This window comes from Homarus americanus, unplaced genomic scaffold (genome assembly GCF_018991925.1).
Source record: "Homarus americanus isolate GMGI-L3 unplaced genomic scaffold, GMGI_Hamer_2.0 scaffold16712, whole genome shotgun sequence".
Taxonomy (NCBI): domain Eukaryota; kingdom Metazoa; phylum Arthropoda; class Malacostraca; order Decapoda; family Nephropidae; genus Homarus; species Homarus americanus.
In genome coordinates this window covers 1565830-1854187 of record NW_024757794.1, presented here as the reverse complement: position 1 = coordinate 1854187, position 288358 = coordinate 1565830, and the positions used below count along the sequence as shown (strand labels likewise).

Below are 288358 nucleotides of genomic sequence, written 5' to 3'. Positions count from 1 at the left end.
GGGTCAACTAGTCAACACTCACGACTGAAACAGGTAGGCCTATAAATGTCACCGTCTTGTTTACATACCTTGTTGATAGTAAACATATGCACATTCGTCTCATTCAGCCTATGTAGAACCAGTAGATAACAGAACACTAATATTACTTAGGAAATTAGCCAACAATACCTCCAGATAGATGCACTGAATGTTTACAACCCTGACAGATTCTTATGTACATACGTCAAGAATTTTTGCGGGTCAACCAATTGCACTACATACATAAGTCGAGCAGTCATACAGGTTCTTTATAATGCTGTTCTCCTTGATACAGATACAAGGTTGACTTCAGTGGCAGCTAAAGACGATCAGAAAATTGCTACAAAATTAGTAGTGTGGACGACTAAGTGATGGAGAGAGAGAGAGAGAGAGAGAGAGAGAGAGAGAGAGAGAGAGAGAGAGACAGGAGTCATTCTTGGTCATAAGAAGGCGAGGGAAGTTTTTAAATTACACCAACTGACAACAAGTCCAAAATTGATGCTTTGTTCTGACCTCATGTGACCTAGTAAACTCAGGAGGCGAGGGTATACACTGACCATCATCCCGAGTCATAAAAATCCATTCCTAAGCTGTTTAATCCACTTATAAGCAGTGTAATCCATCTCCAAGCAATCATAACCTATTTCCAAGCTTTGTAATACATTTCCATGCAGTTTAATCCATTTTAAGCAGTTTAATCCATTTCCAAGCAGTTTAATCCACTTCTTAGCAGTTTAATCCAGTTATAATCCATTTCTAAGCTTTGTAATCCATTTCCAAGCGGTTATAATCCATCTTCTAAAGTCATCACTCATTATTTGTTTTCAGGCGCAACGTAAAGTACGTGACCCGCGGATAGGGGTTCCGAAAGAGGGTCGGTTACTCAGAAGCTGGACCAACTTCTGAGTAACCGACCCCCTTTGTTTGTAATCTTGCTTGTCCGGGCGATATTTCAGGCATCTTTTGAGCTAAGTTGGTGAAATTTAGATACAATTTTGACTACTGTAGATGGCTTGATTTTTTTCTTTTTGTTTATTGTAGTATTGGCGATGATGGTGTTGCTGTTGTTGTTGTTTTTGTTGTTATTTTATTAACATATTTTATTCATGTTTGTTTTCTTTACAATTATCCTCTACGTCTTTTAAAAATTTTCTCTAACATTTTCCAAAACAATAATCATCTAATTTCTAAACAATTATTATTCACTTGCTAATAAACACCGACAGGCAGAGTTTGCTCATCTTGTGTGTGTGTGTGTGTGTGTGTATGTGTGTGTGTGTGTGTAAATGTGTGTGTGTGTAAATGTGTGTGTGTGAAGATAATATGGCATCTGCGTGTATGTATGTCTGCCTTCTTTTCTATCACTCTGTCTGTCAATCTCTGAATATCTGCCTGTCTACTGGTTTATCTGTCCTGTGTCAACCCGTCAATTTGTGTGTGTGCCTGTCCGGTCCGCCAGTCTCTGTTCTCGCGCCTTTCATCTGCTAGTGGCTCGGCCTTGACTTTTCCTATCGGGATCACAAAGCAGCATCGACCTACGCTACCGCTGACATTTTCTGGTTCACTGTGTCCTCGCCTCGGGCTTCGTTAAGTTTCCAAATTGACCGGATAAGGCAGATTCCAACCTCTGCTCTTGTTAACATTTAATAACAGGTTGAATGTGGGTTAGCTCGGTAGATAATGATAGGCAGGAGGGCGGATGGGTGGAGGAGGTGGGTTACAAATCCGGGTAGTGTCAAGAGCGTTTTTGAAATGCAAGTTTAGGCGTATATTCTGGATTTTATTATTATTGTTGTTGTTATTAGTGACATGAATCTATTTTAGGTAACTTTTAAACAGTGTCACAAAGGTGGTGGTGGTGGTATGGGCGTCAAACCACAGGTCACAGCCTCAAATTGAAAAAGTCACACGTACAGAGCAAACTCATTTAGAGTGAAAGTTGTGAACTCTTGGAATAACCCGCCAGAGAGTTTTGTGACGGCAACATGTGAGAGCTCATGTAAGACCAGTCTAGACCAACAGCGGCGCAGGTACATCAGGAGCCAGTACATACCCAGTACTACTACTTATCTTTCTCCTATTCCTTCTTGTTATCCTTTTCCTCCTACTCCATCATCTTATCTTTCTCCTCCTTTATAATCTTCTCCCCCTCTATCATCTTATCCTCCTCCTCCTCTATTATCATATCTTTCTCTTTCTTTTCCTCCTCTATCATCTTATCCTCTTATCCCCTCCTCCTTTATCATGTCTCATCCACCTCTCACATCCTCTTCCTTCCCCTCCTCCTCCACCATCTTATTCTCTTCCCACTGTTCTTCCTCTTTCTTCTCCTTTTAATAATAGCCTCAAAACAGCTTTAAGTTAACTGTAAACATTAATTAACCCGGAAAGTCATGCTTCAGAAGTCGTCTCCGGGATCTCTTGTGGGTGGAAGGTGGCTGGCTGCTTGTACACACTCTGCTGTCACCACGCACTCTTAACCTTGGTTTATATTAGTCATGACATATATGACTCATCAGACAAACGCCTTCTCCTTATCTTCATTTTTTTGCTTCTTCATTTTCTTTCTTTTTCATTTTCTTTCTTCTTCGTTCTTCTTATCTTTTTCTTCCCCCTTGTTCCTCTTAGCTTCACCCTCCTCATCCTTCTTATCTTCCTCCTTCTCTTTCTTCTTTTTTCGTCTTCTTCTGTCTCCTCCTTTTTCTTATTCTCTTCTTTCAATCCCCTTCCTCCTATTCCTCCTCCTCCACCACCACCTCTTACCCCACCAGAAGCACCTCCTCCTCCTCCTCCTCCTCTTTCGCCATTCGCCTTCTTCCTGGTTGTGTCATCATGACCTGGGAGGGATACTACCGCTTGGGCTTGTGGGAATGAGGCCAGGTCCAGCTAACAACACCTGGACCTGTGGTAATGAAGCCAGGTCCAGCTAACAACACCTGGACCTGTGGTAATGAGGCCAGGTCCAGCTAACAACACCTGGAGCTGTGGTAATGAAGCCAGGTCCAGCTAACAACACCTGGACCTGTGGTAATGAGGCCAGGTCCAGCTAACAACACCTGGACCTGTGGTAATGAAGCCAGGTCCAGCTAACAACACCTGGACCTGTGGTAATGAGGCCAGGTCCAGCTAACAACACCTGGAGCTGTGGTAATGAAGCCAGGTCCAGCTAACAACACCTGGAGCTGTGGTAATGAAGCCAGGTCCAGCTAACAACACCTGGACCTGTGGTAATGAAGCCAGGTCCAGCTAACAACACCTGGAGCTGTGGTAATGAAGCCAGGTCCAGCTAACAACACCTGGACCTGTGGTAATGAGGCCAGGTCCAGCTAACAACACCTGGACCTGTGGTAATGAGGCCAGGTCCAGCTAACAACACCTGGACCTGTGGTCATGAAGCCAGGTCCAGCTAACAACACCTGGACCTGTGGTAATGAGGCCAGGTCCAGCTAACAACACCTGGACCTGTGGTAATGAAGCCAGGTCCAGCTAACAACACCTGGACCTGTGGTAATGAGGCCAGGTCCAGCTAACAACACCTGGACCTGTGGTAATGAAGCCAGGTTCATCTATCAACACCTGGACCAGGTAAACCCAGCCAATACACCATATACACCTGTGGTTGGGTGTTGCACAAGGTTGAGTCACCCACACCTTGTTGACTGCGTTCATATAATGGAGCCTTGAAGTGTGTGTGTGTGTGTGTGTGTGTGTGTGTGTGTGTGTGTGTGTGTGTGTGGTGGAATCTTTGTTGTCTTTTGTGGCCTAGAATTGCAGTTATAAATAATTCCCACGCAAGAAGCCGCACTTTCCTGTCCACTTACAAAATTTCATCATCTAATCTTTATTCTTTGTTGTCATAGAAAGTTGTTGTTAGAGTGTATGTCAGTTAATTATTCTGAGTACTTTCACATTGGTTAGGTTAGGTTAGGTTAGGTTAGGTTAGCGTGTCCTGGAGGCAATAACGTTAAACGCGGCATAGTATATTGAAGCTGAGGCATACAGGATGGGTGTAAATAATAGACTAACGCTTCCAATCACACCCCCAACACACACACACACACACACACACACACACACACACACACACACACACACACACACACACACGCATTACACATATCAAAACACACACACACACATACACTATAACACGCTACACACACACACTACACACCAACCAGGACCAAATAAAGCACTGTCAAACCACACAAACCACCACACCACACCATACACTATCAATCACCACCACCACTATACACTATCAACCACACCACCACACCACCATACACTATCAACCACCACACCATACACTATCAATCACCACCACCACTATACACTTCTATCAACCACACACCACCACACCACCATACACTATTACACTATCCACACCATACACTATCAATCACCACCACCACTATACACTATCAACCACACCACCACACCACCATACACTATTAACCACCACACCATACACTATCAATCACCACTACCACTATGCACTATCAACCACCACCACCACACCACCATCAACCACACCACCATATACTATCAACAACCACCACCACCACCACCACACCACCATCAACCACACCACCATACTATTAACCACCACACACTATCAATCACCACCACCACCATACACTATCAATCACCACCACCACTATACACTATCAACCACCACCACACCACCATCAACCACACCACCATATACTATCAATACCACCACACCATCAACCCACCACCATACACTATTAACCACCACACCATACACTACCAATCACCACCACCACCATACACTATCAATCACCACCACCACTATACTATCAGCCACACCACCACACCACCATCAACCACACCACCACCACACATCAACCACCACCACCACCACACCACCATCAACCACACCACCATACACTATCAACAACCATCACCTCACCACCACACCACCATCAACCACACCACCATATACTATCAACAACCACCACCTCACCACCATATACTATCAACCACCACATCACCATACACTATCAACCACAACTACCACCACACCAACCGGCTCTTCCTCACCTACCACGCTTTCCTCTTACTTTCTGCTCTGCCTATTGATGTTTCTTATTTATATTCAGTGCCACGATCCTTCCCGTGTGTGTGTGTGTAATAATAATAATAATAATAATAATTAACGGTTTATTGAAAGAGCTTGGCAGCCAGAAGGCTGAAAATATACAGTTACATATTTGGGGAATGGGTTTCGAATTACAAATAATATACAAGTAACATAAGTGACACAAATAAGACATATAATAACTAGATGGGGAAAAGCTCAAACTACAGTGTGTGTGTGTGTGTGTGTGTGTGTGTGTGTGTGTGTGTGTGTGACCTCTCTTTCCTGGTAACTATGCAGGCGTGGACTAGAGAGAAGGCAGGTATGTAGGTGTGGCTTACAGGTATGGGGTACAAATGTGGATTGCAGGTGTGAGTTGAGATATTGGAATATAAAACGAGAGAGAGACCAAAACTAACTTATCTCTTAACAAACGAACTAAAACTACAACGAAATCAAACCAATCCTTTACCTAACCTAACCAAACCTAGTCTAACCTAACCCACTTGATTCATTCTTAATCTATCAAAACGTAACAATAATTCTACGTCATAAGAAGCGTCACAAGGGTCATCTACCTTCCAGTGCCTGATGACACTGTAAACATTGCGTAAGGTCCAATTACAGTAGAAGAGCCACAAAGATGGTCGTTGTGTGTGTGTGTGTGTGTGTGTGTGTGTGAGACAAACACAGCTCTTTTTCCCAGGTAATCATTTCTTTAATTTGTGTGTGCTCATATGTTTACTTGCGACTGTGTGTGTGTGTGTATGTATGTGTACATACATTTGTCTGCCTGTTTGTTTATACGCCCTTTTAAAGTTGAGTGTGTACGTCTTTTTACGATTTTGTGTGTGTATGTCTGTTTATGATTGTGTGTATGTACAGTACGTCTATTTGTATCTGTATGAATGTTTGTCTAAGTGTATGTTTGAATGAATGTGTGTACGTTTGTCTGCATTTGTTTATCGTCTGTGTGTGTCTTTTTAAGGATTATAATTATCTGCATTTGTTTATCTGTTTTAGGCTCGTGGGCAGGTGGTGAGTGTTGCCGTCTAGTGTGCCCCGTAACTTTGATGGCATGTAATGTATTTTGTATTATGTCAGCATGGGGGCGTCGCTTCACTTTCTCTAGGCTCTCCTCTTTTTTGCATCCCTCTCTCTCTTTCTTGATGTCTCACTTTCTCTCTGTTACACTGTCTCTTTCTCTTGTTCTCTCTCTCTCACTAATTATCACCTACAGACGATAGTAAACACGTCATCAACAAACCACAAAAGGTGCGCTCGGGTGCTGGTGGTAGAGTGGTATCGCTCTTGCCTTCGCAAGCGAGATGTCACGGGTTCGATTCCCGGGTCGGTGGAAGTTGTTTGGACATACTTCCTAGCCCCCATTAGTCCCTGTTCACCTAGCAGTAAAGTAGGTACCTGGTGTAAATCGAAAGTTGCGAATTCGTATTCAAGGAAAGTTGTTGGAGCTTCCAATAACTTGATGACATAAACCATTGACTCTTCAGGCTTCTATGCCCTTAACTCATGAGACATAAAGGCAAGCATGAACTTAGCATGCTTCCCTGTTGGGCACTGTAAACGCTTCTGCGCTTCACCTTACACAAGGATGTAGGGGAGTGCCCAATAAAATAATAAAAAAAAAGAAAAGGCGCGCTCAAAACTTACACATACAGTATACGCGGCCCGAGTGAAATGACTGAACGGCCTTCCTAAACTCCTTATCGTTGAGACTCTCTCTCTCTCTCACACACACACACACGCCTTTCACAAGAGGGCGGGGGAGAAGGTGAGGGTGTGGCTCTAGTGACGGAACAGAGGGGGGAGGGGGAACAGATGACCCCTAGATGGTCAAAAGGGCAACACCACTGATACGTGTAACACCCCTCCCCACCCTCTCCAACCCCTTCTCTCTTTTTGTCGTCACTTGGAGTCGAATAAGATGATCATGCAGCGATGATAAGAGTGTGTGAATTTTTTTATGTGTCATATTGTTTGGTGAGCTCTAAACTGGCTCGAGGTGCCATTGTGATATCAGCAGGAGGGTCGGCCGTACAGGTTTGTTTCTCCATGGGGTGTAGTTGATCACCCTCGAAATTTTTTACACTCTCTCGTGCAGTACTTCCCCAAGCGTCACTGTCCCGGGTGTTGGTGTCAATTTGTCACTTTTTATGTTAGTCTTGAGTGTGTCTTTGTATATTTTCAGTGGCCCTCCAGCACTATATTCGCTATTCATATGGTTAAAGAGTAGCTACTTCGGTAGTCCACTGTCATCAATACGTGTAATGTGGTCGGTCCAACATAATTGTGTATGTATAATGTCGGCCAGCGAGGACACTAACACTGGCGGGTCGGAGACTACGCTTGAGGTGACCCATGCAGTAGGGGGGGCGGGCAGCACGACTGATCCTAAGCTGGATCTTCTGCTTGATGTTCACGATACTGTAAATAATTAGTGATGGTGAGGATGGTCCCTCTAATGTGGATGGACGGTGGGGATGTGACTCAAGCAGGGGCGGACTAAAACAAAATCTGTGTTATGAGTTACGATTTGCTCGAGACAGAAGTGTTCATATCCGTCTGTGCAGGTGTTGTGTGTGATAAACGGGGGTCACGTCGTCTGCATACCGAGTTTCGGTGATTGAAGCAACCACCACTTTTTCCTTGCTTAAGTCGTCTCATGTAAAAAAATATTTCACCTGGCACTTGATGTTCACTCTACCGGCTAGATTGGCGCTGGCACGGGTAAAGAAGGTCGTCTGGATGGGGAAGAACTCTGGCTGAGAGCTATTATAAAGGGCGCTGATGCTCAAGCCATCATGGAGTTGCTTAACAATGGCGATTGATTTTGATGAGGAACCAAAATGACTGAGGATCCGCCAAAGGGCTTCCACGTTAAGAGTAAACATCCTTAGTAAGGCCGGTGAAGACCATGTACAGGTCACTGCACTGTTCTGTACACCTCTCCTATATCTGGCAACCAGCAAAGATCGTGTCAATGTTGCCTGAGTAGTCCTAAGCCCCGTTGAGACTCTGGAAGAAGTTTGTTATGGGCGAGCACGCTTTATCTACCTCAGTTGAAATTCCATAACACACACACACACACACACACACACACACACACACACACACACACACACACACCAATAAAGAATTTGTTTAATAATAATAGACGATAATAAAACACTGGTTTCTAATATAAATAAGGAAAAATATACCAAAAACACAATAATAAAGTCCTGAATATCACCACAGTGTGTCAAGACAGCCATCAGTCAGCGAGACACCGGCCTCAGGTGGTAAATACCTTCACCCTTCGACGCCTCTTGGGTTCACTGCTGGTCATTGTCCTATTACTGACTGTCACTACACCCACCACTGAGCTACACTGTCACTACACCCACCACTGAGCTACACTGTCACTACACCCACCACTGAGCTACACTGTCACTACACCCACCACTGAGCTACACTGTCACTACACCCACCACTGAGAGTTACACTGTCACTACACCCACCACTGAGCTACACTGTCACCACACCCACCACTGAGCACACTACACCCACCACTACACTGTCACCACACCCACCACTGAGCCACACTGTCACACCCACCACTGCTACACTGTCACTACACCCACCACTGAGCCACACTGTCACTACACCCACCACTGAGCTACACTGTCACTACACCCACCACTGAGCCACACTGTCACTACACCCACCACTGAGCCACACTGTCACTACACCCACCACTGAGCTACACTGTCACCACACCCACCACTGAGCTACACTGTCACTACACCCACCACTGAGCTACACTGTCACTACACCCACCACTGAGCTACACTGTCACTACACCACCACTGACACTGTCACTGAGCACTGTCACCACACCCACCACTGAGCCACACTGTCCACCCACCACACACTGTCACTACACCCACCACTGAGCTACACTGTCACTACACCCCACCACTGAGCCACACTGTCACCACACCCACCACTGAGCTACACTGTCACTACACCCACCACTGACACTGTCACTACACCCACCACTGAGCCACACTGTCACTACACCCACCACTGAGCTACACTGTCACTACACCCACCACTGAGCTACACTGTCACTACACCCACCACTGACTGTCACACTGTCACTACACCCACCACTGAGCCACACTGCTACACTGTCACTACACCCACCACTGAGCTACACTGTCACTACACCCACCACTGAGCTACACTGTCACTACACCCACCACTGAGCTACACTGTCACTACACCCACCACTGAGCCACACTGTCACTACACCCACCACTGAGCTACACTGTCACTACACCCACCACTGAGCTACACTGTCACTACACCCACCACTGAGCTACACTGTCACTACACCCACCAGAGCTACACTGTCACTACACCCACCACTAAGTTACACTGTCACTACACCCACCACTGAGTTGCACTGTCACTACACCCACCACTGAGTTACACTGTCATTAAGATTCGACCTTAAATTCATATCTAAATAAGTTCTATCTTTTATAATTCTTAACTGTTGATGATTAGTGTAATTACCACAATAGCTGCGCCCCTAAAGATCTTAGTTGTTGAAGCGCAGTAATAACATTATAAAAATCAACACTGTATCTGATTGTTTTTTGTTGTTTTTTTAGCTTATGACGCAAAACGCTTCGTGACTGCTTTATCTGTGCCTTCGTGTCAGGCCTCAGACCCGGCTATAAAAATAATTATGATCCTTTGTTCCATGTACTGTACCTCTGTTTATTCATACATCTATTGTTATTATTATTATTATTATTATTATTATTATTATTATTGTTGTTGTTACTATTAGTGTTATTATTAATCACCCGACACCACCATCACGTCTGGGGTAGAAAAATTAATAGGCTGAATTTGGTGAAAAATACAATGTAAATACCGACTGCTTGCGGGAGAGAGAGAGAGAGAGAGAAAGTGAGGGAATATTTAATGTAATGAAGATCATATAACAGATCACAAATCAGTGTGTTTGTACATCCTAGAAAATGAAACGAGAGAGACTGGAATCGTTCGCCTGGGGGTATACTGTCACCTGTTCCATAGACACGAACACTTACCTTTCTCTCCCTGCCCCCTCCCTCCCTTCACCCCTTCCATTCTCTTCCGTTCACAGTTCAAGGTCGTAACCAGTGGTGGTGTGATGGGGGTGTAAGCGGTTTCGTATCAAGAAAACCCCTTCAAAAAGTGTAGGGAGTGAAACTAAACTTCAATATTAATTACCTAACAAATTGAAGGACCTTGCCAGACGTAAAATGTGATTCATGGACCTAATTTACCTAATGGCCACCGTAACTAGAGGTTGTCATGCCGAGGGTAGGAGGAGGTAGCGGCCAACAGTATGTAGAATACCTCCATTGTTGTTGATAATCTCAGGGCTATTTTGAAGCCTCGTACTGTTCTCGCTTCATGATTGAGAATGTCTTAGGTCAACAGTTTAATCAATTCTGTCTTGTAATATTTTGTGAATTATAATCATGAGTTACCTTTGGTGCAATAATGATATTTTTACTAAAGCAGCTTAACAGTAGGATACCTTGTGCTGGTGAGCTCTGGCGACGCACTATATACCAAGGATACGCTCTTGAATACCTTAGTTGTTGAAATGCAGTTATATTACCGTCCACATAAACGCGTGTGAAACCTCCAAGTTATGGTGGTTTTCATTTCTGTCTGTAGTGAGCTGTTTGTACCCAAGTGTCTACAGAGTTGTTATGCCGAGACATAATTTAGTGTTATAATTTTTGTGAGCTAGATGTTCTGATTATTTAATATTTCAAGCAGTAGTTATTTTGGCAAGTTTTGAGAGATTTTCTTGTATATGTTGATGTATTACCTATGTAAGAATTTCCTAGAAAATATTGCAATTTTTTTTTGTGATTTACGTACGTATTGTAAGCCTAGATCATTCTAGAACTTTCCAGGCGTGTCTCGTTCCGACCTGCAACGCCTGGATGGTGCGATGGTGCTAGCCTAGCACTGCTAAGAAGCTCAGGCACCTGAGCAGAATTATATAAACACCAGCGAGCTGCACCTCCGCGAGGCAAGATCTTCTCTGCTCCCGAGGTACTACGTGAACCTGACGATGAGGCTGACCTGTGACCAGGCGAAGATCGTAAGACTGTATCCAGTCACATGCCCTTCGCCCAAGCAACTAAACCTCCTTGTCCTAAGGAAGTTTTTTGACTCCTTAGGAATCAGGGTGAAGACAAGGGTCGTCCGCAGACCAGTGAGTGGTGACCTGGTCACCTTCTCGGAATGGGGACAGGCCCAGCAAATAGCCAAAATAACAGAAATTAACGGGATCATGATAGAAGTGGAAGCTCACACAGAGGATAACTTGGTGTTGAGAGTCATCTCCCACACCGATATAGAACATCTTGAAAAAGAAGAGCTGACCAGCGTAACTGCACTGGTTGGTTACCCAAAGAAGCTACCAAGCACCGTATTGCTGGGATGGGAGAACATCCCAATAAGACCGCATGAAAGAAGACCTACAAGGTGCTACAAATGCCAGAGGTATGGCCATCTGGCAGGGAAGTGTCGAGCTCGGGAGGTCTGTTGCAGTTGAGGGACACCCGGGCACCAGCACACCAACTGCTCGGCGGCCGCCAAGAAATGCGCAGCTTGTGGTGACCCTCACACCTCCTCCGACCGGGAGTATCCCAAGTGGAGGGAGGGAGGAGTGTAGCATGGCTAAGCAGCGAAGCAAGAAAAAACTGAGCTACAAGGAAGCTCGCCTTGTAGTGAAGACCGAGGAAAAAAAGAATCAAATCCCCAACAAGACCACAGAAAAGAAGAATCAAGACCCCCCAACAAGACCACAGAAAAAAAGCCAGAATTAAACAAGACCGAAGAAAAGACAAACAACCCAAAAAAGCCAGAATTTGTGACATTAAAATTATCAGAGTTTTAGACTGTTACGAGTATATCCCAGAACAAGACCAAGAAGAAGAATGGAAATTGAAAAGCAAAAAGTACAAAAGGAAGAGCTCCAAAGAAAACGACTCTGAAAAAAAACCCAGCTTCGGCCGAAATAGACGAAAGGCGAAGTGGCCAGTAATCTCCAAACAAGCCAAGCCAAGCCTAAGGAAGAAGTCGACAGTTCTGTTCAGTGGGAAGTACAAGCCAAGTGACAGCTAAAGATAATTGGTGTTCAAGTATTGTAGAATTGCTGTGAGCGATATAAAGTGAGAAGACTAAGGAATTGTACACTGGTAGTGTGCTGACTATATATTCGAAGTGAAAAGCCCAGTTGTGAAGGCATACCCTGTAAACAGTTTTGTGAAGATCTATTAACATAAGAACATAAGAATGGAGGAAACTGCAGCGGGCCTATTGGCCCATACTGGGCAATCCCATTTACACCCAACCCCAATTGCTCATATAAGCATCCAACCTATGTTTGAAGCTATCCAGCGTATTCGAGTTAATGATGATATTTGGTAACTTGTTCCACTCATCCACTACTCTGTTTCCAAACCAGTGTTTACCTATTTCTCATCTAAATCTAAGTTTGTCTAATTTAAAACCATTAAGACTACAGTTCACAAGTGTGTTTCTGTGACCTAGTGGAAATCTACCTTCCTGTTGTTTGTCTGTACACTGATACTGATCATTGAGAAAATTACTGGAGACTGGCGGGACAGCCAGTAGTAATTCGACGGCACTTGTAATATATCTACTGCTTCTGTATACACGACCTGACCGTTGGTAACCAGCGGTGGACGCTGGAGGTACTACCGCCTGGGAAGATATTGAAAGCATAATGTGTTGTCTCATGGTAGACCCTGCTGCCATATGGCATCACGAAAATTGTGACCAAGTCCCAGGTTGCTGATCTGACTTTCTGCTTCATTTCCACACAATTGCTTGGTCTCAATTGTTTCTCTTACTATTGACAACACAACATACATATAATGTTTCTCACTTTTTATTGTTTTCATTTTTGTATCTGTTTATGGTTCTTTGTTATTATTAGTTTTATTATAATTTTTATTTTGTTTTATTTTCAATTTTGCATTTTATATTATAATTTTATTTACTATGAATTATTATTATTATTATTATTATTATTATTATTATTAGTATTATTATTATTATTATTATAATTATTATTATTATTATTATTATTATTATTATTATTATTATTATTATTATTATTATTACATTTTCGCCCCCCAGGCCCCGATGTGGGTCAGTGACCTGTGCCCGGGTGGGCTAATCCCCGTAAAAAAAAAAAAGCTGCGAAAGGGGTTCGTAACAGTGTCTGTACTGAGCTTTCTATAGTGAGCTACTTGGGGGAGCAAATGATGAGAATGTGAGACTGAGGACGAGGCTGGGGGAGTCTAGTAAAAAAAAAACACCCTCATGAATTCACAGTGGAAAGTGATCATGAGTGAGTGGAGTAACAGGTCGAGCGGTAAAGAACACAGAACCAGTACAACCTACCAACACCGAGGGAAGAATGTTTTTCTTTTTACAAGCGAAAATTGCTATCTGGACAATGTGAGGCTGGTGTGAGTGTGTAGGCCAGGGCGTGAGGCTGGTATAAGATGTGATGCTGGTGTGAGTGTGTAGGCCAGGGCGTGAGGCTGGTATAAAGATGTGATGCTGGTGTGAGTGTGTCAGGCGTGAGGCTGGTGTGACGGTCTATGCCTGTCAGGGTGCGTGAGAAATAAAAAGACGTATTTTATTCATATAAATCCCTCAACTCTAAATCTAAATAAGCCAGAGACAAGAGATTGTTTAGGCAACCTCAGACAACCTGTGCTCTGGGGGTGGCACTACTGTACAGTATATTAAGACCGGCCCGAAAATATTCTTTGTCCCCGGCTATGACAAGGCTTAATCCAGCCCTGTTCAGATCGTTATACAAAATGTCGATATGATCACAATCAGAGAACGCGACTTTTATACAGGATCCCGACAAGATTAACGACACTCAATTCAAAATGTTCTCGGACGGGAAATGAAACTGGTACCCAAGCAGAAAAATTTATGTTGACTATCTGAGAATGTTAGTGATTCCATCAAGAGTGGAAGGTAGAATGATCAAGATGATGCAAAGAACGTGACTGTGAATGAGGCCACATAACGGCAATAATAGAGGTCACACTTTTAAGGCTGTTCAACACACGTCCAAGAACTAAAACGAGACAAAAACAAGTTCTCCTCGTATACTGTGGACGTCTGGAACATCTTTCAACTGTGAAGATTGTCGCGTCTCCGGGCGTGTTTGGCCTCACGAAACTGGACAAATACTGGCAGATCAAGATGGCGGGTGAGATTACACCGGTCTGAATGTACTGTGTTGTAAAGTCACTCACCCACCAGCTTTAGTGCCGTTTAGTGTCATCATACAATCAGGTACCACAGCAAAGAGGCAAAATAGAACCACAGAAAACGGAGAAACTGTCCCCAAACACGACGAAATATGAATGCTTTTGTTGTGATTTTATTTTTTTTTAATTCCACTTTCAGCCTGTTTAGGTCATTATTATCGAAGCTCAGGAATTCTCAAAAGCTCCTACGTTAAATTTACCCCGTAACTGAAGAAGCAAGAACGAGTTTAACTGACTCACTGAAGCAAACACTGTATGAATAAGACAAATTACTGTAAATTTCCACAATTTGGTGCGTTTTTCTCTTCTCCTTTCTCTTGAGAATTCGGTTCATTGGTGCAGTGACCATCTACGGTGATTGGATACGTTCTCATATCCGTAATTTCTCGTAAGAACTGTCACGTAAACATTTACGGGGCTCTGAGAATGTGGCATCACGGTTTACTTGCGCCTCGAAATAAAACAAATACTTTATAAAAGACGAGAACCTAACCTAACCTTACGTAGGTAGTAGGCAGCTATCAAATAGGGAGGTACTACCACCTGGGAAGATATTGTAAGCATAATGTGTTGTCTAATAGTAGACCCTGCTGCCATATGGCATTACAAAAATTTTGAAAAAGTCTCAGGTTGCTGATCCAACTTTCTGCCTCATTTACACACAATTGCAGGGTCTCAATTGTTTCGCTTACTTTGACAACACAACATACATACAGTATATATCGTTTCTCACTCTCGATTTTTATTATTATAATTTAATTTTTATTTTTTATTTTTTTTTATAAAATTTATTATGATTTATTATTATTATTATTATTATTATTATTATTATTATTATTATTATTATTATTATTATTATATTTTCGGCCCCCAGGCCCCGATGTGGGTCAGTGACCTATGCCTGGGTGGGCTAACCCCTGTAAAAAATAAATAAATAAATAAATAAATAAATAAATAAAAAATACCCAACCTAACCAAACCTACCTACCTTAACCTAACCAAATGTAACCTAATATAACCAAACCTAATCTAACTAAACCTAACCTATCCAAATCAAAGCTAACTTAAGCTACTTTTCTGACTGTTGCTTGCTAAACTGCCTTGACCTGACTCAAAAGAATTCGTTCAGTCAAAGTGTATCCCCACGATAAAGAAGGTGAACTAGTTTACCTGTGTGGAAATTGCCAAGCAGACTCTCTCTCTCTCTCTCTCTAGCTTCCTAAATTAAATACCATGATACAAGCATAAGATGGCATCAAAATTGCACTATGACTACTCTGCTGTCAAAAACATATTACAGCACCAAAAATAAATGCAAATCATGATTACTATGAACGTGGGAACTTTTTTTTTTTACAATTTTATCGTTAAAATTAAAAAATCTAATACTCTGCCATTTTATTGCTTACTCATTCCATAATCTTATAATTTCAACCTCTATATGTTGAAGATAATTGCAATTCACTATTTTTTCGTGAAATAAAAGTTTTGGAAAATGTAGCGTCTTGCAACACCAGCTGAATGAACACACATCTGTTAGGTCAGAGATTACAGGTACAAAGCTAAAGGAGAATTATTTTTTAAATTAATTATACTCACACGGTAATATATTATTTACTTTCCATGTTGATGTATTTCTTATTAACTTTACGCACATATTTGTTTACCTTGAATTTATTTTATTTTGTACAATATGAAGAAGGTGGCAGCAGGCACTTACGACGTCATCTAACTTATTTTCCCTTTTTTTTAATTCTTTGACAGGTTCTTAGCAGAAACTGAGCTGTTTTTCTTTCTTTTTTAAGTACCAACTATAAAATAAATTATAGGACTAGTTCATGGACTAGTATAATTAATCACTATTCTTGTCATAGGTAGTAGGTAGTAGGCAGCTACCAAACAGGGAGGTACTGCCGCCTGGGAAGATATTGGAAGCATAATGTGTTGTACAGACAGATTGCCCCGGAGGGGGCTAGTTTATTGGGCACCCCCTTACATCCTGTGCAAGGTGAAGCGCAGAAGCGTTTACAGTGCCCAACTGGGAAGCATGCGGAGTTCATGCTTGCCTTTATGACTCATGCATTAAGGGCGTGGAAGCCTGAAGGGTCATGGGTTTTGTCAGACATATGTGTTGTCTAATGGTAGACCCTGCTGCCATATTGCATCACGAAAATTGTGACTAAGTGCCAGGTTGCTGATCTTACTTTCTGCTTCATTTACACACAATTGCAGGGTCTCAATTGTTTCTCTAACTATTGACAACACAACATACATATATTGTTTCTCACTTCTGATCTTTTTTTTCACTTCTGTATTTCTTTATAATTTTTTATTTTTATTACAGTGTTATTATTATTATCATTATTCATTTATTATTTTATTTTCAATTTTGTATTTTGTATTATAAAATTTATTTACTACGAGTTATTATTATTATTATTACATTTTCCCCCAGGCCCCGATGTGGGTCAGTGACCTGTGCTCGGGTGGGCTAATCCCATAAAAAAATACGCGTTTAAAAACCATAGTTATTGAAGCGTAGTAATAACATTATAACGTGACGGTAACATTTTACTCTCTATATAAGTTTACTGTGATAAAGATACCCTGGGTTACACTACATGCTTTACATTCACATTCCCTCGCTCTAGTTCCTACAAGGTTCTCACGTCAGACATCTCGTGTCCTTACCAGCGGGGCAAGGAACCAAATGAACAAACACTAAGAGAGCACCCGCCTTGCTTCTGACCTCCACCTTGTTGACACTGTCCGCCCACCGGCACTGAGCCACTGACGCTCAAGAAATTTATACGCTTGTTTTTCCCTAACTGGATGAAGCAGAATACATTTAGAAACCAATGCAGTATAATTTTTTAAAGTAATTACCACCACAGTATAAAATAAGTAGCACAACCATTAAGATCGACGTGCCTGCATTATCTTAAAAGGGGGAAAATTTTGATCAGACAAAAAGCTGAGGTTCCCGGAACAGCCCATGACGTGTGCTTGCTGCCGTTCTGTTGATTTGATTCTAAATTATCATTATTACAAAAAAAAATAATTCCTACTGTCGTTTTGACTCAATTATTACTGTACGTTCATTTTCTTCATAAAAGTAACTGGCTGAAATAATCAAAAGTATCGTCGGAACGATTTTATTTGTTTTAATATCTAAAAACACATCGGGAAATAATTCAAACTACGACACAAATAATTAAGTTTGACGAGAAAGAAATTTGGAAAGATACGTATCTCCAAGGATTTAAAGCTCTTAAATCACAGAAACTATACCACAAAAAAACACATAATAAAAGCTCTTACATCATAAATCCACCACAGAAAACGTTTCCCACTGCCCAAAGCCTCGTAACAAATCCCAAATATAAAAAAAAGCAAACAATACTGGGCTATAAAACAACCAACCCGATGCGGTCAAATTTACGGTGTACCAGATCTTTGATGTACGGGAGTGGTGAATGGCCAACATTACTTATCTACTTGTCCTTGTCCACCTTGAAGCTTTCACTGGATCCTCTCACCCCAGAGTTTCAAGCGTTAGTGCAATATAGATTTCCTCTTGAAACTGAGGATGTGGGAATTATTTGCTTACTAGGCTCTTAATGCAAGACGAAACAAAGATGTATTTTAAAAGATAAACTAATGTTTTTCTTCTCTAATTAATATGTGAACGAATAGATAGCTAGATAGATAGATGGATAGATATTTAAATTAATGAAATCGAAATACAAGTTCCTATTGATTCAGGTATACAAATGATGTATACCACTCGTTCCAAAAAAGTATCTTCGCGATTTTGTGTGAGACAATATGGCACAACGTATACTTTTTCGGAGCGAGTGTACACAATGCAGGTATAAATATGCTTATTTCCAGTAGACTTCAGTGGAATCTAACTCCTTTGTTAGAGACGAAAATATCATCACAACTGCCCAAGACCAATTACAAGAATATCTATCGCAAGACATGAAAAAAAATTACCCAAGTTCAACTCATTGTATTTCTTCCTCACAGTCGACATAACCAATTAACCCAAATATTACAGCATACACATTAACTCTTATTAAAGTGTAAAACAACAAATATCAATAGAACGTGATCAAACCTCACTGTTAACTTCCCTAATTAGCAATATACTGTACGTACTTTCAGGAATATACGACACTACATTTTCTCACGATACAGTGCATACTTATCTAAATATAACCATAAGCCAGTGTATGTAAGTTAAATGGAACAGTTTAACTATTAGACTTCACAACGTTTGCATCCTGTCACCACAAACTGTGATATCCAGCGGCCTCTATCACGCTGACCATTTCACCTTTCGCCCGCCAGTCCGCTTCATCTTAATGCCCACAACTCCTTTCAAAATTCACTAAAAAAAATAGATGTTTACCTTTAGAGAACATGTTCTTTCGACGGTAAAACGAAGAAAACAGAAGCATAAACTGGTTCAGCAGTCTAAGATCTGGGGCACTGAGAGAGGAAGATCAGCTGGTCATAAGTTCTCTTAAAGTTGGGGAATGTGGGAATTGTTTGGCTTTTTTATGGATATCTCTAAATGATATTATGCAAGTGATGTTTTCATGTGGTTTATGGTCTCGTTATGAAACAGTTTCAGAAAGGTGACAAATAATCAGACTAATCATCAGAAAACAAATGCTAGTATTGGTCTGTGGATTATAATGTTGTTCTGGCGGGCCAGGCTGGGTGGGACTGGAGTGAGAGGTGTAAGAATAAATTACTGGGCTATACTCAGCGAGTAACCATCGACCGCACCAGAGGACTTAGCTGCTAAGTTCTTTATCATTGCGTCTTAAGTATTGTTTACTATGACTCTTATACAATCTATTAAATATGAATTATCTTAGTATGGAACCGAAATGTGTTATAGAGCGGGTCTGATGTTCTCCCTGGCGGATTATGGCGACTTGTGGTCCTGGAAGTCTCAAGGTCGGCCCAGCCCACCAGCTCCCTCACCGACACACACACACACCTCATTTATCTCTTCCATTATCTCGTCAGTACTTAAAAGTCATGGCTAATCTATTGATAAAGGGATAAGTGATGGAATACGCGGCGGCGACGTAGCGTTCACTAGTGATCAATAGTAGCACAAAATGTCAAGAGTTTAATGACAGAAGGTGAAGGTGAAGTACAATGATGTAGTCTCCCCCATGATCCTCTCTTATTACTGGTCACAGCTGGTGAACCTCTTCATCTGTCTTACGTATTGTGCCCACTACTATACAATACTCAGTACAGTACTTATGGCAGTGAAACATAGGCAGTTGAAGAGGATGACATATAGTAGTCTCGAGCCAGCTAAAAGGAGAATGGTGAGGTGGATGTGTAATGTGACACTGAGAGATTGGAAACCCTGTTCAGAGCTAAGAGGGCATCATGTCAAAAGATGGCGTACTAACTCTACTGTATTCATTGTAAGAGTGAAATTGCTTGTTTTACAGACGGTTGTGCTGTATGTACTACCTGATAGCAAATTTCTGTAATGTGAATCTTAAGAGGTCCTACCCTTCAACATCATCACGTATGAAGTGTCTGTTCCACAATTACAAAACATATCATTTAAAGAACGTCAAACTCAAACGAATGTACTTGTTTCACCCTTTCCCGTCCACCCAAACTTGGCGAACGACCCGAGAAATTAAGAGCACAAAGAGAAAGGGAAGAACACTATTAGAGCATTGACTACACAGCAAATTGTTCGTGATGTCTCGCTCTGCCAACACGAAAGGTCACAATTTGAAGCCCGGCAAGGTTATCATGCAGGACGAATATGGGGATATATTTCTTCATACAGTGGGTGGTAGACCTATGTAACAGTCTACCAGCTTGAAACGTTCTGTAGGGAAAGTCAAGCAAACTCAGTTCGAGCGCGAGGTTTACAAAATGGTGCCTATTGTAACAATAGCCTGAGAAAAACGTAGAAAATAATTCGCCCTTACTTGAGTATGACGTCAACTGTTGCGTGGCGGCGATAGGCTAACACTAGGAGAACTTGAGCAAGCACTATCAGCACCTTTAATACGCATGACGATTCGCAGCGTGAGGTATACAAAAGATCGGTGCCAGAGTACAAAGCTGGCGTAACTCTTCCTGTAGAAGATAACTGACTCTGGTAAAAGATCATCCCAGCATCTACTGTCATTTGTGGTGAAGCATGAAAAATAATTGTTGGATTGTGTTTTTTGTTTTATATGGATGAGGAAGGACGCCACTCAGAAGCCTCATGAGTCAACTGACCGCAACCGAGGTCTTGATGCTGAAAGATTCGTACGCTGAAAATTATATAATTATTTATCTATTGCTGTATCTGTGGAATAAAGAACAGGCCCATTAAACTAAATATGGCGTAAAATCAGTAGACAAAATGGATCTAAGGTTCTGTTTGACTCTAAGGAAACTACATGTATTCTCTTCATAAATTAAAGGGGAAAATATCGCCAGAAGTTTTGATTATACGCTGGGCACAGACGTCATCCAAACAACATTATCTTATTGACAAGTGTGAACCACAAGCACGAACTTAGGTACGTTGGTCGCTTACACAACAAATAGACCTAGACCACTTTCTCCCTGAGTTCACGCTGAGCCACGCAAGGTCCCCAGAATATACACACACACACACACACACATGCGCCTCCTCATTGAGTTTCAACATTCAAGAGTCCAAATGGTGAAGAGGATATAAGTAAAAAAGTAAAAGTATTAACCTAACCTAAGTTACCTCTTTTCCAACTTAACAATGACCTACCCTAACGTTGGCCTAACCAACCCTAACAAAACGCTGGTTCACCTCACAGGGCGCCACAGAAGAGAACAAGGATACGCTGGTGTCGACCAATGTTTGAAGGAAGTCGATATATTTGAGCAAGTCTCTCGGGGAAGGGTCGAGACTTGCTCTCCCTTCGGTTTTTTTCTCATGTGTAAACGACCTTAGCCTAATTCTCGAGGCAAAACTCTCATATGTAAACGTACCATTATGGATCTCCCCGGAAAAATCCTGTGGACGCCCTTGGAGGTTTGCTATATATGCAGAGCAATATTAAGAATTAGGAATTAAACAGACACCGAAAAACATTTACTGCATCTAAATAGTAAATTATATATCTCCAACGACTCCACGATAGCAACATTTCGTCATGTGCAAAACTATTAGAATTAGCACTCACTTCCGTACGCCGAGCCATATTGGAATATTAGCACGAACAGAGGCGCTAAACCATCTATTTTTCAGACGTCAAGACCCAACCAGAGCTACAGTATCTTAAGTTAACCTAATATATCAACCCTATAGTAATTTTCGGTAAGGTTAAGTTTAATTGTTTCATATCAACATACAAACCTTAAAAAATAATTCATCGGTAATAGATGAATATAATTGCACATTGTATGCAATTACGTGTATTAGAATTGTGAGCCTAACACAGGTGTCAGCGGGTAAGTTATGACTCTAGGACATAATACTAAGTTAAGAAGATCATTAGAGCTAACTCCTTAAGATAATGAATTTTCCCCTTACCCTTTAATCCGACTCACACAAAAGAGGAAGAGGAGCAGAGGCGTAAAATGAACTGTTGGAATTCAATATACGTAGTGTTCACTTAACTTTACTACAGCGGTGGAGTTTCCTGCAGTGGGAATAGTGTCTGGTGGGATTTTCTCAGGTAGGATTTTACTCGTGAACTTAAAAAAAATTATTAATTGCATTTCACATACTCCCACTGAAACACTTGATGGTCCTGAATGAAAGGTGAGAAGGTCGACAGTGCCCCCTGTGACCCGCGTACGGTTGCGTCAGCCTGGTTCAGCGCGTCACATCAACAAAATATATAACCTTCTCTGTTGATTTACATTTTTCTTATGAACTAACTACGTTGCAGAATATTTCAGACGCTTAAATATACAGTTGCAAATGAGAAAGAAGCTAGGATATGCGTGTACATGTCGCGTTAGAGAGAAAACTGTGGTGTCATTCAGTAGGTCGCCCCTCCCCCTCCAGGTTCCAGACCCCGCCTCGTCTACACGCCCCTTCACCAGCTATATAAAGGCCGGGTGAGGTCGAACGAGTACAGTTCTCGAGTTAACATCACCTTAGGTACGATACACATCATTCTCTCACGATGAAGGTATGTTGTGACAGCAGCTTTCTCAGTGGATATTGTTAATTTTTTCCAAGTGATTATTTTAGCGTATGATAAATGATATTAGAATCACTCTTAGGTAATAATATACGTTCATAGATATTTGAGGTTAATTATTCAGAATATTAAGTTTGTAGATTAGGTTCACGGAATAATTTTCTATAAGTGTCATTAAGAACTTGGCCTCAAGAACATCGCCAAGATTATGTTTTTTTTTTTTTTATGGTATTAAGAACTACCGTAGCTTTAGAAAATATTCTTACGAACAATGTTAACAGTTAAGCACCTAGACATCGCTCAAGATATAAGAATTCAGAATATCAAGGGATGCCATTTCAAAATAGCTTGGGCAAATAATCCAAGAAATGTAATTATAATAGACTTGAGGATAACCACAATTGGCCTAAAAAGATACATTATCAAGATCGGGGTCAATGACTAAAGATGGAAATTACTTTAAAAATACATTCATATATAATAGTTCACTAACTTAAAACATATTAATTCTTCTATAAACAAAATATAAATAGTTTGAATACACAATTGACAAACATATATAATTAGACCGAACATTACACCCTTTCTGTGTTTACCGTATGCCGAGTTTCGTCGACTTCAGGTGGTCGTCTTTGGACCTTACCACAGTAAACTCCTTTCGAAACGCTCGACTACATATAAACAAAGACTAAAATTTTAGACCTCTTTAATATTAACCAGTCTGTATTTTGGGTTCCTGGCATATATTATAAAGCAATCATTATTTTCTTAGGTCACTTGAGTCTTAACCCTTTATGGTAAAATAGTTACCTATATTTTGGGCCCAAGTACAAACAATGACCTGTGTTTTTTGGTCTCAAAGAAAACGACTACTAAGTAAATTATGTTGACAAACACCCTGAAATGATGGTGTGTACATCGTGTTACTTGTGGCAGAAGTGGTCAATTGTACGTTACAACAAAATGAATGAATGTACAAACTGCGTATGAATCATGTGAATAAGAATTTAAAGACACTTGATTGCTGTTTTTTAGGTTAAGCAGTGAATAGTGTAAAAAAAATTATATATATATATATATATATATATATATATATATATAATATATATATATATATAATATATATATATATAATATATATATATATATATATATATATATATATATATATATATATATATATATATAATATATATATATATATATATATATATATATATATTTATTTATTGGTAAGAATATGACGATGATGCACAAAAGTGAATGTTAACGTTTATAAGTTTGATAAGGCGCGCGAGAAGTAATGTGTATGGTAAGTTTTCTAAGTTAGGATGTAACTACAAATTGATTTCACGTTGGGTAATATTCCACCATGTTAATAATAAAGTGAACTCGGTAAGGTCAACAATTATAATGTTAATCGGATTTTTCTTTGGGGGGTTTTCTGTCCGGGTTGTCCTCCGGGAATCATTTCATCCACCCGGCGGCATGTTAACACACACACACCGGCCAGACGGCATACAAACAGGTTTCTGAACCGCGAGTCATCGCCGTCTTGTCTGAGAGTGCAGCTATTTTTCTTTGTTTATTTTCTCTTTTTGTGTGTGCTCTTATCGGCTCGGTTAGGTCGACATCATTTTCCTTTTTTATCCAGAAGTTATGTGGTTGATGTGTTTGTCTGAGGCAGCACCATCTTCCACCTTCACTTGATCAGGTTTACTTTCACTTGGTGTAAATATGTAAGAGTGCCGCGCAGAAAAACGTATGCCCTGTAATAGGAACTAAGAATTATTGTCTGCATCGCCTTACTTTCACCAACTTAACTTCCTGCCTTTAAACTGGTTATGGTTGAACCTGTTTACTGGGATAATGGAGTGCAATGAAGAGACGAAATCGTCCGTCGAGACTTAGGTACCGTACACACGTCATCCTTGTGCATCCAGATTCACTTCATAGTTCACTGCTAGGATGACAGCTCAGAAAGTTCTGTCACCTTTTCATATCAACCAGCTTTCAATAAAACTTTCCCTTCCCCAATGTAGCTCAGTAGAATTCGCATGACGAGGCATTTCTGCTGCTGGGTTCGTGCGGGTTACTCTCCTGTGTGAAAATTTGATCGTAACTGATGGTCGCTATACACTATACGACAAAAGATAACCCAATTAATCTAGTTCGTTCTGCCTTCCTATAACATCAACATGAACTATCCTCAAGTCTTGTTTCTCTGGGTTGATCATTTTTTTTAGATAATGACTTCGGTTGTTGGTTACTTCTTTGATACTGTATATCCTTTAGAAACTACATTCCTAGTGAAATGTTTAAGACAGGTTTACGTTTCTGCCCTCATTTCGTCCATTGTCAACACCGCTCTAGTCACGTACACCAATCACTTCAACGTATCTCATTATTGTACATACTAACTGTGCTAATTCTGCTTTTCTTCTTTTTATGTATTATCATAATGGTTTTCTACCTGTCTTTCCAATCATCTTTGTCTACACCTTGATTTCGTTCCCCATTCTTCACGTGGTTGCTTCACTTTCACTTTCTAGAACATCTCCACCCCTCCCCCCCCCACCCTCTTCCCTTCATAGTCATTTCACTATCAGAGAGCGTGGTCAGAATAGTGTATAATATCCCTTCTCTCGGGAATTAATTCGTCAATCGTAAGAGGAAAAGTCGTGGTACTCAGGTTCACAGTAAAGGGCACATGAGCCTAAGGAGGGTTCACGCACATTTTTAGCGGCGTTTTGTGTATGGGTGTGGCACAGGGTCGCCCTTCACTACTGTGTTTGTTTCTTCCTCACATTTAAAAGTGTCTGGTGACCGCTGTATTACTGTGTACTAACTGTTGAAAGTTTTGCACCCTTGCCACAATGTTTATTGTGCACACACACACACACACATATATATATATATATATATATATATATATATATATATATATATATATATATATATATATATATATTATTTATTCATTGGTTTCATAATAAATACTACCCGATTAGTGAATTCTCTTGGTTTTAAGAATCCAACAATACCCTTTATTCTAAAATCCACAAAGGATTAGATAATTTATATGGGGGTTCGAGGGTGGTTCCCACTCAGAGGGCATTGCCCCTGGCCTCAGGCGTGACCTGAAACTGTCTACAGCCAATTACTATTCGTCGGTGAAGGTGTTTCGAGAGTGAAAGTGTTCAGAGCCTTGGGTGAGGGTAAGTGAGGCGCCGACCAGCGTGCTGATGCACTGCGGTGTTAGTCATCTGTCATCCTCACACTTCCGTCCGACTCCATTTTACCTCAAACCTTTCTTTTGTTCAATTTTCGTATTATGATTTTGAAAATCGTAAATTTTACTTAAATATAAACTCAAAAGAGTGATTTAACACTATTGAAAGGAGATTTTAATTTTGAAATGTGTTACCGTTTAAAAGGATATCAGCATCAGGCAGGTATGAGTTATGTCTCCCATTTCTCACTGTTATTTTCTTTCATCAATATAGTTATTAATCTAACACACGCACACCGTGGAGTACCGTAGTTGTGACGTCAGATACAGCGGGACTAGACTTTGTTGCAGATGAAAGTAAACAACCAGTAAACGTTGCGACACTAACCAAGCGTAAGTTTGCATAACAGAATGGAGAGGGGGGAAATTTGATTAAATCCATTATATAGACGAGGTCATCGTACCCTTATGTGGTAGTAATTATTAAGCAACGCCATAAGGAAAAGAGGGAGTGTATGTCGTAACTGACGCTTGCCAGAGGGGGTTCAAAAGAGATAACCGGTTATAAGCTGAACTGTAACATCAGTAGAGTATAACATTTTGTTGCTACATTCATTGAATTATTTGTTTACGTCATTTGCCTCAGCTTAACCAAGGTCTATAGACCATGGGTCTACCCAGCAGTAATTAGGAACTTTGAAGTTGAATATCAATTGATTTGCGAATCATGTTCCGGGGGTAATAGTTAGCAACTTAGCCAGGCAGTTGCCAGCAAGGACTAAAAACTAGTATCCTTGGTTGTCCGGTCTTCCTGGATTATTCATGGACATTGTATCACACAGTTCATTAACTTAGGGTGTGGTTGTTGTATTGGCCCTGGGGCCTTAAACACAAGGAGAAACCAATATACTGTATACTAAAACAAGGCAAATAACACGCATCAATAAATGTTAAGCTGGATAACACTATTCTACACCATCATGACCACCACCCTTGTTCCACATTCAGCTTTTGAAAAGTTACAACTACAGACTACTGTGTGTTTTAGGATTATTTTTCACTTTCCCTTGGCTCTTGAATAATTAGAATCAAAAGTAATGTCTGAGAACAGCACTAAAGTACCATCAGAAGTTGTTAGATTTCATTAATTTTTCCACATGTTCTATCATTATAGTATCTTATAAAAGGCGACATTTGCTAGAATCTGACCTAACTAGCCAAAGAAACTTACCTAACCTTACCTAAAGCCATATTAAACAGTACTTATTTTGATATCTGGTACCATGAAAGCAACTTTGTTGAAGAGTACACACAGACCGAGCGAGTCGGTTGTAAACAGACGACACACGGTGACTCAGTAGAATCTTCAGAGAAGTATTTACGGTAAATAATTAAATAATTTCTTTGCATACAAAGATCGTAGACATCATTTTAAGGTGTTTGAGATGCACGGTATAGCTAACATGTTAGCTATTCTGTCTGCGCAGACGCTGCTGCTGACTTCTGCACATGACACTTTCAAAAGGAAAAGCAAATGCCTCGATCAAGCGTTAGCGTTTGCAGCGGGCAGAGGCGCCCGAATAGCTAACAACCAATCAGCGAGTTTCTCCCACTGAAACACTGTGTAAATACACGGATCATGGCTTCTTATGGAGAATATTTTGATTAATATTGAAGAGTTGGGTGCATGTAAGGCAATAAAAAAAAATTACTTTAAATAAAAATAATTCTATATACGGTAGTACTGTATTGGATAGGTCGATAGGACCTCAAACAAAGCGCATGGCGTGAAAAATTTGAATAGGATTGAGTCTAGTTGAAACCTGTTTTGGCTCTGCCCTCTTTTTAGTGGGCGTTGTCCAATTTCATTAGTCGCTTGTGAATTTTGTGTAAAATATTGCTAATTACTCAAATATGATTAGAACTTTAATATCATTACTCATAAGATACTTTAAATAAGGGTGAATAAGTTGATTACAGTTATGTAAATGCAGAAATTCGTTGTATTTCGTGTTTATATGTGTGAACACCTGTAAACAACACAATGTAGCCAGGAGACGAGAGAGCATACGTAGTGGAGGCCATGGCGCACCTTTCCTGTAGAAAAAATGGATCAAGCCATGTAAGTAATGTAGGAAAGATATTACTGTATACCAATACCTCACAAATCCTTGATTCTTACAGTATAATCTGCTACTGAAGTATAAAGCTATCACGGTGTCCTTTACAAACAGTTCTCCTAATACTTTTACTTTTATCCTCTTCGCCACTGATCGGCTTGTTAGCCGCTTGGGCGATCGGTCACGTCTCTTCATTTATATTCTTACCAAAAGATCGGCTCGCTAGCCGCCCGGGCGATCGGTCACGTCTCTGTCACGCACTGTTGGCAAATACTGGGCATGCACCGGCTCCTGAATGTACCTGAACCCGCTCCAGTGTTGGTCAAGTCTTCTCTTGAAAGAGCTCACACTCGGTGCCGTCACAACACTCTCTGGTAGATTGTTCCAAGAGTTTACAACCCTCTGAAGACTGTGTTGTCCAACAGTTATTCCCAAGACAATGTACAGTAGTATTTTTTATTGAAGGTCCGGGAAAGCTAACGCTTTAGCTATTCCGTGCATCTTAAAACGCCTTTAGTGTCATATGATCATTTTCCCACTGTGTTTTACCCAGCAATTTCCCTTACCCTTCATGCCCTGTACTGCAGGTGTTATATGATCGCAAGAGAAAAACAAAATACTTATACGCAATTAAAATAAAAAAAATTTGTCCCTTTTAAAATACTTACTATAACAATAAGAACGATTGCGGAGAAAATTAACGAAATCGAACTCCTGGTGGGAATACAGGTACTATTCTCAGAAATTACCAAATCACTCATTGTTCCTCACACTGATACAGTATATGTGATACAGTATTTACGCATCATCTCTTCGGGTGAATCCCTGTCAAGTTCTTATTTCGATTCTCGAATTTATCACCATTATCAGTATAGGTTAATTATCACTAAAACATCCTGGCGTATCCAATAATCCTGCAATCGTTTTATAGTAATCTTGTAATAGTGATATATTTAGGTCTTATTTTTTTTAACGACTAACATAAACAGTAACCTAGAATATGCACTTAAAAGATCTTATACTGTAGTTGAAGTCCAGTACAATATTGTATTTATAACATCAAAAACAAGGCCTTAGTTGTTGAAATGCAGTAATACATGTACAGTAATATTAACAAGTAAGGCACAGTCCGATGTGGTAGATGTATGTACAATATTATACACATTAACTGAACACAGCCTCATCTAGGATCTAGACTCTTTTATTAGACTTGGGTTCCATCCATCTGTTTGTTCGTTCGTCAGCAGTTGTCCTGCAGTTTGATTCAAAATGTCACACATGCCTAGGTATTCTTTAGGTAGCACACACTCCAAAAATTATTTTTACAATTTTGTGTTAGACAATACAGGTTGACAACCCTTTATCCGAAATTCCGAAAACCGAAAGGTTTTTTTGTGGAGCAATTTTTTTTTTTTTTTTTTTTCAGGGATTAGCCCACCCAGGCATAAACCACTGACCCACATCGGGGCCTGGGGGGCGAAAATGTAATAGTAATACTAATTATAATAATAATTATAATAATAATTATTCATAGTAAATAAAAAATTTAGTTAAAAAATACACCAAAATAAAATAATAATGATAACAATAATAGTAAAATATAATAATAAAATTTATAATAATAATAATAATAATAATAATAATACTATATTAATAAAATAATAATAATAATAATAAAGAAATACAAGAATGAAAAAAGATAAAAAAAGTGAGAAACACAACCTAGACCTATGAATTATTATTATTATTATAGTTATAATTGTTATTATATTTTCGCCCCTCAGGCCCCAATGTGGGTCAGTGACTTGTGCCCAGGTGGGCTAATACACAAAAAAAAAAAAAAAAAAAAAAACCCTAACCATTCTAAAAACCGAAAAATAACGAAATCCGAAATGCCTCTGGCTCCAAGGATTTCGGATAAGGGATTGTCAACCTGTATGACACAACGGACGAAGGATTTTTTACTCCTACTGAGACAACAGGAATCACAGTGTTTAGAAATTCATCGACCCCTCCATAAAGACACTTTTTGTTGTGTGTACCTCTACAAGTTTTGGGTTCTTATCGATGTAACTTTAATTGTATTTAATTGGCTTGTAATATCAAAAGTAAAAATGTCTGGATTTTCATTGTACTGTACAAGGTATTTGATATATATATTTTTTTTTTTTTACAGGTTGTCATCTTAATTGGGTTGGTGTCCATAGCAGTGGCCGCTAAGCTAGGCCTCAACTTGGAGGAAGAAACTACTACAACTTATGAGGTGAAATTTTATATATACAGTACATAGACACAGCCTACATACAGATGCAAACATACTTGGACCACATACATGCAAACTTACTTAGCCCACATACATGCAAATATTACTGAGCCTACAAACAGGAAAACATGCTTACTCTACATACATGCAAATATACATAGCCTACACACATCCAAACATACTTAGCCTACAGCCTACATACTGTATATATATTGCATACTGTACAATACTGTACTTCCATAAATGTATAGTCCTATTGTCTGTAGTCTGGTATTAATCACAGGTTAGATCACATTTTATAAATCAAACTTAATTTTGCAGTGTCCTCCCCTCTTCCTGCCTCCTAAAATTCCTAATCAAGCCAGTACTGTACAGATGATCACTTAAGCATTATGTGTGCCTTAGTGCAGTTCATTATTTATAAAAATATTACCTTGATAGGAAAAAATAGAAATACCTGTACAGATGTTCCTTTTAAAACACTACATCACCACCATACAAACATCATGATTGGATTTTCCAACAAGAGCTCTCGCTGATTCCAGTTTTCTTGTCCATAATTTCATGTTATAAAGTTGTCTAATTTTAAAGTGACTCATCCTCGTCACAGATAGAATGACACTAACATTCACCGCCGTCTTTCCACAGCTACCCAAGCCCTACAACTTCGGCTTCGAGGTTCGCGATGACAACACGACTAACTACCAAAACCGAGCCGAAGTGTCAGACAGCGAGGGCCGCGTTAAGGGCTCTTACAGCTATGTCCTCCCCGATGGCTTCGTCTACACTGTCACCTATGAGGACAAGAGGGACGGAGAGGGCCTCAAGGTTGGTGCTCCCATTACTGTGTATCTCAGACCAGACCTAAGAATTCTTATTGTTACATGTAAAATTACAAGAATTCACCGAATTTAAACAGTCACAGCATTCAGTGTATACTCAAGATCTGCATTACCAATGAACCTAAATTCATAATAATGACAAGTTAGCTCACACAATGTAAAGATGTTATTATACCTTAAACATTGTATTGCTACTCATCCCTATACTGTACTGTACATCCTTGAGAAGATAAATTTGCTTTGATATACAGTATATTGCACTTACAAATCATGTTATCGGTATTTAATATTATACTTTTACACCATAATACACAGATACGGAAGGTATATAAGCATGAGTTAGTACAGTTTAGTAAAGTAATCATTTAAATTTTTTTCCTCTCATCCCCAGGCCATTGTCCGCAAGGAGCCCTCAGGCATCAAAGTCATCATTCCCGAACAAAAGAAGAAACCCAAGGCCAAGCCCGTCAACCTTCAACATGGTTCACTATTTTAAATAAAAGAACATCATGCAATTTTTATCCTAATGTACAAGCCCTCACTTGAGAGTTCTTTAGATTAAGGACCGATTCATCTTAGTGTTTCATCCCTAGAGGTTTTCATCTTTGATTTCTTTTGGCTGGACCTTCCCTCTTCAACCTGCTATACACCATTTAAGATCTCTTGACAGCTTTTGCAGCACAGTAGCAGTTCAGAATTCTTTATGTAGGCATATTGTTATTCCAATCCTTGATTTAGAAATTACACTGCAAAAACTGTGTCTTTCATTGTTTATCTTATTGTTTCCACTCCAAGCCTTCCCCCAGGGATATTTTCTAATGCCATGATTCTTCAGTTTCTAAGTTTGGACATTCTTAGTATACAGTACTGTACTGTATATCTAACTACAGCACATAATGTACATCATGAAACACTCTAGATGCATAAAATCCAAACTCTTTTGGTTGGGACCTATAACCTCACACGATAACATCCATGTAATATCTTCCGAATGGATCTGTATTGTACTTCAAAATTATCACAGGTTTACTATTGATTACTAACTTGAACACCTTCTACCTTAATGAAGACATATTTGTTGGTCATCTTTCACTAATACTTCTTTAAAAATTTATCTCGACAATCTTTGGAATGAACATCTTCAACCTCTCTCCCCTAGTTTTGGAAAAAACATCAAATCTGTCTGGATCTTATCTACTTTAATCACCTAAACATATTCCTTGTAGCATCGTGTATGTCTTCTGACCAACTGCTAGTTAAATAATTAACTGCTTCATTGACGTCCTCAAGATCAAACACATATTACAGTTTTTAGAGTTTTTCCAAAAATCATACAGAAACACAAATGCATTTTTAAATATACAGTACTGCACTATTTCTGTGTTTGTAATGCTTCTTAAATATTCACTGAGCTTATAATTCTCGAGTCCCTTTCATTAATCTCTCTCTCTTAGCAATCTACAGTACTACCAGTATGTCACTTAATTTCACTTTTACTGCCTCTATTTTTTGGGGAGGGGGGTCCAGCTGAACAGTAATTAATTTTGTCATGAATCACACAAGGCTTTCTCTGGTTATACAGTTCCATCTAACTTAGATATACTGTATTCATTGTATTATTACTATACAGAGAACAGTCTCACTCCCTCATGCTCTGTGTATCATTCTTATTGTTGGAAATAATGTTATGTTTTATACCTCCATAAAGTGGCATATTTTCTCAGGTGGTCTTACTTTCCTACAAGATACAATTTGTAATTTATTATTATTATTGTTGGTGTTGATTTTTCTTATTATTACAGTATTATTAACATACAATATTAGAAAATATCGTAATTCTGAAGTTAAAGCGTAGTGTGTGAAAAATGTTTGTATAAAAGAATGACAAAAAATTTTAACAACAGAGAAATACAGTAATCCCGTGTTTTTCGCAGGAATTACGTTCCTGAAACCCCCACGAAAAGCCAAAACTCTTAGGAATCACTGTACCTGTGGCCACCAAACAGCTCAGGTAGGTCATGCACTTAACCACGCCATGCTCTCCACTCACGGCTCAGTGGTCACACTGATCACTGATGCACTGTACCGGCATTTACTAACAGCAATATTTGAAACTAATCATATTGTAGTACCGTATAATAATGGAAAAATGTAAACACAGTCATATACAAAAAAAATTATTTACAAGTACAGTAAATAAATTTTTTTTTATTTCGCTGAGGTTGGCAACACCCGCATTACCAGCCTCTCTCTGCTGTCCCGGCGTCTGTCCGCCCTCACACAGTCACGCCAGCCAGCCAGCCAGTTCTCTTCCACCCACATTCCTCCACTTGAAGACTTGCAATTCTGACAAAAGACACATAGCTCATACCACCTCTGAGCTTGTCCAATAAAACTGTTTTTTCCGTTAAGGTCAACACTATTCTTGATCTCTTGGTCACTTTAGAGTCTTTGCTAGTAATATTTGCCTTTGATGAGGCTGGCTTAAGTCTCGGAGCCATATGGAATGCACGTGGGAGGACAAACAGAAGAGGTAATCACAGTAGCGTTCACAGTACGGTAGGCACGTGTGGACTGAGGCTTCTCGGAGCAGTGGGTGTCGTCTGTTTGTCGCACCTCACAGGAATATCGAAAATGGCGCAAAATTATATACTGTATATAAATATATATATATATATATAATTTTTTAATTGAAAAAAACCGCGAATTGTCAAAACTGCGATAAAAAAAAACGCAAAAAACACGGGATTACTGTATGGCAATACTTTTTACTTACTAGTGACTTGTAGCGCTGAGTCCAGGTTTGTTTGTCGTCCGTGCTTAAAATTGTTCAGTCAATTGCTCTACTTGTGCCAATAATCAAACCTAAATGAAAAAAATGACAAATTTCAGAATTTTGGACATACTGTAGTAATGAATTGCATTACTTGTACTAAGATGTCAGAAACCATAAATATAACATCTAAACCTACATTTAAAAATTGAGGGTTACAACTTACAATATACTGTATAAACCCTTGATAGAAATACACAAGAGGAAAGCGTGTGTGCTATTTGAAATGACTTAGCCTATATAATCTAATATCAGTCTTACTCACGGATCATTTTTGGAAGACTTATGGCTGGAAATATTATTCCCCAAAACTAAATCAATCCTGTAACTACTGGTGGCATCTTTTACTGCTCACCCTATGATAGTACAGTAATTGTTTAGTATAGGTTGTGTTAGGACAGGAATGCTTAGCGACAGAATTTCCATCGAAAGCCCACAAGAGGGTTAAAGGGCATAAGGATAAAAAACAAGGGGGGGGGGGGAACGGGAAGATAATCACAAAAGACCTCTTACTGTAGGCAATAAAGTACAGAAATATAAATTTAACACAAGAAGAATATTTAGGGTATATAGTCTACTATCCACTTGTGTACTGGGTCCCCTATGCTGAAAAAAATAGTTTGGTATTGGCTAAATAAAATATTAAAATTAGCATCACCGTAGTGAAGGGGTTAAGCAGTAAGACTAAGGAATATTAATAACTGTACTGTATTCTGTAATGCAAAAATCTCTGGTGCATTAAAAGTCTATGGACATCTACAAACCAAAATATAATTCTAAAATAGTGCCATTAATTGATAATGAACTATGCCATGCTTCATCTACATTATATAGTTAACTACTGCATACTACTGTACTATGGTATCGCTATCCTGCACTACAGGTGCCTCATCATTGGTCAAAAAAATAAAGCTGCCTAAAACAACAACAGTAGAGTTAAATCTGAAATTAATATAAATCCTGTTATGGAAATGGAGGCATCACCCAAACAGTCTTGTACCTTCCAATACATCAAAGGTTTCAGTACTAAACAAAATACAATACCATAAACAAATTAAATCCTACAATAGCAGAGATGTCAATAATATCGCAGCCAGAGTGGAATACAGGTTGACAACCCTTTATCCGAAATTCCGAAAAGCTCTGAAAACCTTAAGTTTTTTGTGGAGCAATTTTTTTATTTTATTTTTTTAACAGGGATTAGCTCACCCATGCATAGATCACAGACCCACATCGGGACCAGGGGGGCGAAAATGTAATAGTAATAGTAATACTAATTATAATAATTATTATTATTCATAGTAAATAAAAATTTTAATAAAAAATACACCAAAATAAAATAATAATAATAACAATAACAATAATAAGAAAATATAATAATAAAATTGATATTAATAATAATAACAATAATACTGTATTAATAAAATAATAATAATAATAATAATAATAAAGAAATACAAGAATGAAAAAAGATAAAAAGTGAGAAACACAACCTAGACCTATGAATTATTATTATTATATTTTCGCCTCCCAGTCCCCAATGTGGGTCAGTGACTTGTGCCTGGGTGGGCTAATACAAAAAAAAAAAGTACAAAAAAATAATTAAAAAATAAAAAAAAAAAAACATTCTGAAAACCGAAAATTTCCGAAATGCCTCTGGCCCCAAGGATTTCGGATAAGGGATTGTCAACCTGTATTACAATAAAAGTGAAGTACCGTAGATACAACTGTTCCTGGTTAATATAAGGAAGAGAATATGGTGAGGACATCCCAAACATGAATCAATAGCCCTTCTGTTTTTAATGACTGGCTATTTCCTGGAGAACCCTCTTAAGAGCTCTGGGTTATATCTGGAAGACAGTGATTTATAGCAACTAGCCACTTTTTCAAGGTGTGTGGGTTATGAACACCCATAAACCAAGACTGGTCTCATAACCGAGTCACCCGGAAAAGTCGAAGTCATAAAATACATTTCTTTGACGAATGTTCTTCCAGATCCTCAAGAGTTCAATAACTGTCACTGCCATTTACCCTTAAGTTTGAACTTTTCAAGTAAGGACAATAAAACAATTTAAATTAGTTACCAAATTGTTTTCAGAAACTCCTTTACATTGCAATGCAGCCACACTTTCAAACATAAGGAATTAAGCACACATACCCCAACTGAATACAACCCTACTCAGTATACTGTATATGAGTGATATAAAAATCAATTAATACAGGAACTGCAAGCAGAACTTTGAACTTGAATAGCACTAAGAACTATTCATCAGGTACTTAAGGTCTCCTCAACTTATCTAATAATACTTTGGCAAAACAACTAGTACCAGATTTGGGTAAATATCATTGATAATCACATGAAACAATGCTTTATTTACACATGCAAACCTCTTTAGACACACACATACTGTATTATAATAAAATAGTATTCTCATATAAAATTCTTTAGTACAACAATAATATCATGAATATTCAAAAGAAAATACAAAGCATTCATGAATATTATTACTGTACAAGAATAACACAGATTCACGATGAAACACGGCTCATGTACAATATTAATTTAACAAAGCACTGGATAGTGTTTTCCAGAAATGGAAAAAAATTAAATACACTTTACACATACAGAGCTTCACCTCAAACCCCATTTCATAATGCAAGACCAAAACAAATAACCAAACGAATAGATCAAACACATCTACTGAAAAACAATATGCGTATTTCTTAAAATCAATATTACTTAGATCAATGTGTTTCTCTACAATTTTATCTGTGCAAAATATAAATTGATTAATATTATGCTTACCGGCGACTCACAGCGATAATACTCATTAGAACACTAGTATCACGATAAAGCTACTTAATCATAATTGTGTCATGAAGCTACAAATACTGTAACTGCAATATAAAATGAAAATTAAATCTTCATTCTTTTTATATTCTTTTCAGCAAGGTAATTTTATCAGTATTAAATGAGTATCCTACATTTATAGCAACCCAATAATATTTCAAATAGCTGATGTTTTGAAAATTAAAATTTACATACAAAATGATGAATAAAATTAGTGCAGTCAGTACTGTACCATCCTTGTTAATTCTGCTTACCAGACATTTGTACATTTATCAGTGATAACAATGAGAAATGCCAAAATCATCCAGCCAGAAAAACAAAGACATTCTTGACTCCACTGGTTTAACTTTCATGTGTAAATCCAATAAGCTGTCTGAAGGCTGGTATACAGTACATTTTGTACATGTAGTACATATTTTTTCTCAAACACAAATGTGTTAATTGTGCCTAAAAAGTAAATCTTTTTATCTACCTATAATAAAAATTCAATTCAACACAATGGACTTAGTAACTTTTGGGCAAAGGAATGATTCGTGGATTAAATTCGTAATGGCGACTTTTGTCTCGTCTCGCCTCTCCTCATGCCAAGCCAACTATTAAAAAAAGAAAACGATCAATACATTCACACGTATCCTCAGTTTATGTTCGGTGGACTGTCCAAGACAAGTAACCTACGTTCCATAATAAACTCTGACATCAGTTCCATCCATTCCTTTAGCTTAACAGACTTGGAAGGGTTCCCAGTTTTCTAGCAATTTGAAACTGTTTTAAGAACTTTAATAGTATCAGGTGAGAAATAAGATAATTATTATAAAAGACAGAGAAAGAGAGAGAATGTGTTACACAGTTAATATAAATAAGACTGGCCTATAACAGCAATAAATACAAAAAGGATACATCACATCACATAGTAATTATTATCACATGACAAGCAAATAATAAATATTCAGTATAGTTAGAAGTGTTTTATCCTCATATGATGAGTCAGTGAAAATATCAATCTTCAAGATTAATTTTCTATAACAACTTTTACTTGCCTTTCCACTAAACCCTCAGGTAATGAAAACTAATGACAACATTCACTTACATTAACCAATATACAGGTATACAGAAATTAAATGCTTTACTTGCAAAACTAGAGTGCAACTCTGAGACCTTTTCAATATTAATTACTGTATTACTAAATGTTTAACATTCAACCCAAACACCAACACTCACTTTTATAAGGCAAATCCAATCAAGATACACTGTACTTTAAAAATTTAAGCATTGGATAATTAGAAAACAAAAATAAGGAAACAATTTTAACAAATACAAATTAAGGGATATGGAAGTACAGTATATAAATACTGTATATACAGTACAGTATTGAGCACTCCCCCAGGTTACGGAAGGGATGTGTCCTTGAAAAATTGACAGCAACGTGAAAATCAGTTACGAGAACCCCATTTTCCCATTGACTTCCATTATATAATTGGAGATGCATTCCTAAAGAAACTTTATCAGCAAAAAGAACTATTTAGAACTATTTGAGTATCTCACTTCCTGCCATGAGTCATTGCTATCCACACACCCCAACACTGAGATCCTCTACCAAGGGGATTTCCATGTACATCACAAAGAGTGGCTTGGCTCTGCAAGGGATGACCCAGGTGGAGCTGAGGCACTCTTTTTCCTAACTGAATGATCTGGAACAAATAATTAAACACCCTACACGCGTTCCTGATCGACACGATCAACTTGCTAACATTCTTGATCTTTGTTTTACCTCGAACCCCTCACACTATTCATACTCAATATCTGCCCCCTCAATGTCTTCTGATCACAATCTTATTTCTATTAAATCAAACTGGGCACGACCACCTCCCCCACCCCCTCTAAACATCAACTAGGGCACTATCGGAGGGCAAACTGGCAATCTTTGTAAGAATTCTTCACCGACTTTTCTTGGGTTGAATGTTGCTTTTCCACTGGGGATGCCTCGGCATGTGCTGACAGCATTGCTGGGGTTATACAGGGTGGTATGAGTGAATTTATCCCATCTTCTACCAAAACTTTCACTTCACAATCATGGTTTGATCGCTCCTCCTCTCTTGCATGTAGGGAGAGAGATAGGGCATATCGAGCTATGAAACTATCTCCTTCTCCTATTACCCACTCTTTCATTACTCTAGGAATTGTTGTAAGGCTACGGTATTCTTCTTAGGGCCAAGTGGAATTATATAAAAAGAAAGACCGCTGACCTGACTAATTCCTCAACTAGTAAATCCTTCTGATCCTTAACCAAAAACATCTGTAATAACTTCTGTACTCCCTCTTTTCCTCCTCTCTTCCGACCTGATAACTCTATAGCCATCTCTCACCCTGATAAAGCCAATCTCTTTGGCACCCATTTCTTCTCTAACTCCACCTTAGATGATTCCAACTCTATTCCTCCTACTGAACTTATGCACTTTCTTGTAATCTCCACTCGCAAGGTTGCTGGTGTGTTATCCAGGTTGGATGTGAGTAAGGCGCATGGACCGGACGGAATACCCCCTCGTGTTCTGAAGTTCTGACCCCTGTACTTGCTCGCCTCTTTTGCCTTTGTCTCAAAACCCAAACTTTTCCTTCTTCTTGGAAGCATGCCCTGGTTAAGCCCAGCCCGAAGAAGGGTGACCATTCTAATCCCTCTAACTATCGCTCCATTGCCCTAACTTCAATCTTCTCTAAGATTTTCGAAACAATCTTGAACTCTCATTTTCTCCGTCACCTTGAATGCCACTCTCTTTTGTCGGATCACCAGTATGGCTTTTGCCAGGCGAGATCTACTGCTGATCTGCTCTCCTAGTGCACCCATCTTTGGTCATCCTCTCTTAGGGATTATGGGGAAATTTTCGTTGTGGCCCTCGACATCTCCAAACCATTTGACAGGGTATGGCACAAGTCTTTGCTTTCTAAACTTGCCTCTTATGGTTTCTCTCCTCCACTTTGTTCTCTAATTTCTAGCTTCCTTGAGAACCGAGCCATGACAGTTGTTGTCGAGGGATCGAACTCTCGCTCTTTCTCTACCAATAGTGGTGTCCCACAGGTTTCTGTTCTTTCACCTACTCTCTTCCTTCTTTTTATCAATGATTTACTTAACACTACAACTAATTCTATTCATTCTTACACTGATGATTCTACTCTTCACTCTTCTTCATATTTTCCCTCCCCCCTAACTCTCAAACTAGATCTGTTTCTAGAGCTGAAATCATTACATTTATCAATGCAGATCTGTGCAGCATCTCCAAATGGGGAGGTAGAAACTTGGTTAAATTCAATAGTAATAAAACTCAGTATTTACCAATTACACTTTCCAAATTAGATGATCTCCCACCAATCACATTTCAGGATGCTATCATTCTGCCATATTCTAAAATAGATATGCTAAGCCTCACCATTTCCTCTAATATGTCATGAAGCCACACATCCACAACATTGCTAAAGCTGCCTCCCGAAAGCTGGGAATGCTGTACAGATGCCGTAGCAATTTCACTCCTAAGCAGTTGCTTCAAGTATACTGTATAAGGGATTCATTCGTCCTAACTTGGAGGACTGCTTTCATATCTGGGGTGGCTCTTCTTCTGTCCAACTGTTAGATAGGGTGGAATCAAAGGTATTTCGTCTAATTAACCACCTCCTTTAGTTGATAATCTTTCTTCCCTTTCTTTTCGCTGCAATGTTGCTTCACTCTCTCTCTTTTACAGGTACTTTAACGGGCAATGTTCGGTGGATTTGGCATCCTGTGTACCGTTGGCAAGGCCGTGGGCTCGTAACACACGTCTTGCCCTCAGTGCCCACCGTTTCTCTGTGGATGTCGGTCACACTAGAATAACCCGTTATCGTGTATCCTTCTTTCCTCACACAGCCAAACTGGGGAATGCTCTGCCTTCTTCTATGTTTTCACACTCATACAATGTTTCACTTTAAAAAGCTGGTTTTCCGGCATCTTCGTGGTGTAGATTAACATACCCTTTTTCTTTTTTCTTTTTAATTTCTTTTTGCTCTTATTTTTTCGCCCCCTAGGCCCTGTTGTGGGTCGATGACCTGTGCCCGGGTGGGTTATTCCCCGTAAAAAAAAATATAATAATAATACAAGCACTCTTATGAATGAAAATAAACATTTTTAAACACATACATTGATTAATCTATGATAAATGCAATGATAATACATACAGGACACAAAACACTTGAATTCAACTCACCACAAATGATGTTGAGTGCTGCGTGAGGTGAGGTGGTGCAATGGGAGTTATTGGGAGACAGAGCAAGCCCCAATGTTTTTGGAATCTGGCTAAGTTTTTCTCCTGCATCAAATTCCATAAAACATAAAATATTATATCCAACATAATTCCTTTATGAGCACTTTTAGCACCGCTGTTTTCACTTACACTTCATGGTCTCTTTCCACTCATCTTGAATAAGGGTAATAAACTGCACAGTTTTGAATAAGATACATATACAAGTGTTAAATCCAAGAGCTAGGGTCGAGAGATCATCGTACATGTTGGGAGGTATAAACAAACCGAGTCCAGTGGCATGGTTGTGCTGCACACCCAAGCTTGGTGGTAGCAAACATCAAAAAAGCGACACCAAATATATTAAAATGTCTGTGAATGTTTTTTGTTCTATATAACGATTTTTGTGTTGAAATTTTTTTAAATACCCCATTTCCGTAAGGTCAAATGTATGACCTGTATCCCGAATTTAGTGGTCATAATCTACAAATTCTGTATGGGCAAATTTCCGCAATCTGTACTATATATATAAAATACAGTCCGAATAAAATTGATTGAATATATCTATCAAAATAATTTTCAAAAGAACATCCAATTTCTTTTGAATTCAGAAAGAAAAACATGTAAATTACAAGTCTTCCTAACTACTGTACTTTCTTCAAGGTGTACCTTCAAGCCTGCACAGACAATATATCTAGACTAATACAAATGAAGCTTTCTTTTCCAATATTTCCCATTGAGTTTTAGGGAAGTAACTCCTGGTAAGATGATACATCTTAAGTCTGGAGCCTTGAAATAACAGAGTGAGCATTCCTCATATAGCTACCATGTGACTGAACACAAGGGATGGGAATTCAGAGCACTTTACAGACATTGTACCTAAATTTACAATCACAAAATACCAATTAAGACAAAAAATATTCAAATTATATCATCGGACCAACCGTGCTAAATTAACAGCTTATGATGTCAAAGATATTCTACTGTTTATATAATTTGCATCTAATGCAATTATCAAAAATATGCTGAAGACCTTCAAAGGTGAAAATATAAAGTTCTCTTTATGTAGCAACTGTTGTACAATACAGTACTAATATAACAGAGTAAATACTATCTTTGTATGCCTTTTAAAGAGGCTTAGTAACAGTACTGAATACAGGACTGTCTTCAGTATTATTTATATAAGGGTTGTAATGCTTCAGTATAGATAGCAGTATTATCTATACATATTACCTCAGGATAATATGTATTAGCTTAAAATCTGCATGTGGTAATTTCTTGGGTTAACAGTGTCACAATTCCCTGCCACTGAAGTTACCTTTCTAGGAAAGGAATTCACGACTGCAGTAAGACCAACAGCTGTCTGCCTCTGTCCTTCAGTAAGGTGCAAACAGGAGTGTACTGTGAGAGCAAATGGAGAGTCATGACTCACTGAGATGAATAATGCAATAAAAAATATATCTGTGAGAGGGAAAGGAGGCTACACTACTGACAACAGAAGTACATTCAATACAACCAAAATTCTCTCACTCAATACTGAACAGACAGAATATCAACTGCCTCGCATGTTTCTGATATAACTCTAAATACTGCTGTCATCTATCAAATACTGTGTGACATCACAAGCAATGAAGTAACCTTAGGTAACAATATAAAGCCTGCTGAATTACACTACCACTGTTCACAGCAATAATTAAAGGTTCATGTTTTGTTAACAGTAATCTGCACCAGGCCCACACCTACACTGTCTTGCTACAGGCCATACAATATACTGAGGTACTAATCAAAGGCACAAACAAACCCAATGTCCAATTTGAGACTATCAGTAACAGTCAGCCGAGCGCCACGGCAGCCAAAAAACGTTTTATTATAGCAATTTATTCCCCAAGCCTCTATTTCATGGAGAGCATCTCGGGGTCTAGGAGTGCAAACGGCAATAAGGTCGAAAATCATATTCTTTGGAAGGGTACGTCAGAGTTCAAAGTCGACGGAGAGAATAATCTTCAGTTTCAGTAACACACCCAGCTATGTCTCACATGTGGAGCAGGCCAATGACGCTCTATGCTCCATACTGCATGGCCGCTTGGTGCACCACACATTCTATCAGCGCCTGGCACGCTTAGTACCTTGTAAACACGTCTCTGCCGGCACCCCCCCCCCCCCAAAAAAAAATTCGTTTTATGCTGCTGATCCGTCGCAACATGAAAGTACAATTATAACTACCTGCACACAAAAAATCATTGCAATATCTTTAATGGTGGGAAAGTTATATCACTCGTTTTAAGGTTATGTAGTGTGTTTTGGTTTATATAAGTGGAGAAAAATGCAGTTATATTTTTTTTCTTAAAAAATGCCATTGATTTTTGTTCCTGAAACTATCATAGCATGAAAGATGATGCTTTAAGCTACACAACAACAAAAATACTAAAATATCTTGAATGGTTCAAAAGATGTGGCATTTTGAAAGTTTAAAAACTATAACTGCATTTTTGTTTTCTTTTTATTTTGGCGCTCGGCTGACTATGTTACTGATGGCCTCATTTATAGCTGAAATATTTGTTCTCATTCCCTGCAATATATTTGTGAATGTTTTTGTGTACATGTGTAAAAGAATATGCATGTATGGTATTTTTGTATATTCATTTTAATTTTAATATTTGTGTGTGTGTTTGTATCCCTGTGTTTACTCCTATATGTGTCAGTGCATGGACATATGTTCATACAGCTACATCGTATAAGGTAATAATTCTCATCCGCTTCTTTAATTAAATAATGTATTGAAATCAGTTGCATAACCATGTAGATGTCATGACAACCTTCCTCTATATCAGTAATTCTATAATACATAATATACAGCAACTGTGCATAGTCCCTAACACCACACTAGGACTCTATCTACAGAGTTTGAAGGCACCTGTGAACTTCAACAGTGATCACATACTTAACTACAACCACTCACTCCAGAGTACATCACTTCAGTCTATAGTACAATTAATTACTCCATAGTGGTCACTTACTCTACAGAACAATCAATTATTCCAGAGTACAATCACTTACTCCTGAGTAAATCACCCATTCTATATTACAATCACTTACGTACTATGAGCATAATGTACAATCACTCACTTCACAGTATTAGTGATAAAAACACTTTCCAGCTTGCTTGGTCTTGTACATTACTCACTACATTATTCACTATTATCCAAATTTACTATATTTCTCAGTCAGACATTCATATCACTTGATTATACCCATTAAAAAAAAAAAACTTTTGCTACAGTTATCAATCATTCCACAGCTACAATTAACTTAAATCTACTAATATAGTAGACTATAAATGATGCAAACAGTTTAAAATCCTTTGCTGACTTACACTTTTATGACAGCCGTGGCATTCTTTGTCCCCACCCCCCAGCCATGATGCCCTCACATAAACACCCTTTTCATGGCCACTTTGCCCTTTGCATGAACTTCCAGGCTTGTTTTCATCACGTGTTTCCTGTTTTGATTCACATCAAGGTCTTACCAGTATCTCTTATGCTGAGCCTGTTTTGTTTTCATTCTTATTCAAAAGATACATTTAGCTTCAAATTGCACATGTCAGTTGTCATAAAAGCTGGCAATGAGTTGTCTGGTAAATGCATGTCAGTTTTTTGTCCCCCTTTCATTAGTTTTTTCTCTTCAACTTGTAACTTCACCATCATTGGTTTGTATACTCTGGAAGGAATGAAAACATTAACCAGCGATCACATATGAAAAATTTGAGCCAATGAATTTGTAGGTCTTTGTTGCTGCTATTAATACAAAGATTTCTATTTTTTTAATTTCCAACAATCTAAAAATTATCCCTGCCACTACTACCTTAATGTGCATAATCTAAGGACCAATGATCTTCAGTCTTGAAAATTCATCAAGTTTTGAGAGATGACTCCTCACTCCTACTGCTACTTATTGCTACTGTACTGGGAAAACTGATCCCCTTTTACTCCCTGAAGACTCTGTCTCAAAGTACTGTACCTACTAAGAAAGTGTAAAGATCGTAACCCCAGGAACCTTAGCTAGTGATAGCGATGTAAAAACTGAATAAAGTTATTAGTTAGATAATCCTTGACCTTCATACCAGCATCACAGAAGACATCCTCTTAGCAATAAGTGTGGCCACAAATACCCATGTACTGTAAGTGTGTATCACACAAAGAGAACAGTTATCTATAAACAAGGTTGGAGCAGGAATCTAAGATGGGTTGATAAGGTTTGAGCACTCTGTAACTGATGTCAATGAATAAACATACTAAAACATCTCATATTTTGCTCACAGCAAAACTCTCAAGCCACCTCTCTTGTTCAGGTACCTTCTTACCCAGTGGATATTCTCCTGGACCCTGGTTCAAAGGTGATCAATAATCTGATGATAAATCCATCACTAATTGAGGCCCTAGGGTTACAACCTCTAGACTGGCTGATTAAAGAGGTGCAAGATCCTAACATACAATATTTCCTGGCCCATAAGATTCAATTTTTTCCTTAAAAATGTGTTTCATATTACCCTGCATCTTATCAACTGAAGGTCATATTTAAGGTAGGAAGTTCCATTCCAAACACATGTAATGAAACTATAAAAATTATGGAAAAATCATTACAATACTCTAATGTGGCTTAGAAATAAAACTATAAAATAATAAAATGAAGAGCACGTGTATGTGCGTGTGTGAAATGAACATTTTTGTGGAGGCAATGGGCTGTAACTGCGTCGCGAGCCCAGTTGTGCTCCCTAATTCCATCCCCTAACATGACATAATGGCATATACGTACACAGCACAGTGCAGCAGCAGCCACACTTCTCTGAGTCAGCTGGGCAACTGCCTGGCTGACCTGTGTCACGTCACCCAGAGGATGTGTGAGTGTGAAAGGAGATATTTTTTGAACATAAAATATGTACTACAGTGACCCCTCGGTTAACGAAATCAATCCGTTCCAGAAGGTCGTTCGTTAACCGAAAAGTTCGTTAACCGAAACCATTGTTTCAATGGGTTTTTGGGTAATTGGTTCCAGCTCACCGAAAATTGCCTAAATTCAACAAAAATGGTAGAAAAGTTCACTTACTTTGAGATGTGTATGTAGCAGGCTCCTGGATGATGATGATGATGATGGGATTTAGAATGGGGGTGGAGGAGAAGGAAGAAGAGAAGGCATTGGGGTGGAAGAGAAGTCACCCCATGGCGCCATTTCACCCATAAAATTTTAGTTCTCTTGGTGTATTTCAAGATTATTTTCTTTAAATCAACACTGCACTGCATTATATATTGTCAATATGTAAAATATATTTCAAAATGACCAATAATTTGCTTGGAAACACAGAAAAAAAGTGTTTAGTTGAAGAGAGTCTCAAGCAAGATGTTACCTCCAGTGAAAACAGAGAGAGACTAACGCCTGTTTGCTGTGTTAAGAGGCTGGATGCCGTGCATTAAACTAGTCACTTTACCTTCAATTATGTTCAATAATTGTTAAAATGACTAAAAAATTGAATATTAAACTTTTAAAATTATTGAATAGTATAAACTTCTTGATATTTACCAAAATAGTAAGGAATTTAAGCCCTAGAACCGATTAATGTATTGGCAGACTGAAACTAAAGCTGGATGCCCGGTCAGTGCAAGCGAAAACATGTTGAGGTCGGTTCGTAAGAAATTCGTTAACCGAATTTTTGTTCGTTAACCGAATTGAAGATCCTTATGGAAGGCAGTTCGTTAACCGAAATTTCGTTAACCGAGGCGTTCGTTAAACGAGGGGTCACTGTATTGTATTTTTTTCCAAAATAACCTTAGTTATATTAGGGTGCGTATTAACAGCCAAAACAACTCATGGGCCCTGAAATACGGTAGATTATAAATGGATGTACAATATACATGCATTAAACTAAAGGAGTTAATCACATAAAGATACCTACAGTTAGATAAAATCTAGATGAAACTGATTACTGTAGTTTAGGTTGTTCTTAGATACTTTCCTCTTCATATCTAGGTTAAGGCACAACTTTATAGGAATTGCTGTACTTGTACTATTCAGTAAATCTAAATCTGTTATTGTAGTTACAATTATAAAACTAATTTCTAAATATGAAGCAGACGAATTGAACATCAAGTATGAATGGAAGACTGCAATCTTACCTCCGGCATTCAGATTCTTTGAGGGATCGACAGCTTCACTGACGACTCCATCCGTAGATATCACACCTTCCATATCTCCATCTATAACCATCTGTACTTGCTGGCAGAAAATAATTCTGTGAGTATGACTAAGAAAATATAAACTTTTGAAAAATTTTCCATATACAGTATACTGTAATACCAAAGGAGACAAACAGACATCATTTCTGGCCTTGTTCTCATAAACCTGGGTGAAAGTCTTTGCAACTAGCAATTAGCCTTCACAATTAGAGAATAAACTGCTTTCTTGTTACAATTGGGGGTTTCTATCATAGTCAGAAAGTACTGATCAGCAAACAATTACCGTAAAGGTAGAACAGAAAGTCATGTAAATCAACAGAGCTACGACTAATGGTATATGGTGTATAGCCACTAGTCCACTTGCTTTAAATTAATTAGTGTTATGGAAATAAACATCATTAAGAATATGGGTAAATGCTTGGTCTTGGTCACACCTCATGTTAGTTGGCAGACAATATATCAGGGACACCTATAAATGCCAATACTGTAATCTCAGGAGATTCTTTGATAATCTAGGATAAACAGAAGGAGGAAAAGAAGTAGGATGAATGAAGTTAGAAGAGGAGGAGGAGAAAGAGAAGGGCAGATGGTGAAAGAGGAAGAAGAAAAACCTGAAAAAAAAGAGAGAGAGAGAGAGAGAGAGAGAGAGAGAGAGAGAGAGAGAGGAGAGAGAGAGAGAGAGAGAGAGAGAGAGAGAGAGAGAGAGAGAGAGAGAGAGAGAGAGAGAGAGAGAGAGAGAGAGAGAGAGGGAGAGAGAGAGAGAGAGAGAGAGAGAGAGAGAGAGAGAGAGAGAGAGAGAGAGAGAGAGAGAGAGAGAGAGAGAGAGAGAGAGAGAGAGAGAGAGAGAGAGAGAGAGAGAGAGAGAGAGAGAGAGAGAGAGAGAGAGAGAGAGAGAGAGAGAGAGAGAGAGAGAGAGAGAGAGAGAGAGAGAGAGAGAGAGAGAGAGAGAGAGAGAGAGAGAGAGAGAGAGAGAGAGAGAGAGAGAGAGAGAGAGAGAGAGAGAGAGAGAGAGAGAGAGAGAGAGAGAGAGAGAGAGAGAGAGAGAGAGAGAGAGAGAGAGAGAGAGAGAGAGAGAGAGAGAGAGGGAGAGAGAGAGAGAGGAGAGAGAGAGAGAGAGAGAGAGAGAGAGAGAGAGAGAGAGAGAGAGAGAGAGAGAGAGAGAGAGAGAGAGAGAGAGAGAGAGAGAGAGAGAGAGAGAGAGAGAGAGAGAGAGAGAGAGAGAGAGAGAGAGAGAGAGAGAGAGAGAGAGAGAGAGAGAGAGAGAGAGAGAGAGAGAGAGAGAGAGAGAGAGAGAGAGAGAGAGAGAGAGAGAGAGAGAGAGAGAGAGAGAGAGAGAGAGAGAGAGAGAGAGAGAGAGAGAGAGAGAGAGAGAGAGAGAGAGAGAGAGAGAGAGAGAGAGAGAGAGAGAGAGAGAGAGAGAGAGAGAGAGAGAGAGAGAGAGAGAGAGAGAGAGAGAGAGAGAGAGAGAGAGAGAGAGAGAGAGAGAGAGAGAGAGAGAGAGAGAGAGAGAGAGAGAGAGAGAGAGAGAGAGAGAGAGAGAGAGAGAGAGAGAGAGAGAGAGAGAGAGAGAGAGAGAGAGAGAGAGAGAGAGAGAGAGAGAGAGAGAGAGAGAGGAGAGACAGAGAGAGAGAGACAGAGAGAGGAGAGAGAGACAGAGAGAGAGAGAGAGACAGAGAGAGAGAGAGACAGAGAGAGAGAGAGACAGAGAGAGAGAGAGGAGAGAGAGAGAGAGACAGAGAGAGAGAGAGAGAGAGAGAGAGAGAGAGAGAGAGAGAGAGAGAGAGAGAGAGAGAGAGAGAGACAGACAGAGACAGAGAGAGAGAGGAGAGAGAGAGAGAGAGAGAGTAATAGTTAAAGAATAAGAAAACTGAAGTAGAAGAGGATGAGGATTAATGACTATTAATTTCAGTCAACTCACCTGCTGGTCCACCACCATGGCATTACCATCAGCATTTATAATGATTTGTTGATTGCCAGTGCCCAGGTGGTACCCAGCACTCTGCAAGGCATCCATCAGGGCTGAGATATTGGCTTGTTCCATGGTTACTGTACTGTTCTCATCCACCATCTGGGGGGTAATATAATGTAAAATCATCATCATTGTATTCTGCTGGTGTTGAATTAAATGTATTTGTATCAAAGTCATGCATTTTTTAAACCTCCAAGACTTTGCCTATGGACCAGTGTGACCAGAGTAAAGAGTAACAGAAACTTTCTCACAATTGCTTTCATTCACACTCCAAATATCACCACAGAAACACACACCAGTAATGCCTTAAATTCCCCAAACCAATTCCAAGCTTTGCTCTACAATCCTGCTAATCATAAACAAAATATGTCAGTGTCTATGTTATAAATGTAATAGTATGCTTCCATCACAAATACAACATGTTTGTTTTTGTGAGATATAATAAAATCAGTAGCTTGTTCTTAGAAACTATGACAAGTATAACTAATAGCATGATTTTGTAATATTAAAATAATTTAATGAATTGTAATTAACAAATATTTGACTTAAAACAGCAAATAAAATAATTAACAAGAATGGATAAGCAGATATCAGTTCTCCTTAGAAGGCAACTGTTTGAGGGTTAGCTGTTCTTAGGAGGAAGTTGTCTGAATGGCTGGATGTCCCTGTAAGATTGCTGTTTAAGGGCAACTATTCAAAAGCAAGGTCTTCTAGAACCTTGAAAAAGTACATCCAACTAGATATGAGAAAAATATCGGCAGTACAATAGATATGGACATAAGAGACTGCATTAAAAGAATTTGTTCAAAGAATTAAGCCACATTTCTAATTGATACTCTAAGCACTGACTGTACCTTAATTTGCTCAATATGACCATGCTGGTTCATGATGTGGGTTGCCTGGGCATGGTCTGGGGGAACAACCTCATATTCCCCTAGATTCATTTGTCGCAGATACTGAATGCCCTCCATGCCAGCCATCCCATCTAAGAAAACAAGATTGTCAAAATTAGGAACAAATTAAATGTGAAGCATAAGTCTCATTTTAGGAAGAAAAAAAATAATAATATTTATACCAATGAAACAATTACAAATTAATGAACAAATAAATATTTAATCTTCTCTTTTCATTTTGATTGCTTTTATCTTTACCAGATTTGGGGAGTAGAGACCAAGGAAGATTTATCGGCTGTAATTAAGAACATTAAAACACACATACTGTATATAAGCCTATCACCAAATCACAACATAAATTTGAACAATTGAAATATTCTTCATTTTTCAGTAGTAAACTGTACCTTTTGACATCTGAGCCTGAGACACAAGGTTGACAGCAGTAGCCAGGAGATCAACAGAATTAATTCCTTCATTCCCCTCAGTGGCTCCTGCTGATATGGCAGCATCTTGGTCAATGGCATAACTCATGGTTTCACCTGCACCCATGGTACCAATGATTATACCTTCATCTGTGTGAGGCATTGACGAATCTAAGGAATGTTCATCTTCTTCCTCACCTTCCATGACTGGCTCAGTCATTGATCTGAAAAGTGATAAACAGTGATATACACAATTAAGTCCTGTGGACAGTCAGCCAGGTATACTGTTAAATTGTGAGGCATAACTTTACAATTGTATGCATCATCACTCACAAAATTAACCTTGGTTAGCTTCATAGTAAGTTATATTCACACAAAATTCAAAATACTGTATAATGACAAAGAAATGTGGAGTCCAATAATGTCCTTATAAAAATTAAACCATGTTCTTCCCAAATATGTAAATATAACTTCATTTACCAAGGTATTCTCAAGTTTATACAAACATACCTAACAATTTCAGCACTGAAGCAAACCATTTGAAATCCCCCAACATACTCTCCTTTAACTACACAGAAGTAATTACAATACTCTTAAAACGGATTTGATACACCCACAACCTAGTCATCATTAGTGTCTCAGAGTTTATTGAAGTTCATATCTATACCTAAACTAAAATTTTCCTTCAGTATATTTTGAAAAATACATAACTAGTACACAGTACAAAATCAAACACAAAAAAAAAAATCAATATATATCTGTGTGCTGGACTTACGGCCTCACAACAGCAGGACTGATGACCAGTGGCTGGTTAACCCGTACATCATTATCAGCAGAAGTGATGGCAGAGGTGCCTGGCTCTGAAGCAGGCTTAGCATCAGATTCCTGGTGGGTAAATAGTTTCTCATTACTTTAAACATGAACAAGAACTTTAAAAATTGTACAGTACAGTACCTGTATAAGTCTCACTATAAAATAATTTTTCAAGTCACATCATGAAAAGAAAATTATAACTACACATTTTCCTTCAAGTAAACACAACCACATCAACAATACTGCATATATCATTACCTCAAGTTTAGTCAGAGTGTTTTCATCGTTGATTCCCACAATTTCATCTTCATCCTCAGCAGTTGCTTCAATATCCATGTGAACTTGTCCATCACTGTCTATACGCTGGATCACAGTGGCAACTACAGGAACCTGCAAGAAACAATGGCTTTTCAAAAGAAATTTCAAAGGATCATGAGATAATAAAACCATCAAACACTAGATAATTGCTACCTTCTTATTATACCTCTCCCAAAGGATGGAGAGGCATAAGTCTCTATTTATTTCCCTTTTTATTTTCTTTTTACAAATAATCAACAAGTAATCATCACAAATTCAATTCTAGGTCAATTATTTTTAAACTTGCCATGTTTGTACCTTGGTGCAATTGATACAAATCATCCACTGAGTTAGATGTGTGGGCATCAAAGCCTCAGGCAATATGAGAATATAAAACATATCTCAAAAACAGTAAGTCCAATACACCCAAATACCCTTTGGGGGTCTTTCTCAAGATTTTCAAGGGTCAAAAGTTAAAAACGTAAAAATATATACCCTACTGTACTGTATTTTGATGTGCAAGTTGCATCAGCTTGTAAATTCTCTTGTTATCAATTAATGATATTGTGTTATGTCAGTGTTTTAGACATACGATTCCTTAAACAAATTACCAATTACAAGAAAAAATTTAAAGGGGAGGGCAACCTTGTGTCTCCAACAGCCACTCTTTACTATCCAGCACGGATGAACCAGGCAGATTTCTTCATGCATATTTATAGTTTCCTAACTGCATACATTTGTGAAGGAAAGAAGGGGAAGAAATGAACCATAGCCACAACCCTACAATTAAACATTATAAGTCAATCCATAATAACAGCAATGTGGGTCTGGTACCATGTAACAATGAAACAGGACACATAAGTCTCCTGACATTTGTGAACCAAAGATGATTTTATTGAAAGCTGGTGGGGATATGGTCAGATTTATGGTTAAATTTTCACATATATAAAATGTACTGAACTCCTCCTCAGTAGAGATTCAAACCCAATGGCCTATCAGCCTTGTATGATAACCACCACCATACCCACTCAGAAACCAATGCAGGAGATGGGAAGGAATCAGCAACTACAGATAACAGAAATATATAAAAATCCTTCATACCTTGATCTGTACAGCCTTTGTTCCTCTTTGGTGACAAGACACTTTGTACTTAACTGCACTTTTAAGCTCATTGGCACTAGCTGGGACAAGCATCTGTAAGAAAAATAACATTCTAAACCAACATAAAATTATTTTCATTCTTAACTATTTACCTTAATCCTTATCAGAAAGATATCCATATCAATAAACATCTGGTAAGGCACTTTGAGCAAATGACAATGACTGAAAGGATAGTTGTGTTGCACTAAATTCTGGTTGCCGTGTCTCAGCGGGAAAGGGCTTGCATGAGTAAGGAGTTGGGTGGTCCAAAAAACATGTGAAATTGCAAGGTAAAAAATCATAGAGCCATGATAAGCAGTTTTCTTCAACTACAAGTAAGAACTGCTCACACCAAATCCTCAACAAATACATTTCTCTGTCAAAGGGGTCTTCAAACAGGGTCACAAAGCCATCCACGGGAAACCCATAATGCAATGAAACTTGCAGATACGGTACTTTAATTTTAACCTTTAATATGCAACTATGGGAAAACCTGTACCGTTGTATGCATGAAAATGCATAGAAAAAGCTCACAAAACATAACTTCTTACAAAGTTAAAGATATGCTTGCAAAAGTATGAAAAATTAATAATAATCATCATTTATCTGCCTTTGTTGTTTCATGGTGGAGTGTGGAAGTAAGTGTCTGGAGGCTAAGTAACTCAAGCACATAGTGAGGGCACAGAAACAAGAAGGTGACAAGCGGATTGCCACTAGTTGCACAACATGGCTCAGGATCATCTATATCTTTACTTATACCTAGAATTTTTTTTCAAGCTTACACTTCACTAACACTGTTTTTTTTACACTACACTTCCCTCAAGCATTCCCTACCTCACAGGAAGTAGATAGTATTGGGTCCCTGTGGGAGACGGTGATGAACATGAGTCTATCATGCAGACTGTGATACTACTGAGAGTCTGGTGATGCATGGGTGGTATGAGGAGGTCTAGTGGGACACATGTAGAGCTTTAAGAATGCTACTCTTTGTGTGCAATTTTAAATTAGTGGTACAGTTTCAAGCAAGAGTGTTGATACACTTATGTTTGTGAGTGTTGATACACTTATGTTTGTGAGTGTTGATACACTTATGTTTGTGGCAGCACATAATAATATCATTAATAGAAACTATGAAATGGATGTATTCAAGTTTAATATCTGGCAAATGTCTAAACAATGATTTTTCATTTTCTTTTTTAGTATAGTAACTTACATGTTTACTTCCTAAGGCAGATTGAACTTTGACCACAACAGGAACTCCTTTACTGGGCTTGAGAAGAGCAAAAGGCGTTCTTCCATCTGCTAAAGCCCGATGCATTGCCTTTGTGTCTATTGGTTCAATCAAAATACCACTCTTCACCTGAAAAGAAATATATTTAGTAGCAAATACACAAGAAGAAAAAGAAATAATGGAGGATATAATTTTGGGGGGGGCTGAGAAATAAATTCTTCCTTCTGCAATAACCTTTGCACATTCTACAATATATGAGTGCACTATCAGTTAAGGTTGCTGCTGGTGGAACAACCTCTTAGTGGACTAACATCCCGCCAAGAAGTAGAATAACTTATTGTCTGCAAATACTTGCACATGCTAACAGTCTGGACATTAGAATCTATCCAGCTACCTTGCACCATAATAGGAAGAGGTTTGAATGAATAAGCTTTTCACTGCACAAAACTATGTAAGTTAAATAATATCCATATAATTATGTCAAATCTTCAAGTGAAATGTTATCTAGTCGAGGGACTCTGGTCAACAAAATCCAAACCCATATAAACCACAGAAAAAATTACTGGAAACTTGGGAAATCGTCCACAGGGAAAAGTTATATTATGTCTATTCTAAAGTGCATTTTACTTCCCAAATTGACAATAACATTAATGTCAATCATACAATGTACAATGGAAAGTTCTTAAAGGTCAAGAGTAACGATTCCATAGGCACCATCGATATAATTATCATAGCATTGTATCATACATACCTTTAACTTTTATGAATAACCAATGTTATCTTGAAACCTGCACATGTAGTACAGATATGCTGAAAATGAATTATTTCTTAATGCAGGGAATATTTCAAATAACAACTAAATTTCTTTACCCTTTACTTATAGTGAAGAAGCATCGGGACTTACGTCTGACTTAGGCTTCATCTTCCGCTGCCTTGCAAAGCCCTCATTTGCACCTATCTGGTGATGGTGAGAGGTCATTAAGTCAAGGCAACATACATAAATCATAAAAATATGTTGTGAGATACTTCATGGCATGTTTCTTAAATATCAATATACTACATTTTCAATATTATGATGTAAGATATGCATAACATTAAAAATGGTGGTTAAATATGAATTTGTGAAATTATTCCTTTTAATATGCATCCAGTGTTTATGATATAATGTTGGCTACTAACCTCCTGGAAAGTTCTATCTCCATTTGGCAATTGAATGATGCGGACATTTCCAATCTTTCTCTTCCGAAGGAGTGAATTATTATTAGTCACCATCCTGGATCCCGAACCTGACAACATCCGTGAACCGTGTACCTGAACTCCATGTTTATATTCTTCATGCTGCCTTAACTGAGCTCTTTCGCAAATGCATGGTCACAATTGTTACACTTGTATTTATCAGGTACATACTGGTAGTTGAGCGTCCCATCTGCATGTGACTGAGAAAGAAATAACTGAATAAATAACCAAAGTTCAGAGTACAAACACAGCCCAACAAACACTGTAAAGGTGGCTATACTAAAATCCAATTGTGATGGTAAATGATATAAGGCACCCCACAGTAACTGCATATGACATTTATGTTAATTACCTTGGATTATTATCAGTGTGGCATCCTCCTATCTAAAGTTAAACAACAGCTAAGGCCACATTCATATCTCTTCGCTTCTGTATTTCTCATTCTGTGCAATCTATGTACAGTTGACTTATATTGTAAGAATATCTAATGAAATGATCATGTGATCCCATGAAATAAACTTTTTGTCCAAGATTGTCACATTAACAACCAGAGAAAAAAGGCCAAAAATGTTGAACAAAATGGGTGGTGTAGAAAAAAGGGCTTGCCCTGTGAGTTACTACAGTAAAACAATAAGAATTCATGGCCAGGCAAATTAAATGAAAAAACTTCCAAAACCCATAACTTTGAAAGATTCACGTGAGCATCTCAACAATATAGGTAGCACCACAGCCCATTAATAGCTATGATCCATGAGACTGCACTATTAATTTATCAATAAATCAATTTTTTTTTTACATGAAAATTACATCTGAAGATGATAATAGTCAAAACACGGAAGCACTAAGGTGAATTATAAAAAAATTAAAATTGTACTTCACATAATCACTCATTTAACTTACCTTTGCCTTGTGACACTGAAGATTAGAAGATTGATTGAAGCCTCTCCCACAAATGTCACATTTGTATGGCCGTTCATTTGTGTGAGTAAAAAGATGATTCTTTAAATTACCTGCAAAGTATGGAAATAACTGTCAGATAAATGAAAAACTCTGGGACAATATGAACACCACAGACTGACATAAGACATGGATGCCAAAAATCCAAAAATAAGTCCCAAGTAATAAATCGAGCCAAAATTACCTAAACTATATACTGTATATATATACAAATGAGTAGTAAAGCAATTTTATACAGATATATGAGTACAGTAATTGATTACATAAAGTGTCGGCACAAAGGTCTGCATGCATATTTAAGCACTGCATGCTGTCTACTAGGGTCACACCATAACTGAACACATCTATGGAGACAGTTAAAACAAATGATGGTACAGGTATAGTGAATGAGGAATATGTGGTGCTCTTAGTTGCATTACAGTAAAGCAGTTAATGAGTTGCAGGAATGGGGAAAATTATACTTATCCCAATCTTCAAAGACAATAATTACTCATGAACACACTTACCCTTTTGGTGGAAAGCTTTGCCACATACATGACATCGATGTTGCTTCTCCTCAGTGTGGGTCTTCTTGTGGGATATTAAGGTAGATACTCTACTGAAGGTTTTCTGGCATATATCACAGACATACGGTCGTGACTGAGGAGATGGAAAAATGTTTTTTTCACTATTTACATCTATTTTCCATGTCTGTGTTAGTTAGCTTTGATTCAGCCAATTGTATGCTCAACAGCAGCCTTGTGACCACTCAGCTGGGAAACTGCCTCTTGAAGAACATAAGCAATGACAAAGCAAGGGGTCAAGGAGTGTCTTGTTTGAGTGGTTATGGTTCTGTATGAGGGCTTGTGAACCTGAGAGTGAATGGTGAGGAAAGAGGGGTCCATCAAGGGCCTGTCTTGAGCTCCCTATTGTTTATCATGGTGATAGAGGCACTATAACAAGATTTTAGGACAAGTCTGCCCTGGGAGTTGTTGTAGGTTGATGACTTAATTGTACATAGCAGATAGTATTAAAGAGGGAGTGGAGAAATTTAAGAAATGGAAAGATGGAATAGATACACATTGAAGGAGTAATTCAGTAGTCAAAATTTTTTGGCAAAGCTGAAGAAGTTAAACTTCCTGTTGAACCATTATGTAAAAACTATAGGACACATGCCTATACAGTTACTTACTCTTATGTACAGTCTCTGTACTGTAAAGGTAAATGTGTTTAATGTGATAATACAGATATACTGTACATTCATAATTAAGGATTAATTATGCTTATTTTTAAATTCTATTCATAAATTCAAATTTGAAGACTAATTATTTGCTAGAACAAGTACTAATGACAACAACGATAAGTGATGATTATTTCCATTATTTTTGTTTTTGTGAATGCTTTGGAGATGAAAAAACTGTGTTTTACTAAGACAAAGATTAATTAACTTATTGGACAGCTAAGCAATAGTAGCCTGGGTTATAGATGACACTGTAGGAGTGAAACCACAAAATGACACAGTAAAGAGCATGAGGAAGGGGATCACTAAGGTACCTTAACAGTAAGTTATCTTAATGTAGATTGAATACAAGTACTGTACTGTATATACAGAAATAGGGACAACACAGTAGTAAAATTAATATAAATTACCATCTTCATTGCTAGGACAAAACTATGCTGTGTGGCAAGTTGCCAAGTTTGATCAGGGCTTATGAGGGTAAATTATCTCTCTCACCAGGTAAACCTAAGCTGAGAACCTCTTACAGAAAGGATGAGAACCTGTTACAGGAAGGCTGAGAACCCATTACAGAAAGGCTAAGAACCTGATTATTACCTCTGAATGAGTGGCTTTGTGTTGTGAGAGCGTGGACATCTGTCTAAAGCTTTACATTGATTACATCTAAAATTACGCTCATCTGTGTGAGTAGGTAAATGCCTCATCAAGGTGTATTGATGCATGAACTCCTTCCCACCTGGAAAAAAAATAATAATAATAAATTAATTAATAAAAAATAGTAAACTACATTAAAATATGTTGCACAGTACAGTATATCTTTTCTATTACTGTAGTGTACACAGGGTTTGCAGTTTTGTAAAGTCAATATTCAAGGTCATTCCCATTGTAGTGGTAGTCACGGGATTAGGTCATCATACTCAAGGGATTAAGTCATTGCACTCAGAGGTTAAGTCATTGTACTTAAGGGATTAATCATCGTAGTCAAGGGGTTAACACTGATTCCCAACCACAAAAAAAATAAAGGGCAATTTAATAACAAATAACAAGCACACTAAAGCCATACTCACATATACCACATTCCCAGAGTTTTATATAGTCTTCCCCTCTCTCGCTTCATATACTTGACGAAATGTAATCTGCTTCTTGGGTCGTCTCTGTGCACTCTGGTGTACTTGGTGGAGCGATCAGCCATCATTAGGTCTGTCATGGTTTTAGAAGGATCATCCCCCTAAATAAAACAATATGGATAAGAATACTGTATGATGTATATAAAATTCACGCTTCTTACATTTTACCTATATTGTACAGTCCCCATTCAAAAATATATGCAACATATCCCTCATTTTTCCCTTTAATTATAGTCATCCCAATAGTAAGTCACCAAGAGCTACACAAATTCTCCCATCATTTAATATCATTCATTCTATCTAACTGTCTGAGAGAAGATATTCTTGTACAGTATTCTCGATACTATAAAGATGTGACATGTACTGTTCTTTCCTACTACACTGAACCCTTGCATTACAGAATGGATGTGTTGTTGAAAAAGTGGCCATATCACAAAATATTTTTCCCATATACTCCCATGTTCAAGGTGAAGATGCAATCACACGGAAATTTGTTGGTCAACACAAGTAATAAAAACACTATAAATGGAGATAGAGTACAGCTCCTCCCCGACTTACGACCTACTCGACTTACGACTTACCGCACTTACGACTACTTTGCCTCAGTCGTACTACAATTTTGTCAAATTACGTATTTTAGAGTCCCAACGTCAGTACACAGACAAAATTTTTGTTTGTAATTCACTTTAAAATGGCTGGGAAGCTTAAACGTGAGAGTTTTGTGGTGCTGAGAAGAAAAAGAGACACCCATTTTAGATTTTCTATGTATTATTTAAGCATTTTCGACTTACGACCATTTCGACTCACGACCTGGATTTGGGTCCCTAACCCCGTCGTAAGTCGGGGAGGAGCTGTATACATTTTCTAGCACATACTGTATTAATTTAGTTTAGTCATCTTATAATTTCACTAACCACAAATAATAGCAAATACATAAAAATACATAAGTTTGAGGAGTGGAGCTAAGTTTTTCTCCAGGATCACACCTCTGTAAAACATTGAGTGTTACATCCATTGTAATTCCTTAATGTTTTTGTATAGTTGTAGTACAGTTGGTCCTCATATTACGCGGTCCCGCATTCCGCGTTTCACCGTTAACGCGTGCCTTGCCAGAACCTATCATTTTCACATTCCGCGGTCATGAACCCCATTACACGGAGAGCGGCTGGCAAGCCGCGCCATTTTTGGATCCAAACTCCGCCATCCGCCATGTTGTGTAAGAGGTGCGAAAATGAAGCACTAAGGTCGCCCAGTCATCAAAACATGACCAGTTCTTCACCGCCACCCACTACAGCCGCCCAAGTCAGTGATAGTGATAATTATAGTGAGGATGGACTTATATGAACTTTGGGGTTTGACAAAGAGGCCCTGCGCCTCTGTGGTGGATAGTGATACAATTGATACAAGTGATACAGGTGAGGGCCAATAATCTGCCCTCTGCCTCGGAACCAACCGCCCATCCCGGTGCCCAGCCATCTTTTCTACTAATGTAAGTAAAAAACCTAATATTATTGATATTTCTCTTAATTATTAATTGTGTGTGCATGCCATCATAAAGTTAAGATAATATTTTTACTACAACATAGTTGTGTGTCGTCAAAAAGTGGAGTTTGGGAATTGGCCCGGACTCCATTTCAATTAATCCCATATGTTATGTTATTCACTTTACGCGTTTCTCACTTTCCGCGGTACCCTCCGGGTTACATTAACCGCGTAATATGAGGACCAACTGTACTTGCAATTGAACATGGTGGCCTTTTTGCTGACATCTTGAGGGGAAATACAGTTCAGAGTGTGTAAAATCTTGAAAGAACTACAGCTAGATGCAGAAGCAAACCATAACTGATGCACTCCCAGAGTCAAAACAAAGCCTGCCACCAACGTCATTGACGCCAGACAAATGCAATTTGAATTTATTTAAATAAATATAAAATTTGGGTCAATTTTCTTTCTCTCTTGCATTAGTGATTAAATTTTTTTAATATTGTTTTTAAATTTCACAAGGGCGAATTTACATTCCGTTTCCTGATTTTAGTGGCGGTGATTTATAATGTTCGTAAGGGCAAATTTCCATAACCAGAAATTACACAATGCAGGAGTCCAGTGTAACAAGTAGGTGAAAATCACTAAGAGTCTTCACTCTATATCTCATTACAGTAACTGCAAGCCTATGAATATAATAATTTCAAAAATTAAGAAAAACATTATTTTCCAACAAACTCGGAGGAAATACATCAACTGACCTCATCTGGCAATTGTGGAACTTCCTTTTTCCGAGGAGAAGTAGCATTAACACGAATCTGGATGGTTGCTGATTCCCCATCCTCTCCTGGTTCTTTCTTAATTCGTCGAAGTAGAGGATCACGGACTTCTGATTCCTCACCCTCAGGAGTATCTTCAATTACCTGTGGGTTAGATATATAACTGCAATTGCCATATGATTAAGAAATATAACTTCAATGCAGGTTTTGAATTGTATACAGTTTACAATACTACAGTATGTGTAGACAGAACTGTATATATGTTCAATAGACAACAAAACTTCATGTTTGGATAATCATTAACATACAGAACATTTACTTAAGTTCAGTTTAATGAAAAACACAATTAAGAAACACTTACTTCTGTAACATGTTCCTGAAGCCGCTGGGCACCTTCAAGAAGGCTGCTATCTACTGCTATTACTTCCCCATCAGCAGACAAAATATGTGCCTTGCCATTTTCAGTGATCATTTGACCTCCTGTATGTAAAATACTTCCATTGCTATCTGTTGCTATGCTTCCATCATGATTCATAATTATGTGACTTGACTCAGCAGTCATAATTTCTCCACCATCACCAAAAATGTGGTGGTCATGAGTCATTAACTGCCCAGTATCAGCAGCTATGATGTGGCCAGGTTCACCTGTGAAGATTTGTGAATCACCATTGCTAGTAATGAGGCGTGTTCCCTCAGAAGTGGCAATGATCTGTACCATGTCATCAGTAACTATTTGGTCTGCTGATTCATCAGTTTTAACTGAGGCAAGGACCTGCATTGGATTCCCATTGGCCTGGCCTGTTTTACTGTTTCTGATGTCAGTTTCCACATTCGTAATCATAGTAACGCTGTCTGAAGATGTTATAATGTGGTTTGATGTGTCTGTTACATGGTTTGCTGTGGAGGTTATCAACTGGCCTGTGTCCTCTGGCTCCTCTGTTATCATAGGCATACTGTCCACCACAGAGAAACTTTCCACAACACTTTCCATTTTTCAGTATCTGCAAAATAAACAATGCAATATAGTATATGAATTATAAAATTAATGTATAACAAGAAAAAACTATTTCCAAATAATATCTATATACAGGGGGTATTTTTATTTTTCTGTTGGCCATTACTGGATGAATATAAGGGTGGACCAGTTTGTGTTGACTACAGTTGTAGTATCAAGCAGTGACAAACCCAATATGACTAAACATTTTTCCCAAAACACAATCCAACCAATTCACATCCAGGTTTTGCAATCAAAGTTGTGCATGCAAGAGCAAATCATGAAAAGCAACTTCTCACCTGTAAGGTGTGCCACTACATCACTGTTTTAATTTAGTCTACAGCATGTCACAACTGCCTTCTCAAAATAATATATATGCTCTTCTCAACACCAGTCTATGTACACCTCTTTATATTATCCCTGACACAATACAGTACACACATTGTTACGCTCTCCTTCCACGTTACACTCAGTCATTATATAGTACAGTACCTATCCTAATCAAATTAACATTTAGAACTGACTATAGCCATCATGTGATATAACAATAGTTTCCATATAATACAATAAAATATAAAATAACTTTCTACAATATTTAGCATGTGTATGTAGCCTAGGATCACAAAGTGTGTAAACCTGACCATTGAGCAGCCTCTGACTAATAATGGGATGTACCCAGTACTGTTTTTACATTTCTCCTTTCACTTTTGCAGTACAGTAGTGCACAAATACATAACATAAGAACATAAGAACATAAGAAAGTGGGATACTGCAGGAGGCCGACTGGCCCATACAGGGCAGATCCCTTTCACACCCATCCCAGCACTTCCATGTGCCTATCCAACTTCGTCTTGAAGCTCCCTAGCGTCCCCGATCCTACTATAGCACTCGGTAGCCTATTCCACATATCCACAACTCTATTACCAAACCAGTGCTTGCCTATATCCTTTCTGAATCGGAATTTATCTAATTTAAAGCCATTTGTTCTAGTTATTTCGTTATTACTGAGCTTCAGAACACAGGTCCGCACTGGCTGAGGGTCAGAGGGTCACATGCCACCTATTCCAAGTTGACACTGCTGGCAGAAGGCCATATGTGGCTACCTCAAAAAGTGGCTCATATGCGGGGATTGGAAAATATCTTCTGCCACTTTTTGTGACCCCTACATGCAGCACTAGGGTGTTTAATCATCAGGTTAAATTTGTTGGCACTAATCAATTCAAGGCCTTTTACTGTATGATATTGCTACCTAAATTAGGTTAAGTAAGATTACTGTACTTTGGTTATTGTGATGTTATTCATTTATAGTTTTTATAGTATTATGTTTATCTGCATGAAGTCTCTATATACTGACTACAATACGGTAGTTTGAATTAAAAAAAAATTAATCCTGGAGCAGATGGTTAAAACCCAGAAAGCAGTGTTTGATTTCGTTCATTTTTTACACAGATGTTCTTTCGATGATACGTAGTAATAAAAATGATGACAATATACACAGAACCAAATAGAACCTGGTCTAACCAACAAAAGAAATATACCTAACCTTACCTAACTTCCTTTCTGAGAGGCTCCGATCTCCAGATCCCCCACCATATTAAACAGAAAGTTCTTATTTTGGTATCTGGTACCAATGAAACCAACTTTATTGAAGTGTCATGGTGTAATTTCACGTTTTTTTATCCAGTACCTAGCATCATTATTTGGGAATCTTCCCTATTTAGTGTAAAATACATATGGTGGTACTTGTACAGTATCCATGGTTCAAACTACAGCCCAGGTCAAATGTAAGAAGGTTATCCAGTGTTACCCTAACAAACATCATAGGTTTCCTCCGTGACTAAGATTATACAATGGTCATAATAAAGAAAGAAGACTGTCCACCAACATGGCTCGTACACTGATGTGGTAGAAATTATAAATATATAAATGTTTTTTCTTCCTCTTGACTTAAGCTGTACAGCTAAGCACTTAAGAACATAAGAACATAAGAAAATAAGGAGTCTGCAAAGGGCCGGTTGGCCTGTGCATGGCAGCTCCTGTCGAGAGTTACTACCACTCTCTATCATCCATGAATCTATCTAGCCTCCTTTTGAAACTTTCCAGAGTTCCCGCACTTACTACAAAGTTGCTAAGCTTGTTCCACTCGTCCACCACCCTATTTGTGAACCAGTTTCTTCCTATCTCCTCCTAAACCTAAACTTATCCAACTTGAACCGTTGTTCAGTCCTATCCTGCTCGGATATTATAAGAACTTTATCTATATCCCCTTTATTGATTCCTTTCACCCACTTAAATACTTCTATCATATCTCCCAGACTCTTCGTCTTTCTAGGGAATGCAAGTTAAGTTTCTTTAACCTATCCTGATATGGTAGGTTTCTAAGTCCCGAATCATTTTCATTTTTCGCTGCACCGACTCTAGTGAATTTATATCCATTCTATAATAGGGGCACCAGAACTGAACCAGATAATCGAGGTGCGTCAACTAGCGCAAGATATAGTTGCAATAAGACCTCTGCACTCTTGTTACTTACACTTCTAGATATAAACCCAATACTCTGTTTGCCTTATTTCGAACATTAACGCACTGTTTTAGGCCTTAGGTCCGGCTTACAAGTACCCCTAGGTCTCTTTCACAAGTCGACTTCTAGGTTGATGTTGTTAAGGCTGTATACATTATAAGTATTTGTTCTTCCAATTTTAAGTATGCTGCACTTGCTGGTGTTGAATTTCTTGCCATTTTTCAGACCACCCCTGCAGTTTATTTAGATCCTCCTGTAATGCATTTGCATCCTGCCCTGAATTAATTTGTCGCCTCTATTTTGGTGTCATCCGCAAACTTGCTTATGTCACTGCTGATCCCAGTATCTAGATCGTTTATGTAGATTATGAACAAGAGGCCTAGTACTGACCCCTGGGAACCCCACTGGTTAGCACGCCCCACTCAGATTTAACACCATCTACGCTGACCCTCTGCGCTCTCTATCGTGAGCCATGATTTTATCCAATTTAAAACTTTCCCCTCGATACCATGAGCCTTAATTTTTCTCAGAAGCCTCTGATGCAGTACTCTGTCAAATGCTTTGCTAAAGTCTAAGTAAATAACATCGTATTTTCGTCATTATCTACTACCAAGACTTTCCTAAAAAATGTTAGCAGATTTGTTAGACAAGATTTTCCTTTGTAAACCCATGTTGAGAGTCGTAGATTAATTTGCTTTTCTAGATGCCATCGGATGCTATCTGCTATAATTGATTCAAGAAATTTCCCACTGACGCCAAACTGATCGGCCGGGTAATTTGACGCTGATGCTCTGTCTCCTTTTTGAATATGGGTACTACATTTGCCTGTTTCCACAAGTCTGGCACAACTCCAGTGTCTAATGATTTTGTAAATAAGTTTACGAGGGTCCGCTAATCTGTCCCTACACTCTTTCAAGACTCAAGGAAAATTTCATCCGCCCTGGGATTTTGTTTTCTTTAGTCTATTTATCTTTCTTTAGAACATCCTCTTTTCTGATAGTGATATTCTTAATTTCTCTTCTTCCTTTTCCTTAAATATCAGTTCCACCTCTGGAATTTCATGGCAAATTTCTTCTGTGAAACTGATAAGAAGTAGCTGTTCAATGCTTTCCTTATTTCTTCACTACCATTTATCAATTCTCCCCTCCCTGACTTTAAAGGCCCAACTTTGTCCTTGACCTTTGGCCTATATACCTGGAAAAATCCCTTGGGATTTGCCTTGGATTCTCTTGCTATTTTTATTTCATAGTCTCTCTTTGCTTTCCTTACATTTTTCTTAACATTCCTAGATAGTTCATTATACCTATTTCTGTGCTGCTCCTCCCCTCCCTTTAATTTCTTATATATTCCTTTCTTTATTCCTATGTCATGTTTAAGTTTCTGGTCATCCACCTTGGCTCATTCTTATTTGACCTCATTTTGAAAACGTTTTTAATGATATACTGTATACATCAGCACCCCAATTCTTAATATCTTTTCATGTTGAATTAAGAATGAAATGCAAAATTTACCTCATCAAAGACTCTTCCAAAGTTATTGCTATTGGGCTAAATCTCATGGCATCTGGGTTTAAGAGTTGTTGGTGTCCATGAAGCAATGCCTTTCTCTTTTAAAGGGATAGAAAGTTACACTAGCCATGGGGTATAAACTCCCAGACAAGACTTGCATGTACTGTACTGTATGACAGCCTTCAATTGTGACTGCTGGCCAAGAAGTAAAACAATTCCTTTCCTATTCATTAGTGTTTACCCAATATACAGTATACACGTCGGAGCTCAATTTATCACCAGTTTACCAAGTTGGGAATACAATAAAAAATAAAACTACCTTTTAAACTTCTAGGTAAAATTACTTTTACTCATCAGACGAACCCAATAAAACACCCAGGCGACATAACAAATAGACCAGTTATTAAGGTTAGTAAGGCAAAATAACACATATGATAGAGCACTGTATTCCAAGCTGCCAGACCACCAGGAATGATAGTAATAGACAGTTCAGGTGGTGGTAATAATCTCTTGCATTATGGGGGGGATCCATGTGTTTACCTCCGCCATTTTTGTTGGTTACTGCGCCGTTCACCTTAATAACAGCCTCTAGTGGTTGGCACCCATCCCCAAATGCCATCATTATTGAGGATTGAGAAAAGCACAATCGGTCAGCTGAGAATGAAAACAAAACTACAGAGATAATAAAAGAGAATCGATTATTTGACCTTCATTTGTTCACCGCTGACGAAACACAAGACTAACGGCGACTGTATAACTAAAAGCCAAATTTGCCTCTCACTGGGCCTTTATTTCGAATATGTCTTATTGTATCCTATGTATTACATGTCTACGAAGGAATATAAGATACGAGGGTAACCAGGTAAATGGTCTACAGCGTAAAATAACTCACAAGAGAGGAAGATATGGCCGACGCACAGAGTAGTCACGAAGGTGGAAACGAAGAATCGCGCATGACGTCACCATAGTCAGCCATGGCGGGAAATGTAAATTTAAATCACGCCTTATTGACAGTAAAAAAAAATCAGAGCCAAGCTGATTAAACCCTATTTAAAGGTTTGTTAAAACAGAGGAACACTTAAATAATATTTACGAAGAATAATACTTACAAAGCCTGCATAATCAAGAGATGGTTGCAGAGGACAAATCATTATTCATTAACCAACACTGGGAAAATTGAGCTAGTTAGAAAAAGAGCTGTTAACCTACAGTACATATATATCTGAACACAACAACCAATTCCAAAAAAATAATAATTATGAACCTTATTCTTATAAATAAGCTTCTTTGCATCCCATAGAATTACAATTTACACTAGCTCCAGTAATAAGAATTCAAAGGAAATTCTATCTTTCTCACCGTTGATAAAGTTAGTTACAGTATATGACTCACAATCGAACTCAAACTACAATACCCAATTTAGACCAATAAGAGAAGATACCGGTCCGGCTAAAGCAGCAGAATAATGTAAAATAACAGACGAGGGATTCAGCAAAAAAATACGAGGACTAAATTTTTTCTAGGTGGTAGTTTCAGTGCAATGATAATTGATATTTTATCAATTGAACCAAGGACAGCTGACAAGGCCATGGGATGTTTATTTCCAGTAAAGTCACCTATTCAACTCCAAGTACTAACCACACCCAACGGTGCTAACTTTGTTGAGCGGGCAAGAATCGGTGTTTCCACCCACGATCACTGTAATTTGCACTCCCAAATTTTAAAATATAAATAAACTAATTAAAAAGAAGAACATCTTAAAGTTCGGCTGTTCATGTATCGAGTCTATGAAGATATGAAAAAAAATATGATAAAAAACATTTGATACTAAATATGTATGTTTATTTACTTGAATTTCAATGTATAGAGATATGCCATACATTATGAGAACAAGATAAGCGTTCAGTGATCACAGCCAAAGAAAACATTCAGTGATCACGGCCAAAGAAAACAGTCAGTGATCACGGCCAAAAAAAACATTCAGTGATCACGGACAAAGAAAACATTCAGTGATCACGGCCAAAGAAAACATTCAGTGATCACGGACAAAGAAAGCATTCAGTGATCACGGACAAAGAAAACAGTCAGTGATCACGGCCAAAAAAAACATTCAGTGATCACGGACAAAGAAAACATTCAGTGATCACGGACAAACAAAACAGTCAGTGATCACGGCCAAACAAAACATTCACGCAATTCAAATTTTCCCCAAAACTAGATACGTTAAAGTGCATTGAACTGTTTCTCTTAATTAATAAGGCACCAAGTTAGCAGTTTAATTATATGCGCTAATAGCTATGCATTCTATTATCTCCACCTGAGTGGAAAAGGCTAACGAATGAATTTGTTATCAGCTTTACCCTTTTACACACACATACACACATACACACACACACACACACACATTTGATGCACAAAGTGAAAGTGGGTCTCATAGGTCTGACGACCCGGAATAGTACTACACCGAGTTTTCAGCACACAACGGGGCAGAGTTTCCGGTATCAACAGCCTTCACTTCCCCAACCGTAAAGTTTGGTACCTGTTTTCAGCTGGGTGATTTGGGTGCCATGGAATCGAACCAGTAACCTTTGAGACAAGAGGAAGCGCTCTATCCACTGAACTGCTGCACTTTTTTTAATACATTTATTTCCTGCTAAAAACATTTATTGTTTCATATTCACTATATATTTCATTAATATTTATATTTACGTATTTTCACCTCGATCTACCGCTCATAAAACCGTATTTTTTGTCAATGACCATGTGGCTTTATCTGACTCAGGAAACGATCCCTAATTACGGACCTCCTAATCTTGTTTTTTGTTTTTATCCTCTTCACCACTGATCGGCTCGTTAGCCGCTTGGGTGATCGGTCACGTCTCTGTTACGCACTGTTGGCAAGTACTGGGCATGCACTGGCTCCTGAATGTACCTGAACCCGCTCCAGTGTTGGTCAAGAAGCAGGTGAGAATCAGAAATTCATAATTGCTTTGTTTTTTCCTATTTTCCCTTTTGAATAATGCTGTTATATATGCTGTGTTCAACTATTCTGGTAATTTGCCTACTCGGGGCGAAACGTTGAAGGTCATCACTAACTGTTTACGCAACACTATCGAGCATATCTTTTAATAATAACAGATGTAGAGAATAATTATCTGACCCGATGTGAATCAAACTTGATCATCATGATCATCATCTGTAGTGGTGCCACCGTCCAATGATTCCTCGGGGCTACTTAAGGAAGTGCTAGTTCAGTACTTGTGGCTGTAACTCTACTAAGGGTACAATAGAGACGAACTGTCACAAGACATTAAACATTTACTTTATGATTATTGTATATTAGGTATTCTTAACTGCCGAGGTTCATTTAAATCTGTTGTTGTTTTAGGTGCTTCGACTAACAAGGTGAATAAGCACAGCCCATCATTGTCAACATAGTTTCTCAAACTCAGTCACAACTGAAAGCTTACCTAATCTAGCCCAACTTAGTGCTGACCTAACCTAATTGGACTAAACCTAAGGCTAACCTAACCTAAGTACACATAATCCCCAGGAATTAGGCGTTAGTATAGGTAATCTCAGATGATATAGGCTGGGGTGTCTAATTTTCAGGTGATCCGATTTTGTTTTTTAAACAATCTTTATCTGCCCTCACTGTACATAAACTCACATTATCAGGCCAGAGCGGAAATGATAATGTTTCCTTCTGGTGACTTCTCTGTCAGCACCCACTATATTACACCGGTATAGCATCTCTTTATAATAGTTTAAAAAATTCTCTAGTTTGAGAATGTTATTACCATTTATGAATTTATATTTCACTTAGGTGTGTGTGTGTGTGTGTGTATGTGCGTGTATTACCATTTATGAATTTATATTTTCATTTAGGAGTGTGTGTAATATTAATAATAATTATATATATATATATATATATATATATATATATATATATATATATATATATATATATATATATGTGTGTGTGTGTGTGTGTGTGTGTGTGTGTATCTTTTAGCTACATGACGTTATTTGCCGAATTATTCATCCACATGGACTACCTTCTCCTTGACATACGGGCCTACATCACTGAAATAAACAAATTCGGGATCTCATGTGTTAAAAGTCGCCGTGAATGATATCATAACTCTCCCTCTAACGCCTTATCTTGTATTTCAAAGATAGTATTACATCACGGTATAACGTTGTCGCAGACTGGCACAACTATTTTCTCAACATGGACCTCGTCAACTCTTCTGTTGCCAGGACTATAAATTTAAAAAAGTTTATCTCTTTTTTTTTTTTAGCCAAGGAGGTTCTGTGTATGTCTGTGTCTGGATGCGTGTAAATCTGTATGTATGTGTGTGTGTGTGTGTGTGTGTGTGTGTGTGTGTGTGTGTGTGTGTGTACTGTAAGCTTAACTGAACGTGTAATGATGCTGATAGGTCAGATCGGAATTATGACTTGACAATACATGTGTTGAGTTTCTACAAACTGGGAGTTAAATATCGATTTTTCGTGACTTCTTTACGAAAGATAAATAGGTAACAGACTGATGGAAAAAAATGAACTTTTTGTGGGCTGTGTTAATATTAAAGTATTATAGTATAAACACTTTTTAACTTTTATCCTCTTTACCACAAAAGAGGGCGATCGGTCACGTCTCTGTTACGCACTGTTGGCAAGTACTGGGCATGCACTGGCTCCTGGATGTATCGGAACCTGCTCCAATGCTTGTCAAGTCTGGTTTTGAAAGAGCTCACACTCGGTGCCGTCACAACACTCTCTGGTAGATTGTTCCAAGAGTTCACAACTCCCAATCCGAAAAAGTTACCCCACAGTTTTCTGGACTTGCGGCTTCTTCAACCTTGAGCTGTGATCCCTTGTGGGGCGAGCGTCTGCCAGCTCCAGGTAAGGGCACTCGACTGAGTAGTGCCCTTTGAGATGCTGAAACATCTCAACTAGGTCTGCCCTTGCCTGTTTGTAGCATAAGCTGGGCAATTTGAGGCGCTCTAATCTCTCAGGGTAGCTGGGGTACCGTAGTGCAGGTGTCATGCGACAAATCTTCCGGTGTGATAAACCTTCCGAGCTCAGCAATTACTGATGTTCATTATCGACATCTAAGATGTATGATTGATTTGTGGTTGGTTTGTGAGAGCAGAAAATATTAATAAATACGGTAACGGAAGGTTTTGAATGAATTTCCCATTATATTGTAGTGGATTCCTCCCCTACAAGCACCGAACCTTCTCGAATTCCCCAGCCTACGCCTCCAGCGCCGCCCACGGAGCGGGGGTCAACTATCTACCCACGCCTTATAAGACCTGACACCGCTGTGACCACCCTCTTTTCTACCCAGTGCCACCTTCAAGCAACACCATCTCCTCCGCGCCAGCCTGGCGGCTGCCGCTCCCGCCAGCAACCTTGGCGTCCCTCGAGCCGTGTGTCCCTCCTCTGGGCACCCTCACCACCCAGCTCTCTCTACTCAACGCTTATTACTATGCTACCTACCCAGCAACAAGCTGCATTGTACATCCGATACAATATGTATACAGTGAGCACATTGTGAGTTTCCTTTCTCCAACCCATCCTGAGTGTGAACCAATATCTCATACCTCCACAAATGGTGACCCCCGGAGGTTTGCACTCACACAGGATGGTGGAGAAACTGATCACTCTCCCAGTCTTCAAGCAACATGGAAGTCTTGCTTATCCACACAGGGGCAGCTCTCATCGGCTCTACAACTACTCTCTCTACACCGCAGGTTAGACACCCTAGAGCAGCTCTGCTACTCTTAGCAGACAGCCGCTCCTCTTCCTGGCCAAGCACGTCCTACCGACCCCAACACACCCGTCCTGCCTCAGACGCCGCCCCCGGCCCAGCAGTACCCCCTGCTCCTGACGCGGACCCACACACCCCTCTTTTCTCCCCCAGGTACCCACTGCTGCTGTCCTGCACCCTGCTGCTGTCGTGGACCCTGCTGCTGTCATGCACCCTGCTGCTGTCATGGACACTCTTCCTAACGTAGCCCCATGCTCCTGACCCAGGCCCACACACCCCAGCAGGCGCATCTGAGGACTCTATACCTGTCGCGAGTGAAGCACAACATTCATCACCCCCACAACCCTCCTTCTCCATCTTTTCTCCCACAGATCTCATGTAGCTAGACAGAGTTGCCCCCCTAGCGGCCGGCTCATCCACGCCCTCGCTGTTATGTCCCACATGTGGCATGCACCGCCCGTTCTGCCTCACATGTTGCACGCAGCTCTGCCAACCTCCAGCCGCACCCGGAGGGGAAGGGGAGTATTGTAGTGGATTCCTCCCCTACAAGCACCGAACCTTCTCGAATTCCCCAGCCTACGCCTCCAGCGCCGCCCACGGAGCGGGGGTCAACTATCTACCCACGCCTACCCCCGCCTTATAAGACCTGACACCGCTGTGACCACCCTCTTTTCTACCCAGTGCCACCTTCAAGCAACACCATCTCCTCCGCGCCAGCAACCTTGGCGTCCCTCAAGCCGTGTGTCCCTCCTCTGGGCACCCTCACCACCCAGCTCTCTCTACTCAACGCTTATTACCATGCTACCTACCCAGCAACAAGCTGCATTGTACATCCGATACAATATGTATACAGTGAGCACATTGTGAGTTTCCTTTCTCCATCCCATCCTGAGTGTGAACTAATATCTCATACCTCCACAATATCTTGGGCAAACTGACTACAGTATAAGGATGATATGAAACATATTACCAAAGACAATGAAAGCACAAAGTGGGCAGTGTTTTGAAGTCGATGGAAATTGTGGGGTAAGAACACAAAAAATGAACCAATCAAACCCAAGGACTCCTGACCTAATCTGCCCTAACCTAACATTACAAAATCTTACCCTACTTAACCGATGGTGGAGGCTGCTCATGTGTGCACCGCGTGAAGAAGTAAACAATAAACACTTAAGCGAACTGGAGAACCGCCAAAGTCGTATGAATTTTACTAACTTTATAATTAAATTTAATACCCAAAACTAAGCATTTACCCAGGAATGCTTGTCGCACGACACAGGCACCAGTCTGGTGGCCCTCATTTGGACATTTTCCGATCAACTGACAGTCCCTAGCATATCTCGGGGACCAGACGGGGTGACAGTACTCCAGACGGGGAAGCACTTTACTCTTGAAGATCATTACGAGAGACGAATTTAATGCGAACTACATGAATTTTGGGTTTCACGGATGCAGTCCGACAGCTCATCTAAATTTTTATCTCCATCGACCATTTTAATACAAGCATACTATGTCTACTGTATGTGTAATTTCATAATTAAATTTCTATTATTAAGCTTTTCCCGAAGTTGATGACCTATGGAATAATGTCCAATTTTCACCGTAATAAAAGTAAAGGAATATCAATATGCTGGTAAGAAAATATACTGACATAATGGAAATAAAGCAGACAAAACCCTTAACATTAGATGTTAATTGCCACGCTCCCTACAGTGTTGTATCTCCTGATCTTTTTGTGGTAGCAAGAGAACTATGTTTTGGTTAGGAAGTGTTCGAATAACTTTGTGGAAATTGACATTAATTTAATGACAGTATATATATTATGTTCTTTTCAGTTAAAGAATGACTGCCTGAAGGACATATGAATACATTAATTTAGCAGTAAATGGGATTTTTATACGGAAATCGTCCAGTATTTTGCTTTTAGATAAGGATTTCAGTGTAATATGGGAGTTGGGTGCAGGGGTTGGGAGGCGCGTGACGTGGTGTTGTGGCCTGCAGGAAGAAGCATCACAAACATCGAGCTACTGAGTGGCGTTTCCAGAAGTTATTAGTGGCCGTAGGAGGCAACCATGGCCAATTTTAACGAAGATGGGCTGAAAAAGAAACTGGACGACTTGAACATGTCGCAACAGTCTATCCAGACGGTGTCACTATGGCTAATTCATCACAAGAAGCATGCCCACACCGTTGTTAATGTGTGGTATCGTGAACTCATTACTGGTAAGCAACACAATACCTTCAGCCTGTGTGTTGTCAGGTAGCTGATGGAGTACCGTGTGTTGGTTGATACAATGCTGTAGGAGCTAGAAAGGTAAGGTTCCTTGAGTGACATCCTCCTTGACACTGAAGTATGTATCTTGTGGGTTATGTGTGCCGTTGGAAGTGGGTTTGGTAATATTTGACGAAAGTGTTTCAGTCTTAGTTACCTGACGAAATTTTTCTGTAGAAGACTAAAGCTTTCTTATCGAAAAAATTACAACAGTTGCAGGTGGAATGCATTTGGTTAAGATTGTGTTTTGTGAGATATCAGTTATGACATGTGAAATGGGCGGAGGAAGATGGCCAAACAGTGCCATGTTTAGACCATGGGAATGGTTCTATTCACAGAAAGGAATCCTGTTCTACTTTAGAAGAGTAGAATAGGAAATAACTAATATTTTGGTAAAGGTATTTAGGTTCTTGTACATCTAAACTACCTATTTTGACTTATATGGGGTAATACGTCAGATCTCTTGTGCATTTGTAACTCCTATTTTAGTTGTCGCCTTCGTTGGTGAGCTCTAAGGTGACTCGAGAGGTCAATACAAGACCGGCAGGGCCGTCCACAGAAGTTGCACGTGTGGAGGGCTACATCTAGTGTGGAACGGGCGACGCAGCGCCTTTCTGGCATTGGCGCTTGTCTGCCTCAATATGCAGTCAGGCTAACTCGAAGGTATTGACACCGTGTGTGGTGCTCCTCCAAGCATTACGGTGTGGAGTAATCGTCTCCCAGGTGAGGAGGTCGATTTGGCACTTTTCAGGTTTGTGTTAAGACTGTCCTTATACCTTTACAGTTGCCTGCCAGCATTATGTTTACCATAAGGTAGGTGACTGTAAATTAGGTGTATTGGCAGTCTACTGTCATCCATGTGGGTAACATGGCCAGTCCAGTGTAGTTATTCATGGGCAATGGTAACCTCAATGCTTCTATGGTTGGTGCCAATGAGAATACTGGCATTTTTTCTTGTTTTCTCAGCAAACATGGTGGATGAAATGTAGACTACGTTGGTGAAAGTTTTCAAGTGCCTTGAGGTGCCTCCTGTATGTGGCCCATGTCTCGCTGCCATATAGCAGGGTAGGGAGGACCACTGCTCGATATATGTGCAACTTTGTAGATATTTTCAGCTCCCTACAGCTGAAGACATGGGTGGGAGCCAAGGTACTGAAAGTGGGTAACAATAGAAAGGGTAGTATTGTTAATCTGGATGGATGGTGGAGGTGTGGCTGAACCAGGGGTAGGCTGAAAGTCTTAACGTACATTCACCTCAAGGCTGAAGTGTGGATGCACATCTGCAAAGGTGTTCAGGATCTCCTGTAGGTCACATTCAGTGTGAGCAACGAGGGTGAGGTTGTCTGCATACTGAAGTTCAATGATGGAAGTGGCCGACACCTTTGTTCCTGCTGGGAGTTGGCTTATGTTGAACATTCCCTTTATCCAGTACTGGATATCCACCCCACCGTCTAAATTGGCACTTGCATGAGTAAGGAAGGCAGCCAAAAATAGGGAAAAGAGAGTTGGTGCCAGTACACATCCTTGTTTTACCCACCCACATTTGGAGAGGGAAGAACTCAGACTGGGTGCCATTGTGCAAGACACTGCCTTTCATGATTTTGTAGAGTTGCCTCACAATGGTGATAAATTTTGGTGGGCAACCAAGTGCCTGAGAGTCTGTGAGAGGGTTTCCCTGTTGACAGAGTCGAAGGCCATGGTTAGGTCGATGAAAGCCATGTACAAGTCACAATGCTGTTCTCTGCACTTTTCCTGTATCTGGCAGGCAGCAAAGATCATGTCAGTGGTGCCATGTGAAGGTCTAAAGCCACATTGAGATTCTGGGAGGAAGTTTTCTGCCCCAGGAAGAAGTCTGTTTAGGAGGACTTAAACAATAATTTTGCCGGCTACGGACAGCAGCGAGATCTCGCGGTAATTCCCATAGTCGGACCGGTCTCCCTTGTTCTTATAAATATTGAAGATGGAGGCGTCTTTAAGATCCTGGGGGGATTTCCTCCTGTTCCCATCTATCCTCCAGGATAGAGTGAAGACAGCTGGTAAGCAGAGGTCCTCCTGCTTTATACATCAGGCCCTGTGGCTTTGTTATTTTTCATCTGCTTGATGGCAGTAGGGACCTCATCATGGGATGGAGGATAGCCGAGTTGGGTGAGCTCTGGGTGCTGAGGGACCTTTTGGGTAGTCAGGACATCTACATCAGTGTTTTGGTTGAGCAGGGAATGGTAGTGCTCTTTCCGGCGCTGAGGGTGCTTTCCTTGTCTTTAATTAGGGAATTACCGTCAGATGAGCGGAGGGGGGCCACACCATGAGTTGTGGGGTCATAAATTACTTTAGTGGAATTGAAAATTTTGCACATCTTGTGTTGATCTGCAAATTTTTGCATTTCACATGCTTTATTTTTCCACAATTCGTCCTTTTGATAGCGAAGGTTGCTCTGGGCCATCGCTTTCTTTTGGCAGAAGTTATCAGCCTTGGTATGAGATGAAGGTTGTATTTTGGTAATACTAACCATGACTGACACACCAAAACTGATAATTTTGCAGCCTCTCCATGCAAGTACTTCAGCGACTGCTACATTTTATCATTACACTGAGATAATATCAATCAACCTGACCTACCTACCTAAGCCTAACAATGATGTAAATCTTTTATATAGATTGGATTGGTAGGTTAGGTCAGGTAAGTGTAGACTTATGATATAGTGTTGCAGTTGTTGTGTGTGTTTTGTTGCTGTTAAGTGTTTGTATATTAACAACAGTGGTGGTTGGTGGATGACATATACATGTCTATTATTCAAAAGAAAACCCACGGAAAAAAAATATAATTACATTCTTTTTTTTATTTGTAATTTTCTTGGGGAAATAAAAAAGTTTTCTTCTATATAGAACTAATCTAAAGTAGTTGGTTAGGTGCACAAGAGATCTGAAGTACAGGCAGTCCCCAAATTATGAATGGGTTACATTCCTAGACCCTGTTCGTAAGTCAGAACAGTGTTATTTCCATAGGTTAGGTTAAATTAAAATACAACCCTGCCCATATATAACAAATAATATATATATATATATATAATATATATATATATATATATATATATATATATATATATATATATATATATATATATATATATATATATATATATATATATATATATATATATATATATATATATACAGTTGTACCCCACTTAACGCTGTCAATTGAACCCAGAGGGTCCTGCGTTAAGTGAAATCCGCGTTAAGTGAACAACAGAACATATGGGATTAATTCCAATAGAAACCAGCCCGACCCCCAAACTCCACTTTTTGACGACACATAACTATGTTGTAGTAAAAATTCTATCTTAACTTTATGATGGTATGAAAAAACAAGTAATATAGAAGAGGTTAGGTTAGGAAAGATAAAGGTTAACATAGGAAAAATGAAGGTTACCTTAGAGAAACTAAAAGTTAGGTGGAACACTTACGGTAGTAGAAGAGATGGGTCGGCATACGGGGATGGAGGCTGGTTCCGAGGCAGAGGGCAGATTACTGGCCCTCAGGTGAATCAACATTACTAGGTGAATCAACATCACTGTCACTTACAGTTGTCAGGGCTTCCCTGACAAATCCCTCAAAGTCAACTTCACTTTCACTATCACTGGCTTGGGCTGGCTGTGGTGGGTTCCGGGCGAAGAACTCGGTTATGCTTTGCTGACGGCTGGCTTTGATGTTGTCATGATACACCGTGATGTACGGCTCCATAGCCTGCACCAGTCGGGTATGGAAGACTTCATAGCGTTCATCGTCATTGTCGCGGGAAAGGACGGACTTAATTTTTTCTGCAAACTCTATGGCACACTTAATATCACTATGACTTAAACTAGGTTCTTCGGAGAATGACGCACCTTCTTCCTCCTCTTCACTGGCGTGTTCTTCTTCCAACATCTCGTCGGCAGTCACTTCAGGATCTCTGATCACCTCCAGGATGTCTTCGTTGGTGGTCTCGGAGAAGCCTTCAGCTGTAATATTGAGCGCAGCTTCTCTGGCAAGGTCCACTGCTACTGCAACAGTCTGAACCTCACCAGTCACAGGTTCACTCCTCCTCTCACCTGGTATGCTATGCAACACATGTCTCCATGCGTGACGAATCGTAGCAATAGTCAGCAGATCCCATGCCTCCACCAAGAAGTCTACAGCTTGTTTAACGTTAAACTTCTTCCAAAATTGTTTGACGAGAAGTTCTTGAGTCACCGCCTCTTGTTCCTTGTCCTCGTCGCTTTTGCTCTCGCTGTCGGTGTCACCCAGCTTACGCAACTCATCCTTGGTGTTGGTAGAGTCGTTCAGGAGCTTGAACTTCTTTGCAGAGTACGCAGCTTTCACATTGCAGATCAACTCCTGGTCCATGGGCTGGATTAATGACGGAGTGTTGGGAGGAAGGAAGACCACTTTTACGTTGGGGTGACGATCCATAAGTAGGGGCGAGTGTCCAGGTGCGTTGTCAAGGAGCAACAAAATATTGAATGGAACATTCTGTTGCTTGCATAATTTCTTCACGTCGGGAACAAAACAGTTGTCAAACCAGAAGAGGGACAGAGAAGAGGACATCCACGCCTTACGTGCGGTTAGCCAGTGGACATTAAGCTTGTTCATGTCCATATTCTTGTAGGCGTGCGGCTTGCGGGCTGTGTGAATCACCGATAACTTTGGTTTACAGGTACCGGAGGCATTGGTGGTAAACAGGACGGTGATGCGTTCCTTCTGCAACTTCCGACCCCTTACCTTGCTGGCAGACTGGACAACGAAGGTCTTGGAAGGTAACTTTTTCCAGAAAAGACCAGATTCGTCCATGTTAAACACCTGGTCGTCACTGTACTGTCCTTCCTCCATAATCTCACGTAAAAACGGAGGAAAATCTTTAGCCGCCACACGGTCAGCACTCGCTTCCTCACCACCAATGTTGATGTTGGTGATCTTGTTCCTCTTCTTAAACCTATGCAGCCAACCAGAGGAAGCATTGAAGGGTTTGGGCTCTGCAATTCCCAGTTTACGTGTCACTGCTGCGTATAGCTCACGTGCGTACTCCTGCACTGAGCGCGTGTCCACCGCCATGTTGCGTCGCGCCTGACGCACCAAATAACTCACCAGCAAATTTTCCACTTTTGCCAGCACCCTGTTCTAGCAATACCTGATAGATGAAGCACCTGCAGACTTTGTGATTTTCATGTGCTCTTTGATCTTGGCTGCATCCTTCTTGATCGTACGAATCGTAGATTCGTTGACGCCATGCTGGCGCGCGAGATCAACTTGCCGTCTTCCTTTCTCCAAATCTTGAACAATTTGGTACTTCACCTCGTAGCTTAATGAACGTCGTGTCTTCTTTGGCTTAGTGCCGCTGGGTCGAGGTAAGGAAAGGTCTCTCTCTGGGGGCGATGGTGGTCCGGCGGAAGCCATTTTACGGAACAATGGATGCGCGTTAACACGGTGTGGCCTTGAGGGATCAAACTGCCGCAGCTAGGTCAAGCATCGTCTCTCCTCCCTCCCTCCCTCCCCGGGGTGGTCACGTCATAATACTTTAAGCCAATTACAGCTAGCAGCAGAGGGGGGTAGGAATGCATGGCCAATCACAGTCCGATACGTCATATGACGTCAGTGATAACGCAACAAAGACACACTGCGCAACCTGACCGCGCGGCTTGCCCAAGCGGAGGGAGGAGGAGGGAGAGGCGAGGAGCACAGGCAGGCAGGCGGGCGGGTGGCGCGTGGGCAAAATCTAAAAATAGCATCTCGAGCCGGACACTCACCGCGTATATGTGGAAAATATCCGTGTTAAGTGAAAGTTCAGCTCTGGCAAGGCACCGCGTATATGCGAAAACGCACTAAGTGAAACCGCGTTAGGCGGGGTAATACTGTATATATATATATATATATATATAAGTGACTCGTTAATGAACTCAATCCTCCAGAAGGTCGTTTCATAACCTAAACCATTGTTTCAATGGGTAATTGGTTCCAGCTCACCGAAAATTGCCTAAATTCAACAAAAATGGTAGAAAAGTTCACTTACTTTGAGGTGTGTATGTAGAAGGCTCCTGGATGATGATGATGATGATGGGAATTAGAATGGGGGTGGAGGAGAAGGAAGAAGAGAAGTCACCCCATGGCACCATTTCACCCATAAAATTTTAGTTCTCTTGGTGTATTTCAAGATTATTTTCTTTAATCAACACTGCACTGCATTATATATTGTCAATATGTAAAATATATTTCAAAATGACCAATAATTTGCTTGGAAACACAGAAAAAAGCATTTAGTTGAAGTGAGTCTCAAGCAAGATGTTACCTCCAGTGAAAACAGAGAGACTAACGCCTGTTTGCTGTGTTAAGAGGCTGGATGCCGCGCATTAAACTAGTCACTTTACCTTCAATTATGTTCAATAATTGTTAAAATGACTAAAAAATTGAATATTAAACTTTTAAAATTATTGAATAGTATAAACTTCTTGATATTTACTAAAATAATAAGGAATTTAAGCCCTAGAACCGATTAATGTATTGGCGGACTGATACTAAAGCTGGTTGCCCGGTCAGTGCAAGCGAAAACATGTTGAGGTCGGTTCGTAAGAAATTCGTTAACCGAATTTTTGTTCGTTAACCGAATTGAAGATCCATATGGAAGGCAGTTCGTTAACCGAAATTTCGTTAATCGAGGCGCGTTATATATATATATATATATATATATATATATATATATATATATATATATATATATATATATATATATATATATAATATATATATATATATATATATATATATATATATATATATATATATATATATATATATATATATATATATATATATATATATATATATATATATATATATATATATATATATATTAAAAATAAAGTGATGTTAAACAATATAAAGTATACTACGGTATATACTGTAATATAAAAAATACAATTTCAATTACTATACAGTAGGGTCGGGATATATCGCTACTTTATATAATGATTTTTTTTATATCGCGGCTACCAAAATTATCGACATTTTCCTATATACTGTATAGCGATAATTTTTTTATTTCGCGAGGGAAATCGGACAGGAAATATTTCAAATTTACCGCCATGGCAAATAAGTGCGTTATTTGCTCGCCAGAGGCACCACCATGGCTGCTCCCTCACTCATTCATGCTCGGCCGCTCAGTCTTTCTGAGAGTGACGAGAAAGCACCCGAATCTGTTGCAGATTACGATTTCTAAGGTGAGTGTAAATGGGTTGCTAGTGACGTGAAAAGTGAAGTGAAGTTAATGGAAAGCTTAATGGAAAAGATTTAATTCTGTAACTAATATTTTTGGTTTGTTCGTTTATGATTGTTAGTGAGGGTGGCAGTGTGTCGTCTGTTGTTATCAGGATGGCGCGTCAGCTGCCGAGTCTGGTGCAGATTCCATTTTCTAAAGCGAGTGTAAATGGGTTGCAAGTGACGTGAAAAGTGAAGTGAAGAAAATGGAAAAGATTTAAAACTGTAACTAATATTTTTGTTGTTCGTTTATGTAGGTGTGGGATTGTCAAGTGAGGGTGGCAGTGTGGCGTCTACTGCCAGGTCTGGTGTTCCCAGAATGGTGTGTCAGTAGCCGAGTCTGATGTTCCTTGATACTGTATTGAAATAGCCTGTTGTTCTGAGTCTAGTGTTCATTGGTGCTTTAGTTAGTCAGAAAATGAACTCATTATGTCAAGTTTAGTAATTTTTTTTGGCCTGCAGAACCTTACCCTCTTTTCACCATTGATTACTTATAATTATATATCGCGATTTAGTATATAGCGAACATCTTTGGACCCTGTCTCGCGATATATTCTGACCCTACTGTACATTACTAATTTTTTTGAAGAATATATTGGAATCCCATTCATAAGTACATGGAAGTTCGTAAATTGGGTGTTGGTAACTCAGGGACTGCCTGTATTAAATAATACTTGTATTGTCCAAGTCCTCCTCCTCAAACCTCATTAAGTCAGTGAGCTTATTTTCATCAATTATATTATAAGCTTTATAGCATTCCACTATCTTGGCAATAGACAGCCACACCCATAGCGGTCCAGGTGCAGCCTGAGCCAAAGTGTTCATACCTTTACAGCATTGAGAAAATATATTCTAAATACATTACTACTACTGTAATATAAAAATGCATTTATTTTTACCAAATTGATGGAAAGTAAATCATCTAGATGGTGTTATACATTTCTTTGTAAAGTGCATATTTATATTAAATAGTATAATAATATACAGTATTCTATGTTTTGAAGATTTTAAATTTTTCTGTGTCCAATGTAGAGGAACCTGTATAAGTAAGTACTGTAATAAAATAGAATAAAACTGAAAATAAAGAAGAGAAATAAACACAAAGGCACATGCTACAGTACATCCATGAGGGCCTGTGTTTAGGATAACTGAGAAGTGCAGCTGCCAGACGTATGATGTGGACACATACCTCCTCTAATAGGCCCAGCTCTTACGTGTACGGTATGTTTTATGCCCTTACGCAAATGACCTCGTATCACGAAACAAAATTTTTTGGAAATGTATTGTTCATACATATTTGCATATTAAAATCTTATAAAGTATGAAAGTTACATACTGTACTGTACAGTATACACTTTGTGTTGCTAGGAACTGTAGCACTAGTAAGGAGTACATGAAGGGCAAGTGGGCAGCATCGTGAGGGGACTGCTCCATTACACAGTTTTTAATATCCGCACAGTGCATTGTATAATAATTTTCTTTTTAAGTATAGCATACACTGTACAGTACAGGTTATTTGATTTTAACCTTGAGCTGTACTGTACATTATATGTCTAGGTACTGTATGTCTCTCAGGGGTCACTTCCCTATTAGACCCAGCTCTTGCCAACCACGGGAGAATTCTAGAATGTAACCCCTGCAATTAGAGAAGGATTATTGTAAATTAGTACGTAGTAGAATTCCTGTTGGGAAAAATTTACATCCTCTACAGTGAATAACCATTTTATATACTGTACTGTACAGTAGTACTATATATATTTTTTCCTCTAATCAGAACTGATTTAGGTCTTGAGCTTTTTTCTCCTTTACTTTCAGCTACAGATTCTCGTAAACTCACTTTCATGTACCTGGCAAATGATGTGATTCAAAATAGCAAGAAAAAAGGGCCAGAGTACAACAAGGAGTTTGGCAGCAAATTAGGCAAAGTGTTTGAACATCTGGGAGCTCTGCGCTTGGATGAGAAATCTTTAAGAGGACTCAACAGATTACTCAATGTGTGGGAGGATAGGAGCGTATTTGATGCTGACCACATCAAGTTATTCAAAAAGAATCTAAGTAAGTCCACATTTTTTGCTTGTTACAAATGAATCAGGGTTTATATTCATCTCCTCCCTCATCTTACCAGAGATGATGATTTTGAATTTATTTACCAAAGTATTTTGACTATATTGAAGGCCCAATTATGGTTAATAAAACATTATTGTTAAAATAACTTAATTACAGGGGTGTATATTCTTCCAGATTCCCCTATATTGTTTGGGGAAGAGATAGCACCCAGAGACGTGATAAAGGAAAAGAAAGAAAAGAGGGGAAGAAAGGAAAGGGAAGGAAAGAAGAAAGAGAAGAAGAGAAGAGGAAGGGACAAGGGTAGGTTGAAAGGCAGAAAATTTGTAGAAAATGTAGAAGGAATGATAAGGTAACATACCTTGTACTTCCTCTTTCTCAGGGAAGGAATGAAAGTATAGTAGTATGGAGGGGAAGGGATGAGAATGAGAGAAAGATTTAAAAAAATTTAAAACACAGGTAACTCCCTCTCTTATCTCCTGTCTTCCCTTACCCTGCCACAAGTAAGGGTAGGGAGAAGTGGAAGGTAAGGATCAGGCAAACTGAGAAAGGAGAGGGAATCCTTTTATGGTGTTTGCATTTCCTTGGGGAAGGGATGAGAAAGGAAAGAGGAGACAAAAAATTTGTTGCTCTTCTTCCCCTTTTATATATTTATTTTTTTCTTTCTATTTAATGAATAGATTCTAAGGGGAAGTAAATGAGTTGGGTAGAGTAAATATAGTGGCACTTCATTTTTGTATATCTTCCCTTCCTCACCTAGAGAAAGGCATTAACATGGTCAGGATTTTAATTCAGAAGGGAGACAAACAAGACATTAATTTAGAGGGAATAAAGGGGAAGTTCAGAATTTGTTTATTTTTATTTGGGGGACTTGACTAATAATAATAATTTCCAGTGATGATGCATATTACAGATGGAATCTTGGGGAATGAGGAATGTGATTATGATGACGAGTTTGCTGATTCAACATTTCATTGCCAAATTTTCCATTTTGTAATTGTGAGATTGACTAGGTTATGCTGTTGTGAGTTTAAAATGTGATACTATACTATAACCTAATAACTGTTGGAGAAATTTTCCCCTGAAACAGACAGCTTAATTAGTGTGTTAGCCTTACCTAGTCTAGAAAATGCAGTGTTAAAGTTCCAAACTAGTGTCGGTTCATAAGCACCAGCAAATGGCCATAAGTTGAAGCCGATTTTTTTTATAAATACAGTTGTACCCCACTTAACGCGGTCAATTGAACCCAGAGGGTCCCGCGTTAAGTGAAATCCGCGCTAAGTGAACAACAGAACATATGGGATTAATTCCAATAGAAACCGGCCCGACCCCCAAACTCCACTTTTTGAAGGCACATACCTATGTTGTAGTAAAAATAACATCTTAATTTTATGATGGTACATGCACACAATTAATACTTAAGAGAAATAGAGAAATACAGTCGCCAAGTTAATGTCCATTCAAATAATGGACTCAACTCCCTCCCCCTCTCACACTACACTGCCGGCTCTTCCCTCTCAGAGAAATTTTTGGGGGAAAACCACTAAATTTTAATAAATAATACCTCAAACTAAAGTTAGGATAATACAATTGACATTGCTGGATTCCTTGTAAGACCAGGAATATTTTGAATATAAATGTCATATGTTTTGCACAAAAGATAACATAGTTACCTAGAGAAAAATTTTTTATCTAAAATTTGTATGTTTAATGCAAAATATATGATGTTTATATTCAAAATGATCACCAAATTATAAGAATTCCAGCAATGTAAATTATATTCTGACCGGGTAATTTGTATGAATTTTATGAGCTAAAACAAATATCTTCAGTTAATAAAAAAAAAATAATCTTCACGACACTATCTGTCAATCAAAGTACCCCACCTTGCCTCCCCCCCTCTTCCAACCGCGCGGTCAGTCCCAACCCTCCCCCCCACCCCCCACCAATCCTCCCTTCCAGGGTTTTTAACATTTAGTATTAAATAATACCTCAGATTAAAGTTAGGATAATATAATTGACATTGCTGGATTCCTTGTAAGACCAGGAATATTTTGAATATAAATGTCATATATTTTGCACAAAAGATAACATAGTTAATTTGAGAAAAATTTTTATCTAAAATTTGTATGTCTAATGCAAAATATATGATGTTTATATTCAAAATGATCATCAAATTATAAGAATTCCAGCAATGTAAATTATATTCAGACCGGGTAATTTGTATGAATTTTATGAGCTAAAACAAATATCTTCAGTTAATAAAAAAAAATAATAATTCTTCACGGGGTAACAGATGGTCGGTCGGTCCCTCCCTCCCCCCCACCCCCCACCAACCGTCCCAAGGAGATGTGTGGGATAACCACTAAATTTTAATAAATAATACCTCAAACTAAAGTTAGGATAATATAATTGACATTGCTGGATTCCTTGTAAGACCAGGAATATTTTGAATATAAATGTCATATATTTTGCACAAAAGATAACATAGTTACTCTGAGAAAATTTTTTATCTAAAATTTGTATGTCTAATGCAAAATATATGATGTTTATATTCAAAATGATCACCAAATTATAAGAATTCCAGCAATGTAAATTATATTCTGGCCGGGTAATTTGTATGAATTTTATGAGCTAAAACAGGCAGTCAGGCAGGGTGGGGCAAATCTAAAAATAGCGTCTCGAGCCGGACACTCACCGCGTATATGTGGAAAAAATCCGTGTTAAGTGAAAGTTCAGCTCTGGCGAGGCACCGCGTATATGATAAAACGCGTTAAGTGAAACCGCGTTAGGCGGGGTAATACTGTATATGGAATTTCATTTCTAAGTCGGGGACCCCCTGTGTAAGATAATTTTCGCATCTCGAACGTTCATGTATCGAGGGATACCTGTACATATCGTGTAATTTCCATAAAAAGAGATGAAAGCACAATTCAAATTTTACAAAAAGACACCCATGACGGTTACATCAGCACGGTGCTGCCAGACGAAGCAAAATTTCAGTTACAAAATTAACTCTTGACATTCTATACTTTACACAGAAAAAGATTTATTTCTCTGTAAGCCTCCAGTATTTCACTAAACATGAAATAATTGATAATGTATAAGGAAAATTAAACTAAAATTAATTACAGTTGGGTCTTCATTTACGCGGTCAATTGAACCCGCGGAGTACCACGTAAAACGCGTAAATGAAATAACAGAACATATGGGATTAATTGAAATAGAGACTGGGCCGACCCCCAAACTCCACTTTTTCCGACACAATACATACCTTGTAGTCAAAATAACATCTTAATTTTATGATGGTATGCACACACAATTAATAATTAAGAGAAATATCAATAATATTAGGTTTTTAACACTTACATTAGTAGAAAAGATGGCTGGGCACACGGGGATGGGGGGTTGGTTCCGAGGCAGAGGGCAGATTATTGGCCCTCACCTGCATCACTTGTATCAATTGTATCACTATCCACCACAGAGGCTTGCAGGGCGTCTTTGTCAAACCCCTCAAAGTCCATATAAGTCCATATCCTCACTGTCACTGACTTGGGCCGGCTGTGGTGGGTGGCGGGTGAAGAACTCGGTAATGTTTTGATGACTGGGCGACCTTGTGCGCACCCTGCCCGTGCCGCTTCCCACGTAAATGACCAAATTTGCCGCGTAAATCAAGCATTTCAATTCTGGCATGGCACCGCGTAAATGACAAAACGCGTAAACCAAAACCACGTAAATCCAGACTCAACTGTACTGTAAGTGAAAAATAACTATTGCAAGTGTTATACAGGACTGTACAGTTATATTGGCTCACTACACTGATACAGGGGTCAAATAACCAGAAGGCAACCCAGGAATCTTGGCTGTGGTAGGAACGGTGTTCACATTCTCCCGTAATGTTAGCTGTTGTCGGAGGAGAAAATATGCTAAATAAATATTAGTGTACAATATAAAATGTTAGATGAATTTGTGTACTGTAACATTCAATATTCAGCTAAACCCGAACCCAGAAATCATATCCAGTAGTTTTACTGGATATAATTACTGGGTGTGTATCATAATGTATGTACAGGTGGGGACAAAAGTTCACTCCCTGTGGTGAAACTGAGTCACGGGAGTGAGTCTCCGAACTTACTTACCCTGACGTCATGTCATCTGGTGCGGGTGTGCTGTTTTATCTCATTTGGGGTTGATGCTGCTTCATTTTAGGGGGGAGCAAACTTTTGATTCTAACTGTACAGTAAGGGAACATTAGCTGGTGCTTCACTACTGGAATGAAAAAAAAAAGTGGTTAAGAGAGACTGGTTCCATGGTGTAGTCTCTCAGTAACTGCACTGCTATTATGTAACATTTACTTTACTTACTCTGCAAACATACCAAGATAATTTTTAGGTTAAACCTCATATTTTTGGAAGCATTCTTTTTAATTTTCTAATGAACCATTGTGCTTATACTGTACTGTAGCATTATTGATTTATAATATAAATCTAGTTTCCCATTATAAGTGTACTGTACTTAAAAAAAGTCTAAATGTTGTTATAAGTAAATTTTGTCAGATTTTTTTTCTTATGAATATACGGTACTGTATCTCCATTTATACAGAACAGTATAATGGAAGTCAGTGGGAAAATCGCATTCAATTCATGAAATACCAATTTATGAGTGGTTTCTCAGGAATGGAACCATTTTATAAATTGGAGGATGCCTCTGATTAAGGAATTTAATGAAAAAGTTTTAGGTAAATAGCTTAGTTGTTAGAAACAGAAATTATCAAATTATTTAGAGATGGCAGGAATGGAGTTAAGGAACCAGATGAAATTAGGAAGAGTTGCAGGTACCATCCGAGGAATGTTCTGGGACGTATCTCAATTTATAACACAAGTGTCTGCGGGAATTAATGTCTAGTTATCGTACTGGTCTTCAGGGATGCATCATGTATGCAAAGGGGATGCTGACTGTATCATGTTTCATGTGCCTGTACACAAAGTGATTTTACATTATATATGAAATAAAATACAGTATATTGTACAATTATTGTACTGGTACCTGTAGTGGGATAAAAAGCTTGCATCAAGTAACCTGAAAACAAAAACTGAGACAGGACACCAAGGACCAGGTTTTTACCTACATTGCAAAGACTTTATTAAGAAAATAGACAGAATGTAGTAGAATTTATAATGTAGGTTGGGAAGATGTAAATTATCAAAGATAACCTTTTTCTGGTAAAACTAACAATTGAAGACCCTTATACTTTTTACAGTGAAGTATGTAGGGATGGGTTGTACATAAAATAGTTTTCTTTACTTTGGGGAAAAGATAGAATTTTGTAGGAGAATATACACCCCTGCTGTTTTCTTTGTTTAAATATTATAAACTTGCAATGATTGTGTCACTGAATCTGTACTGTAGGTTACAAACCCAGAATTCTCAGTACCCAAACATGCGACTGGAACTAATCCCCAAAATTACATGTCATATCTGGGAATCTTGAGGAGAAACCTGGTAGATAAGGTAATAGAAGTTATCACTAAAAGCTAAAAGCATGAGTCTGTCAGTCACTAGCACTTATATGCTCTGCAACTCTCTCTGCTCAGATGCATCATCTCATTACCACGTTAAACACTTTAGTTTCAATCACTTGAGCGAACTGGATGGACGTTTCTTGGCTCGCTCTGGTCTGTGTACACCTTCCTCACAATACTGTATTTTATATTGTTACAAGGGTGATTATTGTTGGTGAAACTTGACATTGTGAAGTGGCATGAAACTCCCCAGAGACTGTGGGAGTCAGAGTGACGTCTCCACTCCACCTTCGAGAGTCCCCTTAGCCTCGAAGGGGACATGTAATGATGACTAGACTTGTTCTTAATGATGTAATGAGTGTAGTTTAATTGTGTTCGTGTAGGAATTTTATTTTCAGTGATACATGTGGGTGGGTGTCTGACTGGCTGGGAATGTATCCCATTGAACCCCTTGTTATAATGATCCCAATTTATGATATTTCGACCAGCGATGGGTATTTCAGGAACCTAACCCCATCATAAATAGAGGGATACCTGTATACAGGACTGACACCACCTGGTGCTGTGCTTGTAGGTCACAGTTCAGCAGCTCATTTTTGTTTGTTTTTGTTGGCAACAAAGTCTGATCTACAGTTTAAGAGGATATTCCATTTTAGTCTGGATTAGAATTCAGGGAAGTTCCAATTTGGAAGTTGGATTGAAGGCACTCTTGTTATTTTGCCATAAAGAGGACAAATTAACACTTGAATTCTTTTCTGAGAGATTGTTATGTGTTCTTTGATGTTTGATTTTTGGACACATTGAAATAACTTAGAGGCTTTGATAGTCAATTGATGGTTTAGTTATTCATTAGGGAGCAATTTGGTGATTCACCCAATTTTCACTGAAATCTGAGTCGCCCTCTTCTAATTATGCCTACTGTATACCCACCCAGCTTATAGTGCACCAGTGCTAGTATAATAATAAGAGTCATTGTTTCCTGCCTTTAGTAGTAACTGCACTTCTGTATCCTTCAGGGTAAATGTATAGTAGCTTGATATGGTGGGAAAGAGTTGAATAATTTTTGGATTAGTTCCAGTTGTATGTCTGGGTCCTTAGAACCCTGGGTTTAAAAAAAAAAAAAAATATATATATATATATATATATATATATATATATATATATATATATATATATATATACATATATATATATATAATCATGACCTCACCAGCAAGAATGAGACACCCGATTCCTTGCTGGTAATTAATTAATTATGTTCAAAGTCGCGTATATGGATTTAAAATAAATATATATATATATATATATATATATATATATATATATATATACACACACACACACACACACCTGTATATACAAAAAAACTACGTATTGACTAGATTGTTGTTTTAGGGTCTTAATGAGAAAATGGCTGTCAGGATTTAGAAGTAGAAACTAAAACATTCAACTTTCACTTGTCCATAACATGCTGAGTGATGTATTAATACCTTGAATTCTTTTCTTTCTTTCCTAGATAAAGGACATGGGAAGTCGAAGGAAAACAATAGCAGAAAACGAGAGCTTGGTGGTAAGCCCTGTTTACTCTTGTTTCTCCTCTTGTATGGACTCAACTGATCATACTCCAGATGAACTGTGCTTCTAGGACGCCTATTTACAGTACGCCCGGATAATTCGCGGATTTTTATTTCGCCGTCCTCTATTATTTGCGAATGACACCCTGGATGTCTGCGGGTAGTTTTAAAGTTGCCGTCATTTTCGTGGCAAGTACAGGGAGCCATTTATTCTAGAGACAGTAATTTCCTTTACCTGTATTGTATATATGTGTGCGTATGTAGACACACACACAAACACACTACATACAGATAAATAATACAAATGAAAAAATCTTCTCACAAATAATAAAGTCTACTCCATGCTTTATTAATAACAAAGCATGGAGTAGACTTGAGGGTAGACTCAAATTTTTTATACTACCTTTGTTTCTGATTATTTTTGAGAAGATTTTCCCATTATTATTTATCTGTATGTGTTTTGTGTGTAAAGGAAATAATTGAATAATTGTCCTAAGAGCAAACTCATAAAGGGAATATGTATACATTTCTACCCCCCCCCCCTCCCCCCGCCAGCAAATGTTATTTGGTGATTCACGGCCATTTTGAGAACCTGACCCCCGTGAATTTCAAGGGCCTACTGTACCTCTATATGGCAGCCACGGTCAATGAAGTTAGCTGTAGGGACGGCGGCCACCACCCGTGGATTGACTTTACACTTGTGGATATGCTGTATTGTGAGGGAAGTGTTATTAAATTAATTCCTACATTACAACAATAAGTTGGGATTGTAAGATCTTTTTGAAATGAGGATTATGTCCACACCTTTTCACTCTTGGCATAGAAAAATTTTAAGTACTTTTAATATTCTTGAAGACTTTCCAGTAACTTTTATGTTACAAGCTTTCAGTCTTTAGCCTCTCAATATAGAAACTGAAAATTACACGAGCTTGTCTCCATTAACATAAGCACAGTACCTGTACAACAATTTCCATTAGACTTCCTATATTCTTTTGTTTTGTTTACATTACTGCACTTTGTTTGTGCCACTTGAATTAATTTTTTTATAGATTTTCTTTTGGATCCACCATACAGGAAAACACGATAATCCACAAAGCAAAAAGCGGAGGGATAGTGCAAGCGACGCCATTCAGCCATCGACGCCTGAATCCCGGCTGCGTAGAGATAGCGAGGGTGACTTGACCCAGTTTGCTGTCTCACCCCAGTCATCTACACCACCCAGTGATCCTCCTGAGCCAGAGCAGCTGATTGAAGCTATTCAGGTAACTCCTCATTGATGCTGGTCAAATTTGCTCCAGTTCTAATTGGCCATCTTCTACAGTAACTTAACCAGCTGCAGTGATATCCCCGTTAGCCGGAACAATTGGTGCAGAGCACTTCCGGGAATGAGAGATTTCCGGGTAATGAGACGACTCTCTCAAAGCCGGAAAAAAATATCTCATCCTCGGAATTTTTCTGATAACAGAAAAATGTTCTCGTAAGTTCCAGAAATTGCCCATTACATCATCTCTCATACCCGGAAAAATATCCCTCATCCCTGGAATTTTCCAGGCAATGGAAAAATTTTCTCGGAATTTCCAGAAAATGCGCCCGATTTTCATCTCTCAAACCCAGAAAAAACTCCTCCATCCCCAGAATTTTCCGGAATCTTCCTGGTATCGGGAAAATTTTCTTGGAATTTTCCAGAAAATGTGCCCCTCGGAAAATCGTTCCCAAAGCTGGAATTTTACAGAAATTTCTGGCTTTGGGAACTATTTTCCGAGAAAATTTCAATTCCGGCTATCGGAGAGTACAGGTTTGAGGGATTCCGGCTAAGGGAGATATTACTGTTTATTCCTCTATTTGTGAGAGGGATGAATTCCAGACAATGAAATTTCATGAATTGGGAAAGCTTTTCCCATTAATTTAAAAGGAAAACTTAAACACTTCATCAAACCAAAAAACACTTAAAAATCCATCCTTAGAAAAAATAATAACAATTATAGAGGAAAATATATAAAGTACACATACTGTATAATGAAATAATGAAGCAATAGAGTACCTTGGCTCAAAGGAATATAATTAACCCTTTCAGGGTGCTCACTGAAATTAAAAATAGAGAGTGCGAGGGGGTAAATATTAGTGTTTGTACCGTTCATCATCTTTAGTGTGACTGTACACTACAAGTCTAAGATAGACTTCTAATCATCATCTTCTGAGGGTAATGGTTCTGACAAGGAGGGATGGATGATCAAAATATCAGTCACCAGCTACCACTGGGGTGAAGTATACCCCACATAAGGCCAGCACAATGATGTAATACACGTGTCTACATCTCAGCTAGAAAATGGGATCTCAACTTTGGAGCCATTGTAATACAGTACAGTACATGCACAACTAATATACAGAGGGGCTACCACAGAGCAGAACTTATAACCTGGAGCATGAAGCACGGCAACACAGTCTAAACATATTGTATAACTAGATTATACTGTACAGTGAATAATGATGTCCCTGCAGCCTGCCTCGTGTGTGTCTCTAAAAGGGCCAGGTGAGGTGCACCCAGACTTACATGATGCCACATTTGAATGGGTGGAGAAATGCATTTGGATGTGAAATATAATTTAACTGTGATTGTGAACTTGTGACATTTCATATAGGAATAGAAACCTGTAACAGAATTATATTTTAATCTATCTTCCTCTTCCACTGTGTGGGATGGATCATGGAAGTAAGGGAGAGTGGTGCAAGATGGTGTATCAGTTCATTGATTTAATTATTTGAAACTACTGTACTATTACAGGTATGTTGTATTTGCTTGATAATTCCTTTTCACTGGTCTTACGTATAAAAATTTTACATTTACTATGCATTACTATACTAACCTGATTTTAGAAACTAAATCTTGAATTATTATTACAGTAGTTAACTAACCAGCCATATTATACATGTTGAATATTTATCCAGTATGAAATCTAATTTGGATTTTTAAATTTTCAGTTGTCTTTATCATTCTTAATTTGATTTTTCTTCCTTCCTCAGGAATTGGAAAATGCAGCCACATCTGATGCTCTTGTTCGTGAAAAGATTGCCAATCTTCCTGATGAAGTATCTGATGTAAATCTTCTGAATAAACTACAAGGTACTGAGTTTGTAGTGTTTGTTCTTGAAAATTCCATAATTGAAGTTACTTCAGATCTAGAGTGAAACTCGGTTAGAAAGTTCCTCATTAAACCCAGAAATTGATTATTTGTTCTTTTAATCAGATAGGCCTGATGAGACTCTGCTCTTGTGCCAACAGTGCACTCTCCCACATCCACTGAGTGTTTCCTGATATGTGGTGACAAGCAGGGAGATTAAAAATACATATTCAGTGAAATTTATAACTTGATTCTTGTGGAATGATGCATTTCATGTAAGAAAAGACCCAAGTGGTAGAGTATTGCTTTATGCAATTTTCATAAAACGTTGTCACTAGTGTTATGACAATTAGATTTTGCAACTGTGCTTATACAGTGCATAATATTTACCTGTAGTAACTGCCAATTTGTGTTGATATTAACCATATTAGGAGCACCTCATTTGGAATAACTTACAAGGGATGGTATTTGTTAAAAATTAGCCACAAGTCTTTCCACTTTTATGTGGAAGTATGGCCTTGCTCATAAATGACTACTGTTTGGTGAGTTGCCAGCCACCTCTAATTTTTGCTTGAACTTTTATGTTTTCAGGCTCAGGTAGGAAGTAAAAACTTAGAGCTAAATGTACTTTTTGTTTGGTAGATCTAGCTGCTGGACGAGCTCTATGTGATCAGGTGGAAGAAGCACTATCCATGCTTGAAGCATATAACAAACGCCTGGCAGAGGAGATGGAGGCAAGAAAAGCTGTGGCTCGCATGCTTCATGACTACATAGCTTTCCAAAAAGATTTACTTGCTCAAGCAGAAGAGACACTGGAGGTGAGGACACTTTTCATTTGTTTATACAGCATGCCCTTCAAATTTGCAGATTTTTAATTCGTGTCCCTCAATTATTTGCGGATGACACCCCGGATGTCCCCAAGAATGTCTAAGAGTAGCAAAATAGCCCCTCCTTCCCCCCCCCCCCTTTTTTTTTCTCAAACTGGTCTGTATTTAGGAATGATCATGTAAATACTCATCATACAAACTGTAAATTCATAGCATTATTACTGACCTACTTAAGCGAACATAACTTATTTAATATTTAATTATTGTAGAAGTCTAAATTATCTTTTAGGTTAATTTTTTAATGTTAGGTTTGCTAAATAAAGATGTTTTATTGAAATTTGAGTTTCTTTTTAGTAAAAAAACATCCCATTATGACTATTTTAACCTCCATGGAAACTTGTAAGGAGATAAGTACTACACAGTGTTATGAGTTATGCACGAGAAACAAAACTCAGATGAATGTATAGACCTGCGGTTACCAAACATGGGGTCACAAGATACATCATAAAGGGTCGCATGGAGCTCATAGAGTGGCTGGGCTCCCATACAGCTCATGGGGTCGCTGGAATCACCTGGGTCTTTTTGCAGTAATTTATTTATTTTTATTATTTAATAATTATTATTTTTTTTTTTTATCCAGGCATCAAGGCCTGAAGGACATGGCCGACAGGCGCTGTCTCGTTTAGCTGGAAACATTTATTATGGTTAAGGATTAACGTAGTTACTCTCCTTGTGGTCCAGTCAGGTCAGGTTTGCCCTGATGACACATTTCACAACAGAAGTTCCACAATCCTACCTCTCAACTGTTCTCAGCTCTGTACAGTACTCTATCTACTTCCCACAGATGCAGACAAAATATGGCAGAAAATTTCAATAATAGATTCCATGAGTTACTTTCTCAGTCTTTTAATTTTGTTCAGTTCCATTCAAGACAGATGTAAAAAATGAGGCTCTTTTGAGCTCAAAATGGCAGAATTACAGGATGACAACAAGGCAAGGCTGAGTTTTGACATTGATGATGACATAGCAAAGTTTTGGAGTACTTTATCAGAGAGACATTCAGTGGTTATAAATGGAGCTATTAAGGTTCTGATATAATTTGGAGCCACATATGCCTGTGAGGCATCTTTCTTGTTAATGGTATTTATAAAAAATTATTACCGTAACCATATTTCAAACTTTAGCTTAGAAAATTACATGCTATGATGCCTAGCTTTGTATACCCCCAGGTATAGAAAATTAATCAAACGATGACATACACATGTCAGATGTTAAATATAACACAGTTATAGCATATGAACTATGAGGCCTCGCGGGTAGGAAGGGCAAACTCCCCACCTTGTCAATTTTCTTTTTTTCTCCCCTCGCAGCCTGAAACCTGTAGAATGAGGTGGTGGGATGAGCCATGACAAAAGCAACCTTCATCCCTGGTAGTATAAGGAATAAAATGATGCACAATTCCGAAGCGTGGTGTAATGTCAGTTTTGGATTATTGAGTAGGAAGAGCGAAAGCTACAGCCAATCACCTCCCAGCTACCATCGCCCGCCGCCTTCAGCCAATGAGTGTCATGCTAGCACGTGCAATCTAGCGCTTCACCCATGTGTTGTTGACACACTGGTTTCCACTCCATTATTTCTCCCATTTTCTTTGGTTTATACAGTATACAGGTAAACCAACTTTTCAGTCAATGGTGGCAATAGCTTTATGCATACTTATATGTGAACTAACCGTGGTACCATTTTCATTAGCTTATTCCGTGTATAAACTAATGGTAATTAGAGGGGTAATTATAATTAATTGTAAAAAAATCAGTACATTGTGTCATATTTCTATGGTTTGCTGAACTTGGAACGCATTTTACTCAAAACGTAATTTTGACGTTTTCCCCCTTCATTCTTGTCATGAATTATAACTTAGAATATTGTATGCTATGTTGTTTAATCACATAATTATATGCCCAGTTAATAGAAAATTTATTAAATGATAATACACACATCACATATAAATTATGATTGATGTAACTTGTATTGAAAATTAATTAAACGATGATTTATGCATGTTACATATGAAATAAGATTGTTGTAACTAAGAAAATTGTATATTATGTTGCTTAACCACATAATTATACCTCCAGGTATGGAATATTAAATGCTGATATAAACATGTCCTATAATAAACATGGCAGAATAGTAACCTGTTTTTCCCAGTGTCTACTTTTAGACTCCTCAACTACAGTATTGTTTCTCTTACTTTGACAACACAACATACATATATCATTTCTCACTCTTGATATATTATTTTTGTGGCTCTTTATTATTATTACTCTTATTATTAGTATTACCGTATGTTATATATTTCCGCCCCCAGGCCTTGATTGGGGGGGGGATGCCTGGGGGAAAACAAAACAATATTATATATACAGTTAACCCTCACTTTACGCGGTTAATGTAACCCGGAGGGTCCCGCGTAAAGTGAGAAACGCGTAAAGTGAATAACATAACATATGGGATTAATTGAAATGGAGTCTGGGCCGATCCCCAAACTCCACTTTTTGACGACACACAACTATGTTGTAGTAAAAATATTATCTTAACTTTATGATGGTATGCACACACAATTAATAATTAAGAGAAATATCAATAATATTAGGTTTTTAACACTTACATTAGTAGAAAAAATGGCTGGGCACACGGGGATGGGCGGTTGGTTCCGAGGCAGAGGGCAGATTATTGGCCCTCACCTGTGTCACTTGTATCAATTGTATCACTATCCACCACAGAGGCTTGCAGGGCCTCTTTGTCAAACTCCCCAAAGTCCATATAAGTCCATATCCTCACCATAATTATCACTATCACTGACTTGGGCCGGCTGTGGTGGGTGGCGGGTGAAGAACTGGTAATGTTTTGATGACTGGGCGACCTTGTGCGCACCATTTCGCGCAGCTTACACAACATGGCGGATGGCGGGAGGTTTGGATCCAAAAATGGCGCGGCTCGCCAGCCGCTCTCCGCGTAAAGGGTACACGCACCGCAGAATGTGAGCATCCTGGGTTCCGGCAGGGCAGAACGCGAGGAAGTGAGGGTTAACTGTGTATATATATATATATATATATATATATATATATATATATATATATATATATATATATATATATATATATATATATATATATATATATATATATATATATATATATACCCTGTATATATATAATCTCCTTCATAAACAAATTAGTACTGTATATGACTAATTACAATAATTTTATTTGTATATATTTTATACTTACAAATTATAAAAAATAACTGTACACTATACAGTCAGCTGACCTCCAGCCACTATCTCTGGACATTTTAACTTGTAACCCACAAACTAGTACTATGTTCACACTTATCACTGCTAAGTTTTTAGCTACAGTATTAAACACAGTACCTTTAATTTAAAGGGTGCCAAATTCAGATTTTAATGGCTGGTCACTTTCATCCCATAAAACTAGGATTTTCAATTAAACATTACTAGATGTAAATTCAAGATCTTACTATAGTTGTATGACTAATTTAATCTAATTTTTACAGGAACATCGTCAGAAACAGGGTAAAGTAAAAAAGGTGAGAGAGGAACTGAAGGCTCATCTTCAAAACCTGCCAGATATATCCAAGTTACCCAGTATCAGAATGGGTGGGCTAGCTCCTCTCCCATCAGCAGGAGACCTGTTCACGTGATCCCCCACACACTTGGTATATTGGATTGTGTACCATTGTGAATATTGTGATATCTGATGCCAAGAATGATTGGAAAGCTGAGCCTGTTTCCTAGCACTCTGCATCTAAAACTTAGTACTGTACCGGCGCTGCAGAGTCCATATTGGAATGCAAAATGTAAATTCTTTGAAAGTAAGGACAATGTTGATATTTGTCAGAGAAGAAAAGTGTACTATGTAAATATAAGTGAACTTGTCTGTATATTTCTTTTAATATTATTTCATAGAAATTTTCCTATTTGCTATATTAGGGATTTATGCAATACAGTAGTACATTGCTTTGCTGGAAATTTGGGTTTCGCAAATTAATTGACACCACAGTACTTTCTCCTCACCACTCTCAGTACAGTACAATATAACCTCATATACACAAACTACCTTATTTCAAATTATATATTTGTTCAATAAAATTGTTCCTAAATTTAATATGACAGTGGTCTTACATTTTCATAAACAGTTAATGTTAATACATGAATTGTACACTTAGGCATTTGGCAGTGAAACCAGTGGATCATATACTGTATTTTAATATGTCAAAATGTATGCAGTACCCTACTGTACCTTACTTCCCACAAAAAACAACCTGTTTCATCCTGATATAAGATCGCTTTTCATGGGAGTCCTCTTTAAGTCAGGGGCCTCATTATCTTAAAGTTTTCAACATTCTTCACCACAATGAAGGAATAATCAAGGTGAAAAAGTATCTACCTATCTCTTACTGGTAATTTTTTTATTTGAAATTCTCAGAGTATTTCAAATAAATTGTTAATTTTCATTTGCATTTATAAATGAAATACTGTATCCGAAATTCAAGATGTCTTTTTGATACTGAACATTTACTCATCAGGTCTTCTCATTTTAAAATACTTACAAAGGTACTGTATGTTATTTATGAAATACTGTATTGCACAATTATGCCAACCTCCATAAGTTACGGAGATAATTTGTTTGTAACTTATGTTATATTTGTGTATTGTGGACAAAATCATCACGCCTGCATATCCAGGTCTACATCCACCTACTGGACAGTAATTAGGGCTTTGTAATTATACCCATTCTAATCTGCACACGTTTGTGCAAATCAACTTGTCACACATGGAAACGTGATTATCTGTTTACAATTTTAAGTACCTCACGTGATATGAAAGTTTTCACTCGTTTTTATTAAGTACAGCACATAAAACTCAAGATATGTGATAATTACTGAGCATTAACTCATCAAATTTTCATGATGTAAGTTATTTTCAAAGGTACTGTATATATATACTGTACAGTACTATTTATGTTATAAAATAGTGTGCCAGCCTCAGTCGGTCTGCCATTCCATGTTGGACATAAGCAGGAAATCAGATGAAATGTTTAAATTTGTTTATTATTGAATAAATAATAAAAGGACCAACTTAGTTAAAGGAACAACCAATTATGCACACTGAGAAGTTGACCACCTGTTGAGACAGACTACTAACTTTCACATTTACAGTGCATGTATGGTTTCCTCTCTGAGCTAAATAAAATTGCCTGGCATTAGTCAACTAAAATACCAAAAGTCACATCCCCATAGTGAAAGGATTAACACATGGTCCACCTGGTCTGTTCGGTATTGCATAAATATTACTTACTGAACATGCATATGTAGGCAATTCATGGTAGCTAATTGGGATGAGGGCTACTCCTGCTGTTCCACAAATTTACTCCATCACTGTTGGTTTCTTTCCAAACTTTGCAAAATTTTGAGACTACAATAGACCCTCGCCAATCACGGATTTCCCATCTGCAAATTCCGGTATCCATAGTTTTTATTACACCATTTCGCCAACCACATCACTGATTTTCGAGTATCCATGGAGTAGTGTGGCATCTTTATACCTCCGCGGTTTAATGAATTTCTCCGTAATGTGAGGAATGATTAAAAATAATACTAATAAACAAAAGAAAAGAAACACTGCATTGCCATTTGGCAATTACTGTACAGTATTTCACTAAGGACACTGGAGACAGAAGCGCGCTCTCCCCCTCCCACAATCAAAGGCTAACTCCAGTGGATGTAAGAAATGTTTTTCTCTCTGTTTTTGGCATTATGATAAACATTTCTTTTATTTTGGGGGGGACACTCTCTGTATGAGCAATTGTGTATGCATGTAACAGTAAAAAATATATAAATAAAATTATGTATATCTACCCGAAACTACGAGTTGGGGAAAACAAAATACAAAAAACAACGCAGCTCACAGCTTGGCCTGGTAGGGAGAAGCTGAAATACCTGACACCAAACCCTCCTCCTTTCCCCTTCCATGATCTGACACTAACTCCCATGAACATAAGAAATGCTTATTCTCATTTCTTTTATTTTTTAACATTGTGTAAGAACGATTGTGTTTGCATATAGTAACAGTAAAAAACCAATGAATAAAATTACTTACTGTATATTTACCTGAAAATATGAGTTGAAAAATAACAATAGAACAGCTTGGTCTGGTACGGGGAGAGCTAGGGAGATGTAGCTGCAAGGATAGTCAAACTTGGGGACCTGTCAAGTCCACAAGTTCACTTCACACTCACCCATGCTCTTCATTTTTCTTATTTTATAGCAACACGCCATCTTCACGGGATGTACTGTAAAATTTATGTTACTATTAATTTATATTAAACTATATTATGTGTATTTGACTCAAATTTAATTAAATGTACAATACAGTTTTTGTTTAGTGAAGGGACAGGTAACTTAGTTAGGCTATAACGAGTGTTATCTGTGACCATGGAACCTAACCCCTTATTTCCCATTAGCTTTTAGTTTTGCCAACCACAGGGTTTTTCAGGATCCCAACCCCTGCAGTTGGCAAGGGACTACTGTACAGTACTTGATTAATCATAAAATAATAATGAGACTCCCAAGTCAAACCTCATGCTGTTCTGAACATGCAACTGTTCAGTGATTCAACTTACTATTATACAGGTATGGGAGTATTTATTCAGCAAGCTTGGGACCCGGGGGTTGCCAGATAGGTATTTTCTGGAATTTGGAGCGCCAGGCCTAAAATGTACAGTAAACCCTCTAACTGGCTGTTAAGCCTCTGTTCAGATCAATAGAGTCACCCCTAAAAGTAGCTTTAATTATACACTGTAACATTAAAACTTAAAATTGTAGGCATTTAACCGTTACGCCCCAGGTGACATACCAGAACGCCTGACCGGTGCACCTTGGGTGACGTTCCAGAACACGTGCCTTTTCCCGCCACTGTTTAAATCCCCAGCATGGATTATCAGGTTCCAGTGTGACTATTTGCCTGCCACACCACATGCTCAGCCACAGGGAAGCTTCCTGAACATAATTACCTACTTTTGTTTGTTTCATATCCATTGTTTGTCCATTTTATCATGTATCAAAATAATATTGTGAAAAGTAGTGTAGTATTACTGGAAAATAATGCTATGATTATGTTATAAATGTATTTATTTGTGGAATTATTAATATTTTATGCATTACTTGCTCTATAAAACACAAAGACAGCCTGGCGACTGACTGCGTGTGTGTTGACAAGCACTTTTTATGAAAAGTAATGCAAATAAAGTATTCTAAATAAATTATTTATAGCAAATAAGTATTATGATCAGTAAATATATGCATTACTGGCCATCCCGGACACAAAGGCAAGCAGAAAATGGCTGCTAAGTACGTAGTGACCACGAGCCTCAGCTGTCAAAACAACACTGTCCCTTATCTCCCTCGCCACGCTGCTACAGGGAGGTTTCTAGAGGGTCAATATATAGTTTTCTTACTTCTTTTATTGTTTTATCATTAAAAAGGGTTAAAATTACTCTTGGAAAAGTTTTGATTATTCTCGATTTAGCCCCGCGTGGGGGAACACGGCCAGCGGCACCCTAGCCCAGGCCTAGGGTATTAAACATCAATAACAAAAGCATATAAATAGCATTAATGAAACCATAAAAAAGAGCAAAAATTATGCAGGTTATTTTACAAAATGTGTTACAGTCACCCTTGATACTCATCTTAGCAATGCAGGAGCAACCATAGCAATGGTGCTCCACCACGGACCCTCTTACTGTACTTCTCCATACACTTGCCATACAACCTGTAGACACTTAAAACTTATATGTTTTGATAATTATTTCCTTTAATTATTTTTGCATTTTCTGTATATAGGATTGTGTGTGCATGTAACTGAATAAAAAAAATATAATACATACAGCTACATCTACCCAAAATTATGAGTTCAATAATTCAGTATACAGTACTGTACTTTATACCTTATTATAGTCACAGATACAGTACAGGGTATTACTTTTTTTTTTTTTTTTTTGGACACTTTCTGTAAGTAAGATTGAGTGCGTATGTAACATAAGTAAACAAAATTAAGAAAATTACATACAGAATATTTACCCAAAATTATGAATTAAAAATAACCATAATATAAAATACAGCTCACAAGTTGGGTATAGTTGGAAATTTCCTGCTTGGCTTGGAAATTACTTAGCGTTGATTTTAAATTATTCGTTCCAGAACATAGCCAGTTTTTTTAGCATTTCGGATACCGGGACGCTAGATAAACAGTCCCATATTTGTACAGGTAGTCACTTGAGGGTTTTTTCTGTATGTAACATTGAGTACGGAAATACAAGTGTAGTCAGAAGAAGCAAAAGTTTACTTGTTATCTGGATATAAAACTCATCCTGGTCACACCAACAATAAACAGCACCATGTTTATGTCAAACAATTTGTGTGTGAGCTAAAAATGCAAAGGGGTTTTCACACAAAATTGTACAAATTGTACAATAAATTCTTCTCCTTTCTTTCAAATATTATTCAAAAGTCCATGTCATGTAAGTGCAATCTCAGTAATAAATTAAAGATGAAAACTTTGAAAGTTTACAGAAGTCTAGTTATTCTTTCCAAAAAGGATTAAATTTCAAATGTTGTGATAAGGTTTATTTGACTGTCTTCTGTTCTACTTGGCATGTACAGAAACAGTAAAGATAAATCAATATTTTTCCAATGCCCTCCCTAACCTTTAGAAGTTTGAGTAATGTTAACAATTATTTCCACAATAAAATTTTATTAATATTTAGAAAGAAATATGATGATGAATTTGCCTGTGTGGATGTGTTGAGTAGATATAATTTCATCTTTACTTTTACTTTTATCTTCTTCACCACTGATCGGCTCGTTAACCACTTGGGCGAGCTGATGTTGTCATAAAATTTCACAAAAATAGTGTAAGATGCGATCAATCAGAATTAAATGGATAATGGTGTCACAATGAGCAACTGGTACAAAATAATCAGTGATAAAAAAAAAGTACCATGAAACCAATTATTTTTCAGATGACACTAGCCAACTAAATCTAACCTGACCAAAACTACCTTAAGATTGTTGGCTTATGTTCTTATCTTGTATTTTAGAAATGCTTCACTGGTCATGATCATGGTATTTCTTTTAACATGGCCACCATGTCACCTGGTCCAGTGGAGGTTTAGGTGGCAAGATGTATGATTAATTGTGAACACAGTAGAGCTTTGGTTTTCCACCACTAGATTGTTAAATGCCAGAGTATTTCCCAGGAATGTATACACTGAAAATTATGAAGTTTAGACAAATTATAATGTGTCAATTTCTTTTGTGTGTTGTGTTTTGGATATTTATGACCATAAGTTTTTAAAGTAATGAATGGGTTAGTGGTGTTACGAAAAGTAGTTATATTGAGGTTTACAGTCATACTGTAGTTTCTTTTGAAAAATTATCCTTCCAGTAGATTACTGAAGCATGAAATTACTTCCTTAGCCTAGCTAATGGTGTTTGATATACAGTACAGTACATATAATAAAGCTTTATGCATTCTCTTGTGGCTCAGTAATAAATATTTTTGTTTAAAGGTTATAGATTATTGCAGCTGCTGTATGTGATTACAGCATTTTTTACCGGTGCCTATGTTTGTCCCAAATACTGTACTATTTCAGACATTGAAAGTCTGACGTTAATTACTATAAAGTTTTTGTTGATTTGGACCTGTATTACGTGTAAACATGGAGTTCAGACATGATTTATTCAAATGTACATACAGATACCTCTCATTTATTGATAGGGTTGTGTTCCTGAAAAACTTAACGTTAAAGGAAATCATCGCTAAACAAGGGATAACAAGAAAGCACAGAGGGCGAACAACATGTTCTAACGGCAGGATGGTAAACACTTGAGTACAGTACCGAACGCCCTAGTAATAATAATAGTAATAGAGTTTGTTATAAACAGTTTTGAAGTTAAACGATTGATTTATTAACACCAAACTTCTATATACAGGAGGTCCTCATTATATGAGTATTCACTGTCCGCAGTTCCACAGTTAAGTGGTCAACTTTTTGTTTCCATCCACGTAAAAAGTCCCCTCATTTAAGTGGATTCCACTCAAAAACTCTGAAAACTCCTGATAAAATCTATGGATTTTTAGCCAAAGTGTTTGAAATTTCATCTTCTTCCTGGCATCATGTATGCACATAAGTCCCCGAGCCAGTCTCCCGCTTTGTTTCGTCCAGACCAGTGCTGTGTTGTGTTTACTCCTGCCTTTGTTGTGTCTTTTCGTGCATGTTGTGGTGAATTATTTTATAATTTTTGTAGCCATGAGTTCCCAACTCAAGCAGGGTGGTGCAGCGCTCAAAAGGAAGAACACTAGCTATATTATATATGTAAAATTAGAAGTGATTAGGTGAAAGACGAGTGGGAGTGGACAATCCACCTAGTCCTGTTTCTTTTTCATCGTTCGATTAATCCTCCATCCACCAACACCCACCTCAATCAAGCCAAACATCTCTACCTTTGAAGCTAAGTTAATAAAAATATTTTATTATGTTAAAATATTTTTTAAACATTATAATCAGTATTTTGTCTCGGTGAACCACTGGAGTGAGTGTGTACCAGCAACAGTTGATGTGGACCACCGGGTCGCTGGCACAGCCCATGTTGCCTCAACACACCAACCCCAATGAACTTTAAGGATGTTAGATAACTTATAAAGTTAAATAATTTCTTATAATAATGTGTTATCAAATGTTTAACAAACGTTTTGAAGGTAAATAATTGTTAAAAGATATATAACTCCTTTCACACTCAAACCATCCACTCGGCGAAACGACACATTTCAGTCAGGCAGACTCCCAGATAACTTGAGAGACTGCTTGTATGCCAATTCGTGAAATTGGAGGAGGGAGTCAGAGCACGGTTTGGCTCATTCTGCAGTAACAGTCCGCTGCCTCCTCATTATTATGTTAAAATATATTTAAAACATTATAATCAGCATTTTGTCTCGGTGAACCACTGGAGTGAGTGTGTACCAGCAACTGTTGCTGAGACGTGACTGATCGCCCAAGCAGCTAATGAGCCGATCAGTGGTGAAGAGGATAAAAGTAAATACCTGTACATTCATTTTGCACCCATACTCTTCATTTTTTTTTCTAAGCCACATTAGGGTATTCTAATGATTTTTCCACAACTGTTATAGTTTTATTAAATGTAACAATGGCAGCATGCCATCTCACAGGCCACCTCATCCCTAGTTTTTCCCCCTCACAGTGTGACAAGATATTGCTGATCTGAATTTTGACTTCACGTTAAGTGAGAAAGAGTATAAAAAAAATTTTATTGCTAAACAGAATTAATGCTAAATGTGAGATAACTGTACATATATGAAAAGATTTTAAAAATGCATAAACGGTGTACTACTGTACTGTATTCATGAAAAGCTGTGAATATGGAGGGAATTGTTGGTGGATCAGGCAGTCACTTTATTACTCTTTACAGCATGACACAAAATCTGATTTTGACTGTCATGCAAAATAAGGAGTGGCTTGTCAGGATCTTAGGAAGCTTCTGATCTTTACACCCAGAAAATTTCTGAACATGTTTTGCTTGGAAATTGTACACACACTATTGTAGCTCAATTACAGTACACACCTATAATGTACAGTCGTTACAACATTCACAGTACAATAGTCTGAGCACATAACAGCATAGCCACTATGTAGCCACTTCAGAGTAGTATATTATACTGTAGTTAAAATTTATGTATTATTTAATTACAGTTCACCATGGAAAGTTACAATTGTATAACAATATTTGTATGTGCCTAATACTATTTTAGTATTAAGAAGATTTTATGATCTTCAGCACACTATCACAAGAACTAAGTGTTTGTTGTTTTGATGTAAGCTGTGAGACATTAACAGTACAGTAATGTGGGTAGGTGACAAGTGCAACATTTTGGAGAGATCACAGGTTCGAAAGGTTTAACTGTACTTATACTGTGTGTGATCTTTAGTTTCCAGATGAGTTCTTTAAAAAGGATGGCTTTCCTTGGGATCTAAATTTTTCATACCCAATGAATTCTATTTTTTCTTGAAGTACGTACATGATTTACTGTACATTGTACATTTATTTAACATGAAAAGGCAAGGCTGCTAATGAATGTATTGTCCAAGTGAGTTACATTTTGAGCTTATTAAGAGATATCTGACAAGTCATGTTTTAATGACTTCCCAATGTAGCAGATACTTGTAGTTATTGTTGTAAGCTTTCCCATTTCATTGGTCATACTTGTAAGTACATGGCAATCATATAATAGTCCGTACTGTATGTGTACCAACCAAGTGCAGTTCATAAATGGTTCTAATGTGTTACAAACTTATGCATCTTTATTCAGGTATTTTTAGTGTTTGATTTATTTTTGTCTGATTTATACCTTCATTGTTCTCAGAGTAAAGGGGCATTAGTTAGAACCTGTTCATGATCATGGCTTTCAGTTTATAAAAATAATTATTGTATCTTCTCTAATAGTCGCAAGCTAAGGCAACTTTTCCTGGAATTGAAGACTACTGTAAACACCCGCACATGTCTGCTAATTCAGTATTTTATATCCTGTATTACTGTGGTCAGTGTAGCTACTCAAATTAATGAAAGTGAGTTCCATTATATATCACAAAAAAGGATGAAAAAGAGCTCACAGTTCCAGAAAAGACAAGTGTGATTGTAACTAGAACTTAATCAATATGCCATGGATGGTAATAGACATAGTGCACTAAATAATTTAAAGTTACCTTTCACAAGGTAATATGATTTGTTTTTCATTAAAAATACAGTGTGTTTTGATAAAGGATTATTTGAATAACATTACTGTACCAGAAGATTGTTCTGTAGTACATGATAATATGAGAGATAAGAGTCATGTTATTCAGGTAAATTATATGTACTATTAAGAAATGGCTTCGTGTGTTCATTGTAGTTGTGAATCATATTTTCCACATTCTCATGTATAATACTGTATATGTATGGAATTTTGATTGCTCTACTTTCTTCAGTTTATGATTGAAAATAACAACTAAAAATTTTAATTACTATATCTATTTCAGCAGTTTTGTTAGTGAACTAACTTGTACTGTATATAGATTTGAGATCCTTATTTATTATTAAAGAGTTTATAAGTAATATTTGGGTTTCTTTATCATGTACTGTACTACTGAACATAAAAATCCCAACAATGATAGATCTACATGCATAGATTATACAGTACGTACTTTGATGGTTTGATTATAAGGGTCTCATTTACTATGACTGAAATATTTGGGTAGTATTCTCAGAAACATTTTAACCTAAACACTGTACTGTATATACATCCAAACCTCCTAATAGAGAGAAGCAGTGAGAAATTTATGTGATAAATCAGATTGACAGTGACATCGATCAAGACAAATATATGTGTGATTATAGGATGACTAAAATGCTTTGTGTTACTAAAATGCACAACACTTCATATACAGACAGGAACACCTCAGTTTATGAACATTCAAGTTACTACACTTGGTGGTTACAAACAAGCCTTCCAGAATCTAACAAATGGGATACAAATGCAACCTTAAGTTTACAAACAATAATTACGTACAGTGATCTCTCGGTTATCGAGCGCCTCGGTTAACGAGATTTCGGTTAACGATTTACCTTCCATAAGATTCTTAACTTCGGTTAACGAGCAATCCCTCGATTAACGAGTTTTTTACGAGCCGACTTCAACATGTTTTCGCTTGCATTTGGCGGTCCACCAGCTGTAGTATTAGTCCGCCAATACAGTAATTGGTTTTAGGGCTTAAATTCCTTACTATTTTAGTAAATATCAAGAAGTTTATACTATTCAATAATTTTAAAAGTTTAATATTAACTTTTTAAGTCATTTTAACAATTATTGAACATAATTGAAGGTAAAAAAACTAGTTTCTGGTGAGACTCTCTTCAACTAAACACTTTTTTTCTGTGTTTCCAAGCAAATTATTGGTCATTTTGAAATTTATTTTACATATTGACAATATATAATGCAGTGCAGTGTTGATTTAAAGAAAATAATCTTGAATTACACCAAGAGAACTAAAATTTTCTGGGTGAAATGGTGCCATGGGGTGACTTCTCTTCCACCCCAATGCCTTCTCTTCTCCCTTCTCCTCCACCTCCATTCTAATTCCCATCATCATCATCATCATCATCCAGGAGCCTTCTACATACACACCTCAAAGTAAGTGTACTTTTCTACCTTTTTTGTTGAATTTAGGTAATTTTCGGTGAGCTGGAACCAATTACCCAAAAACCCATTGAAACAATGGTTTCGGTTAACGAGCAGCCTGCTGGAACGGATTGTGCTCGTTAACCGAAGGACCACTGTACTTTAATTATAAAGAAACAAACATCAATGAAGCAGAAAAAAAATTACTGTTGTGAATACTGTACTAGTAAAGGGTAATTATCAGTAAATATTCACACTCAGTAATACAGTACTGTACTCTGTATAAAACAAAACGTCAATGTTCCCTATCTGGGTGCTTAGAGGACTAGCCAGTGAGCAGCAGAGTGGCTAACAATTCCGAGATGATTGTAATTATGGTACTTGGTGAGGTTTTAGAGCAGGATTATTAAATAAATTTGACCTAACTACAGTACCCGTAAACAGCTATAGTATTTTCATTACATTATTTTAGGTGATATCTTAACAAAATTAGGGAATTAACTTTTGAGTTCTGAGCAACTGCCTGTATAGACACACCTTACAGCACTTTAGATGCATTCATGGAGAATTGAACACTATAAGAAACAGCTCTATAAGAAGTCAGTAAAACATGGCTTCATTGGAGGTACAGTCCCCTTCACTAGTAGTTTACAGAGGCTTGTTAGGTTTTGTGATGTGTGGCAGCCCTGTGTTTGTTTATATTCAACAAAAGGAAACTCGCAATAGTAAGCAAACTATGGAATCAAAGTAAAACATTATTAAAACAAATATCTCAATGTAATGATTTGTGGAATGTTTATATGACGAGCCCCTGTAAATGCACTAATGTAGGGGACTGTACATTCGTAGCAGCACTATTTCCTATCCATGTGATAGGTAAGGGCTTGATTGAATTTTGGTAATAGCACTTGTACAAATCTCCCTCCTTAAATACAGTAATCTGGCAGTATGGTAGATGTACTGACTTCCTCTATCATGGCTCCAATTCTTGCTTACAAGTTACAACTACTAAACTAACTGTTGTTGGCAACCAGGTCTGAGGAAAGATAGGGTCCAGGCCCAAGTTCCTCTTTATTTTTTAAACCCTACTTGATCCTATTCTTGACAGTCACATTGAAGGTAACAGGGGCAGTCAAATGAAGAACCATCAAGAAATAAAGGTTGTGTCCTACCAGTCAGAATGGTTGTGATACAGTCAAGGTCAGGTCCTGTTATGCCATTATGTTTGAGTTTAATTGTATCTTAAGATTAAGTGTCTTTTAGTCTCCTATAATCTTCAAAGTTTATGACTTGGCCATACTGTACTGCCATGATGTTATGGGCTGTGGTACCCCTCTATTGACTTAGTGTTGTATTCCTGAATTTGCTCACTATCTATAGTTCTTAGTAAAAGTAGTAGTAGTAGTGGTAGTAGTAGTGGTAGTGGTGGTAGTAGTGGCTGGGAAATGTGTTTGTCAGTGCTCATGCCGGAATCAGAAATGCACAACTTGAATTTGTGTGAGAAGTAACACACGATGTGTGGGTTGTAGGAAAGGGACCAGCTGTCAAAATCCATACGGCAGAGATCCATCACCTGATGGCGACATGTCAGACGATATTAGTGAACCCACTCAGTCGGAAAATGCTGTTCATGAGGTGAATGACATACAGTCAACAAATTAGAAAGGCATATCGGGGGACGATGCGGAGAAGTGGGTCAAAGAAGCCTTCTCAGAAGTGGTCAAGTGGTCGCCAGCTAACCTCTTTGAACCACCCAAGTGTGCAGACACCTCCCTGGCCTTATTAGCTCTTCAAATACTGGCCATAATACCCCATCTATTCTGTCAGAGGACACACGCAAGGTCTAAGTGCAAAGAGATTGTGGTAGCAATGAATAGAAGACTGACAATGTGGCAGAAAGGGGCCCTTGATGATCTCCTACGTGAGGCAAGAACACTGCAGGAGAGTCTAAAATTCATAGGAGATGGAAAGTAAAACATTGAGGATGTTGCCAGAAAGTTTGGCAACAAGATACGTTTGGGAAAAGAGTCCTTGGCGGTAAGATATCTCACAGAGGAATCTTCCGGCGATGTTTTGCCAATAAACAGAGAGACATTACAACAACTGAAGGAAAAACATCCCCCTGCAAGTGCAGAGGAAGGGATCAGGTTCCAGGGTGCCTGTATCCCTCCAAATGCTGCCATGTTCGAGAAAATGACAGGAAGGATGGTGTGGAAAAAAGCAATGAAAACAAAGGGAGGGGCAGGCCTGGATGCAGACGGTTGGAGAGTCATCCTCAGCACTAACAAGTTTGGCGCTGCAGCAAGTGATCTCTGCAATGCCACCGCCGCCCTTGCAAGAAAACTAGCAACCTCCTGCTGCCATCACCTTCATGCTCTGACGGCCTGCTGCCTCATTCCCTGGATAAAGATCCAGGATGTAGGCCAATAGGAGTGGGGGAAGTGCTGAGAAGGATCATTGGAAAATGCATAATGGAGGTGGTAAATGATGATGTCAGGAACCTGGAAGTATGTGCTGGCCACCAGGCTGGAGAGGGGGGGGGGGGCAGCTGCCATTCACGCCATGAGAAAGATGTTTGAGCAGCGTGATTGTGAGGCAGTACTCCTGGTTGATGCTTCCAATGCATTCAACATAATCAACCTCAAGGCTACACTGCACAACATTAAGATCAAGTGTCCAAGCTTTGCAATGAATGTTGAAAACACCTAGAGGAACCCATCAGACCTCTACAGAAGAAGCCTCAAGGCCCTAAGAGGAGATACCACCATACAATCAACCGAGGGAACAACGCAGGGGGACCCTGTCGCCATGACAATGTACGCACTAAGCCTTTCCGTGCTCCAACATACAATAAAATATGAAAAAAACCGAGGTCAAGCAAGTGGCTTATGCTAAAGACCTAACAGGAGCAGGAAAAGTGGAGGACATCAAAAAGTGGTGGGACCTGGTAACATCACGAGGTCCACAAATATGGTACCACCCAAATGCCAGCGAGTCCTTCCTCATTGTGAAGCCAAAACACTAAGAACAGGCAATGGAGGTGTTCGGTGGAAGTGAGGTAAAAATAACAAAGGATGGCCAAAGGCATCTAGGTGCGGCAATTGGCACGAATGACTTAAGACCGAGTACGTAACGGGAAAGGTAAATGAGTGGGTGAAGGAAATCCAAGTTCTGTCTGATATTGCTAGAACAGAGCCACATGCGGCTTTTGCGGCATTCACCCATGGAGTTAAGCATCGTTGGAATTACCTGATGCGCATTATCCCCGATATCGGACCCCTCCTCCACCCTCTGGAAGAAGCCATCAAGGTCGCTTTTATCCCAACACTAGTGAAAAACCCTTATTTAACCCCAGCAGAAAAGTCACTCCTTGCACCACCACCGAGACTGGGAGGAATGTGATTGACTAATCCAGTGGAGCTTGCCGTCACAGAACATCAGAACTCTTTCAAGCTCACGGCAGCCCTCACTGAGCACATAATAGCTCAGAATGCAGAATGTCAGGTGGATACCAACACATTAAACAAGATTCGATGGTCCATTACAACAGAATGGCAGCACACTCAAAGTGATAAACTGCAACAACTGTTGCAGCAATTGCCAGAGAAATTGAAAAAAAAGTAGCTACAACACAGGAGGTGGGCGCCTCGAACTGGCTAACAACGTTGCCAATAAGGACAAATGGTTTCATACTTAATAAACAAGAATTCACAGACGCCATTGCTCTAAGGTACGGTCGGCCAGTAGGCGGTTTGCCCTCCCAATGCGTGTGTGGCTCATCTTAGGACATTGACCACGCCATGGTGTGTAAGAAAGAGGGTTTCGTATGTATGAGGCATGACGAAGTAAGGGATCTCACAGCAAATTTACTGAAGGAATTTGCCAGTACGTCATGGTGGAACCGCCCCTCCTTACAGTGGACGGTGAGAACCTCCGTCACAGGACTTCAAACACATCCAACGAAGCTGGACGTCAGTGTTCGAGGATTCTGGACGCGGGGACAGCGAGCCTTCTTTGACATAAGGATTTTCTATCCCATGGCCGCATGTCACCGTAACGTAGCTCTCAATGCTGTACACAGGAGGAACGAGAATGACAAGATCAGGGCATATGGGGAGAGAATTCTGAATGTTGATCAGGGCAGCTTCACTCCTCTGATGTTCACAACTTCTGGTGGGATGGGACCAAGTGCAAGATGTTTCTATGCCAGACTCGTGGAGGTGTTATCTGAACGGAAGCAGCAGCCCAGAAGTTACGTTACAGCCTGACTGAGATGTCGACTGTCCTCTGCTTAGGTCCGCATTGCTCTGCCACAGGGGAACGAGATCATAGGCCCCAAAGCCGACAACGATCACAGATATTGACTATGAGGCGACAGTTGGCAGCTACGGTAGCTACCTTTGTATTAGGATATTTAATTTTAAGGTAATAAAATGGCGGCGAAGGTGTGGCTATTGGAGGAGGCTCGAGGCTACGTTTTGAAAAAATGTAGTAGTAGTAGTAGTAGTAGGCTAGTAGTAGTAGTAGTTGTTGTTGTTGTTGTTGTTGTTGTTGTTGTTGTTGTTGTTGTTGTTGTTGTTGTTGTTGTTGTTGTTAGTAGTAGTAGTAATAGTGGCGAAGGTGTGGCTATTGGGGGAGGCTGGAGGCCACGTAAAAAATAATAGTAGTAGTAGTAGTAGTAGTTGAGATTTAGAGTTTGTGATTTTTATTGAGGAAGGGAAGAAGAAAAAAACATGGAGAGAGAGAGTTATCGCGCGAGCACACACACACCATCTATTGTTAAAATAATAAACAGCTCCTGATTTATGTACTGTACAGCCCTGTAAATGTATTGAATGTATATTATGATGTCTAAATCACATGTAAGTGTGTATATTTTCAGCCACCGGCTGCAACTCTTAATAAACCGTTTATTATTATTATTATTATTATTATTATTATTATTATTATTATTATTATTATTATTATTATTATTATTACACACACACACACACACACACTTGGGGTTTTCTATATTTACAAATGTTGCCAGTAAGCACCACCTCGTGTGAACAGTTAATCAGTTGTGCATTGACACATTTTTTATCTCCAAACTGTGAAGGTGAAAGTAGATAACATGAGTCAGTGTGGACACGGCAGATATAAGCGCCTTAGGGGATATTACTGTTTTCAGTTGAGAGTTCACATCTATGATATCTGGAGCGAGCGGATGCCCTCCCCACTAAGTTCACAGCCTCAGGTTAGCGAAGTCATAAGTCAGAAAGAATTTTTTTTTTTAATAAGAGTTGTAAACTCTTGGAACAGACTGCCAGTGTGTTGTGACGGCACCAATTGTAAGCTCATTTACGACCAGACTTGTTCAAGACTGGCGCAGTTTCTGATACTGAACATTCTGGAGCCAGTGCATGCCCTGTACTAGCCAACAGTGCGTAAAAGACATTTTTCAGTACCCAAAGAGGCAGTACAGCTGACTTCACTTTTCCTAGCTGTGTGTTGGACAGCCATTCATAGGTGGGTAAACTAAGGTTTTCTCCTGGTAAAGTACTTCGGTTTCCTCCTTGTGCTAACACTGGACGATGAGGGTCATAACAAAGTAACAAAGAAAAGACCAACTGCCCGAACGGTGAGTGAGGTGATATGGGGTGAGATGTTATAGTAGACAGATGAAATGTTGGATTCTATCATCCATAATAATAATAAAATAGACACTTTGTTCCTTTGTTTATTTCTAACATTCCGTGAGCTAATAGAGATTATATGAAAGTTGATTAAAATGCTTAAATTTACATCCTCTTATTGTCTTTAAGCGCGTAACAAGGTTAGCAATTACACTTGTCCAACAACAATTAAAAATTATGAGAGATAGAACTCTACTTCCCCTTTGCCGGTGCCCGGTCATTATCGATTGTGAAGGCCATTGACTTATAGGTCCTTCTTATTATCTGTTGGTAGCCGCTTCTGTCCCTACAGGCTTCGGTGCCGACTATTAGCTGGCGGTAAGAAACTGTCTGGTGTCATTTTATTTGATGGGAACTGTCTGGTTAGGACGCGGGCTCATAATGTTTCCATAACGCTTTAGACTTAACGGGGACCGGACGGAAGACTGACAGGAGTATCGCAGAGGACCACAGATTCCACAATACAGTATGTCACAAGTGCTCTTCGGTGTAGGTGGTGTATAGTTAAGACTTAAGAGCCACAAAAGCACAGTCCATCATCAATTTTCCCAACAGGTAAGTACGAGAATGTATACAATAACGTCTGTCAGTAAATGAAAATATAATTAAGAGCCACAAAAGCACAGTCCATCATCAATTTTCCCAACAGGTAAGTACGAGAATGTATACAATAACGTCTGTCAGTAAATGAAAATATAATAATAACTAACGCGACTGAGGCAAGTGCAACAAAGGGGAACACGAGCAATGCGCACATGGAAAAAGTGGATCAACACCACAACCTCCCACCCAGGTGGAGACGGATAATGTGTAAATATACCAACAACTAGCATATCCCTAACTACTAATGTGGATAGGATAAATAAGTTAAGTGATACAATAGGCTCAGGTTCGTTAAAAAGTTCAGATCCACATACTAAATCTGGTTATATGTACAGTCACCTAAAAAAGTCCTGTCGCGAACCATGAACCCCGAGATTCAGACTCTTGAATCCGAAGCATTTATGGACGGAATAATGTATCAGTGTCTACTGCTTCGGGTTCATGAGTCTGAATCTCGGGGTTCGTGGTTCGCGACAGGACTTTTTTGGGTGACTGTACATAAACACCGACACATTCCTCGAATAGAGAGCGGAGATAAAAACCCATAGATGCACCTCCCTGATATAGTAGGTATTATGGAGATGCTGTCTGAAGATAGGAGGATTAAACCTCATGAATGTGAATCTAACATCGACATGTGATTCACTTATGAACCCGTCCGAGGCAATATGGAAGTGCTGGGGCGTCGTCACCTGTTCGAGATAAAGGTACAGGGGGGAGATATTTTTCAAGAGATGAATTGGTCTAATATTAAACTGTTGGTAAGAGACACACTCATTGGTGGTTGTGTTTACAGATTATCGAATTATAATGAATTGAACCATGTTAATATGAAAGCCTTAATAAACAAGAACGACATTAAGCTCCTGCCACCTGCTGGTAATGGTTGATTTTAATTATGTTAACACTGACTTGAGGAATTAAAAACATTCACCAGTTTACCTTATTTAATCTACAACTATGTCGATAGAAACATTGAAAGACAGTTTTCGATTCCAACATATTAGAAACCCAACCCAATATAGAAGGAAATTGAATTAAACAATATAAACCACGGCCAAGAAGCGAGCGTTGTATCTACTCGCTCACTCCAAATTAGGAATACATTTTTGTTATTGTCTTTATTACGCAATGGAAAATAGTGGAATAAAGGTGATTTTTATTTAACACGTTTATTACTGCCTGAGTATTACCACCGGAAGCTGGCTTAGTTAGACACCGGAGAGATAGAGATAGTATTTAATTAGAATTTAGATATTTAAATAATTGGTTGCCACAGTATACGATTTAATTAAAACTCTTAACAAAATCAGAAATACATTCCACTTATCACCACGTTACAAGTATCCCTCAAACCCACCACACACACACACACACACACATACACACACACACACACACACACACACACACACACACACACACACATACACAGTAATTCCACCCTGTGTCAAATATGTAAATTAATAAATGTGGCTACACCTTGCTCACATGTGACAATGTTACTGCATAAACAAAGCAGTGGTAAGGACAGAGACCGGTGGCATCTATTATTACACATATCGCTGGGAAAAGTCCTGATCTTTACCACGAAACCCTGCAGCTGGAGCATCCGGCGTTGTCAGAATTTGTCTGTGAGAGCACCTCAGAGCCTGTGTCTTTGACCACACTACATCCACTACACTATCATCTACACTACATCCACTACACTATCATCTACACCACAAACACTACAATATCGTTAACACAAACACTACAAAATCGTCACCACTAACACTTGCACTATCGCCTTCACTATCTTTAGCCAAAAAATGAAATAAAATAAAATAATAACAATAAATTTTAGCTCTATTAAAATCTGTGGTCATACATGGGTGGGAGGGGGGGAGCTGACTCTACCCACTCCCCCAATTTAGACGTGGGACTGGGGGACCGACTACTGAGCCCCCCCCCCCTCCCGCCCCCCAATAAAAAATTCCACCTTCGGGACATTCTGGGGGTGTGTGCAAAATCTTAGTGTCGAAATAGTTATACACGTTTCAGGTTGACATCGAGTTCAAGAGAGAAGTTAACAAAACCAGTGAGGTGAGGTGGTGCTGCGAGGTGGTGCTGCGAGGTGGTGTCACGAGGCAGTGAAATGTTTGACCAAATTAGATGTTTTCTTCACAACCGAAGGAGGTAATAATGCATTGCGTATCACACACACACACACACACTGTATAGCGGACATTATCATCCTCCCAATCTTGCCAGGGCCGAGGGAGGGAACAACTTGGAGAATTTTGCCCATACTCTGATTCTCATCTCCTCTCGCCCCAACTTCTTTCCCTTCCTCTGTGTTTTCCTTCTCTCTTTTCTCCCCTCTTCCCACTCTCCTTTTCTTCCTTCCTTTCAATTCCTGCTTCTTTTCATTTTCCCTCTTTGTGTTTTTCCTTCCATCTTCCCCTTCTTCTCACATCCCTTCACTCCCCCAGAAAATATCCCCGTGGTAGATGTAGGGGCTGGGGTTAGAGGTTGGGGCATTACTGGGTGATTCAATCCAGGGTCTCCGCCTCAGTCACTTGCATAGTTTCATCTGTATTTACGGCCAACAGGAGACGAGGACCACCAAGGGATTGTGTTGAGAACATGGGTTTTGACGAGGAGCTGGGAGAGCCGAGGGATGGACGTGAGCCGGACGCAGACCATTCTCATGCTGAAGACATTGAACCTCTCCATCCACTGTTCTCGGTAAGCCCCGGGAATTATGTGCCCAAGGCGGCGATACTTGGGAGTGAGCAGCCAGTCACATTCAAGAACAAGGTATACGTAAATCTTCATTATTCATGGGCTACATTTCTAAGATGCATGTAAATATTTTCAATATTTGCGAGCGAGCTTTATAGAGGAGCGACACCCGGTGACAAGTAACCAATCACAACCAAGGTTTCTAAACTGTATATCTGTTCATCAGTCATGGGCCAGTTGTAAGGGAGAAACCTGGTAATGAGTGGTTGTTCATATGGCCTCACCCTGGGGTCACACATAGCCTCACCCTAGGGTTACACATAGCCTCACCCTGGGGTCACATATAGCTTCACCCTGGGGTCAAACAGAGCCTCTGTCGCGAAAGAAACATCCATTAAGGACGCCTCTTTACCCTTTAGTATTAAGTATAAACAGAGAATCTTGAAATTTGGTTTTAAGGTTTATTTGCTTAACATGTATTTCCTTTGTTGCTGCTACTCCCATGTTTCTCAGTGGTGGGTGTTGGTCATTCTTCAGGTGATCAAGGGTGGTAACGTGGAGGAGTTACGACAGCTGCTGACTGAGGCACCGGAGGCCTCGGTGTATGGCAGCCTTGAGCCCCTCCTCCTCCTCGCCGCCGAGCTCCACAACCTAGACATCATTAACCTGCTGCTCGACCACGGCGCCCAAGTATGTGGCTCAGTTACTCATCGAGTGCTTGGCTCAAATTTTGATAAACTCCAACAAAATTTTTCCTCCAATCTAGAAATGAAGATTCTCATCCAGTTAGTAACTGTTACGATAGTCTAACTTAGTGCAGTTCTGATCGCTCTTTGTATCATAGCATAAGAATAGTCGGGTTACACCCGGAAAAATTCCTTGGTAGTTATAGGTCACTAGATGAAGGGTGTGGTCGTCTAACCTTGAAGCTTTTTGAAAATCCAAGATGGTCGCTAATTATATATACAACAGATATAACGGAATTCAATTATAGACATAACTCCCATTTTTGTGGCTAGAAAGACATTAAACCAGCAAAATGTATGTTTTTGAGGATGTTGATCGCATTTTTAGCACAATTAATTACAAAAACACCATTTTAAATACTCCAAAATATTAGGTTGGTGAGGATCACCAATAAACCCCCAGAATGTTCGTTTTAAGTATAACTTTTATTTGTACAAACAATATATGTTACTTAATTGCCTAATAGCAAATAACTTCTATGTATTTCTTTATTTTATAAACTTCTGACTGGTCGTAAATAATAATAATAATAATAATAATTATAATTATAAATTAATTACACTCAGTTCATATTATTTAAGCTGACTATTATCCGCAGGTGAAGGCGGTGGACGAGAAGGGCAACAATGTGTTACATAAGGCGACGGCCAATCCTTGTGACTTCGACACTCAAGAGAGGCTCCAGGAAATACTTCAGAAGTTCCTCGATGCTGATGTAGAAGTTAATTCGAAAAATGAACAAGATGAGTCACCACTCTTCTTGGTTGCCAGTTTTCAGCCTCCAAATATTGTGGAGTTTTTGTTATCCAAAAGAGTACGAGCAGATCCTACGGTAGTGACAAAGAAAGGTGAGACTGTGCTCCACGGGGCCTCAATAAAGGGCTGTGCTTCCAGCCTCACGCACCTTCTCAAAACTGGCCGCATCAGTCATCTCATCACTAAGCTGGACCAAGATGGTAAAGCACCCTTCTACTATGCTGTTGGCAGTAACTCTTTTGAATGTTGTGAAGTTTTGTTGAACCATGGAGACCACTTGACCACGATGCTCTTGGATGATGACTCCCGCTGTTCATATCTGCTTAAGAACCTGCCGTCTGCTACAGAACTCCTCGAACGACAATTTAATGCACGCATCGCAGTAACCAGGAATCATGAAGACTGCAGCATCAGCTTTGACTATACTGGGATACTGCCACCGGAGGAGGGCGAGAACCTATCAAATAATAGAAAGATACAGAGTTCTCTTATAGATGACCTAAACAACACAGGCTCGGAAAATCTTCTTAAACATCCGCTTATAGAGACTTTTCTCGGCCTAAAGTGGAACAAAATAAGGTTTTTATTTTACACCAAACTTTCATTATTCCTTATTTTCTTGTTAATTCACACAATCTACGTCGTCAGAGTATATACGAAGGGGTCGAAGATAAAGGAAGATTTTTTTAGTTACCTGATGTTTAGTTCTTCTCATATGTTTATGTACCTACTCATTGTGTTTTTAGAAGTAATTATTACTCTTGGTAACCTAAAAATGTATCTTAAGCATATGGAGACACTCACAAAAGCCATAGCACTGATCTCGTCTGCATACGTTGTGTTCAGCAATGCCTCTTATGTGAAGATCAAGTCAAATGTCATTGCCAATTTAACATCAGAATATACAAAAGAAAATGAAACACGCGAGTCATTGTCAATGGACAGACAGATAGCTGCAGTGTCAGTGTTCTTTGGTTGGACTGAGTTGATGATGATGTTTGGACGACTTCCTAGTCTTGGCTCCAATATTCTCATGTTTGCACACATAGCTAAATCAACCATTAAATTCATAGTAACATTTGCTGCCTTGTTAATTGGGTTTTCGACTAGCTTTATGGTTTTATTCTACAACAATGAACTTTTTAAAAAATTTTGGAAGAGCTTGATGAAGACATTGACGATGACGATAGGGGAGGTGGACTACAATGACTTGGTGGACACACACACGGACTACATCAGCTACATAATGTTGGTAGCATTTATTTTTCTCGTTTGCATTTTGATGGCCAATTTTCTTGTTGGTTTGGCTGTTGATAACTTATCTAAGTTAGAGCAACTCGGTAAAATTGAGAGACTATCCAAACAAGCATCTTACATAGTCGCGTTTGAGAAACTGACATTCTATGCTCAAAGGTGTCACGTGTTTCCACGCCGAATGACAACAACTTTGACTAAAAGCCTCAAAGTGGATAATAACAAAAACTTTCATGAGACTTCAACTAAAAAGTTTCTCTGTCATGAATATTACATCACCAAAAACGTGGCTCGAGAGGCCTGTGATATTGCAAGTGCCAACAAGACCACGGACGCCGGAGTCAATGTGAACAGTGAAGAACTAACAAGAGCATCACTAAAAACATCAAAAGAGATAAGGAAGATGAAGCAACTACTTCAAGAACTTTCCAATGTGTTGCAATCCCGGAGCTCAAATTAGGGAAGATGATGTGATACTTTGCTAATGTTGATCATAGGCTGTGTGTATATTGTGGTGGATACTCTCCCCTACAACTGTCGCTGACCAGCCGATCCCACGGCAAGTTTCTCAACCAAACCAAGTTGTCTGACTGCACGGGGGGATCGACCAGCAGCGACGTTCACTTCCGGCGGACTCGTGTATGTAAGCCCCCAGCCTCGCCGTGAAGCCCATTCTACTCAACGCTCTCAAACCAGACAAGACCTCCTCTCAACAAGCTCCTCACCACACAGCAACTCCCTAGCACTGCATTGTATATAATATATATGTATAGAAAACGCCATAGATGAGTTTCCCTTCTCACCTCCACCCTAGTGCAATCCCACATCACGTGAACCCTACAATATTTCCGTGACCAGTCTGCACACACCCTCTTGTAATATTCTCATCTTTTACTTTACTTTTACTTTTATCCTCTTCACCACTGATTGGCTCGTTAGCCGCTTGGGCGATCGGTCACGTCTCTGTCACGCACTGTTGGCAAGTAATGGGCACGCACCGGCTCCTGAATGTATTTGAACCTGCTCCAGTGTTGGTCAAGTCTTGTCTTGAAAGAGCTCACAATCGGTGCCGTCACAACACTTTTTGGTAGATTGCTCCAAGAGTTCACAACTCTCACTCCGAAAAAGTTTGCCCTCACAGTTTTCTGGACTTGCGGCTTCTTCAATCTCGAGCTGTGACCCCTTGTGGGGCGAGCGTCCGCCAGCTCCAAGTAAGGACACTCGACCGAGTAGTGCCCCCTGAGATGCTTATACACCTCAATTAAGTTACCCCTTGCCCGTCTGTAGTGTAAGCTAGGCAAGTTCAGGCGCTCCAATCTCTCAGGGTAGCTGAGATGCCGAAGTGCAGGCACCAGTCTGGTGGCCCTCCTTTGAACATTTTCAACCAACTGACAGTCCCTAGCATATCTCGGGGACCAGACGGGGTGACAGTACTCCAGATGGGGAAGCACGTCACTCCTTAAAATCGTTACGAGGGACGGACCGTCTAGATATCTGAACGACCTTCTTATGAGACCCAATAATTTATTTGCCTGATTTACCTTCTTCTCACAATGGCCTGAGAACTTCAGCTCATTGTCAACATACACACTAGGTCCTTCTCACATTCATTCTCAAATAGTGCAGTTTCTTCATCCCGTTCGGACATATGATACGCCTCTTTACCATTGGTACGCCCCAGGTGCATCCTCTTACACTTCGTGACATTGAATCTCAGCAGCCATTTTTTCGACCATTCTTGGAGCCCATAGAGGTCCTTCTGCAGCTCTTCACAGTCCGCTTGGTTCTTGATTTCCCGAAATAACTTGGCGTCATCGGCAAACATTTGTATGGAGGAGTGTACAACGTCAGGCATGTCATTTATGAAACAAACAAACAACAGCGGACCCAATACACTGCTCTGTGGTACCCCGCTTGTGACAGGTACGGATGATGATTTCGTGCCATTAATCACCACACTCTGCTTGTGGTCATGTAGAAAGTCTTCTATCCACGCTAGGACATTTCCCCGAATTCCGTACCCCTTTTGTGGGGTACACTGTCGAAAGCCTTGGCAAAATCTAGGTAAATATTGTCGATATTACCACCCCGTTCCAGAATATGGGTCCAAATATCCAATACCTTGAGCACACAAAAAAAAATAAAAAAAATACAAGATTTCAAGAGTATGTATAATTGTATTATCTTTTGGACGTCCAGCTTATTTGCCCAAAGCATTAATAGGTTTGCTGCACAAAAATACAACAGCAAAACTTATGACAAACTGTTTCTGTAGTGGCCAAATCAAAACATTCCTGTGATCACACTTACATTTATTTTTTTTAACAGGCATTAGCCTACCCGAGCACAGGTCACTAATCCACATCGGGATCTGAGGGGGGGTGAAAATGTCATATAATAATAATAATAATAATAATAATAATAATAATAATAATAATAATAATAATAATAATAATAAAAATAATAATAATAATAATAATAATAATAATAATTCATAGTATGCCTACACGTGCTGTCTAGGTAATGGGCATTATAAACCTACAGTCTATTTACATGTTGAATCAATGTAAAACAAAATGCAGGATGATTTTGCTGAAAAAAAAAAAAAAAAAAAAAAAATATATATATATATATATATATATATATATATATATATATATATATATATATATATATATATATATATACCTCAACCATGATTCGAACCCACGGCCCACGAGCCCATGACTGTGACCGGGGAACGCTACCTCTGGACCACCAGGATATTAAAGTAGTCCTAGACTCGGTTATATTTCACACAAAGCCCTTTTCAACGAGCTTATGGCGCCGTGAACCTCTAATGGGGACTACCCATATCACGTAGGTGGTCAGAGTAACGTTTTACCAAATCCGGCTTCGAAACACGAGGATCCAAAAGCTCGTTGAACAGGCTTTGTGTGAAATATAACCGAGTCTTGGACTGCTTTCAGTATCTTGGCAGGCTGAGGTGTTGATTGTATGTAGAAGTCCGTGTGCTTTATTGGGCTAATGAAATATATACATATATATATATATATATATATATATATATATATATATATATATATATATATATATATATATATATATATATATGCAAGTAAATCACTGTAGGTGCGCGTGATCTAGGTATATGCTGATGACCACAAGGAAACAAGAAAACACAAAGTTCCCAAACGCTTTCGTGTAATTCACATCTTCAAGGGTGAGTACAGACTAAGGAGAAATACATAACAAGGCATATATATGTGGACTTGATCTCGCCCTCCTCTACTGTATATATATGCCTTGTTATGTATTTCTCCTTAGTCTGTACTCACCCCTGAAGATGTGAATTACACGAAAGCGTTTGGGAACTTTGTGTTTTCTTGTTTCCTTGTGGTCATCAGCATATATATATATATATATATATATATATATATATATATATATATATATATATATATATATATATATATATATATATATATCCATATATATATATATATATATATATATATATATATATATATATATATATATATATATATATATATATATATATATATATATATATATATATATATATATATATATATATATATATATATATATATATATTATATATATATATATATATATATATATATATATATAATATATATATATATATCCTGTAGATCCACAATGAAAACGTGGATAAGATAGCATCCGATCGCATTTAGATAAAAGCAAATTAAACTACGACTCTCAACATGGGTTTACAAAGGGAAAATCTTGTCTAACAAATCTGCTGACGTTTTTTAGGAAAGTCTTCGAGGTAGTAGATAATGACGAAAATTACGATGTTATTTACTTAGACTTTAGCAAAGCATTTGACAGAGTACCGCATTAGAGGCTTCTGAGAAAAGTTAAGGCTCATGGTATCGAGGGGAAAGTTTTAAATTGGATAAAATCATGGCTCACCGATAGAAAGCAGAGGGTCAGAGTAGATGGTGTTAAATCTGAGTGGGGCTGTGTAACCAGTGGGGTTCCCCAGGGGTCAATACTAGGCCCACTCTTGTTCATAATCTACATAAACGATCTAGATACTGGGATCAGCAGTGACATAAGCAAGTTTGCGGATGACACCAAAATAGGGCGGCAGATTAATTCAGGGCAGGATGCAAATGCACTACAGGAGGATTTAAATAAACTGCAGGAGTGGTCAGAAAAATGGCAAATGAAATTCAACACCAGCAAGTGCAGCGTACTTAATATTGGAAGAACAAATACTGTCAATGTATACAGCCTTAACAACATCAACCTAGAGAAGTCGACTTGTGAAAGAGACTTACGGGAACTTGTAAGCCCGGACCTACGGCCTAGAAAACAGTGCGTTAATATTCGAAATAAGGCAAACAGAGTATTAGGTTTTATATCTAGAAGTGTAAGTAATAAGAGTGCAGAGGTCTTATTGCAGCTATATCTTGCGCTAGTCAGGCCGCACCTCGATTATGCGGTTCAGATCTGGTGCCCTTATTATAGAATGGATATCAATTCACTGGAGTCGGTGCAGCGAAGAATGACGAAAATGATTCCGGGACTTAGAAACCTACCATATCAAGATAGGTTAAAGAAACTAAACTTGCATTCCCTAGAAAGACGAAGAGTGCGGGGAGATATGACAGAAGTATTTAAGTGGGTGAAAGGAATCAATAAAGGGGATATAGATAAAGTTCTTATAATATCCGAGCAGGATAGGACTCGGAGCAACGGATTCAAGTTGGATAAGTTTAGGTTTAGGAGGGAGATAGGAAGGAACTGGTTCACAAAAAGGGTGGTGGACGAGTGGAACAAGCTTAGCAGCTTTGTAGTAAGTGCTGGAACGCTGGAAAGTTTTAAAAGGAGGCTAGATAGATTCATGGATGATAGAGAGTGGTAGTAACTCTCGACAGGAGCTGCCATGCACATTGCACAGGCCAACCGGCCTATTGCAGACTCCTTATTCTTATGTTAAGAGATATGTCCCTCACTGTTGTCAGTGTTTATAACACTTGACAACATTAAGGACCGACCACACTTTGCTATAAACTGACGAACCTGTACAGGGAATCCTCTATATTTCACTTATTCCTCCTTCACTATATGTAACCTGCCAAGATAACCAGTGGCCCCTTAGGCACTCATACCCTCTTATTTTCTAAGTCCAAGATGTCAGACATTAACACCAAAACTTCCTTGTTGGACCCTGTAATTCTTTGGCATGTCGTCCAATAAACTAGCCCCGCGCCTGTGTTCGGTATATCTGCTATATTATCTGAGGACTTTCGTCCCACTGTATCTTACCCTTAGGTTTTTTGTCTTTCAGCAGATTTAAGTTTACCAATGGTGCCAGTTATGCCAATTCTCTAGCACCACAGAGCCAGAACGAGAGAAGGATGGCCAAGGTTACGTTCCAAGTAAATACATAATTTATAATTTTAGTGTTTTCCTGGTCAGTGCACAGTTCCACAACATAACAATGCCTCCAGTGTCGCGTGACACAAAGTGCCTCGACCAAATATCAAGAACCAGTTCTGTCTTGGACCTCTTCATTTGTTACATTCCTGACGTTTCCTGCCTTCTTTATTGTTTATAGACAGGTAGGACACGGTCTGCCTCTTATCCCGACCCTCTCTAGTGCCCACGTTGACGTTTATATCATTTCCTAAACGAACCCAATGACCTATCCATCTTCATGCATCTGTTATTAATGATTCGTCTATGGAAGGTCCTTATCCAGTCTTGTCATTTATAGGACATGACTATGTAAATATTGTATATACATAAGTGAACCCTAATGAATAAGTCAAGTTGGATTAGTTTAAGGGGGGACAAGTTAGGTTGAATTAGTTTAAGCGAGATTAAGTTAGGTTGAATTAGATTAACTAAGGTAAGTTGGGTTGAATTACATTAAGTGGAGAGGTTACATACGACTGGGTTTTATTGAAGGAAACTGGTAAATTCCTGTGACGTAGACACAGGAAACCGGAGTGTATATTGTAGGTAAACCCAGACCTTAAATCGTGTCAATATGTCATATTCATTATAATTATTCACTCCCAACTACTGTGTGTGTGTGTGTGTGTGTGTGTGTGTGTGGCGGTAGCAACAGTGGCGACGGCGGTGGTGGTGGTGGTGGTGGCGGAGGTAGTGGTGGTGGTAGTAGCGGTGGTGGTGGTGTGGTGGTGGCGATGGTGGTAGTGGTGGTGGTGGTGGTGGTAGTGGCGGTGGTAGTGTCGGTGGTGGTGGTGGTGGTGGTGGTAGGGTGAAGTCATATATAGCAAGACGGGCAAATCGTACCAATGTCAGTCGAGTACAGGCCATCACTAGGATCAGACCCAAATACTCACCAGGTAAGTCTGACTATAACACATACACGTTTCCTTTGCAGTAACTAATGAAAAATTGCTTTATCTAATTTCACAGAATCGTAAAAAAAAAAGTTGTCCCTCTATTCTTCATTATGCTTCCCGTAGTGACCTCCTTAGTACGACAACCACTCATGATGACAGTCAGGTGAACTTGTAAAGTAGGTGAAGAAGGTAAGCCTCGGGACGGGTTCCACTACACAAAGCTTTCAAGGAATGGTTAGCGCATGTGTATGTTGCAGGGTGGTCAGTCAGTTGTCATTCGAACCAATTATTAATAACTTTCGGAGTAGTTATATCGTTCAGATTTTTTATGAACACCCTGTACTTCGGAAGTCGGTCCTTTAAAGTATATAAACTGTATCAACAGGAACACTATAGCAGGTGTCTATATTATTGACTTACTAATGTCTACTAATGGTCCCCATCTACAGCATGTGGACAGGGATAGTGGTGAGGGTGGTAATGGTGGCGCTCGTGACTGTGGAGGTTAAAGCCGCCACCAAGACTAGACCACTGGAGGCCACTGTGAGGGTACAACTCACACAGGGGGTCATCACTGGGTCCAGGGAGGAGGCCACGGAGGGAAGGTACTTCTACAACTTCAAGGGCATCCCATACGCCCAGCCACCCGTCGGCAGCCTCAGGTTCAAGGTGAATAATGGCTACATGTTTAACCTGCACTAATATCGCTCATGTACTCTTACCTAATCCCCAATATTACTATGTACGTATTTAATGAACCATGACACCACCAACACCAGGACCCGGTTGCTGCTGGCGGATGGTCGCAGCCCAGGGACGGCTCCATCTCCCCTCCCTTCTGCCCCCAGCCGTCCTTCGCGGCCTCTGTGCAGGGCAAGAAGCAGGTATTGGGGAGTGAAGACTGCCTCTACCTCAACGTGTATACACCCACGGAAAGTATATCATTACAAAGCTGCCTAATGTGACGTTTATTCATGGGTCAAGTAAGCGTTGGCTGCTCAAGCCGCTGAGGGATATATAGTTCATGTCAGCTGATGTTAAACCATCGAGTTACGGCACACAAGCAACCACGTACAGAACCTTAATGTGAGTGTGGCTGCAGCTCCCCTGTCACCTCACATGTTACAATCACATCACCACACACTTGTAAAACACAAAATGGTTCAATATAATGCAGACAATAAAGGGAAGATACACCTGCCACATGCCTGCCTGACTGTCATACATGAAGTCGGGCAGATTAGCTTGGCAGTTATCCATATCTTTAACTGTTGCTCGCCTACAGCCTCGTGCCTCTGGCCTCCCTGTGATGGTTTGGTTTCACGGTGGAGCATTTACATCAGGCGGGAGTGGCTATTACCCATCCCTGCCTCTGCTGACGAAGGATATTATTCTCGTCGTTGTCCAGTACCGTCTAGGAGTCCTTGGTGAGTACTGTCTCATATCTGTCATATATGGCCACGTTGCCCAGGACGATAGTTACTATACAGGTGACCTTTACATATCACAATATTTTTCTAATCTTAATTGCATTGTCTTTAAAAGCTTAGGTCACGTTATATTAAATATCAAAGCCACTGTCAAAATTTGAACCCCAGACATTTTAAATTTGATACTTGTCAGTAAATAAAGCCGCGTGTTATCATTGTCCTATTTTCATCAGGTTTCCTGTCGACGGAGGATTTGGTACTGCCGGGTAACCTGGGGCTGAAGGACCAGTTGCTGGCCCTCCGCTGGGTGCAGGACAACATCGGTAAACTCGGAGGTGACTCAAACAAGGTCACCATATTCGGAGAGAGCGCTGGAGCGGCTTCTGCCCACATGCATGTGTTGTCTCCAAAGGCTAAAGGTAATGATTGACCCATCACCAAGTCTATGAGGTGGTTATTGTATATATTCCCGTAAATATGGTTGTATCTCACTGTGAAGTTCTTGCAGTACACGCCACCACCCAATTCATTGTCCCTCACTCTCCCTGTCATCAGGGTTGTTCAACCGAGCCATCCTACAGTCAGGGTCGTCCTTGAGTCCCTGGGCCTTAATGGATAACCATAAACAAGTGGCCGCCAAATTAGGTGACTTGTTAGGCTGCTCAGCCGCTGACTCGCTGCCTTCTGCCATCGATAGCTACCAGCTGCTGTCCTGCCTCCAACAGCTTCCCGTCGACAAACTAATCTTCCCACCCATACCTGACCCAGTCGTTAGTATCCATCACAACCTTAAGCTAATAACTAATTTAACAATTATTATTAGTGTTTATTCATCCTTTGGCACTGAAGCCTTATTAATTTAACATGCTAACAGATTTGGATGATTGATATTTTTCCCCAGGGAATAAGAGGCAGGATGTACAGTAGGTATAGTTAAGAAACATTTAATCACTGTTATGTCTGAATCACTCTTGTGTCATTCGACAAGAGCTGAAGATATCAAGAGTAGGTTTCAAGTAGAGTTTGTCCTTATGTGTCGTTTACCAACTGTGGAGGTGTATGTGTGATAGATGACCCAGTCTGTACTTGTTAGGTTAAACCAGTGTTTCTGTTTATTGCATGGCAGTGAGCTGACCACAGTACTGTATTTACATCTTAGAGGAATAACTGTAAACTTATTGATAAAATTAGATAAAACAAAACTGCTGTTCCACGAGGCTTTTTTAAATATATTCGAAAATAAATAAAAACAGTACTGGAATATGGTTAGGTATTCGTGAAACTTGAAAGAAGAAAAAAGACAACAGGTTCTTACGTCACAGGGGTGGAATGGTTGGCAGACAGTGTTTTTGCCACGAGTAGACGGTGACATCCTGCCTGACCACCCTGCCAACCTGCTGAGGTCTGGCAGATACAATAAGGTGGATCTTATCTCCGGCATCACCCAACACGAGGGATCATTTTATAGTTCAAGTACGTTACGTTTGCTCTTCAATTTTTCTGTTATTTACGTTTTTATGAGGTTTTCTGTTATATTTTTTCTCTTTACTAAAAAACTGCATCGGTGTAGCAGAAAAGTGCCAAGTTGAAACATTTAAATACGATTATATCATCACAGGTGTAGTGTTTGATAAAGAAAAAATCGACGAGATAGAACACAACTTCACTACAGCTGGACCAGTATCCATGTACTTCCGGGAATGGGAGGACGACCCAGAGTACATGGCTAGTCGCGCTTATTATCACTACCTGGGAGAGGAAAAGATCACTGAGGAAAAGGCTGAAGAATTTACAGAGGTAAGGCGTTCTGTCTCAGCTATACATTGTTTACTCGACCATAGCATCAAAATATAATAAGTGAAAGAATTGTTTGTCATAGTTATTACATACCCAAGTTATTATACACAACATAAAGACGAATCTACCAAGTTATCTTATACAGTCTAGTTAAGATAATCTTACATGGCTATATCCTGGTTATCATAGTACAGTATGTAAACAAAATAGACTACCTGCCTACCTAGCTTTAGCTGAGAAACAGACGTACTGTAGGTGAGGATGTCTGCTTCAATATTGAAGTTTTAAACGAATTTTATTGTCTTTGTCTTAGTCCCGTAGTAGTACAGTTAGCTTCACTAAGCTGTAAATTACGTTCTGTATAATATACTTGAGCTAAGGGTGATTATAGACATCAAGGTCTGTCGGTAGTGTCACAAGTCTGAAATGTTTGGTTAACAGAAACATCAACAAGGTGGTATTAATTCGATATTTAACTCTTGCAGTTATTAAGTGACAACTACTTTAGAGCGGTCCATGAGGAAACTGCACAGTTCCACACTGTATGGGAGGCGACTACCTGTCATACAGTATACAAGTATGTACTGCAGCACCGCGGCCAACACAGCTTCACGGATTTAAGAACAAGTTATCAGAACACAACTATACACGAGAACTGTGAGTTTATCTTTCTTCCGTGTTTCACTGAACAAAAATAACAAACTATGAAGATAAGTATGGGAAGGAGACACTAGCATGTTCTATTTAGTAATTTTACAAAGTAAACATAACTCAGTAGGGAAAATTGGAGGCAGGTTGTAAATAAGTATTAATATAGGTGACCAGACTATCACGGTCTCCATCTTTCGTAATCATAATAAATGACATTTTAAACAAGCCTGGTGATGATGTGTTGAGATGGTCGTGTTTGTTACAGGTGTGGGACACGCTGACGACCTCCAGTACTTGTTCAATGTGTTGCCCAACATATATCCGCCCCTGGAGCGTCCGGCAGACCTCTTCATGCGACAGATTATGGTCACGCTATGGACCAACTTTGCCGCCACCGGGTAAGACCAGCCCAGATGGACGCATGTTTAATCCTTCGTAAAATTTACCGGAAAATCATAAGTTCCGTTGGTTACATGTAAGAGGAGTTGGGGACAGGAGTTGTTTGGAGTTAACATGCTCTTCACCCTCTAGGAACCCGACACCTGACGGCTCGCTAGGCTTCAGATGGTGGCCGACGACCCAGTCACGTCAGTGGTACTTGGCCCTCACCACCTCCCCCACCATGACGGACGACCTGCCCGATAAGGTGAGTCACTACCATGATAGACACTGCCATTGTTAAGGCGAGTCACTACCATGATGGACGACCTGCTCGATAAGGTGAGTCACTACCATGATAGACACTGCCATTGTTAAGGCGAGTCACTACCATGATGGACGACCTGCTCGATAAGGTGAGTCACTATACAACGGTGCGCTCTTCATGTTGCTTCACACGTCTTCTCTCTGGTATCTCATACAGCCAACACAGCGTAAAGTACAAGAATTGTGTTGGTTTAATAAGCCGAGGTGACACACCGTAAGTTGTACTTTATATTTATGTTCATTCAGTAATTCTTACAGAAAATTCTCCTACTGTATGTAAAGCGTTAATGAACAGCAAAGAATATTATTTTCTAACAGAATTTTCAACACTTATTACCAACTGTGTGAATTAAACAGGATAGAAACTGTTCCATCATAGACCGATAACTCTGAAAGTTTGCCACGTGTTATATTACAGTTTGTATCATTATTATTATGTTATATGTAGTGGTCTCATGACCTTACCTGTTGATACTGTTTTAGGATTTGGAGTTCTGGAACAACATGCCGACCAAGAAGAACAAGCTGCTGTATCCTGAACGTTTCCTGACGAACCAAACGTGCCTCGTATCGCCCGGGTGGTGAAGGTACCCCCACCCACCCGCGGCTGCACCACCCACAACAGCGTCGGGATGTTCTTCTTTATTTACCGGCAATAGCTTCATGAAGGAGAAAAAATTATAACTGAATAAAAGTGAAGAATTGTTTTGTCTTTATTAGTTAAGTCATTAGAAGACCTAATTACTACACTCGACTTACTGCCAATTAAACCAGGATTTTAAATCACAGCGTTTAAAAGTACCTTGGCTCTGTTTATGGGATCAGTTACGTAACCTACTCTAACCAACAAGAAAAATTAACGGCTCATGCGATCAGTAACCTAACCTAATCTCATCAAATTTGTACAATACACAAGTACTTTTAATGACTTGGTTGTTGGACTCAATTCCTCTAATCAACAGTACCGCTGGTAACACCAACTTTCATGGGTTCAATACCTAACCTGGGATAACTATATTTCTGCTAGTTAATCCCCAATCATAGATACCAATACCGCTCAATACATATAGCCAAGATCAATGGAACGGACAAGACTGAGTCCATTAGTGGCAGTTGTTGACTGCACACGGCCGAGCTCGCTCGCAAGGAGAGCATGGCGTTCCCTGGGTAATCTTGTCCTCGGATTCTTATCTCGCCATATTAAAGACATCCTTCAAGAACCATCTTGCCCATAGGCGGCTACCGAACCTCAGTAGTGGTGCCAACACAGACAGTGCCTGGAGATGCGTTGAGAAAGTCACGAAAATGTAAATGTCTAACTTCAACAATACAAAACATACGTCTGGCAACGATACACACGACACTGTGGGGTTTTGGATGTTTGGTTCACTCAGGATGGGGTGGAGAAAGGAAACTCACAATGTGCTCTCTACTGTATATACATGTTGTATTGGATGTACAATGCAGCTTGGTGCTGGGAAGTGGCAGCGTGGTTACAAGCGTGATGTAGAGAGAGCTGGTTGGTGAGGATGCTCAGAGAAGGACAGCTTGTGGGTCGCCATGCTCGCCGGCGGGAGAGAGGACCGCCAGGCGGGCGGAGGAGGATGAGGAGGTGTTGCTAGCTGGTTGGTGTAGGTAGAAAGAGACAGGTCACCACGAGGTCAGGTCTTAAATAGCGGGGGGTAGGCGTGGCTTAGTAGTTGACCCCCGCTGCGTGATGTATGGCGGCGCTGGTTGACCTAGACCACGAGGCATACACTGGGGAATTGGTGGGGTCGGCTACTCAGCGACAAACAGCGTTTGTAGGGGAGAAATCCACTACAACACTTTACTCGAATTATTTGGCACATGATTATTTCTCTGTTAAAACATGAACACTGATATTCACAAAATCGACTAAGATAAACTGACTTAACATGGCGGCGGGAAACAATCGTTCACATATCTGGAGATGCGTTGAGGAAGAGTCACGAAAGTGTGATTTTTCCTTGTGCATCCGTATATACGTGAGCCTGGGGCAGTTCCGACCCACTCATACATAACCAGAAAGGCTAATCTCACCAACAACAGAAATTCTATGCACCTCGGTCGCTGTACACTCACTCAACTATGAACGTCAGTGTCACCGGGTCAGGCTAATTTTCCACGTCTATCCCTATAATCTAATCAGAGATTGAGTCTGTCAGGAAAAAGTGAAATGGACGTTAAACACGCACTAACAACTCTACTTACAGGAAACCACAAACTGCAGCCAAGGAATTCTTCCTGAGAAGAGCCGTTAGGTCTTGGAGATTTTGAGTTTGACAGAATCTTTTCAAGAGATTAATGACTTTCTAAAATAGACAACTGACACTAACTAAACTACGAACATCCGATTCTCTGATGTTTGGGCATCAAAATAATCTAACTTCAGTAGCACTTGGAACTCATGGCTCTCCCCAGGGGCGAGATAAGGATATGCCACTCATACTGACAGACTTGACACTCACTTACTTCACAAGTTTTACCAACAATAAGGACAGTTGAAGCTTTCAACATCACTCACAATGGATCTTGAATGTTCCAACTGTAATCAAACATATCTCAGTTGCCTCAACAATTGCAACCACAGTTGCAATTTCAAATTCTGTGTCATTACTAAGGAATAACGAAGTCTCGGGTGCACCCTAAGATTGAGAGAAAACGGAGGACTCGGGCGTCCTGAAGTGATGAGAAAACGGACTCCTCAGACGGGGGAACTCAAATAAAGAAAGCATAGCTATATGTTTTGTGGGACTTTTGTGCATAATATGAATCGTCTGATTTTACGTTAACTGACGTGTACGACCGTGGTCATTACATCCTGCTCTCACGTTATTTTCAGAGGCAATGTTTTAAGGTATCTACCTGCAGAACAGGTATACGTTTTCTTCACTATCGTCATGAAAACACCCTAAGCAAATTACAACACAAGGTTTCACTAAAAATAGGGGGTTGACTGCACAACTTTGTCTAACAATGTAGTATCGTTCAAGATTCTTCGAACACTGCTGGAGACAGCTGGCAATTCAAGGCCGTTTGTTTACTATAGTACGTAGTAAAAATTCTGAATAAATGTAAAAGTGATTGGTGATTGGTTACTTAGTTGCCTGTTGCTTAATTTAAAGGTTGGACTTTGTTGTTTCGTATTATATTATGTAGTGGATATTTCCCTACAACTACAACTGCCGTTTGTCGCTGACTAGCCGATGCCTTTTCGGGTTCCCCAGCCAATGCCTCGTGCTCTAAGGTCGGCTACTAGCGACGCCTAACAAAGCGAGGTCAGCTATCAAGCCACGCTTAAGTCCGCTATATAAGCCCTCACCTCGCCGTGAACTTCCTTCTTCTACCTACAGCCATGCAGCATGCTACACCTCCTCTGAGCAAGCTCCTCACCAACCAGCTCTCTCTACTCCACGCTTCTAACCACGCAGCAGCTTCCCAGCACCAAGCTGTACTGTGCATCCAATCCAATACAATACACACATATATATATATATATATATATATATATATATATATATATATATATATATATATATAATCAACGACCTCACCAGCCAGGACCCGAACCCTTGACCTAATGCATGGAACCAGGGAACGCTACCGACCATACCACAAGAGCACTCTTGTGGTATGGTCGGTAGCGTTCCCTGGTCCCATGCATTAGGTCAAGGGTTCGGGTCCTGGCTGGTGAGGTCGTTGCTTATATGTTCAAAGTCCGCGTGTTATATGGACTAAAAATGAAATATATATATAATATATATATATATATATATATATATATATATATATATATATATATATACACACACACACAAAGAGAGCGCATTGTGAGTTTCTTTTCCCCAACCCATCCTGAGTGTGAGACCACAGTTTTCAGTTGGTAAAATAAGACCCCCTATGATGAGTGGATGGGTATTTCAAAGCCAATGTTAGGTGCTGGGGTGTCTGATGCATTACGGACACTTATGGGGGTTAAAATGAAGGATAAGTTCAATGATAAATCAGCGTTTAGAGGCTATTATAAGGATGTAGAGTTATGGCATAAGATGAGACAAGAAGCTGCGGGGATGGATACGTACAAACCAATATTCGAAGAGCTGCTTTTGTCAAATTATCTTTTATAAGTTTTATTTTCTGTCTTATTCAATTCCGGTGACTTGTACAGACCTGCACTACTTACTTTTTACATTCAAAAGGAATTTCGGAAGCTTCTAAACAGATTTATAGGAATTTTCCCGTACAAATAAAAAATAAATCAGGAGCCGAGTTACATGGAGTCATACTGTGGGGTACGTTATGTTTGGTTCACACTCAGGATGGGATGGAGAAAGGAAACTCACAATGTGCTCTCTTTATACATATTGTATTGGATGTACAATGCAGCTTGGTGCTGGGAAGTGGCAGCGTGGTTACAAGCGTGATGTTGAGAGCTGGTTGGTGAGGGTGCTCAGAGGAGGACAAGCTTGTGGGTCGCCATGCTCGCCGGCGGGAGCGAGGGCCGCCAGGCAGCGGCGGAGGTGGTGTTGCTTGCTGCGGCTGTAGCTAGAAGAAGAGAGTGGTCACCACGAGGTCAGGTCTTAAATAGCGGAGGTAGACGTGGCTTAGTAGTTGACCTCCGTCATGTAAGGCGGCGCTGGTTGACCTAGACCACGAGGCATACACCGGGGAATTCGAGGGGTCGGCTACCCAGCGACAAACAGCGTTTGTAGGGGAGGGATCCACTACAATACTACGGTGGCAGATATTTACTAGCCAGAATTACAAAGCCACCAGATTGTTCTAAAATGTCGTAAGTTTTTTAAAAAGTGTTCATCACATAATTTAAAATGCACACCAGGTTGTAGTTTACTATGTTTATCAGGGCAGTCAATAAAAAGCCGCAGGTACTAATGGCAGAGAGATTTGCGGGGTATTAAGAAAGATAATAAACTGAAACTGATTACATTGTAGAATGGCAAGAGTTTAGCCTGTAGGTAAAAAGAGAACTTGGAGCAATTCTGTATTTCTGCTGTTCATCATGCTAGGTGTTGGACGCCACTAACTGGATATAAAAAGATGAATAAACATGACTTAGACATAAACAAAGATGACGGAAAGTTAAATTAAATCATGTCTTGTTTTACTTCGGTGAGCGTAATTTGTGGAACTCCATACATACGTCTTGAACTCTTTGCGATCGATAACGTACTCGAAAAGGTGGAATAATGAGGTGTAGACGAGTGGAGAGTGTCTGCGAGGAGTACAGGTAATGGCGGAGAGCCGGCGCAGGGACCACTGCTGGTGTAAAGGTTTACATTGTGAAAATTATTTACGCTAGAACTCACGCTTGCCTAAATGACATTACAATGACATTACCTACTCGCAGGTTAATCGGCGCCAAGATGCCCTCCAGACGGATCCTTGACGTTGCAACAAGAATTGTTATTGAAATTCTCAAAAGACAACAGCAAAGGAAAATTAATGTGTATTTGTGCCAAAGTGATCTGCAAGGAAAGCAGAGTTGGGTACTTTAAAGGCTCTTCTCGGTGAATTTCTTGATAATGACATTTTTTTTTATTAAGATTAACGTTGAGACAAAGTTCTCCTATATTTCAAAAAGAAAATTTCGTGACTTCTTCCCAATTTTTCCAGACTAATTTCTAATTTTGTATAGTCTTTAAGACATATTCATGCTTACTATATGAAACCCCAGCTATCCTTTTGATGCCATTGTAAATAAAAAAAATCTGCTTGCTCACTGATAATCTTTCATAAACAAACCATATTTGTTCATCAAAGTACAACTTGACAATATTAAACTAATACTTGATGGTTGGGCGCCTAAACCACCAACTTGAGGCCACATCTCAATACAATATAAATGATTTCTTACCTCATTAAGAGAACGATAAGTGGACGAGGAATACGTTTTGCGTAATGAAAATTTTAAGATTTTTCTCCTCTTGAATCTAAGAACGCGACGCCGATGACCGTCCGCCATGATCGTTTGCTGGTGACTGGTGCATTCATTGTGTTATTATAAATGGTTCCTTTCATAGAAAGGATACTTTTAAAATATCAAAATAGAATTAACTGTAGTATTTGAGGTTAGGTAAGGACAGTTAGTTCATATTATGAACGATAAATTATAGCAGCCTACAAAATGTTGGCCATTGTCAAGCGTTTCTGATAGAATCTACAGGTATTAATTACCAAAGACTATAATAGCAAAGAGTATGAGCTATTACCATGTTCCAGGAATTTTCGTTAATAATGTGAATGATAAAAGTTGAACTTTTACGTTTTGTGATATTTATTTGTACTGCCGTATTTCTTTTTATTCTCAAGTCTTTTGTAGTGTTTTAAGCGCGAGTGGATTTTTTAGAACTGGTGCTTTTGAAAAACAAAAGACCAGCAATTATTATTAGTGTTTGTCCATTTGGCGTCTTCCCGCCGAAAACGTTGTTATATAATATTAAAGATAAAAAGCTTGTTTCTCAGTGTCAATTGAAACTTTCACTGAATGATGCCGAACTTTCGTGTGGATTTTAAGTCAATGCACTTCGAGTTAGACTAACATCTTAATTATTCAAGAACAAGGTCTTCCACCCGTACACTGAGGACCATATTTTTCGCGTACGTAACTACCCCTAAGTTGAAATATATACGTACTCATTCTGAAATTCGTACCACCAACACATTTCAATAAAATGTCCTTAATATATGAACACAGAACCGCCATAGGAAATCCATAAACCTAATAATTTTCTTGGCAACTTTGAGTAACAGCTAATCTATGATTTCCAACACCACGTAATATACTTCAGGAAACACCTGTTATTAGAAATCACACTTTTAAGTCACAATCACTCAGGTTAATAAGAGATAAAAGACCTTCAGATGATAGATTAATAGGATCTTTAAAAGCGGCATTAAAAAAGGTAAATACAAGGAACTAGGATGAAAATAATATTAGGACGAGGAGAGAAATCTGGGTTATGGCCGCCATCATCTCCCACATTCTTGTAAACACCTAAATGTGAACTTCCACAAGCAGGATTTCCCGCCCCATCTTCTGGGACTTCAAAATTTACTAAAGCGATATGGGATTTACTCTAAAAAATATTGACGGTATTTTGGATATATATATATATATATATATATATATATATATATATATATATATATATATATATATATATATATATATATATATATGTATATATATATATATATATATATATATATATATATATATATATATATGTATATATATATATATATATATATATATATATATATATATATATATATATATATATATTATATATATATATATTATATATATATTATATATATTATATATATATATATATATATATATATATATATATATTCAACACCTCAACCTGCCAGGATTCAAACTCACGGCCCACGAGCCTATGACTGTGACCGGGGAACGCTAACTGCTGGACCACCAGGATACTAAAAGCAGTCCTAGACTTTGTTATATTTCACACAAAGCCTGTTCAATGAGCTTATGGCGCCGTGAACTTCTAATGGGGACTACCCGTATCACGTAGGTGGCTAAAAGCAGGACAGAGGACAGGGGCAGACCCAGAGGAGGTGTTTGCTAACAAATACCCATCAAAGCCCTGGTATTTTCTTCATATTGATGGATGGGGTTCTCAATTAAGGTATCTGGTGGTTGTTGCACAGCATCAGGGTAAGATGGTCCTTGGATGCCTTTAAATATGTCGTCTTTTCCTTTGAAATAAACATTCCATTGGGCATCCTCTCCCAGAAGAGGCCTACCTCGTAACACCTGCTCTCGCAAGTAACCTTCCACCTTGATAACTTTAGCAAACTTTCAAACCAATGATGGCTGGCTTAATATCGCTTCCGAGTTGATGATCCCTCTATCCATAGGTGGACGAGTTGTTGCAGTGCCTCCTGAATAATAGCCATGCTGGTGGGGATCTCCTCTGATTATGGTCCTCACTTCAACAGTGAACATACTGTACCTTCCACCTTTTACATTACAGATCTCTATTAAAAGCAGTCTTCTTTGTACTTAAATTCTTGTTATTGTAGCTGCAACAGAATTTCTTATTTTGTCATCTTACCTCTTAATAGTGCTACCCATTGATTCATAACTTCATAATTTGCAGGCTGTCAACAATTTATTTGCCACTTTGAAGCTTCTCTAACATGACATCACTTGAAATCAAGCTTCTAATTTCTTTGCATGTGCATGACAAAGTACTAACACTTCAATTGTTACTAGAGTCCAGCACAACAGTTAAATCTGAAAAACAAAAACAATGCTCAGACTGTAGATGGACATATATAAACAAAATACAAGACGGAGGTAAAAACAGGTAGTACAGGTTGAACCTCGATTTAACGATATCGCCAGAACGGACTGTGCCGTTAAATAGAAGTACAGTGGTCCCTCGGTTAACGAGCGGTTTGATTAACGAATTAGCTCCCATAAGGATTTTCAGTTCGATTAACGTACAAAACTTTGATTAACGAAATCCTTACGACAAACACGTTTTGTTGTGTGCATCAGCTGATCGGCTAGTCTGCCAATACAATAATTGGTTCTATGTTAATATTAGTTTCCAGTGAAGTAAATATCAAGAAAGCTGGTCTCTTGAATATTTCTGCATTTTTTATATTAAAATTATTGGTCATTCTGAAATTTAGTTAACATATTGATAATATATGCAGTACAGGGAACTAGTTTTTTGTGCACCCATCAGCCGCTTGACTCAGCCACCAGGCGTCAGTTTGGCTTTGTTGACAGTGGAGTGAACATCGATTTTGTTGGTCTCTTGAATATTTTTGCATTTTTACATTAAAATTATTGGTCATTCTGAAATTTAGTTAACATATTAATAATATACAGTGCAGAAATTATTATGAAACATGAAGAAGGCATTAGAACCAATGCACTCTTGTAAAGAATATAGCAAGTCATCATCGACCTCGACAATCAGCTGTTTGATATGTAAACAAAGCTGCCGGTAATACAACATACCGTACACAGTAAGTTGAAATACAGTATTCTATAGTTTTTTATTTATTATTGTACAGTATACTGTACTGTACAGTACTGTATTTAGTTTACATTTAATGTTTTGTTAATTCTATTACTGGTAAACAGTACAGTACTTTGTATGTACTTTTTCTGTGAGTTGGAACCAATTACCCAATATCCCACTGAAACAAAAGATTCGGACGAACGACTCTGTGGAATGAATTGTGTTCGTTAACCGAGGGACCACTGTATTGAGGGGAGGTTGTTGACAAAACCATTGCATCAAGCTACCAAGATTATCATAGTTCTCATAATATTTTAGGTTAAAAATGATAAATGTTTCAGAGATGGTGTTGATATTTATATAGAGCAAGTTTTTTGTAATAAAAACTAATAAGTTTTACCAAAAGCATGTATGTACCGTCACATTCTAAGTTGGGATCATATACATATAATTTTCTCTTTTTACAGACAAAAACCTGACAAGATTGGGAAGGTATACCAAAAGACTTTTATCTAATGTTTATTGACTAATCATCTGTTGCACAATAAACCCTAGTATAGGTACAATATTTTGATAAGTTAATGTATTTAACTAAAACTGAGTATTTACAAGAGGTGCTTAGTGAAATAAGTTCTTTTTTTAAACAAAAATATAAAACTACAAATGAAAGAGCTTCCTCAAGGGTAAACATACACAGTGGGTGAGATAAAAATTAATCATGTCCCATGAGAGAAAGAAAGAAATAATTGTAATTACAGGTTATGAAGAGGATGTTAGGCTAAAGGCTTGTTCAGGAAAATCTGAACATGATGAAATCTGCAAAAATGCAGCTACATGAACAATAATCTTAAGAACTCATGCTGTATTTTCTGAAGTTCCTTTCCCGGTATAACACAAGTAAATGTGCATTTTGGAATGATGTGTAAAGTTTCTTACATAATGTTTGTTAAAATAATGCACAAATGAACCAAGGCAAACTAATTATAACACCTTATAAACACCAGATGGAGGAACCTAAAATAGCATTATTATAGTAGTCCAGAAATAAAAAACCATTCTGACTCAATTTTATGAGCTCACAGATCTTCTAAAGTTGTTGGGAACTGTGAATATCAAGACATTGTAGATATATACGTATATTTATATAAATGGAAGAATTCTGACTTGATACACCACTTACACATGCTCACTAGTGGTAATCCATTCATAAATAAAAAGGAAAAAAATCTAGTTATACAGAGGCTGTGCAGATATCTGTGAATGAGACATGAATTATATGGAAGATATTATAATTGATACAAGTTTTTATGAGTCTATAAGTAAGGGGACAGCAGTACATATGGCAGTTCCCAGGTCTTTAATAACTAAAGCAGCCATCGGTATACATACATACAGAGATTTATCTGGGATCAGTGTTTATGGGATGTTATTAGCATACACTGTGGCACTTTCATTACTAACTTACCAAAGGTTGAAAACCACACCTTCATTCCATTCTTATTTACCTTCAACGTCTTTATCCAGAAAGTTAAGACATTTGTCGTGTAGGTATACTACAAATTTTGATAAAACTGGTTGTGCTACAGATGGAATGAGAGTAAGCAGCCTTGACGATTGTCTTCAATTTTTGGTGAAACATCAATATCTGAAGACCGTCTAAGTAGTACACAATGGAAATACTGAAAGTTGAAGTTTGAGGCACATTTCAAGGTCCACCATCTGACCACTACAAACCACATCACATTATCACCCGGGAAAAAAGTACAACTACTATAAAACATAAATTTACACCAATAAGTAATCACCACAGTATTAATATCAATTACTTCATTTGTCAATGCTTAATTTGTTACTCAAAAGACTTTCCCTCAAATAAAATCAACATGTGTGCTTTGTGTGGAGAAAAAAATAAAAAATACAAATACAAATAAAATAACTCTCACTGATCATGAGACCCATAGCGATCCATAGTTTGTTCTACATTGTATTCAGATGGCAAGCCCTTGATATATTCTGAGATATCCCCTTTAGCTTCCTTTTCAGTACTGCAAATGTCTTTCACTGCAGTATCAATGTATGTATTGTCAAATCCAGCACGGGCCGCAATGGACTTGAACTGATCAACGAGGTCGTTCATGTTGAAGTTGGTGGTGTCTGGAACTTGGATGGAAGCCAAAGGTCCTGCGGAGACAATATTCAGTTACCATTATTTGTAATATTGTAAAGCATTTTGAAAAAGGGTAACAAAATGTGACCATCACAAGGGCTAGGCTCAATGTTTAACCCAATTTCTGGTGTCTTCATACCTTTTATTCAATATTTTTTAATAATAATAATAATAATCTGAGAAAGAGAGGCCCTCGATAAAGTGACTTATAAAATAATTCTAGTTATACTGTTCATTGGTCACTTTTAAGAATTCAGTTTCTTCATTTTTAAATATCTTAAAGAACAAATGAAAGTCTCCTGTACAGTATTTGAAACTACGACTAACATACCCGAGTTTGACCCACTTTCTGAAGCAGGATTTGAAGTCATTTTTACTTCTGCCTGTCGTTCCATTTCAACTCTTTTTAATCCTCTCTCAATGTAGTTCTGGAAGAATTGTGATGACTTTCTCAAGAAAGGCTCTATGTCTGCTTCTGGATGTTTCTGCTTGAACTCATACAGTTGGATCAGGCCCTGAAAATAAACAAGATAAATACATGTCAATTTTCAACACTTGTACAATGAAAGACAAAAATCGTGTCGTGAAATTTGGTGAAAACATATGCTGAAGAGCTCAAACTTTTGGTGCGCTCTGCCTTGAGGTAGGGGGCTCTCATAATGTTTCACGAGTTATATTTAATCTTTGGTCAAAACCGCGACACGACTTTTGTCTTTGATTGTACATATCATTTGAACTAAACTTTCTTTCCAACTAATATAATATTGAAGCAACAATCACTTTTATAACCTTTTCATTTATTTATACAACTGGCATGAATAATAGTGATGAGGTTAAAGGTGATGAAGAAAAACAAAATGAACACAATACAATTCCTTTGGTTAACAAATACATCTTCATCAGCATTTTATGGGGGTTTAGCCCATCCACATATATAGGTGCGTGTGTGTGTGTGTGTGTGTGCGCGCGCAAAAACTTAATGGGTCATTAAACTTATTTTAAAGATTTCATAAGCATATCCAAGATTAATTATCAATTAAATGCTGCTTACCAAATAATATAGGTAATATCTGAAATACATCCTATTAAAATTATTTAAGTGATATTTAATAACACAAAAACTTGAAAGTATAGGAGCAAAATTTAAAAATGAATACAGTAAAAAGGGTGTACACTTACTTCTTTAGTATTTTCCTTGGAGCCAATCTTACGGAAGATTTCAGATAACGTGTTGTGAGCCGTTTTGCTTAGTCTCTTAGGGGATTTGCCACTCTCTGCAGAATCATTTGAAACTTGTGCAGCAGCTAATCTGTTACTGTCTCCGATACCACCATCATCTTCAGTCTTGGGTTTCTGAGGGCAAGGAACACTCTGAAGTTCACTATTCTACCCACAGTTCTGATACAGAAATTTTAAGAGCCTCCTGTAAGAACAACCCATAGTTGTATGCTTTCATGGAAAGTTCTTCTGATCTCACACTGACAGGGTAATTCTAGAAAGATCATTGTTTGTGACAATACACTAACAATGATCTATGGTTACATACATAAACTAACTGACCCGTCTGATTTAACATACAGTATCATGAAAATTCCAGATATATTAGTTTATTATATTGTGTAGTAGAATGAGAGATTTTCACATAACAAGTAAGAACTAACAACTTTACAATTTTCCAATATAAAAAAAGGTATTTATGGTCACAATTTGTTAGCCATTTTAACAATGCCCTGTTTGGTAAAAAATAAATAAATAAATAAATAATAAAAAATAGTAGTAGAGATAGGCAGTGTTGAATGTATCCATATCTTCCAATCAATTACACCCACCATGGTAGTAAAAATACAATAACGTTTGTTTATATGTTATATTCACAACTAAACACTTGACAGTAAATCCTGTAATTTATTTATTTTTTCTTTTCAAAGAAAACTTGTGAATTTACCAAGTAATGACCTTCATCTTGAGAAGTGATAAAAAATATGTATTATAAATCTGACCATGTACAGCAAGTGATCGTTTTATGTCAGTTCTTCATATGCCATCTCCTTAAAACATCGCTGACAAATTTAATACCCTAAAATCCTTCATCACAAATGCTGAAAGTTTTTTTTACTTAAATTAGGTTAGTGAGGGAGAAATTACCACAACCAATACTAGTCCTATAAGTGTGACAAGAGGTCTGATTAGAGTATTATCAGACAATCATATACTGTACTGTAATTTGAAGTACAGTACAGTATATGGAGAGTCCTATAAGCATTGTGAAAGGCTAATGACAGGAGCATGGAATGTGCAAAAAGATTAATAGACGAGGTGACATTCTGATTGTAACAAAAAGGTTCAGTGATGGCAAGGGTGAGCAAAATTATTCAGGCAGAAAATGGGAGAATTTGCAACATCAGGGAGAAATTTTGGGATGAGTTTGTACAATATATCAAGCACAAGCTAAACAAAAGTGTGTGTTTGATATAACAACTGACAAGGGCAGTTGTAGATAAACTTGAAGCATGTCAAACACTGAGAGAGATGAAGAGAAAGGTACATTCAATGGTATAAAAAAGCTGAAGAGTTGTAATTGTAAAATGAAACAAAACAGCTTTTATAACTTGTGACAAAAGATCAATGAATTTAATACAAATAAATGGATGCCATGGAAAAGATGTTGGAATAAGAAAAGGGGGTAAGCTATGAAAGGCTGGAGTTCTCTCTAAACAGAGCAGCAGTTAATCACAAGAAAAGTAGTGTTATTAATATCTTTTGTGACACAGATGCCAAGATATAAAATGAATATTTACTTTTTTTTTTACGAGTGGAAGCTAAATTGGATCATCATCAAAATAATGTTACATTTCTACAAGAAATTAAAGTATTCAGGCCTGAACCACCTGGAGTAAGGCTTTATCTCAGTTTCCCAACACTTACAAAATGCTACTACCCACCAGTACCAATTGTTAGTACTGTACAGTACTCACGCACAAATTAATGTAAAAAAATTCTTCAGTGTTTTATTAAAATTAATACATGAAATACTGTATGAGGGCCACAAGCCTGCAGGTTCATGAACATAAACACAAACTGTGAGTTGTTTCATCAACGTCTCTGCAATTTGAATAATTTTGTGCTGAAAAGCAAGCTACACATCACACTAATAAAATTAGGTGATTGATTTCATAACTTCTTTTCTCATTAAAATTCCTTTAAATTTTTTTTAATGACTGCACTTAAAAATATATTAAAAATATGTGATGAAAATGTGAATTTTTATTTATTACTTGCAAGAAGTAAAATTATTTTAACTTGATGGAAATACAGAAACTTAGGTGAGTTAGGGGGTACACTAAGAGGTCTCACCAGTTAGTATGCAATACAGGTATCCCTCAAGATGCAAACATTTGAGATACTAATTTCCTAAACAGACACTACTTTTTCATCTTACGAAAGCTTTCCTCACATATACGAATTTGGGTCCCACCAAAAATTCAAATAGTGCACAACTGGGATACCCACACCCCCCTAACAGGCTAAGGTAGAGTTATGTTATGGTTATTTTTCAACTCATAATTTTAGGTAGCTATATAAATATAACTTTTATCATATATATTTTTTTTCATTCAGTTACATGCACACACAATCCTATATACAGAATGTAATAAATAAATAAATAATAATTACAGGTACTCTGTATATAGTAAAAAAAAAACAAAGGGAATAAATATTTCTTTATGTACCAGCGAGTTAGCAAGAGGGTCTGGGGAGAGTTATTATAATATTTTTCAACTTGTAGTTTCAGAAAAACTTAACTTTCTTCACATTTTTTACTCAGTTACATGCACACACAATTCTACATGCGTACATCTGTCCATGAACATAAATTCTCCAGTCCTTAGCCGCTTTTCCTAACTTTCTTCTCAAGACTAATAAGAAAGAACCCTGTAATACATCATTTGCACCTTAAACAATTGGGTAAGAGTAACAATGCGGGACCCCGTGTCACACCAGGCCAAACGTAGGTATTATTACAGGTTTGTGTGATATAATAAAAAGCATGCACAACTTTTCTGGTGAATGTATTCAAGTGTTACTACTGGGTACCTGGAAATTAATGGCAAAGATGTACTGTACTTACAGTGATTAACATATGCAGGATTCTACATTCCCTTAACATATGCAGGATTCTACATTCCCTAACTGGATATGCATGATCATTATAGATTTACAGATGAAAAAACCACTAAAAGTACCGTATAGATAGGTTGAAGAAGATAATTACTTTGGGTACTAAAATTACTGCAGAGCAGACTTAACAAGAAAAGATGGATTGAAGTTTATCATTTATTTTTCCATACCATAAGGGAGTCAGTCCTATCTTGACATATGCCTTGTGCCCTCACAATGAATCTTTACTGGACAAGCTATACCTCCAGGTTGTAAAGCTTAAATTATCACCAATTAAAAGCTTATTAGCTTAGGTAATCACTGACTATGAGGTTTTCCTCTTGCTACAAAGACTTGTGATTTTAAACATTACCAAGGTGTGGATAAGGAGGAAATGGGAAGAATAAATTCTGTGCCACTGTCAATACTAATCAAAGGCATTTTAGTGAAAATAAGACCTATGGATATTTTGGAAAAAAAAGAGAGAGAGAGTGAACGAGTTCAGTTACATTCATGGTCCACTCACTTATTTAATAATATTTTACACATATACAGTACCATGTAATATACAAAGTATAATTAAAGCCTGAACACTTTTCTCATAATTAATATTAAAATATGCCCTTAAAAAATACCCTTTTCTACATTACAAAGTTACAGTATATGGTTTTTTAAGTATCTCATACCGTGGAAGGCATAGGGATTTGCAGAGAATATGCAAATGATGTACCAAAATCCAATGGGTCACAGATTAGGTGAGATTTACTGAATTAACAACTTGCACAATGAAACAGCATTAATAACAAGGTAACTGACTGCGTGGAAGATTTCTCACTGGGAAATATCAAAAAGCAGGACAATGTTGGTGGCTAACCAACTAGACTGTGTTAGTGATATTGTAGCTAATCACCATCCTCATTATTTGCCTGAAAACACCAACAGCACTGAAGAGTTGTGGGTGAGAACCTACATGAATGGTTGGAGTTAGAGTTCCAGTAATTATTCAGTTTTTCTTGTGTTAATATCTTTGCGAGCTTAATAGGCACGGTAACCACCATATTTTTGGACACACTCGCAAAGTTTGAGAACAAGGCATTAGTCAGGACTACCACCAGAAATTAGATAAAAAATATATTGCTACACTGAGAGACGAAGGGGAGGAGGTATGGAGAGAAATCAAAATGTTTGAATATTCTACTTACGTCTTCCTATATAAGGGAACAGCATGCAATGTGGTTATGAAAGAAAAAATTTAATTCATCAATCATGTCATAAACTATCACTAGTAGTCTAATATACCTTCCAGCTTACAGAGGGTGGCAAGCATTAAATAATATCCACCTCACTAGATTAATCCAAACAGCTGCACCTTCTCCCAGTATCAAACTACATTCAACATATTCCCTTAATTTATTCCTCCCATTATAAAAACCTTGTCACCCTATAAAACTAGGGTGATGCAAGAAAAAAAATCCCTGGCCAATCCATACCTAGCACAAAACTGTGACTGACTTGAATATACAATTGCATTGATTAAAACTTATAAAGGAATTCCAATATTTAGATTAACATAAATAACTGCAAGCAAATTTCACAAGTTATTTTATCATACACATAACTACATAAAGCAGACAGATACTTTCTGAACCATAGACAATTAAATGATGTCAAAGTAACTTGAAAAATGCCACTCTCACCAGGTTAGATTAGGTTTAATAAGTGATATTATACACCAGTGCCGTATACAGTATATACATGTGGAACCTCGCTACATCAGCCTAATCAGAGAAGGCCAGTCCCATAACCAATTTTCCGATAAACCTGATACTGGACCTTCTACAGGACATATAGGACACACCCCAAAATATCAGATTATAGCCCATAGCCAACCAATGGTGGACCTTCACTGGATATATATGCTGACCCAAGCTACCTTTAATTTTGGCTACTGTTACCACACTAATGTAGTAAAAAATACAGTACATTAAACTTTATACTGTACTGTATACAGGAAGCTACGGAATTAAAAACACCTTGGGACAGCAACTTCTCATCCTGGTAATACATATCACTACAAATAAGTTTAATAATTAAGATTCGTGACCCTGGCAACAACCACAAAGTAGTCCCTAACTTATCAGCTGCCACCACTCTCCTTTTATCTCTCTTTTGAAAGGCACTGCAGTATTATAACTCCATTATTTTGGGGAAACACTTTTATGTAATTAAGCTGAAAACTTTTGAGCAAACAAAATGGACTGGACTTGTTCACATCCAGCTGATCACTTCCACTCGTGGGGACGGGTATGAGTTGAAGTGCTGTCATTGTTCAAATTTAATACACAGGCTTTCTTGTCTTCCATTATTGGTTGGTAAAGACTTTTTGAGGCAAATATAATATGATTTAGGATAATTGTAATTAGGATAACAAAGAGCTTGAAACTAGCACCAAGCAATACTGCCTGACAAAAACTGTTGAACCCCCAAATTAAAGTGCTTGAAATACAAATCCAGCAGTAGAATCTCATTACATTATAGTGAATTAAATTTTATCTTTTGACGGTAAGTCACTCGGGTATCTGTTGGCCATTATGATATTGTTGCAACAGCAAACTACACAAAGTCACAATATGAATCATGATAATATAAACAACAGTGTAGTGTGGGTCACGTGGGTCCAGTTAGATATAGAGTTCATGCCTAATCAGCAACAACCCATCAGAGGATCGCACGGTACAGCACAGTGGTGAAAAGGTACAGTTTTCTCACAATTTTCAGTACAGTATACCGTGTCACAGTCCAGTGGGTGATCGACGTCTCATAAAGCAGATTTCTGATATATTGAGTGTCCAATATAGTGAGGTTCTACTGGTATATATACAGTATATATACATCCATACATACATACAAACTATTTTTCAGACTGCACTGTGATATATCCAAAGAATGATCATGATTAGTGTTTTGAAGGGTGAATGTGCTCTCTTGACTAAGCAAAACCATTTTATATGGTTGTTTGCTCCAAGAGTGAATGAGGCAAAACAATCTGCTAATCCTAGCATGCAAATAAGAAAAATTTAGGTGCTATAACTATACCTAATGAAAATAAGAGAGAAAAGCTCCTTTAGAAAGACAGCATGGATAAACGTGGCAAGATACAGTTTGCAGTTACATACTGGTGTGTGTGTGTAGAGAAAATCTCACTGATGCATCCTACTGTATGTGAGGAAAATGCTTACTAGACATAGGCATCACTTACGAAGAGTGAAGGAGGAATGTTATTTGTTTTTCCATTACAACTCTTACTTATGCAAACTCACTCATGGTATTATGAGCCTGCTTCCTCATGGAAATCACCGTACCTGTTCTGTTCCTTCTGAATAACATATGATTTGAATTTGAATCAATACTTCAGCTGGAATTTGTTCTTTTGGGGTGATTTTTATCATATATTTACATCACAAATAATGTTCTTTTAGAATAATTATAAATATTTTGGCTATGTCAGTGATAACCTTTTTGAGACGATAAAAATCACATTTGACAGAAAATATTACAACTATCACCCTTTGTCTTGCTTTATAATAATAATCTTGGGACTTACCTTGAGTGCTTTAGTAAGGTACTTGTGAAGTTCAGAACCATGAGCATTATCAATTTTGGAGAAGTGACTGAGGATGGTTGTGCCATATACTTTACAGAGGGTGTGGATGACTGTTTTAATTGTGCGCAGTGGTGTGTCTGATGGCCGCTCAGACCACGTGTTGACTGGGTAAGCCTGAAAACATCATATACATATGAAATGGTGTATATAGATGAAGCTTACAGCTCAATAAAAAAAAAATTCTACACTGAAACTAATGGTTCTGTGAGGCCATTTACAGAGATTCTTCTAACATGTGATTATTTTGAAAACCACGAAATTCTGAATTTAATTTAGTAAGTACCTTTTGAGCTTTAATTATATAGAGCAATCAAACTACCAAAGTAGAATTAGCCATAAGTAAACTATCTTTAACATTAAATTACTCAAAAATGGATCAAAGATTTGTCTTCCTTACCACTAGGAAGTTGTGAACATCAAAGAGTATCTGGTCTAAGTCAAGGTCATTGGTGCGTGAGGGAAGAATGCGAATCACCTTCCAGTTGCACTTCATCACCAACTCTGTGAACTTGCACCCACCTCCGCTACTAACACTCTCATGGAGCAACTTCAAAAGGGCGCTAAGAAATAAGGAGGATATTCAAGTAATAAATACACATAATAATGTTAGGATACACTCGTCAATATCATCGACTAATCCCTATTTTATTGATAAAACCACTGCAAAATCTGTTGATTAAATTATTCTTTCATGTTATGCATACAGAAAATGGCTTGAAGCAAAATGTTTGACTACCAACTCACCTAAAAACATGAGTGAACTGTGCCTTCTCAACAATACGAACAACAAGTACATTAATGGCACGGATGATCTGTGGTCCGTCCTCCAGCTGGGTGAGGCGAGGGTCCAACAGAATGTGAATGAGAACGTGTACGACATCTCGGAGAACGTCTCTAGTTGCTTTTGTTCCAAGCTGTTTGTTATTGAAGATCTGTGAAAAACGATACAATCTGTTAACTTATCAGAGTTACTGTACTGTATGTGATTTTCCCACTGTGTGCCCCATGAAATTTGCCCAATATCTAATAAAACTATTATATTATCAAAAACTTTGGGTACAATATTATGTGATGAAAATAGCAAGAAACACAGGAGGATTACATGTTAAGTAATGAGATTGTTGGAAGAGTGCAAAAGAATGTCAAATGTAAGATGGAAGGAATTGATCTCAGTGTCTCAAAGAAATCAGGAAGCTGTGTAATAGGGAATTAAACAATGAAAGAATACCAAAAGAACAAACAAAAATGGCATTACATAATACATTCTCCCCATAAAAAAATTTATTAGTCACCACAGGAAAAGATATTAAAGGTACTGTATGTATATGAATGATATGGGCTTCCCTTGTACCCCAGAAAATAATCATCATTCTGAGTTGTTCTTCCATGATGACACTACTTACCATCATTAAACAGTTGGTGAGTGATCGGTAGATCTTAATGCACTCTTCTTTATTAACATTAGGGTTGGCCATTTTTGTATTAAGGACTAGACGATACTGTAGTGTAGCCACAATCAGCAGCTGGTCTATGTGGGGCGCTAACTCATAACACCGCTCCTCTGACTGCAATACCTCATCCAGTTGCGACAAGGCTGTTATAACTGTATTGGCATCTGGAGTGCCTACCTGTTGAAATAAACAAAAATATAAATACAAATTACAATACAAAGCCCAACAAACTCCCTACAATTCTCTCATACTATTTGATATCACAACCCTTTCTAATGAAAATTCAGGACATCATAGGTTAACAAGGAAACTGATAATGTACTGGACTGTATTCCATTTGTAATGCAGGTATAGCAAATGTAGTACTGTAGTTAAATATTAACCCACATCCTTGAAATATAAATTTCGATTATCAAACAAGCTTACCTATTAACAAGCAACTGAGTACTGACCTGAGATATGACCATGTTGATAGCATGAGCTGCACCCTCAGACTCTATGGGTGAGGCCGAGGATAAAGGTCGAGGAACTGAGCTGAACCCGGGCCTGGTAAGTCTAAATGAAGGAGGAGGCTGTCAATTGTATGCAAAGGTTAAAGAACTACAAAACTCATCTTTTACACTGAATATCATGTTATATTTATTGCTAGTTTGAGCTACCCTTACATTCAGGAGAGCATGTAAAGAAGAAATTGCTTGTTTCACACTTACTTAGAGGCAGGAGTGGGACATACAGGCTTGTAGTTGAGTATGGAAGCCATGTCTGGAATTTCTTCGATGTTGTACTGTGGTCTATCTGTGTTATCGTTCTCCAGGAGTTTTTCAATAAGTCCATAATCAATCTTGAATGGAGTGGCAGGATTAGTAGACTGGTGTTGATTTCGCAACCTGGAGAGAATAAACTTATGATTTTGACTATCGTGGGGACAGATTTGAATTCATGGTAGAGATTAATAATTGTTTACCTTGGGTATGAGAGACAAATACACTAATAATAATAATAATAATAATAATAATAGTCAGTTAGATTTCATAAAGTAAAACTCAGAACTCATCATCGAATCTGAAATCAATGTTGATACCGTATACTTCAACAGCTTACAACATACAAAGAAATTATCATTTCTGGATACTCAACCCTCCAGCTATGAAAATGCTATGTAGCACATCACATATTCTCACTTAGACTGGGCCAAATATGGGAATTTGATGATACCGTAAATGTGAGCTACCTACCACATCTTTGTTAACACTGGAAATCAATCTAAATCCCTAATCCAATACCTGTATGATAAACCACTCCTTTCAATGAAAATGTTTTCTACTGCCAAACTGTCTTTTGGCTACAACAAAAGATGAAATTATTCTGACATCCTGAAGGGGTTGAGGGAGCTCTCACCCACCATACAGACAAAAGGAAATAAATGTAACTTGCCAAATTTACAAAGCATTAATGTAAGTTTGTTAGAAAATTCATAAATATTATCATCATTCCAGACAAACTCATCACACAGATGCTGCAAACTGTTAAAATGGCACAAGTACTGCTGAGTAAACTGACCAATAATTTTCAGGACCAGAATTGGGATGAGAAGTGATTTAACTCATTATAAGGAGCTACAAAAGTACTAAAAGTTGGTGTGGGTAGTCACTTAAACCTGCTCCAAAAATTGTATCTAGTCCATCATTTACAGATCTTCATTATTACTCATTTACAGTATATCCCCATTTACCAAACTAGTTCCCCTCTCAGTAATCATTCCTTCACCTCCCTCACTACACCATCCACAAAAATTTTGTACAACCATGGCAACATTACACATCTTTAACATAGACCTACTTTTATTAGGAAACAGTTTTCCTCTTCCTGATACACTTCAAGACATACAGTACAGTACAGTACTTCACTCACTATAAAGTTTTTAATAAAATTCAATAATTTGTTATTTTTACCATTCATCTAATACATTTTCAAAACCTGTCATATTAGCTTTTATGAATTCTTTTCAGATTTTTTTTTAAGATACAGAAATGTCAAACAATATCTTCCCTTTTTCAAAGTTTCATTCTTGTTCCTTAATGGAAATGATTGGTCCACACTTTTTTTCTTCCTAACAGTGAAGAACATTCACCAGCCAGAGAAACTAATGAACTGCATTTGAAACAAAAAGGGAAGAGATTTTGGGACATGCCAACAACCAGGTACAGTACAATAGTTAAAATATAATGAGTAATCTACTTTTCACACGAAAAGAACACCTCACATAAATATGACAAAACAATTAAAGACAAAAGATTAGTTGATTAGCATCACAAAGCAAGGGCTTGAAGTCCACACCAAGAATCAAATAATCTGCTTGCCCAGGGAACTGAGGCGAAGTGACGGTCCTTGTGAGAAGAGGAGGCATGTGAGGAGAGAGAGGAGGCAGTGTATGACAAGGCCCATTATGAGGTGAAGGAGGCTCTTCAGCCAGAGGTTCCAAGTCTGGCTCTCCCAAGAGAAAAGAAAGAGAGCGGGATATGCGACGCGCTTGTTCTAAAGTGGCTGAAGTGTGAGGCCTCCTATGTAAAGGAGGTAAAGGCCAATCTCCCTTTAGCTGTCCTCTGTTTGAGCTTGTATTGTCAAAACTGTTTAAGCTTCCCAGACTACTAATATTGCTCATGCTACTCAGGCTGCTAATGCTACTAGAGACAGCAGCTGTGGAATTATGCTGTGGAGGTCTGCGCCACACAGGAGGGGACAACCTCAAATCTTCTTGGCTCTTGTCCATAGATTCAGAGCTCCAACTGGGGTTTCTATGCATTCTTCTTTAAGTGTCATCATTTCATGGGTAACAAGTAAATAAGAGAAAAATCTGTGTCAACAAAATTCAGAAATATAAATACTACTTGAGAATATGATTCACATGTCTTTGCCTTACTAAATATCAATAATTAACTGAAAAATGCCACTACAGTAACTGGAAAATAAAAAATAAAACACATAAGAAATAAAAGAGGAAAGGTAAAGAGAAATGACATAACCAATCAACACTGTACAGTAAATGGAATCAGTACTGGACATCAACAATCATGCAATACCTTGAAACATAACTGTCCAGTATTTCAAAACACATGTATAGATGATTCAAATTATACACAGAATCAAGTTTTCTACTACCGAGCACAACTATGCAACTGGCCAACATAATTTCAAACCTGAAGAGTGGCAGCACTTAGAAATAATCTTGTACAATGATTTTAATATTAATGATTAACCACATCAACAACAACTAATTTCTTCACCTCAGTAGTATAGTACTACAGTACTACAATGACAAAGAAGACAAGAACCGATTCCTAGTTGCTTCAATGGCCTATCTGTACAGCAAGTGAACAAGGTTGTATGAGTATTGACAAGAAAGCTACTCAGTGCATTTGGCATATGTATTAAATATTGCAATTAATTAAATAACATCTGATTCATGCATGAATAGTTGACTACCGGTACCAAAAGTGAGTCATTTCAGCACTAGCATATATTTGCTGCCCCCTTTGTCTCCAGCTACCATCTAGTACAAAAACTTATAAGGTCAAGATTAAAAAGCCTACCTCTTGATAAGGCTACTTTGGTCCCCACCAGCACTACTCTCTCTGTCTCGAACAATAGCTGGTGCTGGCTGTGCAGGTGTTGGTATGACCCGGTTCAGTCGTCCACTGGCTGCACCACCCCCTCGCACAGTTGGCACTTCAGGTTCCACTGGTGGCTTCTTTATGACAGGTCGATTCTTTGCTGCTCTCTTGATGCGTTCTTCCAGTAGGCTCATATCTTTGTCTGATAACTGAAAATAAGGAAAAAAATAATAAGAAAATAAGTAAAAAGTCATTACAACTCATCCTTAACATTTTACAGCTCTTTTCCATGCTTGTATGGATTAGCCATGATTACGGTACCCAATGGCAGCTCTCCAAGCTGCAAGATCTCTTGCAACCTCTCTAGTCAGGTGCTTATACCCAAGATATTTCTCACAACCTCTCCCCATGTCATTCTTAGCCAACCTCCTTTCTCTCTACTCCCATCCACATTCAAAACCAATCATTTCTTAACCATACATAATTAAAATACCTTTTCTTAAAGTACAAAATAAGCAAACTCATAAAATAAGTGAATCTTACATTTCCGACGAGTTTGAAGACCTTCTCTCCCTCTCGGAAATACACTTGGACTAGGCCATTGAGTGCAGCATTTCTGACTGAGTTGTCTCGATCAGCAATCTGTTTTGCGATTTCCTTGAGCGCTACACCTGGAGATGGCTGACACACAGGCATCCCATACACCTCTATCAAGTTACCTATTGCTTCCAAGCATTCTGGAAACAAAGAAGTGATAATTTAATTTGGATAATTAATGTTTGGTTCTATGTTTACTTTGAAGTGTAATAATAGCAAAAAGATGTTGTTAAGATACCAAGTCACATTCAATAGCTTTGTATAGATATAAAACCTACCGGGTATGTGAAAGAGAAAGTGGGTCCCATAGGGTTGCTGGCCTGTTGGGGCAGTGAGGGTACAGCACATTGTATACTAAGCCTTTGCAACACAAAGAGGCAGCATGGTCACCACTAATGCTTTCCCTCACCTCATTTAACTGCTTTAGAATACAATTTTCTGTTACCACTAAATCAACTTTCTTCCTCATGTTTATGGATGCACCATACCCTTGTTATATCTCTACTGCCACATGCAATTCCCACTCTACCTTCATCATCATTTTCATTTAGGTTCACCTTATTCTCATTTTCAGTTGTGCCAACACCAGGTGGTGGTCTGAGCCTGTCATCATTCCACTTATCTCTCTTAAATCCTTCACATACTGTACTTTCTAATTCTCTTTATCTACATTTAAATAATCAATTAAACAAATCTTGCTCAATCTCTTCTTAAGTACAGTATAGTTATATAAATATTTAGGTTAAAAATTCTTTTCCACACTCACATCATTTAAATACAAACAATTCATTCATAATAGGAAACTATTGTAAACATAAGAGATCTCATGTTCTTACTGATCATACCTGCTCTTTGTCTGGCATTTTTAGCTTTAAGTCCTTCCAACATGTATGGTGACACCTTGCTTGCTGGATAGATGTTACAAATTAACTTTGCAATATTTCTGGCTGGCCCTCTGATGGAATCCTTAGGATCACCAAACTGAATAGGATAAAAATATAAATTAATGGCCACTGATGTAAATAAGAACAGCTTTAACATCAGAAATACTGAGGAGAGCTGAGACAGTCAAAGGTGCATGTGAAAAATACCAGTAAAAGCAATAATTTTTTAGTACTACATCTATATAGCACAGTTAGTCATTCGTTGATGTTACTAAAAATAGAATCGAGACTGTGTGGCAGCAACGCGGCAACATTGGAACAGAGATCAAGCACCTCACTATAAATATGTAGTTCATATGCTGACACCTATTATATTTTAGTGTATTTTCTTCTACGACTTTTAACGAGAAAGATAATAATTGTAGCAGTGGTTACTTGAATTTATTATCGAGGGTAATAGGTAAACAGAACCTTGTTTGTCCTCTACACCACATGGTTGCTGAAAAGCCCCGCCCAAAGGTGTGTGATGTCAATCCCAAATTGTGCTATAGAATAAATGCAATAAATGGCTCTCTTTTATGCTAACTTTTGGGGAACACAATCTCCACATAAATGAAGGGTCACCTTGTCTTGTCTATACAGTACATACTGTCTTAAATGCCTGATGAGTTTTCTCTTACCTTTGTGACTAGGAATGGAAGGAAACCGTTGGCTTCAGTGTCTAACAAATGATATTCATCTTCTGACACTAACTGAAAAACTTGCTGCAAATAGTCCATGGCTTTTATGATTACTGATGGATTAGTGTCGAAGAACCGGATCGTCAACCATTTCAAAATCAAGTCCAGATTGGCGATGCAAGCTGGCAAGTTTGAAGTGAGATCCTGGGAGAATAAAATAACCCAATCAGTGATATATTTTTCTTTCATATAGCATTTTTTTCTAGCTTCTATTTCTCTCTTATTACTGTTGAAGTGTAAAGATTTAAGAGTTTTCCCAATAACATTAATAGAAAATGACCATATTTTTTCAGCATCTCTATCCATTATTTTCCTCGTGCCTTGTAAACGCTGTTACTGCATAAAGAATTCACCTCATTTAAAGCATCAATAGCTTTGATGTGAAACTTGAAATCCTGATGAAACATGTTTGAGACCAACTGCCGGTTCATCCCCGCAGTGGTCATCTGGTCTTTCAACTGTGTTATGAACTCTGCCCGAGGGGTTGAAAAGTCCCAACGTAAAACACGGAGGCGCTGCTCGTCTGATGCTCGCTGCTGTTTGAGATTGTTAACTTGAAGGAGCGGGGAGGTGTCCACATCCTCTGAATCCTTACGTCCAGCAGCAGAGCCCTGAAAGCAAGGAAACCTTTAGAAGAAAAGTCCATAATGGCAGAGTATTTTTCCTCAATTTTGCCACATCAATAAGTTCCTAAAATGGGAATATATTTAAAACATTCAATTTTCTATTTCCACATCTGATTATATTAAAAGTTTTCAGATTTTACAATAACTCTTGCAGCCTAAATTAGTAAATTTACAACAACTAGACTAGCAGAAATACAGATAATCATATTACCATTCTTGTGGCTGAGGGTGCCCTAAGGGTCTTCTTGCCAGTTGGAGTACCTTTTCCTCCACTACAAGCTCCCCCTCCACCCTGTGCTCCTCCACGCGTGGGAGGACCACCTCCACTTGTGCTGACCTTTTGCTTAGGCTGAGGCTTTGCTGGTAGATTGGGCTTAGCCTTTTCCAAAGCTTGCATCACTGTGTTCTTTGAAGAGGGCTGAAAATAAAATAAATAGAAGAATGTACACTGAACTAATATTTCAAGTGATGATAAAATTTAATTATATTTCACTGAAGCAATTCTTCTAGGAAATACAAACTGTTTTGAATCTAAAGGGGTAAATAAATGGGAGTGGAAATTCTTGGTTAACAAATAAAAAGCTACATTTCCTAAAGCAGAGTTTATACTGCACTCACAAGTGATTAGGCACTACTCATTTCCAAAGAGAAATGGGAACTAAAATTCTCAATTGGTCTTCACATGTTCTTTAGAATAATTTATAATTAGAATCTGGGGAGAATTAAGAGCATACCTTTACTCTGCTGGTGTGTTTGAGCATGCCTTCATAACCCAGGTGGATCATGAATGGCATAACAGCTTCATTGGCTCCTTTTCTTACATCAGCATTACGATCTTCCAATGCCATGAACAAATATTGGGTACAGGCATGTAATTCCTCTTTGTTTATACCTTTCGTTGGAGCTGAAATAAAAAATACAAATACATTACAATTCACAAGACACGTGCCATTGTTAAATTATGTTTATTGGGAACTCCACTGCATTACAGTTTATCATTTTTAGGGAGGAATGCTTAGCTAACCGTGATCCGCAATTAAAACTGAAGTACTGGTATCATTCTTTTTTTTTACATCGTAATTTTAAACAATTCAATATTACTCTGTATCCAAGGAACTCTTAACCCCATCAGTCAATGGTGTCAATGATTATAATACAGTAACAAAAAAATTCATACTTTCTGTTACAGAGCACAGTTCATTCAAAGAATTTCTATCAAAATTCATATCTTTACAAAGTACATAACTGCAGTAAAACTGAATAGACAAAGTACTATAAACCAAACTGAGAAGTAACACTCTTTTATGTTTAACTCTTATAAACCACTAACCTACTACAGTACTAGATGCCCTGAATCAAAAGCAATACAGACTCCCTATCATGCTGCCATTCATTCTGGCAACTGCTTTAACAGACAATGATAAAGATTATCTTCTTTCTTTCCAGTCACTTGCAAATATGGATATTTACCATCTTTAAGTTTCTCCGCCATCCAGAGGAACAGTTCAGCTTTCAAGAAAGGTGAACCAGACTTTAAAGCATCAGCAAACACTTCCCCATCAATGGTTTCCTTTACTCCTGCCTGTTCAACCCAAGAGTTGAGAGTGCTCATGGCTTGTTGCCGAATATTTTGCTGTGAACATGAAAAAAGAAATATAAATATAAGAATATCAATTAATTTTATACACAACATTATTAATAAAACTGTATACGTATTATTATTACAACTCTAAACACACACAGAGTGTACCAGCAGCAATGACAAAACAAGAATACATACCTTACTATCTCCTAGGGCAGCCAGCATTCCGGGAACAATATTTCTTGTGTGAGGTTTACAGTGAGGGCCCAGAGCAACAGCAAGAGATGCTGTTATCCGCAGAGCCTCCAGGGCTAAGTTCTTGTTCATGTCATTCATACGAGCAGCGAGGACAGTAGGTAGTTCACTAATATCCCCCTTGATAAACTTGGCCTCTGATATAATATTGGACACTTTTACCAGGGCCTCATTTCTTACCTGTAATTCACACAGAAAGTGGATAAATATTTTCATATACTAAAGGACACATAAATACTGGATATGAAATTGACAGATATTCCTACATATGAATAGAAAATTAAACAGAACTAAACAAACACCTCAATCTTATTTACTGCTCTCTTTTTTGGGGGTCTGTAAAGTAAATACAGGAAAGTGGTGTTGACAAACCAAAGCTCACTGTCTCTATTAAATAAGAGTGAAAGTGAGCCCAATAGGTCTAACAGGCCAGTGTGGATACAGAACATTAAGTACTAGCCCTGTGGTACACAAGAAGATACTGTAACCAGCGCTGCACCCAACCACCTTCACATCTTTTACTGCAAATTTGGTACCCATCCACAACAAGGTAAACTTGGGGTGACCCGAGTACAAACCAGCAAGTCTTAAGAACAAGTGGGAAGCACCACATCCACTCCACTCACCCATCACATTCCTTCTTAAAAGAGTGGTGTAATAAATTCCTACCTTCCAGTTCTTATCAGCCAAGTCACTGAAAAGAGTGGAGGTGAGTTGTTCACTGACGTTAGTTCGTGGCACTAAGTCTTGAACATTGATGACTGCTTGTCCTGAGTCGACGTCATCATCTTCTCCATCGTTGTCAGTACTGCCATCTCGGTTAATACCTCGGGTAGCAGCAGGGGGACTCGTGCCATTTAGCTAACGAAGAAAAGAAATAATAAATAAACATATACGCTGCACACAGTATACAAATATATTCCATAATTAACAAACAGGTCAAGCATGTTTTAGGAATCATAACCAACCCTTTCAAATTCTGTATCAATCTGCTGAAGGAGAGCAGCTTTTTCATCTTCAAAGAAGACTCGGAGAGTGGCACCCATGTACAGGTAGATTGTGCCACAAAGACTGACACCAGCCGTCCGTACACCTGGGTTAGTATGTCCTAGAGCCTTTTTAATGTCACTGATGAGAGCCTTTGGCTGTAAACTGAGGATAAATAAGTTTTATTTTAGTATGTCTAAATGAAAAAATTATGATAGGCATATACATAAGAAGTTAAATGTAGCTTTATTAAATAAACAAACATAGTACTGCACTTTAGAATCCTTAGTACTGTAGTGAGCTGAACTTGTTTGAATCATCCTGTGTATGTCCTCACAGTTGATTCAAACTGACCCAATAACTAGATGCTTTGAACAATTTAAATATATCAAATAACTAACTAGAAACTCAGACTTAAGTTCAGGAGCCTAATGGAAGGTGGGAGGCAGTTTGTATAGTTTTAGATAGTTAGAAGTAGTCTGTCAACTTATGCTTCTAGTTGAGTGTTGCGGAAAGTACAACACACATTCTAATAATGTCAGCATGTAAACAATGTACAGTCTAAGAAAACAAATAACAGTATCTTCCGACACATGCATCTGTGTGACCCGTAAACAGCTGGCACAGCCTGTGGAACCTTGGAAAGGGGTAGCCAATTACACCACTGATTTACATACTGTACTTACTTTCTATGATCATTCATTATTGGGTACACTATATGTGTCTGTATTCCACAACTATTCCACTTTTTTGAACCATCAATTGTTGAACAACTCAAAGCATGTGGCTAGTCAGGCATACCAACTGACCAAGATGTAGTCACGGTTATGCTTTCAGTATAATCTGCCAGGTTTCGATATTCATCAGCCAAAGCTGGAAAGACTTCTCTCTTACGCGGTACATGAGGAGTGAACGAGTGCATGTGTATATATATATATATGGGTCCCTCGGTTAACGAACGGTTCGATTGACGAATTAGCTCCCATAATGATCTTCAATTCGGTGAACGAACAAAACTTCGAATAACGAAATCCTTACAAAAACACGTTTTGTTGTGAACATCAGCTGATCAGCTGATGGGCGTGTCTGCCAATTCAGTAATCTGTTCTAAGTATGTTTACATTAGTTTCCAGCGGAGTAAATATCAAGAAAGTTGTGCTCTTTAATATTTTTGCATTTTTATATTAAAATTATTAAGTAATTTTAAAATTTTGTTTACATATTGATAATATATGCAGTACAGGGAACTAGTTTTTTTTGCACCCATCAGCCGCTTGACTCAGCCACCAGGCGTCAGTTTGGCTTTGTTGACAGTGGAGTGAACATCGATTTTGTTGGTCTCTTGAATATTTTTTCATTTTTACATTAAAATTATTGGTCATTCTGAAATTTAGTTAACATATTGATAATATAGAGCAGTGCAGTGTTGATTTATACCTAGTGAAATTTTATTGGTGAAATTACTGCATCAAGCATGGGTCCCCTGAAAGGTGATTTCTCCTCCATCCCCACTTCTAATTCCCATCATCATCATCAACCAGAAACCTTCTACCTACACACCTCAAAGTAAGTGTACTTTACTACATTATTTTTTTTACTTTGTATGTACTTTTCTGTGAGCTGGAACCAGTTACCCAATATCCCATTGAAACAATGGATTCGGTTGACGAATGACTCTGTGGAACGAATTGTGTTCGTTAATGGAGGGACCAATGTGTGTGTGTGTGTGTGTGTGTGTGTGTATATATATATATATATATATATATATATATATATATATATATATATATATATATATATATATATATATATATATATATATACACACACACACACATATATATATATATATATATATATATATATATATATATATATATATATATATATATATATATATATATATATATATATATATATATATATATATATATATATATATATATAAAACAAAAGAATAAAAGAATAAATAAGATGTACAATCTCTCAGTATTTGCTCCCTTATCTTGAGCCAAATGTTGCTATGTATTGATTCACTGTATGGGATCTTCAAATGCGTAAATATATCAAAATCTTATTACAGCTGTATTATTTTGTTTCTAATTATTCATAAGATTTAAGACTAGGAGAGAAATACAGTACATATTTATCTAAATCCATGTACTGTAACAGTTTTATTTTTTAATGAACTTGAAATGGGTTAATAGCCCTGTACATATAAATTATTTAAATTTCAAACAAATCTAATGAGAGAGAGAGAGAGGGGGGGGGGGTATACAGCAACAGTAAATATGGTCAAGAGAAATAGCTGGTTCTATACTGTAAAAAAAAAAATATAATAAAATAAAATTAAATATAACTTACACAAAACCAAACTCTGTGATAGCATCTGAAAGCCACTTGAGTGCAACTTCTTGAACTTTGGGACTCTTTTGTTCAAATGCTCGGGTCATGACTTCTGGGCCGACCCACTGTAGCTTGGCCGCCTCAGCCATGGCAAGAAGGACCTCTCCACATAATGGTCCATTCTTGGGATCTCCCAGCTTTTCTACAAGATCTTGTATGCATACTTCTCCTGACCGTCTGTACAAACCAAAATAAAAACGAATTATTAAAATCATGAAACGCATACAAATGTCAAATACATCTTCGCAAAGTTTTTGGCCAACCCAACAAACAGGCATGACTTTTTATGAATTCATATCCTCATCCATATTCCTTACCAGAAAGCTCAGTTACTTCTCATCATTGAAGCCATCTGATACACTCTTTGAATTGCTTTCATATATTTTATTTCATTCCACACATGCGCCAAACCATTCACTTCTTTCCTGTCTATTGCAAAATTTTCTTAATCCCTTATCAGCACCCTCCAAATTCATATATCGTCCAAACTCCATACAAACGAACTTTTTATAAACCCAGTTGTGTAGTCCATAAATTCCTGCAACTTTCACCACTGTGTAGTCAAAAACTTCTCAAAATACTGTATATATTGCACTAGAGCAATGAAAAATAGTTCTCTAATATCTTCATGTACTTTCCACTTTTGTGTACAGATGATCAAAGAAAGGAGACAGATAATTGGGTAGAGTGGTAGAGGACAACAACAGCCAGTAACATTACAGTACCTCGTAAAATCAGAATTTTCAGCAAGATGTTTGAGTGCCTCAAGCCTTAGTTTGAGGACTTGGAAATTGTTGTCTTTAAAACCTGGCTTCTGAGCAAGGACTCTCACTAATGCCTGGGTGGGAATTTCACTGCAATCCATCATCCTTACTGTCTGCAACAGTGAATAGAAAACAAAATTATTTAAATACTAAAATAACTACTTGTTAGTGCAAAAGTTCAAACTTTAATCACTGCTGAAACTTTCTAACAAATACAAAAAAAATTTTGCAAGTGAAGGTGTAGTAAGCTGGGGACTATCATCATGTGATCCTTAATATATTAAATAAACTACCCATTACTGTGCTGTACTGTACATCCAAAATAACTATGTCATGCTTTATTTCTCTAAATTGACAATTCTTTATATTGTAAGTGTTAAGCATGAAGAAATGTTCAAGGTTCAACAAGGCCGGACGGATCACTGTCACTACCATATATAAGCCTATAATTAGTTGTGGTAAAAGACCAACAAAACATTTTGACTCACCAAACTTAATAACTTTGACCCTTAAACTGGTACATGCCTCATATGAATCCACTTCAACAACTGTGACATATTGCACCACATATGAGAAGTTAATTTTCTTTATATTGTGCGCCAATTTTAGCATTCATAAAGAGCATCACTTGTACCAGTAGACTTCCTGAAGCTACCCACACCTCAGTAAGGCTCTCAGTTATGTTTATCATCATGATACACACACATTTGTCACTGTCTGTGGCATACTGGCCTCCAGCCACCCTCTCTCCCTCTGCTCACTCAGGACCCACATGCTCAATGAAACGCTCCACCACAGCTAAACAAATTTAAGTACTGTATGACATTTTTTCTTCATTTTTACTCTTCTGTATGCATATCTTTAATTTTATAATAATATATTTTTGTTTTTAAAATTTGTTCATATAGAGCACTAAGCAATTTTGCCAATAGCTCAGTCTAGGGGTTAAAAATCCTCATTTTAAATTCAAGTCGACTTCTAAAAAAAGGAAAGAATAAAGAGCTAACCTCAGTGAAGGATTCCACAGCAGTTAACCGAGCCTTCCAGTTAGAATCTGTGAGTCCATTTACAACATCTTCAGGTAAGACTTCTGTAGCTTTCTCTAAGGCTTCTTCTATTGAGATTTCTGCTTCTTTACACTCTTCTACAGGAGGGCCTCTACCTCCTCCACCACCCCCTCCCCCACCTTTACTACCTCTTCCTGCTGTAGCTGTGAAAGAAGTAGTTCAGTTACTTCCAATTCAAGAGAGAGCTGGTAAAAAATACTGTATTATTGGTAATGTGAAGAATTTGTAAATTACATTATTGTATGTTGTGGTCATCATGAACTGTGGCCAATTATAATTTTTTCTCAATTAGAGTTTTAGCCATTTTAACTTCCCCAGAAAACCATCTTTATTGTGGCACTATTCTTGGTGCAAGCACAACACCTCACAACATCATAGATTCTATGCTGGCTCACACTAGTATTTTTGCAAATATCAGTAAATACGCACAATATTTCCACATGAAAATTTTTTTCTCTACATCAAAATTTCCATCTCACAAAAACACCTGTTAGCATGGAGTAGCACAGGGAATTCAAGTAGGAGGCACCAATTACAAGGCTTCCTTCCTACATGGATGGTTGCTCAGTCCCATGTTCAGATGGGTGCTAGATGCATGACATTGAATTTTGTTAGTAGAAAAGATCTCTCAGATAAAGATTTTATCTACGATGGCTCCCATTTGTAGACAGCAGATTTCCAGACACAAATCAGACTAACTGACAACAGTCCTGTACACTACTTACAAGATCTGCTATTAAGAGGATTTACTAAATTTTCACTCTTGTTAACCACATTTGCTACAACACATAATAGCAGCAATCAAGAGCAAAATTCTCCAAATTCTCTAATAGTTCTCTCTAACTGTATTACCAGATGTGATCTGCAGTGGTGCTCCACTTCTACACGGCTCCCAAGAAAACCATAAAACACACACACTGTACACCCAATGCAAATATCCTGTCAACCATACAAGACTACTGTACAGTAATCCAGTGTTTTTCGTGTTTTTTTTCATCACAATTTTGACCATTCGCATTTTTTTACACACACAAAAAAATATATATATATATATACAGTGAACCCTCACTTTACGCAGTTAATTCAACCCACGGCGGCCCGCGTAAAGTGAGAAACGCGTAAAGTGAACAACATAACATATGGGATTAATTGAAATAGAGACCGGGCCGACACCCAAACTCCACTTTTTCAGACACAATACCTACGTTGTAGTAAAAATAACTTCTTAATTTTATGATGGTATGCACACACAATTAATAATTAAGAGAAATATCAATAATATTAGGTTTTTTAACACTTACATTAGTAGAAAAGATGGCTGGGCACACGGGGATGGGGGGTTGGTTCCGAGGCAGAGGGCAGATTATTGGCCCTCACCTGTATCAATTGTACCACTATCCACCACAGAGGCTTGCAGGGCCTCTTTGTCAAACCCCTCAAAGTCCATATAAGTCCACATCCTCACTATCATTATCACTGACTTGGGCCGGCTGTGGTGGGTGGCGGGTGAAGAACTCGGTAATGATTTGATGACTGGGCGACCTTGTGCACACCCTGCTCGCGCTGCTCTCCGCGTAAAAGGGTACACACACCGCGGAAAGTGAGCATTCCGGTTTCGGCAGGGTACCGCGTAAACGTGGAAACGCGTAAAGTGAAGACTAAAAATTCATTTGTGTCTTTTGTCGGAATACACGTCTTCAAGTGATTCCCAAAAGAGTATTCGCGGTTTTGGCTTTTCGCGGGGGTTTCAGGAACGTAATTCCCGCGAAAAACACGGGATCACTGTACAGTACTGTATATTAATACGGAAAATGTTTAAATTATTTCTTACCTTTCTTTCCTTTAGCAGACTCGGATGATGGTGCCCGCCGACCTCCTCCCCTGACTACCTTCCGTGGGCCAGAAGCTGCAGCCTCTGCAACATGTGCTTCCCTCTTGCTAGGAGCTGCCTTTTTGGCTTTGGGGGCTGAAATCTTTACCTTTATCTCTGCCTTTTCTGACGCTTCTCGGATCTGTGAATAAGAAAGTATTCATCTATTACATCTTAATATACTGTATGTGAAACAATGTGTGTGGATGAATAAGATGCAGAGAATATAAAATCCAGAAATGAGATGTGTATGTCAAAGAAGTGTTGTATAGAAAGTGGACCAAAGTTTGCTCTGGTGCTAAGGACATAATAAGAGAATGGTAAGTAAAATATTGGTAAAAAGGATGTATAATTCAGAGGTGCATGACAAAAGGGAGGGAAAGACCAAGGATATAGAGCTGGGGTGCATCATGCACTTGATGCGAGAGGTCAGCCAGGAAGCAGCAATGTACAGTACTGTACATGAATAACTGGAAAGCAGTGTTGACATATATTTGGGAATGGACATCCTGCTGATAGGTGATATTAAGTGACAGGAAAACCAGGTGGAAGCTTGGGGCATCATTGTGTTAAAGAAATACAGTGATATCTTCGTTAGCCGGAACAGTTGGTGCAAAACACTTCCGGGATTGAGAAATTTCCGGGTAACGAGAAGACTCTCACAGCCAGGAAAATAAAACCAACATCCCCGAAATTTTCTGAGTACCGGTAAATGTTCCTTGGAATTTCTGGAAAATGCGCCTGATTTTCATCTCTTAAGCCCGGAAAAAAAAACTCCTCCATTCACGGATTTTCTTGGAATTTTCCAGGTACTGAGAAAATCTTCTTGGAATTTTCCAGGGAAATGTGTCCATCAGAATATCATTTCCAAAGCCAGAATTTTCTGGAAAATTCCAACTTTGGGAACGATTTTCCGAGAAAATTTCAATTCCAGCTATCAGAGAGTTCCGGGTTTGAGGGATTCTGACTAACGGAGATATTACCGTTACCACAGCATGATATCCGTTACAACAGTTTGACTGTACGAGTGAATTATTGACAATGGATGAAGAAACAGTCTAGCTTTACTTGAATCCAGCCAGCATGCATTATAGCAGGAAATGACTTGAAAGAGTAAATGAAAAGACAAATTTCAGTTTTGCAATATACAGTAATTTGGTCCGGGGATTTGGCTAGTAGAATAGGTTCCTCGTGCATGGATGGATAAGTGACAGTAGAGGAGTGACTGGCAGGCTTAGAATCCTTAAAGATATTAAGAATAAATCAGATATAGTACATGAATTGTATGCATCAAAGACTCTTTTTGTGTTAAACACATACTTCAACACAAAAATATATTGTACTGTACATAAAATATCTGTACTATGAATACAAACAAAAGGAACTCTGAGTGGAGAGAAGTGTAATAGATATACTGTATATGTAGTGAGAGGAACACAGTTTGCAGAGTATATTGCAAGATTAATGAAAGCCTTTGGTGGAGGTCTGTCTGGTCTAATACGGATGCTGTGAAAAAGACTAAAAAATAGCAGGAGTTATATAACTGTATTAGCAAGGTCAAGACATAGCCCAGCTGTATACCTTAGACGTGGCCTTTCCAGATATATATATATTTTTTTTTACAATAAACACCACTACAATATATAAAAAAATTACTTTCAAATGTCTTTTTCCAACCAATATCTATATATACAAATATGAAAATTTTTACCTTTTGCATTTTTAAGTTGTCCACATCAGCAATGGATACCATCATCTGTTTCTCCCCCACCACTCTCAAAGCCACACCCAGAGCTTCACAAGAATTATCACGTACAGTGGGATCTGAAAATATTAATAATAATAATAATAATAATAATAATAACAATATATTAATAAATAAATATAAATTCAAAGTACTGTACCTGTAAGTAAATATAAAATAAGTTTATATTAATTACAGTACAGTACATCCAGATAATTTGCGGATGACACCCTGGATGTACCAAAGAATGTCTAGGGTAGTTTTAAAGTTGCTGGCATTTTTGCGGCCGGGACAGGAGCCATTCATTCTAGAGACGGTAATTTCCTTTACCTGCATTGTATATACAGTAGGTGTACTGTATGTGTATAGACACACACATACACACACAAAACACATACAAATAACTAATAATGGGAAATCCTCTCACAAATAATCGGAACTTTTTTTTTAAATGTTGAGTCTACCCTCAAGTCCACTCGGTACTTTATTAATAACAAAGCACAGAGTGGACTTGAGGGTAGACTCAACATTTTTAATATTTTTTTTCTGATTATTTGTGAGAGGATTTTCACATTATTATTAATTTATATATATATATATATATATATATATATATATATATATATATATATATATATATATATATATATATATATATATAAAATAAGTAAAAAATACAATAAAAACAAGAGGATTGGGTCATCTCCATCCCAGCTATGGAAACAATGTCTCTCAAGCCAACCCTCAGATGATACTTTCCATGTGTGGTATGAAATTACAATTAAGATTAAAAGTTGTAAACTAATTCTGAGTTATGCTTCGGAAACAAAACACATGACAGATGGAACCCATTTCTTGATCTACCGGCATTAACAGGCGGAGAAAAAATACACCTAAACTGTACACCCAACTTTTACTAAGATGATGTAGATGACTAAAAATGAGACAAGATGCTGCAGAATAATATATCACTATGAGGAAGACATCATGAGAGAATAAGAAGAGTTCTTACTTTCCTGAAAAAAATGGGTAAAATGCACACAAAAGGTTAAACTGAACCCATTAAAACATTTTAATCCACACTAAATGCCAATGATTAACCTGAAAAATGAAAACTATTGCTGGTGCACTTCTTGAGATCATTCCATAATACACAATGAGAAATGTGCCAAGAATCTAAAAATGAGTCGTGCCACTAACCCCTTCAAATATCTGCTTCAGGAACCAAGTCTTCATCTCTGATAATTGTAAATAAATCAAATAACCAATTTTCAAGTATTGTACAGTAATACCTGGCCAACTGCAGGGGCTATGTTCTAGAATATTCCCAGTCAGCAAGAGTTAGTCAAATAGAAAATCAGGTGTACAAACTATAAAATGCAGATACTGTATTCAAAAGGGTTAACATACAGTTCTTCACTCCTAATTTTACTACAAAACATAATCCCAATGGTTACCTCAAGACTATGCCTCCCTAAGTATATCCAAATTGCACTCTTACAATACATCTTGTTTTTATCATTACAGTACTGAACAATCTTCCTGACCTGATTCATTCAGCCCTCGTAATAAGTCTGCAGTGATGACTTTAAGCATCTTTTTGTTGAGTATAGCTGGGGTACAGTAGCACAAGGATCTGGCCAAGAAAGCAGTGGTCTCAGCCTTCACTTGGGGGTTTTTGTTGGTCAGCGCTGTACTCACTATCTCCTGAATGGCTTCTAAGGTTGTCTGCAAAGAATTATAAAATTTATGTTATTAAAAGGCAGCCAAAAAAAAATCTGAAACAAAAAAATCCATATACACGTTGGGTTCTAATGTACGGGTGCTATAACAGATGACACAACCCGGTACATCGCCGAGTTTGGCAATGATGGAAATAATAAAGCATTATTACCGTTTGGTACACAGCATCGATGGCTTCACGCATGGCACTGACCACGTTGACCTTCTTCTCCTTAAACTTCTCCAGGATTGTCTCGGTGAATAATTGCGCAAAGGGAGAGAATTTCTTTTTTAATCCTCTTGCAAGACCAGCAACACAATGGCCTGCCTGGGCTACTATCATCACATTTGTGTCCTTGGCAATCATCTGACAAAAGGTGTAAAATAACTGTTAAGTGAGAACCCACACATACCATGTGCTATGTAAAAAAAAAAAAAATAAATAAAATATAACTAAATCTATAAGGAAAATCTCCCCTTACTATGATGTTAAAAATCTTATTTAATTATTTTTTTATTGTTCTTTATAAAAAAAATTATATACATATTCCACCTACCAAAAATGACCATTCCTTTACTCTTTATTTATCTTATCACAAACATTCATTCACTTCACCCTTAAATTACCATCTACATTGTCATTAAAAATTTTAACAAATTATGTTCTATCCATGACAGCATTTTATTAATTTTTATCAAATATATCTTAATTTGTCAATACAAATATTACATTCAAGCACAATTTCTCTTTTTTTTTTCATTCAACTAAATACTTATTAAAAACATAGCTAGTCTATATATCTTTACCACCCTTTCAAGCCTTTTCTCATTATAATCTAAGATAGCATGCATACACACAGACAATCCTCAAACAGCCATTCATTCTTCTTCGTGCTATAGAAGTTCTGTTATAGAACTCCATCCACCAAAAAGGCTCCCATAAACGAACTGGATTTATCCCTAATGATTCCCACAAACAACCATTAGCAGCACCTCTTCTCACAAATCACTAGCTTTTCACTCATTCAAACTCTTTGTGGTTTCCAGGATGTCATCTCCCTCATTTCCAGTACATCTTTAAATTACGTTTTTGGTATTTCCCTCTCCCTCCTACAACCCACTTCTGAATCAAACAACCTTTCCACAATTTTTCACTTCCAAATCATTTATCATGTCTAAATCACCCTTGTTGAGTTCTCTGTCTAACAGTTCTTTCACACCTTATTTCTATATTTCTTGTTCACTATATCCTCTCCACAATCCAGTACATATAATTTTATAGCTCCTAATTTGCTTCTTCCTATTGCATCCTGAGTCCATACTTCACAGCCTTATAGTAATGTTTGTCTGATTTAATCTAACCTAAGGGAAAGAGTAATTAATGAACACTCAAACATTCATTAGATGACAACATTTGCTTTTAAAGGAATTGGTTCAGTAAAAATGCCACACAACCTACCTTTTTCAAGACCTTCATAAGGTCATGGTAATCACCCGCCTCCAGTTTTATGTTTTGTGTTAGTGGATGTAGTAACTCTACAGCCTCTTTGCGTTCTTGCCACTTTTTTGCTTCAACCTAGATCAAAAACAAACAACTGTAAAAGTAAACTATCATTCATCAACATATTCATATACAATACCAATTTATGTATACAATTAATCTCCTGGTTTTGATTTAAATGTGTATAATCAATAGCTTCAAGATGTTACACAAGCTATCAACAACTAGCCTTTTCATAGAAGTCTTTTGGGAGTTTGGAAAGAATGTCGACTGGATCCATTAAGTCAAATGGATCTATCTGTGGTGTTTCTTCCTCCTCTTCCTCATCTGGAAAATCAATGTTAAATATAAATTAATATAAATCTCTATTGTGATTTTCAACAATGATGTCTACAGCAGCAAAACCTTAACTAACTATGGGAACACCTCAAAACATTTCAGCCACACCTTTTATACATATTCCAGTTTTAAAGACTTTGCATCAACACCTTCCTCAAAGCCTCTTACTCACTATACTACACTTATTCTTATGTTTAAATAATATTTAGTCGGCTAATACCTTCATCATCATCTCCATCTGCTTGAGCCTCAATCTTCGCTTTGAGTTCTTGTTGAGATCGTAGGAAGCGAGTCTGAACCACTTTTTCACCCCCAAGCTTTTCAAACTCTGCCTCCAGTTCTTGAACCTGTTGATAAATATAAAGTAGATGATAGTGAGTACAAAAGTGTAAAAAGAACACGAATTGCTTAGAATCAATCATCATTTTACCTCTGAGGTAATTGAAGCTGACTCCAACCTTCAATTTCTTCATTCTATCACTTCAGCTCCAAGTTAATTAACATATAATACAATATATGAATTAAGAATAAAAAGATAGAATTGTTTTATTTTTAGTAAGCACACTACTGTACATGGTTTGAAGTTCCTTTGAGTTAATCTGACTGAGCCTATAATTAAAACAATATCACTGTAAAAATAAACATCACATTTATATCTTCACATATGCTGTATAAAAATCAGTAAGACATTGATGTTAACTTTTTTGAAGAGAAATGTGATTACTGATTCATATACAATACCTGTAACAACTACAGTACATACTTTTAAGGGAAGATATAGAGTGCAGTTTGAGAGAGAAGGGGAAGTAGTACCGAGATGCAAAACATTAAGGAGACAGGACACGGTAATTACGTTAGTGTTCTAACCACAAGGAAATGATGTTTGGGACTCCTAAGACATTGTGAGAGCTAAAATATGGACAATGCTTACATGTGCCTGGCTTATCTGTTTAGACTACGAACAGTAGAAGAAATATTGAACAAAATAATAAATGATAGGCACGACAGTTTTGATAGGCGCAATTTTTTTTAAGGGATATCATGAAAGCATCAAAACACACACTAGAAATTAAAATGCCAAGAAGCATAAAGTTCAAACTCTTTCAACTTACCTGAACTGGCTTAAGAGAAGACATTTGAGGTTTTAATGCCTGTCGGATCCACCTGTACATTTCTATAACCAATTTTTTCCCCTCTTCTCTCACATTTTTGTCTCTGTCTTCTAGTAATGTATGCACCTGTTTCATTAATGGTTTTGGACTGATCACTTTTGGTCCGAATTCCCTGAAGAAAGAAAGGTCTATTAGCAGACAAAATATACTGTATCTACCTCATTGGGGTAAACATCATAAGGTGAGTTTACAAAATACAGACATATGCCCGGAGACACTTGAAACTGCTGCCATTGACTTCTCTAGTCTCTCATGACGATTCTGGGACAATGAAATATAATCTTGATTGTGTTACTCTGCAGTTGTTATACAGATAAAACATTCTCTGAAAAGCTAACTTCAATGGACAAAATACCAACTTCAGATATTTCACACAAATGTCACTTAATGGGGGTTTATCATACATATGTATTCTAACCTTATTTTACATATACAGTGAGTTCTGCTATAACGCGTGTTTTGATAACGCGAATTTGCTCTAACGCGATTTATGAATTAGGAACGATATTTGTATAACGCGAACGCTTGTTTGCTATAACGCGATTTTTGCTTACTATTTCTCCAATTTTGTGGTACAGTGGGGTATGCTATAACGAATCTAATTGGTTCTAGAACCTTGTTTGTTATAGCATTCGTTCGTTATAGGATTAATCCGTTCCAGGCCCCCAAATACAACCACTTAACACTGAAAAATATAATATAAAATTGTAAAAATTGTAAAAAAGTGCATAAATATGCATCTAAACCCCTGAAATAAAGAATATCATTAATATTTGTAATAAAAAAACAATAAATTAGAAAAAAACAAAAAAAAAATTAAATAATGTTCGTTGTAGGAGTTTCGTTCGTTATAGCATACCCCACTGTATTAACTGTGAATATAGTAAAGAATATCAACGAGAAGCGTTCTGGTGATAGAATTCCCGGTGATGATCGTAAAAGAAAGGATATAACACTTGAAGAGAAGCTCGATTTTATCAACCTCAAAATCACCCTTCTCCCCCATCAACTAAAGTGTTACATTTACTGTATGATTTCATTATTAGATATGAATGTAACATTTATTTAGACTGTGCTATCCTTTGTATTAGGCTAACTACTAAATTTTTTCGATTTCGAGTAATCTGCACCTAACCCTATTTTCTCCATAAGCCCTGTTATTTCTATTACGCGATTTTCTATAACACGATATTTTACATGAACACAATTATCGCGTTATAGGAGAACTACCTGTATTCAAATACTGCTGCAGTCATGACCAGTGGTGGGCACGGTTCCGTTAACCGCTAATTAGCGAAGCTAACTTTCTCGTTAGCGGATTAGCGTTTTGGCTAACTTTGGAAACCATTAGTGGACCAATTAGCTTCCGCTAAATTTAGTTCCGCTAACTTTAAGCCCGCTAACAAAATTTATACATGTTTGTTCCTGTCTGTTGTAAGCATGTGACGCCGCAACGCTTGTCTCCAACAGCCAGTCAGGCACGCTTGGCTGACTGCGTGTTAGTACGTGCAAAGATATCTTGAGGTCTTGAGGGCCAAGAGAGCCACCCTGTCAGATGGCAACCTTGAGAGGATGATGTTTATGAAGGGCAACCAGCGTCACGTCTAGGCGATGGAGAAGGCCCAGCCACTGCAGCCGGAGTGAACGGATTTTTTCGATTATTAAAGTTTAATACTTTTTTTACAGTAAATAAAGACTGTCAGTGTATGTTGAAAGAATCATAGAATGTAATTGTAAACTAATGTATAATTTCATTTCTCATTTATTTGTTAATTTAATTAGGATATTTTTGTGTCAATATTTTTGGTTATGCAAAGTACTGCATAAGTTCATAACCAGGATGTCATCCAAGGTGTGTGCCAAACAAAATTTTCTAAAAACTTACTTTTCATTAAAGTTTAGAGTTTTCTGTTTATTTACATGACAAAGACCAACAAAAAGCTATATAAAAATGCACTGGTATAATGACTAAGATCAACAATAAGCTATATAAAAATGCACTGGTATAATGCGATGTGGTTGGTATTGCATATTTACATGAATAATGAATAAGGTCGATAGGTTGTATGAGAATGCAAATTAATTATTTGTGAAATTGTGTACAGTGTACACCTTGATAAGCTGATCATCATCTGAACTTGGCATGATGCTATTTGCTACCTATGCTATACAGTACTATAGTTTTTGGATTCGTTTAATACTTTCTGCCTTTTCGTACAGTAAATAAAGATTATAAAGTGTATGTTGAAACTTGAAAGTAAAGTAATGTTTAATTTCATTTGTTCATTTAATTATTTGTGTACACCCTGATCATCATCTGATCTTGGCATGCTATACCATTCTGGAAAGCTCTATGTCTAAGCTACAAGACAACATATGAAAATTTCAGCTCTCTAGGTCTATTTTTAAGGGTTTTAGAGCTTCCCCCCCCAAAAAAATGAAGCTAAATTCATATAATAAAAGTTAGCGGTTAGCTTCCGCTAATTTTTTTTCTGTTTAGCGGTTTAGCGTAAGCGAAGTTAATTTTTTAGTTAGCGGATTAGCAGTTAGCGAAGCTAACTTTTCGTTTAGCTGTGTTCACCACTGGTCATGACCAATTTGGACAAAAAAGGCCATACAGTACAGTACTATGTGCTCAACAGATTTATTCTTCTATAGTTTTTAAACCTTATTCTTTCCATTGATGCAGGGAAACTGAAAAGGCTCTAAATTGTTCCAATGGTACCCTGCCCGGCCATATACAGCCACAACACTGACCATTAATTAAATCAATAATCCACCTACCATCCTAACAGTGACCACATCTACTTCTTGTGTCTTAACATTCTTGAAATTACTGCCAGTCTTACAGGTACCTCCTCCTCCATTATTACTTCCTCATTTTCTTTGATATGATTTAATCCACCAAATTCTAAACAGGATTAGTATTCTGCCTCTCTTGTCTGTTACATTTAGAAATTGTTCAATGTTCACTTCATATCCCTTTAACTTCATCACTTAGTGTGCAATGTATGTTTTCCTAAGAACTTTCAGTTTTCAAGATAATTGCTCTTTTGATGCAAGACAAACTTATCTCAAGTCACAGCTGAGGGGTTAACCATCCATTAACTGGTAATCTCCTTCCTCTTATATAACGGTCAGACATGTCACCCCTCATACCACATTCACTACCATCATCAACTTACACATACTCTCAAGATCCTCTCTCCTCTCCATTATCCTGCTGCTATGTTACTTAACTTCTTTTTTCTTTAACCATATAGTCAACCATCTCTCAACATTTACTATTTCACTCTTTTCATTTCCACTCACTTCTGGCACTTTATATACCCATTATCTCCCTATCACCAGCTCTTGCATATAAATCCCCCATTACTCTTTTACAGTAAAACTTCCAATATACAAAAGTTGCTCAGGTTTTCATAAACTTTCTTATTCTTCCACACTCTTTTAACTCCTGGTGAATATGTACTAACTTTAACCCACTGTTCTCTCCCTTCCTCAATTATGATTCACTTATGACTAGATGCAGCCCCATATATTCCATCATAATACTCCATATTTCATCCCTTAACACCTTTACACTCTATCTTATTTTTCTCCTACACCCTCAGACACTCCTGACTTTACTAACATCTCCTATCCTCATTTGCTCACCCTTAAATGTCATCTCCCTCATCTTTGTCCCACACAAAACAAGGACATCCAGGTTCCTTTCACTCCTAATTCAATCCCCGATAATGTAGACTGATCTGCCAACCACACTTTATTGAACTATCTAGATCTTAGTTATGATTAAAATCTAATGTAATCAGCACATGCTCGTACCTTAAAGCTGTAGTTAATGCTCGTACACATCCTGCAACAACTTTTGGATTCTTTTGAGAGAAACCTTTCATGAGTTCTTCTTGAACTATTTCATACTTCTCAATTTCACAATACATTAGAATGATTTCCAATGCCTTTTCCTGTGTCCCTCGCTTAGGAGCAGCCAAACACTTTTGGACAACACCAGATGTGCAGTCACCTGCTGTTCTGTTGAGAGAACAAAGCAAATTAAAATCAGGGAATTGATAATTTCCTTTACTTAACAAAAGAATCAACCTTTGTCTACCACATAAGAAGCATATACACTGTATACGGTAAGTTTTAATGTTTAGTGAATATAACAAACATGTAAGAAAACCGAACATTTAATTTACTCAAAACTGTTTTCAATTTTTTAAGTCTTTTCCCCACTAATGCACACAACAGTATCTCAAATTTATCAACAACATAAACTGTGCTGTAAAACAATGCATACATCTGATCTCATGAATAAAACTCCAAAGTTCCCTTTCAAAATTAATTATGAATTCAGCTTATGAATCCTAATGCCCTAAGGTACAATAAAATAATAATAATAATACTGTTTTACACATATACAGTTAACACAAAATCAAAATCCTCAATGAAAGCAACTTGATGAGTAGGGAATGACTTAGGATGGACACACACCATCACTAAATGAGTGTAGTCTTCCACAGCATGTACAGTATACCATATCATGTGCAATTCTGTTTTTACCAATCAATTCCCCTCCTTTACTATTCATAATAAAACCTTATTAGTGACTAAAATATGTACATTAAAGAGAAAATATACTGTAGTGCTTAATATTTCAAAACAATATTCAGGCATTTACCTCCCAACACACCCATCCACAAACACAAAGAAAACAACTAAGCAAACTCCCTCACAGATAAGACATCAAACCAACAGTAGACTTAGCACACTGCCACAAGATATATGTACTGTACCTATGAAACTCACTCTCCTCAGAGACATCAAGAGTACATCTCACCAGACTACACTGTGGTTACCATCCTTCCCTAAGCCAATATCACCACACTAACTCACCCACAAGAGTGTCCAAATTGTAACACTGCCCCAGTTACCAAAATTCACCAGTTCATTACATACACAAATTTCGCCTGATACAATCAATCTTTCAAACAGCAATTGATGCTCAACACCTGAGGCTCATCAGCTTTGCACCCATGTGAAGGAGGGGCAACAATAACAATCAGGAATTTCATAAATAGCCAGAGGGTGGCAGAATCCTGGGATCATCATCGTCACTTTACAGCCATCTTTCATGCTTGTGTGGGTTTCCCTGGGATGATGATGACCAGTACATGTTTTAGCTTTGATGTAGATATTTTGCAATTGTCACTTAGCTGTAAGCAGAGAAACATTATAGTACAGTTTTACACATACCTGCTAGCCACATGGGCATTCTCCACAAATGCCAAGACTGCATCCAAGGCTTTTTCTTGAGCAACAGCATTACTATCTGTAACAAATTTTTTCATAAGAGGAGCGAATTTATTGAACTCTGGAGATCGCTCATCTGTAATCTTTGGGAAATACTTTGTGCATTCTTCATAACCATTGAGACGGGCCTTCCATAACTGTCAAAGGAAGAAAAAAAGCTATTAGCAACATGATTTAGAAAAGGGTATGAATTGGCAAAACTGCAAGTTATTGTACATCAGATATAACATGAATAACATATTAATCAATACTGTATAGAGTATATACAGTAATAAAAAGCATTTAACCAAGAGATTGAAGAGAAGGTCTACCAGGATCAACAACAGTGAAGACAGTTTACAAGGGGAAGCACACGGCAGGTGCCTTTCACATTAAGAAAAAGTAGCTAATGGATGGAAGTACAGTAGAATGCTTGAAAAAATTTTTGCTGAACACAATATTCCAGAATATCAGGCATACTACAGCAGAGAACACTCCTCATCAACACAATGAACAGTGTTCATTCAGCATGAATACAGTATTTGCAATCACCCAAAACCTACAATACAGGCCATCAAAATTCCTTGGGATTGGGAATTTGATTAAGAGCAACATGAAATATGCGTCTTACCTTGTGTACACAGCGGTCTTCCAGAGGCAACTTGAGGTATTCTGTATCTTCCTCCATTGTGGCTGATTAAGTCTGAAAAACAAGAATAAGAATATTAATCCAGTACTGTAAAGTATATAGCTGCTGTACATATTACCATAACTGTAGGTGTAAACGTTGTACAGTATGTGATAAATGAAGTGGGGTCGATTTCAACTTTTCATTACAGGCATAGTTATCTACCCCCAACCATAATCTATCTTTCCTACATTCCATTTGCAATTACCCCTCTACTTGGTAAGGTAGCTACTGCTCGATCTGCATACAGTACAGTCCAAACTAAGGACTAGAACCACCTACAGTTACTTTAAGCACAAGAGCTAAAACCAATTTTGCTCCTATTTACTCTGCAATATATTCAGCACCCCACAGAAAATAGGAGTCCTATTATCAAGATCAAAGGAACCATCAACTTGTGGTCCTTGTTAGAATTATCTCTCTATTATAAGTTTGGCTGAAGAAAACAAAACAAAACAAAAATTTAAAGAAGAGATTCCTAAACAAAGGAAGGAAAATCTCTTAACCCTAACACCAATTCCCTAACATGGGAAAACCTACACAATCTCCTTTCACATGTACAAACACAACGATCTCTCAATCCCAGACAACTCTGGTACCAAGAAACCCTCTAATCCAATCCTGATTTAGAAATACATTGTACAGTATTGTACTCTATCAAAGGAGTACTGGTGCCATAAACAACTATATTCTACTGCATGGCTGTAGAACAGTACAAAAACACTAATTTGGACAAAACTAGGACCATCTGAGGCAAAGTATTCCATACAGTAACTGAAGGTCATGAATAAGGTACATCTGCACTAAATAAAGGGGTATAAAGTATCCTGTACTGTAGTCATAATTACCAATTTTCAATCTCCAACTGCAAGTCAAAGTACAGTTAACAATTTATTATGTGAGAGTAAGAGCAACACCAATAAAGGAAAAGCCTTGGTTATCCATTATGTGCCTTCCTGGGAATAGTCTAGGAGCTGTTCCTACATAGAGGATCCCTACTGAATGAATGCATCTGATGATCTGGTAAGTTTACTGTAGACTTGGGGAAAAGAGAAATTATGAAGTGCCTCATTTGTTCTCACTGCCCAAAACCGAACCAAAGGTAGCCACGTGTTTCACAAACTATTTGATTTTTTTTCCAATACAACAACTAATTTAACATCTGCTCTAAACCATATAGTGCTGTATGTTTACATTAGAATGCTTGTCCATAACTTTCCAGGTGAGTATGCAATATTATTTTATCTTATTGTCTTAATTGTAATATGAAGCTGTTTGTAACTACAGTAAGTCCTCGCTTAACATCAAGTTGCCCCAGATAACGTTGTTTCGTTATAACGTCGCTATTCTTTAGATACCCATGATTCGGATAACGTCCCACCGATTCAGTATAACGTCGTCACAGACTACTTTGTACAGTGCCTGTCATCATGACGCTCTACGCTCTCACCCGCGGAGCGTCACGGTGTCCCCAGTCTTTGCCAGGCTACCACAGCGTTCGTGCATTTTTGCTCTTAAAACTGTACTCTAACCATTCGAAATGGCTTCCAAGTGCCCATTAAGTACTACTGATGCTAGTGTTGTGAAGAAGCAACATGAGACCATTAGCCTTGCTACGAAAATGAAGCAAACAGAAGCGGAGGAACCCCAGTCAGAGCGGGAGGAGGAGCCACCCGCCGGGTCTCAGTGACTCACCTCCCTCCTCCTCTACCCACCAAACACCTCCGTCCATCAGTGAGTACAATACAAAATGATTTAGTTTACTTACATAAATGTTGCCTTTGTTAGACACCTCTTGTTTACATCCAACCCTTATCATTTAAATAAGGTATCTGCCCAACCTATACGTATTTAAAATTTCCAGTTAGTTCAAGTTGATGGTGATGGTAACTTGTTTCAATTATCCACAATTTCATCTAATTCAAACCATTGTTATTTGTTTGCTCCTGGACTGATAGTTTAAGTGCCTTAGTTATATCACCTTTATTTAACCCCATCTTTCATTTATACATGTTTATCATATTATCCCTCACTTCATCTCTCAAGAGAATGCAAATTCAGTTTTCTTGATCTGTCTGTACTCAGGGTACCTATTGCCCAAGACTCAGTTTCAGAGTATTGTACTGGATACACCCCATTTCGTTACCAATATCAAATCCGTTTCGTCACCACTAATGGTCGCTGGTATTAGTGACAAATTGTAAGTTATTATTTTACACGAATAGAAATTATTATACATGAATATTAATTTCTTAATAAAGAAAATTATTAAAACATTTGTAAATTAACAAAATACAGAACAATTGAAGATTTATTGTGTTTTTACTATACATGAATATTAATTGTTTAATAAAAAAACGATTCAACATTGGTAAACAAAATACAGAACAAATGAAGGTGATTTGGCACCAGTGCATAAATCACCGAGCAGTGAGATGATTGCAAGCGTATTAACAATTTTTTTTTTTCATATTTAATAAATTGCCTTAGTGTTTTTTATTATTTTCCATCACAAGCAATATTTATTTTCGTGAATATATTACTTTTATCCTCTTCACCATTGATAGGCTCGTTAGCCGCTTGGGCAATCGGTTACGTCTCACGCACTGATGGCAAGTACTGGGCATGCACCGGCTCCTGAATGTATCTGAACCTGCTCCAGTGCTTAGTAACCAGTCTGAGCACAGGCTAAAATTGTGTACAAGAAAAGCAAATCATGACAAACAAGTCCATCTCTGGATGCTGTGGGATGAATACGAAGAAAAAATATCACCACTTTTAATTTCCCCCCAAAAAATTTTCAATGTCTTCTGCCAAGCTTGCAAGAGTAAATTTTAGTATTTCACATATTGTTTAAGTTAGATGGTTGCAGGTGTATAAAAAAAAAATAATGTGTGTGTTTGTCTTTAATAAATTGTTTAAGTGAGATGATTGCATGAGTAATAATTTTTTTTTATTTTCGTCTTTAATAAATTGTCTTAGTGAGATGCTTGCATGATCCAATGTATTGTTATGCCAAGGCATAATTTTGTAATACATTTTTGTAAACTAGGTGTTTTGATTGAACATTGGTAAATATTTTCATAAACCACCGAGCAGTGAGATGATTGCAGGCGTATTAACAATTTTTTTTTTCATCTTTAATAAATTGTCTTAAGTGTTTTTTATTATCTTCTATCCCAAGTGACAATCATTTTTGTGTACATATTGATGGGAATGAACGCTGTGATGAAAACGTTTGGTGACGATATGGGCAGACCCCATTGTACTATATTACCACTTCTTTATCATCTGTGAGTAATGTACCTGTAGTTCCTCCTAAAATCAAACATAGTTCAGTGATGATTTTTGTCATTTTACCAAGGGTGTAGAGGCCACTGCCTATGGTACTTGCTGCAGCTTAAGTAAGATCAGTTATTTCTCCTTACCCCCCAACTGCAGTCATAGGCCGAGATCATTCAAACTTTTCCGTAGCACATTTCACTTCCTCAAAGGATTTAAAACCATCGCTAAGTGTCTAAGTCTGCATCTACAGCCGTCATTTTTGCAAGTGATTGAATTTAGTTATCTAGGATGTGTAATGACATCATGAACCTCAACCAATCAGAATGAATGCCGGACATATAACAATAGTAAGTAGAAGTCTGTGACCAGACAAATAATGTAACGGATATTTTGTCATAACTGGCCAAGTTCCTATTAATGCTATTTTACCATGAATGCACTCTGATTGGCTAAGTACTTTCTGTTTAATATGACGGGAGTCTGCCCCCCAGCTAGGTTAGGTAGCTTCCTTTGGTTGGTTTCAAGTTCTATTAGGTTCTAGTAAATGTTGCCTCTTTTATAATGATAAGTTTCCATGCACAACAGAAATATGGTTAAGTATGTTTACAGCTACACAACGATTGACTCACGGTGAAATAAATACCAAATGCCACCAGTCACAATCAAATATAATTCTCGTGTTGTTCGGCGGTAATGGACGATTAGCCAGAGTGCACTCACGATAAAAAAGTGTTAGTAGAAACTTATCGGTCACGGCAAAATATCCACTGCCGACAAATAAACACTTCGTAAATAATACCAGGCAGATTGCATACATGTCACTTACAAAAATAAGTTAACTATTGCTTTTTTCTTGCTCCACCACTGGATTTGTTTACTAAGAATTAAAGCAAACATTTTAATGAAAACCAGAAATGAAGCAAATTATGCAGCCAAACCTAAAAGGCACTTTTATGGATACAAGTACATGTATAAACACTGTCAACAGCTGAGCCTTCATGTGTTAAATTCGACTCTGAAATGTCAAGTTATATGTGAAATTGCACCCACTTCATTATATTTATCACATCAGATCATAGACAACATTGGTCGTTTATCATTATGTTAATTATTCAATATAAACTTCCGAGCACTAGACCAGTTCTCAGAAAATACATGAGGCAAGTTGGCCATGTTTCATCACACACTCTTTATGCAGGCAAGTTTTACATCACTTAAAACGAAATTATTATGGTAATGATTCTGTGGTAGCTACTGAAGGTTAAGGATAAGTGTCCATCATCACATTATGGAAGATTTTTGGTGGTTTTGGCGTGAGTAGAAGCCGAGGTTCCTGACTCATCATACAAGACTGTCAACCCGCGCACCACCACAAAAAACCCTCACCTCCAACTCTCTCCCTCACTACATCTCCAACAATACCTCTACCTCCTCTACACCAACCCACACCATCAACACACGGTAGCCAATGTTAGGTGAAGGAGTAGATGGTATTACTTCACATCAACAAGAGTGTTTCTGATCAATGTTGTAGATTTGTGAGGCGGCCGACACCAGGCACCTGAGTAACAAAACACTCCACATACACATTATCGATCTCTTTTACCTATAGCACTTTCATCTACGAGTGCCACCTTTATTAACACTACCCATCAGGTTATAACTACCATCTCCTGATACTCCAATACCTTAAAAAAATCACAAAATAACAGAGAGTCTTCCTCCACTCCCTCACCACTGACCCGAAAATACTGACTGTTCAAACCCTAAGCGTTCAGTAAGCAGGACGCTGATTGGTCCGAAGGCTGAGGGTCTGGGGAGAGTCGGTCAATCAGAAGGCACGGAACATTTTAGCTAGAGGCGTAGAATTTAAACGTTACAAATAAAGGAACACGACAACATCTCCCCCCATTACTCACCCATCTACACTACACAACACACCTTATGACTCCACACCAGACCATACTTCACCTTACCACAACACCAGTACACAACATACCACAACAACACGCCACAACGCAACACAACACACCTCATTACAACAATATGCCACAACAAACCTCACCACAATCAACAAACATTACAACACAATATGCCACAACAAACCTCACCACAATCAACAAACATTACAACATAACATACTACAAAACACCTCACCACAACACAACATAACATACTACAACACACCTCACCACAACACAACATACTCTACTCTATATACGACATACACTTGTTACGTAAGCAGTGTAGTTTGACAATAACGCACAACACCCGGGAAACCATGGTGAAAACACACCTTACCCAGACCTGAAAACTACGTGTGTTGGTAGGCGTGGTTATGGGCAGCTGAGTGAGGTGGTTGGGTGATTACTTGGACGCTAAAGAACAGAACGACCTTAAATGTTCATCGATGCGTGTCTTTAGGTGTTTTATTAACCTACAGCTCTCTCTCTCCCTCAACCAAGCCAGCCTAACCTAACCTAACCTATCATGGAATTGGGATTTAGAGACAATAATGGGGTTTAATTTACCTATTTTTTGCAATGGGATTTTTAAGTTTATGCACACTCACCTCCTTCCCCTCACGCTTACCTCTTCCTCCCCTTCCCTACACTCCCCAACCCTCCCCTTCCCTACACTCCCCAACCCTCCCCTTATCTACACTCCCCAACCCTCCCCTTCCCTACACTCCCCAACCCTCCTCTTATCTACATTCCCCAACCCTCCCCTTACCTACACTCCCCAACCCTCCCCTTACCTACACTCCCCAACCCTCCCCTTACCTACACTCCCCAACCCTCTCCTCCCCTACACTCCCCAACTCTCTCCTCCCCTACACCACACACCCCTCTTCACCACCTCCAGACGCCCTCCATCACACACCACACAATCATCGTTAAACACCACAAACACCATAGTCACCACTCCTTGCATTGCTATAGTGTAACAGTGGATTTTAGATTGCACCCGATGGGAGCTAGTTTATTGGGCACCCCCTTACATCCTGTGCAAGGTGAAGCGCAGAAACGTTTGCAGCGCCCATCTGGGAAGCATGTGGAGTTACCTTTATGACTCATGCATTAAGGGTGTAAAAGCCTGAAGGGTCATGGGTTTTGTCAGCAAGTTACATAAAGTGACAGAATGATGAGTGTATGGGGGGCAAATCCCGGTACAATTTATCTGTTAATGGCAAAGTGTGGCAGGTCCCTAATAATGTCAATGCCAGGCCTGTCTCTAGGAGGAGGGATATCTGGTCAGGGAGGGAAGAGGTGTTGGTAACGGCTGGGGACCTGTAGGAGGTCATAGAGCAAGTGAGGATGTAGTGAGAGAGGGTGTGAGAGTCGGGGTGACCACAAAGTTTACAAACAGTGCGGCCAGGCTCAGGGTTGCCAATGTACTAGGCGTGGCGAAGTACAGTGGGGGTGGAGGTGATATGGTGTGGTGGGGCAGGTGCAGTAGGGGTGGAGGGAGGCACATAGGCATTGACAATATTGAGGGACACACCTTTTAGTGTGATTGTGATGGCGTGTACATCGACATGCCGGTGGGTACGGGTAGCCGGGAATAGTGTCCTCAGGTCCAGGTAGCCCTGGTGGAGACAGCACAGACACAGTAGGGGGCGCGGCTTGCGGTGGGTGGACAGGTTGAGGCACCACGTGTCGTGAGGATGAGGCAGGACTTCGCTCGGGGGCAGCAGGACACACCAGGGCAGGCCCGGGAGGCACTACACCAGTAGTGAAGGCCGCCGGCGGTGGAGTAGGCAGTGAGCAGGGGGGGCTCACAGGGGGACTAGCAGCGTGTGTCACACCAGAAGAGAGGAGTGACTGGGTGGCAACAGAGGGCAAGAGTAGGTCGGAGATGGTGGTACAGAGTGTAGCGAAGAGTTTTTCAATACGGTTGGTAAATTCTTGGAAGAGGGATATGATCTGTGTCATGTCACTAGAGGGGGGTTGTGAGGGGGGTGGCACCGGTGGGAGCACAAGGCTTGACAGCGTCGGAGTAGAGACGGGGAGGAGGCCCAGTAGTAGTTTAGTTAGGAGACGGCCAGGACTACTGTGTTGCAGCCAGGTGAGGCCAGGCAGGGGCAGGTGATGTTGAAGAAGGAGGCGTTGCTGGACCTGTTTAAGACGTGTTTTATGGTCCCCAAGATCAGAGTTGATGACCCAGGTGACAAACATTTCCCCCTCCCCCACAGCCTCCCCGTGTGTGTGTGTGAGATGGGTGAGTTGAGAACAGAGAAACTCACCGTTTGAGATCTGTTTATAAGAGCATCTCTCACTCTCTCTCTCTCTCTCTCTCTCTCTCTCTCTCCATAACTAAGTACTGAGCAATATCAAAAGTCATAGGAAAAATAAGGCTATGAAGTGTTTGAAGAATATACAAAAGGTTGATATAAATAAGAATACAATTTGTAGTAAAAAATATTACAAAAAAAGACAATACAATTTTAATTTACAATTTTTACTTACAAATATAGAGAAATAACATAAGACATTCATTACACTAAACTAAACTTATTTAGGAGACAAAAACAAAACAAAAAATACGACCACGAACAAATACATTACTGCTATTGTCTTTGTATCATATAATATAAAAGAATATACCTTGGTTAGAGGAAGGTGGCCACTGTGTTATGCCTTTGTTTAATTTAGGCGTTTTAAATAGTTCACTGTGTTTATTTTTATACATGGTAAATACTCTACAGTCTTCGGGAGAATTATTATTATTATTATTATTATTATTATTATTATTATTATTATTATTATAATTATTATTATTATTATTTATTATTTGTATTACCATTATTATTATTATAGATCCTGTCGTATCTTTACAAAACACGGAAAATAAAGATCAAATGAAACCTCTTAACCTAACATACAGTATACCCTAACCTAACCTAATTCCCACGGGCAGCGTTAAGATGGATAATAAGGTATAATTAAATGTAATTAATATCTTTTGTAGATAATCATACTCCAAATCACCTCAGCTAAGCAAGATTTACTTCAACTTATCAAAATCTCTTTAACTTTAGGTATAACATAACGAGTGTTTCATCTCGGCTAAGACAACTAACAACTCCACACCTCAACTAAGACGTGGAAATTTCACCGGATAAATGAGAGAGAGAGAGAGAGAGAGAGAGAGAGAGAGAGAGAGAGAGAGAGAGCAATCAATAAGACACCCACACACACACATAACCTCAGTGCTGCATTGCATTCTTCTTTGCTGGCCAACTACGTGCTCCAACCCAATGCAGAAGCAGCAGCAGTAACAGTAGTAGTAGTAGCAGCATTACCAACGCAAGTACAGACACAAATACAGGTACAATTAAAAGTACAGTTAGATACAAGTACATTTACAGAAAAAAGTACTAGTGCAAAAATAATTAGACTCATGTACAGATATAAATACAATTTATAAGTGTACAGGTGTAAGTCCAGTTAAAGATACAAGCACAGGTACAGGTACAAGTACAGGTATAAATATAGGTACACAGTATAAATATAGGTACACAGGTATATGAACAGGTGCATAAAAGAATACGGGTACGACTGCAGGTAAGTGTGGCGTTTATTTTATTTATTTATTTATTTTATTTATTTATTTTTTTTACGGGGATAAGCCCACCCGGGCACAGGTCACTAACCCACAACAGGGCCTGGGGGGAAAATATAATACAGTAGTAATAATAATAATAATAATAATAATAATAATAATAATAATAATAATAATAATAATAACTATTATTATTATTATAATAATTCATAAAAATTAATAAAAAATAAAAATAATTATAACCATAAATACAAAAACGAAAAAATAAATCAAGAGTGATAAACGATATACATTATGTATGTTGTGTTGTCAATGGTAAGAGAAACAATTGAGACCCTGCGATTGTGTGTAAATGAGGCAGAAAGTCAGATCAGCAACCTGGGACTTGGTCACAATTTTCGTGATGCCATATGGCAGCAGGGTCTACCATGAGACAACACATTATGCGTCCAATATCTTCCCAGGCGGTAGTACCTCCCTTATCAGGGATTTTGTGAGGGAGGGAGGGAGGAAGAAAGAAGGAAGGAAGGAAGGAAGGAAGGAAGGAGTTAGATGGAGGATAGAAGTGAGGGTGAGGGAAAGAAGGAAAGGAGAGGTGAGAGGAAGGTAGAAAGGGGAAATTACTACCTAAGATCACCTTCCTCCTCTATACCCTTCTCTCCACAGTCCTGCTCCCTCTTCTCCCCCTACCCCTTATTTCCTCTCCTTCCTATTCTCTTCTCTCTTCTCCTCTCCTACCTTCTCTCTTCCCCTACCCTCCCTCCTCCTCTTCCTCCACTAGTATACCTGACAAGGTTAATCAATCACCAGAGAGGATGACGTCCACCCTCCACTCCTCTACCTCACTGTAACTCCTGTACGTAACTGTAACTCCACCAGGCGATCACTGTAACTCCTCCGCCTTCCTGTAACTCCACCGGGCGATCACTGTAACTCCTCCGCCTTCCTGTAACTCCGCCAGGCGATCACTGTAAGTCCTCCGCCTTCCTGTAACTCGGCCAGGCGCTCACTGTATATCCACTGTATCGTTGTAAAAACACACCTATATCTGCATCACTGTATCTCGCTATCAATCTATTTTAGTACAAAAAATATCACTGAATCATGATACTTTCACCTCTGGTAGTGTCTGTAACAATACTGTATTTTTAGTATCAAATGTTAGAATAATTGATTTTATCTCAGGTAAACACGACCGTTAGAATAATTGATTTTATCTCAGGTAAACACGACCGTACACACACACACACTCTCTCTCTCTCTCTCTCTCTCTCTCTCTCTCTCTCTATGGTGTGTGTTAAGCTCAAACCAGTGGTGATCGCCTCCGTCCTTCTATAAGTCCTTTCCTTCGTCCACACGACTGTCCCCCTCATTCCCTCCCTACGACCCTCATTCCCTCCCTACGACCCTCTGTTCCTCCCTACGTCCTTCTCTCCCTCCCTATGACCCCCTCTCCCTCCACACGTCCCTCTCTCCTCCCCTCTCACCGTCAGACAGGGAGAATGACCACTCAGGGAAGCAGGGCTAATTCACTAGCGTGCTTGTCACGTTAACGCGGCACCCAATTAATTATTGCTGCCCCCTAACACTGAGAGTGAGGCTAAACTATGTGTTGGGAGGTACAGTGTAGCCTCTGTCAGTCTAGGCTCACACATTAACCCACTTACCGACTTACTTATAAAACACCTACAAATTACTTCACAAGTATATAAATAAAACGCAGTTGTGAGTAAGAGCCTTGGGAACATAGTCCACCATTGTCTAATTAACCTATTGAAGTACATACGTGGATAAGTCTTAATTCAGATTCTCGTCAATGCTGCCTGACTCACTCACACACACACACACACACACACACACACACACACACACACACACGAACTAACCTTGGCACAGACCAATCACAACTTGTCAACATGGTGGTGGTGACGTTTCGTGTGGTCACCCTGGGAGTGTGATGTATACTAGGTGTCCAAGGTAAACACAACTACACCACACACATAAAATAGCATAAAGATAATCAGTAAGGCACATAAGGTACATAATAAAGCAAATAAAGAACAAGGATACACAGAAAGAACATAAGATAGAACAAGATAGAGAACAGTCCCTGGAGGTCCCTGAGAACAGTCCCTGGAGGTCCCTGAGAGAACAGTCCCTGGAGGTCCCTGAGAAAAGTCCCTGGAGGTCCCTGAGACACTCCCAGGTCTTCCTCGTGCTCGGTGACGGAGGTTGTCCCTTTAAAAGCGAAATTCATCTCAATAAAGAAGCCACTAGCGAATTTAGTCGTGTGTGTGTGTGTGTGTGTGTGTGTGTGTGTGTGTGTGTGTGTGTGTGTGTGTGTGTGTGTGTGTGTGTGTGTGTGTGTGTGTGTGTGTGTGTTCAGTTGCATATCCAGAGTAGAAGTCAAATATCGGTACACACTAACCATTATTTTGCAATATGAATACATGCGAGCCGAACCCAGACGTATGTATATATATAATTATCTCTCTCTCTACACCTGTTGCCTGGGCAGAAACGAGATCAACTGGTACCAGAATGGCTTATGAGTCACCACTGGCTCCGGATGATGAGGTGTTGACCAGCCCTCCCTCCCTCCAACCCCCCACCCTCCACCCCTTTCCTGCTCCCTATACACATATAGTAGCATTCCGACACGTGCTGTTACCCGCATGTCAACCTCCTCTTCCCTCCATGGTCTTCTTCCTCCTCCTTCACCCCCAGTATTAGACCCCACCATCTGGTCGACTCTCTCTTCACTTATATTTCTTCATCTCTCTTTCTCCTTTTTTTTTCTACTTTCCCGTCCTTCTGTTCGACTCTCTCACCTCTCACCTACTTCTCATTTTTTCCTCTTTTTTGTTCATTTTTTCTTCTTTCTCTTTTCTCTCCCATTCGTCTTATTTTCCCCTTCCACCTCTATTTAATGTTATATAGAAAGATATTACCATAACACAACATTAAAACAGTTCAAGATCAAAGTTCACCACCAAGGTCACTTCACAGGGTAAAATATCATGCCATAAAAGCAAGCATGAACTACGCATGCTTCCCAGATGGGCGCTGTAAACGCTTTTGCGCTTCACCTAGCACAGGATGTGAGGGGGTGCCCAATAAACTAGCCCCCTCTGGAAAAAATACAACATAAATAAAAAAAACTAAGATGGTTCGCCGACGACACTACTCCTCAGGAAAGGAGAGACTTGAGGTGTTCTTGGCCCAGCATGTTCTGTTCACTCGGCGGGACATAGACGTAGTGTGGCGAGTGATGGTGTCGAGAACAGGAGAGCCCGAGGTCTAGTGGCAGCATCAGTGGTGAGCATTGGCCGCCATCTCTCCCAGCTGGGCGTGAGGGCGTCGGTGGGGGGGTTTGGGGCAGCAAGGGCGTCGGCTGGATGTACTGTACGGCTACCCAGGGGCCCAGGGGTCGTCCTCACCTCCTTAAGCTACAGCCACAACACACACACTTCGACCAGGACCCCGTCGGCATCTCCTCCACCACCTTCACCCCCTACCGCACCAGGCCCCGGAGTGACTCAGTATTTGAACCTTTTGGCTGAGGGGGGTGGGGGTGGTCCTTCTGAGCGGGGCGGTGGGGTATTTAATGTCTTTTTTTGATAGTTTAGATAAAATATATCTTTATATTCACAATGAGATACAAACTAGAGAGAGAGAGAGAGAGAGAGAGAGAGAGAGAGAGAGAGAGAGAGAGAGAGAGAGAGAGAGAGAGAGAGAGAGAGAGAGAGAGAGAGAGAGAGAGAGAGAGAGAGAGAGAGAGAGAGAGAGAGAGAACTATCATACTCAAGGGGTTAAAGTTTTTATTGTCGTGTCATAAATCATAGCAAGTAATTCACCACCTTTCAATAAAGTAAAAGAGTTGCAAAAATTAGGTATCTGGCAACACTTAGGTGAGTAAGATCACCATATAAAGGTGAGCACAGCTGTAGGGGGGTGGGGGGTAGTGTGGACCCTCACCTGGCAGGAGGAAGCGTTGGTTGGTTATCTCATAAGACTAAATAAATAAACAGAGGAACCACGAGCTTATCGATCATCACAGGTGCATCTATGTGGTTTATTCGACATTATTTTAAGCTATTTTTCATACTGTAATATATTAAAGCTTCATAAAATATTCCAGGAATAAAACCGATGAAACAATTTTTTAAACTAGTTATATTGAAGCAACTTTACCTGTGTTGTTAATTACTACTGACTCTCGTGTGGTGTGTGTGTGTGTGTGTGTGTGTGTGTGTGTGTGTGTGTGTGTGTGTGTGTGTGTGTGTGTGTGTGTGTGTGTGTGTGTGTGTGTTTCTTATTCATATGAAAAAATGCTAAATAAGGTCGAGGGTATTTTATGCTTGTTTTTTTAACATTTTGACCAGTTTAGGGGGTTAATGCCCCTCCACCCCCCCCACACACGGCTCACGGTCATTCCCTGCCCCTTCCTACCCACGCCCAAACCTTCCCCTCGCCTAAGCCCGCATCCCACCACGCCCTCAAATGCTCTCCCACTCACACGCCCACGTGACCCTCACTTACGACACGTGTCAGGCCCGCATCACCCAGCCTCACCCCCCCTATGGGTGCGTGTCCTGGCTGGTATAGTTCTCTGTAACCTAAACTCATCTATCCTAATTTAATCCATGTTAATGTAATGTAACCTAACCTAATCCACCCTAAACCTAACCTAATCCATCCTAAACCTAACCTAATCCATCCTAAATCTAACCGAACCTGAAGTAATGTGACCCAACCTAAACTAAACCTAACCTAATCTACCCTAAAATAAACCTAACCTAACCTAACCTAACCTAGCTTAAACCAGACTTAACTAAAATCTAATTTAACCTAACCTAGCCTACCCCCCCCCCCCCCAGGTAGCGTTAAGGTGCTTAATCATCAGGTAATATAAGCTGGGTGGGGAGGGAGGAAGGGGGTTCTAATCTTCATGTCATCTCCATAATTGGTTGACCTTAGCTGCAACATTAATAAAACATCCAAAAGGTTACATTATACACTGAGACTTTACCTTAACTATTCAACGTATTTTTATTTTTTGTTTTTGTTTTGTGTAAAGAAGTAATTCCACGATGTTCCTTGTTTCTTTTTTTTTTGCTAATGTTCTGTTGTTGTTTTTATGTTTCTGTACTTGTTCTTGTACCTCCTCCTCCAGTTCCTAATCCTCTTAATCCTTCTAATCCTCTTCCCCCTCTTTCTCTTCCTCCTCACCTCGCTCCAACCTCTTCTTCCCCTTCCTTCACCTCCTCTCTTCCTCCCTCCTACCTCTCTTCCTTCAACTTCTCCCTTCCTCCTTCTCCCCTACCCTATCTCCCTCCCACCTCTCACCCTTCCTTTACTTCGTCCCCTCCTCTTCCTCCTGTCCTTTTCCCCCACCCTACCTTTACCGCTTCCCTTCTTCTCCCCCCTCCCTCCCTTCGTCAGGTAATACTCTCCTGACAGTGAATAATACCGCGGCAGATGACAAGCCAAGACACTTATCTACTGATGCCCGTGTCTTAAGTGCGTCCGTGTCTGCTTAATCCTTGACACCTTGAAAGGGCAGGCAGGAGGGGAAGGGGGAAGAGGAAAGGAGCTAAGGAAGAGGATTAAGGTCAGAAGGGTGGACAGGGAGAAGGAGGAGAAGGGGAAAGAGGAGAAGGAGGAGGAGGGGATGGAAGAGGAAAGGGGGAGTAGGGGAAGGGGAGAAGGGAAAGGGGAGAGGAGGGGAGGAAGGGGAGGAGGAGGGGAGCGGGAAGGGGGAGGTAGAGGGGAGCAGGAGGAGGAAGGGAAAAGAGGAGAACAGAGGGAAGGGGAGGGGAGGGGAAGGGAGGGGGGAGAGGTAATGCCTGTCAGGATAACAGATTAATACGGAGGTTATTTATTCGGCCATCACCTCCACACGACCCTGAAATCAGGGTTTAAGTAGGAGGGGGGAGGAGAGGAGAGGGGATGGGGGAGGAAAGGGGGAGCAAGGGGAAGGAGAGGAAGGAAAAAATGAGGGAAAAGAGGTATGAACAGAGGAGGACAACCTAACCTAACCTACTCTAACCTAACTTGACCTACTCCAACCTAACCTAACCAAACACCCTAGGCATCGTTAAGGTGTTGACATCATTAGGTGAAATAAGCTGGGGAAAGGGACGCAACGAATCCCCAGGTAATCTCATTAACCTTGTATAGTAGCTGTGTATACCTGCGCCCCCTTCCTATACTTTTTTCAATATACAGATAATTTTCTTCAGTCTTTTTTTATGGGGATATTTTAAAGCTGTCAAAATAGGTTAGGTTAGATTAGGTTAGGTTAGGTTATGTTAGTGAGTAGTGTGTGTAGTAGTTGTGTAATGCAACAAATCCTCTCTCTCTCTCTCTCTCCCGTCTCCAACAACCTTCAAACCTCCCTCCCCGCCTCCCTCGCCAACACTCTCCTCCCCCCCTCTCCAACACTCTCCCTCCCTCTCCCATTATAGACACTCGACACTCGCCTAAAGTAACGTCTTTTATCTTTAATTAATTTCATTTTTCCCTTTGTTCAGGGTGTGTGTGTGTGTGTGTGTGTGTGTGTGTGTGTGTGTGTGTGTGTGTGTTTTGTCTACGTCTATGTATAAGTGTGTGTAATGTCATACGTGCATATGTAAATAATAATAATAATAATAATAATAATAATAATAATAATAATAATAATAATAATTTTCTAAACATCTCATAACATCAGAATATTTGAACCTCAAGTCAACTCCTGGTCTACACGAGTCCTTTACCTTCATTAACATCACAGGAAAAGACAAGTAAACCTTCAACAATTACTGGAATAAATTATCAAATGTATTCCGGCTACAGTATATTCGTCCCATTTGAGGAAAACACCAGACTTTTACGGTAAACTTTTCCCTGAACACAGCCACCAGCGCCTGTGTTTACCAATGACGTCACGAGGCGGATCAGGTATCCATGAACGCTCGCCCCATCCATCGAGCTATGAGGATTAATGAGTGGCGAACGGTGGAGGAAAGATATAGTTATGATGAATGAGAGGACATGGGGGAGAACCGAGAAGAAAAGAAAGGTGAAGTCTAGCGTTGGTGATGTGTGTAGCTGACCTGAGAGAGAGAGAGAGAGAGAGAGAGAGAGAGGACACACACACACACACTACCTTCCCTTCACTACACAATTTTCAATACCGATCCAGGCTCCATTGTCTTGCCTCCCCCCTCCACCTACTTCTCCCTCTCCTTCCTCACCCCTCCCCTCCACCTTCCTCACCCCTCCCCTCCACCTTCTACTTACCCTCTCTTATACCCCCCTCCCCTTCCTCCTTCTTATCCCTTCCTATCCTTCCCTTCTACCTCCTGTGCATCCTTTCCTTCTCCTCGTTTCTCCTCTTCCTTCCTCTGATCCTTTCCTAAGTATCTCCATTATCTCTACTTGTCTCCCATCCCTTCTCTCTTCCTCCTCCTCCTTTCTCCTTCCTCCTCCTTCTACTATCTATTTCCTCCTATCCTATTCAGACAGACAGACAGACAGACACATAGCAGCTGCAGCTCACCTTGGAAGACACAGACAGACAGACAGACAGACATAAACACACTGGACCAGCTAGAAACCACCTGGGAGACATACAGACACACACACATAAATAAACTAACAGACAAGACAGTTACAGGCAGACAGACATTTGGACAGACAGAGAGAGACAGCAGCTGGAGAGGGTAAACCTTACCAGCTGGCGCCCACCTCAGTGCCGACTCTCTCTCTCTCTCTCTCTCTCTCTCTCTCTCTCTCTCTCTCTCTCTCTCTCTCTCTCACATTTCCCTCTCACTCCCTACTTCACCTCTCGTTCTTTACCCTTGCTGTCATTGACACTCCCCTCTCACCCCCACGTCTTCTCTTTATTCCCTCTCTTTTGCTCCTCCTCTTCTTCCCACATCTACAATTTCCACTTTCGCCCATTCTTTGTCTATCTACCACTATACTTCTAATTCAAACTATCTATCTATCTACATCTATCTATCTATCTATCTATCTACCTAACCTCCCTTTCTCTCTACTTCAATTTGTCTCAATTATTGGCTCCTTTTCTCTTCCCTTTTATCAGCCATCTCGCGTCCCCTCACCTCCCTCCTTTTATCATATCACCCCATTTTTCCCTCTCTTCCCCTTTTCCTCACCCCTCCCCCATGTAGCGTGGCCTCACCCCCTCCCTCTCCTCCTCATGTAGCGTGGCCTCACCCCCCCATGTAGCGTGGCCCTCACCCTCCCTCCTCATGTAGCGTGGCCCTCACCCCCTCCCCCTCATGTAGCGTGGCCCTAACCCCCATGTAGCGTGGCCCTCACCCCTCCCTCCCTCATGGCGTAGCCTCACCCCCACATGTGGCTCACCCTCCCTCCCATGTGGCCCCCAGCCTCACCCCTCCCTCCCCATAGCCCTCACCCCCTCCCCCCCACAGCGCGTGGCCTCACCCCCTCCCTCCCCTCATGTAGCGTGGCCCCCACCCCTCATGTAGCGTGGCCCTCACCCCTCCCCTCCCCATGTGTGGCCCCCACCCTCCCCCCATGTATGTGGCCTCACCCTCCTCCCTCATGTAGCCTCCCCCATGGTGGCCCTCACCCCCCTCTCCCAGAGTGGCCTCACCCCCTCCCCCATGTAGTCCCTCACCCCTCCCTCCCTCATGTAGAGTGGCCCTCACCCCCCCCCCATGTAGCGTGGCCCTCACCCCCTCCTCCCCTCATGCAGAGTGGCCCTCACCCCCTCCCCCCATGTAGCGTCCCTCACCCCTCCCCTCCCCTTTCAAAGTGGCCCCACCCCTCCCCCCATGTAGCGTGGCCCCCACCTCCCTCCCTCATGTAGAGTGGCCCTCACCCCCCTCCCCCCCATGTAGCGTGAACATAGTAATAATAAATGTGTCAGCCGTTCCCTGTAGACCACATGCGGGTGTTGCTGAGTTCCGCGCCACACACACACACAAAATGGCTATGAAAATAAATAGAAATTGCACTATTTTTACCGCAGTTGGATACATTTACTTCACTTTATTTAAAATATAAGAGAAACTAAAAGAACGAACATAATACATAAAAAGAAAGTTGTAACTAAAATAAATATACAAATAGACAGACCTTCCACAGTACAGACACTTTGCTCTTGTTCAAACTCACAGCGTAAAATTTATTCCGTCACGTTTGTCCAAAATTACCTTTTTTTTTTTTTTATTACATGAACGCAACAACCATTTGAATTTCCTATAATTACCACAATGCACTAAAGCAACAGTTGCACTCCCGGTAATTGCCAACGATACAAAACAAAGTCAAAATATCTCTGTGGGAGGTTATAGGATGAGAACTAAAAATAAATATACCTTGGCTGCGCTGTACGGTGCTTAAAACACACACTTTTAAGGAAATACACTTACTTAAGAATAACACTCCTATGTTTTTTCACCCAAACTACACAAACAGACAGACACACACACACAGAGACACACACACACACACACACACAGACACACACACACACACTTACATAAATAGAACAGAGAGAGAGAGAGAGAGAGAGAGCAGCCCCGTAAAGCCAAAAGTGGTAACACACGTACAGCAATAAGTCCCACCCTCGTAAAATATTAAAAACAGAATTACCATGAGTCGACTTTTAAGCCACTCGCACAGATGAGATTCAGTAAACATTTAAACTCCACGATACCAAAAAATACACCCAAAATATTTTCATTATACTCTCAAATATTCGTTAAGTAATTTTATTAAGTGGTTACAGATCCAGATATTTTGATTTTGCTGTGCAGAGAATGTCGTAGCCTGTGTACAAAATAAACGACCATCGCACCGACAAGCACAAGGCCAATTTGATCAACGTGTGACACAGAATACAAATCTAGTGGGGGAATAAGGAAAAAACAACTATGAATTCATGAAAATCACGTTTTACTCGGCCATAAGAGGGGGAGGGAGGGAGGGTGGTGGTCCCGTTAGCAACACTAGTGATGGAAGTTATGATGCTGGATCAGTTATATGACCAACCAAACCTAACTTAGCCAAATCAAACCAAAAATCGTTCAGTTTGGTTTGGTAAGTAAATATAAGTGTGGTTCTTGTCTTCTGCTATTACGGTTTAGTCTCGTAGCCATAGTCTGCGTCTCTAGCCATAGCCTGAACGTATTTACTATTTAGTTAACAAGAGTCTCAGTGTAACTTGACTTCACTTCGTTAGTCCATTAGATGCCACAGCATATACCTCTTGTGGGGATAATATTAACGTAAGAAACTGTGAGAAACTGGCTCAAAGTTCACTAGAAAAATGTAGTCGAAACAGAGAAGGTAGATGCTGTACTAGGAAGTAATTCTAACACGTGTACCTACTACCTGGGGAAAGCCTCAGTAAAGAAGAACCTAATACGTTAATTCTCCTCTCCTGGGAGTCTTGGCGTGGACGACCGACATACAGTATAGTACAAATCTCTTTTTATCCGCGTCGCTTCCCTTTTATGTTCACTGAGATATGGATCTTAGGAAAAACACCGACACCGTGAAAGGTACACCCTCTTCAAAGTAATTATTATGTTTATTTTTATTCTGGGTCCTATTACCAACGCCTGATTCTACCTACTTTATGTTCTCTCTACTGAGTTACTGAAAGCGACGACCAAAGGCTGCAAGACACATCCCCACCAAAAAGAAACAAACTACCCTTACCTGACGTTATCACAACTGAAAACGCTAAACCCAAACTAAAAGGTGTGGGATTTTGTCCAGTGTTTCAATTTAGTAATGTAACTTTATCTCGTGGTGGGATTTTCTTGCGTGATATTTTGTACAGCAGCAGTAGTACATAAACAGAGCCAGACAGGCGTGTTCGCTACAAGCCTTTGTTGATGGTGAAGTTTGGCTGCCAGTCCGCCCTAATTCCCCCTTCCTTCTTTTTCTTATTTGTTTTTCTACTGCTTCTCCCTACTTTAGCTCACTCCCTCCCTCCCATACTAACCCCAGCGTCCCTCCTCCTTGCCCCCTGACTCCTCCTCCCTCCCCGTGACCCCTCCTCCCTCCCCCACCACACCCAGAAGCAACAAGAGATAAAACATAGAGAGAGTACGTGTCTAAACTTTTCATCCTCCGAGTAATTTTACGGAGTGCCTCTATGACTATGCAAATTAACTTGGAGAAACGATAGAGGGAGACCGGGACCGAGTGCTAGATGAACCTCAACTTATATACCGTATTTATATTATATTAATTTACACAGAAAGAAGAGTAACAGGTTTAAGATGAGTAGCAGGAAGTGACTCAATATTTAGTGCCTTAACACACCAAGTTGAAATACAAATCCATTCATATTTATTCAACATATTAATCTCCCCTTACACAATATTGAAAATTATTGGGTATATTGGTTATCATACTAAGGCGTTATACTCTGCATTAAGATGAGGAAAGGTCCACAGTTAGTCAGTAAGGGTTGGACAAGACGGCTTCGTTCTATTAAGTGATAAGTTTGGCTGTGTTAACTGATCATCTGGAGCGTATGTGACGTCATCAGAGTGTTAAGGTGATGGGATCTACTTTGAGGGATTTTTAATGATGTTTAAAAGTATAAATTATTCCACACTTAGAAATTTAAAACACACTGAATCACCTTATTTATGTTTAGGTTATGAGTTTGTTCTTGCTTACTGGATTAATGATGGATTTCCAAAGATTTACAAAGATAATTAAAAGAAAGCAAAAAAATATATAAAAAATCACACTAAAAAGAAATAAACAAAAGGCAGTGTTCAAACTATAAACACACACACACAACGGGAGCTTCACTCGATAAACACAAGGAGTACTGGAAGAAAACACCACCATTTACCTTGACGCCCCCCACAAGGTAAAAGATCCTGCATTTACCTTGACGCCCTCCACAAGGTAAAAGATCCTGCATTTACCTTGACGCCCCCCACAAGGTAAAAGATCCTGCATTTACCTTGACGTCCCCACAAGGTAAAAGATCCTGCATTTACCTTGACGTCCCCACAAGGTAAAAGATCCTGCATTTACCTTGACGTCCCTACAAGGTAAAAGATCCTGCATTTACCTTGACGCCCTCCACAAGGTAAAAGATCCTGCATTTACCTTGACGCCCCCCACAAGGTAAAAGATCCTGCATTTACCTTGACGCCCTCCACAAGGTAAAAGATCCCGCCCCATAAAAGAGCCCAGCACCGTAACTCTGTCTGGAGGTAATGGCGATCGTAAAGGGGAAGAAAAAATTCCCCACGAGTTATTTTGAGCGACACTTTGCTATTGTGGGGAGTGTTGGTGTGGTCTGCCTGCCCCCTCCTCCTCCACGTTTGTTTACCTGTGAGGATAACAACAAGGCTCGCTGCGGTCATACGGAAGCATTGTGTCTCCATGTTCCTTGTGTATAAATTGTACTTTTTTTCCTCACATAAACATCTGTGGATTCTTCTTAAGCAGATTTACAGTACATCAAGAGTTAGGTGTTGTTGACTGGATAGCACAGGTACCTTTTATGTGCGTTTCCCTACCTATTTTCAGGTACCCGACGGTGTGGCTATGTGGATATACTGTAATAACTGATACATGAGGCGGATATAAAAGCTTATCCACTTTATCTATAAGGTATACTTGATGATATAACTATATTTAATTAGGTATTATTATCGTTTCGGTCATCCAGCGAATTTTAGGTTGGGTTGGGTTTAGGTTAGATTAGGTTAGATTACGTTAGGTTAGGTTAGGTTGAATTTGTTTTTCCAATGATTTTTTGATGCGTTTTGAACGATTTTGACCTAAACTAACCTAACCTAAACTTTAGATAACGTAAGATCTAAGACACCACACGAGACGTACTACACACACACACACACACACACACACACACACACACACACACACACACACACACACACACACACACACACACACACACACACACACACACACACACACACACACACACATACATACATACATACATACGTACATACACACCGGCGTCTATTTCCCTCATCGACCCTTCGTGAGCCGAGGAGAGAAGGCGTCGAGGTAAGTCTGGCACCGGAACTAAAGGTATGGTTAAGGAATGATGTCGGTCCTCTTACCCAGGTGAGGGGGTGAGAGTGAGGAGGGTGAGAGGGCAGGAGGTGAGGGAGGAGGTGAGGAGGGTGAGGAGGAGGGGTGAGGAGAGGTGAGGGAGGGTGAGAGTGGGAGGGTGAGGAGGGTGAGGGGGAGGGGTGAGGAGGGTGAGGAGGGTGAGGGGATGAGATGAGGAGGGTGAGGGGGAAGAAAAGGTAGTTAGTTTAGTTTAACAAATTTGCCTATTCCGAGTAATTCAGTCAGGTCTTGGCACTTCTCACTGCCACACAAAGGTAGGAGAGAGAGAGAGAGAGAGAGAGGAAAAGAAAAGAGAGGGTAGAGAGACAGGAGTGAGAGTGGTGTTGCAAGAATATAGAGAATGCGATCCATCAATCCACCTATCAATTCACCCATCCAGCCATCCACCCACCCACACATCCCTCCATCCATCCACTTTTCCACCTATCCAGCTGTCCATCCACCCAATCAATCATCCATCCACCCAGTCAGCCACCCAACCATCCAGTCACAAACACCTTGAACCAGGACAAGGCCAACCTAATCGATATTTCGCTTACGGCTTGACCCACACTAAGACGTGCTGAGGAATACTGAGAGATACTGAAGGAATACTGAGGGATACTGAGAGATACTGAGGGATACTGAGAGATACTGAGAGATACTGAGGGATACTGAGAGATACTGAGGGATACTGAGGGATACTGAGAGATACTGAGGGATACTGAGAGATACTGATACTGAGGATACTGAGGAGATACTGAATACTGAGAGACTGAGGAATACTGAGAGATACTGAGGGATACTGAGAGATACTGAGGATACTGAGGAATACTGAGGAATACTGAGGATACTGAGGGAATACTGATACTGAGGATATATACTGAGGAATACTGAGAGATACTGAGGATACTGAGGAATACTGAAGGAATACTGAGATAAAGAGAGATACTGAGATACTGAGGAATACTGAAGGAATACTGAGGGATACTGAGGGATACTGAGAGATACTGAAGGATACTGAGGAATACTGAAGGAATACTGAGAGATACTGAGGGATACTGAGGGATACTGAGGAATACTGAGAGATACTGAGGGATACTGAGGAATACTGAAGGAATACTGAGAGATACTGAGAGATACTGAGGGATACTGAGGAATACTGAAGGAATACTGAGAGATACTGAGGGATACTGAGGGATACTGAAGGATACTGAGGGATACTGAGAGATACTGAAGGAATACTGAGAGATACTGAGAGATACTGAGAGATACTGAGGGATACTGAAGGAATACTGAGAGATACTGAGAGATACTGAGGGATACTGAGGAATACTGAAGGAATACTGAGAGATACTGAGGGATACTGAGAGATACTGAAGGAATACTGAGATATACTGAGAAATTGAGAGATACTGAGGGATATTGAGGAATTAGATCTATTTATCTATCTATATATCTATCACCCAGCAGGAACACTGTAAGGGTGGGTGTGCCTCTGATCTATCTATCTATCTATCTATCTATCAGCCGCTGGTGTTCGGTGTGTAATTTGAATAGTGCCGGTCAGCGTGGCCCTGGGTGCCTCCCCAAGGTCTACTCTGGCACCATCTTCCAACGCCTACAACCTCCCGTGTCTAGGTGGGTGGGTGGGCTTGGTTAGTGGGTTGGTGAGTGGGTTGGTGGTGGGTAGGGAGGGAGAGGAAAGGATAGATAGATAGATATAGACAAAAGAGTGTAGGTATATGAACATGGTAACTATACAGGCACCAGAAGCTTATTAGATACCAATAGTGTTCAATCTCTCGCGTCTATAAACCATCTCAAGGAAGCCAGTGTATCCCTGAGGCCACATTAAATCATCTCTTAAACAATATCTAATGTCCAGATGTTAATATTTTCCTAACTCTTACTTTTTATACTTTTATATTGTCATGTTGATAGAATTTACCATTGTAATAATTATATATTTTTTCGTCAAGATATGATCCTGACTGTGTGTGTGTGTGTGTGTGTGTAATAATAATAATAATAATTAACGGTTTATTGAAAGAGCTTGGCAGCCAGAAGGCTGAAAATATACAGTTACATATTTGGGGAATGGGTTACGAGTTACAAATAATATACAAGTGACATAAGTGACATAAATAAGACATATAATAACTTAGATGGGGATCAGCTCAAACTACAGTTCATTTCAACATAGTGACAGTGTAGGGAGCAGTGTTTACTGGGAGTGAATACACTGATTTATTACATGTTATTGATAATTTTTACAATGGTTGGGACTGGGCTGTTCTTATAGCGATCAGTTCGTGCACGTATGGGCTGGATGCGGTTGTGGTGTCGAACAGCAATTCTCGGACAGGGGATCTCAGGTGGTAGTAGGGGCCGGTGTCGGGGATGGTGTAGAAGCTTCTTACCAAATTTGCAGATGAGGCCGTGGTGATGGTCAGTGAGAGTCGAAAGGGTCAGTGTGTTGAGCGCTTCTTGATATGTGGAGTAGGAAGGGGAGAGAATAATCTTGCATGCCCTCTTTTGCACTTTTTCTAGGTGTTTACGTTGTGTGGCATTTAGGGAGGAAGACCAGGTGGGGGAGGCATAGGTGAGCTTGGGAAGTATGAATGTTGTGTATACACTGAGGAGCTCGTGTGCGGGAACTCCGAGGGACTTGAGTCGGCGGAGGAGGTGGAGACGGAAACTGGAGGATTTGACAACTTCACTGACGTGTGGTTTCCAATTTAGTTTGTTGTCTATGGTGACGCCGAGGAGCTTCGTGGAATCTACAACCTGGAGTGTGTTCGGACCTAGGGTAATGGAAGGAGGTGGGACAATGTCGGAGGAGAGGTTGATGTGCATAACCATGGTCTTGGTATGGTTGATGGTGACATGGTTGTTGGTGGCCCAGTTTTGGAGACTGATCAATAAATCCTGAAGGGCGGTATAGTTGGGAGCAGAATTGTTGACGCTGATCCCAATGGTGGAGTCGTCGACATATTTCCAGCGAGCAGGGGTGCGTGTGTGTGTGTGTGTGTGCGTGTGTGTGTGTGTGTGTGCGTGTGTGTGTGTGTGTGTGTGTGTGCGTGTGTGTGTGTGTGTGTGTGTGTGTGTGTGTGTGTGTGTGTGTGTGTGTGCGTGTGTGTGTGTGTGTGTGCGTGTCTGTTTGTGTGTGTGTGTGTGTGTGTGTTTCACCCCATCATCGCTTCCACCCACTTATCAGATTACTGTATATCAACTATATTATAAAAATGTGTACAATATATACTTACAATATAAATGTTAAAAAAAAGTAAAATAAATATATATTTAACTTATAATCGTGGCAACATTCTCGCCCTCTGCCACCCTCTACCCGCCTCTGCTTACCCACTACCCCGCCCTCTGCCCACCACTACCCCACCCATTATCCCGCCCTCTGCCCCACCCTCTACCCGCCCTCTGCCCCACCCACTACTTGCCCTCTGCCCCCACCCTACCCCGCCCTCTGCCCCCACCACTACCCTTTTTCCTCAGTCACGCCTCTTTCTCCCTCTTCTACACCTAACGAGGCCTTCTGATCATTAACACCCTCCTTCTTCTCCTTCTCCTCTCCTTCTCCTCCTCCTTCTCCTCCTCCTTCTCCTTCTCCTCTCCTCCTCTCCTTCTCCTCTAACCCAACATAATCTAATTCAACGTACCACAGCTTCCACCCCTTCGTCCATTATCTGAGAGGTTGGTTCCTATACTGTAGATGACCAGTCAGCCTAACCAACACGGACACATTCACGGACTAACCAACACGGACACATTCACGGACTAACCAACACGGACACATTCACGGACTAACCAACACGGACACATTCACGGACTAACCAACACGGACACATTCACGGACTAACCAACACGGACACATTCACGGACTAACCAACACGGACACATTCACGGACTAACCAACACGGACACATTCACGGACTAACCAACACGGACACATTCACGGACTAACCAACACGGACACATTCACGGACTAACCAACACGGACACATTCACGGACTAACCAACACGGACACATTCTGAAACATCCACCTCCGTCTCCTCTCCTGCGCACGAGCCCCCCCCCTCCCCATGTGCCTTAATCAACTACAGTGAAACCTCCATATACCGGATTTCTTTCTTTATATAATCCGTTAAATAGAGGTTTTGTATCTAACGAGCTTTTCTCTGTATATCGTTCGTTACATGGAGGTTTTATATCTAACGAACCTCAATATAACGGACTTTTCTGTATATACATAGGTTTTATCTCTCTCGATATAACGGACTTTCTCTGTATATCGTTCGTTACATGGAGGTTTTATATCTAACGAACCTCAATATAACGGACTTTTCCCTGTATATCGTTCGTTACATGGAGGTTTTATCTCTAACGGACCCTCGATATAACGGACTTTTCCCTGTATATCGTTCGTTAGATGGAGGTTTTATATCTAACGGACCCTTTCTATATCGGAGTTTCTTCTCAGACACCAAAAAATTGTACACGAAAGTCATCCATTCTTACTACAAAAAGCTGCTGAAAATCACTGGCATCCAAAGCTTTTAAACCACTTTAGAAACAACACCACTTGGTCAGATACTCAAGTGATAGTGACCTTGTTGAGGGATAGTGAAGGGAAGAACGAGGGGTTAAAGGGGCATTACTAATCTATAAAAAGGTCAAGGACGAGGTGTAAATCACAAAGGAGAGATGTAAATGAAGACAGACATTTACACTGATGGTAAATGACGAGGGAGAGACAGTGGGTGAGCGAAGAAACAGAGGAACAATAAAAAATAAATAAAAATAAATTAATGATTCATACGAGAGCCAGAACAATGAGGCACAAACACACGCCACAAACAATGGACGTCTACCACACATACGGGCAGTCACCACCACCGAGGGGAAACCCGAGCCCAGGGTGAGGGTAGAGGGGAAATGGTGAGGTGTAGAGGGAGAGTGGTGAGGGTAGAGGGGAGAGGGAAGAATGAAGAGTGGTGAGGGGAGAGGGAAGAGTGGTGAGGGGAGAGGAGTAAAGGGTATAAGATAAGAAACGGGGGGTAAGGTGTGAGGATAGAGGGGAACGTAGTGAGAAGTGATGGTAAAAGCGACAGATTGTGGCAAATGAGGAGGGAAAGAAGACGGTTGTGAACGTTGAGGGTAGTGAGGGGACGGTGGTTAGGGTGTGAGGGTTTAGAGGGGACGGTGAGGGTTAAAGAGGGGATTGGGGGTAGGAGGCGGTGGGGGGGGGGTGAGAGTGGAGAGAAAGGGGGGAGGGGGGCGGTTAAGTTAGAGGTGGTAAAGGCATCAGCAGCAGGGTTGGGTGACAGAGGGGACCAAGTGCGGGTGAGGGGGAGGGGAGGGGAGACACAGTTCTACCCGCCAGCACCCCCTCATCCTCCCCTCGCCTCACAATTGGCAGTAACGAGGGGAATGAGGCCTGGCGACACATAAATGGCGCCACCGGGCTCAGGAGGGACCAGTATCCAGCGGCCGTGGGCGAGTGTGGACTCCTTGCTTGCCGGGGCACCACTTCCTCCTCCTCCTCCTTCTGCTTCCCCACCAGCAGGAGAGGGGGAAAGATAGAGGAGGAGAAGGAGGAAGAAAGAAGACGAACATGAAGGAGAACTTAGAAGGAAAGTAAACAAGATGGAGTTTGAAAAGAGTGTGGACGACTGGTGCCCGGGGCGCGCCTGTTGCTTCACCACAGGCACGAGACTGAAGAACAACAACATGAGAAAGAGCAAAGAAGCATATGAATAAGATTAAGGGAGAAGAAAAGAGGAAAGAAGACGAGGAGAGAATAAGGAGGAAAAGGGAGAAGAGGAAAACCCAAATAAACAACGTGTCAAGATAAAGGGAAACAGTGAAAAGGTAAAGGAACAGAGGTCTGTCCCACTGTTGTTGTGTGACCCTGTGGAGGACCCCCCTCCCCTCCCCTTCACCTATATACAGAAGCGTGTCACAAACTCCGCCTTCTGCATCGGCTAGGGAGGATGCACGCCCTTACTGTGAGGGCTTTGTACTCTCTTTCCCAAGGTCAAGGTATGTGTCCCTCCTGAAGAAAACTGTCAAGGTATGTGTCCCCCTGAAGAAAACTGTCAAGGTATGTGTCCCCCTGAAGGAAATTCCAAGAAATGTGTCCCTCTGAAGTAAAAAAAAAAAGATATGTGCTCCTGTGAAGACTAAAACAGACAAGAAGACTAAGAAAGGAAACAAAAAAGTTTTTCTGGTGAAATAAAGAGGAAAACATCTACTTTATGGCCAGAGAAAGAGGAAGAGAGAGAGAGAGAAAGAAAACGAATATAAGCCCCTATTCGTGCGACCACACCCAAAAAAAAATATATAAAAGAAAATGGAAGGAGAATGTATTTCTTTCTTGCAAATAGAACGAAAGAAAGAAAGAGAGAGAGAGACACACACAGCTGAATCACCAGCCTGAGGACCTCGACCCGCTGCTGTGCACTGGTTCTGGGGGACACACGGGGGTGTTACCAGACATAAAAGGAAGAGTCAAGTTTTCCTTCACAGCCCCGCCATGACCCACAACCTTACCTCAGCTCGTGTAGAGGAGGAGGGGCTCGTTCAAGAGGATGTCGACGGCAGTATTATCGACGTCGACTTAAACAATTCGACACACCAGGCGTCAACGTAAGGGGGGGAGGAGGAGGTGTCGACGACTTTATCACTGACGTCGACTTAAATTGTTCCATCAAGCAGGCGTTATGTAAAGGGGTGTCGACTGTAACATTGACGTCGACTCAACAACCCGACACACCTGGAGTCGATGCAAGGAGGAATGTCGACTGTACCATTGACGTCGATTCAACAACCCGGCGCAAGGGGAGGGGGAAGAAGAGGAGGAGGAGAAGGAAGAGGGGATGTCGACTCAGCCATAACAACTCGATACACCTGGACCCCGAGATCACATCGACTCTGTCTCGACCCCAACACTCGACCCATTTAAGAGAAAGATGGCTGAATGGCTGACTCTGGTGGGATAACAAGATCACACACCCTCGACACTCGTTCCTATTTACAAGTGTTGAACCAAAAGAAGACATCGACGAACCAGGGAGATAAATAGACGACATAACATAAGGAGAGCAAGAAGAGAAAGTCAGGAAGAGAGAAAACGTCAGATGTGAAGGGAAGTAAGACAGAGGTGAATAAAGTGCTAGACAACAAATGATGGCCACAGCAAGAAAAGGCGATATAAAAACAAGACGTTGAATAACCGGGAGGCGAAGAGAAAGCAGCAGTAAGACAAGAGAAAGAGGCGGAGGAGGAGGAATGAGAAGAGATAGCACGAAGGAGGAAAAGGAGGAGAAATGAAAGAATGTCGCAAGAAGAAGGAGGAAGAAGAAGGAAGACGAGGAGAAAAAAGAGGAAGAGGAAAAAAGGAAGAAAATGAGGAGAAAGGGAAGAGGAAGGAAGAGGACAACAGACGCGGTGGCAGAAATGACACCAATGAGGGCCAGGCACAAGGTAAGTTACACCTGGTTATTTTTATGCCTGCATGTTTGGCATTCCGAGGAGTGAGTGTGTGTGTGTGTGTGTGTGTGTGTGTGTGTTAACTCGCACTTAAACCAGACTGTATATACACAAGTCGGTCTTACTGTATAGTGTTGTGGGGGAGGGTGTAGGAGGGAAGGGAGGAGGGAGGGAGGGGGTGGGGAGGGAGGAGGGTGTAGGGAGGGAGGGGGGGTGTAGGGAAAGGGGGAGGGAGGGTGTAGGAGGGAAACGAGAGTTGGAGGGGAAGGAAAGGAGGTTGAGTTACTTCTTGAGACACATGCACTCATTGTTTCACACACACACACACAGACACACACACACACACACACACACACACAGACACACACACACTAAAAACCGTATTGCCACAGACTAATTAATATGGAAATTTACCCCTCACCACGACTTAACTTTATGTCCCGTGTGTGTGTGTGTGTGTGTGTGTGTGTGTGTGTGTGTGTGTGTGTGTGTGTGCATAGCTTAACCCTCACAGGTATTTCCCAGGAGTCTCACGCCCACACCAAATTATTCCCTGAACTCACCCACACTTTACCTGCCATTATTTCCTCACCTGTTGTCTTAAGAACACACTAGAGCTTCACCTGCTACAACATTAAATATTTCCCAGGACGCTGTTCTGTTTAAACACTCTAGTACAGCGGCTGGCAACAACAGTGTTAACTCGCTCTACAAATCACAAGATGACCATTTTCTCACACAGTCCAGCTCTGTGTTGACGTCTCTATGAATGCGACTGTGTATGTATGTGTGTGTGTATGTACACCTTTATATCCAATTGCAGAAGTATGTAACTATGTGTACACCTGTGCACCTACATGCGATTATATATGTGTATACCTGTGTATCCACGTGTAGCCATAGGTGTGTACAAACGTACGTCCAAATAAGAGATGTGTAAATGTCGACTTCTATATATCCGTATGTGCATGTGTGTGCATGTAAAAAATCCACATCCAATTGTGTAAGTTTATCCAAATAAACGTCCACATTCATCCGTACATGTGTCAACGTGAACATCAACAAGTGAGTTATATAAGTGCATGTGTACACGTGTACATCCACAAGCGGTGTGTGTAAGTGCCTGTATATACGCGTACATCAACAAGCGATGTGTGTAAGTGTGTACACGTGTGGGATTTGCCAATTACTGGTAGGCAGGTGTTGGCCATGGTGCAATATTGATTTATGTAACCGCCAGTTCTCCTGTGCGGCCCACACCAACTGCTAACTTACCTTCTCACACACACACACACACACACACACACACACACACACACACACACACACACTACCCAAAAGACTCTGAAAGGTTTGTACGTTCATTATACCACATTAAGAAGAGGCAGAAAGGGTCTACCTATTTAAAGTAGAATCTGAACGCAGTATCCACCCAGTAATGGTCGCCGTCTGTGTGTTGGTGCTTGAGTGAGGCTGACGTGACAGCGAGATGTGGCCTCAAGCTGGAGGGAACGTTTAACAGGCTCTGAGACTCTTACCCTGAGGCAGGAATACTTGTTGAGAGAGAGGTATTGATAGAAGTTAATGAAAAGGGAGGGAGAGAGAGACGGTATCGACAGAAGTTAAGCGAGAGAAAGAGATGGAGGGAGGGAGAGGGAGTAGGAAGCAGCCAATTAGAGAATTTAAGGCTCTGGTGGTCACACACACACACACACACACACACACACACACACACACACACACACACACACATAGGGCGAGCAAGACGGACAAGGTTTAAAAAGAAAAAAATTACAAACAGAAACGTTACATTTATTTCTCTCTCATTTAACACAAACTAAATAAACTTAACCTAACCCAAAACATTACCCTACGGTCGTTAAGTTAGATTAGTTGGTGTGAGGTTGAAGAGGGTCCAGCAGGCCGTGATGTTTGTTCAGACGCGACACAAAATTTACGGTGTTGGGGGTGGGGGTGAGGTTGGGGTGAGTGTGCGGTGGAGGTGGGGTGGGGGGTGGAGGGGTAAGTCCTAAGTTCAAGAGTGGATGATAGCTGCGTTAATACCTGAGTAGTCACCACACGCCCGGCAGCTCATATGACACGTATCGGTAAAATCCCGCCCCTCCCCCCTCCGGCGTGAGATGACGCTAAACAACATTATTTATCGGTCAGTGAGCCAGTCAGTCAGCCAGGAAAGAGGAACACATGGCTGACGAAGGAAGCCATAAATCTGACCTCACCTGCTGCTGATGGTGATTCAGGCCCTCACAACCACCTGATAAACACTCGCTTCATGGGGCTCAGAGATTATTGCTTCTTTACCAGACTCCCCCAGGAATGTAAACATGAGCTGTGGTGATGGGAATTCGCTGATACTCCTCCTTCCTCCCCTTTCCACTCTGCTTCTCCCCTTCCCACTCCTCTTCCTCCCCTGACCACCCTCTCCCCTTCCACCCTGCTTTCTTCCCTTTCCGTCCTCTCCCTCCCCTGTCCTCCCTGTTCCCCCCCTTCTCCCCCCCCCGCTCCCTTCATTTTTAAAATATCACAGCCCCGCTCCAGGCTGACCTGAAAAACACTCCGGATGACGAGAATGTCCAGACAACTTACTGCATCCGTGACAGTTGTAAGGTCTGGCTCACGTGGGGGAAAAAACAGCGAAGCCTCCAAATAACGGACTATGTGGGAGAGGATAGTCCGTCATATCGATCTTAAATGTGAAACCTCCAGCTAACGGTTTATATGGGAGAGGATAGTCCGTTAAATGTGAAACTTCCAACTGACGGAGAGGGCAGTTAGTTATATCAAGGTAGTAAGAGGGCCTTATTTTCTTAATATACCGTATACGTGTCATAACAGATACCCGCATATATATATAATTCACCAAATAATGTATCGACTGTCTCACTGACTGATCCCCCCCTACCATACCCCAACCCACCCTACCACACCTCACCATACCACACCACACATCCACCCAAAAGCACCGAATTTGACTCCCTGTGAACTTTTTAAGAGGTTTCAACAAGGAGAGTGATTATGTGAGGTGTCCACTGCCTGTACTCCTTACATGACCTATACAAGACAAACACTTAAATGCTGCTCAGGACATAAAGTATAAACCATCTGCCGTCTGTACTAAGGTTAGGTACTACATTCTCGAGTGTGAACCCTTTGAGGAGGAGGGGTTAAAACTCTTTGGGGATTATAACTTAAACCATCGTCTTTAAAATGTAACTTAGAACCATCGTCCTCAAAGGATTATGGTTTAAACTTTAAACCATCGTCGTCCACGACAGTTTAAACAATCATCGGCCTCCAAAGGTTACGAGAGAAGGTGGATATGTGGAGCAGTAAACAAACATTCAAACATCACAATAACTCTTCCATTTAAATAACAACTACAATAATGTCTCTGTTTGTTTACTGTATTCAATGACTCAAAAAATGTCTCCCCGTCTACGTGACATCCTGTACATTTGTTCATCCTCACATCTACTGAAACTGTCACGTGTTTTGTTTTTTTCGGTCAAAGGGCCAAGGTTAGCCAATAGGGGTGAATTGACACCTGACTCGAGCGCAGGTTAATTAAATTTGTACCCTTCCTATCGTGGTTAGTGTGGAGGTGACGGAGAGGCGGAGTGGGGTAGGGTGGAGTGGGGTGGAGTGGAGTGAGGGTGGAGTGGGGTGGAGTGGAGGGAGGGGGGGGCAGGCACCTCAATCAACGGCAACTAATCTATTTATCCTTATTTCACTCTCCACGAAGTAAAATAAATCAACACTTTCCCCCCACAACGCTGTTCATTCTCCTCACACAGTTAACTCGTTACTGAGGAAATTTGTTCTTAAAATAAACTTGACAATGAATATATAAAAAGGTTTAAAAGGTGACGGTGTAAGAAAAAGTAGTTTACTGTAATTTATTTTTGGTCCAAGATATTTCGGTACGTGATTTATTTACTTTTCATGGTGATTTTTCGCTTCTTGTTTTAGGTATATAAATGGACGAGTGATTCATCAAACGAGTCCTAATCCGAAATAGGGTCTAACCTAACCTAATCTACCCAAACACAACCTAACTTAACCTAACCTAGCCTAACCTCTTCAAGCCTAACCTAACCTAATCTACCCCAACACAACCTAACTTAACCTAACCTAACCTAACCTAACCTCATCAAACCTAACCTAACCTATTCATTATGATAAGCGTCCAATCCACATGTTTAGGTTCGCTTGAGACTATTAGAAGCAAGGCCTATTACGATTGAGACCTGTTAGGATAAGGACATTATACTGGGGGGGGGGGAGCCTATTGGGACAAGTTCATATTAGAAACGGGGCCTAATAAGTCAACAGCCTAGTAAAAGTAAAGCCCACCTGACCTTCACCCCAATTAGACGCCCATGACTCATAACCCGTATATCCTGATGTTACCTCCACCCACGCCCACGGTCACCTCCACCCACGCCCACGGTCACCTGCACACACAGTCACCTCCACACACAGTCGCCTCCACCCACGCCCACGGTAACCTCCACCCCACACCCACACACCCACACGTCCACCCACACCCACCGTCACCTCCACCCACACCCACGGTCATCTCCACCCACACCCACAGTCACCTCCACCCACCCCACTCCCACACCCACCGTCACCTCCACCCACACCCACGGTCGCCTCCACCCACGCCCACGGTAACCTCCACCCCACCCACCGTCACCTCCACCCACACCCACGGTCACCTCCACCCCACACCCACGGTCACCCACCCACACCCACGGTCACCTCCCTCACTCAATACCCACAGCCTCAGAAACTCGTTAAGAGATGGCTTATCACATCGTATAATATGAAGAATAGACACCCCAGCCCACAGCTCTATTTCTCACCTAATTAATTGTTTAAACACCCTAACGTAACTGGGGGTGGGGGTTAAGGGTTTGGTTGAGTTAGGGGAAATTTAATTCATAATCTTTAGAGAATCCCATTTCGCCATTCACCATTGTAAGGGGATAAGGGGGTTTATTTATTTATTTATTTATTTATTTATTTATGACTCATTGATTCAGTCACCGTGAATATAATTATTAGTGGCGTTATTGGTGGTAGTTCTTGTGATTGTTTCTGACTTTATGTATGTATGTAAGTATGTGTGCATCTTTATTGGTGTGTAATTATATGTGTATTTATGTATGTTGTAAGTATATGTACATTTCTGAGTGTAAGTATTTGTGCAGTTATGTATATTTGTATTTGGTCAACATATGATCGAAGATGTCTACAAAAGAACTGTCAGTCAGTGTGTTGGTCAGATGGTCTGCCAAATATATCTCACTCCCACGGCGAGAGAAAGTCCGTCTCCCACAACTAGACAAGAGACACTGCGGCCACCACCAAATTAGCCGCCTATCTGCAGAATATCAGGGGTCTGTGTCCGAGTCCATTACATCTTGACATTGTAAATAATAAATACACACAAAATAAAATGTTCCACTAGTATTACAAACAACCTAAACTACTCATTACCAATTATACATATTAATTTTCACGATATATTAAGAGATAAGAAAATAGGTAATAAAATAATGATGCGTGCAATGAAGGAAGTCAGTGCCAGTGGACGGGTTGGGACGCGGGGTGCTAGTGGGCTGTAGAAAGTGGGATGCTTCACGTCATCTTTTTGTTGCCTTGACAATGGTGGCGATCTTCGCACGTATATCTGATGCTCTCACTCCCTCCCTCCTATTGATACTATTACGAAAATGCGCCTCACTATCATCCTTGGAGGGGTGGTTCAGCGCCCACATAACGGTACTAGTTTTCTGGGCCGTGATGTTGGTACACAGCGGCCTGGTAACAACACCACCAACTTGTTTATAAAGGCAGCAGTGATGATCTGGTCGGTTGATCGGTCGCACCATTAACCTCCCCTTCTCCCTCCCCTCCTTCTCTCACTTCTAACTTATTTATCTTTTTTCTTCCCCTCCCTTCTTCCATTACTTCTCCACAAACTCAACATCTCTTCCTATATCCTTTCCTTCCATCTCCTTCTCCCATCTCTCTCTCTCTCTCTTCCTCCCACCAGCCCCCTCCCCCCTCTCCTTCTTCCCATGGTGGCGGGGCAAGATAGTGTCGAGCTGCAGATGGCAACAGGCCACTTTAATATATTCCACGATCAATATGTATCAAACGGTCATAATGTAAGTACAGTACAAGTCAACAACGCACAAAATAATATATGGACGCATCGGGTGACTAATTTGGTAAAGTTTGTTAAATCTCCACCGGGAATCATATTTTTTTTCATTATAAAGTAAAGTTTCACAGTAAACTTCCTGTTCTCACTTAACCTAACCTAACATATTAGACAGAATATTAAGTCAGTTTACTCCCGGGAATAAAAAACTAACCACACCACAAGTTTAGAGAAACAGGATCAATAGCACTGTATGGTTCAGATCATCACGTGGAGACAACGAATCCCATATAATTGTAGGTTTTAGATGACGCTAAGGAATGATAACCAATTAAACTACAAAATTCACTTTACATTATGGGAAAGTTGCCCGTTATCTGTTGATGACGGGTGACGCACCACTGTGATCAAAATTCTCGCTTCTATATTCTAAGTTATTTCCGAAAACTTCCTCTGTTTTGTTCTGAAAACTCACTGACTAAAAAATGAAGCACCCGAAGGAAAAAATGTGTAAAACAGTTATAACGTTTATGAGACGACCAAAACCTTTTAGCGATGACAGATTCTTGTGTCCCGGATGTTCGTGTAGTGAAGGTAAAATAAATATACTCTGTATCAGCGTCCAATATTAGGAGGGATAAAATACTTGAAAAAATAATTTCAACGTTATATATATTAGCGGGTCTTGTGTTCAGTTTCTCCTCAGTGTAGCGAGAGAAAGTATTTAAATACAGTAAACAGACTAACATACATACAAGACAAGTTCAATGGCCCCAACCTAACTTAACCTAACGTACCGTCAGGTCAGGTCAGGTTGGCCTACAGTGAGGCGTAATGCAGCTATACTGTATAAGTGTATTAATATATACACACCTCTCGCTGCCAACTACCACACTATGGTCTATGGTCTCGCCAAATGTAAACATATACTGTACACAGGTTAGTGGGGAGATTATTAACCTAAATTGTGTCTCTACAACCACACACACACACACACTGACCCCGATGAAAACGTGTCCATGAAGCCATATTTGTAATAAAAACACCCACACACATGTACACATACATTGAGAAACGAGCACACACACACACACACACACACACACACACACACACACACACACACACACACACACTGGTCACACCTACAGACAAATACACAAACAAACGTCAACTATATCGTGAACTCCGACTTCCGGTAAGCCAGAATTCACAAAACCACTCGTCTGGCCACATTTCGTTACGGTTGAGGGGAGAGGGAAGGGGGGGGGGAGGAGCAGTGAACCCTACGAGGACAGTCAACAGGGTGATGAACATAGGAAATCCGTATTCAAGGCGTGACGTCACACCTGCGGCGCCCCAAGGAACGAGGGAAATGAATTACAGTGATCCATACCAGGTACAGGCTATAACGGGTCCCAGTCTTACTACAATATATAGGAATCAACCCCACAACGACTGGCCCCTAACCTTAGTCTTCAAGAGTCATGTGACATTTAACTTACTGTGTCTGAGGTATTAGAGATCGGATCACCTGAAGTTTACCCCCCCGGCTTATTTCACCTGAAGATTAAACACCCTAACGCTAACTAACCTAAGTAAACCCAACTTCACCACCTAACGCAATCGCTTATGTAACCTAACCTAACGCTAACCAACCAAATCAAACTTAACGCTAACAACCAAAGACAACCTACTCTAACGCTAATATAACCTAACCTAACCTCAAGCTATACAGTATGGTCTCAATATGAATCTGACGCCATCTTTGCGTCACCATTTGAGTAAGAAGCAACGTGTGTCCTGCAATAGCTCGTAACTTACTGCCACAGAACACCCAACAAAATTAATCAAATCACAAAGTATTTTTCTCACTAACTTCTACCATTATTTGTCATCTTTCTTGATCGAGTGTTATAATATTTGAGGGCGTGTGTGGGCAGCTGGGTGTCCGTAGCTGCCTGAGTCTGTAATCTATCAGGTTTAATATTAAGATAAACAAACTATCGGTCGAGAAGATGATAACTAGACACCTTTGCTGTTAACGAACGAACGGACGGACGGACGGACGGACTGACAGGTTGGCGGACGGACGGACTGGCAGACGAACTGACAACCTCAAAACAAAATGCCTCCGCTGCCTCAAAAACAACATAAACTTAATAAACAAATGACAACCTAAATAACACCAGCTCATAACGGTGGAAACTAAAATGCCATGAGATTTTCCGTGACCTCTGACCTTCAACTTTGATTAAAACTTGACGATGTGTTTAAGTCGGTCAGCTGTGAAACTTTCGTCAACTGATAAATAAGAGTACGGGTGTGTGTGTGCGTGTGTATGTGCGTGTGTAAGTATTGCCTAGTAACGGGACACACACACACACACACACACACACACACACACACGCACACACACACACACACACACACACACACCTCTCATTATTACCCACGCCTTCCCACGCCCTCCACCTCCACGGCAACATGAAGACACGGCGAAGGACACAGTAATCTTAGCCAATGACCTCAAGACCACAGACAGACAGAGACAGAAAGATCCACTGGTTGGAAAGTGTTTTGTTTTTATTTTGGACATCCACGTGGGTTGAGAGGAAAGGGGGGGGTAGAGGGATGTAGCGTATAGAGGAAGAAGGATATTGGGGGATGATGTAGGGATAGGGAGAGAGGGAAGTAAAGTAAAGGTATGGCAGACAGACAAACGCACTCCTACCTACTAAACTTCTTCAATATCCCAACTATTAGGCCCCTTCCTCCCTCCTAGAAGTCTTCCCCCCCTTCCTCGTCTCTCTTTCCTAAAAAAAATACTGAGGGTGAATACAAGAGTTGGCAGGGGCGGTGAACATCAGGGAGATTGACGGTGAGTGGTAAAGGAGAGGAAATGAAGGAAATGTTTGGTGTGGTAGAAGGTGTACGAAGGAGAGATTATTTTTAAAGGATAGGATGAAAGAAGATAAGAAAGCTAAGAAAGAACACACACACACACACATGAGAAAGTCTAAGACAACGAGAGGGAGATAGATGGTGGGATAACTTTGGTCGACTAACCTAACCTGAGTATCTGGGGTGTAATAAGATAAGTGTAGTTTGTATTAGTTGTCGCTACACTTATTTTTACTAATTACAAACTGTCTAGAATTAAGTTTTTGTTCATCAGATCTTAGCAATTCTTGAGGTAGTAGTTAAGATTTTTTTCTTCGTTTAATTTTGTCTGGTATACTTGGGGGAGAGAGATTAGTTTGTAATTTACTGGGACAGCTAATTTTTCCCCTTCTTCGGGATTAAGGTAATGGTGGCGGGGTGAAGAGAGGAGGGGGTGAGGAGGAGGAAAGGATGGGTGAAGAGAAGAGGGGTGAAGAGAGGAGAGGAGTAAAAGACGAGGGGAAAGGAGAGGTGGTAAGAAGACTGTTGGAGGAGGGTATATTATTTTTAGAGGGGTGAGGACGATGGGCTGGAGGGGAGAGAGTTTGGGGTGAAGGGAGGAGTGGATTGAATGGGGAGAGGGAGAGCGAGTAGGTTGTGAGTCACGCTGTGTCTGGGGATGAAGGTTGAGGGGAACGAGCCTAAAGTAGAATAATGTAAATACTGTATAGAGAAGGGAACACTATTATGAAGAAAAAAAACGAAACATACGGAACAAAGTATACACATTTACAGCAAATGCCGAGTAAAGGAATAATACTGAATAGATGATAAAGAAATATTTTAGAGGGAAGGCAAGTATCAGGACGAATGCTATTAAGAAGCGACAAAGGACCTTGAAAACGAAATTGCGGGGTAAGTTAATAAAAGATGAATTCGTGGGAACAAGACAGGAGAGAGTTAATTGAAAACGAACTCGCGGGATAGAGAGGGAAAAATCTAACAGAAAACTAACGCGCTGGAAAAAAAAAGCGGGAAATCTTTAAGAGAAAACAAACTTGCGCGGAAAAAATAGACCCATGAAAATTTTACAGGAAACGAGCCCGGTAATAACACTGGGTCTGGATTCTTAAGCACCCGTAGCCTAAGGACCAGCACGTATTTCTACAAACTCCCCAACCTTACATATGTGCTGAGATAATGCCTTAAGCTACAGTAATCTCACAATACCCAGTAGGACGAAAAGCATACCAAATGAATCTCTAAGGAATTCGGATTAATCTAGTTAAATATCACACAGTAAATATGCGCAGTATCTTTAAACACGAGTCATAAATAACAAGCACAGATCTTACCTGGTGTTAGAACCTCTTAAAGTGAGATCGGATCCTCTTCTCGCGATGCTCCGTCAGCTGATCCAGGATGGTAGACCACACCACCACAACCGTGTAATTCTATATATTACCACCTTAAAGTGTTATTTCCTTTCGTTCATTAAAGTTTTTATTTTATTGAACATCAACAAAACGTTATAAACAAAAACACCTTTGTTGAAAATGAAAGTAACGCGAAAGTAGAATTGCATACGCGAAAGAACAATGGTTTTGGTATTATTGTGGATGTTTTTGGTCGCGGGTGTAGGACATCTACCCTTGAATAATGCCCACACAGACATCAGGGTACCAATCCACGCCTAACTTAACTCGAACTTTACTTTAAGCTCGTACGAGAACCTAAACATGGCCTGAATCAACTCTAACCCAGCCTAACTTAACCACCGAGTCTTTACTAACCCAGCCTCTTAATTTATTTTAACTTAATTAACCTGGATAAATTTTGCCCACTTGTAAAATTGGTATGTGTCTCGTAACACACTGTACGGTTATATTTTATTACTCGGAAAAGGCCAAATGGGATTTGTCCAGTAGGATTTTATCCGGTAAGGAATTGATCCGGTGAGGATTTTGTCCGGTTGGGGATTTTCCATGGGATTTAGCGGTGTGACTGGGCGAGGAGCGTCTCAAGTGGCCAGCAGACTCCGGGGAGCCAGTAAAAATCTATATTTTTACTTTAGCAACTTCTACGTTTATCATATTATTTCTAACTCCTCACCATTTGACACCTCTGTCTATCTGTCCATCTGTATATCTGATTTTTTGGGGAGTGATGACTTTATAAATGACAACAAAAGATCACGAAAATTATATAACTATAAAACATTATTAGCAATAAACTGTAAGGCAAAATAATACAGTACTAATAAAATTAATATGATTGTCAAAAATCATAATAACTATTCAGTAAATAACAATATTACTAGTTCTAATAATAATAATAACTTCTCTTTAAACCATTTTCACGAACACATCATATTCACCACATACCTCCAATACTTTTTACTTAATACTTTTGCAGTTTATAACCGTCACAAGAAACTATACAATGAAATATATACAAAATAATATACAACTAGAGCAAAACATTAATTAACAGTCAAATGTTCATATACTGAATTACGATTTTTTTTTAATTATATATTATATAACAATTACAGCATATTATTCTATATTTATCGTATTAAATTCCAACCCAGGCCTCAGGGAACGTAATCATATGACCCCTAACAATAATAATAATAATCGCATGCCAATTATAATAATAATTGTAATAGCACAGTAGTAGTAGTAGTAGTAATCTCATATTCTGAATGAAACATTTCTATGACAGATTGACAGGGCGTCGTCTACACTCGTCACCAGGCGGTCAGCACACGCGACAGTAACACCAATTTAGTTTTAGTTCTTTTTTCACTAGTTTTAGTATCCCTCCAAAAATGACAGGTGCGATTGCCATAACCAAGAGTGACCAATAATTAATAACACGATTTTTGTAAAGCTGGGTGTATATTTCTTCATTATCTTGTTTTCGGTAATGTCTTTTGAATTTCCTCTTGACTAAACACACGATGAACTAATTGATTCGATACATGTCTAGTTACTCTAGATCTATTTACACGTAATACGTTTGATGTATACTGAAAACACTAATATACAAATCGGTAGTAAGTAGAGGTGTGTCAACACTATAATTTTACCGTAACACTACAGATTAGGCTCACGAGGACAGGCAGCACAACATAGTCCCACGACGGCCGCGGCAACACTGACGTCAGATACCAGACCACCTGTCCCTCCCGACCCCAAGCGCTTTTTGGAATCCCACGAATCTCTGCCAAACGCGAAGCGAATAATTTTTGCTTAAATATGATTCATTATTTTTATTTTCTTAGAGCGAATTTTACTATTATATGAAGAGATTTAGTGCTTCCAGACTGTGTTCTTTATTGCTTGACCATTTGTTTATAGTCATTTTATATTTATATACTGAAGCATGATTGATAATAGCAATTTCACCAGAGTCCTTGAGATGAAACTTGGCAGCCCTCCTCTGTTGCATCATTGGCTGAATGAGTGCGTGGTCCATAAGCTATAACTGAACAACATGAAGGTGAATATACTGTACCTTTACACATATCATGAGCTCGGGTTGAACTTACGTGGGATCACAAATAAACTCCAACAACCGTGTGGGAGCAAGAGGTGTCAATCATGTACAATGTCAGATTTGAGTACATTTATTATGACCCTCCGTCTCCGACATTGAACATCCTGTCTGGTAGTAGCATATTAGTTCTATAAACTAAGAGAAAGTACATTATTAACTCATGGTACCTGGAGACGATATTTGTTTCTAGTTTATCTGTAAATGAGCGGCAGTTGGTAACTATGGTGGCGACAGGTCGAGGAGGGGAGGGCGGGAACATGGCCTTGTTTAGTTGTGATGAGGCGCCGCGCGCTGAAGTGTGGTGTGGGTGTTGTCCTGAGGGCAGTAACACTAGGAGAAAAAATTGCGTGCGAGTAAACATCAATATAAAATAGGAACATACACTCTCGCTACCAGGGAAAATGTGTCTACCTCCTTCTCCGTGTATTTGGACTAGCAACACCAACACAACAGTACAAATTCACAGTATATGAATCTACCAATATGAGTTTAAAATTTGTATTTCTAAGTAGATTCGTGACCAACCTGACCAATATATAACGAAATGATAGACATGAAAATAAAAGTTTCACTTTGGCCCTTGTCAAAGTTTTAAAAAATAGACCACTTTCATTTTAATTGGTGTGTGGGATTTGTCGTAAAATATTATTTTACCCAATTTTTTTGTACAAAGTATGGGGGAAATACAATAAAGCACAGTAATAAGAGTGTTTACTAAATATGGAAACAATGACCTCAGTGAGTAGTTTATTTATCACCTTGTATTTTAACCATAAAAACAAAAATGAAACAAGTGAGGTTTCCGGGCGGTAAAGGTGAAAATTTTTAACACAGGTGAACATTGTCCCGTTAAAACTGAACGGCAGCCTAACTCGTGCTGGACCAAATGTGTAGGATGTTCATAATGGCCTTCGATGTTTATGTTGACGGAGCTCCTTTAGGGGTTTAGAAACTTAAATATCCAAAACATCAGTACCTAAGCCAGTTTCTACTCACACTTGTTCTCCTCACCATCTCAGCTGTGACTTAAGACTTTGCAGAGAGAATGGATGCGAAGAAAATGATGGGCGTATATGTCGACGTTTTGGAGGCGTAACTTCCTCAAGCGATTCTACACAATTATCATGGAAATATAAAAATACTATATACATCCACACCAAGTCTTAGAGGGATGGTTCCTGCTAAGATGCAATGGCGTGCGTTAATTGTTGGACAGAAAGAGGATGGGAGAGGGGAAGTACAGTTTACGGCTATACAACATGCCAGAAATAATCTAATGAGACTCACGTTTATCACGTACGTCTCTTATTTCATAAAATAAGTAATATCAGAGTTAGAAATATAAGTCAAATGTTGAATCATGCTTCTTAAAACACTTACGTATTCAATGTTTCTTAATGTAAATTTTCTCTACTGCAGATTTGCCAGGAGGAACGTCACGACTCAGCTGGTGCGTGACGTCAGAGATCACGCGATCGTTGTCTGAGGGACGACGAGGTGGCAGAACACAAGATAACAGTGAACATTAAAAATAAAGTAATAGATTAGTTCTACCAGTGAAAGAAAATTGTGTATGATATGAACGAATACACTGAAAATAGATATACAGGTACAGTATATGTATTTTGATGTAAAAGGAGGCTGTATGTCACGTATTTACCCACCAATCAGAACTACCGGATGTCAATTATACAGGAGTAATAACAATGATGACGTATACAGTATTATGCCGCATGTTTTTATTGTTTTAATCATTGTACTTTCATTTCTTTCGTCTGTTATGTCTTATATATATCAATGAAAATTTATTACATGTGCTAGTAGTCTTGTCTAATTGTCAGTGAAAAAATTGCAGGCGCTCTTTTTTTCAAACAAATCTTAATGTATGGAAAGTTTAAACTTGTATGGGTGTACAAGGTATAGATTCTTAGTCCAGTTAGTTTTAAAATTTGCTTTACAAATATGATTTTTTTTAAATGACAAAGAAAAAACTTATTAGTGTTCAAGATCATGATCATTCTAAAACAATCATGTAAAATGTCGGTTAAGATTTTCATTCTGAATTTTACTGAAAATTTAGTTTATAAGGATTATTTGTTTTACTTAAGAAGCAAACTTGTCATCATCACTCAACACAGGTTGATATTGTCTCAGTAATAACTGCCTTTCAGGTTTAGCTTGTAAACACTTGGTTCCAGTATACTGCTTGTTTATTTAGTGTAATATACGTACTTTAGCACACACACACACACACACACATATATATATATATATATATATATATATATATATATATATATATATATATATATATATATATATATATATATATATATATTTATACAGTATATATATATATATATAAAACACCTCACCCCGCTAGGATTCGAACCCACGATCTTATAATTGTGACCGGGGAACGCTACATCTGAGTCACCAGGTAGCCTGGTGGCCCAGAGGTAGCGTTCCCCGGTCACAATTATAAGATCGTGGGTTCAAATCCTGGCGGGGTGAGGTGTTGATTATATGTGGAAGTCTGCGTGCTTTATTGGGCCAATGAAATATATATATATATATATATATATATATATATATATATATATATATATATATCTTTATATACACACAATGTTTTTTAAAGCTTCAGCGTTTATTTTAGAGTGAATATATAACTGCAATTTATTTAAACCAATCAAATGTATAATTTTGTGACATGTTTGTTGAGTGCATCGCCTGAGGGCGAGTGTGACCGACCCTCACAACACACTGTACACCGCCACCTCAACTATACATTCTCTTCGAAAGTGTGTGCCATAATATTAACTCTAAATAGCTATATGAAGCTTTCGGCTCATGGGTTTTTGTATAAATAATCTTTATATGAAAGAAAAAATGGCGTTTTGGTAATAATCATACCGAAATCATAGCGCCTAAATATAGAAACGAGTGTATAGTTCGGGTAGTGTGTAGGACAATGAAGCCCCGTGGCAGCTTATTGTGTTTCTCGCTGGCCATTGTTTCTTGTCCAGCACAGACGTAATGTGGCATCAATTACTCGTGGGAAAAATCTAACATAGTTACTCGATATCTTTAATGTATATGAACCAATGAAGGAAATGTTGAATATGTTAACTTACGTCGTTTTTGAAGATCGAAGATGGTGTTTTAAGGTGGAGTGGATGGGGGAGGTATCTCAGTCTGTGCTGGATAGAAACGATTCTTCATTTTAAACTATGGGTAGCCAGGTCGAGTTGATTACTTTTCATTAATATCTAATTTATTAAAGGAAAAAATAAATGTTTTGACATAATTACAGCAGACTTATAACACAGAATCACTGAAATAAAGTCAGACAAAATTCCTAAAGTTAACTTTCTAAAAATATCTGCCGTAATGTTATTTAGGCATCGCGCAGTGGAAATTTAATGCCTATATCAAGAAATTTGTTGTGTTGATTAAATAAGTATCATAAAACATACCGTTAAGGCAAGTGTCATAAACTACCAGACAAGTTAACATTAGTCCGGACACTGGCTCAGGCATGGATACCTGCCACGGTCCCGACTCAAACTTTCCTCCGGTGAATATTGTAATTTTCTCTACCTGAAGACGTAAATATACATGGAAACTTAAGCTAATCTTTGAAAGTAACATCCAAAAATGGCATCAAAATTACACTAGATACGTTCCCCAGCTAGACAACAAAATTAACATACCTGTAGGTTCCGTAGAATGTTTAATATATATATATATATATATATATATATATATATATATATATATATATATATATATATATATATATATATATATATATATATATATATATATATCTTCATTATTTCTAACCTTATGTGAACGTGTATATGTAATTTTAATACCTTTTTTATGTTAAAATCGTAGACTAGTTTAAGTCGGTGTTGTTAGTTCTTACGTCTTACGTCTCGTATTCCTGCTTTTATATGTATTTGTTTCTTTATTTTGTTTAACATGTAGTTGGCGGCCGTTGTGCCTTCTTATTGTCAATGGTGCTCTTAATGCTTAAGTTATTGTATATCTTTTTGCTTAATTCATCAAGTGTGCTACAAAATTCCTTACATAGTGTATGCATAATGTGTTCGTATATATATATATATATTTATATATATATATATATATATATATATATATATATATATATATATATATATATATATATATATATATATATATATATGTGTGTGTGTGTGTGTGTGTGTGTGTGTGTGTGTGTACGTACGTATGTTTAATTTAGTAGGCTATGTATGCACGCATGTATATATGAATATATGCATTTATGATAGAATTTTTTCATAATCATGTATACATATGTAAGCAGGATGTAGCTTGATGATACATAATTATCCTATTTAATAATTTCTGTTGGATCTTACTGAAGCTATCATTGTGTTTGCCCAAGCCAGTATATTGCTTGTTGCATGTATTTTGCTATTTACTCTTTTGTATGTCTCTTTTCTCATAATCAAACTTGTTAAACTAAGAAATCTGGCAGAAATATTATATTCGATTCACAACTTGGATATTGACGAGAGACAAGAATATTTACAATCAGTACAGTTTAATAAACACTACAAATTATCGTACATTTTGAAGAATTAATGTACCCATGTACTAGTTGCCTAACACAGAGTTGATTCAGAATGTTTTATGATCAAAATTACTAAAAGCTTTAAGATAATCTAGAATATTCAAGGACTTCTAATTAAATTACCATATATCGTATTTTAACTATGACTAATTGAGAATTAAATTTCAAGAGTAAAACTCAGACCACTCGAGGGGTGAGATTGCAGTGTTTACTTCAATGTTCCACTCAATGCATCAAAATTTCAAAAAAATTACATAATATATTAAACATGAGACAAATGAAAACGAATAAACATTTATAATGTCTTTAAATTTCAAGAATTATATATACAGCATATTATGTACAAATCTTGTTATACTACTACTGCATGCTCAAGTTCATAATACTTTGACTCAAATTCTGTCGTATTCAAGAAATATGATTTGCTTATTTCATTATTCTATGCATTAACTTGGCAGTCAAAATACGGTTTATTGTTTTTGTCTACTGAATAAGTTACATTACAGTATTATTTGTAATAGTTCATTGAGCTTTCTTTCTTTATTTATGTTATATTATACTTTTCATCTTGCACCTGTTCTTGTATTTGTCTTAGTAGTTTAAGTATCATTAATTATTTTATTTAATATAATATTCCAATTTTATTTCTTATTTGTGCTTGATGTCATTTTTTTCTTTTAGTGAATATCTACTGCTAGATATCGAGATTAAGATAACAATTAAGTTTATTGTTTTGGCTTTATTCTGTTTTGTTATGCAATATTATTTTATAGGTACTTACTATGTACACTGTTCCCCTGGTATCATATACTGTACATAGACAAGAGGTAAATAATTCATAGAGTGACGGCATTTGATTGGCTGATTCTCTGACTGTTGAGAAACTGTTAAAACAATATGGTGCAAAAGATCGAAAAATCATAGTTTGTTGCTCTTGCACCATGTTGTTTTAACTGGTACTCTAAGACGCCGTCGTTCAGTCAGACGAAAGGCGTATCTATTGTCGATGTATAATTATGACAACAGGGAATCAGGTAACTCATAATGCATATACTTTATTCATTTTCTTCTAATTTCTCAATATAATTAATTGTTTACCGATTCTAGCATTTCGTCTGCCACGATTTTGAATTATGATCATGTTACCCCAAAGGAGGGAAACATTTTTTTTATTCGTGTAAACACTTAATAATTATTCAGTTCTGGGCCAATTCATTTGGAACTTGACAGGCTTGTACCTCGGTTCAGTACGCCTATACATCTGGCACATCATTTATTTTCTTATTTACTCTCTGTAACGATTTTACAAGTCAAACAACCCAAAAACATATTCTGAGTGGCTGTTCGGTTATATTTTGACCAACTGAGATGAAAGTTATCGCTTGGTTTGCATGACTGAACCATTTACAATGATTTCTGTACCAATAAGTCTTTTTATTTTATTATTTGTCAATAATATTCACCATACCAGGTCTAGATATGTTTGTGTCCTGTTGTAAATATGCAACATAGACAACAGGTAACAACCTTAGTCTGCACCTGGCTTTCTTCATTTCATTATTTTTTAAACTAGAATTACTATACATATAAACACTTCGTAATTATAATACTTTTGTTCTTAGAGTTTAATATTTTAGTTCAGCATACACTTAATTATTTTAACTTATGTTATTTCGCTTTGTTTCTACAGTATATAAACCTAATTTACTTAAAGCATATTGTACTATCAAGTTTTCAATACGCACTTACCGCTGCTTAACAAGGCCAGTAAATAAAGGAAGGGAAGGTGGTTGATTCAACAGTAACCAATGAAAGTTTATATTTTCATTGTTCTTTTTGTTTTAAGTGATGGAACTATTAAGGGTAATTGCACCGTAAAAATAATACTTGGTTTTCAAATAATAATATACACACTGTTAAGAGGCCGTTGTGCGTATTGTATCTTATTGACCTTTAAGTTTTAGTATCAAAATATATTATGATTAGTTTCTTTGAATTAGACATACCACTGGAAGACATGAAAAAACCAACGTTAGAAAAGTACAGTACTGCAAAAAGATCAATAAACCATTAATTTTTCAGTTAAATGAGCCAACCAAACCTAACCTAACCGAAAACTACACTACGATCATTTAGCTTAGGTTAAATGCAGGTCGCTTAGATATAAATAAACATGAATAAATTTGCATGATTTAACGTTCCACTGATTACATTGTCATCAGTTGTTTATAATTCATAATTTATATATAATTCTCGGTCCTTTTCGCTATACTTTTCGAGCATTGGTCGTCACATACAAGTAATGTTTTCCTAAATCCAGTCTTCCATTAGTGTTAGCCAACCTCGGTGAAGCTTACCAAGTTTATCGTTTTATTAACCCTTTTAATTTATACGAAGTGTCATTTATTCTATACTACAAATAAGGTATCATTCCATTTAGCCTTACTTTGTTCAATGCAGTTGTGGCTCTTATTCTTACCTAAGTTTCGTTGTAAAAAAGACGAGAAACGGTTGGATCTCATCAACAACGCATAATTATTCCCACCACGTGTTTATGCCTCGCTCTTTATTCTGTGTATTGTAGTTTTGCTTCTGGTAAATATGTCATGTTTGCTGTATGTTCAACGGGCCACTACACAGTAGGGGACTAGTTAACTGTTTTGTCGTCACTTTCATTTTCAATGCTTTACACTGTTTTTATGTTGCCATTATCATTATTTCGCGTCTTCTCTATAAGCACCGAACTTAATTGTTCTTTTTGTTTGGGTTCTTATTATTGATCTCCTTATACTGTATATGTAGATGATGCTTTGCTTTTTTCCAGCATATTTTTGTATCGTCGTCAATCAGAATATCATTCTTAAATTTATTTTGTTGGTGACAGACTAGTGTGTTTACTAATGAAAAAAACGCTTAAAGACCTCAGTTGATGAAGCGTAGTAATAACTTCTAAAAACAACTTCTGTTACTGTGTTTACGCTGGAGGCTGGTCGACTGGTTTGTATTCTTTCAGACTGCGTTTAGATGGTTGCCGAGTTGGGTGCTTTAGTTTCATTAAAATTAAACACGCAAAGTTTTTTGTTATTTTTTTAATGCGTGATAAAATACAAAGGTTCTTATGTTAGTACAATTAATTTTGTTGCAGCAGATAGTTACCAGCTGTACAAGAAGTTTTGTTTCTTTGTTAATTTCTAGTGTTATGTTTTTGCAATAATTTTGTTACGTTTTCATTTTGTTTCTTTTACGTTGTCTTTTTATTTTTGTAGCATTTGTTTTCAAAAAAACAGTTTCCAAATAAAAAAAAAGCCCAAAAATATTATATTATAATTAGAGTGTAAGAACAGACCTGCAGTATCTACTTACTAATAAAAAAATCAATTTAGTCTTTATAATATTTTTGGAATATAATAAAATACTTCACTATCATACTATATTAATCTGTAAAAAAAAATAAAAGTAATAAGGAAAATTATCCTCATTAAATATAGACAGTAATACGAATAAAAATTGTCAATATTGTTTTGTATTATTTTAGCCTAATTTTCAGTATTTCGTGAAAGTTGAAAATACTATATTGTACTGCATAAATTTGGATTCTATGACATACAAGGACCCCCTCTGAAATATGTGGACCCTTCTGATATACCGTATATCTAACCGGAGTATATCCCTACGTGGAAATTGTGTAGTACGATAACAGTAGTGGTCATCAGTTTATAGAGGGCCCAAGGGATCCCTAAACACCCTTTCCCTCCGAAGTGCACGGTCATGAGCTAATGCAATCATTAATGCCATCTTCATAACTTAACTCATTTGAAGTACGTCTGGCGTTTGTATATTTTGGTACGGGTTGTATAATAGAGAAAACGGGAGTTACATGACCTCATTTCCGCTTTGAGGAAGCTTACGAGACTTCCGGAGCCACCGCATGTTACCAAGAAAAGTCAGCCATTTTAAATCGAGATGTGGATTTCGTAACTCTTTGGTGCTTTATCAACACAGGAGATATTATGAACTTCATAAGCGCTTGAAAAGCTCGTAACCCGTTAATGAATCCCCGGTTAAAAAATGGTTATATTTAAGCGCATGGCGCAGAATAAAAATAAATTACCTTACAGAAACACCCCAGGAAAAATACCAAGCAAGAACATAGGCGGAAAAGTTTGTGCAAATTAATATTAAGTAATACTGACGAACTTTATATCTAATCAAAACAGCAGGGAAACTTTGTCACGCCTGATGCGCCATCTTTGTACTGCCAATGAGCATCTAGGAAGTTCAAAATTTTAATATTTTCAACCCATCAGCGGCGAGTATTCCTCTATATACTGTATTTCCAGCCAACCTCTTCAGCACAGGGCTGTCGAGATTTCCCACTCTTGTTTATCGACCATGCTGATTGGTTCAAATCTGGTAATTCGTCTGCTAATCGGTAAACCGCCAAAACTTGATGACGTAGTCGGTAAAACGTTACCTTAGGAAATATGCTTTTTCATGGCTAAAATACCATATAGAATACACAGAAATAAATTGTAGATGTATTTAATTACCTTACTTACATTATATTAGCGATATTTTAGCAGAACTAAAGTAATAAAAATTACAATTGAAAAAAATACAAATCTAATGTGATCTCATATAACACTCTGAATGGTGTATAATGCAGTGTTTATTATTCAGAAATTTATAAAACTAATGACAGGAACAATGACATTCAATGAGTATGAGGACTACTCTAATATAATTACTGTATCTGGGATCTTCGTTACCCTCACCACACATGTTCTCGCAACCAATCAAAACGCGAGCAGTTGAACCAATCAGCGTGTTCGGTCAACAAGAGTCGGACATCTCAACAGCCTTCACTAAGCAGTTCGTGTCCAGTCGCTTCTCAGTGTGTGTGTGTGTGTGAATATTATTTGTTAAAAATTTCGTTCCAGACATTTTTATATTAATCCATAACTGAACTTTAATGCAATAGACATTTGAGTGAAGGTTGACAGCCTTAGAAGAGCTGTAACTTGTGGCCAATGTAAGAGACACACGCAGTTAACATTAAGGTAAGATTTGGTTAAGTTTTATCAAGTTTGGTACATTTTACTTTATTTTACTCTTCACTTTTAAGCCATTTGCACGAGATATGAAGGCCAGAAACAATCAAAGCACCCAACATTACATTATACTGTATAACGATATAAAATTAACCATTGTTGTTATGTTACTGCAAGGAAGGTGTTTAAGAGCGTAACATTTAAGTAATTATGAGATTGAACTTTAACCATGAAAGCAGAGGCGGGCTTTAATGATATATTTACCTAATAAAATACAACAAGAAACCCTCGTGAAGTTAACTTGTCTATATAATAATGATTGTAAGAGTTTGTTAAGGTTTATATTGCACCCCTACGTACCTTGCTCAATGTACAGTATTGGAACAGCAGCTCATTTAAAATGATTGGTAAGTTTCACTGATAAAAAAAATGTGAAAATATAATCAAGTTACCGTACCCATTTCATTCATTGCTTCGTTTGGAATATATTTTATTTTTTAGTCTATTTTATTATTATTTGAGTAGAGGCGGGGGTTATAAATGTTTAAATTGCACTCCATTGCAGCCCGCTTTCGATTAATGTCACAATTTTCGTGTCCTTAAAAAAAAAAGTTATTGATGCTTTTGACAGACATTTCACAACTCATCCCCTTTGAGATGTTTATAGATGAGTAGAACAAATGACTAAATAACATTATAACGAGCGATCGGTTTTGGGTAATTTAAAAGGTTTAATCAGAGGCTAACACAGCTGGTTGTGTTATTTAATGTCTCATCCACGGCCGATCATATGTCACATCTGTCGTATAAGACATATGTTGCCATGCACACTGTATACAACTAACGGGTGATTTTTTTTATTAAACTTCGTGGATATTTTGCCGTGACCGGCTAAGTTAAGTTCCTACTAACGCTATTTTACCGCGAGTGCGCTCTGATTAGCTAAGTACTTTATGTTTAATATAATGGGTCCGCCCCCCTGCTAGGAAGTTAAGTAAGATTGGGTAGGTTTCTTTGGTTGGTTAGGTCAGGTTCTTTTAGGTTTTAGTAAATGTCGCCTTTTTTATAGTAATGAGAACATGTGGAAACAATTACCAAAATGGAACAACTCCTTGTGGTTAGGTATGTTTATAGCAACACAATGATCGACTCACGACGAAATAAATGCCAAATGCCACCAGTCACGGTCACATATCGTTCTCACGTCGTTCGTCGGTAATGGACGAGTAGCCACTCAGCGCACTTACGGTGAAATAGCGTTCGTAGGAACTTACCCGGTTACGGCAAAATATCCATTGCCGATACAAAAATGTTTCCCCCTAAAATGCATTTTCTAGTTCAGATTATTTACAGAAAGCGTAAATCAAGAATCTTTATGGTACACTATATTAAATATCCAAACTACCACTTCCATGTATCCAAATTTAGTTAGAAATGTTGAACTAATGTTCTTAGTTAAGAGTGTTTCTTTATTATGAATTTTCTATGGATATGGATTTAATAGACTTTCTGTACAAGGAAGCTTATCGTCGTTAGGTTTGGGCACGGGAACATTTCTCAGTTGGGAACACTGGGATAGATAGATATATAGTTTTATGTAAACTTGGCATACAAGATTACAGTTGATCTGGGATGTATATAGATATTGAAAATATACATTGTGCAACTGTACATAGACCGTGCAGGTATACTATACTGTCTACACACCGATTAACAGTAAGGCAGTTTGACCAAGGATAGCCAACAGTCATGGGCATCCACAGGTGCGGTATGTGAGGTCTAGGTAGGTTAGGTCAAAGGTCATTTATCACATGTAACTGAGGTTAAGGTTGTTCGGTTAAGATTGTTTTAGCTTGTTTCACCTGCTTATTAAGCACACTACCGCGACCTGGGGGTGAGGTTTTGTTTGTTTAATGTTAGGTTAAAGTTAAGTTAGGTAAGGTTAGGTTAGCTTGTTTAATCTTCATATGAAATAAGCTGGGGTGCCTAATCTTCAGAAGAATTAGTTGGGGTGGTAATCTTCAGGTGTTCCGTTTAATGTTATTCCAGACTTTGTGTACGAGGGGCGGTTTATTTCTCTCACCTGGGTGTCATTCCCGTGAACGAACATGTCTCCCCCCCCACATACTGTACACATCAACTTACTGGACACAGGTTCTGAGCTGACTGCCCTGAACTGCTTCCTTGTGACAGCCATCATGCCTGGAGGTCACAACAACTCACTGTAACTACACAACATGGGCACAGTGCACACCTTCAAAAACAAACGGATTACTGCCTAACTGTCTTTCTAATACACAAAAAACTCTTGAAATACTGTTCAAAATTATTGCACAAATACTACTCAACTTATTACTCACTCCCGTAGTGATAATACTGGAATGTGAACTCTTACTTTACTTCTTCATTGATGAATGCACAAGAAAAACATCACTGTACTCTTTGTCACTTTTCAAAAACACTTACTGTGCACACTCAAAGGTAATTGTACTTGTTATTGTCAATCTCTGTAGGGTGCAACACTAGGAACTCTTCCGGAATTACACTGTACTCTACCAAATCAAACAACTTTAAAGAGAACCAAAGACATTTCCATTACTGAGAGTCACGCTCTCAAAAAATAAATTGGTAATACTTTACGAGACTGTCCCCTCGGTACTCAACAAGTATTCACTGTCTTTCCAATTGTAAAGATTTAACACTGTTATCACTTCACAATGTACTCTGTTGTATTCACAAGTGGGGGTCCTTACATGTACTTTCAACATTCAATTTTCAAAGATTGCATTCTTTTACAGATGTCCATGTCACCACAGAGTCCTCAACTCATCAATGCAATTGCTGAAATTATACATGTATTAGATCTCAAATAAACATAAAACACACTTACTGACAATGCCTGTCAGTCTGCACTGCTAGAACTAATGCCCTTGGCACTAAAATCATAAACTACTTGAAACAACACAAGAATACAATATACTCGGACATATAACGCAACTCACGTTATACAAATAAATTCACTTGTCAAAACTGACGTCAACTGAGAACTAAAACACTTCCACTTGAAGTCAAAACAAATACATCCAATATGTCACAATTTCAAATAACACTCAGTTACATAACCTTAGTACAATTATGGCCTTCCGGTGACACTCAGAAATGAACACTGCCCACAACACTCCTAAACACGGCAATTATTCACTGTTCGCTCATTTTCTGTAAATATCAAAGTATTAACTTGAGTGATCACAACAACTGCTATGCTTACTAGTGCAGAAAGGCACCCCAAAAAAAATAATTACCTTGGTATACAACCAACACTTTCTGAGATTTCACAAAAAGAATGCAAAAAAAAAAAAGTTAGGTAGCTAACCTCTGTTTCTCAGACACTTTTCAATACTCTGAACATTTCAAGTTTCCACACTTTACTGTACACTTTACTTTAAAACAGATTTTTAATTTTCTTGAGGCAATTCCTAACCTAACTTCAAGTAAGGTATTTACCGTGAACTGTTTTCAACTTCTCCGTAAAACCACAGAATTTTTTTTGGCACAGAATTACATACTCTACTGTACACTGGAAAAATTACGGAACAAAATTATTAGTAATCTGAAATATTTATTAGTTACAGTGAAATGGTTAGGTACCTGTACCGAGAAATGGTTATTACAAATCACACTTTAAAAAAAAATACCCACAGTATCACATTTATTCCTCCTGACCTGATACCATGTGAATTACATCCCACAGCTGCGAACCAATGTACGAGGGGCGCTTTCTTCTCTCACACCCTGCCCTTATCTTATACTCTTACTTCAACTGTCTTAGTTCTTTCAATTGTTCTTTCTACTTACTTCAGTTCAATGGTTACTACATAACCTCAATTCTTTTTGGTAGCATGTCGAGGGTCTAGGCACATGGGTATTGTAATTCTGATATCAAGTCACTTGGACGGAAATAAAGATGAAATAGTGCAGGGAAATGAATACTGCTAAAATACTTAAAGAACAGGTTTATTAATATGAAATCAAAGGGAAAAAGAGATATTATTAACATATAACTTCAAGGTGCAACTCCTCGCTTTACTCAACTGCAAATGACTCAGATATTACACTCTTACTGCACACAACCTTACTGGTGTTACATTACATTACATAGCAGGACCAGATCCTTGGCCCTACTCACAATACATAGTTATATGACAACTCCTTGGCTTCTCAACTGCCAATCCAAGTGGATACTTACTTCACCCACATCTTCTAGTGGTACATTTCATTACAGTTACCAGGCTTTACTCATAGTCCCAAGTGGACAACTTTACTTCTCACACATTACTAGGTACTTTTCATTACATCCAGTTATAAGACAAACTTACTTATGATACTTCACAGACTGTTGGTGCATATGGGATGCACTTGCAACACACAACATGTTAATAATGAGACCAACAACTTATACATGGGTCCACTACCCAACATGGGATAATTACTTCCAATTAATTATCCCCAACATATACAACACACTCTGGACCATATAACTCCAAGGCATGTCTCAGGGTATAGCACTGGCGCCTGTAACACTGACGATCGCTGTTGTGGTCGGTGGAAGCCAGACACATGGCGAGTCGGGTGTCTGAGGCACACGAGGCGGACCTGCCGTCTCAATCATGTCGAATCACCGACATCGGCCATATATTGATCCCTGCTGGTTATCCACCGGCTGGGGCGGCCGGTGGGGTGTTAAAATAAGCCCACCCTGGATCTGTAGGACAACGAAGTTGGAGAGCGTTACGGAGGCATGATCCTCCTTCTCACCCATGGTTATATACCCCTGAGTTGCCAGCGACTGCTACTCACGCATTGACAGAAATTACAAACAAACCAACTGTTACACATTCAAGGATGACCCTCAGTTGACAAAGGTGTGGCGAATTACTAAAGTTGATCTACACAAACTAATTCAAGATAGAGCTTGCCAGTAGAAAGTGGAATAAAAACGTATTGACAGTTGTGTTCGAAGGCGGGACTTACTGGGAGGGGTCCTGCTGCAAAACGAATGGGAAAAACGCGTCTCTTCTAGGGGATAGCTAACCAGCTACCCACTCATGTTTTGCGGTCGTGGAGTGTAATAAGAATCAGGTTCTAAAACAGACTAGCAGTCAACGTGACCATGACACTTGGCCATAAAAAAATAATTAACCATGAACTAATGGGAATAATTGGTTCGGTTTGGCTAAGGTCATGTTTATGCTTACAATAGGTTAACGTTATGTTAGATTAAGGTTATGTTAACGTTATTACGTGAAATGTTAAATTAAAGGTTTGATTAATGTTGTTAGGTTAACATTATATTTTGTTAATATAACCAACCACCATCACCAACAGTGGTAGCAGCAGGGAGACGGGTGAGGGAGAGGGGGGAGGACTAGCTAGAACAGATGAGTTATACTTCAACAATCGTCGTTTTCTGTCAAATATAAGTCTCTTCCATTTTCCACCAACAGGTTCCCACATCTCTCTCTCTCTCTCTCTCTCTCTCTCTCTCTCTCTCTCTCTCTCTCTTACAATGACATTTCCGATCATTTCTCCCCCAGTTTTATTATTTTTGTATATGGATATGTATTTTTACCAACCCCAGAACGTGTGTGGATGTGGGTAGGGGTGGAGGCGATCGGTCAATTTGTGTGTGTGTGTCATTCAGTCACTTAATCAAATTAGCCCAAAATAACTACCTCATAATGGCCATAACTACCTCATAATGGCTATAACTCCCTGATAATGGCCATAACTACCTGAAAATGGCCGTAACTACCTGATGATGGCCATAACTACCTGATAATGGCCATAACTACCTAATAATGGACATAACTACCTGATAATGGTCATAACTACCTGATAATGGCCATAACTACCTGATAATGACCATAACTACCTCTTAATGGCCATAACTACCTCTTAATGGCCAAAACTACCTCTTAATGGCCATAACTACCTATTAATGGCCATAACTACCTATTAATGGCCATAACTACCTCTTAATGGCCAAAACTACCTCTTAATGGCCATAACTACCTCATAATGGCCATAACTACTAATTATTACTTAATACTACCTCTTAATGGCCATAACTTCCTCTTAATAGCCTTAACTACCTTAATGGGCCATAACTACCTCTTAATAAAACTACCTCTTAATGGCCATAACTACTTCTTAATGGCCATAACTACCTCTTAATGGCCAAAACTACCTCTTAATGGCCATAACTACCTCTTAATGGCCATAACTACATATTAATGGTTATAACTACCTCTTAATGGCCAAAACTACCTCTTAATGGCCATAACTACCTCAACGGCCATAACTACCTCTTAACGGCCATAACTACCTCTTGATGGCCATAACTACCTCTTAATGGCCATAACTACCTCTTAATGGCCAAAACTACTTCTTAATGGCCATAACTACCTATTAATGGCCATAACTACCTCTTAATGGCCATAACTACCTCTTAATGGCCCTAACTACCTCGTAATGGCCATAACTACCTATTAATGGTCATTACTACCGCTTAATGGCCATAACTACCTCATAATGGCCATAACTACCTATTAATGGTCATTACTACCTCTTAATGGCCATAATTACCTCTTAATGGTCATAACTACCTCTTAATGGCGCACACTACCTCATAATTACCATAACTCCTTTAACAATGATCCATTGACCTAGGGCAATCTTGGAGAAATTAGGTCAAAGTTGCAAGAGTAAAGAGGCGAGAATGTGTTATGTATGCTACTGGGCTTTATCACTATTACTAGGAATTTAAAGAGTTTATTCACGTACTGTACTTGTTTCTGAACCTTTTACCAGTGCTAGATGATTAAGGAATGTTACTAGTGTACCTTGACTGTTGAAAATTATAATGAATTTATTTTTTTACGTAAAGTTAAATCCACTACTAGAAGCAAAGATATATATATATATATATATATATATATATATATATATATATATATATATATATATATATATATATATATTTATATATATACCTGTACCTGCCCTAATACTGTGTAACTCTTAACAAGGCAAATAATATTTGTTTTAGGCACAGTGGATATATTTTATTCTGCATCTAACTTGCTTTGTTTTCACAGGGTGGGAAGTAACTCTCAGTCACAAGAGGAAAATTTAAGAACCAGCCAAATTATAAAGAGTTATACCAAGATATCAAGATTTAAATATCACCCAAAAGGCGAAGAATTAGATACCAGCCAAGAATTCACTACCAGTCAAAAGATAAGGAAATATAAGTGTTGTATTTGTGTCAGTTTAAGGTGAATTACTGCTCAATAAGTGTATGTATATACAGTATACAGTATATGATTAATCAAATACCGTACCAGCCAAAGAAATTAACTATTATCACATAAGCAAAAGCTGACCCCTGTGTGTAATCTTTTATATGTCAAACCAAAGACTGATTGTGATAATCATAAGAAAAGATAACTGTAACTTGTGATAAACTGACAGTAAACTGAAAGTGACAATGTATTAAAGAAACAAAAAGTATGAACATTATGACAAATCTTAGAGATGTAAGAAAGAATAAGACTAGTGATGAAAGAACTAGGATATTATTATTGAAAGAAAAGAAGACTGAAATGCTTCCATCTCTACGGCCACCACACAAGGGTTAAGGTAATTGAAGATTTACCCGTTTTTAGAGTGTACTGTACTATATGTATAGGGTTCAATACGACAGTAATTTAAAAATCTAAATTTCATATCACCTTGAAAAGTTTGTTACCTGTACAGTACTAATAAAATTTAATTGTTCTGTTCCTGATTACAAGTAAATAGTTTTTTAAATTAAGGTATTATTAAATTTCAAGTTAAATATATTGAAGGTCCATAAACCACAGATTTGTGATTTGTTGACCCGTGTGCCGTGATTTGTCAGGGGAGGATATTAGATGTTCTCTGCCTGCTGTATACAGTACTAACACCTGCCCCGCCAGTATTGGATACCTAACGGTGCTAACCTCAGGTACTGAGACAAACCAAGGCTTGTAAGATTTTCAGGTTTAGGGTTCAGTTCTGCTAACACAAATTTACAGAGTAGGTTCTTGTGTCTGTGTTATACAGTAGTTAACACAGATGTTTAGTGTTTTATTTCAGTTCACCCCAAGATACAAAGAAGCCACAGTGAAGATAACCGAGAAACAGTAAGATTTATGTGTGCTCTGACAGAAAAAAACAATTGTGTAATCAAAGAAAAATAAAGTGAAAATAATGACATTAAAGACATTTGGAGAGAAAGTGATGGTATTAAATTAAAAAGGTGATGAAAAGAGTGAAAGAAATAAAAGCAAAGAAACAATGAGTATATCTGGAAGTGATAACAAAATAATGGCTGGAAATATGATAACATGCAAACAATAATTGCTGGAAGTGATGATGTAAAATAATAATGACTGGAAATGATGAAAACAATACTGAATACTTTGGTGACATCAACTTAGGATCAGTCAATGCAGATATATTACCACCTCAGCGCAACACACACACACACAAGGTAATACAATTATTATTATTATTATTATTATTATTATTATTGTACATCTTCCTATTCCTACTAGTTATGTTTGTATTGCTGAGTTCTTATACAGTACAGTAATGGAATTTTTCTTGTTTTTGATCACTTTGTTTCTTTCAATTACTATTATTTTTTACTTTGGCTGCCCATTCCTACTTTACACATCAGCGAATTATTTAAGCAATACAAAATTCAGCTGGACAGGGTTGATGTTCATATTAACTGAATGGGGAATGTCTCCATACACTATTGATATACAGTACAGGTATACAATAAATACAGTACTATAAATACAGTACTATAAATACAGTACTATATATATATATATATATATATATATATATATATATATATATATATATATATATATATATATATATATATATATATATATATATATATATATATATATATATATATATATATATATACGGTATATTGTTCTTCCCCTCTGGTCTACTTTCCTTTGATTAAAATGAAAATAGAGATGATTCTTTTAAGAAATATGAAGCACAGAGTTAAACTGAACCTTTTTACTGAATATATTATTACTGTTATCAAATACTTACCCCCCAAAAGTTTATATATTCTTACCATTAATTCCCATTTACTAATACAGTACCATGAATACTTTCCAGGATGTGTGCTGGTATGACATGGAGCTTAAAGTGAGTGACCATTGAAAAAAGAAGAGAACCCTTACTTCACCTCCACCAGGTACTGTGCTCTAACTACTAGTTCATAATTTACCTAAGATATACCCCACCTTGTGGTAGCCACATCGGGGGGAGCCGGTAACACTGTGGTAGACTCTTCCATAGGTCTACCACTATCCGTGTGAAGAAACCCTTCCTTATTTCTGCATAACAACTTAAGGGCTGGAAGCTATGACCTCTTGTGTTTGTATTACTTTATATGATACTTAGAAGAAACGATCTTGCTTTACATTTTCTTTCCTTTTCAAGATTTTGAAAATCTGTTTGGTCTGTCCTGTCTTGTCTTGTTTAAAGGGTTATCATTAATAAGGCTCTCAACCTGTTTGAATATTCGAGATGTCTTACTTTACTGTAGGTATAATTATAGTCATCGCCTTACGTTGCTCTTATCTAGTTATGTTATGTCCTTTCATAGACCGGGTCTCCATGCGTGTATATAATAGTCTAGATGGGGACACCAATGATGTAAAACTGAATGGGTTTTGTCTGTTTCTCTTCACTGCTGCACCAACTAGTTTTACTGCTTTCAGTGCTTGATCTAACACGGTGGTTAAGTCATTTGCTTTATCTTCAATTGGTAGGAAGTTATTTATCATGGGTAGTTGTGTTTTGGGTCATTGTGACCCACATTAAAGTTCTCACACTTTGCTGCATCAAAAGTATTTACCAGTCCTGCTACCATTTAAAAAGTTTATGTATCATCTCTCATGGTTGTAAAATTCTACTGACTTGCCATCATATTGTAAATCTTTGTATCGTCTAACTTGATTATGTAATTCAATATATTTTCCTCTAAATCTTTTATTTACTCCAGTGAGTACGTCTTCCTGGTTACAATATAACTGTGTTTATCATTATGACAACTCCTTGATACTGCACATGTCTTTGAGTCACTGTTTTATCCACCCCAATATTTTGCCTGTGATGTCATGTACCTGGATTAATGATGTTAGTCTCGCACACGGAACTTTGTTGAAAGCCTTACAGAAATCCAGGTACAACAGATCCTTTGGTAAACCTTTGTCAGTATATTCTGTTACCGTGTCGTATTTCGTGGGTGGGCACCATATCGAGACTTCAAGAGAAACTTTAACCGCTGTTGCTAGAAGGTCTTCTCCAGGGGTCCTGTGAACTAGCCTCTTGGTTGCTCAGCCTTCCTTTGGTTTCCACATCAGTGTGAGAACATCGATGGTCAGTGAGATCCCAGAGCCCTTATAAGGCAGTATTAAGTCCCCTTTAATTGCAGTGGATTTTCCCCCGTGTTCGGTCAGTTGCGACGGGGCTTTGTCTTTAGCTTAATCAATACAACCATCTATACCTCTCGTTCACTGTAATTCATAATATTTCCATTGAATTCAGTTCTAATGCTAATCGATTTTGGGTAATTTATTTTTGGTCTCAGATATTTAAACTTAGACTAAATACATATTGTAGAAATTTTGGATCACCTGAGGATTAATTAGCCCCCACCATCCAGCTTTTTCCCCCTTTAAAATTAACCAACCCAACCCAACTCAACCTAGCATAATCTAACCTAACCTAACCTAACCAAACTACACCAAATCAAACTTAACCTATTCTAACCTGGGGGAAGGCAAATCTCTCACGCAATCGGAAAAGACATCAAGACACCAGAGGGACAAAATGAAAAGAATCGCCCACCTCCACAAAGAAAAAAAAATAGTCACTGTCTGAAAATGGTGAGAAAGAAAACAAAGATATGAGTTGAATAAGAAGACGGGAAGACGGTAAGAGTGAATAAAAGTAAATTAGATGAAAGGATTTGGCAAGAGGATGAGGGGGAAAATTCAGGAAAAAGGAGTGAACTATTTTGGAGAGAGAGAGAGAGGTATTTTGCACAGGGAACGTAATTTACACATGAGAGAGAAATTTAGAAAAAGATGGAGATAATATTTTAGAGAATTGATAAAGATGGAAGAGACGAGAGTAAATATATGTACAGTTTAGGACAAAATTCCCTGGACACTTTTAATAGTCATATACCTGTATGTGATTGGTCTATGTAGCTGAACACTTGTTTTACATATTTGATTTTACCAGTTTATTGCACCGTAAGATTAACTGTCCCAGCTTAAAATAAATCTAACCTAACCTAACTTAACTTACCTTTGTTCCTAACCTAATCCCTAGACGCCCAGAGAGCATTGGAGTGTTTAAATCAGGTGAAATAAACCGAGAGGGGTTAATTATATTCAGGTGATTCAAAAATGCCTAGCGTCAGGTAAAAAATTGACAGCGGGAACAGATTCTGTGACATGCACTCGCTAGTCATAAACAGAACAGACTCGCCGGTGTTTTTAGAGTCGGTTCATAATTTGTTTGGGTTTTCTGATGCAACAAGTCTCGTTTTCTTCAGTCATGCCTGTCAGCATCCGTGTTGATAGAAAACGGAAGGAATTTATGGAGTTTTTACCTGAAATTGATTTTATTATATTATTCCAGAATTTATTGTTTATTCTTGATCATTTAGAAAATTGGAAAAATAATTTGTCAATTGGGCATATTGTTAGACGATGAGTGATTTTTGACACTGACTTGTTGACATTTTTGGGAATTATCCCACCCGGGCACAAGTCATTGACCCACATCGGAACCTGGGGCGAAAATATATTAATAATAATAATAATAATTTTAATAATAATAAAAATAAACCATAAATAAATACGAAAAAAAAAGAGTGAGAAACGATATACTGTATGTATGTTATGTTGTCAATAGTAAGAGAAACAATTGAGACCCTGCGATTGTGTGGAAATGAGGCAGAAAGTCAGATCAGCAACCTGGGACTTGGTCACAATTTTCGTGATGCCATATGGCAGCAGGGTCTACTGTTAGACAACACATTATGCTTCCAATATCTTCCCAGAGTCGTACGCGGAGGTTATAGTTAAAAACTTCTTATAGAAGTGGATCTAAACAGAAAATTGCTACTTTCTTCTATTAATATGCGAATGTATCCAAAGGCCGAGGGTGTGCAGCCTTAGATAGACCTGATGATAGATAAATACAGTATTTATTCAGTCAAATCGTCATACTAGTTTGCAATGACTCAGTATGTATATATACAGTTCAAGTACAGTACAATTATAGTATACATAGACAGTGCAAGTATATAATTTACAAAGACAGGGCTGGTATACATTATATATAGACAGTGTAGGTATACAATATACCTAGTGCTGGTATACAATATACATAGTGAAGGTATACAATATACATATAGTGCAGGGATACAATAGACAGTACAGGAAGACATTATATACAGTACAGTGCAGGTATACAAACAATGTTACAAAGCCAGTCAACATGTCCTTTTTCACTATCGCCTTGAGAGGGTTAAGACTCTACATGTCTGTTTGGACGGGAAGCAAGGAGTTTTTTGACGGTTTGACAGTTATTGACATTTTGGGGACATTTTGGAACGTTGTTTACACCCGTGTTCTGTAGTTAACGCGCTGGAACAGGTGTGTGTGTGTGTGTGTGTGTGTAAAGGAGAGAGACCGTAGGTAGATTGGGTAAATGTGTACGTTAGGGGTTATGTATATGTGTGCGTGTGTGTATAGTCAATAGTGTTTTCTCTTGTCCAATTATAAACAAACACGCATCTTTATATCTGCCGCGCGCTATGCCAGGAAGAACAGTTCAGTATCCCTCATCATCTGTTGACATTCAATTACACTTGACCCTGTTATCATGAACCTCATAAAGGCTCCCCTTGATCGTTAACCCGCCTTCATCCTCTCTCTCTCCACCTCCTCTCTCTCTCTTTCCCTATCTCTCTCCCTCTCTCATCTCCTCCGCTACCATCTTTTCCCCAGGTTAAATGACCTTTGCTCTCCTTGCAATGGATATTTTTACATGCACAGGAGACCTCGCTGCCATAAATTATTCCGTGCAGCCTCCCAGTGGTCCCGACCGTTTTCTATGAGTCCCGGGTGGCGGGTAGTGCCATCTGTTGGCAGTGGGGTGAGACACAACCCGGGGTAAACATGGCGAGACTCCCGGTCAGCTGGCAAGCCCAGTGCTGGTTGAACCTGTGGTGTGAGTGAGTGTGTATAACCCCGCTCGAATGGCGATGACTTTTGTGCTTTCCTAGTGCTATTTGTACTCAAAAATTGGATTACGTCTTCCGCCATGTTACCCGCCGGCAAAGAAGGTAAGAAATTGAGGCTATCAATGTACGGTTTGAGAGATAAAATTGAGGAAGTGTAGACTATGGTACGGGTGTGTCGTCTGCTAACAAGCTCAGCTGTGAGTTGCGAGCGTGAGTGTGTGTTTGTGCGTTCGTGTGAGAGTGTGTGTGTGTATGTGTACGTGGGAGTGTGCGTGTCCACCTTCAGGTTTTTGACTCGTTGCGTCTACCGTCCACGGCTCGCGATGTAATTTTAATGCTGGTCGCGTAAGTTTGAGTGAGTCATACAAAAGCGTTTACCCACTGTACTGTTCCTGCGGGTCATTATACGGCGAAAGTTACTGGAAATTATTACTAAAATTACCTGGAAATATTTGAGGAAAAGGAAGACAATTATATACATACTGTTTAATATGTTATTATGAACTACAATGACAGTTTTTTGTAGTAATGCGTCGAAGAGTTTATTAAGTCGGTGAAACTTTTAAGTTTTGTTGTAGATTCTTAATGAAGACACACCAGGGAAAAAATAGGGAAATAATGTCTTTCACAAGTTCATTTATGGGCGTATTACTTGAAATACTCTGAAGATTTACTAATTGAGACCAGGGATGATGTTTCTCACTAAACCAACATTTAGTGAGAAACACCAGCCTTAAACACAGTACCATACAGTTGGAATATGTTGAGGAGGACGGGAAAAACCTCAAGCAATTACAGTAGTAGAGTTCAACACTGTGTACATCACCCTCGACCTGACAGTGTGTACAAAAATAAAAGGACAGAGTTGAGAGACAAAGTGAGTTAGGCAGCGACCCACATAAGAATACTAGAGTAAAGATCACACGAGGTCAGGTATAGGAAGATGGAAAGGTGGAAGTACTGTAATGTTCCAGTTCTCGCATTACTAAGGGCAAGAGGCGACCTTCCTATAAATAATGTACATAATTTGCATGTTGTAGCTTTAAGTAATACTGTTAACCCAGAGAGATGAACAATCTAAAGGATACATGAGAGTGATTCACCTAACCCTCAAGGCCCACAGTGTTTATCTAGGACAGTGTTAGAAACCGGGCCGGGCCACTCAAGTGTTGGTACATGAATGCCACAAGTCTAGTTAATAAGACTGATGTATGTATTGGGTGCACAGAACAACCAGACACCATTGGGATCAGTGATTCATGGGTCCGTGAAGATGTGTCGTAGGGGGAATTTTATATACCAGGCCATCATCCACCTTTCAGAAAAGAGCTACAAGAGGTGGTGGTGTACTACTGTATGTCGAGGAACACCTGGCAGTAGTCAGCACTGACCACCTAAAAGAAATGGGATTATCTCAATCTATTTGGTGTGATTTGATAACACAAAGCAAAAGTAAGGTGTAGGTGACATCTTCATGGTCAGTACAAGCTCTCATCGTGGGAGATTTTAATCAGGAGACAATAGACTGGGTGAATCTTACCACAAGCTGAGGGAGAAGAAATCTTTGACCTCACTCAAGACTCCTTACACGACACGTGACGGAACCCAGCAGCATTTGGTCTTAATAACCGAGGCGGCAATAGTGGACGAGATCCACGCCAGGGAGAAACTAACTCCGGCCAGCGACCACTACTTGCTAAGGTGGAATACTGTCTCCGAAAGTCGGGAGAGAGAAGTTGAGGAGTAATACTAGGACTTGAACCATGAGGATCACCAGGTCATGTGGAACAAACTACGGAGAATTAACTGTAGGGGCAGGGTAACGTTAAAGACTCAGACGTAGATGAATCACGGTAATTATTCATTAATATCCTGGATCCAACAGGAAATCTCTAGGTCAAGGTAAAGCTCCCAGGAACAGGGAATCCACGAACGTAGACAAAATGCAGCAGAAAAATATAGGCCAATCAGACTAATGCCAAATATACAAGAAGATATTTTAGGGTCTCCACTATGTAACACCTGACCGAGCACAGTCATTGTCAACGCCTCACACACAACATGGGTTAATGGAGAGAGACTTCCCATGCCTCACAAACTTACTCACCTTCCTTAAAACAGAAACAGACCGAGAGTTAGGAATTATAAGTCGTAACTTCACATACAAAGATAAGTAAAAGCTCATTCAGTTTTAGTAGTGTCTCGTATATTGTATAAAGGTTAGGTTAGGTTTGGCGTGGTTAGGTTAGGTTTGGTGTTACACAGAGCGACTAAGATGATTCCTGAACATTATCTCGATTATCCATGTAGACTGATGGCCTTATGGGACTTAACCACCCTTCAGACAAGGCGCAATAGGGATGGTAAAGGAAAACCCGGGCCACTTTTTCTCCCCGTAATGTCACGCACTACCAACCCGACAGGACACAACATCAAACTCCTGAAGGTGTCATGGGGAACGAACATGAGGAGGGTGGTAGTGGTAGATCTATGGAGCAGTCTACCTACCAGCAACTAAGGCATAGAAGAGAGGATACCACTGGGCTTCTAAATACCCCTTACCAAGACTACCAAGAACAATGGGGAAAATAATAGGTTACTGGCTTCCTTCCCTCCCTCGTCTTAACCACCTCTAGTGACCATTAGATAAATAAACCCATTGCCTGTGTTAGATTATTCCCGTGTAATTAATGGATATAGGCTATACAGGGTTTCAGTCATATTATGAACTCATTACAGGTAGGTCAATTAGCATAGATAACTCGACCCAATTACTATTACCTTACCTGCCTAGTTTAGTTCCTCGGTGTAGTGATGTAATTAAGTCTTAATATCGGGCTTTCGTACAGGTAAGTATTATTGTTATTATCATTATTATTTAGTGTACTGGTACTTGATATTATTCATGAACTGGGAGTTACTCTTATTACCATCATCATTACGTACTGGTAACTGTGTGGGGGCACTGGTGAGTGAGGTTGACTGGCAGGCAGGCAGGCGGGCTGGTTGACAATGACCACCACCAAAATATTTAGCCAGCCAGGTGAACTCCGGGCAACTGGCCGCCTACCTGCCTCCCCTCTCTCTGCCCTTCCCCCCCCTCTCTCCCCCCCCTCTCACTCACCTCCCCACCTCACCTTACCTGCATGACGGGGCTGCCTGCACGGTCAAAATCCCGCCAGACGAGAAGTACCCGCTGGAACACAACCCCGCCACCACATAATACCGGTACTACCCAATACCGGTACCACCCAATACCGGTACCACCCAGTCAGAATTAAATTCCTTCAAGAAACCTATTAGAGTAAATGATATCCTTGCTTGGTTACGTTTGATTATGTTCTTGTTTTGATTATTATTGGAGGATTCATCTGAGGAAGGCTTTTAGGATTTTGTTGTTGTTGTTGGGTCTGTTTTAAGGAAGAGTTGTTGGTGTGTGTGTGTGTGTGTGACCTACCTGAAACAGCTGTCAAGGGATACCACCTCATTTACTCGTCAACTATCTAACTTTAACAACCTCTTAGATATGATGATTGCCTCACCTTACCTCTTACCTGCCCCCCCCCCCTCTCCCCTCCCCTGAGTACAGGTTCATTGTACTCAAGGGAATAGATTCATCTTATATAAAGGGTTAAAACTTCGCACTCGAGGAAATAAAGAATCTATCTGTCTAATATATCTGTCTATCTATTTAACTCAAGACAGGTGTGTGTGTGTGTTTTTCCTCCGGTCGCCATACAGCTTTAGCTTCTCAAACACCGGGATAGCTTTTTTTTTTTGGTGAGGCTTAGCTGTTGAAACACTCATAGTTGATGAGTCTTTGTGACGCTGTTAGTGTGGTAATTAGCTGTACCAACACAGTGACAGCTCTTTATTGCTACACTAGGCCTTGGCGGTTAGCTGTTTAAACACTTACTGTACTGGTCTTTACAGCACATTAGCTTCGATGTTTAGCCTATGGGGGGGACTTAATGACAGGTGTTATTACCTGGATGTTTAATTGTTTTACCTTTATTAATAGTTGACTTGGATGTTATTATTCGAGTTTTAATTCCTTTCACATTGTAAATGGTTTAATAATAATAATGATAATAATAATAATAATGATGATGATGATGATAATAATAATAATAAAATACTACTACTACTACAACTAATAATAATAATACTAATAACAACAATAACAGTAATCCGTAACAACTGTAAAGGTCGTTATTGCGCTTCGACTTGGGTATATTTTCATGCAATATTTATAATGAATAATACAGTATTGCATAAAGTTAGTTTGCAGTATTTCATGTTAGTACGCCTATTATTATTATTATTGCCATCATCATCGTCATTATTATTATTATTATCATCATCATCATCATCATCATCATCATCATCATTGTTACAGAACAGTTTGGTGGTATAAGTATTATAAATATTTACTTGAGGTTAAGACTTCATGACAGGATGTGTGAGAGACGTATATAATTATTTGCATTATAAAGACTCATGATAGCCTGGCACTACGCTCTCTTTCTTTCTTTCTTTCCGTTTCTCTCATTCTTTCTATCCTTTTTTTCTTTCCTCTCTCTCTCTCTCTCTCTCTCTCTCTCTCTCTCTCTCTCTCTCTCTCTCTCTCACCAGTTCCGTAAAGACAAAGAAGGATAAACCAGCCATACCCTCATGACGTCACTAGTATCTCAGCTTGATGGTCAACAGACACACGTTAAATAATAATGTAATCATCCTCTCACCACTGCATCGTCCGCCTCTATGATTATTACAACCTGTGGACTCGTAAGTGAGATTTTTATATGTTTAAGTAACCATCCAAGAGTTGTCGTGGTGGTGGTGTAAAGTTGACTTATTTACTTAACAAGGTGTAAAGTAATTCAGTTGGGGTTTTTTTTTGTTAAGGCTTCGTTCGTGTTTAGGTTAGGTGAGGGGAGGGGAGGGTAGGTTAGGTTTTGGTTTGGTTAGGTTTTTGTTTAGGTTAGGTTTTGGTTTGGTTAGGTTTTGTTAGGTTTTGTTAGGTTTTGGTTAGGTTTGGTTATGTTAGGTTAGTTATTTGTCATATTTCCGTGACAGTGTTGTGGGGCTTCTGAGTGACACGTGTTCTGTCTCTCGCGTCACTGTAAGGTTTTAAGGTCAACCTCGAGTGGTTACATGAGAGGTGTTACTCGAGCGTTGGTGTTGTCATTCGAGCGTTGTTGTTGTCAGTAAAAGAGCGAGTGTTGTCAGTCCAGATGAATGTTACCAGCCACCACAACATATCCTAATCAACCAACCAATTACTTGACTTAACAAATCTTTAATTATCTCTTATGCAACAGACCAGGTATTAATGGTGGGTGGGTGTGGAGGGGTGGGGGAGATGGGAGGAGGAGTAATGGGATGGGGATGGTGGGAGATGGGAGGGTGGTGGGAGATGGGAGGAGGTAAATGGGAGGGATGGTGGGAGAGATGGGAGGGTGGTGGGAGATGGGAGGAGGTGTGGTGGGGAGGTTGGGGGGAAGGGGAGGACTTGTCTTCTTATCATTAACACACTCACCTAAATACCTCGTTCATTAATTTAATTATCACAGGTTCATTAATTTGTCAGGTGTGGAGGATGGAAGACTGAAGGTGAGAGTGACTCGTACCTGAGTTAACGGGGAAGTTACAGGTACAGTGAGTTACAGTCATCTCTGTAACTCATACCTGTTACTGAGAGGGGGAGAGAGAGAGAGAGTGTGTGTGTGTCAGTCATCGCCGTAACACGCACCTGTTGCTAATGAGGGGGTTAGGTCGCGTTGGCAGGTGTTAGATCACAGGTGTGTTTTGAGCAGCTGTGTTGAGAATATACATTAAAATCCCTTACCAGTACGTTTCCTATATTATAACTTCTCGTCTATGGGTTATTTTTTATTTGTGGTTCATTATATATCGGTATACTGTATATTTATTTCCCCAGTCCAGTTAGAATAGTATAATGTGTAGGTTATAATTAGTTTTCTGATGTGATATAGCAGTACTTAGCATATATTATAGAAACGCACTCTCTCCTATAGTGATATAGGGAAGTGTGTCAAGAGATCAATCATGTTGTATACCGGTATATGTATGGAGGTATATAGACACATATGTAGAAAGTCATATATGAGGGGGGGTACTGAAGTATGTGGTGTGAGGTTATGAGGAGTTATGTTGGGGTCTCTCTCTCTCTCTCTCTCTCTCTCTCGTGTTGTGTAAGGCTCCGAATTCTCATCAAAGATTGTTGTTGTTTTTAGGTGAGACAGCAGCTCTATACATGTCTTGCTCACTCACTCGTTCACACACACACACACACACACACACGGTATGATACAGGACTTGTTCACATTGAGGCGCCAAGTATTTATTTTTTATTTTATTTTTTTATTTTTTTTATTGGGCACCCCCCTACATCCTTGTGTAAGGTGAAGCGCAGAAGCATTTACAGCGCCCAACAGGGAAGCATGCTAAGTTCATGCTTGCCTTTATGTCTCATGAGTCAAGGGCGTAGAAGCCTAAAGAGTCAATGGCGTAGAAGCCTGAAGAGTCAAGGGCGTAGAAGCCTGAAGAGTCAATGGTTTTTATGTCATCAAGTTATTGGAAGCTCCAACAACTTGTCCCTGAATACGAATTCGCAACTTTCGATTTCCACCAGGTACCTACTTTACTGCTAGGTGGACGGGGACTAAGTATGATTCTAAATGACCGTGACCTTCAGCTGTGACCGTGACCTCTGACCCGCTGTAGCGATGATGTTATATTCAAGCGGAGATTCATACCTATATCTATGTCCGGGTTGGGGTTGATGACGAATGATAGATAGATAGATAGACAGATAGATGATAAACCCTGGTGATATGTTTTCATCTGGAGAAAATAATACTAATAATAATAATAATCCACTCCTTGTCGTCTAACAGATGGTTGTAAACATTTAATAAATCCTTACCAGTCACTAAGATAATATTCCTCCCCTCCCCCTTCCCCCTCCCCTTCCCCTCTCCCCTACTCCCCCCTCCTCTTCCTCCTTCTCCACGCTTGGATAAACCATTAAGCTGTCAAACGTAGCACAGAGACGATCACTCGACGGCAGTGAACCAAGGATGAGAGTTTTTGTTGTGTTGTAGTGAGCTGGTGCGGCGGGTCCATCTTCCTCCCTCCTCCTCCTCCTCCTCCTCTTACTCCTCCTCCTCCTCCTCCTCCTCCCCTCCTCCTCTCCTCCTCCTCCTTCACTTACTAACAGACAAACTCCTGACACACATACTGCATTTATTCTCGTGTGTGTGTGTGGGTGGGTGTACGGATCTGTGTGTGTGTGTGTGTGCGCGTATGTCTAGACCTACTTTGCACACGTACGCGCTCTGGTATGTGAGTATATATGTGTGTGCGTGTGTGTGTGTGTATTGTTGCGTAAGTTTTTCTCTCACTTCGTCTCCGTCTCTCGTATGTATGTATGTATGTATGTATGTATGTATGAAGAGATTTAAGGCATGTCCTGCACAAGCTCTCTCTCTCTCTCTCTCTCTCTCTCTCTCTCTCTCTCTCCAGCAGTCACAACACGAGAACAGCTTAATTATCATTATGGAATTTTTAGTATTTTAACCAGCCTCCAGCAGCCGCGTGTAAAATCCCGACAGGCAACTGAATCTGCACCGGTAGGGGGTTGAGTGTTGCAGGGAGGGTGTGGGGTTAGATGGGGTTGGGTGGGGTGGGAGTAGAGGTTGAGGGGAGTTGCCAGTTAGTTCCAGGCCCACAAAATACTCCTGCAATAGAGGGCTAGTTTTTATGAGCAAATTCAATTTATTTTTGTAACTATACAGTGTACTATCCGAGGAACAGCGAGAGAAAAAACTTGTTATCATTATAATTTTTAGCATTTTTAACTTAGCCTCCCAGCAGCCGCGTCTTAAAAAATCCCACGAGGCAACTGGAATCTGCACCGGTAGGGGGGTTGAGGGGGTGTTGCAGGAGGGTGTGGGGTTAGATGGGGTTGGGTGGGGTGGGAGTAGAGGTTGAGGGGAGTTGCCAGTTAGTTCCAGGCCCACAAAATACTCCTGCAATAGAGGGCTAGTTTTTATGAGCAAATTCAATTTATTTTTGTAACTATACAGTGTACTATCCGGGATGATCTCCTTGTAAACCACTGGCGGAGTACACTCCAACAGGTGTGGTAAATGATGACAGTTGTGGGAATTTATGTGATGTGGAGAGTAGGTAGGCACAGTTCTCCTCCCTCTCCCTCCTTCCTCCCTTCCCTTCCCATCCTCCCTTTACCTTCCTCTATCCTCCCTTCCCGGCCCTCCCAACATCCCACTCCCTCCCTTACTTCCCCACCCACCTTACCTTCCCCACCCACCCTTACCTCCTCCCACTCCACCCTTACCTCCTCCCACCAATCTCTTACCTCCCACCCCTCCCCCTTACCTCCTCCTACTCCACCTTACCTCCCTCCCACCCTCCCTTTACCCTCCTCCTACTCCACCCTTACCTTCCCTACCCACCCTACCTCTCCCACCACCCCTTACTCCCCACCCTCCCTTACCTCCCTCCCACCCACCCCACTCCTCCTCCCACCCTCCCTCACTCCTCCTCCCAGCCCACCCCCTCTCACTCCTCCCTCCCACCCACCCCATTCTCTCCCCACCCTCCCCACCTCCCTCCCCTACCCTCCCTACCTCCTCCCCACCCACCCTTTACCTCCTCCTACCCACCCCTTTCCACCCACCCCACTCCACCCCTCATCTCCCTTACCTCCTCCCACCTCACCTCCTCCTACTCCACCCCACCTCCCTCCCACTCCACCTCCTTACCTCCCCACTCCACCCTCTACCTCCTACTACTCCACCTCTTACCTCCTCCCATCACCCCTTTACTCCCCCCCTTACCTTTATGAGACTATGGCCACTTTGTTTATGTACGACAATCTTCACTTTTTATATACGTATGTGTGTGTGTGTGTATGTGTGTATGTGATTTAAATATGTATACAACTACATATACAGTAGTTATATGCATCTATTTACAGACCTATATACGCATACATACATACATACATATATATACAAACTTACATACTCACACATACACACATAGAGTCAGCTGATCCAAAATGGCGTCCAAAATACGTCAAGACTCTACCGTATCATCCCAGACTAGGAACAGATAAGCTTAAAATTTATTGAGAATCCTGACTTCCGCCGTCTTGATCGTCTTGACCAAGTTGTTATATAATGTTACCCAGACACGTATAGTGAACCCCCTCCTTATAACGGACTTTTCCTTTAATCCGTTAAATTGAGAGGGTTTTACATCTAACGTACCCTCGATATAACGGACTTCCATCTCCATATAATCCGTTAAATAGAGGTTTCACATCTAACGGACTCTCGATATAACGGACTCATCTCCATATAATCCGTTAAATAGAGGTTTCACATGTAACGGACCCTCGATATAACGGACTCTCATCTCTATATAATCCGTTAGAGGTTTTACTGTACTCTTACGTGGAAGTATTTTATATAATCACTTAACGTCAGAGAGAGGAACAGTGAGTGTACGATTTTGTGAGGAGTTTAACAGTTCTTTATATAACTATTTAAAAAGGTATTAACATATGTATAAATGGATATGTATATGTGTATGTATATGTAGTAGATATTGATGTGTATGTATGTTTCCTATGTGGTTATCAGCACATACATGGATCACGCTCACCTATAGTGATTTATTTTGTTTTTATGTGTCTGTGTATGTTTGTATGTGTCTGTGTATGTATGTATGTTTGTATGTAGGTAGGTAGGTAGGTAGGTTCTGCATGTTTGTGTGTGTGTGTGTGTGCGTGTGTGTTGGAACTGACAGATGTGTAAAATTAAGCTCACTTTCCACGAGTCAGTGGTGTTAGGTATTATTATTGTTATTATTATTATTATTATTATTATTATTATTACTATTGTTATTATTATTATTACCATTACTATTGTTATTATTATTATTATTATTACTATTGTTATTATTATTATTATTATTATTATTATTATTATTATTATTATTAGTATTATTTATCCTATAAGAAAAAAAAATATGCTTGGGATGGAGGGCCGTGGTCACCAACCCTCAGAGATGGTGATGGTACCGTGATTGATTGGCTGATTGATTGATTGATTAATTGATTGATTGATTGATTGATTGATTGTGATATAACTCAAGAAATATGTTCCTTCGTTCACTGCAAATCTCTCTCTCTCTTTTCTATTGTCTCCTGTGTGTTATCTCATCTCCGTTTCTCATTTCATCTCTCTTTCTTCTTAAACAAAAAACAAACAAACTTTAGGGCATAAATATAACTTTTTATTTAATTATTTATAAATATTTTTTCAAAGTATAATGAGCGAAAAATAATGTAAAATAAGTAAAAAAATAAATAAAATAGTATAGATGAGGGAAAAAATTAAATTGCAAATGAACGTAAATTTGTGGACGTGAGCGAAATAATATGGAGTTAAATGTAATAATTGGCGGCCTCATTTATGTATTCAGGCTAATTTGCTCCATTTGTAATTATATCGTTTTATTTTTTTGTGGTCAGTCTTTCGTCCGTGATTTGGGGGTACAGTTGTGTCTTGTGTGTTTGTTTATTTTCATTCATTCATTCGTTCTTTCTTTCTTTCGTTCTTTCTTTCGTTCTTCTTGTAGTTCATTCATCGTTATGGTTCATTTGTAATTCTTAAGTACTCATGATCATTCTTTTAGCTAATTATTCATCATTCTCACGACTCATTCATCGTTCGTCATTCTTGAGAGTCATCATTCTTCTTCATTCTCACGAGTCATTTTTCATCATTCTTGCGACTCATCATCATTCTTCATTCTTGAGTCATCATTCTTCTTCATTCTCACGAGTCATTTTTCATCATTCTTCATTCTCACGATTCATCATCATTCTTTCGACTCATCATTCTTCATTCTCACGAGTCATTATTCATCATTCTTGCGACTCCTCATTATTCTTATTTATCATTATCATTCTGCCCCAACATCATTCTCACTCATCTTTCCCACGACGCCACACCGCTGTTTCTGTCCAATTTCCTGCACTTTCCCTCTTCATCATTCTTCCCAATTAAACATTCTCCCCTGTCCCAATTACTCTCTCTCTCTCTCTCTCTCTCTCTCTTTCTCTTCCTCTTCCATTCAGTCTCCTCTTACGTTCATCTTTTCCCTCCCACCCTCTCCCCCTCCCTCCCCCTCCCTCCCCTCTCATTCTCCTCTCCATCCTCCCTCCCACCTCTCCCCCTCTCTCGCCCCCCACCTCCAGCCTAATTGGTCAGATCCAAGTAGCACACACTTGCTATATTGATTATGGTGAACACGGCATATGTCCCTGGGGGTGAGGGGTGGGGGAGGAGGGGGTAGGGGGGGAGAGAGGGGGGTGAGGGTGATGGAGGAGGGAGAAGAGATGAAGGTGAAAGGAGGAGAAAAGGAGGTGGAGGATGAGGAGGAAAGAGTAGGAGGAAGGGATTAAGATTGTGGGAAGAATGGAGAAGTAGGAGAGGTTGATAAAGATTGAGAGAGGAAGGAGGAGAGAGAGGTGATAAGAGAGAGATAGAAGGGATGAAAGAGAAGTGGGAGGATTTGATGAAAGGTGATAGGGAGTTATGGAGGAAAGGAGAAGTAGATAAGACGAGACGGGGGAGGAGGAAGGGAAGGAGGAGGAGGAGGAGGAGGAGGCTGAGCTACATATTAAGTGGAGCGTGGAAGACTAGGTACTGTGGTGGTGGTGGTGGTGGTGGTGGTAGTGGTTATGGTGATAGTGGTGGTGGTGGTGGTTATGGTGATGGTGGTGGTAGTGGTTATGGTGATGAGTGGTGGTGGTGGTGGTGGTGAAGTGGTTATGGTGATGGTGGTGGTGGTGGTGGTGTGGTATGAGTGGTTATGGTGATGGTGGTGGTAGAGGGAATGTTCCTGGTTCCTGTTGCTGGGTATCATCGGAGGGGGGTAACTATTCTGTTCTGTTTTGCAATGGAGTTTGTCCAGTGCCTATACATTGTTGATGTGTGTGTGTGTGTGAAGGGGATGGAATAAGAGGAGAAAGAGAAAGGGAGGGCGAGGGAAGAAGGAGAGAGAGATTTTAAACACATATTAGAGTAACACACACACACACACACACACACACACACATCACCTCCTACGACTGCCCAATCATCGCGAGGAGAAGCAAAAAAAATCAACTAAAGTACTTAAAATCACAAAATGTCGTGAAATTTCTTGAGACATCTTCAACAATTCCTAACCTCCCTCCCTCCCTCCCCTCTCCCCGCCCCCGAAGATTCCCATTCAAGAAAGTGTTATCCCACATTTCTTTTCGTTGGCCCTTCATCACACCTCGCAAAACGCTGAAGGAGAATACAAAAAAAATAATAATAAAAATGATGAAAGGAGGAATAAGATTTTAAAACCACGTGTAGTTCCTCAGTTAGTTTACATCTAGACAATAAAAAAATAAATATATATTATCCTTATAATTTGTTTACATATACGAGTGAAATATATTCCTTCCTCTTGATTATGTTCGGAAAATATTATTACATTTGTTCGGCCGACTGTAAAACTTGATGACTCACTCTCTTGATGATTATTTGAAAATCCGGTAAAAAACAAATAAAAGTTTAGACGTTTTGAAATATATCGTAAGAGAGGGTGATATATATCGTAAGAGAGGTGATATATATATCGTAAGAGGTGAAATATATCGTAAGAGTGGTGAAATATATCGTAAGAGGGTGAAATATATCGTAAGAGAGGTGAAATATATCGTAAGAGGGTGAAATATATCGTAAGAGTGGGAAAAATATATCGTAAGAGAGGGTGAAATATATCGTAAGAGAGGGTGAAATATATCGTAAGAGAGGGTGAAATAGGAAGTAAAATCGTATGATATATGTGTAAAACTCCCCGTATATTGTATGATGTGTGTATACTCTGAAGAGACAGTCGGGTGTATCTGTATAGTGTATTTTAAGGTTGATTTTTGGTGTATATATATTTGGTTAATACAGTATATGACTTTACGGCTGCGTATTGTTCTTGTTGTAGGTTGTAATTTGACTTGTGTATTATTGTTGTATATGGCTTTCTGTCTATCTATCTATCTATCTGACTGACTATCTATCTATCTATCTATCTATCTATCTATCTATCTGTCTATCTATCTATCCATCCCATATAATATTTACCCTGAACACCTTAATTTATATTTCCTCTTGTCCTATATTCTGCCAGACGTCATTAAATAAATATATCTTGTAACTCCAATATATCCTCTACGACATGTTTACTTAAGGGTGAAATCAGTTTGCCTTGACATTTATTGAGTGTTTAATATATATTCAGTTCACGGGGACCATATATCGCCCCCCCCTCCTCCCCTCCCCCTCCCTCCCCCCCCTCCCCCCTCCCCGCCTACGACAAACGAACTTTTTTTATGCTTTATAAAATTATATATGGGTTGTGGGGAATTTGGGGAAAATGTCAACGTTTTTTTGTTTTAGGAGAATATGAATTGTGTGTGTGTGTGTGTAATGGGCATGAGTCATCCTACCATGTTTGGAAGTGGTCCTTGGACATTCCCCAGTGACACACACCAGCCCACATCTGTAAAACTCCACACCTACACTGATCCAGGCAGAGTTAGCGACACACCTGCCCCACACCTGTAAAACTTCACCTGCACTGATCCAGAGCAGGTTGGCGACACACCTGCCCCACACCATTAAAACTCCACACCTGCACTGAGTCGAGCAGGGTTGGCACACCTGCCCCACACCTGAAAAACTCCTTACCTACACTGGTGGGCAGGGTTGTGACACCTGCCCACCAAACTTCACCTGCACTGGTCCAGGGGTTGGCGGCACCTGCCCACACCTGAAAAACTCCCACCTACACTGGTCAGGCAGGATTGGCACTTTACCTCCCCACACACACATAAAACTCCCTACTCGTCCAGGCAGGGTTAGCGACACACCTGCCCCACACCTGTAAAACTCCACACCTACACTAATCCAGGCAGGGTTAGCGACACACCTGCCCCACACCTGTAAAACTCCACACCTACACTAATCCAGGCAGGGTTAGCGACACACCTGCCCCACATCTGAAAAACTCCATTTCTACACTGATCCAGGCAGGGTTGTTCAGCATATTGGCTCACCTGCACATCTGCCTATATAAAACTTTGGCCACTAAAACTAATCCAGATGTGTTTTTTGTTGTGGTGTTTTGTCGTGTGTGTGTGTGTGTGTGTGTGTGTGTGTGTGTGTGTGTCTCACTGATGGTCGTTTTCTTATGTTGAATTATTTTTGCGTACTGACAACCCACACAGACACAGATAAATGATAATAATAATAATAATAATAATAATAATAATAATAATGATAATAATAATGATGACCTAACCTAACCTACCCACATGGACGCTGGCCAGGGGTAAGCTCCTCACACAGGCAGTTGTTGTGTTCCAAAATAAATTGCATAAAAATGGAAAGAGAAAATATTTTTGTTTTGCTCCGGGAGGCAGACGAACAACCAAGGGGATTAGGCTCACTGCCCACCAGGTCCTTTAGTGTGTGTGTGTGAGGGTTGGCGACCACAGCTCTCCATTCCACTGAGGTACCGAGGTCACTGTGAGGTACTGAGGTCACTGTGAGGTACCGAGGTCACTGTGAGGTACTGAGGTCACTGAGGTACTGAGGTCACTGTGAGGTACCGAGGTCACTGTGAGGTACCGAGGTCACTGTGAGGTACCAAGGTCACTGTGAGGTACTGAGGTCACTGTGAGGTACTGAGGTCACTGTGAGGTACTGAGGTCACTGTGAGGTACCGAGGTCACTGTGAGGTACTGAGGTCACTGTGAGGTACCGAGGTCACTGAGGTACCGAGGTCACTGTGAGGTACTGAGGTCACTGTGAGGTACCAAGGCCAGCAAATGTAACACTGACAATGGACTCGTATAACTTAGATACGAGTTACATACACAGACTAGAGTATACAAACATACTCGCTGTGTATACCAGGAATTTTGTGTCGGTATAATCTAGTTTAGCATTCAGTGTTACGATACCTACTTTACAAACTTTCTGCCATCGTGTAAAGTTTATAATTTTACGATGATACTTTGATACTTTTTTCGTTTACTTTTATTCGCCAGTGTTTTAGTTACCAGTAGTTTGTTAAAGTGTAAAGGAGTCACAATAACAGTGTTCAAATTTCCACTGGTGTTTATTTATTCAGTTGGAAATTTTTGAAAGTAAATTTTAAAGACACAAGTTGTATTAGATGAAATTTTAAAAGCGTTAATTTTTTGGGGGTGGTGGTATTTTAAAAGTTTGTGAAGAAAATTTTAATTCTGTACCAAGAAAATTGGTTATATACGGTAGGTGGATATTAGAAACTCGGTGAAAATTTTTAACTAAACTCTTAAAATCTAGGATAATTAATTTTAAGTCTTTACCATAATTTCAGTTTCAAGAAGAGGATTTAAAATTCTATGGGTTTATGGAAAAAAATATAATTCTAAGGTTTTACGCTTCTAAGATTTATTTTTTTTAATTTTTACAAAGGTTAGGTTAGGTTTTTTTAGCGTAAAGTTGGTAACGTTTGGAGTGGAGGGCCGTGGTCACCAACCCTCAGATATGAACACGGCACTATATTATTTTTCTATATTACCATAATTCAACATTGGAGGGCCGTGGTCGCCAACCCTCAGTAGTTAAGATGTCATATATATTGATTTTTCTCCTCATTACTCACCAGCAGAGGGAGGGAGGAGGAGAGGAGGGGTGGGAGGAAAGAGGAGACAGGGGGGGAGGAGGGAAGAGGAGACAGGGGGAGGGAGGAGGAGGAGGAGGAGTTTCTGGCTACTATACAAACACTCATTGATTTTTTATGAGTTTATTTTTTAGGCCTGTAAATAATGAGGAGGAACTGGAAGAGAGATTTTCATTGGCTGGACGAGTCATTTGGCGGAGGTCCAGGTAGAGTCAGCTGATGGCCTAAGGAAAGGTTGTCTCTCTCTCTCTCTCTCTCTCTCTCTCTAAAACTCCTCCAGTCTCTGGAGACTGACTGTGTTGGGAGACCGGGGAGATGGATGTTTGGGGAGAGAGAATGCAGAAGGAAGAGACCAAAGATAAATAAAGGGAGATGGAGATGCAGAAGAAATAGAGAGAGAGAGAGATGCTAAAAGAGATGAGAGAAAAGAGAGAGAGAGCAATGAGAGAGAGGAGAGAGAGATTAAATAGCTGTAATATATACATAATATACGGTGTGATATTAATAATTCGTTTAAAGGAGATTATAACAGAGGCTGTATTGACCTGTATTGGATTATGGTGGGTTACAGGGATATAAAGGAAATAGGTGGTTTATATCACACACACACACACACACACACACACACACACACACACACACACACAACTTGGCCGATTCCTTGTAATGGTATCTGTGTTTGTTTTTTTTGTGTGTGTATGTATTAGTGTTTTTTGTGCGTTTGTGTTTTAGTGTGTTTGTTTTAATTTGTTTCTGTCTTGGTGTGTGTGTGTGGGGGGTGTTTGTTTTAGTCTATTTTATCGTTTGTTTTTGTGTGAGTTCAATGAATTAATGTTTATGTTCTTGTAGTTTATGTTTGTGTTTGTGGATTTGTCTGTGTTTTTGTGTGTTTTAATGTTTGTATTTATGTGTTAGTCTCTGTTTATGTTTGTTTTAATGTTTGTGATTTGTTATTGTGGATTAGTCTGTGTTTATGTCTGTTTTAATCATTATGTTCATATTGTTTATCTTTTGTGTTTGTTGATAAATCTGTGTTTTTTGTGTGTTTGTTTTAATGTTTGTGTTTTAGTGTGTTTGTTTGTTTTAGTGTGTTTGTTTGTTTGTGTTTTAGTGTGTTTGTTTGTTTTAGTGTGTTTGTTTGTTTGTGTTTTAGTGTGTTTGTTTTAATGTTTGTGTTTTCGTGCTTGTGAATTAATCATTGTTTGTGTGTTTTAATCTTTATGTTCTTTATTGTTTATCTTTTATTGTTATTAATCTGTTTTTTTTTGTGTTTGTGTGTTAGTCTGTGTTTATGTGTTAGTCTGTGTTTGTGTGTTAGTCTGTGTTTGTGTGTTAGTCTGTGTTTGTGTGTTAGTCTGTGTTTGTGTGTTAGTCTGTGTTTGTGTGTTAGTCTGTGTTTGTGTGTTAGTCTGTGTTTGTGTGTTAGTCTGTGTTTGTGTGTTTGTTTGTGTGTTAGTCTGTGTTTATCGTACCACGTCGGGGATTGCGTTAATGAGCTGCCATGTTGCCTCATAATTCTGACCGTCAATTATTATTAGTTTTTACTCAGGAATTAAATTATACGAAATGAAAATTTTATTACACTTGTTTATCATTGACTAATACTTGTATTTTTTTGGGACTCGATGTATCTGTAATATGTGATCAATGAACTCATCTGTCTGTCTGTCTGTGTCTGTCTGTCTGTCTGTCTGTCTATAATTTTGTATTTATGAAATTTTTTGACAGGTTAAGACATTTTATTATTTTATGATTTTATTATTATATTATATTATTATATAATTAAATGTTTTTTATTAATCATTGGAATTATGTCGAGCGAGTAACGTTGATGTGAGAATCTAGCCATAATGAAATCAACCTGTATGTCTGTTTGTCTTTCTTTCTGTGTGTGTGTGTGTGTGTGCGTGTCTGTGTGTGTATGTCTGTGTCTGTCTGTTAAGACATTGTCTGTGCAATTATACGTCTGTTTGTGCATCCCATGTGTGTCTCTTTGTCTCTTGTGTGTATGATTCTGCAACTCTGAAAAGGGAGAACACACACACACACACACACACACACACACACACACACACACACACACACACACGGACGGACAAAGCGCCTTCTGAACTAGTGTGTTTACTCTTGAGGCACTCGTCTTCCTGCTACTGACGAGGAAGTGGTCGCTGCTTCGCTTACTTAAGACCTGAGTTAGTGTTAGTTGGTACAGCTGGGCCGGCCGGTGTGGTGGTGGCTTGGCTTAATGTGGTGGATGGCTTAATAAAGATGATGATGGCTTGACTTAATATGGTGGTGGCTTTGTTTATGATGGTGGTGGCTTTATTTATGATGATGGAGGCTTATTTATGATGGTGGTGGCTTACTTATGATGGTGGTGGCTTTACTTAATACATAAGTTAGTACAGCTGGGTGAGACAAGGCGTGCGTGTGTGTGTGTAAACCAAGAGAGAATTTTTCACTCCTAGTTATCGTCTTGTTTTTTCTTTCTCCTTTTAACCTAAGTAAGAAAATTCTCTCTCTCTGTCTCTCTCATCTCTCTGTTTATATATATATCTCTCTCTCTCTCTCTCTCTCTCTCTCTCTCTCTCTCTCTCTCTCTCTCTCTCTCTCTCTCTCTCTCTCTCCCTACGTCATTGATATTAGTTCCACGTTACTGACCTACCTGAACTAGGCAGGTGTTGTAGAATGCCTTAACAGGTGTGGGGCAGCAGCGGCAGGTATCAGGTAGGCAGTGGGAAGTGTGCTGAAACATAACCCACTGTGTGTTACTAAAGTGTGTAGTAACCTCGCTTGATATACCCCTAACCTGTCGACTGTGAGGTGTGTGTGTGTGTGTGTGTGTCTGAGTGTGTGTGTGTGTCTGAGTGTGTGTGTGAGTGTGTGTGTGTGTGTGTGTGTGTGTGTGTGTGTGTGTGTGTGTGTGTGTGTGTGTGTCAAGTGATCGTCTCAGGCACTAGAATGGTCCCTCACCTTTTCTGACTCGACCCTCTGGACATTCCTGGTCTAGATATTATGTTGTCGTGTACTGGAAGATGATCCCTAGCATACAAGTCTACCAGTCGAGTCTTCCCCACTGAGGTACTACAGGAGAGTGCTGGAGGAGCTTGTGTAGATAAGTTCCTCCCCCCCACCCCCTCCCACCCTCCCCTACCGCCCCTCTCTTCTCCCCTCCCCAAGATGCTTTTGTCTCTCTAAGTCAAAGAGGAAGACTTAAATGACGGAGGCAAACTGTTCTCACTGTTCGTCTTTTTTTTGTCCCACTGATTTCCTCTCTCTCTCTCTCTCTCTCTCTCTCTCTCTCTCTCTCTCTCTCTCTCTCTCTCTCAGCGTGCGCAAGGGCTTACGTGTCCCAGAATCGGCAATTGTGTTTCTTGATTCTTCCCGGCCACGTGTGAATGTCGCCGCCTCATCAGGAAAACATGACACGTATCATGAAGCAGCCGTGAGCGTCAATACTGTGAGGCGCGTGAGGAGAGGGTGACTTGTCCCTCCCTCTCTCCCCTCCCCTCTCCTCCCTTCTTCCTTCTCCTCCTCTCCCCCTCCCCTCCCCTCCCCTATGCCGTGGTGAGGGAAGTATTGTGTTTTGGTGTTGTATCCTGTTGAGTAGTGTTGTTGCGCGCATACACACACACACACACCATCTGTGAGGGAATTACTACTCCACATCAGGCCCCTCATAACACCATCTGTGAGGCACCATCTGTGAGGGAATTACTACACCACGTGATGCCCCTCATAACACCATCTGTGAGGGCGTTACTACACTACGTGTCTGCTGTTCAACACCCAGCTCACATGACCGACGTGACCTCCGCTGTAAACATTAATCTGTATGTTCACTGTATATGTTCCTTCACCTTTCTCTAATGAAGGCTTTTGTTAAACCACCAATGTATGTAATAAGTCATTTATGTCCAATGTATATTTTCAGCCTTCGGACTGCAGAACTTTTTCAATAAACCGTTAATTATTATTATTATTATTATTACACACACACACACACACACACACACACACACACACACACACAATTATATACATTACCGTCACTCTATTACCAACCGAATTATGGTGGAAAGTAAAGCAATTTGAATCAATAAAGAAAATAGTTTTGAAGGTAATGAAGATTTGTAGCGTCTTTAAGAAACTTTTTTTTCCCACTGAGTCTTGTGAGGGAGTGAGGTGGGGGTGGGGGCAGGGAGGGGTGGGTTGGGGTAGGTTAAGTTGTTAGACACGGGGATTTATTGTTATACAGGGGTGGGGAATTAACCAGTAGGATTTATGACCAGTGTATGAAACAGACTATTAAAGAGAAGGATTTATGGGGGTTGTGAGGCAAGATGCATTAACATTTTTTATTTAATTTTTTATTTACTTTTTTTACATATGTGTTTGTGATTGATACTGTGGAAATACCATGTTTTAGTACAGTTATTAGTGTTTTTTCACGTAAGACTTAAAAATAACATTGATAGATTATTGTATTTGGGTAGAGAAAGGAAAAATTAATGTTTATTTTTTTTATTTATTTTTTCAGGTAAGGAAATGAAAACCAAACCAGTAATGAGGGGAGATAATTTACCACCAGAGGAAGAAGGAGTTTGTTTGTTCTTCATTTAAGGAAAGGCTGATGCTGTATATTGGTTAGTTAAGGAAGATTTTAATCGATACTACCCCATATATATATAGGGTCTGGTGCTGGGTGTTAAGGCTGAGTAGTGTAATGTGATGTGGTGTGTGTGTGTGTGTGTGTGTGTGTGTGTGAATAATAAAAATAATAATAATAAACGGTTTATTAATAGAGTTGCAGCCGGTGGCTGAAAATATACAAACTTACATTTGAATTAGACATAATGATATGCATTGAGTACATTTACAGGGCTGTACAGTACATAAATCAGAAGTTTATTATTTTAACAGTAGATGGGATGGTGCTGTTCTTATATCTATCGGTGCGGGCTCTTATGGGCTGAGTTTTGTTGTAGTGGCTGACTGCGTGAGGTGGGCTGGGGACTGCCGGTGGCAGGAGGTGGCGATGACAGGATGGTGCAGTAGTCCACTGCCAAACCTTGCTAGTGCTTGCTGTGTGTGTGTGTGTGTGTGTAAATCATGAAGACCTAGGTGGTAAAGCTCCTTTGGTAGGCTTCGCTAGAGACCAGGATGAGGAAGAAGAAAACGTAACGATTAACTAAGCTCGAGAACTTGTGTCGTAGAGAGTTGCAAATTGTTCTATAGTCAGGTTAGGCTAGGCTAGGCTAGGTTAGGCTAGGCTAGGCTAGGTTAGGTTAGTTTAGGTTAGGTTTATCAGAGAGAATCCGATTTTTTTTTTACAATTCCAAGACGAAGGTTATACTCTATGTCTCTCAAACTGTTAACACTTGAGAGACATCCTGGAGGATTTTCTTTCTCTTGTCTCCGCCAAGTCTCTCTCAAGCTCTTGTCTTTAAACTTCTATTTTTTTATGATAAGATCTTGAAGCCTTTGAGGTCCAGGTAGGTCATTGGGTTGAGGTCAACAGGGACAATTCAGGTCAGGTCAGGTCACCGTGAATCGCGTTTAAGCTCTTGGTCTGTTAGTGATAGTATGGTTGTGATGTGTGTGTGTGTGTGTGTGTGTGTGTGTGTGTGTGTGTGTGTGTGTGTGTGTGTGTGTGTGTGTGTGTGTGTGTGTGAGAGAGAGAGAGAGATAGATAGATAGAAAGATAGAGAGAGATTGCTTATCGGGGTAACTTTTTTATAAAGTGTTTGCCATAGGTTTCATTTAATAACAGAGCACTGATAACGTTAAGCCGGTTTCAGCTGTAGGTAATCTGTCTGTCCACATAATAATAAACCTTGGAATACAAACGTTGATACACACGGGTGATGAGTGAACGTTTGGCCGAGGATAAACGTTTGTGTATGGAATCAATTTGAGGTTTGATAGAGTTGAGGTAAAGATAGAAAGCATAGATAAGATAGATAGATAGATAGATAGATAGATAGATAATCCCCTCACACACACACACACACACACACACACACACATTCTTCAAGGGAGTTTAGGCCAAAAGCGATGACTGTGGCCGCACGTAATAGCCAATGGTTGAGGTTGAATGGGGCGTCGACCACAATGGGAGCCTGATGGGGTGTTAATGATGAAACTCTCTTACTGCTGTAGGAGACACCAAATTCTTACACCACATACATACATACATATATACGCACATACATACATACATACATACATACATACATACATACATACGACCAGGAAGAGGGCCTAAATCTGGTGTTTATATGTATTCTTGGTGGTGAAGGGATTTATTTGGTGTGTGTGTGTGGGATTTATTGACGTGTTTTAGTTGTCACTGCTGGGATTATTGTCACTATGTCTGTCACTGTTAGGATTTATTGATCTGTGGTAGCTAACTCACTGCTAGGATTACAAGCTTTAGGATTTAGTTAGTACCAGTTGCTATCAGGATTAGTCACGCGTGATTTGATACCGGCGATTACCAGGATTATTAACTGTACTAATCCCAGTCACCCGTAGGATTAAATTGTCGTACAAGAATTACTAAACTAACTGGTAGATAGACTCACTAGTAGGAAAATTATTGACTGGTTGACGAATTCTATTGACTGGTAGATAAATAGCACTGACTGGTAGATAAATAGTACTGACTGGTAGATAAATAGTACTGACTGGTAGATAAATAGTACTGACTGGTAGATAAATAGTACTGACTGGTAGATAAATAGTACTGACTGGTACATAAATAGTACTGACTGGTAGATAAATAGTACTGGCTGGTAGATAAATAGTACTGACTGGTAGATAAATAGTACTGGCTGGTAGATGAATCGACATGACGTTTTCGGTTTTCAATTAAAATATACAGGAAGAAAATAAACATGAATATTAAGAGTGAAAAAATATATATCCAATACAAATATTAATAACAAGACTTAGAGTAAATACAGTATTGTGTAATAAACTGCAGTACTGTATTGTATTGTATTTTCAAAGGGGCAATTGTGAAATGGTATATTGATAGATTTATTTGATTCAGTTCATTGGTCCAGGTAAACGACACAGGTATATAGTTCTGTTCCATCTCTCTCTCTCTCTCTCTTTCTCTCCTCCTCCCCCATTCTTTCCTTCTTTCTTCTCCCCTTCCCTTTTCCTCACCCACACTTTGCTTCTCCTCTCCCTTCCTTTCCTTCTCCTCTCCCTTCCTTTCCTTCCTTCCCTTTCCTCTTCCTCACTCCCTTCCTTTGACTTCCCTCTGCCCCTTACCCACTTTCACCCTGCTTCTCTGGCCACCTTTTCTTCTCCCTTCCCCCCAGCTCTCTCTCTCTCTCCTCTCTCTCTCTATCTATCCCCCTCCTCTTTTCTCTCTCCTCTCCCTCCCGTCTCTCTCCTCTCCCCCTCCTTTTCCTCTCTTCCCCTTCCTTCTCTTCCCCCCTCCCGTCTCTCTCCTCCCTCTTCTTCTCTCTCTTCCCCTCATCTTCCCTCATCTCCCCTCCCTCCCCCTCTCCACCGTTCCACCTGGCTTCGCCTCAACACAGCACTTGGACGCACAGACAGACGGACGGACAAAGCCCTCACTCTATACCCCGCCCCGCCCCGCCCCGCCCCGCCCACATCCGTAGCGGGGCATAAGTAGACGACAGACATACAAGTGGGGCAGAGAGAAAGTAAACAAGAGGTAGACAATACGGACAGAGGCGGAACAGAAAGTAGACAGTGGTAGACAACATCATATTTCTCACATGAAGACAAATTAGACCAGCAAACAATATAGACAGTAGACAGGACCTGAACAAAAGTAGACAGTAGAGAGAAGCGAACAGAAAATAGACAGAAGTGGAATAAAAGTTGACACAAGTGGAACAAAAATTGACAAGTAGACAGAAGTGGTACAATAGTAGACAGACGTAGACAATATAAAGAAGCGGAACAAAGTAGACAGTAGTGGAACAAAAGTAGACAAAAGTAAACAAATGGAACAAAAGAAGACAGAAGTAGACAATATAGAGAAGCTGAACAGAAAGTAGACAAAGTAGACAGAAGTAGACAAAAGGAGCCTCGTTGGGGTGGTCAGACCAGCTGGGTAGTCTCAGTAAGTGATGGTCGTTGGTCGTCCCACATTCGTCTAATTGGCCCTCAAAGACCCGTGTTGTTTTTGTTGTTTTTGTTGTTTTTGTTGTTCGTTTCATTGTTATTGTTTTAATTTGTTGTTTTTGTTGTTGAAGTTTTTGTTATTGTTTTGTTGTAGATGATTTTTTTTATTTTTGTTGCTGATATTGTCGTTGTTTTTATTGTTGTTGTTTATGTGTGTGTGTGTGTGTGTGTGTGTGTGTGTGTGTGTGTGTGTGTGTGTGCAGGAGAGTACAAAAGCTGGAGTCTAAAAAGATATTTATAGATATATAAACAGTAGAGGATTACTGAAAGGTAGGTTAGGTTGGGTTATGATTAGGTCAGGTTTGGCTTGGTAGGGTTAGGTCAGGCTTGGTAAGGTTAGGTCAGGTCAGGCTTGGTAGGGTTAGGTCAGGTCAGGTCAGGTTTGGCTTGGTAGGGTCAGGTTAGGTTTGGCTTGGTAAGGTTAGGTCAGGTCAGCCTTGGTAGGGTTAGGTCAGGTTAGGCTTAGTAGGGTTAGGTTAGGTTATGAAAGGAGGGAGAATGGTAGATAAATGTTGGTAGGGAAGGGTAATATTGGTTATATTGGAGGGAAGAGGAATCCCAATGTGTCAGGGAAGGGAGGAAAGGAGAGGGGGATGTATGTGTGTGTGTGTGTGTGTGTGTGTGTGTGTGTGTGTGTGTGTGTGTGTGTTCCACGGGCCTTAATAAAAAGAGATGTGGGAGAAACTTCATTGTCTTGGGAGATGCATAGTAGAGAGAGAGAGAGAGAGAGAGAGAGATCCTCCACCAAACGTTACTTTTCCACCCGTTAAACGTTTCCTCTCTTAATCTATGCTTATAAACGTTCCACTTCAAACATTTTTCCCTTCATAATTTCCCCTCATAAACGCTTCCTGCTTTTCCATTATTTTCCATTTTTTCCCTACCTGACCTATTTTTCCTCCCCTCTTCAAACGTTTCCCCTCATAAGTGGTAGAATTTCCCCCTACGTACTTCTTCTTCTTCTTCGTCCCCTCAGCTGGTTTCCCCTTAAATGACCGACCCACTTAAAATATCCCTGGTCAATTGTTTCCCCTTTAATCACTTACTTGAATAGTTGATGGAGTTATGACAGGAAATTAGAACATCATTTGAAGGGGATGTTATGATGTGTTATTGTGTGTGTTATTTTGGTTGTAGTGATTGGCTGTTATAATGTGTTATTTTATTGTAGTGATTGGGTGGAAGGGAGGAGGAGGAGGAAGAGGAAGAAATCAGCCCTTGTGAATATTTGTTGCTATAAACTCAGTCGTGCTGTGTGTGTGTGTGTGTGTGTGTGTGTGTGTGTGTGTGTGTGTGTGTTGGGGTGAATGAGTTGAGTTGTGAGTTATGAGGTGAGCATTATGAGTTTTGTTTTGTTGTGAGTAATGAGTTGTAAATATTGAGTTATGAGTTGAGTTTGGAGTGAGTTATGGGTTGTGAGTTATGAGTTGTGAGCTAAATAGTGAGGTGGTGGTGTGATGGTAAAGTCAACCAACACCCTCACACTGCGACATGTTTATGAGGGCAGTGTCACCTGTGTGTGTGTGTGTGTGTGTGTGTGTGTGTGTGTGTGTGTGTGTATATGTATGTATGTATGTATGTATGTATGTATGTATGTGTGGCTTATCTTCCTTCACACGCACACACATTCACTCTCACTGACTTATTGTCACGCAACGCACACACACGCACGCACATTTATGAGGCCAATGTCTCCTCTAACCATATACCTCTAGTGGGTGTGTGTGCCAGATGGTCTCTCTCTCTCTCAGGTGTTGCTTCTTTTCAGTCTAGCGCTTTCTTCTTCTTCTTCTTCTTCTTTGCAAAATATTAGGAGACGATTACACTTGTAGGACGCCTTAATCTCTCTCTCTCTCTCTCTCTCTCTCTCTCTCTCTCTCTCTCTCTCTCTCGGAAAATGGCCCTCCACTTCTCCTCTTACAAAGTTATTATAAGCTGAAACACAGACACAGGTAGACCCTACCTTGGCTCTTGTCCAGGTACTCTCTCTCTCTCTCTCTCTCTCTCTCTCTCTCTCTCTCTCTCTCTCTCTCTCTCTCTCTCTCTCTCTCTCTCTCTCTCTCTCTCTCTCTCTCTCTCTCTCTCTCACTGCTGTTCTTGTTATGACTCTCCTCTCTTTTTCTCTCTCTAACACTCGTGCCCACACACACACACACACAGTCAGTACATGGAATACATACTGTGTGTTTGTTTGTTTTGTTAGTATGAATTTGTTTGTGTGTGTGTGTGTGTGTTTCTGTGTCTGTTTATGTGTGTATTGGTATATCTGACTGTCTGTTGACGGTATAATTTGGCATAATGGTATAGTATAATCATAAGGGGTATAATGACCTAGTGTGGACGGTATAATCTCTTGGTTGACCTTGATGACTACTTGTGGTGATGTGATGTTGGGTGTTAGTTGGTGGTAGTTAAGGGGTCGAGGTCAGGTCAGAGGTTAATGGTTAGAGTTATAGGTTAAGGTCAGTGTCATAGGTGAAGGTTAGAGGTTAAAGTTAGGTTAAGGTCAGGTTAAGTTAGGTTAGGTTAAGGTTAGGTTGGGTTAGGTTAAGTTGAGTTTAGGTTAAGTTAGGTTACATTTTTATTCGGTTTAGTCAGGTTAAGTTAGATTAAGGTTAGGTTAGGTAATTAATATCCTCACGTCTTCCTGTACAATCTTAAACCAGAGAAGACGAAATTAAACCTACAAAAAACTTAATAAACCCACGAAAAACTTCAATAAACACTTACTCTTTGAGACACCTGAGGGATTGTGCCTTTAGATCAAGCTCTGTTGGGAGAACCGTCTATTAGGTGCTTTATGAGAGGGGAGGGGAGGGGGGCGTGAGAGGGGAGGGGGGTAAGGAGGTGAAATTAATCCCGTGATCGATGGTGCTTAGTGGTGAAAGAGCCAGCTTACCTTATAACACAGGCGAGTTTTTTATTTATTTTTTTATTTATTTATATTTTTTGTGTACGTGTTCTGAGGTATATTGGTGAGAGAGTATGTTGTGGTGGTATAGTGAAGTATGTGGTGGTATATTGAAGTATGTGGTGGTATATTCTGGTATATTGAAGGGTATTGTGGGTATATTCTGGTATATTGAAGGGTATTGTGGGTATATTCTGATATATTGAAGGGTATTGTGGGTATATTCTGGTATATTGAAGGGTATTGTGGGTATATTCTGGTATATTGAAGGGTATTGTGGGTATATTCTGGTATATTGAAGGGTATTGTGGGGGTATTGTGGGTATATTCTGGTATATTGAAGGGTATTGTGGGTATATTCTGGTATATTGAAGGGTATTGTGGGTATATTCTGGTATATTGAAGGGTATTGTGGGTATATTCTGGTATATTGAAGGGTATTGTGGGTATATTCTGGTATAATGAGTAATGTAAGTGCGTATCGGTGGATTCTGAAGTATAATGAAAGATATTTAGAGTATATCCCTGTATGCTAATATACCCAGTACGTACTATCAAGTATAATGCATCTATAAGAGTACGGGGAAACTACTGAAGGTATACCTATGGCGTTAATTAAGGTGTACTCAGGTGTATTCAGAAGCACGTGTGTATGTGTTTACCTGTGAGAGATGACAGACAGGTGTGATGTATGTGTCACGTGGTTGAGTCTCGCTACACCAGGAATTCTACACCACCTCCACCCGGAAATAATGTCGATACAGCTTACAGTAGACACATGCACGAGTACACTACCCTGAAATAGCCTGTACGAAGGAGAACATCACCCGGAAGTAACTGTAGACAGACACGGTCACTTACTGTACTTTACACACACTCTCTCTTTAGATGTGAGTGGATGTTGGACAGTACTTACACGACAGTACCCTAGATAATAGTCAGAGGTACTTGCAGGAGAGGGAAAGTGTACCCTATACGCGTACACACACACATACACTTATATACCAGGAAGTAACCTAGACAGACACACATATTGCACACACACACACACACACACACTCGGGCACCCTATGCAAGAACCTGTAAATAACCCCCACCACCCACACCTACCACCACCACCACCACCCACACCTACCACCACCACCCACACCACCACCACCACCCACACACCCACCACCACCACCACCACCACCCACACCTACCACCCACCACCACCACCACCACACCCACACCTACCACCACCACCCACACCTACCACCACCACCACCACCACCACCACCCACACCCACCACCACCACCACCACCACCACACCCACCACCACCTCACCACCACCACCACCCACACCCACCACACCACCCACACCTACCACCACCACCACCACCACCCACACCCCACCACCTACCACCACCACCACCCACACCTACCACCACCACCACCACCACCACCACCCACACCCACCACCCACCACCACCCACCCCACCACCACCACCACACCACCACCATCACCACCACCACCCACACCTACCACCACCACCACCCCCACCACCACCCACACCTACACTACCACCACCACCACCACCACCACCACCACCACCACCCACACCCCACCACCATCACCACCACCACCACACCTACCACCATTCACCTGGTCCGTCTTGCCTCACGAAGTCTCATCAAGATTATTACGGCATCCTGACCATCACACACACACACACACACACGCACACACACACACAGATGTTAAGTGAGGCGGCGCACACCTTTATAGTTGTGTGTGTGTGTGTGCCAATTTTATCTTTGCTAGCTCACCTGCGTATGGGTGGGGAGAGGGGTGTAAGGGGGTGGTGGCTGATGGTGTTTTTGTTGCTATATTAAATTGCTCTTGATACTTTCTCTGTTTACTTGCATATTACGTTCCTATATCATTACGTTGCTATATATATTTTTTGTTCTTTATTTATTTGTTCTATATTTATTTGTTCTTTATTTTTTTGTTCTATATTTATTTGTTCTTTATTTATTTGTTCTTTATTTATTTGTTCTCTGTATATCTATATTAATTAGATCTTTCTGTTGCTATATTTAATTCCCTTTTCTCAGTTGTGTGTCTATTTCATTGGTCTGTGAAGTTAATGAAGTTACAGAGTTATAGAAGAGACTAGACCCAGACTCATTACGGCTCCCAGGTATTGAGGGGTTCACCAAGACGCCTCCTAATGAGAGAAGTTTTATGAGGGAGGAGATTATGAGGTTATTAGTAGGAGTTAATGAGGAAGGTTAATAGAGAGTTAAGGGGACGGGTAATAGTCATCCTTACCATCCATCCATCCATCCATCCTATCCACCTCTCTTCCCATCCGCTCCTCCCATTCACCCAAAGTGGCTTTGTTGTCCACTTGTTAGTCATTTGGTGATGGGGCGGAAATTACAATCGATCCGGTATTTATATTTCAGACGTGACATTTTAGCTTCCTTTGATGACGTGGCTCCTGCTGATTGGTTGGGTGTTGAGTCCTGTTGGTGACGTAGGTTTTGTTGATTGGTTTGGTGTATCCTATTGATGACGTGGCCTCTGCTGACTGGATGGGTGTTGAGTCCTGTCGGTGACGTAGGTTTTGTTGATTGGTTTGGTGTATCCTATTGATGACGTGGCCTCTGCTGACTGGTTGGGTGTTGAGTCCTGTCGGTGACGTAGGTTTTGTTGATTGGTTTGGTGTATCTTATTGATGACGCGGCCTCTGCTGACTGGTTGGGTGTTGAGTCCTGTTAGTTGGTGACGTAACTTTTGTTGATTGGTCTGACGTCTAGCTTGTTGGTGACGTGACACTTGTTGATTGGTTGCCCATATCTCAGCTGATCATCAAGCACCATATTGATTAACAGTCATTATAGTTGGTCAGTAAACATCACAACTGGTCAGTAAACATCACAGCTGGTCAGTAAACATCACAGCTGGTCAGTAAACAACACAGTTGGTCAGTAAACATCACAGCTGGTCAGTAAACATCACAGTTGGTCAGTAAACATCACAGTTGGTCAGTAAACAAGGTCAGTAAACATCATATAGTTGGTCAGTAAACATCACACACTGGTCAGTAAACATCAGTGGTCAGTAAAAACATCACAGTTAGTCAGTAAACATCACAGCTGGTCAGTAAACAACACAGTTGGTCAGTAAACATCACAGCTGGTCAGTAAACATCACAGTTGGTCAGTAAACATCACAGTTGGTCAGTAAACATCACAGTCACAGTCACAGTTGGTCAGTAAACATCACAGGTGGTGTAAACATCACAGGTGGTCCAAGCAACACGGTGGGGCAGGGAAGAGGTGTGTGTGGGGTCACTACGCTTGACCAGTTCACGGCCGTGTTGGGAGTCACAAGGTCACGAGGACACTCTCTCTCTCTCTCTGCTCGTGGATTAATCTCTTCTCTAATACTCCTCCCACCTCCCCCGTTCCTCCCTCATTCTCCTTCCTCCCTCTGCCTTTGCCCCTTATACTCCTTCCCACTCCTTCACCTTCATACCCATCCCACCTTCCTTATACCCTTCCCTCCCTTCCTCCCTCCTCCCTTTACCCTCCCTCTCCTCTCACCCCTTCCTCCCTCACCCCCACCCTCCCTCCCCTCCCCCTCCTCCCTCCCTCCTCCCTCCTCCCTCCATCACAAAAATAAGTCGACCTGTACTAAGTGAGCTAAAGGTAAAAAAAATAAAAATAAAAGACGAGCGTCAACACAGCAGCGAGACCTGAGATGTATTGTCTCTTGCTAACTTTGACAGCCTCCTCCTCCCTCCTCCCCCTCATTCCTTCCCTGCATCACCCTTACCCTACCCCCCTTCACCTCCTTCCCTCTCCTGTAAAAAAAAAAACTTGTGGTGTCAAGAGATTGGTTGAGTGTGACCCACATCTCCCTTGTCGGGCCTCTGGGGTCCATAGCAACGGGGGAGATGGCGTCCATAGCAACGGGACTCGGAACAGCTGATGATGTGGTGGTGGTGGTGGAGCGAGTGTTTTGATACAGTTGGTGTGTGACGTACTGGCAGGGTTGGTTGTCACACACACACACACACACACACACAGGGAAAGAAGGATTAGATAGCCCTGTCAACATCATTAAATAAAATACGTCGGTGATAAATGTCTTGATAAGGAGAGTCAGATCGTTCATTTTCCCGAGCAGGTGATTCTCTCTCTCTCTCTCTCTCTCTCTCTCTGCTTATAAAATGAAGATATGAAACAAGGAAAGGAAGACTGAGAGAGAGAGAGAGAGAGAGAGAGAGGGTGGGAGAGGTATGTGACGGCCTGTCGATAATGTGATTAACCGGAGAATGAATTTTACCAAGAGGGGTTGAGGAGAACCTTGAACACACCTCCTCAAGGGCGAGACAGAGTTTTCCTTCCTAGATAGAGGGTGGAGGTGAGAAATACAGGTAATTTATACAGGTGAGTTTGAGAAATATATACAGTTTATTAATTATACGGTACAGGTAATTAACACAGGTTGGTAAGAAGATAATGTATAGTTTATTAAGTATACTGTATACAGGTAATTTACACAGGTGAGTTTGGTAAAAAATATACAGTTTATTAAAGACACTGACGAGTTCTTTTTACGCTGTTATTTTAATTTTATTCACAAAATAGATCAAAATCTTAAGACAGTTTATTTTACCTCCTATAATTTTAGCGTAGATTTTTATTTATTTTTAATAACCGTGTAAAAAAAATCCCCCTAATTGGGCATGGGGCGTGACGTCATCCAGGTAATCCTATCCATAACCAAACGCTCCTAAGACTTAAACAACTAAACTAGGATTAAGGATGACAATATGGTTTGGTTTGGTTAGGTTAGATTACGTTTTGATATATTAGGTTAGGGTAGTTTAAGTTAGGTTAGTTTGAAATAGTTTAGGATAGGTTAGGATAGGTTAGTTTTACTTAGTGTAGTTTAGGTTGAATTAGTTTAGGCTAGGTTAGGAAGTGTCACATAAAAGGAACACAAATATTTTAACAGGTACAGGTGTGTGCTGCTTTAATTACCTGTCTGTTTCGGATTATTGTTTAAGTGAAGAATATTAATCTAGAGACACAAATGGGAGTTGTGTCATCTGGCGTTAATGTGTGTGTGTGTGTGAGTGTGTGTGTGTGTGTGTGTGTGTGTATATTGTATGATTTTATTTGACGTGTATTTGTTTGTTCTATATATCAGCTTGTGTCTCATTAAGCTGGGAAAAAAGCTTAAAAGATCGATGAAAAAAATATTGCAAAATGCCATCTCTGAAATCCTCTTATAAAAATACTTAAAATAATTGCTGTACAAATCCTGATATAACCCTGTTGAGTCATAGGTCATAATCATATCGTGACTCAAAGTTTGTCACCAGTTATAGTCACACGTAGTTATAGTGACTCAAGTTTCATTTAAATTACAAACTGACTCAAACTTTATTACTCTTCCACACTGACTCACACTGACTCAAACTCCCAGACTGACTCACACTTTACTCTCCCACACTGACTCACACTCACACACTGACTCACACTCACACACTGACTCACACTCACACACTGACTCACACTCCCACACTGACTCACACTCACACACTGACTCACACACACACACAGGTGAGAACAGTGCCTCACACACCGGGTATTGACCATTTCGTTATCAAATGTCAAGCTCTGTATAGAATAGCTTGAGAGAGGGCAAAGCAAGAGGGTGAGGGGAAGAGAGGGGAGAGGGAAGTAGGTGGTGGGGGGGAGAGAGGGTGAGGAGGGGAGGAAAGAGAAGAGGGAAAGAGAGGAGGAGGGTGAGGGGAGGGGAATAGGGGCGAAGGAGGAGAAGGGCAAAGGGCAGGAGTGTGAGGGGAGAAGGGGTGAGGGTAGAGGAGAGGGGAAGGAGTAGGAGAGAGAGGGGGGGGGCTCCGCTTAAAGAGGAGAGATTGATGTAAAAAGGTGAACTGTGAGGTAAGGGGGACTGTGTTTACTTTAGTTAGGGTTACTTTTCACCTGTTTTTGTACGAGTTTGTTTGTGAAAGTGTTTGTTTGTAGGGGGCTTGTTTGTGAGTGTTCGTTTGTTTGTTTGTGGAAGTGTTTGTGTACGAGTTTGTTTGTGAAGGTGTTTGTTTGTAGGGGGCTTGTTTGTGAGTGTTTGTGTAAGTGTTTGTTTGTGTATTTGTGAATGTGTTTGTGTAAGAGTTTGTTTGTGAAAGTGTTTGTTTGTAGGGGGTTTGTTTGTGAGTGTTTGTGTAAGTGTTTGTGAAAGTGTTTGTTTGTGTATTTGTGAATGTGTTTGTGTGAGAGTTTGTTTGTGAAAGTGTTTGTGCAAGAGTTGGCTTGTGAGTTTTACGGAAGGTATACTTTACATATTGTTGTTTTAAGTTTTATTTAAAAAAAAAATTGTCAAATATGAGTTGACTTTCACTTTTTTTCATCGTGTATAATTACCACAAGTTTTAAACCTTAGCCTCCTGTGTATATTTATTAACACGTGTATATTCATTTATATAATTGCTTTTCATATTTTAAATTTTTCACAAGTTTTAATCTTTGTCTGTTTTAATTACTACAACACCTTTATACCTGTATGTTTATTTTGTATTATTTCTCTATTATGTAGTTACTGGTATGAACAGGTGTACGTACAGGTGTGAACAGGTGTACGTACAGGTGTGAACAGGTGTACGTACAGGTGTGAACACGTGTATCTAATTCTTCTTGTTTATTTTGTAGCTGTGTCATTGTGGTTAAGTAATCCGTCTCATTTACTGTTTGCTTTAGGAAGACACATTGACTTGAGTGTTAAGTTAGGGTTAGGTTAGTGGGGAGGTTAAGTTAGGTTAATGTTAGGTTGTGTGGTTAGTGTTTGGTTAGGTCTAGAGAAGGTAGCTCAGAGGTTAGGGTGAGAGAGGCCAGCTGTGAGGTAGTAACGTGGAGGTTGTGCTGTGTGTTGGAGGTTAGGTTAGGGTGAGAGAGGCCAGCTGTGAGGTAATAACGTGGAGGTTGTGCTGTGTGTTGGAGGTTAGGTTAGGGTGAGAGAGGCCAGCTGTGAGGTAATAACGTGGAGGTTTTGCTGTGTGTTGGAGGTTAGGTTAGGGTGAGAGAGGCCAGCTGTGAGGTAATAACGTGGAGGTTGTGCTGTGTGTTGGAGGTTAGGTTAGGGTGAGAGAGGCCAGCTGTGAGGTAATAACGTGGAGGTTGTGCTGTGTGTTGGAGGTTAGGTTAGGGTGAGAGTGCTGTGAGGTGTGTGTTGGAGGTTAGGTTAGGGTGAGAGAGGCCAGCTGTGAGGTAATAACGTGGAGGTTGTGCTGTGTGTTGGAGGTTCTGTGTCGTGGCGGCAATGTGATCCTTGTGCCTCTGGATCACTTTACCTCCTCATATGCATATTAACGTCACTCAGCCGGACCCAGTCGTTCTTAAGGGATGTGCTGGGATGGGTTGGACTGTGCTGGGATGTGATGGACTGTGCTGGGATGTGATGGACTGTGCTGGGATGTGATGGACTGTGCTGGGATGTGATGGACTGTGCTGGGGATGTGCTGGGGATGTGATGGACTGTGCTGGGATGTGATGGACTGTGCTGGGATGGTGGACTGTGCTGGGATGTGATGGACTGTGGGATGTGATGGACTGTGCTGGGATGTGATGGACTGTGCTGGGATGGGTTGGGCTGGGCTGGGCTGGGATGGGATGGGTTGGACTGTGTTGGGATGTGATAGACTGTGCTGGGATGTGATGGACTGTGCTGGGATGTGATGGACTGTGCTGGGATGTGATGGACTGTGCTGGGATGGGTCGGGCTGGGCTGTGCTGGGATGGGTTGAGTGAATCAGTTGTTTGTTTTACATCAATACGTCACGTCATCAGCAATATGTAAACTGCAAACAGTCAATCAACAAGATAAACAAGACACACACACACACACTGCACACACACACACACACACACACATACAAAACTGTCCTATTGGTTTTGTACGTTCATGACTTCAATACTCATCAACAAAGTAAATAATTTTTTTAATCAGACGAATTAATTGTACTTTTATACTTTCACTATCTTCTACGGTCAAATAATTACTTTTTAGTCAGACGAATTAATTGTACTTTTATACTTTCACTCTTCTACGGTCAAATAATTACTTTTTAGTCAGACGAATTAATTGTACTTTTATACTTTCACTCTTCTACGGTCAAATAATTACTTTTTAATCAGACGAATTAATTGTACTTTTATACTTTCACTATCTTCTACGGTCAAATAATTACTTTTTAGTCAGACGAATTAATTGTACTTTTATACTTTCACTATCTTCTACGGTCAAATAATTACTTTTTAATCAGACGAATTAATTGTACTTTTATACTTTCACTATCTTCTACGGTCAAATAATTACTTTTTAATCAGACGAATTAATTGTACTTTTATACTTTCACTATCTTCTACGGTCAAATAATTACTTTTTTAATCGGATAATTTGGTCAGTGTTTATATCTGGCGACAGTGTCTCGTGTAAAGATGGTCAGCATAATGACACACTGACCACACAGCTGATCGTGTATGTCAGTCGTCAGTACACACCACAGCTGGTCCTTCGTGTTGTCCAGCTGTCGGTTTAGAGGCCACGGGGTATAGACTCAACAAGGAATCACCTGAACATTAAGCACCCCCTCTAGTTTATTTTATCTTGAGATTAAACCTCGTAACCTGAGCTATCGTAATATCCTAACCTAACCTAACCTAACCTGAGCTATCGTAATATCCTAACCTAACCTAACCTAACCTGAGCTATCGTAATATCCTAACCTAACCTAACCTAACCTAACCTGAGCTATCGTAATATCCTAACCTAACCTAACCTGAGCTATCGTAATATCCTAACCTAACCTAACCTAACCTAACCTGAGCTATCGTAATATCCTAACCTAACCTAACCTAACCTAACCTAAACTAACTTAACCTAACCAACCTAACATTAACCTTGAATAAAATCAACCGCAAATAATTGTAAACTAACTGCTAACTCGATGTCTGTGTGACCTTCTAAGACTGTCTGACCTAAGACTGTGTGACCTGACCTAAGACTGTGTGACCTTCTAAGACTGTATGACCTAAGACTGTGTGACCTGACCTAAGACTGTTGTGACCTTCTAAGACCGTGTGATTTTCAGAGAGTGTGGTCATGGTGTGGTCAAGGTGTGGTCATGATGGTAGTGGTGGGGTGATGTGGTTTCACGCCTAAGTCAATCAAAAACCGCAACAACCTCTCTCTCTCTTGGTTTTTACATCATCTCTCAGCTATTCTGGTCACACTGCCTCGGTCACTGTGTCCATCTGTTCCCACCCCGCACCTGAGAGACATCTGAGAGATATTTGAGAGACATTTGAGAGACATTTGAGACATTTGAAAGACATCTGAGAAACATCCGGGAGACATTTGAGAGACATTTGAGAGCCATATGAGAGACATTTCAGAGACATTTGAGAGCCATATGAGAGACATCTGAGAGACATTTGAGAGACACTGTTTCGTTTTTGTTCTCACTGCTTGAGATAGAGATATATTGTGGTGTGTTGTTGTTGGGAAGGTTTGTGGAAATTGTTATGAGTAAGTGAGGTTTTTGGAGGGGAGGAGGAGGAGGGAGGGGGGGGGAGGAGGAGGGGAGGTGGGTTGGGGGGGGAGGGGAGGAGGGGGGGGTTGGGGGGAGGAGGAGGAGGTGGGGTTGGGGGGGGAGGGAGGAGGGGGGTTGGGGGGGGGAGGAGGAGGAGGTGGGGTTGGGGGGAGGAGGAGGAGGTGGGGTTGGGGGGGGAGGAGGAGGAGGTGGGTTTTTTTGGGGGGGAGGATTGGTGGGACTTTTATTTTTTTTGGGGGGGGTGGGAGGTGTGGAGGGCCTGGGGGTTAAGTACGTAGTTTTTGGATTCACGGACCGGGTTTTTTCTAATCAAGTACAGGTAGATTATTGTCCTTATGGTGACAAAACAGAGACAAAAAAGAAAGCAATTAGAGATAAAATAACGTAAATAAGGAACAGGAAGAGAGGATGAGATAACGAAGAGAGATGAACGAAATGGGTGAGAAAAAGATAACAAGACGAGATAACAGAGAGAGAGAGAGAGAGAGAGAGAGAGTCATCAGGCGAGAGATGGCTGGGGTCGTGTGGGAGTCCCCCTGTTACGCGGCGTATAATGAAATGATAGCTCGATTTGGCCTTCATTATGCTCTCAGCAGTGGGTAGGAGAGGTGGTGTGTCTCTCTCTCTCTCTCTCTCTCTCTCTCTCTCTCTTTCCCTCATTTGGCGGTCCTGTCCCTCTGTCTATGTGCGTACAGTATGTGTGTATGTGCATCCATGTTTATGTATGAGTGTGTAGGTACGTACATCCGGGTCTACAGTATGTATGTGTGTACGTGCGTGTGTATATGTCGGTGTGTTTTGTGTGCGTGTGTATATGTACATGTGTGTGTGTGTGTATGTACGTGTGTCTCAGCATTGACACACACACACGAGACTCCCCCGGGGCTATGACACTCACAATGCTCCAAGAGACATATCACTTTCCGCATTTCTACCCCTGCAATATCCTCTTCACTCCTCCTCCTCCTCCTTTCCGCCCTCCTCCTCCTTCGCACCCTTCTTCTCCTTTCCGCTGTCTTTCTCCTCCTACATTGTACCTTCCTCTTTCTTTCCGCCCTTCTTCTTCTCCTCCTTTCCACTACCCCCTTTCCGCCCTCTTTCTCCTCCTCCATCTTTGTACCCCTCTTTCTTTACGCTCTCTTCCTCCACCTCCTTCTCCCACTCCTCCTTTCTTTCCTCCTTTTCCTTACCGCTCTTCTTCCTTCGTCTCCTTTTCTAAACTTCGAGAAACAAAAATTAGAGAGAGAGAGAGAGAGAGAGAGAAAGAGAGAGAGAGAGAGAGAGAGAGAGAGAGAGAGAGAGAGAGAGAGAGAGAGAGAGAGAGAGAGGAAGACTAAGAAGAAAATGATAAGAACAAATAAAGAATACGAAGAAATAAAATAGAAAGGGCGAGACTACAAAGGGAGAGACAAAGTGGAGGGAGAAGGGAGAAGGGAGGGGGGGAAGATGAAGGTGTAAACACGATCCATAATGAAGAGGGGAGAGACAAAGATACCGTCCATCATCCTCAGAAGGGGGGGGATAAGAAGAGGGGGAGAGGAGGGGGAAGGTGGAGGTGATCTACTGAAGAGAGGAGAGGAAGAGAGAGGTGATGACGTTGGGGGAGGAGGGGGAAGTAGTGATATACAGGAAGGAGGGAAGGAAAAGAGATGAGGGTAGGAAGGAATTAATGAAGGGAGGAAGAAGAAAGGAAGGAAGGAAGGACACAAAAGGGGGAAGGAGAGGAAATGTTGATGAAGAAAGATGTTGAAAGGGAGAATCATATCTCTCTCTCTTTCTCTCTATCTCGTTATCTATCTCTCTCTCTTTCTGTCTCTCTTTCTATCTCTGTCTCTCTTTATCTCTGTCTCTCTATCTCTCTATCTCTCTCTCTACCTTTCTCTCTTTCTCTTTCTCTCTCTCAAAGAAAGTATCATCTCAATGGCTTAGTAGAGAGGAGGATGAGGAGAGGTGAGCGATGCTGAGTGAGAGGTGAGGGATGCTGAGTGAGAGGTGAGGGATGCTGAGTGAGAGGTGAGAGATGCTGAGTGAGAGGTGAGAGATGCTGAGTGAGAGGTGAGTGATGCTGAGTGAGAGGTGAGGGATGCTGAGTGAGAGGTGAGAGATGCTGAGTGAGAGGTGAGATGCTGAGGAGAGGTGAGCGATGCTGAGAGAGGTGAGCGATGCTGGAGTGAGAGGTGAGGATGCTGAGGAGAGGTGAGCGATGCTGAGTGAGAGGTGAGAGATGGCTGAGGAGAGGAGAGATGCTGAGTGAGAGGTGAGGGATGCTGAGGAGAGAGAGGATGCTGAGTGAGAGGTGAGCGATGCAGAGTGAGAGGTGAGAGATGCTGGAGGAGAGGAGAGATGCTGGAGGAGAGGTGAGAGATGCTGGAGTGAGAGGTGAGAGATGCTGAGGAGAGGTGAGGATGCTGAGTGAGAGGTGAGGGAGGTTGAGTGAGAGGTGAGAGATGCTGAGGAGAGGTGGAGGGATGCTGGAGTGAGAGGTGAGTGATGCTGAGTGAGAGATGAGAGATGCTGAGTAAGAGGAGAGAGAGAGAGAGAGAGAGAGAGAGAATAATTAATTACCTGAGAGAGACGAGGGTTACCTACACCTTATGTATCTGTGTCTTCGCCTCGAGGACGACGTGTGTAGGCCTCGAGAACGGCGTGTGTAGACCTCGAGGACGACGTGTGTAGGCCTCGAGGACGGCGTGTGTTGGCCTCGAGGATGGCGTGTGTTGGCTTCGAGGATGGCGTGTGTTGGCCTCGAGAACGGCGTGTGTTGACTTCGAGGACGGCGTGTGTTGGCCTCGAGGACGACGTGTCTCAGCCTCGAGGACAAGGTGACGCCAGTAGTTTCTTTTAATTAGTTGTTTAGAAGTCCAGGTTGACTAGTGGTGGGAGCTTACAAGGACCTCTCTCTCTCTCTCTCTCTCTCTCTCTCTCTCTCTCTCTCTCTCTTTTTCACTCCTTTGTTTTTCTATATTTTTTCTTTATATTTTCCTTGTTTCGTCTTATTTATCACACACACACACACACACACACACACACCTTCCCAGATATCGTTAGGGTGTTTAATCATCAAGTTAATGATAACAAATTAACTTAACTCACTATTATAACTAGTTAGTGTATTTTTTTATCACTAATTAGCGGTGGCTGGTAAGCTAGTTAAGATGAGTTGTAGCTGAACTGTGAAGCAATACAGGTAGTTAAGTGTATTTCTCAACTAATTAGTGGTTGGACAGGTAACTCACTCGTAACAATACAGAACTGAGCTATCAACTCTCACAGAGGTAATTAGAGGATTTCTTAGCTAATTAGTATCGGTATTTAGTTCACTGACTATAAATCACACAGGTACTTAAATGGATTTCTTAATTAATTAGTCGTAACAATTAATAAGCATGCAAGGTTTGTCGTGTGTGTGTGTGTGTGTGTCGAGTGTTTGGTTGTCAGGGATAGTGTGTTTGTTGGTTCGTTGTCCAAAAAAGTTTGTTGTTGGTTGTCCAGGTGTGTTTGCTGGTTGGTTGTCCAGGTGTGTTTGTTGGCTGGTTGTCCAGGTGTGTTTGTTGGTTCGTTGTCCAGGTGTGTTTGTTTCTCAGGTGTAACAATTTTGATACTTTGTCATTAATATTCTGAAATTTGTTTTTATTTGGCGTTTGTCAGTTTTTCACATTAGCTTCGTGTGCTGTAAGTTTGTGTTTGTTTCTAGTTTACTGGTTAATGTCCTTGTTTATACTACATTAAACTACGCATTTAAACCTTCAAATACTGCTCAAACTGCGTACTTAAATTCCCTATTATAAGTAGTAGCTTCAAAATCTAAGTAGGGGCCTTTTCATATTACTACATAAACTCATTTCTTTAAGTAAAGTCTAAGTGTAATTTCGCTGCCATTAAAGACCGCCATCTTGAAATATAAATGTAAATAAAGAAATTAGATGCTTTATTGAATACGTTGGGAAATTATATTATAGCAACGAGAAAGAGAGAGTCCCATTCCCCATCCTCTCTAACCCTCCCCCTCCCTCATTCCTCTCTCCCATCCCCCTTCCCTTCCCCCTTCCACCCCTTTCCTCTTCCCCCCTCCCACCTAACCCCCTCCTCCAACCCAATTTTAGTTTTAACCTGTAGGAACCTTGGGAGTGAGTCGGGAGCCCAGGTAACCCAGCCCAGGTAACCCATCCCAGGTAACTCATTCAGTCACCGTTAATTAGATTGATGCAGGCGATGCCATCTCTGAGGTAGACGACTTCAAAGCCAAGTCCTTTTTTTTTTAATCGACACAAATTCTTGGTGATTATTTTTGTCGTGTTCTCTCTCTCTCTCTCTCTCTCTCTCTCTCTCTCTCTCTCTGTAATGTAATCAATAATCGATAGGTGCTGTTTTGTTTTTTTAATCGATTTTAGTGTTTGGTTTAGTTTGGTTTGGTTAGCTTAGGTTATGCTTGGATAGGTGCGGTTTAGTTAGGTTAGGTTTGGTTAGATTAAGTTTGGATCAGTTTGGTTAGGTTTGGTTTGGCTAGCCTTGGTTAGATTAGGTTTGGTTATCTTTATTTATGAAAGCGTGTTTTGAGGCCATAGGTAAGAGGTGCTCATAAGCTCACAGGTAGAAGTGGACGTAAGTTTGTGAGTGTTTGTGAGTAATGGAGAACACTCAGACAGACAGACAGACAGACAGACAGACAGACAGACAGATGGATAGATAGATAGATAGATAGATAGATAGACACAGGAAGGATATGTATCATCTTCCACACACACACACACACACACACACACACACACACTATACCATACACAACTTCGTCCTGCCTGCATCATTATGTAACAATCACCACCACTGTTATCGGCTTAAAACAAGTGAACAACAGGACCCGATCGCTTTAGTTGGGCTTAATCGGGATTGTGTTTTTTCCCCCGACCATCGATGGCGGGGAAAAAAGTGATTTCATAATTCTATTTCCGGTGACGCCAAAACAATCCCTGGGTTTTTGGTTTGTCTCCATGGCAACGGGTTTTTTGTCGATAAAATATTCAAAAGTAAACACACACACACACACACACGACAGATCTAACTATTATACTCGGTTGCTGTAAAACATTTTGCAGGGCTGCTACGGTTGAGAATGGAAATGACCAATGCAAATTACAATTAATATTCACAGATCTTTTATTCACGCCGGTGTCTCGCGCGACTGATACTCGGGTCGATCTTCAACCAACGCCCCCGGGACCCCAATCACTAGACGTTGATTCTATTGGGTGGTGGGGGTGGGGTGGGGGGTGGGGTATTGACTGCGGAAGAGTTACAGGAATTGAGATTGCATCAAGTTTTGTAAATTGCCTGATCTTTGTTGCCTTTAAATGGTGTGTGTGTGTGTGTGTGTGTGTGTGTGTGTGTGTGTGTGTGTGTGTGTGTGTGTGTGTGTGTGAGTTGGTAGCTGTGATGGTTGGTGGTAGGTGTGGCAGTAATAGGTTGTAGTTCGTAGGTGTAGTGGTGGTAGTAGTTGGTAGTTGTGGTTATGATAGTAATAGTTGTTAGTATTTGTGGTCGTGCTAGTAATAGTAGTAGTAGTAGTAATTGTTGGTAGTTTGGTTGTAATATTAATAGTTGTTGTGGTGGTTGTGGTTGTAGGTATAGTACAGGTTATTGGAAAGAAGGAGAGAGAGAGAGAGAGAGTGTGTGTGTGTGTGTGTGTGTGTGTGTGTGTGTGTGTGTGTGTTAATCTAAGGTATAAATGAATATCGCCCAAGGTACAAGAGCTACTATAAATGCAAATAAATCTCACTAGATTATGCAGATACACAAAATGAAAATAGAACACCCAAGTGACCAAAGCTTCCTCCCCCACCCCCACCCCACTCACCTCTCTCACCCCCCTCCCTCACCTCACCCTCACCCCCTTTCCACCCCCACTCCCTCACCTCACCTCACCTCACCCACCTCCCAAAAAGGAAAAATATTTAAAGCCATTTTCAGAGATTTTTTTTTCACGACTATTTTTTATATATTTTTTATGATTTTTTTCCATATCACAAATTTCTTTGATATTTATTTTTTATTTTTTTATGATTTTTTTTCTTATCACAATTTTCTTTAATGTTTTAGGAGTGACAAGTCAATTTTTTTATAGTAAATAATCAGTAATTGGGATTTTTTTATTAATTAATTAGTCTATGTGTTGAGGATACGAGTATTTTGACTATAATAAATTTACTATCGATTTATACACTCTGGTGAGAAACTCAACACCTGTAGAAGGAAGACCTGCCTGAAGAATAATTAACCTGTGAGCACCTGTGTAGAGAGGTTAAGTGGTTTCATGGGTGTGGTCTGAAAATCTCTCTGGTTCTTCAGGTTTGTTTAGTATGGTAGTGAAATATATCATAAGATCGTGAAATATATTATAAGATAGTGAAATATATTATAAGGTAGTGAAATATATTATAAGATAGTGAAATATATTATAAGGCAGTGAAATATATTATAAGGTAGTGAAATATATTTTAAGATAGTGAAATATATTATAAGATAGTGAAATATATTATAAGATAGTGAAATATATTATAAGATAGTGAAATATATTATAAGGTAGTGAAATATATTATAAGATAGTGAAATATATTATAAGATAGTGAAATATATTATAAGGTAGTGAAATATATTATAAGGTAGTGAAATATATTATAAGATAGTGAAATATATTATAAGATAGTGAAATATATTATAAGATAGTGAAATATATTATAAGGTAGTGAAATATATTATAAGATAGTGAAATATATTATAAGATAGTGAAATATATTATAAGGTAGTGAAATATATTATAAGGTAGTGAAATATATTATAAGATAGTGAAATATAGTTCTGAAGGGGTTAAACCATCATATTCAAAGGTATAA

The 288358-nt window shown here is 39.4% G+C and overlaps 6 protein-coding genes and 2 long non-coding RNA genes across 19 annotated transcripts; 6 read left to right on the top strand and 2 right to left on the bottom strand.

Moving 5' to 3' along the window:
* Positions 1–22606: 22606 nt before the first annotated feature.
* LOC121857787 lies at positions 22607–32895 on the top strand. The gene is made up of 4 exons (XM_042353992.1): positions 22607–22706; positions 30247–30333; positions 30982–31161; positions 31567–32895. The coding sequence occupies exons 1-4, from the start codon at positions 22701–22703 to the stop codon at positions 31669–31671; spliced, it is 378 nt and encodes a 125-aa protein (XP_042209926.1). The 5' UTR covers positions 22607–22700; the 3' UTR covers positions 31672–32895.
* A 14065-nt stretch (positions 32896–46960) lies between these two features.
* On the bottom strand, positions 46961–61898 carry LOC121857649. Its single transcript, XM_042353711.1, is given in 19 exon segments — positions 46961–46986; positions 47286–47385; positions 49264–49413; positions 50169–50299; positions 50612–50853; positions 51405–51514; positions 51701–51832; positions 52841–52933; positions 54093–54239; positions 55015–55068; positions 55290–55449; positions 55452–55546; positions 56247–56356; positions 56810–56942; positions 58117–58169; positions 58172–58255; positions 60382–60415; positions 60890–61051; positions 61269–61898. Coding segments are annotated over 19 exon segments (2646 nt in total).
* Positions 61899–73680: 11782 nt separating this feature from the next.
* Positions 73681–98328, top strand: LOC121857705 (regulation of nuclear pre-mRNA domain-containing protein 1B-like). 2 transcript variants are annotated; one of them, XM_042353791.1, is made up of 8 exons: positions 73681–73932; positions 83080–83319; positions 83506–83631; positions 90367–90420; positions 91499–91686; positions 93446–93545; positions 94186–94361; positions 97944–98328. In XM_042353791.1, the coding sequence occupies exons 1-8, from the start codon at positions 73782–73784 to the stop codon at positions 98088–98090; spliced, it is 1182 nt and encodes a 393-aa protein (XP_042209725.1). In that variant the 5' UTR covers positions 73681–73781; the 3' UTR covers positions 98091–98328. The 2 variants fall into 2 exon arrangements, with proteins under 2 accessions (XP_042209725.1, XP_042209726.1); XM_042353792.1 differs by lacking the exon at positions 83506–83631.
* Positions 98329–113899: 15571 nt separating this feature from the next.
* LOC121857723 (transient receptor potential channel pyrexia-like) lies at positions 113900–121177 on the top strand. Of its 5 annotated transcripts, none has more exons than XM_042353829.1 (5): positions 113900–114189; positions 117003–117137; positions 117554–117689; positions 118224–118376; positions 119032–121177. In XM_042353829.1, exons 2-5 carry the CDS (start codon positions 117097–117099, stop codon positions 120901–120903), a joined length of 2202 nt encoding a protein of 733 aa, XP_042209763.1. In that variant the 5' UTR covers positions 113900–114189; positions 117003–117096; the 3' UTR covers positions 120904–121177. The 5 variants fall into 5 exon arrangements, with proteins under 5 accessions (XP_042209763.1, XP_042209761.1, XP_042209764.1 ...); XM_042353827.1 differs by lacking the exon at positions 113900–114189 and adding an exon at positions 114766–114911; XM_042353828.1 differs by lacking the exon at positions 113900–114189 and adding an exon at positions 114962–115005.
* Positions 121178–126708: 5531 nt separating this feature from the next.
* On the top strand, positions 126709–132106 carry LOC121857721 (venom carboxylesterase-6-like). 2 transcript variants are annotated; one of them, XM_042353826.1, is made up of 12 exons: positions 126709–126817; positions 127267–127486; positions 127597–127701; positions 128103–128244; positions 128481–128666; positions 128803–129017; positions 129570–129720; positions 129866–130044; positions 130530–130701; positions 130961–131093; positions 131227–131341; positions 131884–132106. In XM_042353826.1, the coding sequence occupies exons 2-12, from the start codon at positions 127268–127270 to the stop codon at positions 131983–131985; spliced, it is 1719 nt and encodes a 572-aa protein (XP_042209760.1). In that variant the 5' UTR covers positions 126709–126817; position 127267; the 3' UTR covers positions 131986–132106. The 2 variants fall into 2 exon arrangements, with proteins under 2 accessions (XP_042209760.1, XP_042209759.1); XM_042353825.1 differs by having other exon boundaries at positions 127597–127749.
* Positions 132107–140958: 8852 nt separating this feature from the next.
* Positions 140959–221444, bottom strand: LOC121857771 (cytoskeleton-associated protein 5-like). 6 transcript variants are annotated; one of them, XM_042353921.1, is made up of 37 exons: positions 221387–221444; positions 179687–179758; positions 179020–179213; positions 177589–177795; positions 173701–173872; positions 172809–172935; positions 172479–172576; positions 172208–172324; positions 170921–171115; positions 170574–170754; positions 168994–169106; positions 167244–167424; positions 165353–165555; positions 164307–164458; positions 163540–163758; positions 161157–161340; positions 160858–161049; positions 160132–160368; positions 159822–159984; positions 159086–159255; positions 158563–158769; positions 158079–158336; positions 157666–157869; positions 156947–157082; positions 156048–156241; positions 155484–155713; positions 154254–154700; positions 152604–152780; positions 152346–152448; positions 151846–152070; positions 151187–151374; positions 150840–151002; positions 150383–150556; positions 147981–147986; positions 143800–143973; positions 142952–143135; positions 140959–142634 (listed from the first exon to the last, which is right to left on the bottom strand). In XM_042353921.1, exons 2-37 carry the CDS (start codon positions 179741–179743, stop codon positions 142393–142395), a joined length of 6474 nt encoding a protein of 2157 aa, XP_042209855.1. In that variant the 5' UTR covers positions 179744–179758; positions 221387–221444; the 3' UTR covers positions 140959–142392. The 6 variants fall into 6 exon arrangements, with proteins under 6 accessions (XP_042209855.1, XP_042209856.1, XP_042209854.1 ...); XM_042353922.1 differs by having other exon boundaries at positions 221411–221438; XM_042353920.1 differs by lacking the exon at positions 221387–221444 and adding an exon at positions 219648–219797.
* On the top strand, positions 207066–223865 carry LOC121857773. The gene is made up of 2 exons (XR_006087269.1): positions 207066–209207; positions 223276–223865. It is a non-coding gene; the product is annotated as an uncharacterized LOC121857773 (long non-coding RNA).
* Positions 223866–226062: 2197 nt separating this feature from the next.
* Positions 226063–255377, top strand: LOC121857770. Its single transcript, XR_006087268.1, has 6 exons — positions 226063–231543; positions 238692–239235; positions 239703–240112; positions 240772–240850; positions 246261–246268; positions 255365–255377. It is a non-coding gene; the product is annotated as an uncharacterized LOC121857770 (long non-coding RNA).
* Positions 255378–288358: the final 32981 nt, after the last annotated feature.

What these genes read in the sequence shown, in the direction of transcription:
- LOC121857723 (XM_042353829.1), top strand. Translation starts at nt 117,097, where the DNA reads ATGTTTGACCAAATTAGATGTTTTCTTCACAACCGAAGGAG. An exon ending in TTTCTTCACAACCGAAGGAG is followed by an intron (nt 117,138 to 117,553) that starts GTAATAATGCAT and finishes TACGGCCAACAG; the next exon opens with GAGACGAGGACCACCAAGGG. An exon ending in TGCTCGACCACGGCGCCCAA is followed by an intron (nt 118,377 to 119,031) that starts GTATGTGGCTCA and finishes TATTATCCGCAG; the next exon opens with GTGAAGGCGGTGGACGAGAA.
- LOC121857721 (XM_042353825.1), top strand. Translation starts at nt 127,268, where the DNA reads ATGTGGACAGGGATAGTGGTGAGGGTGGTAATGGTGGCGCTCGTGACT. An exon ending in GTACCGTCTAGGAGTCCTTG is followed by an intron (nt 128,245 to 128,480) that starts GTGAGTACTGTC and finishes TATTTTCATCAG; the next exon opens with GTTTCCTGTCGACGGAGGAT. An exon ending in AGGCTGAAGAATTTACAGAG is followed by an intron (nt 130,045 to 130,529) that starts GTAAGGCGTTCT and finishes TAACTCTTGCAG; the next exon opens with TTATTAAGTGACAACTACTT.
- LOC121857787 (XM_042353992.1), top strand. An exon ending in AAACTACTACAACTTATGAG is followed by an intron (nt 30,334 to 30,981) that starts GTGAAATTTTAT and finishes GTCTTTCCACAG; the next exon opens with CTACCCAAGCCCTACAACTT. An exon ending in GGGACGGAGAGGGCCTCAAG is followed by an intron (nt 31,162 to 31,566) that starts GTTGGTGCTCCC and finishes TCTCATCCCCAG; the next exon opens with GCCATTGTCCGCAAGGAGCC.
- LOC121857771 (XM_042353921.1), bottom strand. Translation starts at nt 179,743, where the DNA reads ATGGAGGAAGATACAGAATACCTCAAGTTGCCTCTGGAAGACCGCTGT. An exon ending in TTGATACAGAATTTGAAAGG is followed by an intron (nt 161,050 to 161,156) that starts GTTGGTTATGAT and finishes TTTCTTCGTTAG; the next exon opens with CTAAATGGCACGAGTCCCCC. An exon ending in AAATGCCAGACAAAGAGCAG is followed by an intron (nt 156,242 to 156,946) that starts GTATGATCAGTA and finishes CTTTGTTTCCAG; the next exon opens with AATGCTTGGAAGCAATAGGT.
- LOC121857705 (XM_042353791.1), top strand. Translation starts at nt 73,782, where the DNA reads ATGGCCAATTTTAACGAAGATGGGCTGAAAAAGAAACTGGACGACTTG. An exon ending in GTTATTCAAAAAGAATCTAA is followed by an intron (nt 83,320 to 83,505) that starts GTAAGTCCACAT and finishes ATATTCTTCCAG; the next exon opens with ATTCCCCTATATTGTTTGGG. An exon ending in AAGCAGAAGAGACACTGGAG is followed by an intron (nt 94,362 to 97,943) that starts GTGAGGACACTT and finishes TAATTTTTACAG; the next exon opens with GAACATCGTCAGAAACAGGG.